The sequence below is a fragment of the Molothrus aeneus genome, chromosome 1 (assembly GCF_037042795.1).
Source record: "Molothrus aeneus isolate 106 chromosome 1, BPBGC_Maene_1.0, whole genome shotgun sequence".
Taxonomy (NCBI): Eukaryota; Metazoa; Chordata; class Aves; order Passeriformes; family Icteridae; genus Molothrus; species Molothrus aeneus.
The window spans coordinates 44,156,653-44,445,010 of NC_089646.1; the positions used below are offsets into that span (position 1 = coordinate 44,156,653).

The 288,358-nt window shown below is 40.7% G+C and overlaps 6 protein-coding genes across 13 annotated transcripts; 3 read left to right on the top strand and 3 right to left on the bottom strand.

Annotated features, from left to right (window-relative positions):
- Positions 1–21,740: 21,740 nt before the first annotated feature.
- TMEM108 (transmembrane protein 108) lies at positions 21,741–184,022 on the top strand. 6 transcript variants are annotated; one of them, XM_066571791.1, is made up of 6 exons: positions 21,741–21,832; positions 29,482–29,611; positions 98,292–98,373; positions 172,204–173,316; positions 182,126–182,280; positions 183,679–184,022. In XM_066571791.1, exons 3-6 carry the CDS (start codon positions 98,334–98,336, stop codon positions 183,799–183,801), a joined length of 1,431 nt encoding a protein of 476 aa, XP_066427888.1. In that variant the 5' UTR covers positions 21,741–21,832; positions 29,482–29,611; positions 98,292–98,333; the 3' UTR covers positions 183,802–184,022. The 6 variants fall into 6 exon arrangements, with proteins under 6 accessions (XP_066427888.1, XP_066427894.1, XP_066427878.1 ...); XM_066571797.1 differs by having other exon boundaries at positions 21,794–22,133; positions 182,129–182,280; XM_066571781.1 differs by having other exon boundaries at positions 21,797–22,133.
- Positions 184,023–187,117: 3,095 nt separating this feature from the next.
- BFSP2 (beaded filament structural protein 2) lies at positions 187,118–208,148 on the top strand. The gene is made up of 7 exons (XM_066571821.1): positions 187,118–187,573; positions 194,867–194,949; positions 196,791–196,947; positions 200,497–200,658; positions 205,709–205,840; positions 206,940–207,160; positions 207,945–208,148. The coding sequence occupies exons 1-7, from the start codon at positions 187,118–187,120 to the stop codon at positions 207,946–207,948; spliced, it is 1,215 nt and encodes a 404-aa protein (XP_066427918.1). The 3' UTR covers positions 207,949–208,148.
- A 9,469-nt stretch (positions 208,149–217,617) lies between these two features.
- On the top strand, positions 217,618–234,606 carry CDV3 (CDV3 homolog). 3 transcript variants are annotated; one of them, XM_066556051.1, is made up of 5 exons: positions 217,618–217,989; positions 220,408–220,487; positions 222,671–222,813; positions 223,848–224,010; positions 231,870–234,606. In XM_066556051.1, the coding sequence occupies exons 1-5, from the start codon at positions 217,750–217,752 to the stop codon at positions 231,892–231,894; spliced, it is 651 nt and encodes a 216-aa protein (XP_066412148.1). In that variant the 5' UTR covers positions 217,618–217,749; the 3' UTR covers positions 231,895–234,606. The 3 variants fall into 3 exon arrangements, with proteins under 3 accessions (XP_066412148.1, XP_066412140.1, XP_066412155.1); XM_066556043.1 differs by lacking the exon at positions 231,870–234,606 and adding an exon at positions 225,129–230,747; XM_066556058.1 differs by lacking the exon at positions 231,870–234,606 and adding an exon at positions 225,561–230,747.
- Positions 234,607–236,609: 2,003 nt separating this feature from the next.
- On the bottom strand, positions 236,610–259,859 carry TOPBP1 (DNA topoisomerase II binding protein 1). Its single transcript, XM_066556031.1, has 28 exons — positions 259,843–259,859; positions 259,433–259,520; positions 258,708–258,842; positions 258,016–258,159; positions 257,304–257,485; positions 256,990–257,183; positions 256,047–256,226; positions 254,963–255,132; positions 254,252–254,415; positions 253,078–253,325; positions 252,471–252,790; positions 251,499–251,671; positions 250,249–250,460; positions 249,382–249,671; positions 248,474–248,647; positions 247,454–247,563; positions 246,302–246,425; positions 245,815–245,961; positions 245,241–245,337; positions 244,446–244,638; positions 243,409–243,635; positions 242,182–242,345; positions 240,507–240,621; positions 239,823–239,986; positions 238,783–238,923; positions 237,803–237,892; positions 237,190–237,351; positions 236,610–236,849 (listed from the first exon to the last, which is right to left on the bottom strand). Exons 2-28 carry the CDS (start codon positions 259,511–259,513, stop codon positions 236,706–236,708), a joined length of 4,545 nt encoding a protein of 1,514 aa, XP_066412128.1. The 5' UTR covers positions 259,514–259,520; positions 259,843–259,859; the 3' UTR covers positions 236,610–236,705.
- A 3,692-nt stretch (positions 259,860–263,551) lies between these two features.
- Positions 263,552–268,876, bottom strand: LOC136571444 (C-C chemokine receptor type 5-like). The gene is made up of 2 exons (XM_066571833.1): positions 268,764–268,876; positions 263,552–265,150 (listed from the first exon to the last, which is right to left on the bottom strand). Exon 2 carries the CDS (start codon positions 265,137–265,139, stop codon positions 264,069–264,071), a length of 1,071 nt encoding a protein of 356 aa, XP_066427930.1. The 5' UTR covers positions 265,140–265,150; positions 268,764–268,876; the 3' UTR covers positions 263,552–264,068.
- Positions 268,877–275,281: 6,405 nt separating this feature from the next.
- Positions 275,282–284,532, bottom strand: LOC136571453 (C-C chemokine receptor type 5-like). The gene is made up of 3 exons (XM_066571846.1): positions 284,511–284,532; positions 278,845–278,997; positions 275,282–278,199 (listed from the first exon to the last, which is right to left on the bottom strand). The coding sequence occupies exon 3, from the start codon at positions 278,186–278,188 to the stop codon at positions 277,118–277,120; it is 1,071 nt and encodes a 356-aa protein (XP_066427943.1). The 5' UTR covers positions 278,189–278,199; positions 278,845–278,997; positions 284,511–284,532; the 3' UTR covers positions 275,282–277,117.
- Positions 284,533–288,358: the final 3,826 nt, after the last annotated feature.

A 288,358-nucleotide genomic window follows, 5' to 3' on the forward strand; every position in this document is an offset into this window, starting at 1 on the left:
TACTGGAGCTATTTGGAACAAAAACAATTAAGGACTTGCCCCCCTAATCCTGCTTTCCCATGCTTTTTCTCAAGGAGATGCTTCCAGTCAGAATACACCAGCAGCAGTGATGGTTTACCATCACTGTTCAAAATGGAGACATCTCTGTGAGGAGCACCAAAGCGAGCAGGGTACGCCTGAGCTGCAAAGGCCATGGGTATGGGCTTGAGCAGCCTGGCTGCACATGTGCCTCAGCTTAGACAGCACAGGGCCAGGTTGTGCTGCTGTGTGTTTTCAGAAGTCAGCTGCTATCTCCACATGAGGCTGGAGCATATGGAACTGCCATCCCAGTTGGAGTTGTTGCAGGAAACAGTCAAAATAGGAGTTTACATGGCTGAGATCTGTTCTGCTGCTATCTAGCACTGAAGTGTGGTGGAGGATTGCATATCAAGGAGGGAGTTGTCTTTGCTGGTATCATCTGACTGCAGCAATGAAAAAATACCTGCTACGAGGGATTTTTTTAGGCAAACTACGTATAAATTTCTCATATAAAAGAATGAAAGAATGATGATTTCATTAGTCCTTCAAAGACATGAGGGCCAAAGGATAGATTAAAAGTAAATAATGGAGATTTCTTAGGACCAAGCTTTTTCTGCATCGTTTGCAGTGTTCTGCCCTCTAAAGACATCTAGGAGTGCCATACAGAAGGAAAGGTAAGGCTCAGTTGCTTGCTCAGCAGGAACATTTGTTTGACTTCATTCTAGTGGGATTTTTTTGCCCCATGTCTTGGGGCTCTTCACCAATAAAATCACCGAGGTTCCAGAAATATAATCGCCACATTCATCTTCTATGCAGTGTTTCAGGATCAATAAAAGATTTGCTTTTGAAATGTTAGTAAATTCTTAGTTCATCTGTATAATTTTAGACTGGCTGCAAGGTCACCAATAGGAACCTTTGGTACGCACTTGTGCATCAGACCTATGTTGTCAGTGTCATTCCTTCTCCAGATGTATGCAAGTTACTTTACTTAACTAGTTCCATCAATTTAATAACAAAAAACAGGATTTGTGGGGCCATCATAGATTTGCAGATGATGACACAGAGGATATTAGCTGAACTCTTGCCTATATCTACTGCTTAGCAAATATATTTTGCTGTAGATTGGAAATGTCCTTTTAGTGCCACCAGAACAGATGTTGGCAGATAAACGTAAAAGACAGGCTGCAGGATGTTAAAAGGTCTTGAAATAAATTTGAGCACATAAAATTATGTCACAACCATCACAAATAAGGTGCCATGCATCCATTTTTTACTCAACTAGCTTGAGTTTCATGCTTATAAAGTTGTGTAGATAAAGGTTTTGAAAGCAGAAGCCTAAAATCTGACACGTACAACAGTATTCAGGCACATAAATAGAAGTGCATGACTAAATTGATAATAAAGGTACCTGGCTTGCTATTTCTTTTAGACTCGCAGCTTACATGATGACTGGTGGCTTTGTAAATAACATTTCTTACACAGAAGAGCTACAGCAGGTCAGACAAGAAGGTGACCTTCCCTGGCATTTTTGGCAATGTCCAAGAGCAGATGCTTTAGAGAGAATGTTGAAAAATGACAAACATACAGTGACACTACTATCAGTATATCCTCCCAACTTCTGTCCATTTAAAACATTGGAGGCATCTCTTAAATTGGGGTTTGCATGCATAGTTGCAACCTATAATACTATTTGACTCCCATTTAAGGCTTGTTCTTGCATGAATTTGCCTGGCAATCTTTTGAATCTCTTAATACATTTGTTCTACTGTGGCCATCAGTTCTGCTGCTGAATTATTTTCTTTTGTTAATTTGTTCCTCTCTTATGTTTCTTATTTATGTCCCTGCATTTAAAAATAGTGTGGCAAGCTATTCTCCTCGTCTCTAATTATTGCTTCAATATTTTAAGAGTTACTTAAGAGTGAAATTTTCACTTAGGAAAAGATATGGTTCTCTTGTTTCTAGTGTTCTTTGGTGCTAACTAGGCTAAACTTGCCTCTCATGTAGATACTCTCTGCTAGCTTCCAGGAGGCAGACAATGGCAGTACCATATGTCAGTTTGTGATGTTCCCAGGTGGTAGGTAACTGATTTCCAAACACAGGAACAGATTGGTGATGTTTTAGACTTCTCTGTCTCTAAGGAAAAACACTCCAAAATATCTCACTGTTGTAAAAGCAAATAAATTTCTTCAAATATTCTTTAAAAATGCTAAAATGAGCACACACCTGAACATTTCAGATAAATCAGAATAAAGAGATGAATTCCCAGTAGGAGAATGTGTTGTGGAACCTCATAGATCTCCTTCCTTTCTAACTTCTGTTATACTGTCATTCACATTTTTAAAAATTTATGTTTCTGACAAACAGGAACCCTTTGGAACCTATTAGAGAGATGTAAGCAGCCTCTTAAGATGAGGGTGATGTTCACTAATGGTACACCAGTACCTCTGAAAGTTTGCAAAGATTACCTGTCCAATCTGCCCAGCAAATCTGAGCACTAGGTGAGAAATACATTTGCTGCTGGCCTTAAGGTACCAAATGTACTATTTATTCCTCCCTAATGCATCTCCTTCACATTTGAAATGGCTTGTTAAGGAGGAGATGGCACAAGTATGACTGCAAATTCTGACTTTTTGAGAAAGAAACAGTAAAATAGAAATGTACCAAATTTGATGGGAAAATATTAGAAGCTTTCTGGATTCAGGATACAGACTGCTGCAAAAGGCCCATATGAGGAAAAGAAAGATCCCCAGAGCAGCTAATAGCCACTAACCAAGACATTAATTTGGGTTAAAAATAGATCTGGTCAAATCAGTACGTTGAATATGGAGCAAGGGCTCAAGCAAGTGCCATTGTATCTGATGAATGCCTTACACTAAAATTATTGGCTTTTCCAGGATGGAAGTCTCTCAGACTCTTTGGATTCAGTTCCTGTGCTTTGTGTAAGAACTCCACCTCTCTTGGAAGCAGAGAAATTAACCCTTGTAGTGGATGGTTAGATCTCTGCCCTGTCAAGAATATGGGAGGTTCAAGAAAGGCAGGACAGTGGACCTGTGCCTTTCATGTGTAAGAAATTTACTTGATTTAAATAATCTCTGTCCAGCATGTCTCTCATTATTCCTGAGAAAATATTGGCAATTCTTTATTAGCAATTATTTAAAAGAGCAGCCAGTGACTGAAATCTCAGAATTTTTCATGCATTCTCATTTTCCAACCAGTTGTACAAAAGCATTCATCAAAGGTCCTAAATTACAGTTCCTTTGTAAGGACAATAGGTTTTAATTATACAGTACTTTTAAGAATGTGAAAAATACTGCAGTTTGTTGGAGAATAAGACCTGAGCCTTGTCCTCAGTTACTGCTCCATCTAGGTAGAAATGCTTTACTGCCAAAAATGGTTTCTAAACAATGCAATGAATGTATAGAAATATTTTCTGTAAATTATGTGGCATATGCAATATGCAGCATGGCATAGATGTTCAAGTGGTTCAATATGGGATGATACTCATGACTTCAGCACCCCAGGGTAACTAATCCTTCCACTGTTCCTTCTGGTTCTTATCTCATTGCCAAACACATATTCTTTCTTCTGTGAGGGCAATACACTAAGACTTTTTTTTTCCTATCATTTTCCTTCAAACAGAATATAAACTCAAGGCAGTTAGTCACATTTTCAATCCATTTTATTATTGGGTTACAATAGCTCAGCACAGACTCTGCTCCTTTCTCCATAACTAGAACTAATCCTTAAGGGAGATCCACAATAATTTTGTATCTTCTCTAGAATCCCAGTTATGTCTGCACAATGATACAACAAGAAATTTAAAAACATGATACATAATAGACTTCTAAAACCAGCACTTGGCATTGCTCAAAATTAACTGCTGACTGTTCAGATCTCATAATTTTTAGAGGGTAGAGTAGTGGAGGTCATTGCATTTTTTACTGGTGTCTGCAGGACCATGAGATGAGAGATGTGTAATTTAGCATCATTTCGTCAGAAGGATGTCTGTTCTGGTTTACAGCTATTATTTCTGTCTTGTGATATATTTTTGAGCTTTAATGTAATCAGATTTTACTCAACATTTAGACTAAGAGAAAACTGGCAACCTATAGGCAGTACATGAAACACTGAGAAAGAAGTAAAAATCAATCTCTTTTTTTCACTGCTAGTCTGCAGATGAAACATTTTTTTAAGTATTTCTGTGGAATAAAATTCTGAGATTCTATTTGATTGTTTATCTTTATTATTTGACTTATAATGCAGGTGGGACTTAGTCTATATAGATAGTTAAAATAGGTAAAATGAATGAAGTTTTTACCAGCCATGCACTGGGGTTTGGGCTGAGTCAAAAAATTTGAATCTAGTTTCACATTCCTTATGACTCAAAGACATATGACAGTGCTGAAATCATGAATTCTGGAACAGCAAACTCTGTAAATGAGAGGCAAGTATGGATATGGATGTCAAATTTAGATTCAGAGTTCAGATCTGATATTTTGATTTAAGTTAAGCTCCTTTTATCTCTTTCAGCTTTCAATTCTAAAAGGTAGGCATTGTGTATGCTGTTAGATTCCTAGAAAATAGACAGTTCCTGCCAGCTGCATTCCATTTTTTCATACTGTGCTTCCCATCATCATTTTCAATAAATCTGCTATGCAAACCGACCTTGATATTTAATGAAGGGATAAACTTGTTGCTACTGAGATATTGAATTTAAAGCATAGGAAATCATGTAGTCTCACTTCAGTGCATTTTACCATTGATGGTATCACTCTCTCAGCTTACTCCTTAAACTCTGGTGGTTGCTAAAAGCTAGATCAGAACCTCAAGTCACTTCTCATTTTTCACCCTTACCTAGGCAACCTTTTCTGGAAAAAAAGAGTGATGTGTAGTACCAAAAGACCATGCTGGTTTCTCCTTTGGTCCTGGCAAAGCTACTCCAAGGAATGACACATCTCTGTTATTCTCATGCAAAGCCAGTGGAAATGCTGTATGTTGGATAAAGCAGTGAAGAGACAGATGATAATAGAACTGTAAAATAAAGCAGTAGGCCAAGTGCTGAAAAAATAGTCAGGTTTTGCTCCATTTGAGGATAAATCTGACGGAGTTTAATAATTTCACTTGTACTAGGAATTAATTAGGACCTTAAGGCTGGACAAATACAGAATAATCACTCTACTAATCTACCATGTGCAACCTATTTATGTCATGGAAAGGGCAGGGATAATTACAGGTTATAAATAACTTGGTAGACAAAACATGAAGGCAGAGACCTTTCATTGTGGTTTTATATGAAACCACTACCTTTTGATCCCTTTTCCCTTTGATTTCTTATTGAAGAAAAGATAGTTATCTCACATTAAAATGCTGCTTTTCACCTCAAAGCACATCAAAAATGTAAGCACACATGGTAACATGTGTGTGTAATATATTACATAAATATGAAGCCTTCTATTTTATAGGGAATACCAAGGAGATGGAGGCTTAGAAGATAGAGTGGGGATATACCCCAATAACCATTTTAAATTTTTTTGGCATTTAAATCTCCAGAACGTAATTATCCAGATTGGTCTGATTGTGAGAAAGGGATTCCTGAACTTTTTAGGCCATGTAGCATCCAGCATTTCAGGTTTATCAATGCACAAAGCCACCAGATTAATGACAATATGGCTGCACAAATTTAGCACAAATCATTGATCTCCATGATACCAAAAGTGTTGCATATAGGTGAGTATTTTATAAAATAAGGGCCTTGTTACCCTTGTAAAATCACGGCTCAGGCCTGCTACTTCAGCTAAGTAGAAGAGGATTATGGGAAAGTGACTTGGCTGAATTAGAGGTAGAAAAACAGGTTAAATAACCGTTACGTGTTCACACCATGGTGTATGGTGGTTGGTTGGATTATATTTGTTATGATTTAAAACTATATAACTGATAAAGGCCTGGCTCTTGAAAAGGCCTGGTTTTTGCAATAAAGGGACTCTCCTTTGCCCCTGCCTCAGGACTCAGCATCACTATGGACCCTCATGCACATGAAAGCAATTTCATGAAAGCAATTGAGAATTCCAAAGTGAATTGCAAAGGCCAAAAGGACTAGTTTTGTTTCATCATCTGGATGACAGTCATGCCCATTGCCATGGTGACGAGGAACTGTGTAGGTGCTGATTTAGTGCAGTAATTGTTGATGGTCCTTGGGCTTCAGGCTGGTGCTGGCCTGATCCTCCTGAACTTGTGGAAACAAAAGTCATAGCCTCAGGTTTGAGTTTTTCAGGTGTTCCTAGAGCTAGAGAATGAAGGAACAGCAGTCCCTCCCTAGAGCTGGTTGCTGTGTGGCAGAGGACATAGCATTTAGGAACAATTTTGTCATTCCTTATCTGCAGTAAGCACTACATGGGGCAACCAAAGTAGAGGAGGATCAGACAGCTCAGTATGAATGCTCTGAGAAACACAGGCTAATGGACAGAAAAGCCAGCATTTGTGTTCCTCGAGGTCAGAATAGATGCAACAGTGTATGATCACTCTAATAAACACATCAGAATAGAGAAACTTTGTGTCATATATATTAGGTTTCATTCTTAATCTTCTTTGTGCATTAGAAACACGTGGAAAGTAGGCAGCTATGTGGGAATGATAATATGGAGAACTTTGCAAATCTTGCCAATGCATAGACTTAGCAAATAAATGTAGTAATGGAATATCATGGAGTCATAAATTGCATTGAGATGCAAGGTTGGGTTGGAAAGAGACCTTAAGGATCATCTAGCTCCAACTCTGCCCACCATGGACAGGGACACTTTCACTAGACCAGGTTGCTTAGTGTCCCATTGAGCCTGGCCTTGAACACTCCCAGGGATGTTTCACATCTTCTCTGTGCAACCTGTGCCAGAGTCTCACCACCAAGACAGCAAAGAATTTAATATCTAATCTAATCCTGCTCTCTTTCAGTTTAAAGCCATCACCCTTTGTCCTACCGATACATATCTGTGTAAAAAGTCTCTCACAAGCTCTCCTGTAAGATCCTTCAGGTACTGACTGATGCAATATGGTCACCCTGGAGCCTTCCCTTTTCCAGGCTGATCAATCCCACCCCCCAACTCTCTCATCCCTTCCTCATAGGGTTCTAATGATGTAGCAGAATCTTATGCAAAAGGAGGAAGGCAGAATCTGAGTATGCTTTGGAAACAACAGAAGAAACACCTTTCAGGCTGTGCTCAGAACCTTTAGGCGTGATCTGAAAGCAGCACTATGTATGGAAACATAGGCAGGAAGTTTACATTTAGATGAAATCTGTCCAAGCCTTTCTTCTCCCTCAGTACTTCAAACAAAGCACCATGTGTTACTCAAATGAATAATGGGAGCAGAAATGTGAGCAGTAAATAGCATTTTCTATTGTCCCATTGAATAAATTATGCTTTACATATCCTTTTAATCTTGGCTCTGTCCACAGCATTATTGTGGTATGGTATAAGTCCTGCTAATGTTAGCCTTGGTTACAAAAAGCATTAAGTTTCTCAGATGTGCTATTTCCTTTTGGAACAGCAACAGTTGAGACAGACTGGTTCCCCCAGGGCCCAGAGTAACTTTTCTTTGAAGTACTTTTCCCAGTTGATAATCTGGCCTGATCCTATGATCATAATAGCCAAGTTGTTTGGTGTTTTTTATTGTTTTTTTGATTTGTTTTGCTTCGCTTTGTTTTTACCATTAGCAGCATGAGAATCTCCCTCTGTTCTATAACACCATCAGCCTGAGACCTACTTTGGAATCACCAGTTCATAGGTGATTCATGAAGTTCAGTTCAACTTAATGGTCAATCATAGCCTGCTGTATACCAATTATTTTCTTCTTCTTTTGGTAGAACCTCTGCTTTAATCTGAGTGGCAGACATAATATTGATAAAGCCCACACTCTGTCTCAGACACATAGAAATTTATGTGACCCTGACACATAAAAAAACCCATTTCAGTGTCTTGTCACTTACCTGGACAAGTATTTCTTGATTTCACCAAGAAAAGTCATTATCAAAAGCAATAGGTCTTTAGTCATGACAACTTCTGTGATGACTGTCAGGGTAAGGACCTTATAGACAAATTTCTTGATTTTTTCTAGCCACATTCAGAAATAGGGTGCATTTTTACTTAAGAGTTAGTAAAAAAATGTTTTAAATCTTACCCATTGATGATAAAGTGGCAGATGAATGACAGTCTAGGGATATTGGTATACATGGGGATTGAGATCCTAGTCAGGGGCAAAACACTGTGGGGAAATGTCTGCAGAGGGCATCTGTAGCACTTATTTTCATTCTGTTTTCCCAAATACTGTTGTGATTTCATTCAGATGTGATATGCTGCATTGAATTTTGCCTTTGCATAGTTATACATGGTTTCTTGGCTGGGTTCTCTAATGTAACACTTTTCTTTGTCAGAAAGAACCTTGGATTTTGTCCTCCTCTCACAGGTGTTTCCTTTTCCCAGACTAGTTTCTTTTCATTTTCAACACTTTCCATTTATTTCTCCCCAGCTGTCGCGCCATACCAATAAATTCATGCAGTAAACATCTCAACAACAGAATAACCCGAGAGAATGTAAATCAGAACAGAGCAGCTCAAAATCTGGCATGATACAAATTTATGAAGCCTAGAGGTCTATAGGGTTGAACCTCAATCACAGTCATCTCACAAAGAAATTTGCAGCCAGTTGTGTGCACCAATACCTACTCTATAATAATCTTCATAAGCAACAAAATCTATTGTTTAGTTTCAGGGTAGTTCAGTCTTCTCTCTTAACTCTTTGTCTTACCTATTTTCCTCCCCTCCTTTTCCTTGACAAAACCTGGAAATCAGGCCTTATCAATAAACCCTCCTTTGAAATTATGTGCAAGGCACTAATAAGTAGCCTGTGTGTGTGATGTTTGTGTGTGTGTGCAGCATGACACTGAGACAAAGCTCCTGAACAATGGCATTAAACCAGCTGATACAGTTGGGACACACAATTAGGCTTCAGATGCTTGTGCCTGGAAACATGTCCATTTTTCCTGACTGAATAATTTGAATTAGTAAGAGGATGTGCCCATCCTACAAAGCTTGCTTTATCAGAATTGTAAGAATAGCTTTTTATGCATCGCAGCTTCCTCAACTCATGACTTGACAGCAAAGCAAAGTATATATACAATAATTAATCTGACACTGCAATCCTGTCAGCACAGGGTAAATTTGAGTGACATGAAGGAATGGATGTGAGGGATCAAACACTGAAACATCCAAATGGTTCACTGAAAACTAAATGAAGATTTAAGAACACACCTGTGCATCAACCCTGAGACAGCAATGAATAAATGTGTTTCAGTAATGATCCAAAGAAACAACAAGGCATAGCCCCCTGTTACTGGGACTGACAGGAATAAGAGCATGGGAAAAATATTAATTGCTTCTTGCCTGTATTGGATTAAGAAGTGAGTTATCCAAACAGAGATGGAGAACATAAAGTGAACTGATACTTCTTTTTATGCCTGATGGGGTAAAATCTGCATGCTTGACATGCTGAGCACAGCCTATTTATAACCATGCTCTTGCAGACTTAGTGGAATTTTTCCTGTAATCAGATGTTCATTGCAGCATCAATGAACCTTCAGTCAGGACCATGCCTTTCTATTCTTCAGCAGAGCAGCACCTGCAGATGGGTACTTGCAATGGAAATAAATGTGTCAGAATTGTCATCTTTTATTTTTAGCAAAGTGGATAAAAAATTAGAAATTGAGCTATAGCAACCTCTTTCTCTCTGAAATATTTTGTGCAGTTGGAGGTCATTATAGTTGAACTACAATTTTATAAAGGTTTATGTAAATTAAAATTAGGATTACATAATTCTCTGAATTGAAATCCACTACTATTATTTTCATGCTAGCTAGCTAAATTGATAATAGCACTGTGTATGCACTAATTAATTCAGAAATACTCTCACAAGCAATGACTGATATAACTATCTCCCTTCTTAACAAAAATTTCTGAAAATTATTTCCCTTTAAAAAAATCAGTTCTTTTTGTAGAATAACTAATTCCCATTTCTCCATATTATTACTATCATTTTCTTCCGGACCCTTTAAAGACATGACAAATAGGCAGCATTCTCAGAAGCAAATCACAGAAACATTTATATCATGGCAAATGATTTCTGAGGAACAGTTTTTGAAACAATGTAAACAAGGCAGAATGGAGGGGCAGAATTGTGTTTTAACAACCAGGATAGAGAGGCTGACAAAGTTAAAATGAGAGAGATGAATTGAACTACTTCTGGCCAGTGAAGTGAATGGTAACTTACATGTGCTTCTCTGTTAAAGAAATGCATGAAGAATGCCTCACCTTATCAGCATGTTGCTGCTATTTCCAGTGGCACTTACTGTGCATTCAATTAGGCAGCATGTCACAAAGAAACTCTGAGCTTCTAGACTGCCCTGTGTTGTCCTACTGTACCACATACAGCCTTCAAAATTTACCTTCATTCATATCGAGTCTGTAAACTTGTTTTCACATTTTGAACAACATTAGGTTGTTTTTCAATTATGTCTTCCCTCACATTTTCCATTCAAACAAGAGTAGTGTGCAGAAAATTACAAGTGTACTCATTTATTTTTTAGTGAACCTGGGCAGCTCTTTCAGAATGAAGAAGCAGAATCCTTCTTCTAGCAGAAACTGTAGCTTTCTGAACAGGAAATCCCTCCCAGGTCATCCCTTTGAATCCTCCATTTGCTAAAAATAGTGGTGTTAAATGAGGAAACTTAGGATGACTTGTGCTTTATCTATTTTCTTTTGTAATCAAGGGTGTTTGATGAAAATGAATAAGCATTGCTAGACCATACTCTAGGTGTATTTTCTTAAGCAACTTCTTTTTCATTAAAATTTACTATACGCAAAGATTCATGTCTTATTTTACATTTACAAATATTTCACAATCATTTGCTGCTTTAGAAAACATTCTTGGAAGTAAAATTTGGTTTTAAACAAAATGCAAGGAAAATTAATTCTGCAAGAGGAAACTGTCTGCTTCAAAGCCAGTACCAAAACCACTACACAAACACACAGTGGTTTTTGCAAGGGCATGATGTCCTTCCAGACAAAAAAATGTCTGATACTTTACAAAACATTTGGGAATTTGCATCTTTTAAAGGAATTATTTCCTACTCTTTCTGTACAACATCTAGCACTTTTGTTGGTCCCATGACTGACTGGCACAGTTTCCTGCTATTTTTAGTATTTCCTTAGACCTTCATTGCTCAGTTCTCTTGATTTTTTCACATTATGGACAAAAATATCCCCTTACTATTTGTATGTCTGCTATAAAGTTATTAACCAAGACTGTTTGTATCAGGCAAACAGATTTCATTTCAAAGTGAGATGTAGGTTATTTCCCTTGTTTTTAATTCTTATGTCTTTCGTAACCTTCAGTCACAAAGTTGACCGATTACAATTACACTCCAGAGGAGATTATCCTGAACAGGTTTTAAACTAATGCACAAGATGTCTCCATTTTCTTTTCATTTCCCCTTGTATTCAGGGGCATTAGTTATTTATAACCTGGTAATTATTTTTAGTCACTCAACTGAACAAGATAGGAAGAAAGCAACAGGTAAAGAGAAGATAAAACCCATTTTGAAGCTAGCAAAAATTACATTGTTTCAAAAGCGAAATCCTGATTTGCACCTTAAACAAAGTTCTTTATCCTTGGAGTCAACAGCAGGGTTTATATTGAAGTCAGCTGGACAGTACCACTGCCAGAGGTCTTGTGATGCCACTGCAAATGTGCAGAAGGATGAGAGAGCCAGCAGCAGCAATTGAAGTACAAAAATACTAGTAGGTCAGCATTATATAAACCATGACTGTGTATTTAATTTTTCAATTTTCTTTTGCAAATTTCTGTTGTTCAGGCAGACTTTTAACTAAGTTGGTCTCTTTAGACTATATTTTCTTTTGCCTGGGTGTATTGTGTTCCCCATATGATCTTTCTTGCCGTGGTTAGGACAGAAAGGAAATAAAAATCAAGATGAAAGAGGAGAATCAGTTCTAGTTTGCTTTAATATTGATGGAGTCAAAGCTGATATTAATATAGATAATGTAAGAACAAAAACTTTTCCTGACAGACAGAGAAACTTTTGTGGTTGGAAAAACCTGTAGAGAGCAATGAAAATATATATATGTGCATATAACTATGTGCATGCAGCTGACAAAGAAAAACAGGTTCCTTCACTGCTTACTTTGAGAAATGGGGAATTTCAACTCTTCATTCGGTTAAGCATTTCCTGGAGGAGATAAATAAACAAGTGCCTAGCAAGACATTGGTGAAGGTTGAATAGGGCTGAGATGAGGCTGATGCCACACTGAATGGCATTATAAATCAAAAGGCACCAGATAAATAAAACCACTGTCTGGAAGAAGTTGATTATGGATTGGCTGAAGTTTGACTTGAGTTTGTGATGAGGCTGGAGGGGTAGAGGAAGAATGAGTTAGAGATTTCTTATTGAAGGAGGATAACTCTGAAGATTTAGCTGTCTGACACAGGTACTAAATAATTAAAGTTGTAAGTTGTCTAGGATAAAAATGGTTACATCAAAGCTGCAATGTAGTCAGTGTCTCCCCAAAAAAAAATTCAGAGAGAGAAAGAGAAATTTAAATATTTGTTTGAATTCAAACATATGTTGCATGAGTGCTAAAATTCCACAGGCAAATTATAATAGTTTTACAAATGCCTTTTGTTTTCTGTTCATTTCTTCATTTTTTCCTTTCATCATTCTAACAATAACTGTTGTGGGAAAAAACTACTCATGGTCCTCGTCTAAGACAAAACAAATTGAAAAAAGAACAGCACTAAAACATACTCATTCTTTTTGACAGAATAGAGAGTTGCCTTTACATTTTCTCTAATTAATTTTATCTTTGAAGGGGAGCTTAAGAAAAATAAATTACACACTGAGGTACTACTCACACAAGTGCAAAATTCAGTAAACTGTTGATATTGTAAATCTGTTACAATTTTCTCTGCTCCATTAAATGCACATGACTTAAGTTGAAGCTCAGCACATTTGGAAACTTGGACATAATTTTGAGTCCTGAGGGAGCAAGGCTTAATAAGTACTCACACTTCTTCCCACTTCATTATTACTAGATTATTGCTTTCTTATTCCACTATCTTAACTTGTATGCCTTGACTGTTCAAATAGAAACTCATTGACTTGAAAATGAGCCCCATTGAGTTGGCTCTACAACTTTTGCCTTAGAGGAGAATTTTTAATGATGTAAACGCTGTGAAACTGCAGATACTTGCATAGGAAGAGAAAAGAATGAGGCAAATATTTCCACTTTGTCTTCAAGAGAAAAAGGGGTATGCAGGGAACATTGTATTTTTTGCTCCTGTGTCTGCAGTTCTTAACCAAAAGCTTGAACACTTTGGAACTCCTTATTCAAGCAAAATGATTAACTTCAAAGTCTCAGAATATGGCCACGGGCCTGTAAAACCATTAGGATCATCTTGGTTGATGTGTGTTGGACCGTGAGTTGCTAGAGGGTTATAACAAGGTTGGATTAAGCAAACAGAACCAGACAGAGAAATTGGAAACCTCCATTTTCCATCTACAGTGAGGAAGTTACAGGACAGATGGAAGAAATATAAATTCCTTAATGGCTTAAGAAAACTCCTTTGCTTTTGAGCTCAAAAGCTTGATGCTAATGCTGATGAAACCGTTTATTTGGGAGCACTGATGAAAGAGGACATGGATGCTGTGTTGGAATTGAGCTGCAAATCACAACATTTATTTACTACTGCACACATATGCACGTTCACACTCAGACATAGTTTGCTGTCTGTGAATTCAAGGCATGGCCTGACAGCTGTAGCGAGGGATTCTCAAGTCCCCTTGGGTTGGTTGTTTCAGGTGAAAGAATCCCTGTTACTATCAGTCCTAGCTCAGCAGCTACCAGCCCGATTCCTTACACATCTGCCACAGGGCTGGGTGAATTACTATAAATTTCACAGCTGAAATACACCTATTTTCTTTCCAAGAATTGGCCTGTTGGCATACCAATGCATTGGATACTGTTCATTTTAGTGTGAGCAATGTTCAGCCAAACACCTTGAAGTGTACCATGTTATGAACAAATTCACCCACATTTGGGGCCCTCATTTTTTACTGGACATAAGTAAGAAGCCAAAATGCTGACCCATCCTTCCCAGGGAAATCCCTACATGATCCATGCAAATATCAGCAATTGTGCTACCTGCACTGAGTAATTTGTAATTGCTTTAAAATCTAGACAAAGTGGATGGTGTGCTTGCTTTGATGGATGTTCAGAGGTGATTGAGCTTGCCAACAGACTAAAGACCTGCTTACAGTTGACATCTGCAGACCTGTCAGTCTGTGGCTGCATCTAGTTGATAGTGGGAGGGTTATTATGAGTCTCTGAGGAATGTCCTGACAGTGCAGCAACTGAGCCCAGCACTCTCCCCAATAGGAAACCAGGGAATGGCACTCTTTGAGATTCATCTCTCCAATCGTAGTGCTGTGTCTGACAATTAATGTCAAAGTTGATTAATATAGCGAATTCATACACATTATGAGATAAATATCCAAAGAATATCATCAGAACGATGTGGCAAATGTAGAATTTGGAGATTTGTATTGCAAAGCTACAGACTGGTCTTTCCAGAATTTTGGAAGAGTCAAAGACCTGAACCCACAGGAAACTGAAGGGCCGAGATTGTTCAGAGGGTTGGCCCTGTGAAAATGGCTGAGAACCTTTTTCAAGCTGGGATGAAAGCAACAAATGGTCAAAATGGTAGGCAAAAGGAGGATGGCAAGGTGGGTGGAAAACAGAGAGGTTTTTTTGCCCTGGAATGTACTAAAAGAAAGGAGAGCATTCTCTAGAAATGATTTTATTTTTCCTGCCTTTCAAGTAAACAAAAATATCACACTCTGAATAAAAACCATCAAAAGAAATCAATATACTAGAACAGAATTCACCTTCCAGTTTTCCATGTAAAACATATTTTTACTCTTTTTTTCCTTTCACAGAAATCAGCCATATTTTATTTGTTTTGTCAATGTTTCACATTTATTTAAATAATAAACAAAAGGCAGATACCTTGGTCATATCTTCTATTTGGCTGAAATATTTTCACACTTTCATTGGAAGCCATATTTAGACAAAATATCTTTTTTTTCTTTTTTCTCAAAAGAGTGATAAAAAATACTGTTGTCAGAACATGGAAGCTGTTGTGGAACCCATCTGGAAAGCTGCACTGACTGAGGCATTTCCAGGAGTCACACCATCAGACAAGTAATGCACCACTGAATCAAATTCCAGCAGTATGTTTTGTGACCAAATGCACTTAAAAATCTCTACAAAATGCTAATATTTACATGGCTGGTTTAATACCCCCTGACTCGGGTAATACAGTTGTTCAAGTACTTTCATCCAGGTACAAAGAAGAGATCCAGTAGGCTCTACATGGTTATATTTTCATAAAACCCAGAAATAACAGTGCCATGATGGCAGAGGGATAGCTTTCTAATTGGATCAGGGACAGTGCAAGCAATTTTAATCAGACATCTGTTTCTGAAGTCCCACTTCCTAGACTTGTAAGTTATGTTACAATTAATTTTCAGTATATAGTGTCCCAACCCTTGAGGCTGGAAACATGAATTTTCTATTCCTTTTCTAGTCTTTCTCTCCTTGAATGCACAGAAGAATGTCAGAAGAAGACAAATAGCTCATCTTATTTTAGTCTTCTCAATTTGGAGAACTGTAATAATGAATTAATCCAACACCTTGCTAATTGGAACATGATTGTAGTTTTAGAGATTTTTACATTTAGGTATAAGAACTGCACTGTCTTTTCAGGGGAACTTTTAGCTTAATATAACCCTTTGCAACTTATTTAAAGTCCTCACTGTATATATAATTTCTGCTTCTCGAAAGCTATTTTACAAATAAATGCATCCAGCTAAAAACTGCTGGTGATACTATAAATCTGGACACAAAACTCCAGAGGAAAAAAGATGCAATTTAGGAAGAAAAAACAAGGAAAATGTTACTTTACCTGTGTTTGCGTGACAGATGGTGAGCACAATCTTGGGTAATCTGTTAGTCCTTGTGAGTGAAATCAATTAAGTTAGAAAATCTATTTATTGCCAGGGAGATTAAAAAGTAATTAGCAATCATAAAGAAATCTGTAATGGTCCTAATTATAATGAAGCAATGAATTTAATTTTTGAACAGGAGGGAGGTTCTAAATACATGGGAAGTTTGTATCTTATCTGTTGTTCATTAAGAAAATAGCAAGCCCAATCTTTTTGGTGTTTTGGTGACAATGTGTGGAGAAGGCCACCTGAATTTTTTTTATCACAATGCTGATACAATAGCAATGTCCTTAATACCAGTTTATTAAAATCCAACAGCAGGATTAAGTACTTAGCTAAGAGCAGTTCACAACAGATAGGAAAATAATCTTAGAATTTTTAAAAAAATTTCATATTCTTTCATCTTTTCCTGCAGTTGCTTTTAGTCAGTTGCTTTTAGTTTTATTTAGCCTTTTACTTGTGCCACTAAAATTATAATTTTTTTTTCTTTTTCCAAGAGCTGAGCATAGAAGAATAATTTAATTTCCACACTAAGTTTCCATGGGATGTGCATCACCTGCAGTCTTTGCTGGAAGGCACATATCAAACCCCAGCCTAAAGTTGTTGATGGAAGGTTTCTGTTGACCATACAGACATAAACTAGGGAAACACCTGAAATGAAGGGAAAGTCAGCAACAACAAATCCCTGGAGTTTATGGGACATGTGAAGATATGTGGCTTGTTGAAGAGACTTAGGTATGTTGTGGGGGGAGGTCTTATTGGTCACCTGCTGTCCAGATTGCCTCAGCTTCTTCCCTGCTGTGCCCCTGTTGTTAATACTGACTCTGATAGACACATGGCAAAATGGAACTTAAGCCTCCACTGTTCTGGTTTGGTGTGGTGACCTTTCAGAAACACAGCTCCAAACAGCAGTGATTGCTTAAGCAGTACTAGGAATTCTTTATGGGTGAGAGCTACTTTAAACTAGTTTTCTTTGTTCACATGTTTTTAAAATTTCTTTTCTCTTTGTGAATTATTCTCTTTGTGCTGAACCAAAAAAACCAAATAACCCTAAGTTTACTTTCAGTTACCAGTGCTCTTCCTCAAAAACATGTTTCATTAAGGTATGGTTGAGGTATACACACATCCTCAACATCTCTGGTTTTGAATAGTCTATTCAGCGCGTTTACAAGAGAAGCATCCCCATTCCAGAGTCTGATATGTAACATTTAGATACAGATCTAAAATAATTGTGGCAAGCTTTGAAAATGTTATATTTTAATTTACTCTTTTCAGTGGTATACTCCATGCTCTTCTGCAAAATCCCTAAACAGCTACAATCCTACTCAATGAAAAGTACTCTCAAAGTCTTTTGAATTCTCCTATAAACCCTAAGGCTTTTCCTTCCCTCTAGGAGAACTTTTGAAGCATTAGTAGTTTTTTTTTGTTTTGTTGAAGATTTTGTATTTTTAATATATTGCTTCTTTTCCATCTTGCTTAATTAGCTGCTTGGAGACTTCTGTTATGTTCATGCAACCAGCACAAGAATAACTTTCCCCTAGTAACAGCTGCCTTTTTGAGAGCCCGTCTTAATCAATATGCATCAAACCAAAATCTCCAAGCACTTTCCTAAAACCATTCAATATATGAGCATGCCTTATGTGTAAGTGACTTTGGCATTCATAGCTGATCAACTTTTCCTTCTTCAGTCCTTTCCTCTCTCTTTGCAAATTCTGGGGAGCTATGAGATGCTTCTGAGAAAAAAAAAAAAAAAAAGAGGATAGAAAACCCCAGATATGAAATTTAAGGGTTTTGAAGTCTGTAGGCTTAACCTTGGATTTCCAGGACCATATATAAAACTTTAATAAGACAGTGCTCAGTCCTAGAGATGCTAGGTATTTACAGCTTCTATAGGCAGGTAGACATTTAGGATGCCTGGAAACCAGACTATGTATTTAAATATTTTACCATGCATTCAGGGATCCAATGTTAATCGTAAGCATAAATACAAAATTACAGTAGTAAAAAACCACTTCACTGCCTGCTGTTATCTGAATTCACAATCAAAATTAATCCAGTGGATGCAAATTAGAAACATTCTTTTTAAAACTTGCTAAAATGGCTCAGGCCAATGTTGTGTTCCTGAATGAATGAAACTCCAATATTTTCCCTACTCTTCCCAGTATTTTTATCATTACTCTTATTGAATCTTTGTGAGGTATTTCCTTCTTTCATTCTAACTCATCATTCTTAGCACATGCATAATTTCATGACTTTGTAAAGACCTAGAGATGAATTAAATTTGAGATGAAAGGAAAAGAGATTAATAGTAAAAAGGAAAAAGCTTTCTCCTTTAAAAAAGTGACTCAAATACTACAGATTCACTGCCAGTGCTTTTCTGAGAAGTATTTATGATCACAGATGTTTATAAGCCAAGACATTTTTGTAAAAAATCCTGCATATTTCAGGGATAGTTTTATGCATTTAGGGAACATATTCTTAACAACTCATCTCCAGGTTTTATTTTTAGAGCAGTGCCACAATATTTTAGTATAATTTATTAAAAATTTATTATGCTGTTAGCTCTCAAGTTGTAAATGAAGCATGTAGGAGGAGAGGGATTACTACTGTACAGCTTCTACAACTGGGAATAATTACAGACCTTCTAGAATAAGAAGGGGGTGGAAAAATACTGTGTAATAGGTTGTGTATACTTTTTCCTTTCAGTTACAGATGGATTCATTTTTAAAAACTGCAAATCTCTCAGCTCCTGCTGGGTGTTGGTTACCCACCATGAGATTGACCTGAGAGAGAAGAAATGGATATGGTCAGAGGACCCACCTGGGGCTCCTCGTGGCTGTAGCTCTGAGAGTTGACAGCTCAGTGTTTCTTGTGCACCTCATCCTGACCCTTTGAAGCTGATGGGCATCTATCAGGCTTCAGTTCTCTTGAGTGCTACGGAATCCTTCAAGGACAAAGAATTCTTGTATAGACCCTTCCTTGTTCATCCCATTTTAAAACTTCCATTCATTTTGCAAAGATAAATTTTACTTTACAGTTCAATTTGGATTCTCTATGCACTAAAGATTTACATTCATTTTGGTATGACTCTCCTTTTTTTTTTTAAATTTTCATTAGGTAGAAGATGAATAATGTCATGTGTATTTACCAGTCCCACAAGGATTTTGAAAATTTCTTGTAACTATAGTTATAACATCAAAAATAATTTTGTTCCAGTGAGAAAGAACTTCCAATCTTTTTCGTTTGTCCTTTATAATTACTTATTAATTACAGTGCCTCAAAGGAGCCAAGCTTGCTGGCTTTTGACCAGAGACAAGTCATAACTTCTCTTCAAAGCATAGGTCTCTGAAGTGGCTGAACTTTAGTCTTCAGAAAACATCTTTTAACCTGTAGATATCTATTGCTGGCTAGTTAAATAAACTACCTTAAAATGGTTAACCTCAGTATGTAAAACATAGGCAGACAAGAGATTTCTCTGAAACATGGTTTCCATATGTGGTTTGCGTGAACCTTGGGATAATGTTTTCTTAGCAGCTGAAATTGCCTCCTGAATGGTGTTAAACAACTATGGAAGAAAAAGATTTTACAGAAAAAAGTGATTTTTAAAGTTTAGCAGAGTTGATGGACATTCTGCCAAACAAACCTCCTCTGTGTGGAGCAAAGGGGTCTATTTAACTTCAGGCTGTTAATTTATTCTGTATAAGGCAGCAGAGAAATTAGGCTGACTGATTCTCCTCTCTTCGACTATGAACCAGAGTATCCACAGACTGGCAGACATAATTGAGGCTGCCAGCCTGGGGAACTCTCCTCATACCTATTTGCTCATCATACAGGAAGGTGAAAATCTTACACTTCCTAGTCAGTAATAGGTTACTCTGTTATTACAGCTTAATTAGCATGTTTCGCCTATTTATTTAATATTTGTACTGTGATTGAAAACAACTAACTGCAGATGTTGTTAGTTGTTGGTGTATGATGTGGACCCAGCCATTCATGCAGCAAATGAAGGAAATATTGGGCAAAAGAAGAAATAAGAAGGGAAAGCCAGAAAAACACAGCAGTTGGTTTGGTTGGTTTTGCACTCACAAAGTAAAATCTCACTGAATAATCCATAGTTTCAATGTTAGTGATATTTCACCAGCAGCAACTCTTTAATCAGAAGGAAGTCAGCAAAAATTGTAAAGCCTGTTGAATGAAGTGTTGAGCAACCAGGCAGATGGAGAGACCTTGTTTTGGCTTTTCAGTGTCTAAAAAGGGGCTTATAAGAAAGATAAGAACAAAGTTTTTAATTGGGCCAGTTGGGATAGGACAAGGTATAGTGGTTTTAATCTAAAAGAGGGTAGGTTCAGAGGATGGTAAAACACTGACACAGGTTCTCCAGAGAGATGCTGGAGACCCCATTCCTGGTAACATTCAAGGTCAGGTTGGACAGAGCTTGGAACAACTTGATCTATTTGAAGTTGTCCCTGCTCATTGCAGGGAGGTTGGACTAAAGGACCTTTAAAGGTCCTTTCCAACCCAAACCATTCTGTGATTGTTCTATACACCAGAAGCCCTGTGTACCACTTTGCACTCTCAAGTCCTAAATTCCTGACACACTCAACATTTCCACTGAAGTAATAAGAAATAAAAAGTAAGATAGCCTACACTATTTTAAGTAAGATAGTGTACACTATCAGTACAGTAAGATAGCCTACACTATCAGAAGACAGATGTAGCAGGTTTGCATTGGCTGATAATAGTTATATAGCAATGGCAAATCTAAGGCAAAAAGAGCTAACCAAAATAAGGTAGGGTTTTTCCCTTTATTGGTTAATATAGAAACATACCAACCAATAATGACTGTGGCTAATGAGGGGAGAGGAAGGACAGCTTAAAATTTTGAGGAAGCAGCAGTACTTTGGGTAAGACATTGAACTGGAACGGACCTGGGAGCTGCCAGTGTTTCTAGATCTGCACTTCTGAGGCTCAGGTTCTCAGCCGCACCAACGTCCCTACAAACGTTCCCTTGCCTACGGGATAAATCCTAACTCATCAGTAGCAAATTTCCTCTGGAGACCTCTTCCAGGCAGGCTCAAACCTGTAAGAGTTGCCCTGACAGCACACGAGCCCCGATGTAAACGAGTGGTAAAACACTGCCAGAATGTCAAATAACCCAGTGCTAGCGGCGGAAGGGGCTGTGTGGAGCGAACCGCTGTGGCAGCCACCTGTAATTTCCCTGTCACACCGTATTCCTGCCAACTGCTCCTGCCGTACGTTTAACCTCTCCAGCCCGGCCCCCCTAAACCCCGGGCTTCCCTCTCGGCGCAATCACGGCTAATCTCCCTGCCAGCCCCGGTAAGACCCTGCCCCGGTAAGACCCTGCCCCGGTAAGACCCTGCCCCTCATCCCTGGCAGCCGCTGCCGCAGCCGCGGCTCCTCATTGACATTCGCCGCCCGCGCCTCGCCCGCCGCCGCTCCGCGCCCCGCGGCGGGGCCGCCGCCTCCCCCGCCCTGCCGCAGCCAGGGACCCTTCCCGGGGAGGCCGGGCCGGCGGAGCCCCGCCCGCCGCCGGGCCAGCAGCAGCGGCAGCGGCAGCAGCGGGCGGCGGAGGGTGCCCGGCAGCAGCAGCAGCAGCAGCAGCAGCAGCAGCAGCAGCAGCAGCAGCAGCAGCAGCAGCAGCAGCGCCGCTCGCTCCGCAGCGCAAGGGGAGGTGAGCGGCAGAGGGAAGCGGCGCCCGGCTCCTGCTCGCCGGGGCTCCTGCTCGCCGGGGCAGGGGCTGCGCTGTTCGCTTCGCTTCGCTTCGGCTCGGCGGCACCAGCACTGGAAGGGATGGGGCTCCTCTTGTGAGATGCGTTCGCTCCTCGGTTTGTCTTCTTGTTCTTGTCACACGAGAGGTGATCCGAATTGGCGGCAGCCTGGTGGCCAGCGCTGATAGTTTAAGGAGCGTTGCGTTGTAGCTGTCCTTCTGCGGCGTACTGGGCTCGGTTATATGTGAATAAGCAGTTTCAGGGGTAGGTACGTCGTGAAAATAGCGTGTGGATTATTGTCACTCTTTTCGAATGGGTGGGAGCTGCGAGGGAAGGTGACATTAGTATCTATCATTCCGTGAAAAGCATCATATCTCGGGTAGAAGGCAGGATTTTTTTGTTTTTTTGTTTTCCAGGCAGGAACGACCAGGTGCTTCTCTCGACCAGTTTGCAGAGATGTGTATTGGTAATATTCAGCCAAAGGCACGAGACTGCTCCATATCAAAATGAACTGGGAGCCTGTGGCTTGCATGTTATATTTAAAGTAGAGCACTGCATCCTTTCTTAAAGATGTCTAGAAGTGTAACCACAGAAAAAGCCTGTTGTAGTAGTGATAGGCAGTTTACTAGACATAGCCTTCATATATTTATCTCATATAGTAGGAGGGGCCAGACGCCTGTTTCAGTAAAATATTTTAAAGCACAGATTGTAGAGATGGTTGTAACAGAGATAAAACAACTATGGATAAGTAATTAAGGATTGAACAGACTTATATGGGAAAAATGGGGAAGGAAATTGAACTGTGCTATGAATAAATGGCCATGCTTGTACTACAAAATATCTACTGTATCAGAGAAAATTCACCTCTCTTAACTGCAGAAAGCAGTCAGGCATTCAAGGTCTGTGGAGGGAGGGAGTCCTTTATATGGAGATGCTGCTGTGGAAAAAGCCGCTAATTAAAGCAAGTAGGATCAGTTCATCTTTATCCTATTGACAATTTAATGTTCAAAAATGACCCTTTGACTGCCTGGGAAGGTAAATCAGCAATGAGAACATGCTTTTGATAAATGAGGGTGGCATTTTACACCTGGCCTTTATTTTGGGGGTGGGGGGGTGGGGGGAGAGGGGAAAGTGTGCTAATCAGTAGATTAAGGAATGCAATGCAAAAGAAAAAGAAAATTTAAGTAAACATTTTCTACGAATGCTTTGCAGCACTATCCCTGGAAGGCAGATGCAACTGTTCAAATCTATGTTAAGTTCATCAGAGTGAGCTCTGATGTTTGCAGAATGATTTTAACCAGATAATTTGTACAGATAGATAATAGTATAGTAACAGTGACACTGTGTCTGAAGATATTCTAGAGACTTAAGAACTTAACTAGACCTAAAACTACACATGCAAACAATTGGCTGTTGTCTACTATGCTGTTGTCCTAGAGTGACCTATTCCCCTCTCCTTTATGCCAGACTTACTGTAAGTCAGAATCATAAAGTAATATTTCATGCAGATGGAGTGAAATTATTCTGCTAAATTTCTTACCAGTTATTCTGATTGTGGTGGACCATGCTAATCAACTGTGTGAACACCAGTTATTCCTTTTAAAAAAATGTGTTACTTTGGAGCATTTGAAAACTGCAGAAACACCTTTAATCCTATTAGAACTGATGGAATGTGCTCTACTCTTGTAAACTGATGTTCTCCAGACTAATGCCAGGTATAGAATAGTTTGAACTTTTGTCTTTCCACTGGAGAGATTAAAGAAGGACAGAAGCCAATTACAGGTGTTACAATGGTAGAGATGCAATTATGTGATTGCACCCAAGATCTGCAGTTATAACAGCAGAATTAAAAAAAAACCCACAAGGTTATTATTGACAAAATCTTTTATTTCTGCTAAAAAAATGGATGTTTCAATATACTGCTGACATATCTGCAATATTGTGCATACATTAAAGAGATTTTATGTGTTGTCACTGCCTCTAAAAGTTTGAAAACACTGGGCAATCTTTCCTCTCCTGGCAACAGCAGGCAATATTCCTAAGTGCTTGTGCCGTAGCATCTCCTCTGGTGCTGCCTTCCACTGGAGGTCTTGCCAGGGCTGAGTTTTGGCTTAGCAGATAAGCTGAATCAGCACAGATTACAATTCTTCACAGCCTGCAGCTCCCGCAAAGCAAGAGTTCAGCTAAGCTGAACTTCTTGGTGACCATGCCACAGAGCTCAGTTGGATCAATGAAAACCAACCAACTCATGCTTCAGTCTAGCTCATTGGATTATAGGTAGACCAGAAGTTTTGGCCATGCTATAAATTGGATTCATCCATTGCCAGGTAAATAGGGGCAATTAATTGAATAAATTCTATTGTATGTGTTTGCAAATTATCGATTCTTGTTAGAGTTAGTGGATATGTGTAGAAAACTTTCCCTGCCTTGTTCCATGACATCCTTGCTTGACCAAAATATGAACTGGTATGCCTGGCTGTGCTTACTAAAAAACTAAATTAATTAATAAGTAACCTATGATTTTTTATGAGCAGGTACTAAGTTTTTGCATCCAAAGCTCAGCTGTGTTGTGGAGCACAACTACAGACAATATGGTGTCTACAACAGATCTTCTTTGAGTGATAGGGAGCAATTTTATACCTATGATACTGAAGATATTGAAAGCTTAAAATCAGTAGAAATTAAAGTGAACTAAAAATCTTGTTATTCCCTGAATTATTTCAAGGAAACCATTAGGCACAGTTACTGTGGGGTAACTACAAATGACTCATCTGGAGGCATGTCCTGGCCACAGTAATTATACAAAACAGGAAGAATGAAAGCCTCTGTTAAGTTTTTAACTTAACATCCACATAGATAAAGCTTCTTTGTCAACTCTCTTGTCTGACTGAAGACTGAGTTATTCTTCAAAAGAAACAGGAGTGAGCTCAGGTTATAACTTGGGATCTGCTTTGTAGTCTGTTATAAATAAAGCTTTTCAGACTTTGAGTTTAAGATACTAGGACTCAGAATGGTGAGGTTAGAGGTGTAGATCAATAGATCATTAGTAACAGGAGTGTGGTAACTGTTGAAATAAGGAGTGATGGGTGTAGGAAAGAATGACCTATCTCTTGCTCCTGGCTGATGGAGGAAATTAATTATGCAGAACACTTAGCCATCTCTTTGGGCAAGAACATGATACATCTCTTCTTGGTACTGAGTAATCCTTGCCACTGATGATGATATATGTAATCCATGGGTAAAACACTCATTGTGACCTTTGGTTTGCTGATAGCATTCCCTGAGAGATGTGTATGAGCTGGCATGCTTGCCAGTTTTCCTTTGAAAAGCTCTCTGGGGCTGGGTAAGGGTCCAATTTGTTCTTTATTATGGGAATGAATTCTCTATTCTTTCTCTTCATTCCTCTGCATCAGAAAAGCAGGTTTTATTCAGTGTGATGGGAGGCTGAGGGAAAGATTTGCTAAAAATTGCCTTGGTAGTCACCATTTGGGAGCATGATATAAAGGGGAGACATAAATGTAATTTTACAAGTGGCTAATGCATTAAATACTGAAAGTAGAAGTACTGATCTTGCTGCAGGCAGCAGTGACCACTGGAGCTTTTCTCCTAAGAGAAGCATGATTCTTAGGGTAAGAAGCATCTCTAACATCTGGGTTCATTTTCAAAGTCATTTTTGCATCTGTTCCATTTGTGAAATGTGGAGAACTCAAATGAAATTCTTGCACCACTGTTCAGGATCAACTTTGTAATTTGGCCAGGTCAGTAATGTACTATGGTGAACCTGTTTTAAAAGAAGAGTTAAGTAGATTTGGGAACAGGGCTCTGTTTACAGGGTTGTAGAACCACTGAAGTTGCAACCATCCCTCTGGATGGTTGTAGCCAACCCGTTGTTCAAAACATCTAGAGCAGGGTGCACAGGACAGTGTGCAGCTGAGTTTTCAATGTCTACAGTCGCTGGGGTTGGAGACTCCAGTGCCTCTCTGGGTCACCTGTATGTGTCTTGGACCAATCTCACACTGGGAGTTTTCTTCTGTTTAAATGCAGTTGCTTGTGTTTTCAGTTGTGCCTGTCGCATCTTGTTCTTTCAGTGAGCCCCTGAGGAGAGCTTGGCTTCCTCTTCTTTGCTGTCCCTTTGTCACATGGGCATGCTCCTTGTCTGTGGTCAGCTTGTCCACTGAGAGTCCCAGGTCTTGCTCTTCAAGTCCATTTTGCTAGCCACTTGCCCTCCAACCTCTGCTAGCACAAAAGGCTAAACAGAAAGGTGGGAAGAAGAGAAAATGACAAAGGGAAAAGAGTGGGAAATGTGGTGGGAGGTGGGTAGGAGTGTGCAGAGGAATGCAGGCATCTGGAGACATTATGCTGTTTGCAGCAGGCTGGTTTACCTCAGCCCCATTATAGTGCTATTGAGGGAAGACCACATGTCAATCCACAAGTGCTTTTATGCCTGGTAATTGAAGCAGGATTTAATGCATCCTGTCGTTGTAAACAATGACATTAGTATGAATCAACTAGGATGTGTGAGTTTTTTCTCTGAGGTTGGTACATATGCTTCCAGGGCAGCCAGGAATTTCCAACAGTCTTTGCAATGGCAGAAATTCAGGCAGTTTTGGTGTGATTTAATAAAAGGTTTGGCTGGGCAACTCACTTTGCCTTATTAAGCTTATTAAGGCAGGCTTTTCCAGGAATGGCCTTTCAGTAAAACATCATGATTCCTAAAGGAACAACAATAGTTTTATGACAGGCCACCAGTACGATATGTTAGTTATGGAAGAAATGGGTGAGAGAAGACTTCTGTGGTCACTTAAAGGATCACTGGCATTCATATTTTAATCCAGTGGCAGTCCTCTAGAGTAGATGGTGCAGGACTAAATTTAGTAGTCCTTTATGGTGGTTGTAAAATGGAGGTTGTGTAATGAGGTTGATTCTGGTGTTTCTTAACACTTGTACACTGGAGCATAGAATTCCTTGGTGTTTGGAAATCACAAAGACTCCAACCACTGGGAATCTTTCCTAGCTCAGAAGTAGTTGCAGCTTGTCCTTATCATTAGTCCATACCCACATCCACTGTAAATAGGTCACTCAAAGTCAATGGAGCAGTATCTGTCCACCCTCTGTACATTGTTTTTTTTTTTCTTCCAGAAGATCGAAAGTCACCCAAGAAACAAAAAATATTGTTTTCCTTTTCAAAGTCACCAGAGGTGTGATCCATGGTAAGGTGTTAGAACAATGCTATCAAAATTCTCATTACTTTCATCCAGGCACTTGTCAAGGTCTGTGTCTCAGATGTCCCTTTTCTTAACCTGCGGCCTCTCTGCCAAGTCGAGTGGTCCTAGTCTGTAGTTCAGTGAAGCTCCTCTTTAGCCCACCATTCGAAGGACAGCAGCCACTCACCTCTGTCTGAACCCTGCTTGCTTTAGGACTCCTTGCTGTTACAGGGAAATAGAGATTGATCACAAAAAAAATTGCTGGCTGCCTCTCCTGACCTACAGGCCCTGGTCCATTCAACAGGTCTGAGATGGCAGGAGGGCTTCATGTGCTAAGACCAGATTTACTTATTTCAAATAAAGTATAAAGTATAAGTATAAAGTACAGTATTTACTTATATTGTATTTGACATTATGTTGGATTTGTATTCTGAAGGAGTAACACAGTATTATGCCAAAATCCCAGTGCAAGCATGCTGCAGAAATTGTAATATATAGTGGAATTGCAATGCAAGCTGCTTCCTCATGCCAGTCCCTGCATGCTCCACTGTCGTGAAGAAGGTGGATTTCTTCTAATTAGAGAGGTCCAAAACCAGGGGTTGAATACAAATATAACCCACAAATGTTCAGATTACCTGCATAGTGTGGCATTTCAGGTTTTTTCCCTAGCAGTTTGCATTGTGGTGCTTAATTGGCAAGAGTGTGTGTTGTATTTTTTCCCCACATTAGGTCATGACTGTCATTTTACCCAGTACTTCTGAAAGACAAAACTTATACTTCATAGAAACCAAGTCCTGAAACTTGTTGGGAGTAAAATGTTGTGTAATGTTGTTATTTCTTGGAGATTGAAAATCAAGGATTCTCGGGTAATTGTGTGTGACCTTTCAGATCTGAGATCTGTCTGCATCAAGGCAGAGGCATAGATCCCTTAAAACATGTCCCAGGATCAAGGCTTTTTCTGGCTCCATCAATAGTTTCAGGTTTGAATAGCAATCAAACCAGATGTAACATGTGTCATCAGTGTGTGACATGCAGGGATGGGGTGGCTTTGTACCCTTAATGGTGAGAATTTACATCAGGATGTAAAGCTACAAGTGGTTCATATAGTATAAAGTGTCACCACTTAGAATTTTAGACATTTTCAATTTTCCATAATAAAAAGGGAGGGAGAGACCAGCCTACAGAGGATGTGTACACTGCAAACCCCATATACAAAAAGCTATACTAACCTTTGAAATACTCATAAACAATTTCTGTGGAGAGCAGGGACGGCTTTTAAGCAGCAGGAGCCAAAATGTGGAAAGCAGCAAATATGCATCCCATTTTCTGTGCCATGATGCTGGAGCCAGGGGTGTCTGGTGAAATCTCATAATGAAACAGTTGTTTGAGCAGTTGAATACAGCCCAGCAAAGCAGCTCTTGAACTAACATGGGCTGCCTGTCTGCCAGTAAACAGATAATTATGCTCTGCTGTTTAATTGCACTTCCATGAAAACTGCAATATGTTTTTTGTAAAATCCATGAAAATGTGTCCTGCTTGTGGATCCTGCATATAGGGATCAAGATACTGGGGAGGGGTGTCAGGTACAGAGGTAATGCTCTATATGCTGAACACTGTGCAGTGGGGAGTCAATCATATATAAGTGACTCCCTCATAGCTTTCACAGAGGAAAAGTGTATAAGCAGAGAACCTGTTGCTTGGTTTTCAGAAGTCCTTTTGATTCAGATAACCAAATTTAGATACCTGGAAGGCACTGCAGCTCTGGATACATTTGAGGAATCTCACTGTGACTCCCTGAGTAGTTAAAAAAAAATCTTTGACTGAATTTTCCTACTGTCCCACTAATTCATTTTGTTCCTAAAAACCATTGAAAAGTGGCCAGGATCACTTTTTGGGAAGGTTTTTTCTTTTTTATTACCTTGATTGATGAATATAAATCTTGGCCAGTCTGTCAACCTCCAGTTTCTCAGATTAGTAGCATTCTTATTCTGAAACTAGTATTTAAATTGAATTTAGTCTCTTTCCACAAGAATCAAGAATCAACCTTTAACAGATAAATTACCAAATAAATTGACGATTCAGAGATGCAAGTTGTGCCATGTTTTTTTGTTAAGTGCTTGAATTTCTTAACATTAGGAGCATGTTGGGAAATCTGTAGGATATACACATATGGAATGTGACAGTCTGGAAAGTCCGAGTCTGCAAAGAAATCCTAAAGAGTCTTCTACTTATACACCCAAAAATCAATAACCTACAGAAACAATGTGGTCTGTAATCCATTACTCTGAAAGCTCTGGAGAGCAATAGGAGCCACATGGCACAGAGCCATATGTATTTAAATTGAATGCCTTATAAAATGAGATGAATAAACATCTTGGAATAATACACCCACTTCTGTAAATTTACAGGTTGCACCAACTGGCAGATTAAAAAATAAGAAAGAAAGAAGCTGGAAGAGATTTGATCACCAGGAAATCTGAACCAATGGACTGTGTGGATATAGATATGTTTGAAGGCATCTGCTCTTCCCCTTACAAGGTAAGGCACAAATGGATTTCTCTGGTTTGTGTCTCTTCAGTGCAGTGCAGCTCCCTTTTGTGGCACTGCCCAAGATGGTAGTGGATGTATCCTCCAAAGCTTGTTCAGCCTCGTGGCTGACTGCTAATAACTGTGGCCAGTTATTAATGACATAAGTGGATGATATGCAGACCCAAAAAAGCCTAAAGCTTCAAAAGTCAATGATGAATTTGGATCCTTGGGGCCTGTAAAATTCAAAGTTTTATTATATGAAGTACCTGCTCAGATAGCTCTACAGGTTGTCTATTTTTAGCATGTGCTAATAGAAGACCTTCCTGCTCACCTAAGGCATCTTTTTATGTGCTTATTAATTGCTGTAGATTGAAGTCGATTTGAAACCTGTACGTAGTTTAGCAGCTAATCAGGAGAAAAGGTCTCTAAACTAAATTACATAACCTGTCTCTGACTGGAGATGCAAGTTTTGCTGTTTTCTTTGTACCATTTTCATTTTTCACTCTCAGGATTGCTATATGGTTTTTTTTACAAAACCTGCTTGATTTTCCTTTTTTTTTTTCTCTACCAGTAAAAATATTTGCTTACTGGTCTAAACTGAAGGTGATGGAGAGCTTGATAGATTTGCTGGGCATCTTTTGCCTGATGCCCAGATATACTCTCGCTTACTCTGAATGTTTCCTTTACTGAGTTACTTTCAGGGAAGGTACAAAACATAGAATTTCAAAAAGCTACTTGAGGCTGATAGAAACACTTGAGAAACACATGAACTGAACTTGTTTTACAGTAAAACTTCTCATTTTCAAGATTATGTAGTTCTGCGTGTCTGAGGAGTGGCTATGTGGGACTTCATATTTTAACAATTTGGATCAACACAAGTTTGCTACAAAGGAAATGCAAAACCATACCAGCTCTGTGTTACTCAAGAGCTCAAATCAAGCAGCTGAGCAGTTGGAAAAAGGCATCTGCAATTGGGCTTAGCTGGTCTCTGCTTTAACTCAGAGAGGCTGAAGAGAGGACTTTCAGCTCAAGTCAGTGCAACTCTTAATGTCTCCATTTTCCCCAGCCAGTGTTAAATGAGAAGGGAAAAATCCTGTGCAGTGCTCTGCCATTGTTTCTATTCTGTATGGAAATATGACCACCAGTGTTATCAGTCTGCCATTTCCACAAGTGTGAGATAACCAGTCTCCTTCTTTTGTGGAAGAACTAAATTGAAGAGATCCTTAGGTGGGGAATGTAACAGACTGTGGCACTGCATCCTGTAGATACATGGTGGGGGGGCTCCCTTGCATGCTGAAATAAGAGGAATGACATGTATAAAGTATTCAGAAAATGCAAAGATAAGCAATAGGCAGATTCAACTTAAAAGGAAAAACACATTCAAACACTTGAGCACTTGGGACATTCCAGTAATTTTCCACAACTCTTGTTAGGAAGGAATGTACATGGATCATAAAAAACTGTAGGATCTGGTCTAGATAACAGGCATTTCTCTAGAGAGTTTTATTTCATCTACCAGATGGTTGTGTAACCCCTGGTGCCCACACTCAAGTGCCCCAGTGGAATCTGTTTTGCCATCAGCTGTTGCCAGCTCCCACAAGTACAGATGCCTGCTGGTCTGTGCTTTCCTGTTTGAACACCTTTACGCAAGGTGTGTGCAGGGGAGTGGGGAGTGGCAGCTTTGGTTCTGCCTGTGAGAAGGGACAATGCTGTTTCCTGTGCCTCCTTGCCTGCTTTAATCATGTCCTTCTCTGGATCAGAGCTTCCGGAGTTTGTGCTTCCTGGCACAGCAGGGAGCCCAGCCTTGGACAGGGCCTCTGGCTGTTGTGTGGCAAGTAATCCTTCCAAATAGGATTTGCATTCTTGCAGCAGCCCTTCTGGGGATAGAGGCTGAATGCATGGAGGCAAATTGTGCTTACACAGACATAGCTCAAGCCCAGCCATTCAGAACACCAGTCAATTACAGAGTTGTACACAAATTGAGTATCTGAGTATCTGAAGAGAACTTGTACTAGTGGCTAAGAAAAATGCACAGGGTCAGAGTATTCTGCAGTGTCTTAGTTAACTGGATTTATTGGTGCTGCTTCACAGCAGAAATGTTGTTAGAGCCCCAGAGTTGCTTTGTTACTTTTAATTTGACAAAGGCTGTCATCCCTGCAGTGCTGCTGTGTGGAAATGTGAGCTTGCAACTCAGCTACTTCTGTGAACCATCTTGGTCTTCACCTAAAACTTCATTGATCTTTCAGTGCTGTGCTTGCCCTGTTTTAAAGCACCTGAGATGATCTACTACAGTGATTCTTGGTATCGGCATAGTATATATACTGTAGTTTATATAGTATATGTTGTATAGAGATTCTTGATGGTAGCCTGCAGCTGTTGGATAGAAAAAATAATTGGATGTAATAGTGGCTTAAATTGAAGCCAAACTTAGAATTCCTGAGCTTTTAAATTGTGATTTGTTTGTGGGGATTATTCTTGATAACCCTTTGGCCATGTTTATCCAGTTTTGGCTGAGAAATGAGTGAGAAACCAGAACGAAGCTTAGGAACAAATGACCTTCTGGTTTATACCCAACACAATACTCCAATATTACAAGAAGCTAGGTGAGTTTCTGTTAATATTCATGTCATGAAAATTAAGGCCTGAAAACCTCTGAAAATCCTAGATTAGAAAAGTTAAAAATGGAATAAACATTTTCTTCAACTCATCCAAATATTTTGTAGCTCTAGTTTTGTTGTGGGTTTTTTGTTTGTTTGTTTATTTCCTCTGTAGAACATAAGGACATGTTTTTTCTCCATATTGAAGCACTGGTAATTTTTAATTAAAACATTTGTTTTTAAACTAAGGTTAGCTGAATCAAAATGAGTTCACTTTGCTAGGAGTTTGCAGTCCAGCAGACTTTCTTTTACTTAAATTTAAAAAAAAATAATTTTGCTAATGACTTAGTCTTGTCTTCCTCCTTTCTGGTGCACTGAATTTTATGTACCTATTATTCACTTTTCTAGCCTTGATGAGACCTCAGTTGTTCTGCTGTGTTGGGTCCCACATAAAGAGAAAATGCATCTTTCTGCAAAGAATATATGATCAAAGAGGCAAGAAAGACTAGATGGGTATGACCCAGGAGCATAGGGACACTGAGACATTTTTCATCAGCATAGTAAGCAGTGCCTTTAGGAACCTGCAGGCAGCCATTTACATACACAACTTGGTAGCCTTGAGGTGATGGTGTTTTAAGGTGGTAGAGAATCAAAGCCTTTCATCCATGCAAGTGGGGAAGGATCTGAAGAACTGCACATTGTGTCACTGTAGTACTCCATCTATGCTGTTTTGATTTGAATAAGAGCAATTTGATTTAAATCAGCTTAGAAATGGGAGCAGGTTCTTGGCAGTGGGGGAAAGCCTTTTCCTTTTGGAAGTGAATGTGACATACAACTCGCCTGTCCTGCTGTGTAATTTGCCCTGACATTTGCTGGCACAGTAAGGTCTTACTAACTGCAGTGACATTTGCCCCGTGTGACATAATTCGGAACACTTTTTCATAATACTTCCACTTGAACTGAAAGCAGCCAAACTGTCTTTTCTAATTTCAGCTCTCTTGATCCCTTGTCCCCAGTGATAAATTCTGCCTTGCAGTGTTTCCCAGTGCTGCCTGAAGTAAAAAGATGAGATAGCAGCTAGCAACGCCAGGTTTTTCCCTTGTTGCTACTCTAGAGCGTGCTAGAAGTCCCTGATCCTTTATGAGCCAAATCCTGAAGGAGTTTTAGCTTCACAAGTCAGCCCTCCCAAAGCAGACATTAAGATGCAGAAGTAGCAACAGAGCCACCTAATGATCAGGTGTGTTTGTTCTTACCTCTAATACTACTAACACTGGTCACTAGTCACAGAATATTTTATTCAAAACCCATCAAAAGGAAAAAAGGAAAAAAGGAAAAAAAGGCACAGTTTACAGTCTAAACATGCAAAAAGCATTTTTTTGGTTTTGATGGGGAATTGTTTCAACTTTGTTTTCAATTTGTTTCTAAAAGAAAAGTATTCAGTATTCTTTAGTAAAGAATATTGAAACAGTTGTTGCTACTTATTCATGTATTCAAGCTGAATGTGAGATGCAGCATTTATTTCTTGATGATTAGGTGGAAAATAAAGTTGTTTTGATAGCATTTTGTTCGTGTTGGTGACACTGAATGTACATAATTCACTCCACTTTGTGATATGGCCCTGACAAGTTTGATTACTATTTCTATCACTAGTAAGTGACAGTGTATCTTTCAGGCTGGTAGGAGACTGTGGGGATGAAAGTCTTTTGGGTGCAGTTAAATGTTGTCAAGTGTGGTGGGGAATTCACCATTAACTGGAGGAAGTTTGGGATTATGGTCTCTTGCTCAGTATCTGGTATGGAAAATAAACTGGTATATTATGTCAAATCAGAGTGTGAAATCTGATAAAAAGATGAACTTGCTATGAGACTAATCTAAGAGGCTCCATCAGTACTGGCAGAAAGAAGGAAGCAGGAACCTGGCTATGCAGGATGTCATAGTGCTCCCTCTGGTTTCTCATCAAACATAGAAATGAAAGCTGGGAGACTTTTAGGTATTTACTTATATAGCCTCAGGTTCCTCACAATCCACAATGAGCCATAGTTTTGAGGACAACCTTGTATCAGCTCTGTGGGGTGGGGAAATGCCCTTATCCCACCCCCCCCATACAGATGGCCACTAAGATTAGCCCAGGATCATCATGCAAAGCAGAGAACTAAATTCTGCTTCTAAAACTAAGCATCAGACCTGGCTATACTTTTACATGCATGGGCTGATTTTTCTGCAGAATGAGTGGGCCATGCCATACCTGTCCTCAGATTAAGGATCAGTCTGTTAAATTTCAGCTGTGCATTTCTAGGTCAGATTTAAAGTGAGTAAAAAGGTCACACTTCAACTCTTCGCTCTTCAGGAAGAGAACTGAAAATAGTAAACGGAGAACAGAGAGCTACAGAAATTCAAGAGACTCAGTTTTCAAGAAGCAGGACACACTGAACTTCTAAACTCTAATCCGTCCGCAAAGGTGAAATTGCAGCTGAGATAGCATCAGTTTGTGCTAAAGAGGTCCCTATAAATGAGGATCCTCATACAGGAAATTAAGTCAGTATAGAAAATCTATACGGGGTGACTTGTGTATTTGTTTTTGTATCTGTGCATGTTAGATTACTAGAAGGGAAATTTTAATACTCTATTTGTGATTTAACCTTTTCTTTCTTTGTTTCTGTTTTCCTCTTGTTTTTTATTCTTCCTTACATGCATGTCATTATTGCTTAGATTTAGTTAGATGTTAAACTGCTTAAAACCAAGCTTTTGCAAAGCAAAAGCAAAGTAACATTCTTTTTAAAAACTTGTCTTTTGGCACTTAGTGTGCCAACAACAGTGCTAAGAAGTCAAGGGAATGCCTGCAAGTAGGCAATTGAAGTGAAATTTCACATATGAAAGCCAGCATCCTCTTTTGCAACTAGTTGGGGATGTTTATGGCTGTGAAAAGCTTGCTGACTGCCGAGTTGTCAAATCAAAGTGCTTAAAAAGTTGGGAAAGATTTTGACTTCTATATATGTTCTGTAAAAGCCTGTTTTCATGCATTTCTGAGTGGGATTCAAAGTTAAACTGTTATCTTCTTCTAAATGTGTACAGACATGGGAAACTGATAGATATGATGCACTATGTCAGAAGAAGCCACAGTGGTGGTTTTTTGCTAGAAAGTGAGATGAAGGATGATCTGAACATGGTCTTAGCTGCAAGATCTGATTGTTTTTTTGGTTTTGTTTTTGGTTTTGTTTTTGGTTTTTTTTGGCATGGCTTTATCTAATTTCCTAATTATCTACCTTAAATATTTCCTTTGGTTGAATGGAGTAATAGCTTGACTTTGGGAATGAAATGAGGGGGTGGAAATATATGTGCAGTTGCTGAAGCTCCACATTGTTAAAAATGCAGACTTCTGGTATTATACAACTTTGGTCTCATTTGAACAACGTGATCAGCAGGCAGCATTGTCTAGGCATCCTAGTGAACTACCAAATAAGTATTTAATTCCCTAAATCCTCTATTGTGGTTGTCTTTTGTATGCATCAATGTCATAACTCATGTTCTCTTTTTTAGCTATTCAAAGAAAAGATTGGTTCTTTTTTTTAAAGTTATGTTCTTTGTCCTAATCCTTTTTTTTTGAATACTCTGATGAATTGTACTTCTTGCTCATTTAGCTGCATCCAGTGTTGACTTTCCTTGCTCAGCTTAGTCACATTTTGGAGATAGGATATATTGTCTATAAACTTCAGGTAGTTCAGCTGCTCTGCCTTTTATGCTGATTCTTTTTTAATTTTCCACACCATTGTCTGGAAGAGACTTTCAAAGCTAAGAATAACATCAGAGAGTCACCTTGTTCTGTTCTTTCTGATTTGGTGTTATTAGCTGCTCATGCCTTATCTTATGGTAAAGTCAACTCCAAAAATGGTGCATGTAAAGTCTTGTTCTCAGAGCTTTTCTTTAAATTGAAAGATGTTTTACCTATCTCTATAAAGATACTAATTTGCAATTGTTTCTTTCTCTTTTGAAATGTCATTTTCATGCCCTTGAATACAGTCTCTCTTAACATCTTGTCTTAGGCAGACAATGTTTATTTTATTTTCTCATTCTGTCACACAACCTAATAGCTTTCAGAATGGAAGCTGTCAGGTACCAATTGGCAGGAACCACCACACTTTAATTTTGTACTTTCTTTGGCAATTTAATAATGCTGTCTTCTTCAGTTTTCTGTTTCCCAATAGTAGTCTGCATCTTTCTTTATCTTTCATTAAGGCAAGGCATCATTTATGACTTTACCCTTTTGGAGGATGTGGTATCTTTCTTCCTTCCCCTTAGGCTGTTGAAATTCTTCTTTGATCTTCCTGCACCTTTCCAGGTTAATTTTAGTTGTCTTACGGGTGATCAATCTGTTTTTATCCAGCTTTACACTAAGTGGAATCTTCTTTGTGTTTCCCTCCTGGGACTGTCTCATCCCTTGAACTTTTGCTCTGTGGAAAAGTAGAAATATTCTGCTTCTCAATCACAAAAATATCAAACACATTTTCATGCTAGTAGGTAGCTTTTCTGGTGTCTTACTTAGGTAATACACAAAATGCATATCAAAGAGATTTACATGGTGTCTCTTAATCTAATGCTAGCATTGCTATAGTCCTGGGCTAAACTTGCTAGGCATGGTTAAAATCATGTCTGTCTCTTGCAGCATCAATTTTATGTGTATATGTATATGAAACCTGCGCTTTGTGCTCTTCACACACTTATATAAAACTTCCCAGTGACTTTCAGCTGGGTATCTGCTGAGTTTCCAGTCTTCTTCCATACAGAATCTTTTCTAATTTAATGTTGCTGGTCTCATGATTCAGGTTGCAGAACACCTGACTTCCAGGCTTGGAAGAGTGAAGGAAACCTGGAACTTGTTAAAAAAAATTGGCAAGAAGTGGAGGCGGTAATTTTCAACAACCCAGCCACAAACAGGTTGAGAAAACTTAATGCCTGTTTTCTCTCTGATGTAACTGGTATCGTGTATTTTAAAGTAAGCTCAGAAATAAAAGACTGAAATTCATATGCTGGACACATGGCAGATCAGAGCAAAGCAGTCCTAATGAAATAGCAGTCCTTTCTCTCTTCACATTAGCAGCTGCTGGGACAGAAGTGCTGTGATTTTCTCCTGCACAGGTAGAAAAGGTACAGAAAAATGATATAAGGGAAATATTCTGTAAAAATTTCCCTAGAGTGTTTGCTTTCAAGTATGAAAACTGTCTAGACTGATCAGTAGATCAGTTCAGGCATAGAAGAATCCATTCTGCAGATTTTTCCCTGCAAAACTGCAGAAAATTTCTAACTACCTCAGATATTGGAGGCACCAGCTCATCTAAGGTGTGCATCTGTTTCAGTAAAGCAAAAAAGATGGCTACTTTCCCAAATGTGTGTTTAGTTTTTAGGCACCATAGGGTACAGAGTACCAGCAGAACTCCCTAAGAATTAGGTTTGGATAGATGGCTACCAACAGTGACTTCTTCTTAAAAGGAAAGGTGATTTTAGATATCAGCAACTAATAGTAGAAAACCAGTCTAGCACTCAGTCTGATAGCACAGCCACGGAAGTTTGGTGCTGAGGCGGGAGCTTGGGAGAGACAGTTGGGGAAGGTGTTGAGGGGGTGGGAAGATAATTTTCACACTCTGCACAAGTAACATAAGCTCTGTGTTTAATCTAATATCCTGAAATCTGACATGGATAGCTATCCTCAGGGAATATTCACAGACTAATTGTAACTTCTTCTTTGACGAGAGGAGAATTCACTGAAACATTGCAGGAAGGGTAGCTGTGAAAATTTTTCCACACATTTTTTTTCAGTGCTTCCTATCTCCAGTTTAACCCTTTGTCCTACTGAATTGCCTTCATTATCCCTGTCTGATACAGAATACATTAGTGGGTTATGACAAATACTCAGACCCATTGCAACAATGGGATCATTCACTATTTTTCTTCAAACTTCCAGTAATATTTTTCAGTGGCTGTGGCACACAACCTTGCAGTGGTGCAGTGGCCTAGCCTCAGGCTTTCCCAGTGTTGTGTGTGCAATAATTTAACTTTACAATACCCTTCGGAGGCAGTATCTGACCTGTGTTAGGCAGTGCTTGGTGAGTAGTTATATCGTAATTATTCTAGCTGTTTATGAGTGGAAGTATGGTGTTGGGTGAAATCATGGAAGCTGGCCCCGTCACATACCATATATCTCCCTCCCAAGGTCTTAACACTATGATGACAGGAATGACAAAAATAGAAGCTGAGTCTTAGCTCCTGGGAGAGTGATTTCATCATTGGGCAGTGTATCTTCCCTTAGGACCTTCTGTGTATTTGCTTTAACCCACCTTCTTTCTACCTTTGTTGTAAAGAAGTAGCTTGACTCTAAATAAAATTTTAAATGAAGTTCGTAGCAATAATACATCTCTTCCACGGAGGTTTGCATTGTCTTTCTTTTTAAGTTAGATGTACTCGGAATTATACTGAACTCCTTGCTGTGTAGTCAGTACTGCATGAAAATTGAAAACATTCAAGCACCTTTTTGGAATGGAATGCCTTTACTAATGTTGCAAGGCAACTGAGTTCTGTTAGTTTTGTTTGTTGAAAATCAACCAAAACACAACAACATTTTTTGTTTCCCTCATCCCTGTGTCACAACCCTTAATTTTTTGTGTAGATGTTAAAAGCTAAGATTCTCATTCTCTAGACAGCCTGCACAACTTCACTCTGTTATCATTTGGATTATCGTGTGAGGTGTAACCAGGTCTTTTTATACTGTATAATAATTTGTGCGTTGTAAATGCAACAAAACTTGCAAAACATGATCGCCAAAGGACTGTTAAAGCTGATTTCTTATCACTGGAGCTTACAAGCTGTAGCTGACAGCTGGGAATACATGTAACTAGGTAAAGGTCAGAAGTAATCCACCTCTTTGCATTCTGGCACTGCAGACCCATTCTAAATACAGTAACTAGCTGCAGGGGTGGGTTCTGTTCAGATCTCCCTCCTGGCATACACAATGTGATGAGAAAAGGAGCTAATAAAAGCTTAGTTTTTTGTTTTGAGAGGGCTTGCCCAATTCCTTTTACTAAGGACCAGGCTGCCCAGTGCTTTGCTTTAACATCACCATCATCCAAAATAACTTACTGACTGGTCCAGAATAATACACTGACCACAAATCCTAGTCAGGAATTGTAAAAGTAGCTGATACCATAATGCTGCATGGGAAGGGCAGGAGCTGTTACAGCTGTAATTTTTAAATTTATTTTAAAGTTGTATTTTGGTTTTGGTTTTGTTTGATTTGGAGAAGTGTTTTTTTAATTTTGGTTTGGTTTTCCTTTTTAACTTGATATTGGAGATGCCACCTCAAGGGAATCCATAGGGGCATTTTCTCATTTATGCAGCATTTTCTACTGAGAATATAATCAAGTCCCTGCTTAGTATGAGGCAATCTCTAGAATTTATGCCTGTATCTTGCTGCAGATTACAGACTACATCATGCATATGTTTGGAAAAGTATGGGAGATCTCTTACTGAAATTAAAAGTAAACTTTCTATTAACTTAATGGTTGAAATTAGTTTTAGTGGTTTTGTCCAGTTGTTTTCAATGATTTGGACAGGACTAATCACAGGAGAATGATGAAGATTTAATAGCAAGAAAATAGGGTTAATTAGGAACTGTGGGGTGCTGCAATAAACCTAGAGATCACTTAAGTAGGCATGACTTTTGTTGAACATGAGACTGCTTTCTTGTCTCCAAAACTGTTGCACCCCAAATTGTGGATAAAGCTGTTGTAAAATGTGCTTCTCCAGAAGGTGTCATTCATTGAGATAAAGAAGCTTATTTTTTGTTTGTTTCTGTTTTGGAACTATTTGAATAAGCATGAATCAGTTACTCTTTCTCCCATTGACTCATGCGTCAATGTGAGGGATTTTGATCCTATGCTATTAATAATCATAGTTTTAACTGCAATGTTTTTATGCAGTGCTTTTAGTTGGACACCTCTCAGAGTTTATTTTTGTTACTTTATGTACTACAGTATTGCTTAGCACATTTGAAAATTATATTTTGCTCAAACTCAGAATTTCTTCTGTCATTTTGCAGTAAAACAATCTTATGTTGCCATATTTTTATAATCTTCTGAAGAACACCATCACTTGATTCCAGTATAATTTCTGTTTATTTAAAAGGCTGACATATTATAGTTTACTTCAGATCAGAAAAATTAATGAACACTCCAGGAACATCAGGGATGAATGATGAGTATTAGTTAGTCATCACTACAGCTTTTCTCTTTACTCCTTTTCCTTCATAGCAAGGAAAAAATTCAACTATAATATTTTTATTCTTCTTTATTCAGTGAAGATATAATTCAAAATGCATTAATAGCTAACTGCAGAGTGTCATGGAAGTCTAATAAGATAACAAAGTACCTTAAAAACTAGGCAACTTTTTGTACTTATTCTTGATTCTGGACCATGTACTTTCAAGGCTATGTACTTTAGCCATTGTCCTCTCAGATAATCTCTCCCAGTTATTAAAGCAGGTCGCTATTTGGTATAAACAGGAGTATAGACTCAGGTTTCAAAATAATTTATCTATTCTGATCTGTGAAATGAAATACCAGTAGTTTAATGTATTTTTTAAAATTAATAATTACATTGTATTTATACTGTCTTTCAATTCACATAATTCTACAGCAGATGATGAAAAAGATCATATAAAACACGATTCATTGCCATGCCAAAGCAGGATTGTTCCTGGTGTCATATTTTCCATTGCATTGCCCAGTACACTTTTGAGTAACTTCAAGGACAGATTGCCCCTAATTTCCTCCTCCTGTCTAGGTAAGGTTGAGGTTCTTAAATGAGTTTTATTAAGAGGCTCATTCTTTGTTGCAGTCAGAAGTTCATCAGTCTAAAATGACATTTGCTAAGATGAATCCATGTGTTTTTCTGTAATAATGGACCAGTTTATAAACCTTAGTGACTAGATGGTGCAACTGGAAGAAAAAGCATATGACCCCTTGACTTCTAAGGGTCTGAAAAGGGTAGAAATGTTGCTTCTTGAAGGTCTTCTCAGATGGTTTATTAAGTGATTGGTTTACAGACTCTGCATTAAACATTGAGCTTTGTATTCCAACCTCCTGGGAGAATTCAGTAGCAAGTAGGTTTTCTGGTTAGCCAGGAAAAGTTGTGAATTCAGTCCCTCATCATGGAAGTGGTTGTATTTCTTAAGCAGAATTACTAACCTTCTTGTAATCTAGAGAGAGAGAGGCTGATTTGTAGTATGAGTCTTTTCCCATTTTGTAACTCTATCTATGTGAAAGGATTGGCAGTCCCTCCTACTTATGTAAAGTCACCTTAATCCAGGTAAAACTTCTCTTCTTTACCACAGGCCACCAGACTTACTCCTCAACTAAACCTTTAGTTGTATTTAAAAGATTACTTTAAAAATGTGTCCTTTACTTTTTGCAAAATTACACTCAGTCAATAATTTTCAGTGTGAAAGTGCTTCAAGTGAGCCCTTTCTTCAAGCAGAAAGCTTTTGCACTCTCTTCTTTTGTTTAATAGAGGAAAAAATTGAAGAAGTTACAAAACTTGAACCTCTGTGGCTTGTGTTCTCTCTTAAACTAGCTACCATAAGTGATGACTGAAGGATGTACAGCCCAGCATTTATCTTGTTTGATTAGCAGATCCATCAACTGAATTTTGTTCTTCCTGACACTGAGGAAGTGAAGCTGCTTGCCTGGCCTTCTCAATTCTGTCCAGCTAATTACCTCTGTAGGATTAAATGCAAACAAACCAAAAAAGGCAAGCATGCAAAAAAGCATGGTTTATGCTTGGTTTTGAAAAGAGATGTTAGATACTCATTCCCATTTGTTCTCATTGTTAAGGAATTGTGCTGACAAAAGCACTTTGCTCATGAAATAAGAGGAATGGAAGGAGAGGGCAAAGCAACATTAATTGGACTGAAGGATTTGCATGTGGCTTGGCAAATTGAGCAAGTAGAGGAGGTGGGGTCAGGGTTCCTGACTTCACAGCTGACAGACTGATGTTCTCAGTTTAACTGATTTACTCTGTGACACAGAGTACCTTGGCTCTTCAGTACGCCCATCCATAATAAGGTTATGTTACCTGATTTAATAAAGGGTTCTGCAGATTATTTTGTAAAATGCTTTGGGAAATTTGAATGAGAAGATTTGTAGCTAGATAGGTACAGATGTAGAAATAAATACAGATATGCATCTTAGCCTACTGCAGTTACAGACACAGCATCACTGCCACCAGAGGAAAGGACTGAAAGAAATCCTCTGGAAGCCATTAAGTGATTCCTTGAATCTTTTCATACATGTACTGGATGTTGCTTTTTTCTAGCAACAAATGTGGAGTGATATGTAACTTATGGATATGGATAGAGGCAGAAGTGTGGAGATAAAGGATCATCTGTTGAGGTTTTTTAATTCTTTTGTAACTTAACTTGTCATTAGAACCAAAATTCATTCTTTCTCTCCTCTAGAGCCCTAGAGTATTAAGTCACTGGCATTTAAAATGAAAGAATTTCAATACCCGAGAATTATCTCCTGAGGAGAAATAAAAAGGCTTTTTCAAACATGCTTTTCTTGAAAACAGGGTACTGGGTAGATAGTTCCCTGGTCAGTTTCAAGATAGCAATTTTTACATGACTATAGCAGCTCTTCTCTGAACACGTTTCTCCTATGGCTCATCAATTCCATTTGCAAATCACTCAGGTTTTAAACCATTTAACACGTTTTAAGACTCAGTCTTAAAAACTATTTAAAGCAGTAGTGATCTGCCAAAAATAACACCAACCTGTTCTTCTACAGCACTGTAGGATTCATTCCCCTTGCTTTGTATCTTCCACGTATTTTTCCTTTAGATTCATCTTTCTTCAGTTTCTGTTGTCCTTGTGGCAGTGGCATTCAGATGGAGTAGAAAGCAAGAAGGGAGAGCTCCCTGAAAGCATTTTTGCTACACCACTGTGGGAGAAGCCTATTGGTGTGTGTCAGCAGGGACACAGGCAAGAGGTAACAGGTGGCATGAAAGGAAGTGTAAGAAGCCATGAAGGTACAAGGGAACAGTATTTGTCAAAGAAGGATAAGTAATGTCAAAGCAATGTGCAGGGAAGGGAGACAGCTGGGGACCTAAGGCAAAGGTGGTCAGAGCTTGAAAGTGGACAAATACCATTCTTCCCAGACAGAGCCTTTTGTGGGATGAGTGGCCCATGGTGACCTGCTGACTACTGGGGAAAAAGCTTTGGCCTATTCACACTGAGCTAAAAGATCCTGGCTTTTTAGATCAAAAGGCAAACAGACCTCTCAAGTACTTTAGTTCATGTTTCTTCTTGAAAGTTACCTGTGCCATTAGTACATGGGTACAAACTGAAAGAGGGGAAATGTAGGTTCAATATTAGGAAGAAATTCTTTACTGTGAGGGTGGTGAGACTCTGGAAAAGGTTGCCTAGGGAAGTTGTGGATGCCCCAGCCTTGGCATTGTTTAAGGCCAGGTTAGATAAGGCTGTGACCTACCTGGGAGGTGTCCCTGCCTGTTTTGGGACTAGATATCTTTAAGGTCCCTTCCAATCCCTTAACATTCTGTGATTCTACAATTAAGTCATGCAGTAAGGGAAAAAGCTGCAGGGCTGCAGCTGTTTATTTTGCCTAACCAGTATGGCTGCATCACCCATAATAAATGTGGCCAGCATGCCCAGGGTCACTCAGGCCCTGAGCACAGCTAGCTACATGCAGCACAGCTCTATATAGTCAAACATTTTTTAGTTTACAGATTATAGCCACCTGTAAACTGCTTGCTTGGTGCAGTATCTGTAGATTGCTAACTTCCAAAGTGTGTCTGGGAAATGTCAAATCCAGGACAGTGACCCTCTGAGTGATCTAACAGCATTGGTGATTGATTTCCAGCCGCCAGGAGGCCATGGGTTGGCTTTCTCTGAAGAGTGTAGAAGGGGGTGGAAAGCTGGCATTGTAATGATAATGGAAGGTCAGAGATAGGCAGTGAGGATACACAATGAGTAACATTGATCTTGACATTCTTTACAGCCCAAAGTTTTTTGGGTTGACTTTACTCTACCTTAAGAAACTGAGTGAATATTTTGAACAAGTTTTGCTTTTGAATGTCTGAAGTTTGTTTGAACCTGAGGAGCTTGGTTGGAAAAGTGAACAGGGACAAATTGCAAATCTTCCACAGAACTGCTTCAGTTTTTTCAGAACTCTCTGCACAAAGAGAGCAAGATTATTGGGACTGTATTCCATGAGGACCAGCTATGGATCAAGGCTAAAAAGAGGCAGTTTTCTGTTGACTGCACAAGGAATTACACTTGCCAATGCCATTATGTGGATGTCATCCTAATGTCCATTTGCAGCAATGCTGTAAGCAAACTTATACCATGGTTTATTTCTAACTAATTAAAGTCTTATTTAGGAATGAGTAATCTGTACACCAGAATAATTTATTTATTTATTTAAAATCACAGAGGCAGGCATTTCATACTGAGGTCGGCTGCCTCTGTAATGCAACTTATTATCCCAAAAATGATCTGGGGTTGCTTCTCTCTGAATTCAAGCATCTGTGACGTTAATGTTACTGCATTTTATAATTGGCACTTGATAGTTTAAGTGGATAATCAGCTAAGACATAAATGCAGCTTTACCAGGAAACAATTGAGAATTTAGGATAATAAGACTGATTAGACACTGTGTTATGCCAGTCTCATGCTAAGATAATTCTACTGAGTTGAAGTTGTACAAATAATGCTGCAAGATGCACAGTGGTCAGGCAGACCCCCTTCACATAGGTCTAACTGCCCGTCTTTGAGCAGACTCTATCTAAAAGGTAGTAAGATCTTGTTAGTGAAAAAGATTATATGCTTCTCAAGTCTAGGATCATAGACATTGCTTTCCTGTGATCTTTGCTACTTCTTTCACAGAGGAGTTTTAAAAACAGTTAATAACATCTCAAAGCAGTCATAATTTCAAATACTTTTGTCCTGTTATCTAGGCTCTTTATTTTAGATTAAAATATAAAGGGAGAAGTGTCTTGTCTGGCATTACATAAGCCTGGTGGCTTCCAGCATTCATTGGGAATGCTTGTGTGCTGCTGAAGCAGGTGTTAATGCTCTGTGGAGGAGAGAACTGAAGGCATTTTTCTGGTGGACAAGCACAAAACTGGCAGCACATAATTTGTACAGGCTCTTAAATCAGGACCCAATCAGCAGAAGGAGCCACATGCTCCACTTGAGCTGTTAGGTAAAGGTGAACAATGAAAGCTTTATGTTACCTTTGCTACAAGGCTTCATGAGAACCAGTTTAGTCTATGTCACAAAAGATACCTGCCTTATTGTCTGGGTATCAAAGGAAGGTGACACAGCCTGGTGTGGAAGATGTTGCAGGATGTAGTAGCACAGGAAGGAGACCATTATTTGTAGCACAGGAAAGAGACCACTCACTCTTTTGTCCCAAGGGCTCATTCTGGCCCTGATTCCCATGGTCTAGGGATGGAGAGCAAATGGAGAGAATTCAGGGATGATAGTTACAAGTTAGTTTTTTTTCTAGAGTGTGCTTCCCTGACACCAGGAAGTACTTCTGCTAAGAAGATTGACCTGTCAGTATCTTGTGCTGCTCTGGGACTCACATAACCTGAATCATTTGGATCCGCTTCTCAGATTTCTCTGTACTTATTAGGCTCGTGAAATCCATACACTCTGATGAGCATTTAATGCTGTCTCCAGAAGTGCTGGCTAATCCCCAAGTGCCTGTTTGGCATGCCCTTGACAACTTCAATGTCACAGGAGCAGCAGCTGGAGCTGTGTGCTCAGTGGCCGTGTGATGGTTGGTTGGGGTGTGTTAGGCATATGCTGTGTGTTCAGGGCTATTCAAAGGATTAATTTACATGAGCCATTCCACTGTACTGAAGCTAGTGGTCTTTAGTCTGTGCTCATTATTCTGTCATGCTTAAGCACAACAAACAATTCATCTTATTCCCAGTTTACTTTTCCCCTCCAAAAATTCACCAAGGGGAGAAAAAACTCCATGAAAATAACAGGACAGCTTTAATGGCTGGTTGTAAGAGAAAGAATGAATTTCCTTAGCTTTCCTGTTCTAGGCTCAGTCTGGCTCAAGCCAGCTGCCCAGTGTGTCTGGTTCATAGATGTGAGTGAGCCACAGTAGTGAGGAAAGACACTGGAGATACGTGGGTGGGGAGCTTTTCTGAGATTATTAAGGTAGAGAGGAAAGAAAATTACTATTTAGGAAACAGGCTACCAGTGAAATGATTTCTTTTTTAAGCAATTTGGTAGAATGACTGCTTTTTGAGCTAATAGTGACAGATTTCTTCTTTAGTTCCTGACTATATATTGGGTTATTCTTTCAGGTCTTTACAACAGACTTTTTTTCCATAATGGCACTTTTGTATTTCCTTTACAATAAGGGTTATTTCACTGTCTTCCGAGCATAGGAAGCTTCACTTTTTTTTTTCTTTCTTTGATGTTAATAGATTTACTTTGTTATTCTTAGGCTGAGAAATTTTTAATTATTACTTTGTTTGTAGAAGTATGGCAAAAGTCCTGAAAACTGTTGTCCAGAAGGAACTGGCCCCGTTTGAATTTTTGCTTTGATGCCAAAGGAGTTTCTGTGAAGGAAGGGAAAACTCTGGTCTCTTTGTCACTGAGAACATATCTGAATTGATTTCAGTAGAATCTGATAAAATTGACATCAACCTTAACCACTGGAAAAAGACACTTTGCATTATTGTCTTACTTCTTAATAACAGTACAGTACCATTTCCATCAAGGTTAGACAATTCTGAAGTGTGCTAATAAATATCTGATGGCAAGTGTGCCAGTGGATCAGCATGGCTCTGAGTCAGGAAGACTGAGATGCTGATTTCTGTTCAATTTTTGAGGTACCAGCTGTCCACTGACCTGTCCTTCTATCCAGCTCCTATTGCCAAGCCATACATTCACTTTCTAACAGACATTTTTTTTCTTTTCCACCACATATTTCTGGAATGCTTGTTTTATTTGTTTATGCACCTATTTATTCACTTATTGTGCATCCAGCAAGATGAATCTGTATGAAGAGCTGACTGTAATTCAGCTGTGTCATCACAGCAGATTTTTCCAAGGAGAATTGGAAAATCCCACTATGACAGTCACAGCCCAGCTGCACATCTTGAAACTTATTGCAGCTCTGAACAAGAAAACTGTACAATTTAAATAATGAAGTGGATCTCAAACGTTTTTATTGCAACCAAACAAATAGATACACAATGAACATGGCCCTGCCACTGTTGACTGACATAAAACATTAGGGAATGTCATATTTCATGGTGCAGTTAAACACCCAACAGCCCTATCTCAGCATGGATGTCACATTTATATTGTAACAGTGCTTTGTTTTCATCAGGCCATGATTTTTATTGATGACCCTTGCTACCCATAGGAAATGTTTTCTTGCAACTGTGTTATCAAACTGACATCACCCCTCTTCTCTCCTATTCCACATCCACAGCAGCTTTCCACAGCAGATGGATTCAGGCATTTCACCTGTTAGGCTGCTTTAACAAAAGACATCACTCATAGGTTAAAACTGCAAGATGAAATTATAAAAGTTCTTACAGTTCTCCTCACAAAAGTGTATGTGGCATGGAACTTTATGGGAAGGAAATGTCATACCCAAATCTTATGTAGCAAGAAAAACAAATCCATCTTGCTAAAAATGCTGATTTGTGGGGTTTGGGAATGATCTCATCTTTGATAATCAACTGAATACAAATCACCTGAAAATTTTGAGCATTTGCCTTGTTCCTTTAGAGGAATTACACTAAATTTATGGTTAAATAGCCATTTCTACTATGGCCAGCCAAAGGCAGTGTTAAAGAAAGTTTGTTGTATTTCAGAGAAGCCAAATCAGCTCTTTCCAACAGTCAGTAGGAACAGGGGGTTTTTGATTATTTTGGCACCTTTTACATCTTTATTCTTGCAAAGCTGGAAATACTGTGTGAATAGTGTCCCTCTGGGAAAAAAGTCGTATTTTATTTGCAGCCTGTCAGGAATGGAGAGATCTGAAAGCTGGTCAAAATGAAAACCAAAGAAAATTGTTTGGATTGGGTTGCTGTCTGAAGAAAGCTTGCTCTGAATATTGAACTATGTATTACTTCACATTAAAAATGGCCCCATTGTTCAAACTGTGTCTTAGCTAGTGGATTGAATTTTTTCAGGGATATCAGCTGAAGGTGCATTCTATGTTGGGATGGAAAGTTATTTGTATGTTTTGTGGAAAGAAACCTGATTTGGATAGAAAAATTACCTATAAATGCCAGGTACATTTCGTGGCTGAGATTTTAGTCTGGTACCCTACTGAATTTACAATCAGAATTTAGTTTTAGGTGGGATGTAAAATGAGCAGGTTAGTTTCTAGCTAGATGGGGGAGCATGTTTTCTAGGAATAAACAAATGACTGATTTTTTCCTTTTCAAAGTAGTTAATGTTCTCCAAGGTCTCTTCGTCAACCTTTACAAGCAGAGCATAAACAGCAAGGGATGAATCTTCAGTGCATCAGTTTCACATCAGCCAGTAAAAAGCATTCTGCCTCTAAATGGTGCTGAGCCCTCACTGCACAGCAAGGCATTCATTGCCTGCACATGTGCAGCAGTTCTGCTTCTGTCTAGTTGTGTTGAACACACTGCACTTTGGAAGGTTTAATCTACAGGGAAGATCTTATACAGTTGTCAAATGCATTTTTGTTATGAGGTAGTCCTTTGACCAGGGGTGTTTAGCATCCCAGAAATTCCAAAGGGTTGAAACTTTCTTCTTTTCCTTGTCTGTAAAATTCCTCAAGAAGTAAAAAAAAAAAAAAAAAGTGAAGAGGAAAACAAACAGAGTAGTGTTAATCACAGTTATCTGCTGTCACAGGCTTGGAATTTAAAGAAAGGCTGATAATAATCCTGATGCTTCTGAGGTGCTTTACTGCAAAAAAATTGCTCAGTCACATTGGCTGCAGGCCCTGTCCCTTTGCTCGTCTTCCTGCATGGGCTGTGCCACTCATAAATAGGATTGTGCTCTCCCTTGCTGACTTCTGGGCAAGCTTGGTGTGGATTCATATGGAAAACTGAAGATAAAAAAACAGATGTAGAAAATAGAATTATGTGTTCTCACCTGTTTTGTCTGAGGTAAAGCAAGTTGTTTACTGACCTTTTCTTGCTTTAATGATCTCTGTGTTCCATCTCTTATTCCAGGAAGCTTTGCTTATCTGCTTGCTGTACCTATGACTAGAAAGCATTAATTTGGACACCTGGATGACAAAGAATTGTTTATTTACACTTAAGCAGCAGCAGTGTTGGAGTGCATCCTTTGAGGATAAGAGCACATGATGGACACTAATTGGAAGACTTTGAAAACTGAGCAGTATCTGCCTTGAATTATAACCTTGTGCTGTGCTCTGCACAAGATCTGTAAGATCAAGGCAGAAAGTCTCACTGAGAACTAGCACAGTTTCAGAGACTGCAAAAAAAAGGCATTGGCAGTCCTAGAAATGCCTCACTCAGGGGTGAATGGTAGACATATATCTCAACTGCATGGGCCTGAAGGAGAGGGAAAAAATCTGATGTGCTGTTGGGGAATTCTAAGCTGTGTTGTGTTAGTTCTGTAGGAATTGTAGATCTTTGTTAATTTAAGAGAGGGCTAAGCCTCAAGACCTGAACAGGCTGATTTTTCATGTGCAGAGTTCTGCAAAGACTGCTTTGTAGATTGTTTTTTAGATATCTATAAGCTTTACAAGCCACTGTACAATAGGCACAGTGAAAAGTGTATAACCCAGAAGTACAGACAGTGAAAACTATTATCTCACCAGGAAGTGCAAAAAGGGAACACCGCTGAGGCAAGCAGGTGAGTGAAAAACTTAGACAAATGGTACCTTTTTCTCTTTGGAGATTTTCTGGATTTGCAAGGCTGTGGGTAGGGAATCAGCTGGGATAGAAACCAAGCAGAAGTTTTAGTGGGACATTCATGATGACAATGATGTCATGTGAGAGGAAGCAGAAGCAACACAGCAGCCCGATGGAGAATGACCTTGTCATTCACCTAAGATGGCAGCATCTGAGAAAGGGGAACTAGAAGAAATGCAGTTGTATCTCACGAGGTGCATTGTTGTTGTAAGGAGTAAGTGCAGTGATGTTTGCCATTTTCCTTTGCAGGAGTGCCTGGCAGCCAGGCTGCTCTCAGGAGCAGTATGTTGATTTGCAACAGAGAAGGGCTTGCTGTATCCTGCTCACTTTGGGTAGTTTCTCCAGTTGCCACCAGTTCAGTGACAAGATCCTGTGTTTTTTATGTGTCACCTAGAAAGGAGTCACTGTCCCTGCCCACCCTTTCTTTTGTAGATGTACAGTACCCCGTGATGAAATGTAAATTTAGACTATTGTGTTTTTTGTGCCAAAAATCTGTTCAATGTTTTCATAATGCAGCTAGAGTGATTTTAGGCATGTGTTTCTTTTCTTTAACTTGCTCGCCAGTCATGTTTATGCCTTACAGAGCACGTTGTTGCTGTTGTTGGTATTGTTTGGCCATCTTTGCGAAACCCTTTTTCAATTGCGTTGCTGGTTTATGCCTAAAGATGGAAAGCTTTTTAGTCTTGGTCCTTCACAGAGGCACTTCAGTAAAGATAAACACTTGGGATATAAAGTACAAGGCTGGATGCAATGAGTTGTTTGCTTGACTTATTTGGGTGCAGTGATTTTTACACGGATGCAGCTGGTGCTGGTTTTCCATGTAGACACCCTTTTAGCAGGGGATATTAGGCTGTTTTGGGGATTTATTATATGCATCTCTTATCATATAGGATTTTTGGTTTTTTTTAAATAACTTCTACATGAAAGCTTTACTTACCCAGGTATCAGAAATGCAGATCTCACTTTTGTGGAGATTTGAGGATTAGAGGTTCACATGTTCCTGTACAACAAAAAGCCCTTCATTGCTCTGTGTGTCTCATCTCGGTGTGAAATGCTGACCTAAAGCCTCACTTGTGTTTCTCTTTGTATATCCTGGCAGCAGAGTAGCTGGTGTTGCTGCTGCAGGAGTAACAAAAGCTTCCAATTACCATCTGTCATGTCATATTTATAATTTTCAGGATCCAACCATGGCTCTCCTGGTGCGATTGACTGTGAATCATGATTGACGTTAATAGCTATTTTTAAAAGTCAGAACCTAGGCTTTATTTCTGACAAGAGGAGCATGTTTGATTGATACTGAACTCATTACAATAATATAGTCGAGTCCAGGAGTCCTGCAGTGACATTTATAACAGCTTTGTTTCACATGTGCATGTGCAATTATGTCCTAGTTGTGCAGGGCCTGCTGCAACAGTTTGAATTTAATGCCCCCCAGTTTGGGGGGCTCAAAGAAGGAAGAAGAAGGGAGGAGACACCTGTAGAGGCAGTGAACACCCCTTTTAGAGAGTTGTCCAATTGCTGGGTGGAGGAAAATAAATCAAATGTAACTCTTATGCATTGACTTTAGCCATATTTTTGTTTGAAGAGATGCATATCCCATTTTTAAGCTGTGGCATGCTGGCATCAAAAAATGCTCTGCAAGGGCAGTAAATCCCTATTATTTGGAGCAGGCTCATGATATGCTTGAGAAGTGCAGAATTTTGATTATCCTTAGTTTCATTGTTCATACTTGATTGCTTTTTATTTTATATACAGTGAGTAGTTACGAGAGATACAGGCAAAAGTTTTGATTCAACCTTGAAGCCAGGCTAGAAACAAAATGTTTTTGCCAAAATGAAAAAAAAAAGGAAAAGGCAACCAGACTTTTGTGAACTAAGTTGGCAAAAGTAAATACTGCATTAGCTTTTGTTGCATTGATTACAAGAAAAAGAAGAGGCAGCTGTGAATGAAGTCCAAAGGACAACATCTGTGGCCTGAAAAATCAATATATTAGAATAAATTGTGTAAAACATTGGCTGTAGTTTAAAAGCACGTTCTTTTGAGAAAATCTTTAGAGGTAAATATTGTACTTCAGAACTTTGCCTCGTATTCTGTGGTTTTTCTGCTTCTGTATATTTTTAATAATTTGTGAACAACAAGAATGAAATTCGGAAGGTTTTTTTTTCTTTTTTGTGGCATAGTTCTAGACATTTTAGTGCTCAAAACATTTTAAGATTAGTGATAACACAGTAGCATCTAAGTCTGCCACCAAAACTAGCCCTGTAATTTCTGTGCAATGTTAAGGTGTTTTTGATGATTAAGAGCCTGTTTCTGTCCTGTATAATGAAGTTTTTAAAGGGTTTCCTTCCAGCTCTCTGCCTTGTTTTTGATGTTGAGAGTTTGAAGGGCTGGGCTGACACCAAATTAAACTGAGCTCTCATGTCTGCTCTCTCTGCCTCCCTGAGACATGGAATAAGTAATAATAAATGGTAAAGACTAGATGAGATTAGAAAATCTGCATAAATAAATAATGGGATAAAAATCAAGTTTTACAGAGTCAGGGGCAATTTTCTCTTAAAGCCAAGTGTCATAATTTTTAGAGAAACACCTCACAAATATATAAGTTAATGTAATAATTTGTGAAAATGGCAAGCCATGAAAGGCAGGGGTTCTAATAGGACTATATAGCAACATGATATATGATTAGAATTAATTATATCTAATTGTATCCAGTGCAACTTCTAAAATAAGGCAAACTTCAATTAGGCATTTGTCATTACCTCCCTCTGTCAAAAGGTGGGATAGAACATACTTATCTTGTAGTCCCTGGGAGCAACACTAGTATTTGGCTGGCAAACAGTAAAGGTTTTCTAGCCAAATTATGCTCATGGCTGAAGAAGACAAACTCACATTTGAACAAATCCATTGGATTGTGCTGCCTACAAGCAGATAGCAGCTCCCAGGATGCACAGCCAAATGTTTTCTTGTCTATGTACAAGGCATTTTTGTTCTTGTAAAGCAATGCATGAGCACTTTTGCAGGTAGTTATTGGACATTGTTGTGAAAACCTGATCTTTCATTTGATAGCCTAATGGACTGATACTATATTTTCATTTTCATTAATAGACATAAACTTGAATTGATTTTGCATGAATTTCACTGAAGAAAGGATGTAACTTTTCTGCAGGCCTATTAAAATTTGTCCTTTTTATTTTTTCTAGGCTGTACTTTAAAAAAACAAAATTGTAAAAATTAAAGTGTTTCTTGGCATGAACTTCAAATGTCTTCTGAAGCAAACTTCCTTTTTTGAGCTGACTTAGCAAAGTGCCCTGTCTGCTCTGCAGCATTCATGCTGTGAGCACAAGTTTGAAATGCAAAGAAGGTGTCTGTTTTAGTACCACTGGCCAGGGGCAGTGAAAGGAGTGCAGTTCTTCTTACCTTCAACATAATTCAGTGCTCCCAGTTCTGGGGGAGAGACTATTGAAAGAAGAGTCCTCAGTTTGGAAACAACTAATGATTTGTGTTTGACTAGGTTTGATTTCAGATCCTTGAATGGATGAGATACCTGACCAGGATATAATGAGAGATTCATATTTTGAATTAAAAACAAACCTAAGTAGAATTAGCTGGGGCAAAAGCTTTTAAGTACTTCTGCACATAGTAGAGAATATTTTTTTCAAGTATGAAATATTTTATGTGAAATTTGTAATTAATCTTATGTTCTTTTTGATCCTTGTACATATTAAAAAGCTGAGACATGAGATATACAGTAAGGCAGATAAATTTAATCTTAAGTTGGTTTTCTTTTATTTGGAAAAAAACCCCAAAACGAAGAGATATGAGAGTACTATCTTCAATAGCTGTGAGGAATGCTAAGGAAGGCTTGTGAAATTGTTTCCATTAGGAAAACAGAGTTCAAGTACTATTTGAAGTTTCCCTGCTCAAGAGCATGCCCATGCCAGTATGGGCAGGCTCATGGAGGCAGCACTGTGGTCCTGGAGCTCAGTCACAGGTGCCTGGGTCACACTGAGCTACTTCCTTAATCTTCTACAGCACAGAGCACAGTAAAGTAAGTTTACTTCAGGAGGTTTAAAATTGATTGAAACACAGGCTCACCTCCATTGAAAAACACCTTTTCAATGCAGGAAGATTGAAAATCACTAGACTACATAATTACATACAAATGATTATTACAGGGAGCTAATCTAACTGCAGGTAAAAGCTCTCAGTATGGGTTGCTTTAACAATTGACATTGTGTATATACTGGAAAAGAAATTGCTGTTGTTTTGATTTCTTCAGATGAAGAATGTTTAAGTGTTAAAGCACACTTGTCCCATCTGGTGAGACCAAATACCTCCTGTTTGGAAGTATTTTTGCCAACAGACAGAATGCTTTTATGGTCAGCCATCCAACTAACAAGACTTTCAAATCAATTCTTTAGATATCAAATGCTACCTTGGCACAACTGTTGTCTTCAAGCAATGACTTTTAAAGTAGATTGTTCTCCAGAGAGAAATGAAAGTGTCTCTCTGCTGTTAATGTGATTTATGCTTCAAGTAATGAGCATACCTTGAACAATAATACTTGCATACTCAATTCTATTTACAAGTGAAGGTTTTCTTTTGTAATTTCTAGTAAGTTTTTCTGATGTGATGGGCGGAGTGGTTAACATAGACCAAATTCTGATGGCTGGGACTAGTTACTAAAATATGGGTGCTTTTTTGAGCAGACTTTGTGCAGTTGAGGTGAGTTTCATGCCTAAATTCATGTTTAGGTATTACATATTTACTTTGGTCTAGAGATTGAGATGATTACATGTATAGATATTTGTAGATTAAGCGAATGTTTAGTTCTAAACCATAAGATAGACTACAACTTAATGGCCTAGAATTTTTAGAAGATACGAGTATGGTGAACAATCTCTTGTTTTAGCTTGGCTTCAATGTGTGTGAGGTGCCTCTTGTCATTTTTTAGCAAATGCATATTGATGTTCTGGGGTGATTTTTAAAATTTGATTATTTTTTGTTTATGTTTGAGTCTGAATGAAGAGCATTTCCATTTCTGATTATCCCTGAAGGCTCTCTACTGAGAGAGGAATGCTCTAGAAATAGCTGTTCCAGGAGCAGTGCCTTCTTAACCACTGACCAAGTACAAAGTCACAGGACCATATAAATTGGTGATTAGCAGGCATCTCTGGAGATCACCTGGTCCAACCTCCAGCTGAAAGGGGGCTACTGCCAACAGTAGATCAGCTGCAATGTGGCTTGGCTTTGCCTTGCTGAGTCTTGCAAACCTCCAAAGGAGGTTTTGCAACCTCTTTGAGCAAAGCAGCCCTCCAGCATGGTCATTTTGCTCTTGGGCAAGAGGTTCAGCTAGTAATCAGTTGGTGTTTCTTGAGCACACAGTTCTAGGTCAAAGAAGGAGGAATTAATCTCTCAAACTGTAAGAGCTACACTGTAAATCAAAACACTTTCCGTAAGTAGGTTTGCTGAAGAAAACATAAAGGGGAAATTCCATGCTGGTTTCCTTTAATCACTTCAAAGTTCAACAGAGAAATTTGAAAATCAGTTATACAGACATGACTGCATGCCAACACATCTCTTTTAGAAATAGCAGAATTGCTACTCCTCATTTTGCTGATGATGTCACGAGGAATCTGAAGCAGCAATCTGAACAAACAGCAGCTTAGGCAATGCTTTATCAGCAAAACAGTTATGGATTTGTGGTTAGCAGCATATCGACCATGTATTTCAGTGCATTTGGCAGTTTTATCCTTTAATCTGCTTGTAAACCCTTTTCACTGGCTTGTAAAATAGGCTTTCTCACAATATGTGAACTGCAGAGGTGATTGTGTATGATGTTACACTGAGACAAGCATCTCTCATGGTTAATATGATGCCATTTTTTCTTCTTTGGACCCATGGGAACAATTTGATAAATAATGTAGTTATAGGTTTCAATAAAAAAGGAAAAGAATAGAGTAGGTCAAGCTGGACACAACTAGATACCACAGTAGTTGGTTTGGAGATGTTTTTTAAAGTTGGAACCCCATGAAGTCTGAATTGGGGCAAGGAAATGTACTCACTTACTTTCAGAAGTAATTTTTGATTTCTGCTAGAAATAAGACTGACTGTGGGAATAATAGTGATAGAAATCCTTTGACCCTTGGTTTTGCAGGGTGTAGAAACTCTTCAAGATTCTTTCAAACTACTTTCCACCGGAAATTTTGTGTGCATTTTGCAAGCAAATTTTCCCATGTCCTTGAATTTCAAGAATAAGCAATCGGTTTAAGTTACAACTCCTGAATGATGGAATACACCTGAAAATTTGCAATATTTGTTCCAACAGTCCAGCAAGATTTCATATCTAGTTGTCAGGAATTCACCTGACTTAGAGATGAGTGCCTGAGGGCAGGTCTTGCTTTGGGTTCCAGTTCCCTGTTGAGCCCTGCTGCTTAGGTGTGCTTATCCAGATGTGGACTTGCTGCAGTTGAGTTTGCAGGTTGCCATGGGCATTAAATAGTTCAAAATGTGTTCTCACATTTTAATAACAGCCAGTTCCTGCCCTTCTGGATGATAATAAAATTACCATGTGGAAATGGATAGAGGACAAATGAAGTGCTGCTGAAAAGCTAGATGTGACAAGCAATATGGAGGAATAAGACATTTTCAGGGCTTTCATTTGTGCTGCATTATGTGAAATGGATGAGAAATGGTTTCTTTGTTCAGTCAAGATTTTGTTATGAGGCAGCTAGGTCACCGAGGTTGACTTACAGTGAAAACAGGAGGAGAATATTGATGACTCCTGATTGCTAGCCAAAAGCAAGAGAGAGGGAACAGCAGTTCATTTAAAATTGAGAAGCGAAAAATGTCACAGAACAGAAGTTGTTTCTGTTTCAGGAGAAAACCTAGGTAGAGAAGTTTTTGTTCTCTTTGTGAATGGGTATCAGACTTGGTTGTATGTACAGTCACAGGTATGCCAGGTCTTAAAGCTGTACAGATACCATTATCAAGGGCCTTCCCTTGCAATCCATGCCAGCTCTGTTGCATCCACTTATTGCATTGAAAAGCAATGACTGAGAAGTTTGTGTTTCTTTCCATCTCTCTTTCTGCTAATAGGTTAAATATTTTCTGCCTCTGTAAGAAATGAATCAATAAAAATGGCTGGAACCCCTTGAAATGTACATCATAGTTTTTTTTGTTAAAGGGGTTATTTTTGATGATAGCACTTCAGGTCTATTACGTAGTTAAGAATCCTAGCCTTCCCCTTCCCTAGTGCTGCTGGGTCCTGACATAATAATATGCACATGAAATTTGCAGGTAGCCACACAAGTGAACAAGAATGCTGTTTTCTGTATTTCCTGACTGTTTCCTCATGCCAGTCATACGTCAATCATTTAACCAGCACCATTTGCTAATATTTTTGTTAACTCAGTTTTTCTGAGTGCTCTGTCAGCAATGCACTGAGAATGTCATAAATTGCTAGCAAAAGGGCAAGAGTCAACTTCACTAAACCACTCCTTGAGGCCTTCTCTTCATTGGGTGCAGATCCCTCTGCAGCACGTACCAAAGAATAGTTGATTTCTTGGTACAGTAAATTTTACTTGTGATGGAATGGGATGAAATTCTTCAAAAGGTTGAAATAGTTATCTGTGCCTGGTAGGGCTCCTTTTAAGTATGTTTGTTTACATTTTTTAGATTGTCTTCATTGATCATTGCTTAATGCTTGTTTTCTCTTTTTCTGTTTAAAAGTTACTTTGTTTTTTCTGCAAACAAGGCAAAAGAGTTTGTACATAAAGAACACCGTGGAAAATTACCTCTCTGTGTTTAGAAAAATATGGGAAACAAACCCAACAACTAAGTGTACAAATTTTGAAAAAGAAAAATAACTGTGTATATATGTAAGCATATTAATATACCTGTATACCTTAGTAAAGATTCAAACCCATGCATGGTTTTACTAAGTCACTACAGCTGCTCGAGATGCATCTTGTTCACAATTGTATTTATGAAATTGTCAACTCATGTAAATCAACACTTTTTTCCTGTGTCAGGGAAAAAAATGGTTTGAGATGAAGTCGAAATTGTATGATAGGTGCAGAAAAGAAGGGGTACTTGTTTTATAGTTGAATGGTGTCATAAGATCCTCCTAGCTTGTAGTTTTTCCAATCTCTCTGAGCTGGAACTGCAGGAATTAAGTCCCTACAGCACTCTAACAAAAAAAAAAAGTGTGAGACAGACATCACAGACCTTGGTAAACACATCAGAAGACCTACTGATCCAGAAGTATTAAAATTGCTTGGAGCTTGATATGAGGAAAGTATCCAATTATTTGTGTAGGTTTAGGACAGCAGCTCAAAGTCAGTTCATGGTTAGGACCAGATGATTGAAATGGCATTTCTCAGTGCAACGTTACCGGCTGTTCATGATCTGCTAAACATACCTTGGAGTTTTTTCAGCCTGGTACCTGATTTTTGCACCTCTGACAGATGGCACCCCCAGCCCTTGATATCACATTCGTTCCTCTCCTCAGTCTTGACTCTGAGGTAAGACTGCCATCTATTGAAGCCTCAACATTATCTCCTGCAAAATTTAGCTTTCCACCTAAATACTGGCCAGTTGTAGTCCTGCTTTGTTTATGAGATCTGACAAGATTGGAGGCCTTCCTGGCATGCCTTCAGGCTAGATCACCTTGCAAGCAGAGATCAAAGTGTCAGAGAGCAGCAGCTGAGCAAGAGCTCTTAAGTTGCTGCACTGATTCTTTTTGCACTGAAAAAAGCCATTACAGATGCATCTTTCCAGAGCATGGTTGTCAGATGCATTTTTCCAGGGCTTGTCAGTTGTAGTAGGATGCAGCTGTCTTCCATCAAAGGGAATTTCAGGCACTTGAGGATAATAGAAAGAAAGAGATAAGAATAACTTTCAGAAAACACAAAATTGGAACATGATTATAAGAAAAAAACCCTTACATTCAGCTCATTGATTCCTCTCAATGATTTCTCTCTGCTTTCATTTATATGCAGGAATACTCTCAAGTGTAATAAGATTCATAACCTGCACAGTAGTTGCAGAAATTTTTAAAAGCACTGGCAGAATACATTTCTGAAATTCTGCCTTCTCCCTAGACACCACTTCACCTTAATAGCTTGATAATGTGGAAATCCCATAAGCACAACATTTGAAATTTGAATTTTTAAATTTTTTTTCACTTCAAGATTTATTAAGAAACTCTGCTGAATGCAGTGGACTTTTAAATAAGACTCCCTCATTTAAGGAAGTGAACTAACCACTGCCCAGGGTTGTGTGAAGCCATGTGGCTCAGTGGTCTTTTCTGGATGCCAGTGCAGTGGGGCTCTAGCACTTCAGCTAAGTTGGCAGGCCTTGTTTGTTAATCTCCAGGGGCTTCTCTTACACAGTCAACAAAGGGTCTGTTCAGGAGGATGGTGAAGAGGCTGACTGTCTCTGAACAGACAAAGATCACTACCAGCCTAGCACCTCTTGTGTTTTCAGACATTCCTTCTCCAGGCACTGAACAAGCCAAAGGTGCATGGCTAAAAGCTTCATTTCACTTGATATATTCTGCACATCTGTCTAGAAGATCTCTGTAAGGCTGTCCTTCCTAAGCAGTTTTCCTTGGAATATCTCCTCTGTATAATCATTTCCAATGGTATCACCTTTTTCAAGCAAAATCCTAAATATCATGCACTGCAGGATGGAGCTAAGCATCAAAGATGTCTAAGTCGTGAATCCTCAGAATATTAAGGATTATTATTTTTTCTTGCCTGCAATGGAAATGTTTGCAGCTATGCCAGCTGAAAAATAAGGTAAATCACAGGCCCAGTTCTTCTTTACTCTCCCAGAAACTGATGTGAATTACTGGGAGCACTCAATTCCAAAGTGTGGTATATTCCCCTTCAGTGATAAAGCAGCAAAGCTGCTTGTACCTGTAGATCCTTCCCTTTGGATTTAGGAAGAATAATGCTTTCCTATTCAGGCACCATAAATGAGATAACCTGTCACCATCAGAAGGCAATGGAAAAAACAAGGCCCAAAGTTTAGCATGCATCTTGTGCTAGTTTGGCATTGCCTGGACATTGGAAATCCACTGTCCCCTGCTCACTTCCTACAGCCCAAGGAGCAGAGGCCTCATCTTGTTCTACATGCAGCAGTCACTTGTGGCCCTTCTCCCAAGGCTGTGTGAGCAGTGAACTCCTAATGGAGCCAGAATTGCTTGGCCATTGTAAAGTGCAGCATAAGAGACAGAAACGTTCTCATCCCTTAGGGGGATAAATTGGATAGACACAGGAATGAGAACAAAAGGTTTTGGAGTGGGATGAGCAAATAATACATTTTACCACAAAGAGTATCAGCGCATGCTGGGTGAACATATTGCTCAAGAGGGTATGTTAAAGTGCATAACTGTTCATGTGTGGGCTTGTATGCTCCAGTGTTCTCCTGTAGGTGTTCTTGTCACCCCATTTCTCACTTATGCACAGGCAAAATTGGGCTTTACCCAGCCTAGTCCTGCACAGTGATCCTGTACGAGGCCTTTCAGCACCATAAAAGTACCTGTGCAACAACCTCTATCTGAACTGCATCTCACAAGGGCAGGACAGACAGAAAATTACCTCAGAACTGAAAAATTATCTTCTTCCTTGAAAAAATCTCCATTTTTTTTTCTCAGTCTTCCTTGGGGCTTTTCATTCAGACATCAATAAATTCTTCCTTGACTGCTGGCCACCCAGAGAATGGTGCTGGCCCAGGAGCTTCTTGTGTGCTCCAAATGGCAGCATCTTGTCCAATTCTTGACTTCAAAGTCTAAGGGAGAGTTGATTCCCCTGAACACATTGGGTAAAAAAACTGGGAAGTAGATGGGCATTTACAAAAATAAATTTCCCCACACTTTGCGTGAAGTATTAGCCAGCAAAACCAACTAATGAGTTAATGTATGTGTTTTATTCCTCCTGAGGCAAATATGAATATGGATCATCATTTGTTTATGCTAGACAGGAAATCTGCATAACTCTAATAGGGCTTTCTATTAGTTTGTGACAAATAACAAAATGCCAATATATTCACCATTCCAAACCCATTTAACCTGTCAGCTTTGCAAATGATTGATAAAATGCTCTGATTCAGACTTGCACATTTCATCCACATTTTACTACAACCAGTGCTTCATGTATGAGGCACAGAATTCTCACCAGTTTCTCATCAGGGATAAATAATTGGCCAAATAAATCATAGGCCACGGTATCTTGTAGAGTGGAGTTAAATCAGTGATAGTCTATCTCTGAACACTTTGAATCTTAATGTAGGATAAATTAAGCTCCCTCCTTTGCAGTTCCCTTCATATGGAATCCTCTGGTGTGAATAATGGAAAACCTGAATTTGTCAGTCAGACAGGGCTTTACACCCATTTTTTGTCACAGATTTGTTTCCAGACTGGGTTCCACCTCTACATTTATTACTTGGAAGGCATTACCAGCTTGGTTGATAAAATAATGCCTCCCTTATTTATGGCTGTAGCCTGACATCTTGGCAGCAGGAAGTGTTTTATCAGGGCAAGGACTCCAGGACTTGATTTTGGAGCTTTCACTCCAAGATTACTTTCCCTCAGTAATTTTGGCTTCTTAGTGCTAGAGGTTGAATTAATATTAGTAGTCCAGTAGTGTCTAGAGGTTTTGAGCTGTACCAGAGCTCCATTGTGTCACAGGCTGTATGTAAACCCCTAGTTTAGTGGGGAAAAGTCCCAATCCTACAGAGACTGCAGTATAATCAGGCAAGAAGATGGTTAAGAAAAGGAAATGGTATCTCTCTTCTCTCTTTTTCAGATGGGGTTTCACTATTCACACAGGATAACAGAACAGTAACACTATTTTCAGAAGTGTGGAGAAATAAAGCATTTTGCCAAATGTCAAAAAGAGAGTTTCTGTTAGAATGGGGAGTGAGCTGAGATTTCTTGAGTCCCAGTACACTACTCTGATAAAAAGACAATCCTCCTGCTTTGTGATTTTTAAACAAAATTCAAGCATATCTCCCATAGGCTGGAAGCTAAGTAACATTCTTCTGGTAGATGAAAAAAAAAGCACTGTAGCAAGTGGGGAAGGCACAAAAAGTAAACAGAGATCATACAAATAAATTAGCTTTTCTTTTTTCCCCCTCTAAATAATTTACAGATATTTTAGTGACAGTGCTAAAAATATAAAAATTCCTTCTACAAATTCTTTGACTCAGAGCACTATTTCATAGTTGGAATATCTCCTTTTAGCACTCATGGTTAATCTGGATGCTTGGATAAGAAGGAATAAAAAAGGTGAAGTGTGTGTTTAAGTTTCTAGTAACAAAAGTTGTGACCAAGGTTTGCTGTTTATACTCCTGGGTCACTTTTCTGCATTCCTGTGCTGGCAGTGACTGCTCCTTAACTCAGGACTGAATGTTTAAACAAAGTCCCTCCCTGAAATATGCAGCAAACTCAAATCCTTATTTTTAAATTGAACCCAAGCCTAGGTATTTTTCCATAGAGGCAAGGACTCCAGCAGGGGAGATACAAAAGCACTGTTAAACCCATAAATTCTCTTAAAAAAACAGAAAAAAAACCCCAACAAACAATTACATGGGAAAGACCTTTAAGATGTTCAATCCTAACCATTAAAAAAAACCCCACAAACACAAACCTTTTTGGTTTTGAAGAAGCTGATAAAACGTGGTTTATTTATTCTTAACCCATCCTTGGGTTATGAGTCAGAAAACACATATGCAGAAGCAGTAGCAGGACCACAAAGGATCCTGATTTGGACTACATTTTCCACTGAATCCATGGAACTGCACCCAGTAGTGAGGAATTTGGTGTGGTGTGATGTCATGTCGGGGCAGATGAGGAGGGCAGTAATGTTGCCTCTGCTTCACCAGAAAAAAATCCTGATGACAAAAGCAAAACCTCAGCCCTGATTGTGGGGTTTTTCTAGCTCAGCATGGAAAAATGAGTTTTTGAGCTTTTCTTTTTGGTGCTCTGTGAACTTTTTGTAGGTGGATCATGTGTTCATACACTGAGGAAGGAACAGACTTGGCTTTTCACACCACATCAGAAGGGCTTGATTGCTTTTTTGGAGGGAATGTGCCCAGACACCATCCGGGGATAAGTAGTTACCAGCTGGTGAGAGGTATTTAGAACAGAGACACATTTGGTGATTAAGTTTTGACTGTTGCACTGATGGCCTTCAGCCTGGTTTCCTTAATGGGGCAGACTTGGCAGCAGGAGGAGTGGGAACACGTGTCTGCTGGCTTCCCCTGCTCCGGCCTGAGCATCCTATCATTTGGAACACTGGACATCTGCTGCTAGACCCCATCTTTGTGAGCACTTGCATACGTTTTCAAACACTTGCATATGAGCTAAATGCCAAATTCAGCTGGGGCAGGGTGTCAGGAGTCAAAAACTGAAGCTGAACACCTTTGCATCTGGAGTGATCAGTGGGCTTATTTAAAAAGAGCTGCAGAACAGAAGTGCAGTGAGTCTCAGCTGTGATGCATGGTAGGCTTGTGCAGACTCTGAAAACCAGATGTAAGAAGCACCTGCATTTAATCAGTCTGGGGAGAGTTGTCTCTGAGCTTTATCAAGACTTCTGATCAACTGCTGGTGCCTAACAACACCCAGGGAGGCACTGGGAGTTGTTGTGTCACTGGCAAGATATAATACTGTTGTTATTTTAATGCTCTTTAGATTGTTTAATTTGGAAATTCAGATTTAATCAAATGTCAAACTCACTGTCCAAATTCCTAAATTAAACATGAATTGTTTGGAAGCTTCTCCAGAAGTGCTGTTCATTGCATCAGTCCCATAGTCACTTTAATTCATTGCAGAAGCAACCATTTTGTACCAAGGTAATTTGGCCCTTATTACAGGAGTCAGAATAGCTGCCTTGAGACATACTGAGCCCATTTTCTGTAAGAACTTGTGATTTTTAATAACCTCATCAAAGACATTTTGGTGGAGGCTGAGCAGGAGTGGAATAAAAACCCACAAAAGGAAGGGTAATTCCCATTCTCATTAAGGCATTTCCTTTGTCTCTGTATCATGATATATGTTTGCTTAATGACTGTCATCTCCCCGATCCTCCTGAGGGTATTCATGTTTGTCTGCTTTTATAAGAAATGAGTCATGGAGTTTGGGCATCTCTGTCACATAAAAGCATCTACAAAGATCTGAGTGTAAACACTAGGGTTTTGTTCTGCTGGTTAAAACCATGCTCTGCAAACACTGTGCTGGCTAAAGTTGCTTGAAATATCTTCATGAAAAGGGGAAAGACCAGACATAGAATGTAAATATGTATATGAATATTTGTTAACAGATGAGGCTTTGGAGCAACTTTTAAACTTGATAATGGAGTTTTTGGTGTAGTGTTGTACATGTCTGATTGCTACAACTCTGCAGCCTGGTTCCTTGTTAACAGCAGGGCTTGTGTGAGCTGAGTGTTGCTGAAAAGCCTGTCCCACTTCTGCGTGTGAACGGCTCACAGCAGAAATATGGGTCCATCTGCTTTTTATCAACTTCCTTCCACACTGGCACTTCATAATGGCACTGAGGATGGGCTGTGAGACAGCAGCTATTCTAGATTAGAGTACACATGGCAAGTGTCTCTCCATGTTGTCCTTCTGAAGAGTTGAAGGATTTGGAGCAAGGGCTTTGCATGAGCCTGTTATTGCATAAATGCATGTGCTATCAGAACAGTTTTCAGAACAGTATGGTTTATGATCTTTTGTAAATCCAGAACAAATGATACAGTTTTATTTCATATTTTTCTTAAGCTAATTGAAAGCGTAATTTAGTCCTTAATACAGACAATCAGAAATAAAATGGTCATTAATTTAAGTCCCATAAAATAGTGACATTACACTCAGTCCAGGAAGGCTTAATGAAAGATACTCTGCTGCTCCTCCTTTCTCAGGATCACAAACAATGCAAATGCCCTTGCTCCAAAAATTGGCTTGATCAATACCACTTGTATTTAGATTTTTATTGCAATTATGATTGTCTTTCAACTTTTCTCAATAAAACCAGCTACCTGTAGTTCTCTAATTCTGTTCTTGGTGCTACTGGCAGAAAGGCAGTTATAAATGTGTTCTGTTAGTGCAGAATGGATTTTCAATATGCACCTAAATTTCAGCCTGACCCATGCCCTCTTTTACACTGAGAAGACTGAAACTTGTGTCCCATATCTGTTCAAGGATTGTCAGTGGTACCAAAAAACTTGCATTCTGGTCAGCGTAAGAAGAGGTGAATCTTCCCTGCAATGCTCCAGAGAGATACTGGGGATGTTTTGTTGAGGCAGTTGTCGCATTTGGTATCGATGGGACCCTTTACCTTGCCAGATCCATTGGAACAGGATGTGAAAACTGAAAACTTCTTAGCCTAGACCAGTAAAAGTGTTTGTGTGTGTAAGATCTGACTTCCCTCAGTTCAGCTGGGCTGTTGAATATTTTCAGAAGCCAGCAAACAGCTGCTGCTTACCTTTTTCTCACTCACTTTGTAATTTTTGACCTATTACTTTAATTTTGTTTCAGCCTTGTTTTTACCCCAATGTGACTCGGACTTGTCACTAGTGCCTGCAGTACATGGAGCAGGAAAGGAAAAACAGGAGGGAGAAAAGGACAGGAAAGAATCTGGCAGTGTGGTCAAAGCCAGATGGTATAAGAGTATGTTTGGGGGAAGATATCTGGCTTCTGAGAATATTTTCTACCCTTGTTATTTAATTCTTTTTTAAATGATATAAGAGTCTGTGGTTAATATTGCTTTGCCACCAATGTGTAACAGCTAAAATGTGTTGTTCCTACTCTGCAGAAAGCTGTGTCCCAACTAAAGTGTGAAGCAACATGTCAGAAAAGCAAAGTGACATATCGAGTCCTGAACAAGACTTTTCTTTTTTTTGCTGAAGGGTAACTAAATCTGAAAAACAGGGAAAGCTGTTTTGGTTTAATGTATCTTGCTTTAATGCAAGACTGGTAAAGGGCAATATGAGTGTGCTGTGAAGTGGACCTACAGAATGGGTAATTTAATTTTGTGGCTGTTCTAATCTGCTGGGCATTTTTCCAAAACAAGAGTAGGGACTAACTGGCATATTTCATTACAACTGCCCAGATGACTAAGAGGAGATTAAGCCTTTAATTACAAGATGGAGCATCCTGAGCCAGCATTACAGTTTGTGACAGAGGCCACAGTCAATCCTAAAAAAATCTAGATGGTCTCAAATAGATGACCTGTACGTACCTGCTAAAGACTTAGCATCTTGCCTATTTTCATATTTATTTTATTGAAATTATACAAATGTATGTATAAGAGGATTAATATTTTCCATGAATTGGAAATATTCTCATGCGTCTGGTCTCCTAGCCATGTGGCACTGAAGAAAACTGACAGTTCTTTTCCTCTGTGTTTTCATATCAGCAACATAATTTTTAAAAGGTGCTACTCTGTGTGGATAGAACCTTTAAACATCATATTTAAACGCCTTGTCTCTTTTTTGACTTTTCCCTTCATATTAGCAAGGCTGGTTGCTGTCAGCAGTGGTGAATGGTTAACATTCTTGCTGATTTTACTTGCCATCAGACTGTCAAGTTAGGAGATGGCCTGCAATACTCACGTAAAAGTGGCAGAGAAAAGATTTTTCGTATTTTTCTCCTTGTAAAATCAGGAAAAAGCCGAATGGAGAGATCTCAGGTACCAAGAAGTGCTGTCTTTTGACAATATTTCATTAAACCAACCTGTAAGAAGGAGCTGATTTCACTTTTATCCAGAACATTTATAAGGAATAATGATCTATCATTTGAATATTTTGTTTTTTAGGGAGCTCCTTCAACTACATTTTTCTGTAATGGGAGTTGGAAGGGATCAACTTATTGCAGGCAAAGAGCCCGAAAATTTAGCCTTTATGCACAAGACTTAGGTGATTAAATGTTACCATCATATTTTCTGAAAAATCTCTTTGCCCAGGATTCTTGTCCTGGGAAGCTGAGAAGCTCAGAGAAAAATGAAAACAATAATTATCCGATTTGCTTCTCATGTGTTTTGCTGCTTTGGAATGTGGTTTGGACATTGTTTACCAGCAGGTGAATGTTTCACTGGTTTCATGTGAATTGTTTTTACTTAATGACCAATCACCATCAAGCTGTGTTCGGATGCTGGAAGGAGTCATGAGTTTTCATTATTATCTTTTAGCCTTCTGTCTGCATTTTTTCTCTATTCTCTAGTATAGTTTTAGTATAGTATTATTTATATAATATAATATCATAAAATAATAAATTAACCTTCTAAGAACATGGAGTCAGACTCCTTCATTCCTCCTCCATCTGGGGAACCCCAAAAATACCACAATTAAATTTGAGACCTTTTCAGTAAATTATGCTAGAATAGTAGCTAGAGCAGAGTGAAAAAATTTCTAGTGCTAGTTCATATACATAGATTAAAGATTTGTCATGGAAAGCTGTATTGTGCCAGTGTTAGATGGTTTGCCAGAGAGGAGCATTCCCTGACGTAATGCTTGGGTATTGCAGGCAGCACCTGGCTGTGAAGAACAGTCATTCTCTCTCAGCTGCACAAATCTTGCAGGATGTGGGTGATTCTGTTACTCTGATTCCTTAAGTCCTGGAACAGCACCCAACTTTAATAAAGCTCTGGTGCTGTGGACATTTCTGTTCTCTGGCACTGGGAGCAGGATGCATTAAAGGGGCAGTTGAAAACAGCCATGAAGTTGGACCTTTTTTAACACACACTGAGTCTGCTTTCCTCACAATGTGTCTGACTCTGTTTGGCATGAGGTGGCCTCTTCCTGACAGAGGTTTCTAAGAAGAAAGCAACAGTGCAGATTTTTAGACATTACAGTGTGTTTGTCTGAGACAAGGCAAGAACTAAGTGGTTGCAGGCATATCAGTTGTAGTTGAATGACTGAAATATGGTGACCATCAGGAAAGACCTAATATGGAGCACCAAATTCAGCTTTAATGGGATTACTGTGAAAAATGGTTTCCTGTGAGCATGCAGTTTTTGATGTTGCTACTCAGAAATCCTTTGGATGACAGAAAGTGTCATGGAGAAGCTGTAATTTTACATGGGATAAGTGCACTTTCTCTCTTGAAATATAGCATATGTGGGCAGTGGCCTGGTGAGTTGACACTCTTCAGCATCTCAGTTCAGGCAACACTGCTGTTACATCAGTGGGATTTTTCTGCAACTTAATTGTCACTTAATAAGAGGAGATACTATTTTCAGAAGTGAAAATATCCCTGCTAGCTTCTTTGGAAAGGAGTTTTACCTTTGAGAGCTTTGAAGTTAACAAGAGAGGAGTCAGTAAACTAGCAAGCATTTTGATATGTAAAGGTCAAGGATAACTATTAGATAGAGTGGCTGGCAGAGAAAATCCAGGCATTTAGAAGTGGATTCATGCCACAGTGAGTTGTGATCAGGCAGTTAAATAGCAGGGTTATTTGCATCATCCATGTGGCTCCGCTGTGCTATTAACCATTCCTCCTGGTGTCCTCTGCAACAGTGTTTTTGAAAGTTTGTATTTAATTGCACAGATATCCTGAGGCCCAGACTTCTCGTTCTTGTGTTAGTGGCTTTAGCAAGGATATCAAGAGCTGAAGGATAGGGCATATTGCTTTAGCGTAAGAAATTCAAAGACTACAATAAAGTAGCTCTTTCCCTTATTTGTTCTTATGTATTCTGCTTTTCATCCTTTGAACATGACAGGAATTTATTTTCTTTTCCCCAATAGCAGAGTGCATTGTGAGCACTGTATATGTCCCTCAGCTATGACTGAAAAATAAAGGAGAGAAACAGCTGCAGCTATTCCGTAGCCAGCGGCAGCAATCACTGCATGCTGGGTCGCCTGCTTGGCAGGCTCTACAGCTCTCTGCTCAATAGCTAGTACAATTACCTCAGTTTATTTATGGTTGGGGGGGGACATAAAGAGTAAATTTGGGGAAAATTTCCATTTTCATGGTATACCTGGAAGCCTCAGTCATTGCACAAACTCACCAACCTTACTTCTGTTGAAGCAGAAGTTGAAAACCCATCCATTCTAACCCAGCTATAAGCATCTTTCTTGGGTCTGCTTCTGTTGTGATCTCACATCTGTGTTTTCATTGATCTGCCCCACTGAAAAAGAAAGGTAGACAGTGGAGGATCTGCATCGAGTTTAGTTTAGAGAATCCTTCCTGTTGTCTGAACTTCTTATGCTTTCATTCACAGCAGTCCTGGTGCTTGTGAACTGGACTGGTTTATGATAAAAGTGAACCAGAAGCTGCAGCTCTGTTTGCAAATTTCTTTTATTCAATCCATGGGAGACTAAAGCAAAGCTAATCCCAAGTAAGCCACCCGGAAACATATAGGATGTGGTTGCTGGATCTTTAGCAATATTGTCATGAAAAACTACTCCAGTTGGGCTACACTACTTGCTTAATAAATGTAGCCTGGAACTACTGAGCTCTGTAGAGCAACTCTACAGAGTTGTTCATGGAGTTCAGCTCAAGCCTTCATGCATCTCTACTCCCATGTAGGAGACACCATATTCAAAACCTCTCTTGATGGAGGTGGTGATGGTGATTTTCTCATCCGCCCCTGAATACTCACAGCAGGGCATGGTGAGATGACTTCAGACACCAGCAGATTCCCAGCTGCCCAGGGAGGAATGCCTCCTTTATCCTACAATAACCCTGGTCCTTTGAAGATGGATGATCTGTATGAACTCCACTTTCATTTAACTTCCTCTGTGTTGTAATGAAATGCCACCACTGGATGTGTTGAGGAATAGAAGAACAATTGTGACTGCTTCATTTTACAAGCTGTTAATTAAAAGCTGCTGAATACAGCACAGGATACAAATACTTCCTGTGTAGCAATGTTTACTATTATTACTGGCTGGATGAAACAGGACAGTTTATTGTAGTTATATAGTTGTTAAATGATTAACAGAACACACTTTGTATGGAGGCTGTGGAAGTTCAGAAGATGCCACACAGCAGCTGAACATGAGTCGAGTTGCAGCTTATTCCCACTGTGTGGGCTGGGTAGTAACCAGCCCAGTTCACTCTTGCCAGGACAACTGGGTGGGCCTGTTTCTTTCATGCTGTACCAGAAAGCTGTCTGTGGTAGCCAAACAATGCCAATGTTTTCAGTATTACATTACCATAATTGAAAATACTACTGAATTGCTAGAAAACTGCCAAATCAAATGTTCCAAATAACCGTGGTGCCATTTGTCTGACAGATAATGTTTGATTTTCTGAAGAACCATGCAGCATGCAGAATTAGGCGAGGGGAAATACACTGCATGGTTATTAATTCTTTAATACTTGAAACTACTTAGCAAAGAACATGTAGATCAAAGCCTTTGCATGAGAAGATTGAGCTTCTGAGACAGGAGATAGCAGGAGCAGTCTGGAGCAATATAACAGAATCCTGGAGGATAAAAAAAGAACTGATTACATTTCCATTAGTTTTAAAATCTCCTTTGTGTTCAGTTTAGACATTTTCATGGCTCTTGAATTCCAGGTTAAATGTAACCTGTTAAGCACTTGATCCATTTTCTCAAATTGACAGGCGCTAGCTTTCCATTTCTAATAAATATGCTTGGAATTTTAGTTGCCATCCTTCAAGAAGAAAGCTGAGATGCTTGTTGATTTCTGATTGTCTCCTTAGATTATGAAAGAAAGAGGTGGGTTGTAATAATCCATTCTTTATTGAAATCACCCCCAAAAGACATATTTCAGACAGGTCAGATTTTCATGACCTCAGTTGCTATTACTCATAGACTGGAAGAAGCAGGGATAATCCTTTTTTTGTTGTTTTGATGTGCATTTAATGATCTGATTCATATTTAAAGCCCAAGTCTACCATAAGTACGTTCCCTATTGATTTCATTGGGAACTGAAATAGTTTTTTATACCCAAAAATCCTGTAAATCCAAAATCTGACCCTCCTGAAGTCAATGATAATTATACCAGAGATCTTGTAAGTGGCAAAATTTGACCTCAAGCTCCTCTGGATATATATTGGAGCTTTGGAGAAATGATTTGGAGCACAACCCAAGTTCAATTACATGAAAAAGAAAATAAAATATTAAGGGTCATTTTCATCTATTGCTAGGTTTTTAGCATTTAATATACTCAGTAATTTGATAGTATCAAACCTTCTAAGATTCAATGCTAGTGTATATTGCAGTTTAGTGTTACTGAAAAGGATCAGTTAAGCAAAATACTGATTTTCATTGAAAACCCATCATATTTCATTAGAAGGAATTGCATTTCTCCTTGTATAAGTTGTTGAAGAACCTGAATTTCATCTCAGGAATCTTCTAAATCAGTTGAAGCAAATAAAAACCACTACAAATCCTGTATTAGTAAGGAATAAGTTGATACACTGCATTCTTTATATTTCCCTGACATATAATTGTGTTTATTTCTGTAACTAGCACAAGTGTGAAAAATAGCACAGATTAAGACAGCAAGCTGTCCAGTTTACAGAGCTGTGACTTTGAGTCACTGGGAGGGGAGTGCTGAGCCCTGGCTTAGTTAAATACACAAGCCAAGGAGTAAATCATCAGAACACAAAAGTAGGCTTTAGGAGATGTTAATGCTACTTATGTTAATAACCCTCCACATGATACAAGAAAGTATATAAATGGTTCTTTCACGATTGCAGTTTTTACCCTTTTGGTACTAACTGGTAAAGCTTCAATTAAGAAAAGGTCACCAAAAGGTTAAGTTCTTGGTGGAATTTTTTCAAGTCTTTAAATAAAAAACACTTTTGTATCTTCCTTCTTCTCTCCACCCCTTTCCTGGCCCCTTTTTAATGAGTATAAATACTGGGGAGGATTTCGAGGATGTTTAGGAGTCACTTTGGCCTCACCAACCTCAGTAGACATATGTTTATTTTTAACAAACATCTGATATTCTATTTTACTGTGTCTTTTCTTCCAAAGAGATGCCTGAATCTTTTCTACTTGGTTGGTTTGGTTTTGTTAAATGTTAAATGCAAAAATGCATTTAACATTGCTAGATATCAACTGGCTTTTTTAAAACAGTGGGAGTAAATAAATATTGACAGAAAGTATAATATGCTGTAACAAATATAACTCTATCTTCTACTGCTAATTAAAAGTTGAAAGTCAGATTATTACATGTAATTTGTGTGTGAATAGAGCAAGTCTTTGTAACTGAAGGCTGTCAGAAGAGAAGACTTCTAACAGCTATCTTTTAATTTATATGATGATTTGTTTGTTAAATGGTTCACGAGTGCCACAATTTTGGGTGCACCTGAGTGTGGGCACCCACCATGCTGCTCTGTGTTTTTTAGCTGTGTTCCTCTCCCCTGGAGGTACCATCACCCCAGAGACTGTTGTGTCAGGGATGAAGAACTGTAGGGTATGTAAAATATACAACAGCACACAGCAACTTGGCTCTTGGTGTGCGTCACAGCCCGCTGAACACACCTGAGGCATGGTGTGAAGCACCTTGGAAAGCCTCAATCATTTTTACAAACCCAAGTTTACTTATGTGCTCAGTTCATTGGTACTAAAGTATTGAACTCTTTTATGAAGAGGCAAATGTGTAAAATTCAAAATGAAGGGGTTTATGTGCAGTAGGCTGGATTGCACCTTGAGGGATCTTATGAGTCAGAGCAGAAAGAAAATCTTCTGGCTGGTAGTGGCAGGTGTATTGAACTTTTCATAGGTGTGATTTATGCTTGTCTCTGCTTTCCAGCCATTTTTTTTGGGCTGAGGGTGAGAGAAAACAATTTATCCCTTGCCTTTAAAAAACCAATCAAAGTAAGTTAAAATCTGCTAAATTTTCTTCCCTCTTTCCTTCTTTTTTGACCTTGAGTTCAGTATAATTGTAGCATGTCAGCAGCAGCACAGACAGCATTGAAAACAGAGAGAAAATCCTCAGGTCGTGCCACTAGCTAGAGCAGATGAAGCACTACTTAACAGGGCCTGGCTATGTTCTCTTGAATTTTGGACATGTTTTGTTCATTTTTGTCCATACTTTGTTAGCGTAGCATTATGGTTTGCATGCATTTACGTCATGGCAGAGCGTTTGCCACTGATGTCATTTTGTCTGTGCATGTGAAGTGTTGTGCAGTCAGTGCTCCCGTTGGCACCGAGCTTGGACCTCTTAGATATGAATTACAGCAAGCCTCAATGTTCAAAATGCAATATATTTTGTCAGAAAATACTTTTGCATTGAAGGGAAAGTGTTGCTTTACTAAAATACACAGCCATTTCACCTAATCTCTGTTGTCAAGTCCAATGTTAAACAAAGAATGTCCCTCTCCAGGGTATGTAATTCCCTCCTGATGTAGACACTCGTGAGAAGCTGAGCTATGGATTCAAGTCCCTGGTTGAATCAGACAAAGCAACAATTTGAGCTTGCACTTTTCTAGATATTAGGTGAGGTTTTGTTTAGGGCTTTTGGTTTTGTGTTGGTTTTTTTTTTACTTCTTTTTTGCCCACTACAATTTTAAGTGTAAATTCCTTACTGCAGCGTAGAACAGAAAAATACTGAAAGTGTTTGCAATTTTCTTAACATAAAAAAAAATCCTGCCCTTTATGATAAATTGCAAGGAACCCTTTATTTAAGTGATGTGTCATTCAGGAGGAAAATATTGGATTCTGTAGTATGTGCTGGTCTGCAACCCCATCTCACTGGCAAGCCCTGAAAAGCGAGAAACAAAGTTTCCAAACACTCCCTACTGCCACAAGGGAGCTTTTGCATTAGCACAGAGGTTTTGGAAGCTGCTATATCCACATTTTTGTAAAGATGAAGGGGTGTGGGAACAGAAGCTGCTCTCTGCATTGTCTCCATTTGTGAGGAGTGAAGTTTGCAGTTTGGGACAGAGGGTTGTTCTTTTGCTGTCTCGAGGACAAGGACATAGGTTCCTCCTGGCCACTGTGGAGCTCTTGGGTGGGTGGGGAAGGCACTTGGGGCTTCGGTAGAACTCTTATTGTCTTCTGTTAGAGACAGAAGAAAGCCTTTGTTTTGTCCTCCTCCATCTTTCTCTCCATCCCCCACATAGGAGCTGTGAAAATCTCCCCTTAGAAATACTCTTCAGATACATGTCTGTATGTTTAGGCACACACACACTCACATGTGAGGGCATGTGGGTATTCCTTGGATAGTCCTGGGGATGTGCAGGTGGTCAGCAGGTGGAGAGCACTAGCACACAGCAAATGACCCGATTAGTTTTCCCCTGTTAGTCCAAACAATGCCAGCCCTGTGAGTTATTTCTGGAATGTGTTAGAGCAGAGCCATGTTCAGCAGACTGGCTTTGTTGCTAAGGAATAGCAGCAACCACAGGGAAAAAAAACAAGCTGATTTCTAAGCTTTTAGAAACAATGTCTGGAGGGATTTCCCTCTGGACTTAAAGAACATTAATCTTTCTATCTCTTGTCAGAATTACAGTGTATTCGTGTTCAGGTATCATAGCTTGGCTGGGGCCTTGTTTGTAAACACAGACAAATGTGTCTTCTCTGAGTATTAGGGGTCTTTTTATTTCAGGAAAGCAATTTGGCCTCTTCAAATAAATTCTTTACATCTTGTGATTTCAGCCCTTAGGAATAGCTCTGGCTTGACAACCTCAGGTACACGGGGCTTTTGTTTTGCTAAACAAAGCTTTTCCTTAAAAAAGGGAGAAAGATATTGTTTTTTCTGATGTGTGATGAGCAGATCTGCACCTAGTCCACAGAGAAGGAAACCTAAGCAGTATGGCAGCAGTGTAGAGTTATTCACATCTGTGTCTGTCCATATGGGCAGAGAAATTCTGTGGCACTCTTAATAACTCAGTAGAATTGATCCCAGTGGTGGTTGTAGAGGAGAACATGAGTTTGTCTGCTGTTGCTGGTGAATGGTAATACCTGTTTAGTTGGACAAACAGGTGCATTTTGGTGATAAAGCCCATTTTCTGTAGCTGCTGTAGGTGGTCTGTGGTCATTCTACACTCTTAACTGTAATATTCTTAACTGCTGTTCAGTAAATTGAACTGGAGATTGCATCTTTCTTGAAAGAGCAGCGAGAAATAAACATGCAAGTAAATATGAAAATTGTGAGAGAGAAAAGTAAATCTGTGTATGTATCCCAACAATTGTAAGCATCACCTCTACACTGATATCTGGCTTAAAGCATCTATGAGATCCAGGTACAACTTACTTCTGTAATAGAAGGTGGACAGGTACTTTTTCCATGTGTGCTCATGGCTAATGTGTCAGAAAATGGGATAAGTATGATATTAATACAGGAAAAGAGTCATAAATATGAATTGTTACTCAGCATAGCTGTTTACCCTTCAGATATGTGCTACAAAATTAAGTCTGTTTCACTAATGAATGAAATAATAGGAAGCTTGGTCAAGAAACTGTTTCTGGCTTCAAGAGATAAATTCTCTGTAGCTAAAATATTTTTTGTACCACCAAAATTATGAAGCTGAATGTAGATTGTGTAATTTTTATTTTCTTGAGTATTATTGTCAAGTAAATCCATAAAGATGATTAAAAACTGGCTTCCTCTCGGCCCTTTCATTTGTAAGGAAACAAATGTGCCAGTCTCAGCAAACAGATGTCCACATCATAACAGTCATCATCACAGTTGGCTTGAAACCTTGCCTGTCTCATAAATGCATCCAAGGACTGAAAAGATGAGGAGTTTTACACCTCTTGGTCTCTCTAGGTCAGACCTGAGAGAATAGCAAAGGAGAGTAAAGAAACCTACTTTGTTACTTGGATGTTATATTGCAGGGGTTTTGAAATCCCTTGGTTCCTGTTGCTGTCCTCTAGGGATATCTTGTTATTAAAAGAGAGTTATAACCAAAAATATGTAGACAATGTTGTTTTGTGATTGTTACTTTATTCACACCATGCTGAGCCTGGGAGGGGGATGCATTAAGGATTTAATGCAAAAGGAGTGGGAGAAGGAACTGAGTTTTATCCCCAGTCCTGGCACAAGCACTTGGATCACTGTGAAGAAGGGAACTTATCAGAACAGGGAGTTGATCTGAGTGCTGTGGGGCAATTTTGGGGAGCTGTGTGCAAATTCTTTTACTGATTCCTATAAGAGTGTAAGTCAGACTCATTGGATATGCCTAGGATATGGCTGTATGTTTTTCAGATACGATTGCATGAAAATGCAATTTCATGAATCCTGGCTTTTTGTCCCTTCTTTGCATAACAAGAACTCTTAACACTCAAGAGTAAATTTGCAGACAAAATAAGGTGTTTAGACATTACTGACGAACAACTTCAGATTTGCTGTGGGTGCTATAGCTTATCAGCCACCAGCACATGCAAGACGTAAGAGCAGGATGCTCTGGGAGTGCCTTTGTTCCTGAGTGGCTTTGTGGATTTACTAAAGCCTGAGATACCTGCCAGTGACTGTTGGTAAGTAGTGCCTCACTGCAGGATGTGTGGGGAGAGTGCTGAAACACTGGAGTCCCACTTCACAGATTGTGGTGCTTTTTGATGCCTATGCAAAGAACAAAGAGGCTGTATCTCAAAGTGCTTTTAATAACCTCAAACTGGATTTTTTGGGGAAAGGAGTGGCTGATTTTAGACTACTACATTGTAGGGTAAGGTCCTGTAATCCCAAACTACCACTTCTGTCTCTAGTTATATCAGGAGTTCATGGCACCACAAGTGGAGTCTGCTGTGGCACTGGGATGGAATGGGTCTTTCCTTACAGTCCTAAAAGTACTGCCAGTCTGACCTGTATGGGGAATCTTGTTGTGCACGGCATGCTTGTCTTCTGCTTCTTGTGCTGTGACCTCTCTTGTGTGTAGGATGGTGGGGGTAGGGAGAGGTGTCTGAAAAATATCTGTCTTTCAAAAGGACTGCATCTTGCCTGCCTATACAGGAATGATAATGCTGAATTTCTGACATCGTCAATTTCCATGGCAACGAAAAATAATCTCATAAATGTGGGATTATTGCTTTAGGATCAAAGGGGGGAGAACCTGGGCTGTGAAAGAGAAAGTACACCCCTTATTTTATTTAAATATCTTAGCAGAAGAAGGAGTAAGAAAAGAACTCTTGAGATTTGAGCATACTTTGCTTTTACTTCTTGATCACCTAAAAACCCAAGCCTTAAATATTAAGCAAATAAAAGCAAGAATGTTCATCTCTCTTACTCTATTATCTTGTCAGCATTGTTCATTGCTTCTGAGTGCTCAGCAGATGATAAAATAATTGCAGTGGAGCTATAAAGTATATCTAAAAGAAATCCTTTCCTTCTTTCAGCAGTGCCCTCACAGCAACTGGCTGGAAGGTTAGACCCCAAAAAAGAACACAATACTGTCCATGTTGTGGTAGGTGACTCATCCCAAACAGTTCTTAATGGGGACTCCAGTGGGAATATTTCTTCTGAGCAGGCTGGTTGGAGGGCAGCAAAAACATTCATAGGCTTGCTGAAGAATTCTAGATGGAGTCCAATGCAGTTTTCACCATGAGAGGATTGCTACAAGCAGCTCAGTGTCTTCTGCTTCTTTTCATCACATGTCATTTTGAAGCTGTTTGTCTCTCACATACCTACTTACATATTGAGAAGTTACAGAGGAAATTTAGGTTTATAGAAAGGGGCTCATCAGCTGCCATTTTTCCTAAAAGAAAAGCTGCAATTTAACATTAACCTAGCAATTAAGCAAAAATTTACGCTAACATGCTGCTTTCTTGCATAAAAATCCCTCTCAGCAGCTCTGAAAATTATCTACGAGAAAGGTAATAGAATAATTCCCAGCATCTTTGATTTGGAAAAGCCATTTTCTGGCATGATTGATATTTCCTTTGTGTTAGCATGGGAGGCCATAGAAAGAGGAGTAATCTCTGTAATGGGTGTACTCCATGCTGGTGCCTGGGGTCCATGATACATTTGTCAGGCTTTAATTAAAGCTCTGGAGTTGAATTTCCACAGTAATTAACTTTTATTTTCAGTTATACTATGTCTCTCATTTTTGACACTGACACTTTCCTGTTAGAGATAGGGGCAGCAACTGGCACAAAAAAGAAAGAATGTGGAAATGAGGAATAATTTAAGAAATGGCATTGTATTTGCCATGACTTCTAACAGTAGACAAAAATCACATTTTCCTTCAAACCTGTTTTGTTGTTAGCTACCTAATATGTTTTTTCTTCTGCATAAACACATATCCTCTTACCTTGGTTACTCTTCCTTATGCAAGGTCCAGCAGTAAAAAAGCAAGTTTTATTCAGTGGTATCACACATTGCTGTTACAACAGGTCTTTCCCGTTTTGTTAATATTTTGTTACCTTTTGGCAAATCTTGACTTTTAAGCATGAATGTGTGGTAGGGAGCCTATTAAACCATTATTTCTGATATTTCTGCAACTTTTAGTTCAGTTCAGAGTTGGATTTTTAAGAGTAAATACTACAAGAGTCTACATTCTATTATCGAGTCCACATTCTATTGTCAATGGTGGATTTGGATTGCAGGAATCTCTGTCTCGTTGAACATACACACTGCTTTTATTAATAGAAGTTAGGCACTTGTATCTTTTTCTTCCACTTTTAAATCATGTAGTTTTCACATGTTACACATACTGTGAAGTACTGTTATGTAGGAGCACAAATAGTGAAATTACAAAGTCATTGTCATTTGGCTTGGCCTTAACAAAACAGCCTTTTCAGGAACAGAGCCCCTTCTGAATCCAGTCCCCTTCGGTCTGAACTGCTGTATCAATTACCCTTTGACAGACACACTGAGCTTCATTTTAAAAATTAAGGGTTCATGGTTTTTTTTTTACTCTAGTGTGGTCTAAAATCTCTGCTATTTATTGACTGTCTCCTGATTTCCACTTTGGATGTGTTCCCAGCTGGCTGTCACCATGTCCTCACGTGTGCCAGTCTGCATGTTCCTGTGCTCCTAGGTGGGATAGGTGAAAGCCTCCTTGCAGGGTGCTGTAATTGAGTTAAGAACACTCAGAAAATATTAATTTTCCAGGTATCTGAATGTTGTTTTGTCTCACCCTCAAGAATAATTTTCCAGAGAGGAGGTGGGTGCTTTCTAGCTTTACTTTTCTCAGGCCTATTGGTGTAAACTAACTTTGGAATTTGTTTTCTGTAATTTGCAGCAGCTTCTTCTTTCCTAAATACATGACATGTATCCCTTGTTTCTAAACTGCAGATCTGGTCTTGCTGCTATAGCTTTGAAACAGGTGATGGAATTGGCTCTCCAAATGCAATTCTACCAGTAAAGAAACAGCTAAGAATAGTATTGCTTCTGAAATAAAGCACTAGAGATAATTAAGCAGAGCAGTGCAGTAAATCAGTGTGGCACTTAAGGGCATGGAAAAGGCCATGAAAAAGAAAGGTAATAAATTGTATGGTGAGAGATGCTAATTGATCATTGTTTGCATTTTCAAGCTGTGTCTCCAGATTTCATTTTAATATTTCTTGTGGACTGAAAAGCAAGTGCAGAGCTGAACTGATTGTGATCAGATAGAAGAATGGAAGCTGCAGAGACACATGGGCTGCTCAGGCACCAAATTCCTGTGAAGTAATTCTGACTGGCAATATGTTTCCAAATGTTTTGCCTATCTGTTTTATAATATGCTGGCTCTACTCACCCCACTTGTCTTACAAAACCATTCCATAACAGAATGTATCTAGGTGCTGTGAAATCCTGTATGATATTTTCTCTATACTTCTTGTTTTTTTTTTAATTTGTCTTGATTCTGCCTTGATTCCACTATCTCTATACTTCATGTGTCCATAAATTGTTCATCCACTGTCTATTAAAACTGTTCTTTGTAGATAATTTTACCAACTCTTTGATCAGCTTTATCCCTGAATGTACTTCAGTGCTAGCATCTGTTTGGCAGTGCTATGTCAAGGACTGAGTGGCATTATTTTACATGCAGTTGTTCTAGAGATGTCATGGGGAGGAATCTCCTCCATGTGTTCCACTGCAGTACCCATTTGGAAGACAAACTTGGGGTCTGTTTGATTTCTGACCCTGCTCAAGTTCCCAGATCTGATTTTGCTCTAACCTGTGGTTAATGACCCATCCTATATGATGGGTCATTAATACATGACCTCATCCCAACTTTGTTAAGATTAAAAAGAGGCTTATGTAAATGGCTTACAGTAGATTCCCAAAGATGGGCCTTGCCTCACATCTGCCATTTAACAGAGTAATGTTTCTTCCAGACACCTGGAGGCAATATTTGGAGTCTTGCAAAGCAAGAATTAATGTGCAGGGGTCCCACATTGGTAGAGAGGAATAGCCACTGATGAGGTCACAACTTTATAAACCATATTTGCACCATTGCTGGGAAACTTGTGTGTGATCTATTGTGTTTTATGTCATTAATAATGATCTTTTTTTGTTGTAAGTACATTTCCAATGTTTCCGTCTTCATCTGCAGAGCATTTCATGCCATAAATATATAATTCAGTTCTTCCAGGATCCATCTGTTTTCCACAGAGAGCTATTACTTCATGTTTTACAGAGAAATCTCTTACCAGGAGTAGGGTTTCCTGCCTATTCATTGTCCTTTGATGGAGTTTTGCAGACCAGTCTGAGTTCACTTTGATCTTGAGTTCCCCAATGAATGGGAAGCCCTGCAGCTACCTTAGCTGTGCTTGATCCAATAAGCTCTCTCAGGAGGCTGGATTTATTCCCTAGATCATAGTGCCACACTGTGTGGTTCTTGCCTTCAGTCAGCTCACATTGTCAGTAAAATATGTCTGTGCTTATCTGCAAAAGGCTGTGTAGCTGTAACCCTGATGTGTAAGGTGAATGTGTCTTGCAGCTCTTGGCTCCTTGGGGAGGTACTTCTTTGTATGTAGATGGTATCTAGGAGCAGCAGTTGTTGCCATTCCCAAACCTTTAGGATGCTTGAAACCCTGCCTTTCGTGTGGAGAAACAGACTGAATGTGCATTCAAGATGCTTTTATGGCATATATTAAAGGTGAAAGCACACTGTGACATTGACTGGAATCATTCCATCACACAGGGAGGCTTTCAAGGCACCTGCTAATCATTTGCAGCATCTGTAGTCTTTCTTGACTCTTGCTGTAGCCAAAACATTCTCAACACAAGAAGTAGCTCAGTGGTTTTGCATCCCTGTGCTTAATATCTCTGATAAAATGAGCATACATTTGGAACAGGATTTAATATTGATCACAATCTCAGGTTGTTAATGTGAAACATAGATGTCTCAGTCAAGAAATAGAGAGAGGAAATAACTATCTGAACTTTAAATCTATGTATAATTTTATTCTTTTCACCTAAAGTGTAAATTAACAGGCTGGAGTCAATCTGTGCATCTTAGTCCTGCTATAGCTGTTTTGTCTCAAAAATATAGTTCAGTGTTCATGGCCAGAGTGAGAGAGAGAAGCTCATCATTCTGTTTAGTGGAGATTTCAGGGCATTCTCATTACAGAAAGGAGACTTAGGTTTTATGTCTTATTTATACAAAATGGAAAAACAGATCTGGGAGGGCAGGGAAGGAAGCCTTCCCTGTTAGAGTACTCAGCAGACTGATGGTTAAAGTACTTACCTAGGCTGTGGATAACTAGTTTAACCATCAAAATGGAAGGAGCCTTATTTTTCTGTGAAAAGAGTTGAAAGGCCATTTTTCCATCCAAGGAGAGTGGTCAAATATCTGAAGCCTCAATAAAAGAAAAAAAAATTGGGGTGTGAAAAATATCTAACTCATCTCACTGAACAACACTTTCAGTTGTACACACCATCAGAAAGTGTCAACATCATATGTCACTCCTCAGCTTAATATTTCCACAGTTGACAAATCAGAGGTTGGGGCAACACTGCATCAACTCTGCTAACGCTGCAGTATTCTAGGCCTGTGAGCTGAGGCAGTCAAAAAACAAGCCAAAACTTTAACTCCTGTGTAAGCAATGATTCTCCAAAATGCATAAGTAGGTGAAACTGGAGTAAGAATCACATTACTCCTTGAATTTGCAGTTTGTGGCAAGTGCAGTGTCACCATCATATTTTCTGAAAAATCTCTTTGCCCAGGATTCTTCGCCTGGGAAACTGAGAAGCCTCAGAGAAAAATGAAAACAATAAGTATCTGATTTGCTTATCCTGTGTTTTGCTGCTTTGGAATGTGGTTTGGTCATTGTTTACCAACAGGTGATTGTTCATTGGTTTCTGCTGTGAATTATTTTGAATTATTGGCCAATCAGGGGCCAAGCTGTGTTGGACTCTGAAGAGAGTGTCATGAGTTTTTATTAGTATTTTTTAGCCTTCTGTCTGTATCCTTTCTGTATCCTTTAGTATAGTTTAGTATAGTATTCTTTAATATAATATAGATCAAAAAATACTAAATTAGCTTTCTAAGAACATGGAGTCAGATGCATCATTCCTCCCTTCATTGGGGGTCCCTGAAAATACCACAATGCAGTTCCAAAGTGTAAATACAAGGAACTTGCACGTATGTTAAATTCACATATATGAATTGTCCACCTACTGACATCTGTAGTGCTGTTTGCATGGCCAGCCTGCTTTCAGAGCAGATGTCAGTAAAAGCATCACAGACCCTAGGTAAGATAAATCTGAATATCTGGGTCTCATCTGCATTCATAGCACAATGGGAAAGACTTGACAGAGTGATGAAGATTTAAGAAATGGAAGTTTGCACAATTCAGGCGCTGCGTGCTAAGTTACTTAGGCATTCTAACATAAAGATATGTCCTGTTTTTTTTCCTGAATCTGTGAAAGAAGGATTATTCAAAGCTGCAATTGATTCATGGATAATGCAGACGTAGTATATTTTCACTGGAATCCAGAGAGAACTGGTTCATACAGGTAAGTTATTAGAGAGGAATGGCACAAGATTTTCTTTCCAAGTGAATAATCAAGCATCTACATTGCCCTCAAAATGTCTAATATTGACTTTTTCCAACAAAAGAACATCAGATTTAGTGGACCACTGCCTTTGTGACTATGCCTGGTTTATAGATCCAGGATCACTATGACAAATCCCACTGTTCTTTGGTGTGAGATGCACTGTTTTCTCAAGAAAACATTAAATGGTTTATATAAAGTCAATCTCACTTCCAGCCCGAACAAACTACTCCAGAACTGCTCTTTGTTTGCATTGTTCCATGTGCATTTAGCCTTCTGGTGAATAGCATGTGAAAGTTTTGTTCTGCTGTGTTACAGCATGCTCAGTTGTACTCCTACCTGGTGGGAACAGATGTATCTACTTCTCCTTCTTCAGAAATGCCTTCCAGGGCTTTGAGACTTGAAATGGCCTATTATTTACCAAATAACAGATGTCTTCACAGATTAGCCTCTTGGAGTAAAAACACAGGCACACCACACAAAAGATGATGATTAGCTAGTTGAATAACAATAGACAAACTCCAATGCAGATGTACAAGAAACAAGGAAAGGATCAGGCAGTTATATTTCTATTTTTCTGAGTTCATTATATACATTCTTTTTTACAATGACATCTTAATGTTAAAGCTGCTATTATGCAGCTTTCTGTTTCAAAGCTTCTAACTTATGATTTTTCAAATTAAAATAATGTATTAATATTTCTTCCAATTACATGCTAATAAAAGACTTAATTCAGTTTGCATACAATTAATGCATTTGTTGCAAAAGTATTCCATATGTTATTTTACTTAATTTCTTTAAATATATTTCAGTTAAGGATTTGCATTCATATCTTTCAATGTGAAGGAGATTGAAGAATGCTTCAGTGATAAATCCTGCAAATCATAATTCACCTCTCTGTATATGGTCCATCAGAAGCCAGAAAGTTTGCTCACATAATTTGGAGTGAAGCATATGAAGAATCAGACACATTTATTTACAGGACTTCCCCTTCTTGATGGTTTAATTGTCTCCTTGCAAAGACATGAGGGCCTGCTGATTTGGTGGGTCAGAGTCTTCCTGAATGCAGAAAAATATAGACAAGTGAGTCTGGTAAAGGTTGCCTGATGCCTATTTTAGTCTGTAATTTTTTTAATTTAAGTGAGAATAATTTAGTCTCTGAGAGAAAAAGAAATTAACAAAACAGGGGGATGGGCAATCATGTTTGATCACATTACAGTACCTTGTATTATTATGTGGAATTTCCGTATCACAGATCAGGAAGTTGGAATCTATCAGGGAGAGAGGACCATGCAGGACAAAGACTAAGATTTCTCTAGTGGAAGTCAAGGTTAGAGCTTTTCTCATATTAGTGGAAAACTGCCACATTAGATTGCCTTCTGGTCCGAAAAATCTTTATCCATGTATGTTTCTTCAAATTTTGCAATTCAGCTGTGCTAGGATTTGGTTAGTAGGGAACATGCTTCAGATGAGGGAGATACAAAGGTTGTAGCTATGGCCTAAGTGGTTGCCTTGGGTACGGAAATGATTAAGAAAGGACAGAGCTGAGGTATGGTCCCCATGGAAGGGAAACTAAGAAAGGGACAAAGAGATTGTTAATATGTGGAGATAACGTGGTGAGACAGGGAGAGAAGGCACAGAGGGGTGCTGAGGAGGAGAGGATGGGATGTTTAAGAAAGGATGAAACCAATACACAGGAGAGAGAGAGGTGGGCAGGATTCTGGCAGTAGGGACCAGACTAGCAGTAAGGCAAGGTCAGGTGTCAGCTCAAGGGTTAAAGTCTGGACTCAGAACATAAAAGGCTCCAGTTCTCTGGAGGATTGTTTTTATTTTAATTTTTTTAAATTTATGTTTTTCTTTTTGTGTTTTTAGACTGTGTAAGTTACACCTAAAAGCCCTTTTAAGGGTACAAAGCAAAGCTCTCTGAAATATGGAGAGATTTCAGTCAACACTGCTCAGATGAATCAATATTTTATTTTATCATAGTAGTTCATTATGTCACCTCTTCTTCCTGTAACTGTACATCATTAAAAAGCCAGCTTTGAAGCCAGAGTTATTAATTTCCTGGGGAGCACTTCTGTGGCTCTCATTATTGCGGCATCCGAGCACTTTAAAAACATTAATGAATTTATCTGCACAATGTGCCGATAAGGTGAAATGATATTATGCACCAGGGAAAATTATGCACAGAATTATAATGTCAACAAAGGACATTTAATTTAGATGCCCAACTTGAGATGTTCATGCCCTGAGTTTCAAGAAACAGCATTGGGTCATCCTCTCTTTGTTTTGGAGTTGGCTTCTGCTGAGTCCATCACAGTTGGAATTGCTCCACACTTCCACAGTTCAGAGCACAGGTGTTCCATGCTCTGCTCTAAGCAAACAAAGAAGATGCAATTAATGACTGCCTGCATGAAGTTTGGGTTTCGTGACTCCCTTGGCATTAGGCACTGTGGCAGAGACAGAATCCAGTTCTCCAGGGCAGCTTTCCACTGCCCTAGGCACAAACATGGTGGTTTTCCAAGCCCTTACCTCAGTCTTGTTGGACTGTCCAGTGCCATCGGTGGTGAGGCAGAGATGCAGCAAACAGCAAGTACCTTCTTGTTGTGACCTTGACTCGTTGAATGTGTGCACTCAGCCTTTGCTCTTACACTGAGTGAGGCTGGATATTAGACTAAAAATCAAGGTATGTGAGTTTATTATTTGCATTGTCACAGTGTGTACAGACTAGAGGCAGTGCAGATTTCTTGCCCTGCTGGAATAGATGCACCAAAAGAGCTCTTATTCCTTCATATTGATTCATATCTTCTGTAACTCTATTGTGACAATCTTAGCACACAGGGGCAGGGGCTCCTGAAGCAGAGAGAAGCTGCAATTTTATTTGAAAAGGATCCTTCATTGTGTCCCTCGCTGGCCTCAAATTGTGGGAGCTGATTTGGGGATAAGGCGGAAACCATGTCACACAAAACACCTATGGCTGGACATCTCCTGTTTTTGTCCTTGCAAGGTTGAACTCATGGCTCAGAAGCACATTGCACCCAAAAGACACGGCATGTTTTCCCCAACTTTTTACAGCCTGTAGAAGCCAAGCCATGGTGCAATCAAGCAGGACATGGAGGAGGTCGTCTCTGTTTCACTGAAAATTTTTTCTTTAGTAGGAAAAGAGAAGGATAGAAAGGGAGAGAGAAGATTTTTCAGATGCACAAATAGAAGATAATCTCTATTAGCTTTCACAATGAGAAGGGTGTCTCACTGAAGTCTGTACCTGCAAAAATCCTGCTGTAACAATCCGGTCTCCCCCACATCCTCTCCTGTTCTGTTCCCCACTCTTCCCCATTTTCCTTCATCAGTTCATTTTCATATTGAGTCCCATTGTGGTGGGACAGAGTCACTGGAATTACTCTGGATTTGTGGTCAGCAGCTCAGAACATGGCTTAGCCCATCTCAGTTGCGGTGTAGCAGAAAGTATCTGACACACCTGAAATGGTCCTCACATTTTAGCTCTAGTCAGCTATTTAGGCCCATGTTTATTTATGAAATCCACCTATCAGTCCTTCACCTAAGCACTTCTATTCTTTCCCTGTCTAGACTCTTCCTTACACTAGTCAGGAAAAAAAATAACAACCTTCTTGAAATGGTGGTATTTGCTTGCACAGCTTTATGAATCTTGAGCCAGATACTGAATCTATGCTGAAATCTCCTGTCAGGGTCAGTGGGCTTCACCTGAGGGAGAACTTCACCCGAGGAAGAACTTCACAGTCCCAAGCAGTAAATAGAGTTTTCACTAACCTATTAGAATAAGCTGTGCATCTGAGCATAATCTTACTTGACAGGATAATGTGTTTTTAGATGCTGGTGTTTTGAGATTTCCCTTTTTTTTTTATATGCTTTTCCTTCTGGCTTACTTGCACCTCTGTACATGCCAGTGAACCTTTTGAAGGAGGGAAGATGAGCTGTTTAGCCAGTAGTAGTCTTGCTGGCTGCACAAACTGAAAAGGAAGAAAATAAGACACACAGTGATCTGCGTGCTAAATCCTCTCTAAAGCTTCAGACCTGTCATGTAGAGCTAAATCTCTGTCAGTGCCAGGTTAGCATCTTGCCCAATCATCTTACCCTACCTCTCTTTCTTTTGCCTTCAGAGCTCCTCTCCAAAGCCTCAAGTTGCAGACATCACACATTGACATAGACTAGGGCATTATTATTATTCAGAGTTGCATAAAAAGTGAATTTACATTGAGTAAAACCAATAAGCCGTGCTGCTCTGACATTTAATTTTCTTGGAAATTCTTCCTATTGAATCAGACAGCACTACATGCATTTTCAAATGAAATTCAGTGTTTGCACTACAGTAACCTTGTCGGCAGAAGAATGAATAATTTGGAAATTACCAAGAGCCTATTTCCTGCCACCTTCCTTCAAACCTAAATTTTTATGTGGCTATATTTCTGTGTGATGCCATGTGATTTTTTTTTAAATTTATTTCCACCCACTGTCTCAAAATGGTGTGGAAAATAGTCTTCCATAAAAAAGGGTTGTTATTAATGTCTGGATCACTGGTTGGTACTCTCCTATTTTTTCTGTGGCCATTTCTTCCTTTGACATCAAACCCTGGGAAAGTTGAGGATAAATAAATGGTGTCCCTTGAACTAGACACGGTTATGATAAACTCTGAGATGAAATGTCAAGCCTAAGCAGGTGTACTGTTCTACTTTCCAGTGTGTGTTGATCAGCCTGCCAAAGCAGTGCAGTCATATTTCAGAGCTCACTTTATCTCCCTTCTCTCCTTACCATATTGAATGTCTGATTATAAAGGAGGTAGTAAATGGCTCTGTTAAAAGGAGGTTTAACCAGAGACGTAGGTCAAGACATTGTCTTACTTTCTGTGTCAAATGATTATGCATTTATGCATCCATCCATCCAGATCTGCCAAAGATGTTCCTATTCTCAGAGCTGAAGTTGTTATAATTTCATAGAAGAAGCTGGTTCAGACAGACTTTGTCTTTGAACCAATAGACTTCATTTCAAGATGAGTGTGTGCTCTAAAATAGCTGAGCAAACGAAACCAGCAAACACTTCAGTTGGAATTGCCCCTGAACTAACATCCTATCATGGGGGCAAGAGAATCTTGCAGAGCACACAAGAAGGTCTTAGAAATGCCCAAACTTTCACATCTGTTTACCATACTGATATTTTTACTAAAAATATTTATATAAACCAAGTTAGGTTTTCTTGGGATTTATGGTCTGTTAAAAAAGCTAGCAATATAGGTTAGTATTAAATACATTAATGTACCATTGAGGCTGAATGGTTAAGAATTGAAAAGGTGGTTATGCTTCCCTACCATGCTTTTTTCAATTATAATAAAATGTTTCTTTCAATTTTAGGTACTTGTGTATGTCTATTATAACCTGTCATTGTGAAATTAAATCCTTATGCTGTACTCACACATTATGATTAGAGCTGGTTCAAAACATCCAATCCAAAACTGACATGGAAATAATCTTGAACATGTATTTTGATAGGAAACTTAATATGATTTTCTTTTGACTGAAAAGAAAAAGGATATATGTTGTACAGTTTTATTAATTTTTTTTCCTTTCTTCTTTTTTCTTTTTTTTTTGTTATCTTTTGTCACTGAGACACATGCTAGTATAAACAGAGAAGGAAAGACAAACAGAAAACATAGCTATCATCTATACATATATCCACAAATATATATATGCAATTCAAAATTAGAATAATGAATGCATTGCTTTTATTTAATTTTTTTGATAACTGAAATGGTTATGTTTTCCTTAACTGTGAGATCTTGTTTGGTACAATAGGATGGGCCACAACCAAAATAGACAGGCAGGGCACTCTGACCTGACTCAAAGTTCTTGTGTTTCACCCATCTTCAGTTCTCAGAAAGCCTGGTTCTGTGGGCTGGGCTCAGCATCTGATGGAGCCAGAAGAGCTCTACACTGCCATCCTTCACTGGTGATTATTTCTCTGTGCTTTGTAGATGTAAACCAGCCTAGGAAGCTGAGAGGCAAGGCAGAGTGGATGGGTCTTGGACTCAGGTCTGCTGTCCTTATCTTCCAGCAGGTCAGTTGAAGTTCCCCTAGAGATGATCCAAAACTTAATTAGCTTATCTTGATCTTTTTCTTCTTTCATATCCCTCAATCTCATTAATCTTTACAGTCTCTTGAGGAAAGTTAGTACAAGGGACCTTTTTTACAGATGAAGTTTTCAAAGCCAAAACCCAGTGTTGTGAGATTTTTGTCAAAACAATTAGAGGCACTTTCATCTCCTAGCTTGCATCTTTAGTTCACTGTAAATCAGATAATGCTGATGCACAATATTGAGCCTCCTTTGTGGTGGTGTCTTAAGGATTATTTGTTTAGCTGGGTAATTGTGACATTCACTAAAGGGAAGATGATTTTGCAGTTAAAATGTTATACTGAGATGTTTCCATCTCTGCTATAGATTTCCTTTGAAGCCATCTGGGGTGTGTGTAACAGTGTTTTCAGGACTCCAATACAGGTATGTTTGACAGCACAGGATTTGCTTGCATTTTGGAGCATCTTTATTAAACTGATATTTTGGCCGGAATTTCAGAGGCACGGAGCATGCATACTCCTCTTTGTGTATAGCTGATGCTTTCCATTCTTGAAAATTTGACCCAGTCAATCGACCTTAGGAATACAGTACCATATTATAAAAGAGGGAAAATTGTACCTTCTCTTTTGCATGCTTTTTTAAATCTACTTGAAATACTTGCATTTAATCAAGGTGAATAATGTGAAAAGCCTGATTTCAGCTGCTTCAGAAAGGTAAACCCTTTTTCAACTCTCCTGTGTTTATTACAATGCAGGCAAAGCTATTTGCTTGCCTGTCCTTTACATTAAGTCTTTTTTAATTGTATACCCTACATAATGGGAACAAGAGAATAGTTTAACACAGCTGCAGAGAAGTTAACCCCATAAGCCTTGAAATCCCTGTAGCTGGAGAAAGCTCTGGGTGAGATTCCTTTTACAGATGTTGGCATCCTCATTTTCAGTGTTACGGGTTGAAATCAATTGCTTGACCTTCAGCCCTTTGAAACTCAGTGGAGAAAAACAGCCCCACAAAAAAGGAATGGGCCTCTTCCTCCAAGAGAGGCATTTTAAACAGGGCACAAGCACCAGGCTTCAGAGAAGCTAATCCACTTGCTCATTGCAGAGGGAGTTTCAGTGTGTAAATCAAATGTCACATCCACAGTGTGGACACCCTGAGGCCCATGAGACACCACAGGAAATCCTCCAGGGAAAACCCAGCATCACAAGAGTGGTGTGGAAGTAGAGCTTGTTTCTACATCCATTCCCTGCTGTGAGTGACAAGGATAAACAGGCTGTATTTTCTTTATTTTTCCAGAAGTTATAGAGACATCTTTACTAATATAGTCTTGTGTGCCAGAAAGGTCTTTTAGCAGGAGAGCTTCCAGTGGTTATCAAGTTCTTCTATGAAAGAGCAGGCAATTTATACTGCTGAATGCTTCCTTGGCATAGTGCAGCCTGTGAAATTTTCATCATGAGCTTGAAATTAATATTAAAAGATTTTCTTTAGTTTGGCTGTCATAAGACCCACAAAGAAAATTTTGAAAAATTACACAAGTTAGTCTTAAATTTGTCATATTTCATTTGAAAAAAAAAGTCTTTTTAAGAGGACAGTGAAAAATGCTTTTCACAATGGACTTTTTCTGTACAACTTTCTTGACTCAGTTGTTCCACTTTCTTTTTTCATGTTGCATTGCGAAGGATTATTCTCACAAAAACTCAGAGAAGTTGGACTTTTTTCCTTCAGTTACCCAAAACAGCATTTTTCAAGGTATTTCAATTTCATATTTCAATGAAATAAAATTTCATTATCCAAGTTTCAAATGCCCATATATTTTCATGTATTGAGGGGATTGCTTACTGGGAAAGAGAATATTGCTAGTTGTCCACAGGGATTTCACAAAAATATTTCACTATTTCATCATTGGATGTTTTATATTCAGCCATGTACAAGTTTTAAAATTAGCACAGAAGTCTTCCCCTGCCCACCCCTAATATGTATTAATGACAAAATTCTGATTGTCCCTACAGCAGCTAAGTCAGTTTGATCTTTATGAAGATGTTAACTTCTCAGGGCTCTGCAGACATGAATGAAGTAAAGGAAGGGCTTTTTCTTTTCTTATACTAAAACTGGACAGACAGACACACATAGAGTCATGTCTTTTCACTATTGGGAACAAGAAACAACCAGAAAAACTGTGCAGACTTTTCTCCCACTGGAGCTGCCATAAGAAGTATTTGCTAATGGTAGGTAATTAGGAACAAAGAAATAGTCAAGAAATAGTCCCTTGCACCAGTGATGTAGTGTAAAGGACATTTAGCAGCCTTGGGCTTTAGAGTTTTTCTGATCTCCATCTCTGGGATTTCTCAGTTATAATCAGCCAAGAGAGTGACCCTGGCCATCACAGCTTTTCCAGAATGGTCATGTCTCTTGTGAAATGGCATTTCATTTCCACCCTGGTATTTTTCCTCTCAGTTTTCCCTACCCTTTGAGTGATTGCTGTTCAGTGATTTTTCATGAGATGACCATAGATGCCAAGGCATTAAATAGCCAAAGGCAACAGTAGTTTTACCCAACCTTTTCTGACTAAGTCCTTCCCCTGCCCATGGTCACTTAGACGTGAGGTTCTTCATGCCCATCTATTTTTATGACAGTAAAACACAAGAGTTCCTTTCTTCCCTCTCCCTTTCATCAGCATGCCCCAGGTCTGACATGTGAATAAAGGAAGATGGTGAAGGGTGAGCTAGCTGGCCATGGCCTCCACTCGCCACAGGAATGACAGTAGTCTTTAAGTGAGCATCTTGCCTAGAGTTGTTCATGAAAGCACTGTCACAGCTGGGAGGAGGGCTCTGGGAACATAGGAGTCGGAACTGTTGTGTTAGAGAGATGAGGGATGGGGACTTCAGTAGTTAATGATGAAGCAGGGAAGCTGAGGAAGAGGGAACAATTGCTGTAAGGCTTTCCCCTGTATATCGACACTGCTTTCTCTCTGTTTTCCTTGACTGGTGTTTATCTTTGTGCTAATGGGGAGGTATGGATCCAAACACCAATGCAAAGAAAACCACAGCCAGCCTCAGGCCCAGTGGGGATTGTAGATGCTGTGCATCTGAATTCAGAGGGGAGAGGCTTTGGGAAGGTTATTTGGTTTTATTTTTGTTCTGGATGCTCTGAGGTTCTCTGCTTCCAAGTTCGTGTGACATAGAATGCAAGAAAAGCATGTAGTAGCTCTAGTTCAGATCCCACCTGACTATTCCTTATGCACATATGACAGGCCTGCACTCCACCACCAAGACTGGTTTTGATCAGCTGTGATACCCTGAGGGTAGACCCCACTCTCTGGAGACCTTAGGAAAGCAAAGGGTGTACACTTTTCTGGGTAACAGTGGAAGTAGATGTGAATTGCTCATTCTTAAATCTGCAAAGAGGAATCTACTTCAAAAAGTGCTGAAAGATCTAAGTATAAAATGGACATAAATATAAAAAAATATGCACTCAGAATGTTATGAAGAAAGATGATAACAGTGGTTTGCACGTTCCAAGCAGTGGGAAATAAATCACAGCAAACAATGTGGCACATGTTGAACAAGAACAGAGAATTCCTGCTCGGAGGAATTTTATTGCTGCAAGTTAATCATCTTTTTATTAGCATGCCCTGAGGCTTTTTTGGATACAAAATTTTGCAAAATAACATCTGGATTGTGGGAGCAGGCCATAAAATTAAGAAACAAACACAAAGAAAACACAGAGTTGTGCTTGAGCTGTGTGTAGTCAAGAAGAGGACACCTGCTTCCTTTCATGAGGCATACCAGAACACCCACTGTGACTAACCTGTGGGATGCAGTGGATGAAGACCATGGTGGTGGACATTACACTGGGGGAGTAACTCCTGGGGATAGTCTCAGCTCTCCTGAGTTGTAAGTGAGCAGCCTCTGCTGTTGATGTCTTATGAGAAATTTGGTGAACATCCTGGGGCAATATTATATTGAAAGGATCAAGGCTGGGTTTCCTTGATAGGGGAGTCAAAAAAGATTGGAGATGGAAGTACTTCTGATTCTGCTTTTTCTCTTCCATTTTCTGGAGAAATACTATTGTTGAAAACTTTCTGTGATGTATCATTTTATTTCCAGAAGGATCCATAGCAGAGAGAAGGCAGTCAGAAGTAACATAATAAGGTTTATGTGCTTCATGGATGGGAGTGACGTGTCTTTTGCCTGTCTCTTCTTTTCATCACCATTTTTCAGCTTCTTAATTTTAGTCTCCTGGTTTCCATTCGACAGACAAGAAAAAGAGTTCTCCACTGACTGTTCGCTTTGCCTCAACATGCATCTTCTGTTCTTTCTCCTCTATTTCTTCTTTAATTTAAGGCCTGGATGGCATTTTTTTCCCATCAGACATAATGAATGGCTGGGAGCTGTCTGCTCTTTTGGACTCTTTTGTCTTCAATCCATCATTATGTCTTCATTGTCCTCTTTAATTTAACTGAGATGTTGAGGGGATCACTTACTGTGAAAGACAATATTGCTAGCTGTCCACAGGGATTTCACACATCTATTCATCATCTTGGTAAGATAAACTATATGTGAAGTATTGTGTACTAAAAAATGCAAAATACGTAAGTCCATTTCAGACAGCAAGTGCTTAACCAGTATTTTTAAACACAAATAGGTTAGATGGTTAGGTATATGACACCTTTTCTGGATACAAATTTTGTCTAATTTAAATATGGAAGATGAATATTTCAAAGTTGACATTGATTTGACTACAAACTTGCACTAACTTTATTGCTCTGTTTCAGAGTATGTCAGTAGGTACACCAGTATGAACTGCAATGCAGAACTGAAACAAAAGTCATAATTACACTTTTATTTCCTGGTTTTCAGAGGGAGTTCAGAGGATTTGGGAATATGCCCTTTCACTTGGAGACCAAAATCTAGGAAATTAACTTTACAATACTTAAAAAAAAAAATCTCAGGGATCAGGTATAGTTGTATCAGATAATTCCTCAAATACTCAGAATGGCTTCTCGAACATTAAAACTCAGTATGTTTCAGAATTAATATTTTGGAGAAGTCAACTCCCAAAAAACCTCAGGGAGGTGTTGAAGAAATGAGTGAAGAGTATAAAATGGATACAAAACTCAGAGACTCACATTAGATTCTGGAATATTGAAGTTTAGCACACATTTTCCAGCTAAGTTTTTTTCCAAGACCACTTCTATTTCTGCTCATTCTTCATAATTTTTTTCTGTTAAGTGACAGTTTGTGTATTTAAAACAGGTGGTGGTACTCTGGTTTTAAATTAAACTGTCCAAAGTCAGGAACTGGCTGTGTGTCAGCATTTTCCATTTGCATGTGCACAGCTTTGCTAATCTATTAGTGCCTAAAATTACATTCTCAAATGGCTAAGAGAACATGGGTTGGTGAACTAGAGCACTCTCAGCTACCAGCCAATGTGTAACCTTCCTTGATTGTGATAAATAAATGAACCCACAGGGCCCTGAGAAGAGTATTGTGATGGCTGGACATGGCTTGATACTCAGAAAGGAGATTTCCTCTGCAGCTATTGAAATGTCTGACCATAAGATTTTGCTTGTCTTCTTAGTGGTACAGAAGAATTTCCATGATTGGAAGGAATTATTGTAGAAACTGTGGCAACTTCAGAAGTCCTTATATATGATAGGTACATATTTGCAGTATCATAATAAGAACAACAGTAATTCAGCCCTTCATTGCCATCTCTCAGAAAAGTCAACGTAGTAAATGGTTGTGTGGCAAAAATGGCAGATGAAATTCGTGGTGATAATTGCAAAGTCACCTCCACAAGCAAAAATTAGTCCAAGATCCAACTACCTGAGGAAAGGCTTCAGAGGAGTTGTTGTTACTTAGCAGGCAGCTCTGTAAAACAGTGGAGTAGACCTCAGGAGCAGTGATGAAGACAAAGAGAATCATAATCACAACTGGGAAGAGACCATAGCAGAAATAGGAAATATCATTGTGCAATATGAAACTCCAGTACACATTCAAATTTTGGTGACTGCATACAATTTTGTTCCTTTCTCCTCAGATCTGAACTGGAATGGATAAGTACAGCTTAAGGCATGACAATTATTATTAGGTACATCTTCTTTATGAAAAAAGAAAAAAGACAGGAATTCCTCAGCTTGAAAAAGAGATTCTAAATGATCTAATGAAAGACTGAAATTGTATGTTGTGGAGGAGATAAGTAAGGAATAAGTATTCTCAAGTTAAAAAAAAATATGACACCTTAGGTAATTTATTCCACTCAGGCTTACTGGAGATAGAGCAATCTATGCCAGGGTGTAAAGATTACCTTGCACTGAGGCTGCTTCACAAATAATTTCCCTGCTGTCCTGCTGGCAGCTCATGTTTAAGTCAGGATAATGGGCTTGCTGGAGCTTTCACCTGGGTGGGTTCAGCAGTGGTTCCTCTGTTCTCAACTCAGGTCTTGATTCAAGGACTTGCTGGGCTGGTTCATCTGCCTCAACTTTGTGCAGCCTTGATAGTCATTGCAAGCAGTCTCTGCCTTTGGAAAACCATCACAGGTGTTCCTGGGATTCCAAAGTTATACAAATAAATCTCATTAGATGTCTCTTGCCTCGCAATAAAACAAATCCTTGTTTTGGATATATTTCCTGTACGCAAGAAATAAGGTATTAAAAACTGTGGGAGAAAAGTGTTTTAAAAAATGTTTTAAGAATGTTTAGATTTAAATTAATTGAACTAGATGATCATTGTGGGTCCCTTCTGACTGAAATGTTCTTTTCTTTTAAGCCCAAGTCAGGACTTTGAAGAAATTGAGACATTCATGGCAATATTTCATTTATATATGTTCACTGAGTTCTCTATATATAATTTTATGGCCATGTGGTCTAAAGGATAAATCTTCTAACTGAGACCAACAGAAGAACATAGTAAAGTTTTCCAGTGGTAACCTTTGTTTCTTTGTCCGTATGCACCATAGTTCATATTTCTTAGCTCAGGGTAAATTCCTGGCCTAAATAAATATGTACACAAAAGCATGCAATTTATTTCAACCACAATACTAGAATTTATGAGCAAATATCTTTCTTTATTATTGATGGTATTAATATGGAGATGGGAGAGAAATACAAAAAAAAATATGATTCACAGCCAAGAACCGCATCACCTCATTGCCAAGCATAGTTAAAATTATACAAAGTTAATAATGTGGATTTAGGGCTGCAATTTCAGATTCTCCTTTTTTTCCATTGTTTTTTATGACTTCACATGGGTCAGTGCTTGTAAATCCTGTTTTGATACAAACTTAATTCATTTGGACTTTGTAGGAGTACTTGTGTGTATGGTTTCTACATTGTCAGTGGCTTATCTGTTCTTGTCTTTTCCTGCATATATTTTTATTAATATCTTAGTGGCTGCTAAACACAGACCTATAATATATGCATCTTTGAAGAGTGCTGTAATAGATTATATGTCTGTTTATACATGAAGACAGAGGTTTTTTACTACATCTGTTTCATCATTTGGTAAGCCATAGGAAAAAAGGGGTAAACAGAAGTCCCTCAGCAAGTTTCCATGATAAAACTATAGCATGAATCTGACACTAATTCTGATTAAAAATGATAGGCTAATTCACAGGTGATTGCATCCATTTAGGAGAAAATGCCTTGCAAATACTGACATTTCTGCAAGTTACAGAGATGTTTTTAAGGTCCAGTGTTAAATGGAAAGTGTGGAGGAATCCAATTACATGGCATTTGTGTGCATAAATTTCTGTTTGGAATAAATTAACAAAACCCAAGCATCTTTTGTTATGGGCAAGAAAAGTCATGATCCTTTTGAGTTTTCCACATAAAAGTCAAATAGATCTCTGTTTTCACAAGCTTTGCAGCATTTATACAGTTCAAAGGTGTTATTCATTGGTTTGACTTGTTTATCTCATGTCTTCAAGACTGCATTTTAAATAAGCCCTGAAAGATTTTTATGCATGTTAAAATGACTCAGAAATGTCCCTAGGAGTTCAGAAAATGAAAATGTGTTGAACTGAAAGCTAGAGGATACTACATGCTTTTTAATATTGACCAGGGGACTTGTAAGGAGGTGATCTCAGGGTCCTGACCAGGGGACTTTTAAGGAGGTGATCTCAGGGTCCTGCTTTTCACAGTTAGTTCTGAATGTTTAGCAAATTATTTTTTCTGGAAAAAAAGAGCTTGAGTGTTGTGTTGTCTTTGGGTACTTGGTGAGACATTACTCACAGCATTGCTTTGGGACCACATTTGCTTTTCACTTATGATTTATGCGTTTATTTTCCACACAATGTGAATAATTAATATCAGCATGATTGGGATTTATTTTTTCATAGTATCTTTTAAACCAAGGTGGAAAAATATCCATGTCAAGTATTTGAAAATACCATCTGAGGACTCATAAAATATTATTAGATGCTTCCCAAGTGGGCAAAGGCAGGGAGGTAAGGTGGTCACATGTTTTTGCCACATCACATTTTCAGACAGCAGGCACAAGAATTATGAGATCCCCCTCTGCACCAAGACAGTTCAATTTAGAAGAAACAGAAAATGTCTAGAGACATAGAGAAGGTTCTCCAGCCCAGGTAGCCAATGGGGTATATCAGGAAGGAATATGACCTACAACAGCTGACTGAAATAAAGCTCAAAATATCAGGACAAAGCTGCCCTCTGTGCAGAGATTTCAGCAGAGTTTGGGATCTCCTCTGCTTTGGCACCACTGAAATTTTCATTGGGAAAGGAGGGGGTGGGCTTTCTCTGTGTAGTACTTCTTGAGGGATGTGAAAAGGGGAGGCTCAGGGAGAAAACTACAGCCCCATGGGCCCAGCACATCTGCCTGGTGGTGTCTGCATCTTGTGTTTGCTTCTCCACTGGGGACCCTTCCTCCAAACTAAAAAGACTCTGATGAAATTAATTTTATCAAGACATAAAAGTAATTTTCAGTGTGTTTATTTCACATACTCTTGAGAAATTTTTCCTTGTTTGGCCATGACTCTATCCTTCCCTGCCAAGCTGTTGGAGAGCATGGCCAAAGAAAGCAGAGGACAGTCAGGCAATTTCCCAAAGCTTATCAATACAATTTTCCTGTGAAGCTTCATCTGACTTAGTAATGAACAGGTATAACAAGGCAGTCTATATTTTTCAAACATAATTTTCTCCTTCTCTTGACTTTTTTTTTTAACAGAATCATGAATAAACTGGCAGACCAGCAGGACCACATGATACCATGAAGAGAAGCTTACAGGTCCTCTATTGCCAACTGTTTAGTAAGTAAATATTAATTTTTTATTCTGTAAGAAAGAAACTATTCAAATCCTTATGTAAGACAGTAATATTTATGCAGGGCACAATTCAGGGAAGTATTTAACCATGTGTCTTGCTTCAGGTACCTGGAGGAACCATATGAAAGTTAAATTACCTTGTTGTCTGAGATATTTAGAGATGTATTAAAAATGAGTTAAAGGATCAGCTGATTCTGCAGAGTTTTGTACAAGAATAGAATTGATTTGCTGTGTCTTGCAAGTGAGGCAACTATCCCCCTCAGAAAAATGAAATGAAAATACAGAAGGCTGGAAGAAATAACACAACATTTTTTGGAAGAGAGATCCATCCCACTTGGCATTTCTGGTGGTTGCCACTCAGTAAAAGATGTGTGAGTGAGGAAAAGTCTAGTCTCACACAGCCCTAAATTCTGTGTCACTTCCTGACAAGTTTCTTTCTTTTTCTAAGTTTTGGTTTTCAAAAGAGTCCATCCAATGTGAAAGTCCAGCAAAAACATCAGGTGGAATTTAGGCTGTGGACAAGGGCTGGCTCCCCTGTTCATGGAAGTAAGGGGAAGTTTTAGTTGTAAAACAGTATTGACACAGTTGGGGCGTTTTTATAAACTGACAATTTTCAGTGCAAGCATCATAAGCAACAACTTTTCTTCAAAATTGTAGAGATTAAATAAAGTAGGATTAGATAAAATGTAAGTACAACCACTTGCTCTCATGTTTTACAAGGGAAATTGCTCATTTCCAGTAAAAATGGAAAAAAAAACAAACAGTTTTTTCTATGTTGTTGTGACAGTGTTCACAGGGGTTTTCAGGATGAGGGAAGAGACGAGAATGTTGACTCCATGTTCAGAAGGTTTGATTTATTATTTTATGATATATATATTACATTATAGCTATAGTAAAAAGAATAGAAAGGAAAGTTTCATCTCAGAAGGCTGGCTAAGCTAAGAATAGAATAGAAAAGAATGATAACAAAGGCAGCTGGCTCGGACAGAGAGAGAACCAGCTCTGCTGTGACTGGTCACTAAATCCAAACATCCACACGAGACCAATCACGGATCCACCTGCTGTATTCCACAGCAGCCGGTAACCATTGTTTACATTTTGTTCTTGGAGCTTCTCAGCTTCTCAAGAAGAAAAAATCCTAAGAAAAGATTTTCATAAAAAGATGTCTGCGACATGTTGTCACTTCTATTTGGCAGAATGTTTCACTTCAATATACATATTTTCAAAGACAATTTTGCATGAATTTCCCTTATTCTGGCCAAATCAAGAGAAAAAACAGAAACTCATGCTTAGTGTACTTGGAATGAGCAATGGAAGGACTGCTATTTTATTGGATATATTGGATTGTGTGAAAATTAAATCTAAGGAATATTTTGTGGGCTGTTACAGAAATCTGGTTACTATCATATCTTTGCTTTGCTCATGATTGTCAGGGTATAGAGTGAGAGATTTCGTTTTGCTTTGCTGTATTGGTTGATGTTCTTACTCCTATGTACAGCTTCTCCTTTGACACAGGGGAAACAGAGGTGTGTCCTCATGACATTAGAGGGGAGGCTCCAGAGGTGCACCCAAGGTTATTTTACTTGAGAATAAATCTGGGCCAGATGTGCCTACATGACCTGGCCAGCAGCATGATTTTGGCCCCCTCAGATTTGCTGATTGGCTGGAATGCAATGTACGAAGAGTTCCTCAAGGAGAATTTTAACCAGGAACCTACTGGGAGTAGTGGGGGCTGTGGTATTTTTACCACAGCTAAGGACCCAGAATACATTGCTGCATTTTGCCATGTTGAAATGTGATTTAACTCTAAAACTAACTTGGTTTCTGGACCAACATTAGGTTCATTGGAAAGGAAGTATGAAGCAGAGCTGTATAAATACATTTCTATCAACATGTAGGGAAAAGAAGGAAGATATACTGTTAATTCAAGCTATCACAGTGTTGAGTCTTTCTGTAACTATTTTTATTTTTTTTAATACCATACTTCCCTGCTTGGCAACATTCCCCTTTGTTATCCCTGCTGCTTTAAACTGTATTTTTCAGGGTCATATGTTGACATGATATGTGGCAAATAGAGGAACACTGAATATAAAGAGGGAAAAACCGAGAAAACTGTATATATGTATATGCACACACATTCATACGTAGTATGACTATGTAGTAATATTGTCAACTCTCTGATGTAATTTGAAAAGATGGATTCTGAACTTACTACTTCTGATGACAGGAGAAAAAACTGCTTTATTTCTCTGAGTGCAGTAAAAACTTGTAATAAATGTAGTTTTCATTAACAAATGCAGCAGCAACTATAGCTATATCAGAAGAATTTTGGGCATCTGGAATGAATGTTTTCACTGGTTGGTTTATAAAAAGCCAGTGGCAACTTACTTAATTTCCATTATCTCAGCTTGCTTTTAGATGCACCGAGGTGTGTTACCTAAGCTCACTTTTTCCCCAGTTACATCACAGTGCTATAAACAACCTCCAAGAGAGTGCATTCTGTCCAAGGAAGAGGAAATTACTTTAATGTGTTTCCTGTGACTGTTCCTTATGGTATAAGAAAGGCCTGCAGCATGGTCTTATTTGTTTCATTTGGACAAAAGAGGAAAATTGCTGCTACTATACAGCTGAAGAAAAAAGTAAATTTTCAGAGAAATTATCCAAAGAGGACATTCTGCTTTGGGCTGATTCACCAATGTCTTCCACCTGCCTGCCTTCCTCATCTGCAACTGCAACAAGTGGGTCTGTGGTGCTGCCTTGATAACGTGGCAGTGTTTTCATTGTCTGCTGTGGCATGAGTGAATGATTGAGGTTCAGGTTATAGACAGAAGGGATCTATGTATGCATTCTTGCAAACAGGAGCATAGGGCATGCATAAACACAGAAAACCTAGGATATCTGCAACAAAGTGTGGTGGCTTTTGTAGAAACAGTGATCAGCTGGAGAGATGAGACTCTGTGTGTGCTTGTGCATGTGCCTGTGGCAAAGAAATGTAGGAAGAAGCAGTTTCACCTCCAAACTGGTGTCTTGTTATGCATGAGTCTTGCCACATTTTGCTTGTGTCCCAGCTGTGCTACTGGGCCAGTAGTGGCTACACTCATCTGTGAATTCTTTTCCACCTCTGTTCATCTGTGCTGTGTTCAGCTGTGCTTGTGCAGTGTCTGAGACAGTAGGACTCTGTACTCTAGAGGGCAACTTGGCTTTGGGGTTGGGAGAAAAGACTTACGTAGATATTGGTTTGATTGTCAAACAGTGGGATTTGTTAGTTGTATTTTTAAAATCAGACCCATATATAAATAAGATTTTGATTGTAGCTTATGTCTGGGTTTTTTTGTGAATTTCACATGAGTTATATAAGCATTCTATTGCCATCCATACTCTTTTGCTTTCCAAAAAGAGCACATTCCATCCATTCATACTGATCAAGAATAGCATGTGAAAATGGCACTAGCAACAGCTGCTCTTTTGAATAGAGTTGTAGCTGGCTTGAATCTGATCCCAGCTGTCAAGGGGTAGAGTCTGTGAAAATTGTAGCACTACACTTGGGCCAGGACAGGGGCTCCGGGCGATGCTACTTTACCTCTAGTCATTCATAATTTATGAATAAGTAATTAAACTTGTGATGTAAAACTATGAAGAAGTAGTGCTTTCATACTGCATTGTCAAAGATCCTATTTAATCTGAAATTTCTTAAGACATTAAAAGAAAAAAAAAAGGCAAAAAAGATTGAAACAAAAAATTTGGAAGTGGTTTCTTAGTAAGAGCTCTTTGAAGTCACTAGCTAGATTGAGTTGATGAGGACCAATTAAAGCAAAACATGTGTCCACAATTTGCTGCCATTTGTTCTAGGCACATCTTTATGGATGAAGTTTGTTGCCTCTGTAATGATGAAGATGCAAATGTCTTTCCCAGGAGGCTGAGCGATCTCTGTTTTTTATAAAGACCTAATGTGATGATTTAAGCCCTACAGCATGAGCCACAATATGTCTGCATTTTCTGTAGTAAAACATGCGCATCATAATTTGCCATGCATGCACTGTTTACTCAGGGCTTCTAAGTTGCATGTAAGCTAGAGAAAAATGTGGGGACATGTAATGGTGAAGCTTTTGGTGCACAACCTCTATATAAGACTTTATTCCTCAGGCATTTATTTTCCTGAAAAAGTGCAAGGATTTTATTTCTTGTTTACTTACAGCACTAGGGTCTGTGTGAGGACCTGTCACACCACAGCATCTGAAATCGGCCATCTGAGTGCTTCTTCATGTCATTATCACTTAGTGTGCTCCCAAGTATCACTCTTTCATCTCAGAAGCCTGGCAGGATGCCCAGTAATATCAATAGAAAGAGTTTCCTGTTTGCAAGGATGTACCACTCTCTGTAGTAAAATGAGCAAAAATGGCTGTGAGTGGCTGTGCCTTGCAATACAGGCTGTCACAAGTCTGGTTTCCCCTTGCTGGGGATGCAGCTTGCCTTCCCCAGTGTTAACTGGCAGCCTGGCTGCCTCTCAGTCAAGTCTTTGCAGTGAAGTTCACCCTGTAGAAAGGGTTAGCACAGGCCTACACTCCATTCCAGTCTGAAGCAAGTCCAGGGGCTCATCTCTCTTCTCGTAAATATTTGATAAGCAATGTGAGTTTGTAAAATTCCTGCATTAGAGAAGTCCCAGTTTTAAGTGCCTTCTGAAAGGTGTTGAGCAGCCTCCTAATGCCTCTTGCCTCTGGTAGGAACCCACACCCACCAGCTTTTCTTTCTATTGCCAAGTGCTGTCTGTGAATAATTACATGTTATTAATAAGATGGTATGCACTGATGGCTCGTTTATACAATTACACATGGCTCATTTAGTGCAAGTGAAGAGGCATGGTAACAGTACAAGAAAGACTGCTGCCAGATGCAGGGGAATAACTGTTCTCTGCCAGAGCAGTAGATGAGATGTGAAGAAATGGATTTATAGAGCAGGTAGCTTGACATTAGGCATCAGGCAAAAATGCTTTATCAGGTTAAGGTATTGAAACCCTAGAACAGGCTAGTCAGGAGGATTTAAGTCTGCCACTGAAGCACCAAATGGAAAAAAAACCCATCTCTCAGGGGAGACAAAGGTCATCTAGATGATTTCAAAAGCTCCCATCAAACCCTCTGTTCCTGTGACCAGTAGGTACTGTGTCCTTAGTGCAAATGAGCCTGCTTGCTTCCACAGAGAGCTCTCAGCTTGCACTAGCCATGTATAATTAATCCATTCGCTAGAGATGCACAGCTGACATGGGCTTAAAAGTACTGGGGATCACTTGATACACATCAGCAGAGAGTGTCTTCCTGTCATTCACAAGGACCCACAGAGAGGAAAGAAAACAGCATTTTTGTTGTGCTCTGTTAGATTGGCAGGTATTAGCTTGAGCAGAGACAGCAGCAGGGAGTGGTTATACAGCAAACAGATTCCATCTGGTTTGCTTAAAAATTAGAAAGGTAAACAGCCTCTGGCTATGCAGTGTATCATGTACAAAGCTTTTTGGGATACTCACTGGGCTGAGGTATTTGTGTTTGAGAGTCACGTGGCTTGGTAACAGCCTGCCCATCGGGCAGCTCACAGCAAGCAGTCCCTCAACACTTTCTTTTCCCAGAATTCAATTAAAGGTTGTTGCTTCAGTTTCTCAGCAAAAACTGCCTTCTTGAAAAAAGCTGCAACCTTCCATTTTGGATTCCTGTCCTGAAAAACAGACCTTATAAAAGGGGACTTTAAAAGCAAACCAATGCACCTTATAAAGAAACTAAATAGAATTTACATTTTCTTATCAGATGTAGGCTCCAGTGTCCTTGATGTACCCTTAAGTGAGATTTCAGCTTGAACACACACACACAAGAGGGAGGGTTCCTGCTTGCTGCCTGAATAAGCAAAACTGAATCGGGTGGCTCTTGCCATTCCAAAACTGAGATTGTTCCCATGAATAGCTTGCAGTATTTATTTTAAATTTGCTGGTTCCATGAGCTGTACCCTTAAAGGCATTACAGTTTGGTAGGATTTCACAGATAGTGTGAACTCTTTAACAAGTTTGAGGTCCATCTGTGGGGTGGGGATCTTCTGCCTTGTTTTGCCAAGAGCGGATAAAAATTCAGGACATAGCAACACAAACAACTAACATACTGTGTAAAGTTCTCCACTTTTCTTGAAGATTTGCTCAAAGACACAGAAAAATGTGGAATAGGCCTGGGGCTGTAGAATATCAAGTCATGGTTTAGATCCTTGACACTGAATTTGGGATAAAAAGCCAACAGGCAGTTGCGTTATTATATTTGCTCTTTCTATTTGCAAACAAGTGATTCATGCCTTTGCATTTATCATTTGATAGTCTGAGAATGTTCTTGTTATTAAGAACCTTCAATTTTATGCTTATACTGGTGCTATTTGCACTAGAACCCTGTAGATTTTTCAAAATTAATGAGCATGGATTCTTCACAGTGTTTATATTCATCAAGCATTCACACACCAGTTGTGTATATTCATCAAGCATTCACACACCAGTTCTGGTAACAATGTCCATGATTAGTATGCCAGAAAACCAAGAGATATTAAGCAAATACATATAAATATGCATGCTTAGCCAAATTTGAAAATGCTGCAAGGATTTGGTTTTAAAATTCCTTACCACCTTGTTAAAACAATAATCTGATATAAATCCACAGTATTACTTCCATCTTATGTTTTGAATTATTTGTGGTTTGGACCTGAAGTGATCCCCATTGTATGACACCGTATCTGTCTAATCTGTTTTAGATTCAGCGCTGTTTGCCTCAAGCCCTGAGAGAGATGTTTTAGAGGGAGGGTGAATAGGCAGGAGTACAAATGTGACTTTCCTCTATTTTCCCTTTCAAAAGTCTATTCATCCATCTCTAACAGAAATGAAACTTCAGGAACAAAGACTTAGCAGCCTGTGCAAATTCATGTGTGTGTTTTGAGACCCAGTGTCAAGTGGAGAAAGAAATGTTGCTGTTGTGCAGACCTAGAAACCATGAAATATTGGTCCTATTGAATTCAATGGCAAAACTCCCATTGACATTAGTGGGATTGGGATTTTATTCCCAGCCTTCATATTCCCAGCTTCATTGCTTCAATATGTTGCAATATAAAATGAAAATATCCTGTCAGACATTTATTTCTTTCTCCAAAGCCTTCTTTTCTTCCTGGCTGTGCCTAAGAAACATTGTTATGGTTTTTGACAATATTGCAATCAAGGCCTAATTCAGCAGAGATGGTTAAATATGTAAATTGAGTTGTTACCCCAGCCTGACTGCTCCTGCAGCAGCCACTAGCCTTGGGCTCGAGTTGCCATTGAACTATGTTCCAATAATTTGAAATAAGAAAATTTATATGTCAACATGCACACTGGTGTCTCCTGTCTGTGAATTATCCAATGCCTGTGACAGTGTTCCTATGGGAAAGACAGAAAAATTGCTGTTAGATAATCTGTTACATTGTTATCTGATATTCCCCTTGTGAGAACTGCCCTACACAAAGATTTGAACCACTGGTATCAGTACCAAAGCAAAATTTAGACCCCCGTGTTTAGGTGCTGAAACTTTTATATGTTAAAAGTGTCTTTGACTGCTTGCAACGCCTTTGAACTTTTCTCCCTCCAGCCACCCTGTGGCATGCTACATTCCATTATTTTTGAGCAGGAAAGACATAACTGTGGATGTTATGGCAGCTTTCATTGCTCAGTTGTGTTGTGTGTCCATTGTAGTTCACTGCAGGCTGTGTAAATAATTTACTTGTAAAACCAGGCTCATTGAAGGCAGTGGAAACAGTTTGGAAGAAATACACATACACCAAAGTGTCATCTAATTCAGCAGCATGTGATGGTTATTATCCCTGTCCCTTCTCTAAATAGAAAATATATGGATACCCTCTGTGGATCTACAAAAATTCTCCAAAGAACTTAAGCACATTTGACTCAATGAAAGACTTCAAAACTCCACCTGTGAAAAAACTTGGTGTGAATCATTATCCAAGTTAGCCTTTGGAACAAAGCCTTTGCTTCTAGAAGCAGTGCATCCATCTGGTCTTTATTTGAAGACAAACATCTACAAAACTTCCTTGACAAATCAAGGCCCTGTACATAATTGGTATGAATGTATTGTTTTGTAGTATATTATTGGTTTAAACTGTGTGTATCCTCTAATGTCTGAAACCTCAAGGGCAGGATGTGCTCCTAAGGTCTGGGAAAAGCCACAGTCTCCTTTCACATGATGTTATTCCCCATATTATTTTTGGATAAGAGGAAGATGTTTGTTATATGTCCTACACAAGATGTTTGAAAAGTGATCTTAGCAGGGAAAATATTCCACCCCTGCTCTGGTAACTTAAAGCTGTCCCTCTACTGGGTTCACAAAAGGTTCTGGAAATGAGGAGAAAAAGTTTATAGCAGGTCACAGCCTTTCAGCTAGAGAAGGCAAGGGAACCACAACAGTGAGGCCATATTTCCTTGGGGTTGAGGTGCTGGCCCTCCCCTCTGACTGGTGTGTATCTCATAATGTGCATCACGAGTGCCCAGGAGGAGCCACCACTTCAGGTTTTGGAGGAATAGTGCAGTGTAGCCTGGCCAGCTTTCCCATTACTGAGCTATTCCTATTGTTCAAGACCAGGCTCCTGGTCATATCCAGGGCCAAGGACAGGATTTCTGGGGCCAGGTTTTCCATATCAGCACATGCTTAATAACTGATTTTGGCACTCAGTGAATTTTCCTAAGTACCTAAGCAGATTAACCTGCTTTCTTCCTGGTGGCTGGAGCAGAAAACTTCTGCAGGTGGCTTGAAGAAGTGCATGAGGCACGTCTCTATAATACAGAGTGCCAAGATATTTTGGAAAATCTGATCCTTTTCCCTCAAATTTAAGGGAGCAGACTTTGGTTCAAAACTGTGTAATACTATGCAGAGCATAAATACTTTGCCTCAATATTATACGAGTAATATTCAGTGCTTGCTAAGACCAAGTTATAAGGAAGGGGGAAAAACAAAAAAAGAAGTCATGTTGAAGGAAGTAAAACAGTGTGGATGAGTAAAGAGATGGCTGTATATTCCTCATAATAAATATATTCATAATAAAGTAAATATATCCATTTCTTATTGCAGGTTTAATTGCAATCTTTAGGTATATTTCACATACCCATTTGAAACACTTGTGCTGATTGGATTTATTGTGTGCCTATTCTGTATGCATTGGACTGTTTTCCATAACTCTCTAGTGCAGCAACATGTAAATATCCTTCTAGCCACTGCCATCATCCGTAGAAATGTGTGTCCTATGGCAAAGTAAAGCTTGCTCTGCATGGAAACCTAAAATATTGCTTAGACCAAAATGTTCAGACCACACAACAAACTCTATCTCATGAGGATAACCCATAGACCTTCCTTATTGCTAGAAAAGGAACCAGCAATTCTCTCTCATCCCTGAGGAATATTGGTCTTAAATAAGTTGATGACCAATGCCATCAGTTGTTATGAGTTATTGCAGGAGACCCTGAAAGAGTTGGGAATTTTTGTGAACTCTTAGGTGACTTCACATCACATTTTATTGTGACTTTCAGAGTGAAGCAGTGAGTATTATGGACAGTACTTTGATGTAAAACTGTAAAAAGCAGCATGATTTCTGGCCACACTATAAATCCATTTTGTAAAACCCATGGCTTTGTTGCTGCTGGAATTCCCATGCAGCCAGCCTGTGAGAGATGCTCGGTTTTCTAATCTGAAGTTTCTCATTCTTTATGCATTTGGAAAAGGCACTGCTTCCTTAAGTTAGCATTGCATGGGAAGGATGATGACTTTGCACTATCTTCTAAAGCACTGGATTTCACTGGCTCCTGTAGAGGCTACAAATTCATTAGGCTATTGCAGCTTTTCATTGCTGAGGGCATTAACAATTAACATACAAACACCACAGTGAAGATGTCAAAGAGAGGAAAGTAAAGATAACAAACAAGAAGAGAACCTGATAAATTAATAACAGCATGTTTGCAGGGCAAAACACTTGTATTTGTATAGACAGATTAAATTTTCCCTTAAAGCACAGGGAGAGAAAAAAAGTGGCTTAAAATCCTGTGAGCTTTCAGCCTTATCTTGGAGGTAGAATGGATCAATTATCTCCCATTTTTTGTTGTTCACTTCAACAGTGCTAGGGTTTGACACTATTTGTTCCTTAGAGAACCTGGCCATTTCACCTAGTTCAAAGCTGTTTTGTTGTGCCATTTCAGGAAGGAAGAGCTGTTTTTCTGATCAAGGTTCTGTACATGCCTGAAAGCCTCACATTAAATCCCTGCCCCGGGACCTACTTCTTAATGCTGAGGTTGTGAAGCATAAAGTTAATCACATTACAGTCTGTACTGCACAGAGGTGCCCTGAAAGTTATTAAGGATGAAGCTTGTGCTGGAGAAAGGGCAATAGGTACTTAGGGAAAGAGGATCCTCCAAGGCTGATTCCCAGGAGCAAACAAGGAGGATGTGCAGGAATGGAGTAGTCTTTACAGCTTATTAGGAATGGACAGTTGCAGCTCTTTTTTCTTCTTTTTTTTTTTCATGCAGAGCAATCCCTTATGGGAGAGATCATCTACAAGATAGGAGTTATAGAACCCTGGGCCTCAGCAATGCACACTGCAGCGCATCTGTTCTTGCCCTTGGGACATTTATGACTGGGACCATTTGTTTCAAAGTCACCGCTGAGCATGTGTGTGACTGACAGGGAATCAGATATAAATCCTCTAGCCTCTGAGGTGGAAGGGAATGAACTGGAGACAGGATAAGGCAGAGAATGCTTAGTGTGCATTGTCAAAGAAAGGGCTCCTACAGGAAAAAGGAAGGTCTTCTTTCCTTGTAGTTTACAGAGCTGCAGAAAACCTGGGGTGAGTGGGGTGCAGTGTACATAGGCTTGACTAGCACTTCTTTCAAGGCAAATTTGTTTCAGAAATGAAAGGCTGCTGTAAAGAAAACTCTTGGTCTGAATTGTTGTTGGGAACATCTCGTAATGCTCCTAGCTATAAGCTTTTCTCTGTTCCAGGGCACCTGTCTTCACCAGCCTTTTCCGACATGAAAACAATCCCTTTTTATTGCAGAAGGTGGTGACACCATTTAAAGACTTCTGCTGTTCCCTGCTTCTGGCACTTCAGTTCTACCAGAGCAATGTGCCTTTTCCACAGTGGTTTTCACTGCTGCATCAAAATTTTCAGTTTTATTCCCCTGGTTCAGAGGCTCTGTGGCAACCCAGAGCTGCACAGCACAGCTCAGTGCTTCTGTGGACCATGGACTGGCTGTGCTCCAGAGCAGCCCCATCACAGAAAGAACAGCTTGAGGGTTACAGTCAATTAGCATAAATTGCTAAGGGCCCAAAATATGTTGCAGAGCCAGTGTGAATTGTTAAGCCTCAAAATACGTTCCCTTTTTCTTGTGTCTTTTTTCTTGCTTCTTTTTTCTCTGCTGACTCTGTGGAGGAGAAAAAGCTTAGAGCCCATTTTTGTCATTCTCAGAGGAGGGATGTAGCTGATGCAGCTGGAAGAGTCGGGCCAAAAGCACCTCCTAATATCCAGGAGACCTTGGGCTGTTGTTTTTGCCACTGAATTTCTCAGTATCTCCTGTTCCTGCATGTCTTATCTATTGAGCATTTGAGGCTAGGGGTTGACAGTATTTGGATGTGTTATACACTGCTGAGCATACTTTTGGCTCTTATTTAGTAATTATAACAATTAATAAGAAATACCATATGGCTAAAAATATTGTAACTCTCAAAAGAGTTCTTGGGCCATTTATTTTTTATGCATATGAGTGTGTGCCTCATTTAAGCCAATTATTTTTGTATTAACAGGCATTGGTTATGCCATCCTTCTGCTTTTATTTTTAGTAATATTCAGATTACTACAAGAAGTGTGAAGAGCAAATGAAAAAAAGAAATCAGTTTCCTAGTACTTGTCTTCTAAAATTAAATTTTCTGGTTGAATAATCCTACATTTAATCCTTGAAGGGATGTGTCCCCCAAGGGGAACACTCTCTGCACCTTCAGGTGCCTGCTGTCAAAATGTCAGAGGATGGGAGATGAATCAAAATGAATTAATGAATCCAAATCCTTGTTTGGAAATCAGGTGGTGTTTGATTATGGCTTTACCATCTTTAACCAACAATGTGGAATTTATGGACTAGAGACATGTTACTCTCAAAATTCAATTCCCAGGTTGTGTTCAGCTTTTCATACAATGCAGCAAAATGTGATAGAGTCCCTCTTATTTCCCATCTTGTCAATTATGGGAGACTGGGAAATCTCAGTCTTCAGTGTTTCAAGATGAAATTTTTAGGTCTAGCAGAGATGATCCATTTTAGCATGGCATAGACAAGTGTAAAGACTCTTTTGTTCTATGGATTGAAGGGATTCAAGCTTTATATCCATGGAGGAATGGAGATCACACGTGGTCCTGGAGTATCTCCAGATTGCCTCTGTGTGTCCCACTTTTTGGACTGGAGGCTGTGACAAAAGCTTCTGTTCCTGTTCAGTGATATTTTGTCAGCAGGGTGTTGTTACTGAGCCCATGATCTGGTGCAAAGGATGCATCCATGTGTGTTTGCACTGGGCAGCAGCATCCACAAGAGAACAGGAAACACAGACCAAGGACTTGGGGCACCATGGTACCTAAATCATCAAAGTAAAAGATTTTTAAAGTAATGAATGAGCTTATAAAAGTGTATTTCTTTAAAATTCAGCTGTGAGTAGAATATGATGCTTGTTGCTGTTAAGAATAAGGACTAATGTAATGTGCCCATTTCACTGATAATTTCAGAACTATTTCTTATGTTTAAATATTAAGTAGAAATTATTGAAAAGCTTTGACTACTGCCTTTTTGAGAACAAAAGCACTGGTAATTATATTTTTAAAGTGTGATCTGATATGCTGCGGGGGACACAGGAGAGATGTGCAGAAGAATAGAGGTTTATATTAGTTTTTTTGAAAAAAAAAGCTGAGATGTTATTTTGCGAAGTAAAGTTGTTTTGTGATGGCAGATGTATAAAGACATTGGTTGTTTCACTGTCAGGTGTCACTGGCAGATGAATAACAAGACTGTGTGAAGAACTGCAGTTGGATCAGCAAGGCTGATTCCTACCAGTCAGAGAGCTTCTGGAGATTACAGTATAGCATGGAGAATTTATTGAGGTGATTTATCCACAGTGCTTATGAATACATTGCATCCATACTGCGTCTCAACTAGTGTAGAGTAGTTCTCAACACCTACAAATGTATCATTAATGTTACTTAAGAAAGCAGTATGTTTTTGAATAGTTTCAATATCCTTCATGTTCATGGATTTTGAACATAACTCTAAAACTTGCAGTAAATCTTCTGCTGTTGAAACAAATGCATTTTGGGAAAACATAAAAAATACTTTTAAAAATTACATTTGATAAAAAATACTCAGTCAGCCTTTCTGCTGCCAAGAGCACCTAACAACCAGAAATGGAAATTTCCATAAAAGAGACTTCTGAAAGGAACAAAGGGGGAAAACTGAATATTCTGGTTTTGCCTGTGGGGCTGTCTTCTTGTTTTGGAAGCTTCCGTCAGTAGGCGCGCTTGGTAGAAAAGACAGGTGGAGAAAAGCAAACTAAAAAAAGGAAACAGACTAAGAACAATTCCATGTTAAGCACTCTGTTTTACTCTGCATTCTTAAGTTCTTGTGCTATTAGGGAAATAAAACCAAAAAGACTTGATAGAGGACTTTTTTTTTTTTACAATCAGCAATAAGACAATCATGTGAGAAAAGGCTCTGGTTTGTGTGGTTTCCTCTGTCATGGTGTCAGAGAGGGTGAGTTCTTCTCTCTTCTTAACAGTGTCAAGCAGTTCCACAGCTGCTCCCCTCATGCTCACAAGATCCACTTGCTGACCATGTTGGCATTGCCTCCTGCCGAGGCTTGCAGTTCCATATATTTTGTCACTCAGCATCTACAGCCAGGGATGAGTTACCAAAGAAGTAACTCCTTTACAGCTGGCAAAGAACGACCCTACTAGAAGTTTTACTGTAGCATTTCTGAATGGTCCTTGTGAAGTGCAGAGAAGGGGGTCTGACAGAGCTGTCCCTTTTGGATACTACCCTGGAGAACAGTGGTGTGGGCAAGGGTAGCTCCCCCAGCAAGAGTTTTGGGAAGGAGAAGATTGCTCTCAGATCAGTGTTGCACCCTGCACCTCAAAGCTGTAGTGAGAAAGAAAATGAAGCTGTTCCAGGAGGCCAGTCATCTGTGGCTGATCTTCCACAGCAAAACCTCTTTTGTACAGTGCATCTGTGCAAGAGTAGGAAACAGTCATGAATTTGGCAGTGAGAAAATTTTGCCTTTATAAAGTTATTAGCTGCAATGCTTTCATTTGACAGCCCTGAAATACACAAGACACTGAACTGAGAGCGTCTCAGTTTTGCAAGATTCAGAACTGCTGGCTTTGCACTGAGTTATGGCAGGACACTGTGGTAGCCTCTGGTAAATGAGCTTCAGAAATTTACATCCTTATGTTTGCTTTTCTAAGCCAGTATATATTTGTGCAGAGGCAGCATTTTTTTGTGCAGGTAAGATAGGATGCCAATAGTGCAATATTTATCATTGTATAAGATCAAAAATTCATTCATTTATAATATGCATTCCAATCTCAAGACCCTGTTAATTTCAATGAATTTCAGGGTCTGGTTTGAGAGACAGTGTTTTAATGAAGACATGAATCACCAGTCATAAGCACCTCTTGCTATTTTCGTATGTAAAATCAGTAGCTATATTAAAGGTTCACTGATATTCATAGTGCTTTGGGTCACTATTGAAGATGTATTTTTCTGACAAGTCTGGGACTTTGTAATTTATAATAAACTGTGAGAATAATGGACTCAGAACTGTATGTGTCTCAGGGAGAGGTACCTCATAGTCTACTGAATTTGCCATATATTTCACTGTTTTAAAATATCAATTTATTTTTATTCCATTTTCTAATCTATTTGTCCATTGTTCAACATAAGAGAATTTCAGCCTGTGTATGTGCATTAAGCACATCTCCTACCCTGTGGTTCACTCATCAGGCTCTGTAGATTGTTAAGGTTATGCCTTTAGGGCAAGTTTGGATATGAACTGCATCAATCTTGCTCTTTCTTCCCCTTCTCCTACCCTATTTTCATTTGCAGAGGACTTTGGCACTGCTGGTTGTCATAGGAATGTGGTAGGGTTGTTGAACAGGAAAAGGGGAGATGCATAGCTTTGCCCATAATACATTCAGGCTGCTACCTCCAGGAGCTGCAACAGCAAGGGACACAGCTTGGAGAGTCACCAGTGACTTTGCAGTTGCAATAATGTTTGGTGAGGGCAGTGGAATTTCAGTACTCTTGTTTTGAGCCCAAAGCCTTCACAATCCCCAGCAAGAGCTGGGAACATATTTAATTCTCTACAAACCTAGAAGTGGCAGATGTGTGTGAGTGAAGTGTATACCCTGCTGCTCTGTGGTCTTGAGAAGACATCGCTGTGATGCATTTCACAAAAATGATGTAGAACTTCTCAGTTATTTGGTGAGGAGACACTAAAGTTACCAAACTATATCTCCTACAGCCTTCACAGAAGAGGCAGAAGCTAACCTGTGCTATGGATGGCTAGTCTTCACCCCAAGAGAGTGCTTAGTAGCACAGTTTGGAGATGATGTAAAGGAGAGACCTTGGAAATGTATGTCTGACTGCTATGCATCTATAGTATTCATGTCTATAGTGTTTATGTCAGCAACCTTCTAGCTATTTATTCAGCTTTGAATGGAATTATATTTGTGATAGCTCCTCTCTAAAGCCAGTTTTTGTGATGGAGGGGATTAATGGGTCTCTTTTTTTAAAGGAGCTTTACTTAGTTCTAAGTCAGTATGCTAAAAGCACCCTTGGGCTGTTTTTAATGTATGTTGGGAATGCAATACTCTAAAACATCGCTGGCAGTGATGAAACACCTGCAGTTTTCATTCTTTTAATTTTATTTCCTAGCATTTGAACAGGAATTAATCAGACTGTGAGGGGACTGCTGCAAGGTTTAGGTAGAGCTGTGGCTGCCCAAGCTGCTTCCCTCAAAAAAAGAGAATGTCTGTCCATTTCTCTGTGACCCTGTCTATGCTGGCAGTCACTGCATCAAGTACTTAGCCTGAACAAGAGAATGGAAGGTCCAGCTGAAGAGAACATCCAGAATATCTGAAGAAGGAAAAAAATAGTACTGAACTTCTCTAAAGCTCATTGTTAAAATTAAGAGTAAAATGGCTAACCTGCTTTGGTAAAGAGGAAGCTCAGCAAGTACAGGTCAGTGAACAAGGCAGAAGTATGAATGCATAATGGGAGTGTGGATGTGTTGGAAATTACGATTGTGGATGTATTGGAGGATTAATTTTTAGTATTGTTTAAGAAATACCTCACAAAAGTGAGCAAGAATGCAAGAGCCTGAAACATACTGCATTTACTCCACAACAAAAAGAAATATGCCACCAAAGGGAAACCCTGGGATCTCTGCCGTTCCGAGTATCACCTTCAGGGTTCTTTCTGAATTTTCATCTTTTAGTATATGAACTTCAAATTGCTTCATTGTCATAAGGAACAAATAGAAGCAGTTTATTAATAATGCTTCTATTGAGTCTAAAGATCTATATTTCCAGCAGTGTCAGACCACTGGAATTTCTTTAATTCACTGAATCAGATTCTTAGTGGACAGAAAGAAGGGCATGATTAGCTTTGTTTAAGTTATTATTGTTCCATGGAAATAAATCACAAGGCAAGTATGAAAATTTTGTCTGGCTTTCTTGTGTCCTTCTGCTAGAGTTCATGTTACTGAGCACACTGTTTATTCTTCAGGAGTTGGTCAGGTAATGCTCATCTTTTAGGTACAGCTTTACTGCAATTGATAAAATACTGATACTGTATTTCAAACCCATAGATTTAGTAGAACATTTATTTGCAAAACCTAAAGCTAGTAGATATTCATTAAAGTGTCTTTTAAAGGAAGTTCCTACTGTTTTCCACATTAGTCTGTGCAAGCCCTTTTTTACATGCAGCTATTTACACAAATGCTGTAAATGAAATCCATCAAGCATCTCTTAATTTATTTTCTGGTTCTTGATAACTTCTTTCTTTTGCTAGTACAGCACTTAAGCATTATCAGAACACAAATTCAGATTTTCATCTTGGTTGCTCTAATTTAATTTTGAGGAGAAAAATTTAATTCAGTAGATCATCTTTGGATTTACACTGATGTTAAATGTGATCTGCTTCATTCAACATCTGTTCCAATGAGAAAACCAATCTATTGAACTATTTTAATATTTTCATATCCCTTCTTTGCTGCAGTTGCTATCAGTTTTTCCTATTTATGACAGCCCTAGATAGTATACAGCTATCTAGGCTGGTTGATTGTCATGTGAAGGACCAATAGTGGACATCTGGCTGGGGTAGGATGCTCTGTAAGAAAATGATCCCCTGAAGTGTACTGATTTTGCAGCTATGCACAGCACAAGGAGGAAGGTTGAGTGGAGTGACAGATGGATGCCTCTGGTTAACCTCGCTGTCGATGCAGGAGGAGCAGATGGCTGGCAGGGGAATGTCCAGACATATGATTTTAGGTACCTTTGACCCTCATCATAGCTGTGTACAGTGGCAAGTTACACTGGAGTCTTGTGAGTCACTTTTCCATGGTGCAATGTGCTTCTCTGGTACTTCAGACACATTATGAACTGGTATGCAAGAAAAATGCTGTCCATTATTTCTTCTTCTGAGGGTCTTGTGGTGTCTTGGATGGATAAACTGAAGAACTGATGACTCATTAGTGAGATCCACAAATTAATCCCCAGTAACTATTTCTGTGCTCCATGTGCTATAAATATGTGTTGTAGGTAGAAATAGGTGCTGTAACGATGTGCATAATTAGTTTCTCTGCCTGTTTGCAGGTGAGAAGCCAAATCCATACAGGGATACTATACAGGTTACTAACTGAGATTACTTACTATGTAAATTATGTGAAGACCCTCAGCAAGTCAGAGGTAGAACAGAGCTGGAGTTCTGCCTTTCTGTGTAATTTCTGGTTGTGGTTGATTTTTGGTGAACATGGCCCAGATTCTGAAGTTTTCCTCAAAACATTTGCTTTTCCTTGAGTGGTCTTAGTTCAGAGGGTGACTTGATCAAAGCAGGAGAATGATGATTTGACCTGAGATTGCTTTTATTTCTCTGAGTGATGGCTGAATAGTTCTTCTTTCTTGGATGAAGTAATGCCTGATCATGAACAGACATTAATCTCTACTAAGAACATTTCATATAATGGGAAAATGGAAAGAAAAAGAATCCAGGCTTTTATGCAGCACATGGCTTTCTTCTTCTGTGGCAGAAAGAGCTGTGTGGTTTAGAGGAAGGGTCCCAATTCTTCCTTTAGGAAGGGTCCCAATTCTTCCTTTAGCCCCAGCCAGCAAGCAGCTAAAGGTCAGATACAGTGATAAGTGTAGATATCAGGGTGTAGGGACCAGGCTGATCTCTGATATGACAGAGCCCATGATATGACACTGAGGAGCTCTGCAGTCACCACAGCAGCAGTCTTGCCCACAGTAATGGAATGATAAAAGGACACCCTAATTTTGGGAAGCTTCTTCCTCTCACCTATGAACAGATCCATCAATCTCTCTCTCACACCATTCAGGAACCACTGGAAATCAGTATGCGGAGATAAAAGGGGCTATTTAAGGTGAGGAGGGTGAAGTTACTGCTACCAGTAAAGTTTCTCTCAAATACAGCCATTGTCAGGGTTGTGCTCCTCAAATGCCAGGGACAAAGGCACAAAAGTTAAGGAAAACTTTCTGCAGCTTATTGTTTCTGATGATAATAATAGTCTTTTTGTGTTCAAGCAGGAGAAGGGCTCATTTTTCAAACCCTGTGCACATATGTGCAATACCATCCTGGATCCTAATGCATTTTAAATCTTAACTGAGAGAAGATGAGCAAAAGCATTATTTTAGCATTGGAAAAATGAAACAATGTAGGAACTGGCTTCTTCAAGATTGAGGGAGATTTGATGGTTCTAAACTCTACCCTTAAGGCCCACTCAGTGCTTTAGTGCACGTTCTTCACTCAGTTTGTCAACCAGCCTAGTTACTGAATTAGGGGCAAAATTGATCCCGTGTTAATTTTTCTTCTTTCTGGTCTTTAGTATTGTAGAAATTAAAAATAAGCAGCAAAGAGTAAATACCTTGATTTTTATTTCACTCAGAACTGTATAGTAATTGTAAATCCTGCAGATAGTTGCTGTGTGATAAGCACTCTGCTCCCATAGGGAGCTTATCTTCAGGAGAGGCAGAAGTCCCCTATTTCCCTGTAATCACTGTGGTTGTGTGAGGGAGAAAAGCAACACGTAAGTTATATGTACAGAGGGAATCTTTATCCCCAAAGTGGATAAACTACAGTGAAATGGTGCCTGTTGAGCCCATGGTAGGACATAATTTCCTGCCACAGGACAATGAAATAGGTGTGCTTCTTTCCCTTTTTAGCCTATACTGAAACCTTTGCCCCTTCTCCTCACTTGCCATGTTTGTTAGAAGCTGGCCAAGATTGTGGTATCATCACATTGTATCTCATACCATACCATAGTACTGAATGGGTAGACTGAGCACACACTGAAATGTTTCTGTGCACCTATTCCTTACTCACTTTCCCTGGAAGAGGTGAGATTGTACATTCTATTAAGAATCACAGACTCAAATCTTCTTTATTTATGTTGGGTGGTTTTGGCTATGTTGGATTTTCTTACTGTCTCATGTACTTTTTTTTTGACCGTTTCCTTATTTGTCATTTATTTTTGTACTCCTTGTGCAGCTTCTCTCGGTCTCTCACATTTACTCAGCTTGCTGACCATGGCCAGTGGCATTATTCCAGCTAGGAGCCGTGTTTTGTCTCAAACATGGCAAAGCAGGGCTGCGATCTTGCTCTGAATAACTGGCTCCACTGCCACCTTCCATGTTTAAATCTCCCTTTTGACCTTGAAAGACTTGCTCCATCTTTTGCCCTGTTTCACCATCCCTGCCTAGCCCATGTCCTGTGCAGAGACTGGGATGTGCAAACATAGCAGAACTCATGGCCATAAGTAATGTGGTGTTTTAATGTCATCCCATGGGTTTTCTTTTTAAATTGAAGCCAAATGCCTTCAGCAGCAGTTGCAGATGAAAAGGTCTTTAAGTGCTGGTGAGCTTTAGCAGGAAAGGAACCACTTATTCTCTGTGAGCCTGAGTGTGCCTTGGAGGCTTCTCAGAAAGAGAACATTTGATGAAAACAAGAGCTGATTTCAATCCAGTCAGACCATCCTCTGCAAAACAGACTCAGCACTGCCCCATTTCTCTTGTTCGTATTGGTTTGCAAATTGCAGTTAAACAAGCTTTTACACTGACCCACAGACTTTTTGGTTTTTCTTCCATGTGTGGAGTAGAGTTAGTGGCATGATTAAGACTTTGCACGTATACAGAGAGAGACTGAGAGAAACAGGAGCTGGCTTATCAGCTCAGAATGGTTGTCCTGCTCTGGCTGTGGCTCCTGGGGACATGCGTGGCATGGTGAATATGCGAGTGCAAAATGTTTGTCTGGGAATGAGCATGTACTGTACCTGTGAAGGAGGGGATGTTGCTCCTAGCTTTGTGCTTACAAAGCCTTTGGTGCCACGTGCCAAGCCCAGTCACACTCATTCACTTGATACTCTGTTATTAAAAGCTGAATTTATAAAACTGCTTGTTTAGGACAAAATCACAGACATTGGAAACCGAAAAAAATTATTTACTTATACAGTTTATTTTTACACTCTCCCAATTATCTCCAGATGTTCCCATGTCATACTTTCCAGCCCTCATATAGTCCTCTCTTAAGTCACACCTTTTGAATAGAAATTACCAAGGAATACCAATTAAGGTCTATTTTTATCTCTTCCAATACCTCATGACTACACAGGACATGAAACCTAATTTGTATGACACAGAGCTAGAATTATGTGGTAAAGGCCACAAAATTTTCCCTTGTCTCCTTTTCTCGTCTGTCCACCTTTGCTTTTGGTTGAGCTTCATTTATTCCTCATTAATCCACAAGTCCCACTCCTGGTGCATTGTTCTTGTTTGGATGTAGAATGCAATGGACAAATACTCCTGTGCATTGCAGAAATTGTCCAGGGAAAGTTAAAGGTTCCAGTAAATAGACTACATATTTTGGAGTTTTGGCTCTGTCAGGCAGTCTCTCCCAACACTGATCAGAAACCTGATGAGGAGTGAATCTCCCATTTTATTCTTTCTTAACACAAAGCTGGAAGTGGCTTGGAAAGTATGCTTGAGGAACCTTTCACGATAACAAATCACTATATTGCTTAATATATAATCATAATTACTGCTAGCTACTGCCAGGGAAAAAGAACATTGCACTTCTTTGTGCTGATGAGACCATGAACATGGTGGAATGAAGATATTTAATTTCTCAGCATTAGTATTCAGAGTGAACAGAACTTCATAATAAGTCATAAGATACCACTTCCAGATCTGGAACTGCTACTTAAGCATTGTACTGGTTGATACTAGGAGGGGTGTTTGTTTATAGTATTTTACATTTTCTGTACTTGAAGCACTAGCAATTTTAAATCAAATCTCGGAAGGGCATGAATCTAAGGCTTGAACTTTAAAAATTAGACTTTTCTATGGCTCGTTTCATTCTCAAAGCCCTATATTGAGAGGAATTTTATTATTTTATCTCCTTGCACTCTTAATGATCAGACTGTGAAATCCCCCTAATGGATTCACTGCTGTCTAATGTGCTGTGTGTACCTGCCAAAATGACCATGGTGCCCCTTTACAGCCAAACAAGAGCAGAGTCCCTGGCACCAGGTGTTGGCTCTACAGTGAGAAATAGGTATTCCCATCCAAATACCCTCACCTCCCATCTTCCTAGACATTTCAAGAAAATAATCTTGGAATTTGGCAAGGGAGCGGGGGATCTCACATGGCCAGATTCCCCTGCACAGATAGCAAAGCAATTAGGTCCAATTTAAGACAACAGTCATCCAAGCTGTTCTGCATGGAGCCAAATTGAAGTATACCCAAAGCAGATTGCAGGATGTGAGCCTAAATTTGAAACCTCAATATTCTTAGAACTTTTCTTTTATATTTAATTATTATTTACTCTTTGTTTATTTTGTAGAAGTTTGTTTATTTTGTAGAAGTTCTTCCCTCCTTCGTCATGCAGAGCACTTTCATAAAAATCAGCCAGTTGATTTCTGTATACGTGTCAGAATCAAGCTTTCCTTATGAGTAATAAAGAATACGTTTATAGGACGTTTCTTTTCCACAATGTAGTGCCAGCTTTTCTTTCCACCAGGAGAGGCTGTCTGTTCCATAGCAACTGGAATAGAAATATGATTTTTCAGTTGAAATATCCTAAAGAGGTTCAAAACAATGAGGCCCACTTAAGACTGATGGGAGGGAATTAGTGATTTTGAATAAAGTGCTCTGTCCATTTTAGACAGGGATATTTTCTGAAAGAGTGGGGCAGAAAGTCTTTGAAAACCCAAACACTATCAGGCAAAGAATTAACTTCTTCTTTATAGCTGCTAAATTGAATTATCACTGGAAGGGAAAAAAGCTCCTTAATGTTTTACCCAGACATTGATTCTCTGCTGTTGTCAAACCCCAGCTGTTCTGTGGAAAGGAATAGTGGGGTCAAAGTATAACCCTTGTTCCACACCATGGAGGATCAATACCTGCAGTATAATTCAGGTAGTTGTAATTACAAGGTCTTGACAGCTTTGCCTGTAGGTTAAATGACAGTCAATACCAAGTTGGTAGATTTCTTTTCCCTGAAAGCCCCTAAATGTGTGGGTTTTGCTTCTTTTCTAAGAAGAAGGGATCTTTGAATCCTGGCACTTCTAAATTGTGTGCTCTGCAGACTGGCATGTCTACTGAGCATGGGTGTGTAGGATAAACTCTGGCTCATTTACCCCGAGGATTCCCATTACTTTGCTTTCCATGCAGACTGCAAATCATCCTATTTTATAATGTTAAGATTTTTTGGGTTATGGTGGGCATGGGGAAAGGTATTTCCAGCGACCAGGACCAGCTTCCCTTCATGTGAAGGACAAGGCTGAGGTTTCCAAAGCAGCAGAATGTGATGGTGGGTGGAATGGCAGCTCTGGAGTCAAATCACCAGCATTCCAGAAGATATGCTGGAGAGCTTTTTGGATGGATTCTTGCTACTCCTGGATTTCAAGTGCTGTCTTGAAATTCTCATCCACATCTGCTGCCACTGTGGATTAAATGATTTGTGTTCTTACCACGCAGCAGGACAAACCAAAAGGCTCCTTGTGTACTTGTGTGCATGCAGGCACTCATGCCTACATAATGCTCCTCTTGTGAGCTAGTCACAAGCTTTACAAGAGACATTCTGCACAGCTCACCACTGCTGCTCAGCTCTTAGAGCCCTCCACCAGTGGCAGGAAGAGGATGACGCCAAACACAGCAAGAGCTCAGTGGGACCAAACACCATTGCATTGACAGGACCTGCTTGGCTGACCCTACCTGTGAAATAACACAGGCAGTACATCATTGAAACAATGCAGGTGCAGCTCTGTACATAAAAAATGATGGCATGGTGCTAATCAGCATTAAGATAAAAGCAGCACAGCATGCTATCCTAAGAGACCCCAGTGCTGGGGCATGTGGAGTCCAACCCAGCTGTGCATGCTGAGTCCCAAAAGCCCAGAAACTAATCACATGGGTAAGGGCTGTGGTACTGTGTGTGCACCAGTTTGATATTTTTGGGCTGCTGAGTGGTCCAACTTATATACCATCAAGGAGGGGGGAAAATCCAACTGAGTTACATCAGTTTATGAATGTTGAATGCTTTTCCTGACATTCTGTACTGTCTGAGGCACTGGAAGAGTTTATAGACTGATCTTCTATGTGGGATAGAAGTAGGGAGTATGAGAGTATGTTCGTGTTGAAAATTTTAGATTGTCAGCCTGCATTACAAGGAAGAACAAGTAGTTTTTTTGCCTTGATCTTCCCATCCAGAACCTCTAAAAAATTTGGTCTTCACCTAATAGCTGATGTGCCCTTCCACCAGAGTTCTCTGTGTTTTTGGAACAATCCAAAAGCTCAAAAATTTTAGTTGTCTGTCGCAACAGTTCCCTCATCTGAAGGGACTTAAAACACAAGTAGATATGAGGAGAAAAAATCCTGAACCTCAAACAAAGATGTATTGTTTATTATTACCGCTGATGGAAACAAAAAAATCCCTGTCTTGCCCTTGCAAGTCATATTTATTCTCCTGCTTTATATTTCATCTGAAAAAAATACCCTCCTTATAGCATCTAGGAGTCACACTGTAGTGACAGAGAGGGAAGTGTGCCATCCTATGAATAACAAATAAACTGGCAGCAGTATCCAAAACCTACAGTTTTTTAGAGGTCTGTCATCTTAGAATTCACTAGACTAAGCCATACTTAGCTGGTGAGACCAGATGAGATAATAGACGAGTTACAGACCGTCCCTGCTGTGGACAGCTGGTAAAGTCATTTCATTTTTAGCCGGAGATTTATCTGCAGATTTTCACTTAAACATCCCTGAATACAGAAGCACAGAAAAGGATTATATCTGTCTGTCTAGAAGTGTATATATAGTTCTTACGTATTTTAAAGAATGAGAGCTTACTTCTGAGTCAGGATGTAAGTTTTCAAGCTTAAGTTGTTCTAATAAAATAAAAATTGCTTGATACACCAAGTCCACCAAAAAAAATGGAAGAAAAATGTGATACATAACCTGATATTTTCCATATGGATTTGAAATGAAGCTGTTTAACAAAATGGAGACATCTTTCAGTTTGAAATTTCTATAATCTCTCTGCAATTATGGGATAGACAGGTAATCGATGGGAATTTTGATTTTTTACTTACACTGAAAATCCACTCTGATCCTTATTTTCACTGAAGCATTTGGTGTTAAAAGAATTTGTATCTCCTTTAGATAGGAATGCCTAGAACAGGATTTACAACTAATATATGCAAGGAATGGGGAAACAATGTTTACAGGCATCCCCTGGGTCTCAATCAAGGCATTAGCTGTGGTTATTGTAATAACAAAGGAAGGTGCATCCCCTCTTGGCAAATTCTTGTTGTTTGCTTATCTCATGTGCAGCTCTCTGGTGTTTTATTTGAAGAACATTTATTGATTGTTCCTCATTAACAATCATGTTGTATTGAATGAAAAGAGTCAAGTCATGTTTGATATACTGCCCTCAAACCCTAAGGCTTAACACATCCGTCCTGGTTCCATTTTTTCCCTGACTGCTTCTATTCATTGTTTTTAATGGACACTTTGAAAACTGCATGATTAGGTGCTGATTGTGCTTAATTATTTTCTTTTTCTTTTTCTTTTTCTTTTTTTTTTCTTTTTTTTTTCTTTGGTGAGCGAACAGATCTTATGTTGTAGGAACATACCAGCTCATTCAATTTGGCACATCCAACATCTAGATATGGGTATATCTAATCTGATACTATCTCACTGAGAATGGCAAATATGTTGGACCAGAGTTCAGGAGCTTCCCTAGAGAACAGCTGCTAGCTTAACTTTGCTTATGACTCACTTTTGTCCTGAAACAAAAGAGCTTATTGTTCCATTTTAAGCTAGCCAGACTAGCAGTGTGCTGTTCTTTTTGTTTTTTCCTTAGGTAGAGATAGATTGGCTCTGGATGATTCTGATTAAATTCCTTTTTTTCTACAAGAATAACACAGACCAATTTATGTTCTTTTCTCCTGTTCAGAACCACATACCAAACTAGTTCTTTTTCTACAGCTTCTATTTTCACAGATCTCACTATCCTACAAGTCTAGATACTATTGGATTTTCAGACAGAGTAAATAGACACATCAGATTTAACTTTTATCATTATTAGTGTGCAGAACTGTCTCAGCATCCCTTTTGTGCATGTCATCTCTAAGCCTTAAATCTTCATCTCTTCAATTTATCCATGAGGATAATCCTGAAAAATTTTAATTATTTTTAACATCATTCACATTTTGCTCCTGCCAGAAAAGGTATTGATAATTTTGGGGCTTAGCATAATACTTTTTGTCTGATTGTATCTATTCCTGAACCATACATCTATACTTTTGCTTCATCCTATTTAGCAGAATATTGGCTACATAATTAAAAAGGGGAACAAGGCATGTTATAATGTTACTTGATAATTATATAAACAAACCATAACTCCAAGAAGTGACATTTTAACAATCATCAGCTAATTTAACTTAGATAACTGGGATGCATGATCTCTGTTTGAAGAATGTAGTCCTGCTCCTTCAGCATAACCATAATTCTGCTTTCTGAGTCACCAGTTCCCAAGCTGCCTGTTTTTCTCTGGATGGCAGTGCTATACACATGCATCGTGCAGCACTGACACAAACACAGTTTATTAAGCCACCTTCATCTCTGGTGAAAGTAAATGCTGCTGCTGATGCCTGCTGCAAAGTCACGAATATCAGCTGAAAAAGTTCTGCTATTGTCATGTTATAGGCTATAATCCTTCAGAGCTCTGGAAGAAGAAAACAGCGCCAGCTACTGGTTGAATTGAAAAACAGATGATTTTTTGGGGTGCCTAAAGTGCATTTTGGCATTTTTTATTTAATCCTCAGCTAAGTCTGTTCTTCACCAATAAAATTTAAACATATATTCCCATCTCCTTGGCAACTAATGCACGGATTTATATCAAAATGCTGCCTGAAAAGGAGTCAAGTGTGGCTAGATGCCCTTCCTCCCATGCCAAGCCAATTCTTTGTTCCCAAACCATTAAACAGATACATCTTGTGGAATGATTTTCCTCTCTAAACCAGCTGCAAACTAATTTCATTTTACTCTCTACTCTCAGGTGATTTCTTTCTTTTTTATTTTTTGTTGGAAGTGCAAAAGGAACCGGTGATACCTGACAATGGACAGGGTAGTGAGATTTTGTCCAAACATCCATGTCTGAGCAGGCAGTTTCTTTATGACCTTAGCATGCATTTCAGTGAGCAAATCCAACACCAGCTGCATTTCCCCTCAATGACAAAAAAATTATCCTTCTGGGGCTCAGCTTAGTTTTCCAAGAAAATTTCTAGTCTTAAAAATTGTGGGAAAAGCTCAAGAATGTGACCTCAGTGTCATAGGACACCTCATTGTGGACAAGCCTTTTAGGTTGTTGATCCCTTGCTGTGTTTTGGGATGTTTTGAAGCACTCCCAGTTTGCACGCTGACCCTACTTGCAGCCTCCCCACAGCCCATGCAGATGCTTTCCAGCAGACACATACAGGTGTGCATTTTGCTCACTAGACTTTACTAGGGAGGTTTTTTGGCTCACTGCTCTCACCAAATAATGTTTGCCTTTCTCACTTTCATAAGATGTCACCTCTGGGAGTCGCAGCTATTTCCAGTTTCAATCCCTCTTTGAATTCCCTAGTTACCAGAGGCTGAGACAGCTCCTTTCATGAAATCCAGACCCCTCAGAATCAGGATCTCATGGCAGACACCGTGGTGTGCTGTGGCCAGTGCTCTTGGCTTGCGCTGATTTGGAGCTGAGTGCTTCCAGCAGCCACCAAGGTGCCCAGCTTCTCTTGGGGGCCAGAGCCCTAAGCCAAGAGAACTGAGCCATGATTCACTGCTCATCACACACATGAAGAACCAGCTATCAAGATCCTCCCAAGCCAGTCTGATCTACATTTTGGAAGCCAGTGAGAAAAGTGGTTCTGGAACACCTGAGATAATGTGTGCTGATGTAGCTCTGCTCTAGCACCCTACAGCTCCTTTTTAGATGTCAGCTAAAATGTACAACTGAGACAACTCAAAAACTGACTTCAGGGTCTGTGTAGTGGGCTTTATCTCTGCTTAAATTTGCAAATAACCTGAAATACTGGTATTGAGTAAATAGCCCACCTTACTGAGATGTTTAGAAACAAAAGGCACAAAATGAAGCAGTGAAAAAAAATGCAGTACAGTACAAATAAAAGCAGATTGTCTCTTAAAAAAACCCAGCAATAATGATGATTATTTTTCCTACTTTGTCCAACAGTCATATATTTTAGAATCATGTACACCTGTCCCACAAATGTCGTAATATCTAGGTATTTTGCAACAGAGCTTGAGCCATGCCAGCACTGAACTGTTTCAGCCAAGGCTGTAATACATATGTCTATGGTGAGGTGTATGGATAGGAATTTGAGTGTATGTGAGTATTTAAAAGTCAGAGTTTGACTCTGGGGTGGGCTGACCTTGGCTGGAAACCAGGTGCTCACTAAAGCTGCTTTGTCACTCCACTCCTCTGCTGGATAGGGGAGAAAAAATACGGCATAAGACTTGTGGGTTGCGATAAGGACAGAGAGAGATCACTCACCAGTTACTGTCACAGGCAAAACAGACCTGACTTGGGGAAATGAGTTTAATTTACTGGCAATCAAATCAGAGTAGGAACAGGAACAGACTGCTCCAGCATTAGTCCTGCACAGGGTCACAAATCTTGCCAGCAAACCTGCTACACTGCAGGCATCCCTTGGCATCACAGCATCCTTCAGCATTTACCTGCTCCAGTGTGGGTCCCTTCATGGGCTGCAGGTGGATCTCTAATGTACAGTGGAACCTTCACAGGCTGCAGGGGACAGCTGCCTCACCATGGTCTTCATCACAGGCTGCAGGAGAATCTCTGTTCTGGCACCTGAAGCACCTCCAGCCCTTCCTTCTCTGCTGACCTTTGTCTCTGTTGAGCTGTTTCACTCACACACTCTTGACTCCTTTCTTCTTTGACTGCAGTTTCTGTTGTGCCTTTTATTCCCACCTTGAATGTGTTCTCCCAGAAGCACTGCCACTGTCACTGATGTGTTCAACCTTGGCCAGCAGTGGGTCTGTCTTGGAGCCAGCTGGCATTGGCTTTGCCAGACATAGGGGAAACCTCCAGCAGCTCCTCACAGAAGTCCCTCCTGTAGAACTCCTACTACCAAAACCTCGCCATGCGAACCCGAGGCAGACTTAGAAGAATAAAACCATCTCAGAGGAGCCACATCCCTTGAAGGACTGTTGAGCAACACTGATGTGCTCAAACATCAAACTAAACAGAGGCTAATTTTCTGGAGCCCCAGTCTCTGCTTGATTCTTCAAGACCCTGCCCATATCAATATTTTCTGGAGGATACCTGTTTGTCATGTGTGCAGAAGGAGGTCCTCTCCTGACCTTTACAGTGAAAAGCTCACAGGCAGTGATGCACAGTCCCCTGACACTGGTAATCTCAATAGCAATCTAGAAGGTTTGCCGTGGGGACAGGTAGACCCCTCATCACCCAGTATCACCTTGGCTTCTTTCAAAATTAAAAAAAAAAACAACAAAAAACAAGCCAAGCAGTTCTTCATAGCAAAACTGACAACTATCTGTTACTTGTGCTGACTGTTATCAATTTGGATTGCCAGAAACTTGGAGTGCTTCTGAATATTGGTCTCTGCTTCACCAGTTGTCCACAGCTGCCAGCTGTATGTTCCTCATGTAGACCATGCTGTATCATCAGATAAAATGGCAATATTGCTTCCAAATAATGATCCATTTAGCACTATGTCCTGGTCAGGCCCATATCAAAATATTTTGAAACTTACTGATAGATGGTGAGGTTTTTATATGGGAGAAAATAGCTCTACTGTTAATCTTGGGGTTGGTATCAGAGCACTGGAGCCAGCTTTGAAGCTTTTGTCTCTGAGTATTTCCTCCTCAGCCCAGGACAGTTTATCCTATGGTCATGTATAAACAGGAGCACACTGATGGATAAACAGTGTTCCTGCTGTGTCCTGTTTGGGAGCTGTAATTATTACTCAACAAATTACTGGGTATCCTGCTGAGACATTATTTAATGCTACTTCAGGTGCACAGGAACTGATTAATTGAATGCCCCTGTAAGCAACCATTACTGCTGCTTCAATAGGATTTTTTTTGTTTTGTCTCTCCTCCATTAGGTATTTAGAGTTCTTTTTCATTGCTTAACTACCCCATATCACAAGCATTTGCATCTAAGGAAGAGGGAGGAGATCTGGCCCTTCCAGGTCTGTCTGGGACCATGACTTTGCCTCTGTAAGAGCGTGCACCACATGAATTAACGTAGATCACCGTGGTTAGTTCTTAAGCTGATAAAACTGAAGGTTTGTCTCCCCATCTAACACATCCATTGGATTAGCAAAACCATTTAACATGACTCTTGGTCACAAAAGAGAACAGTAATCATGGAACTTTAGCTTCCAAATCCAAATGAGCATGTCTGAGATGGAGCTCACCCCCTGTATGGCGGTCAGGATTGGGATAATCAAGATGGGTTAATGGAAAGATGGGTTTGGGCTGCTTGGGAGTTAATCCATAGCAAAATTCTAAATTAGCTGTCTGGATACAGAGAGAATTATGATCTTTTATAAACCTTTAAACTGTTCACAGATCATGTATTATTCTGCATTTTAAATCAGTCTCATGCAAATCAGCCCTATGGGAGGAAAAAGGGTTAGTTAGATACTGATTTCTAACCTGCAGTTTTGCTTAAATTATGTTTTTCCAGCTCTGATTTACAGACATGAAGTGTAATTCTATAATCAGAACCTCAGATGGACTAAAGTTGCATGACTGCTATGGCTAGGGGAATGCTGTAAATTTGGATCTGCCTCCGTTTATGCTGCTGTAAAGAATGATTTTGTTCTTTCATTTTGTCTGCAGATAGCTAAGGATAGTTTGCAGTTCAATGAGTATATTTCTGTTAAAATATAAGTTCTTACTTTCAAAGTGGTTTTTAGTGTCTGACTGCCTGACACTGAGACATCTAGTGGTTTTCATCGAAGTGTCTGTGAGCCTTGTTACTAATGCCTTGATGATTTCTCAGCTCTACTATCTCTCCCAGGTAACCAGCATTGTTAGCTGGATGGATATCTTAAGCTCACTGGTTAGATGGGTACACGTGCATGATGACTCCCCAGTTTATCTCAACCACAAGTGAAAAACAGCCGCACGTACATGGAAAAACCAACCTCATGAACAAGTCCTCTTTCTTCTTTTCCCTTGTGCTCCTTAAAGAGCTTAATTCATCTCAGTGGAGAAAAATAATAATCAACACTTAAACAATGAGTTTTTGCTTGAAACCCTGAGCAGTGGTTTTTAAGCAGCTCATGGTGGTTCAATCATGTGCAACTCATTTGAAGTCAGTGAGTGCTGCATGCCTGAAAATATGCAAAGCAGTCTGAAACTTGTACATAGAGCAGTGTATAAACATTAAGGATGAATGCTGTCTGCTTTCAGGTAGCTTTTCATCCCACATCTTGTACATGAAGAGGCACCAATCCTGCTGACATCTTTATGTGGGAAGAGGAAATTACAGTTTTCCTGCTGTCACCTTCCCAGACAATACACAAAGCTGGTAGTTTCTGTGAAAATTCTCACATCTTATTCAGTATCTTTTCCTTTATCTATTTTCCTTTCTACCTATAAAGTCTTCTAACTCTAGGCAAGTAGTGTTGTCAATTTCTTGGGTGCCTAAAGCATAAGTGACTGCAATAATGTGGCCTCAAAGTACTGTATTTAATTGTGCCCTTATTTTGCCCAAGAGAACTATGGATTTCAGCAGCAGAATCTCATTTAGCCTGCCAGTATAGGCTAGGTCAGCATTTTTGCTCAGATTAGAATGATACTTTTGAAATGAGTCTCCTGCCTGTCCTGATTGCTGCACTTTGGCTCACATCAGGGAGCTTTAGCAGCATGCAGCAGTTTGATCCCCATGGGTGAAACCAGGCTGAAGTCCTCACCTGAGAGCACACTGCTGTGCCCCAGCTGCTGGAGATCATCAGAAGGAGCCCCCTGAAACACATCCACAGTGTGAGTGTTGGGTCTTCAGCAGTTCCAGCTCCACTCCAGAGCTGCCCACCAGCTGCTCCACACTTCTTGCCAACGTGGATGTTGGTGCTTGTTTCTGGAGTCCTCTGCTGCTTTGAGCCAGTTGGGTAGAGTGTGCTCTCCACTCTGATCAGCATTTCTGGGTGAGCCAGGTGACTCCAAACAAGTCAGTCCCTAACTTCATGTCTACACCAAACACATTATCATTCCATAGCAAGAGCATTGCTGCTGTGAGAGTTATTACATATATGTGCATGAGGTGAAATGAAGATTACTATTTTTTCTTTCAAAGCTGGTTGACAAGATAATGAATGAATGAACGTGCAACTCTTACTGAAACACTGGATGCCTTATTCAAAAGTCATCCTGCCCATGTTAAAGTCATAATTACCACCAAATGGGAAAAAGATCCATTTAGCTCATGTTACCTGTATTTTAAGTTACTTCTTTCTCAGTTTTCACATACTGGCAGATTTTGAGTCTCCTGTTGTCAGGTGTCATTACTTCAGAAGGTTCGGTCAGAAGAACCAAATCACAACATTTTCAATATCCCTCTTGATACAGTACTTCAAATCTCTTTGCCCATGACAGGAAATGCAGTACAACTGACTCGGTAAATGCTTGAAATAATTGAATAAAATCCTCTCTTGAGTGTAGAATACAGAGGTTCAAAGCAAATGGTTTCAAATCCAGAGATCAAAATAGAAATGCAACATAATGGGTGTTGAAGGAGCACGGAAAAAAATTTCCTTTCATTGTGATGAAATTCTGGGTTTTTTCAGCTTCCCTTGCAGCGATTCTGATTTTTTCATCATTGTATGTTTTAAACCACAATTGAGATTTAATACTGTGCCAAATGAGATAATTTATCTTCATCTGACTGCATATTTCTACTTAATCTACTTAGCAGATTTCTACTAGCTCTGTCAACCATAAACACAACTCTACCCTTATACAGATTTGTTTCAGTGCTTGTGGTTGTGTGATTACCTCTCCCGTCTTTGCTTCTGTAAGCTTTCTTTCATGCATAATGGCTTACAGCTCAGTTGTGACTTGTCAAAAAAAACCAAAAAAGAAATGTTTTGTATGCATGTGGTTATGCTGTTGGGAATATAGCATCACTTCTTAATCAGGAAATGCATTTGGAGTATACAGCAAAACTGCTACCCTGCCCCACTTTTCACTGATATTGTATTTAAGTCCGTTGCAACACAGAATATCCAGTTCTCAGTTATCTTTTTGTGCTACAAATAAACAAGTGTAGTATTTTGCATACTCTCAAGTTGTGTAAACAGTTGTGAAATTGATTTCTTGGGCAGGTCCTGTGTTCTCCAGCCTTGCTCCCACTCAGCATGTGGTTAACATCGAACCTCTGGAAGTAGTTCCAGCTGGTGTTAATCTTATCCCACATCTCTCATGGGCACTTCAAAGTGTTTATGCTAGTATCTACACTAGTAAATTACTCATTCCCAAGAACAGTCCTGAGAGCTGATGCCAGCTGGTAGGAATCAGTGGCCTGCTGGGATTTATTGACATCCCTAGGCTGGGAAACTCTCCTAGCCTGCACAGGAGGGCAGCTGGGTCCCCACTGCACTTGGCAGCAGCTTGGTAGCCCCACTGAAGCAGTGCCAGTACTGCGGCTGAGAACCCTTTTGCTTTTAGATGACATGGACAACTGCAACCCCAGACCACAGGGTCTTCCCAATTCTTTCTTAATTAACTAATACAGGCATAGCTTTATTCAAGGCTTGTGTGCTGTCTTCCAAGGAAGTTAGGAAGTACAAGTCCCTAAGTCAGATTTGCAGTTTAAGATTCATGTTTTTCAGAGATGGGGAGATTTCACAGCACTACTAACAGAAACATTTAAAATTATTCATACTGCCTGGCTGTCATGCAAGTGAAAAAGGGCTAATGGTGTAAACGGGTTTGAAGTGAGGTGAGGTTTTGCATGGCTGTTCTGTGGAGCACTCTAGTACTGAGCAAAATCAGAAACATTAGACTTGTAGAAAATGGGTATGGAATTCCTCCTTCTAGCTAATTTATAGTCCCAATTTCTGTGATAATGAGCTATGCTATGACCCAGCAAAAATTTCTGTCTTTGTTCCAGAATCAAGGAATGAAGAGAAATTAACATATAACAGACCTCACTGATTTCTATTAGGGAGCTCTGCAATGTTATGATCAACTTTGAGATTGAATTCATGTGTGGTAGGAGAAGTCCACATAACAATTTATGTCTCTTGGATGGGGAGTTTGCACTGAGATAATGAGAAAAAGGCTGCATTCATTCAGTCTCCTTGAGTAATGGTTTTAGTTGCCAAATCATTCTTATTTTCAGTACAGAAAGGAAAAAAAAAAGTTTTTAAACATAAATCAAGGTATATGGCAAATAGTTCTCCCTTTCAACTATTTTAACACAGTGCATTTTTTGGAAATAGATTCCACTGACAAAAGAGTACATAATGAGCCAGAAAATTCTGACTCCTTTTATTTTTTTTTATTTATTTTTGCATGATGTATTGTAATAAAGCACATTCCTGTTTGAAGTTAGTGTATGTCAACTGATATTTATTTAATCTGTGCAAAAGAATTGCAAGAACAGCAATAGATCATATTCTGTTGTGTTGCATTTTTGGTCTGCTGAAATAGATGGTAACAAGAGCTGGTAGTGGTTATTGCCGAATAAAGAAAAAGAAAGCTGATCTGATCAGTTAGTGACTGGCTCATCTCCTTTGGATGTTGTCACTTATGTCACCTGTTCTTCATCTTTCCATAATAAACAAGATCAGCTGAGAAAGGTGGAGAATTTTTCTGCAATGAAATAAAAATGAGGAGATCATTAATGCTCTGATGTTAAACATCTTCTCAATAGGGAGCTTCTGTCTCAGTTCAAGATAATAGACAATGAAGCTCTAAGACAGGAGCAATTTAAATTACATTTTAATCAAGTCTCAGGAGGGAAGGCAGCATTATGTGAAACTGCTAATAGAAAAACAGCAATGTTTCTTACTCTATCATTTGTGTGCATTATGCCTGAACAATCCAATGAATTAACAGATTATCTCCTAATTCAGTCAAACAGTTCTGTGATGCTTTAAAAAAAAATCCCATCCTACCTTCCTGACACTCTTTCAGAACAATAACATCAGATAATCAGAGTCTCTTATCTAATTTCATTGCATTTAAAGTCTGAGGGGTGAAGGCAGTGTGAATGTAAGAGGCAATGTTGTTATCACTGCTGCATTGTGACTTTGAATGGAAATATTTTTTCTTCCTTAGACTTTTATGCACCCTGTCAATGTTGCTGGAACAACCTATAATCTGTGTAATAAATGCTAGAGATTTGGCCTAGAGTCCAGTGAGTAGGCTGAGTTTTCGTATACCTTGTTCTTCTTCCAGAAGGCAAACTCAATCAACAAAATGTACCAATTGTAACAATTATTTAGTGTGAGGTATCACTGACAGAGATTAAATGGCAAGTGTGCTGCGCTAATCCCACTTCCCAGGCTGGAAATGGAAACTGCTGATTAAGAGCAACAAATCAATTTGCTAACTATAGTTCTAAAAATAAGGTGTGCTGCAAATAGAAAATTAATGGGAAATGGATAATGTTGAATGGATTGATCAAAGGAAATGTAAGAGAAGACAAATGATGTGTAACTTTACTTTTCCCTTGGCTAATCAGCTTCATGCCCATATGTAACCAATGAAAGAAGAGGGAGAGAACACATTAGTAAAAATTAACCAATGACACTGAACACTGCTCCTCCACAACCCTCAGGAATTAGTGCAGGCAAGAGGAAAAATGTTTTACATGAAAAAATCTTTTCTTTCTCAGAGTCTTTAGCTGAAATAGATCCACCGTGTACCATATATTATCCCTGGATCCACCAATCTGTAAGAAGGGGGTACTGGAAAGGGGCAAAAATGGAGGCAGGGGCATTACTGGAGGCAGAAGGAGTAATGTCTAAGGAACCTGGACTGGGCAAGGGCAAATATTTCAATTTAACTGTTCATTGCCATTACTGGGTTTAACTTGCAATGGTGACCATGGTCATGGTTTCACCTCACATGCCATTCCAGTGACTGATTGGGATTACTTAGGGTAAAATAAAGTGAAGAACTTTGCCTCTTAAGGCTGAGCAATCTTAGTGAAATTTGGAGGAAACTAAGCAAAAGTAGAACTCTGCAGCTTAGAGATGCAATTGTGCTGCAACCCAGATTAATCTGAATACCTGCAGTTGTGCTGTCTTTGGAATTCCCTCCTTTAAGAGGAAAACCAGGTGGATGATTCATGACCTCTTCTGGGAGTCACACAAATCTGTCTGCATGAGGCTCCACTACTGATCTTGTGCTCTTTGAAAGCACACATCCCTGTGTTACCCTATGTTCTATCTTGATTCCTGATATGAAAACCACAGCAGTGTTTCTCATTCTCCTCAAGCCAAGCATGGAATGGTGGACAGCCTGGAGAAAATCTACTGTTTTAGTGCAAAGGAATATATTTCAAATAGCTTTCTTTCATAATGGGGGTTTTGAACATATTTTTAATAGAAAATATTGATTTAATTTGTAAACATGTACTAATATCTATAAAACTGAAAACACTGAAAACATCTGGCTTTTTGAAAAAAAAATAGAGAAATCTGGGGGATGTTTGTCTTCAAGAAAACGAAAGCTAAATTGATTTTTGTTGTGATGTTTGAAGATCCCCAAAATCTAGTTGCTTTTTTACTGTTAAAATTCAAACAAACAAACCAAAGCACAAAAAGCACCCACATTTTGTGCAGTGACAATTCAAAGTCAACTCCCCATTTCTTTTAGGAATTATTTGCTAGTTTCTTTCAGGAATTATTTGCCAACTTCTAACCAGGAGTTCCTGTGATCAGAAAGCTCAGGATTAAATCCAGCAAAGATCAAGGTCCTGATGATGAGGATGCCAGGGCTGTGTTCTGGGCAGTTGACTGCATTTTGGCAGACCAGAGATTTCAGCAGCCTGCCCTGCAAAGCAGGCACGTCCTGCTGAGGGTTTGTTGGCTTTATGCTGCTGACTGCAATCATCACAGCATAGCTTCATGTTAAAATCAGGAAGCAGGGCCAATCCCAATGCCATCATGGCTTTGCCCAGGCTTTCCACAGCCAGGTATACTCCTCAGTGGCTGGAGTGTTTTGTCAGATCAACGTTTCTTCCCCATATTTGATCCTTCTGCTTTGTGGCAGTAGTAAGATTTATGAGACTTGAGGAACAGTAGTTACCTTTTCAAACTTATTTGTATTTTCTACATGCAAAGCCAGTCTGTGATTACTCCATAATTATTTGGGGTGATGAGATATGTTCTGAGATGAGCTGTATTTTTATTTAATTAACCAATTTCCTGAACATGGATGAATATAATAAGCTCAGTTGCAAGTCTGGAACAGGCCAGTGTTGATACCCAGCACGGTGAGATATCTAGCTAAGATCAAATCCAGCTTGCATCTGTGCCATAAGCTATCACAGGGCTTTGCTTGATTACTTTGGGAAGAGAAGAAATGGGAAAGGGAAAGTCTGAGGTGGAGATCCAGATACGTGCATGAAATAACTGGGTGACCTTATAGATGGCATGTGCAGCTGAACAAACCAGACAGTACTTTAACAAAAACCTGAATGATTTTGGAAACTCTCACAAGGAATGGTGCTTTGAGAGAGTATCTAAGTCAAATTATGGTACTTTTTATTTGGCTTCACAAGCTGAGCCACCTCGAGATTCCTGCATTAGGATGTGACCATATTAATCCAGCATTTGTGGTGCATGAAGTGTCCATGTTGTTGCCAGTGCCTGGATATATGGGGAGCTTTTAATCTGGCATGGCATGTCATCCCAAGTAGAGCACCATGCCTGAATCTTCAAAGATGATCTTGTCTCATTGGCTTCCAGTTGTGTTTACTGGCAACCTGCAGCGTGTTGCCATGCAGCTGGTGTGCAAGCTGAGGAGAACATAAACAACACAGTTGGGAGACAACACATGCTGTTTCCAAAAAAAAAAAAAAAAAGAAAAAAAGTCTGAAATACAGCAGCACATTTTTATGAGAATTCCATATGGAAACAAAGCGCAATAGAGAATCAATCTCACAAATTATTATTTTTGTGGAAAACCTTCCCTTTTCCCTGAAGCTTTCTCTTCAGCAATCTTCCACTGTAATTCCTTACCATTGACAAAAGTTTTTGGCAGGCTACAGACATGGGTCTAGCCTGCAGCTGGCCTTTTTGGATGCTGCCACCCTGTAGGAAAGGGCTGCCAGGACCACCTTATCTTTTTTTGCCATTACTGAGAGTCAGCTCTGGCAGTCCAATAGCTCTGAGGCAGCAGCATCCATCAGCTCAGGGCTGTGGCCAGGACACACAGCCGTGCTCTGCGTACACAGCAATGGATGCTGGAACACAGGCTCCTGCTTTTGACAGCAATGGCAAAGTATGCTGCTGTAAGCCACATCCTTCTAGGCTGTTAAGCTGGCAAGATGGCTTAACCTCCTGGTTGGCTTGCCTTCCTGGATCCCCTGCTCTTCCACCTAGCAGTGGCTTTTTGCACAACATTCAGGTCTCACAGTGCATTTCTGTTTCCTAGGTGTCATGACAGTAGCTCCTGAGAGCTGGGGCTTACTCCAGCAGATACAACCTGCTGACACTGAAAGCACTGCCTGTTTCCTCCCACTAATTGCATGCAAACTAGTCAAGCTGCTTCACTCCCCTGCTTCCCTCTGTCTGCTAAGGATTGCATATCAGGAGCATGCCAGGAAAGTAGGCAGAGGTCATGTACGGATTTCATCTTTCCAGAGAGACCAGTGTGTCAGAAAAGAACAGGCAGTCAAAGGTACCAGTGTGCTTCAAGATCTTTGACTTCAGAGCTGGCTTTTCTCATCACTGCTTGGCCTTTCCTTCACTCTGTCAGTGTCTTCCTACCCTGGACCAAGTGTGCCTTACAGTCATCTTAAGCTGCGCTTTGTAAAGGCAGGATATTGTCAGTGCTCTGTGTCCAGACTGAAAAAATAGCTGCAGAGGGTCAGGCTGAAGTGAGTGCCACAGCTTTCCCACTGCAATGGGCTTTGGCTCTGCTTTTGTAAAACCAGATGTCAAGGATCAGACATGTGAAAAGGCGAGTGGTTGTTAAAAAGTAATTTAGTAAATAAAATAAGTGGATACCACATCCCCAGCTGGAGTTATTGCAGTCCTAAGTGCTTGGAAGTCATTAGTCAGGCTCCAAGAAATCCTGAAATTGGCTGAAATAATATGAGATTAGAAAGTGTTTTTGGGGTTCATGTAGTTGCTTTTCAATATTGAAGCATTAAGGGCTCACGTGGGTTAGAAACATATTTTTAATAAAAAAGTGAAGCAGGGATTTTCACTTAGGCTTCTTCCATGTTTGAAGAAATTCACAAAATGTGGCAGAACTCACTGAAATGGTTTCCTCAGTTATTGATCTGGGGAGGAGAGCAGCATCATCTTTCAATGGGTAAGCACTTGGTTCCTCTAACTCCGTAGGTACCAAGGCAGCTGCCCCAGATTTACATTTGAGTGTATGAGACCAGAGACAAAGTAGACTTCAGCTGACAAAAAATGGTACAATAAATTTATGATTAGTCTTTTCTTTGGTTGCCTTCTAATTACCTCACTTACATCTTGATTTTCTGTGTCAGGCAGCAAAGCACAGGACAAAAAATGTGGACTGTAATATAATGAACATGACCTTCATATACTCAGGGTCATGTGTTTTACAGTAAAGGTGGTTATTTCTAGCCAATCCATTTGTATGCTGGCATGAAGATACCCTATGAAATGAGGGGTTTCTTTTAAGATATTCATGTATCTTCAAGAAAGATAAAATCTTGTAATTGATGTAATCTCTTAGTTGCAGGACCAAGGTTCATTTTGATAAGAGCAGGCTAAGAAATTTAAAAATTCTGTATCTTTCTTATTGATACAAACTAAATTCACAGCACTTTTAATTAAGCTGTCAATGTGGTGACAGTGACATTGAGAAGGTAGTTGCACGGTCATTCCTTTTTAGTTATGTCTCTTCTTGATAATTAGGGTAATTCCAGATTTATGAGGACTAAAAGAGCCATATACCTTAAATTTGTTCTTGAAGGTTCTTGTAAGAGACTGAAAGTATTGTGTCAATGTAGTAAAACCAGAGGCAAGGTAGTGACAGGTAGATGATTCTCCCTTTCTGAAATCATGTCCTTTGTCTTCTGGAACATTTTTGCCTCTATTGTAGGCTGGAGAGAGAGCACAGGCTGCCCACGGATACAGGGACTGCACTGGCATGGAGGAATGATGGAGGAATGTTTCTGAAGCAAGAAAGGGATGCTGTTTACTGTAGTGAAAGCCTCCTACAGTAAAATGTTACCTGCCTTTTAAATGGGAATAATTATTTGGGGCACTTCAATCTGAAGAAGTATGAAGGCCAGGCCAGAGAGTAATTTCTTAGAGGACAGGTAGTAGCAGCCTTTTCAAAATCAGAATGCTCTGATGTTTCTTACATTGATGCTTGGAAATTGAGGCATCCATATCCAGATAAGGGGTTGGTGGATGTGCCTGTCAAGTTCATTTCCTTTCATTCCCCACATTTTTTCTTCACACACTGCAGTCTCTTTATGTGCAGAGCTTCAGTTCAGCATGTAGACTTGTGCAGGGTAGTGGAGGAGGCCAGGTAGTGGCAATGCCATGAGTTCCTGCCTTCAGCCCCCTGCCAGTGCCTGCCAGAGGCAGAGTTAGCTCAGTGCCACCATTCCCCACATCCCGAGCTCGGTGCTGCCCACCCAGAGTGACTTCCATTAATCACCAGTGCTTCTCCCTGAAACAGCAGTGTGTAAGTAAAGCTGACAGAAAAGAAGCCTCAGAACAAGAGCTGAGAAATGAGGTCTCTGGGCAGGATGCAAGGGACTGGCCAGTGCCTTGGCTCTGCCTTGCATGGAAGGGGGCACCATGCACTTCAGCCAAGCCCTGACATCTCCTTCCCACATCTCTGGTTTGAATAACAGCCTTTTCATGGGTCAGAATTGAGGTGCAAGGTATTCCTCTAGAGGTGTCACTCCTGTTCCTCAAGTGCCTCTCTCTTCTGCATGGGAGGATAGATCACCAAGCACTCTCTGAAGCATATACTCCATAACTCCTTAACTACTGCCTGCCTTTTCACGTCTGATTTTTGACATCTGTTTTACAAAGCCAGACAAAGTCACACCTTATCTATCTGGATGGTGAGGCATTCACGTGCTGAAATACTCAGCTGAGGTAAAATTGCCCCTGTTCCCAATGCAACTCTTATTTGGGGGATTGAAGGTTTCATTTCTTAACATACTAAACAGCTGTCACAGTGGGTGGCAGCCAGGAGAGCCAGTGCTGGGAAGCCCTGGGTTGCAGGCAATGGTGGCACAGCTGCTCCCAGCCACACTGGGGCTGATGCTGCATCCAGGGTGTCTGGAGCTGAGCAGGAGTACAGGCATTTTCAACTTTCCCTGAACTGAGGTGTGTTTTATCCCTGGGCCAGTTGGCTTATGGGTGCAGACATCCTTTAAATGAAAATCTTACTCACTCAAGAATGCCTCATGATTCTAAAGGAAAATGCATAAATGAAAATACAAACAGTGAGCAGAAAGTGGTAATTAATGTCCAGTGCACATGTGCAGCATCGCTGATAATGTTGCCTGGTAACAGAGGAAGGGGTGGCAGAGCCTCACCAGGAGCCAGTGAGTCCTTTTCAAGTCTGGGGTTTTGCCCAGGGGAGAGAGAGAGCCCCACTGACAGCTTTCTCCTCCTTATTGACCCCCATTTACAGATGTACATGCATGCATACATGCATACTTACATTTCTTTTGGGGCTGCAAAATGCCATCCTGAATAAATAAATACATGAGCTCTTTCTTTTCATCTCAAACCAGACACTCGTGTTTTGCTCTGAGGTGCCTACAAAGGGCTTTGAATAACAGCATGTTCAGTGAGGGAAATTTTTGCATCCTGTTCCTTTGATCATGATAGCATGGTGAGAAGGAAGCAGACTGTCTCCATTTCTGTAACTAGGTAGGGTGTCCAACTTGACAAGGAAATACAGTTCTTACCCTACCAATTTGCTTTTTATGACCTAAAGAGAATTAGAACAATTTATGCATTTGTAAGTGCATTAGAAAAAGCTTAAAAAGAAAATTGGAAAATTCCTCAGGAATCAGCATTCTTTTTCGGTCCTTAACATATTCTGTTCTATGAAATTATAATCTATTTTCCTTGGGGTTTTTTTACTATGTTTTCCACAACTACAAGTGTCCTTTTGTGTTCCTGCTGCAGTACATGAGACTGTTAACTAAAATTTGCAAACCGTGAATAAGCAAAAATATTTTATTGTTGCAGCAGCTACCAAGGCCACAAAAAGACACTCCTGAATTTACACTCCCAGCAGGCTGCAGCAAAGATTTTTGATTCATCCACTCTGAAGTCCCACCTGGTGCTGAGAACTCGAGGCCCAGGATGGAGTCCACCCAGAAACAGCATGCACTGCCAAGTCAAACGTGCTCTCTCAAACAAAATTTCCATCTTGTAAGGATGGAACTAATTGCATTAGGTGTTTCAATGTCAATGCAAGTCAGGCAGATTATTAATGGTTCTCACCAGCTCTCACAGAAGTCAGAATAGTCTTTATCTGCAGCTGAGAGGTATCCCAAAAGGATGTGCATTTTCTTTTCATTCAAAACTACCTTGTGAATTCAAATAAATTCCTTCCTGCCAGAGGTGTGGCAGAAATTGCTGGTGGCCAGCATGAGCTTCTGGGAGATATTTACATCTTTATTAACTGAGTTTTGTAATTCATTTGAGAAATAGTTTGTTGCTCTCAGTAATGTGTAAATGTTTTATTAAAATGTTGATGGCATTGACTGGAAATGAAATAAAAGGATTTTTAATTTCTAAAAAGCCTGTAAGTAATTACCAGTTCATGCCTAGGAAACCATTCAACTTCAGTAGCGCCTCAGACATTTTTAGATCTACCTCTAGCTATTTTTTAGAGTGCTGAAGATTAGAATTAAGAAAACCTATTAAGCAATTGAATTTCAGCTTTTGCAATAACTGTAATCTAATAAAAGATTAATGCATCACAGCAGATCTGTGTATGTTGCCAGCGGAAGGTTTTTGACTGAGCCGTTAGAGGTGTCACTTTCATCACAGGCTAATGACTAGATAAATAAAACGACCTCACAATAAAAGAGTTTCAGAAGGCTTTTTTATGGTAATACAAATGCATTGCCTACAATCAAAAGTGAAAATAGAAGTACTCAAGGGAGATCCATTGTTTGAAGGGAATCATAAAACTTGTTAGGAGAATTAAAAAGTTACAGCAAACAATGTGATTCCTGTCACCACAATCTCAGTATGTAATGAACAGCAGAGTTACCAGCTTTGTTTCGAAATCATAGCAACACTGATTAAGGACAATAAAGAATAAAAAAGTCTTCTTTTAAAGGCACTTTTCGTTTATAGACCGCATTATTCAGAGACCAAGAGTTGAATCCACCAAAAACCATTTCATGTTTAAAATCATGACTCAAACAACTTTTCAGGGGTGATATGCAGCATAGGTCTAATTACTTGCAGAACACAGGATAGATGGATTTTCTGTTCACTTGGAATTGTCACAGCAGCAACGAACTGGGAGTTCCTGGGCGAGAGACTTAGTGAAATATTACCTAGCACATTGAGTAGCCATGAGATTGGAGGGAAGATTAGACACCCTGAAAGGTGTTTTTCTGCAACTCTGAAGCCATGAAATTGAGCAGCAGCCAATCCCTTTAAAAGACCACTCAGTAATGAGCTGTAAAAAGCAGGGTAGTTCAGTGAGATGCTGCTTTATAAACAGTAGGAGAGAGATTTTGGCTAACAGACAAACTCCTTCCAGCATCTTGATGAAGCAAGCATCATTTTCCTGCTGGGATGCTGCCCATTAGCATCAATCCAGACCACTGAGCTTTGGGTCTTCCAAAGGAGAATTTTACACTAATGACATTGACAATTATAAATTCAGATAGCACCTTTTAGCCTTACTCTGTGTGGTTTATCATTACTAAACACAACAGTAATCACAATAACAGCGTATCTGAAGTTAGGGCACAGAAATACAGTAACATCTCCACAGCCTTGTTGTTCATCTGAGCTTAGTGGGAGCTTCAATCTGTGGCTGTCGGGTTGCTGTTCAATAATGCAAAATACAGCTTCATCGCTCCCTACACTGAGGAAGAGAGCATAGCCAGCAAAGGCTGTTTATTTTCCTTTTCTCTATTTGCTGTTACCCAACTGTATTGGGTTTTTTCCAAAGATCTGCTGTTTCCACACAAAGCACGTGGCAGTGCCGATAGCTGTAAGGAAGTGATTCGCTGGATGTTGTTGGGGATGGTGTCCTCTCATTCTCAAGGTAGAGCACCACCTGTTTTGTGGGGTTCCTCCCTGACCACCTGCTCACTTCGAATATTTTCTGATGACAGACTAGCAGGATAAATGCCAACCATCAAAACTTTAGTTTAGTGGTGTAATATGAAGCTAATTGAGCCCCAGCAGCCATGGGGGAGTGACAGAGAAAAACAGGTACGCACAGCAGGATGGACTTGGGTACCATCTGGCTTCAGGAGTTCTTCATTACCTGGGTTTTCTCATTTTCTCCAAATTGCTTCTGCTAGGGAGAGGCTACCTACCCCCTGGAAATGAGCTCACTTTTGTTAGGTACTAGAATACATGTTAACATACTTCATTTTATGTGTTCACATTTGGGGATCTGTGTCTAGGAACTCACAGTTTGAATGGATGTGGGAGAAAACTCAAGGAAAAGTTCATTTTTCTCTCATAAAATCTAATTCATTTATAATTTTGGCCATTTTTTAAGACCTGTGGTCTTTGGACAAAATTTTTTCATCATTAGTTCCAAGGAGCTGAATTTTCAGAAAAGGAGTTAGCAAATAAAAAAGTAGGGGTTTTTTTCTTGTAAGTTATTTCATTCTGGACATTGAGAGATGAGTAACCTTCATCATGTCAAATTTAGAAGCACACAAGCCATGGTTGCCTACATTTTACCCATGGTTGAGCCAGCATATTTTGATTAGCCAGGAATCATTTAGATAATCCTTTAAAAGTCTGGCCAGTTTCCTCAATCTTGTGAGCCTGCTGCACCCACCTCGTTCTTTGGATAGCACCCAAAATCAGATCCTTAGGATGTTTTTGTCTCTCAGAAGCTAAAAATTCTCCCAAACAGAAGGGTTTACCTACTGGTGGCAAAGATGTGGTTTCCTCTTAGTGCAATATTTGAAACAGTGTATTGGCTAATCCTGTTCTTCCTAGATGCTGTTGTCTGCAGTACCACTGAAATATAAACCTGTTGGTGACCTTCTGTGCAGCTATGAATTTCTTACCTTACCCCTGCGCTCTCAAGTGCCTGTGACTTTATGGTGTATTAGAGGGAAAAATGGCTCATAAGGATCTTGGGTATCCAAATCTTTGTGTTCACTTGTGTGTCAAAGCTGTTGGAACTGGAAGGATTTTCACATGCCATATGCATCCATGTTGGATATACCTCCACCATCTATGGCACAATAATAAGAACAAGATGCAGGCCTAGAAACTGACAAAAATGAAAACCTCAAAGCTGCCAAATTAAGTAAATTTGTCAGGGAAGCAGTGAAAGCATCTGCATGCTGCATCTCATGAATTTCATAAGGAAGAGAATTCCACCAAATTCGGTCCAGGCATATTCCAGATGGCACAGATGGTTTAGCAAGTGACAGATTGGAAACAGAACCCAAATTATGAGCAACTACATAAACAGAAATCAAAATTTCTCCAATAGGTAGGAATCAAAGCCTGAAGGGTCTTCAGAGACAATAATAACATGTTAATTTTAAGCCTTAAGAAGTAGCCAAGTGGAATGCCTGAATAAGGATGGAAGATGACAAGTTGTGAGAAGAGCACACAGCTTTTCAGTAGCTGCCAAGTTTGGAGTCAATTCTTAACAAAACTGAGAGGCAGAAAATGGCCCCCCAAATGCAGCTATAGTCCAACCTGTAAACTGCAGAAAAGCAAGTCAAGATTTTGTTAACTGGCTCATTGCAAAACCAGTCTGAATACTGGATGGAAAAAATGACATTGTTATGTCTTTTTTTAATCAAAATGCAATTCAGACTGGCTTTTATGACAGCCAATTTATAGATGGGTGAAAATGTGCAAATTATAAAACCAGAAAGTACCTGCGAACATGTGAAGGAAATGTGTGAAAACAATAGGAGCAATGAAAGAAGAATATTTCAATATCAATAAGGGAGGGAAGGAAATCACAGCAAAGTTAATCCTCAAAATGGCATGTGGGGAAAAGTGAGAGCAATCTTAACTCTGACTTAAACAAAGACTGATTATTTTATTCTCCAGTAATACAGGCCACCCTAAAATTCAAGAAAGCAAAACATTGAAATTCTTTGAATAATAATTACATTGTAGGAGCAGTATAAGAATTTTTGAGTGTGAAAATACCAATTATAGGTTTGTGTGTATGTGTATGTACATATGTGCGCACACAGACATAAAATGCATGGATAAAATTTTACAGCTGCAAGTGTCTCCTACTCCCTTAAAGCCAAAGGTAAGAAGGCTTCCAAACAGCCATCCCTTTTTTCTCAATGCTGCCCTTTATTGCTGATTAATCCCTAGGTGCTAAACATGGGCTGTGGGCCTTATTCATGTGTGAGAGTTGGTTTTGTGGCTCTCTTAATACCTCCTAGGCTTTTCCTGGCATTATGGACAACAAGTATTTTCCTGGTCAAAAGGTCAAAATAATGAAAGCAGTGGTGGTTTGGTGTTTCAGGCATGGTTAGGTCTTCTGTGTGGTTCTTTTGCAGAGAGGCTGTGGACATCCTTTTCCTGTTGTTTTGATTTTTTTTAAGGAGCTGAATTTGTTCCACCTCCTATAGCCACACTAAGAAGGCTGGAGAGTCTCAGTAGCTCTGCTCTGTCCCACCATGCACACGTACATTCCCCTTTAGTTTTCAGGGTGGCAGAGGGCCATTCAATTAGGTTTTGTTTATGCTTTTCTCTGGCCAAGTGCACTAAATGCACATCCCCAGGATCCAGGTCAAGCTCTACATTTATTTTAATGTGCATCAAGGAACTGTCTTAAGCAATGCTTTGTCCATAGTGCTTTGCTGTAAAACTGTTTCATGGCCCTTCTATCACCCACTGTCAGAAAAGTAAAAAAAAAAAAAAAAAAAAAAAAAAGCGTAGCCTATGAACAACACATAAAATTCTGAAAAAATTATATGGGGAAAAAGCACCCTGTATTTATGTTGAGTGGTTTTTCCTGGTGGCCAGGGAGGTCACCTCTTTTTTTCATCTTTTAATCGGGTCTATCTGCAATATCATCTTTGTACTGCCTTCCTGGTTTCTTTATTTGCCTGTCAGTCTCTGCCCTACTCCTTGCCCCATTGTCTTTCTGAATTTCTTTGATATTCAGATTTACTCAAATATGCTCTCAGATCAAATAGCAGAAAAAACCCAGTAATTTAAGACACATTATAAATCCCAGATAGGCATTAGAGGTTTCTCTCCATATCTGCCTCCCTCCCCTCCAAACATCCCCAGAATGTTTTCAGGGTCTGATACTGCCTGCCTCCTTTATCTTTCCTGAACAAGGGAGAAAAATCCCCCGTGGGTGGAGAACAGGAGACCCTAAAGCCTCTTGTCTCCTCTGATATGCAGCACGTGCCGATGGCGCGGGAAGGAAGGGAGGGAGCACTGCCAGGGGGAAACGTTTGCTGTGCTCCTTGGGTAAAGGCAGCAAGCCTGGAGCTTAGTGAATCAGCAGCTTTCATCTGAAGAGGGGCTTGCACAATGTCCCTAATTGGATTTCTCCGAAGAACTGCAGGTCCTAGACCATCACCTGGAAGGGGAAGGTGGTAACAAATGTGGACAGACACGGTGTGGTGTTGCCTAAAGGAAAGGGAAGCTACTGGGTTGGAGACGGTATCAGCACCGGCCTTGTGTGGCTGCTGTGATGTGATGGGGCCCACATCAGTGACAGCATCTCAGGCACAGCAGGAGATCCTATTAAAAACAGGAGGAAACTGCCAGTCTTCCTAAAACAGCACAACCTCCTGTGTGACAATTTACCCAACCCCAGAGGGATGCCAACATCCCTGGGGGGCATCTACATGCCCACCTCGCTCCCCCATCCCTCACCCTCACTGAGGTTGTGCCATCCATCTTTAGGCTCACCCTGCTGACTCCACTGTCTCTATGGGGTGTCTGAAGTGGATGCTGGGGGCACTGGCAGGTGGTCCCTTGGGAGCTCCTGGTCAGGAAGTAGGAGCCTGCATTAGGGCTATGCCAGGGAGCAAACAACTGACAGCTAATTAAACATGGCTTTGGGCTGTGGTCACTACACCTTTGAGAAGAGGATTAAAGGAGAAATGTATTGGCGTGCTCTCAGTTAGAAAAAAAGTGATTAAAGTCTCCATGTCTGTCCCACCATATGTGGAGGTGGAGATGTTCTTTCAATGGAGGCCTGTTACAATGTGTGATGGGCTCTCACTAAGCAAGAAAATGCAGATACCAAGAAATGATGACTGGGAATTCCCCTGCAGTTCCTTGGATGTCCATATTTTGCACCTGCTGGAGTTGCTGTTGATTTCAAAGGAAGCAAAGAGACAAATTGGGTTTCTGTGTGTATAAGAGGGTATATTCACTGGTGACAGCTTTGTCAGAAACCAAACAGAGTCTTCACACTAGGAGTAGATTATCTGATCCGTCTTTTATTTTCTTGTTCCCTTTATTATGACAGTTAATTTTTCTAAGTAATTTTGTTCTTTCCCTTTCACAGTTCCACTTCAGATCCTTGATCCAGCCTAGTACTTTCTCTCTGACCTCACAGTCTGTTGCCATGGAAATTCAGCTTGGTAACTTCAGTGATGGATTAGGCAGAAGACAGAAGATAGACTGGATAGGAAACTATTACCAAAAATCCAGAAAATAAAATCTCTTAACATCAACATGGCATTAAGAAGCAGGCATTCTTTATTTGGTGCCAGATGTGCAAGGGGATATTTCCACCAAAATGTTGCCCATGCTGAGCACAGAAAAGGCTCTTGTTTATCTACTATAGTTTACATACATATTCATTGATTTCCCAGAAGAAACATACATATGATAATCATTTCCTCGAAGTCATCAGTGTATTTCCTCCCTCATTAGTGCATGTGTTCTCTCATCCCAGGGGTCTCTCTGGTGGGCTTTGGTGGCCACCGACCTGAAGTTGTAGTTCGCTGCCTGATGAACACAATATTACCTTCCAAATACAGAACTAAAGTGACACAACTGGTCTAGTTCATTACTTTTGGGACCCTTGATCAACAAAATGTATTCTCCCATCCCTCTCCTTGGTTAATGTTTAAACATGATCCTCCTCACTGTGTGGTTTCAGTCTAATGGTTTTGCAAAAAAAAACATTGTCTTTTCCCTACCAGCAAATAGTTCTTCATCTGGCAACAAAATAAACTTTCATTTGCTAAAAGGGCAAGACCATTTTGTAGCTGTGCTACTACCAAGTCTGAGGAAGCTGCTGAAAGCAAAGTCCTGACTCTGGATTTGCTACACAACGCCTGGGATTGAGCTCTTGACCAGCTCATATGCAACTGCACCAGGAAGGTGGTATACCTGGCAGCCCAGTGCTGGAGGAGAGGGTTCAGTCTGTGCCTTTGCCCACTACAGGTGGCTCACATCTCCGTAGCTTGCAGACAGGTGCCAGAATTTCATCAGCATTTCATCAGCCCCTGCTGGGAACCAGGACTACTAGGGCTCCAGTGGTCTATATGGCTACAAATCTTTGATTAATCAAGCTGAAGCACACAAGGCTCCCCGAAATACTTGCTTTTCAGTGGAAGGCCATGTAGAAATCCTCAATAAAAAGATCTCTAGTTGGAAGGCAAGGCCAAACATCCATTTAATGTTTTGTCTTATTGCACCTCATTTTTGCTGTAGAAAGTTGTGAAGGTTAGGCTTGCCCCCATGGGTTTGTGTGATGATTTCAGTGGGTTTCCAAGAGGGAGGGTGAGCAGTGCTGCTGCCTCCATGCAGTGCTGCAGATGTTGCTGAGGGTGCATGGACAGGGCCAGATGTGCAGCACTTTGCTGATCAGCTCCTGAGAACCCCACAGCTTCCAGGGCACTCACTGCCTGACATTTTGGGACAATCTGAGCCTTGCAGCGCATGCCCAGAGCCCTGTGTTGATGTCACCATGCTGGATGTGGGCCAAGCATCCAAAGGGCAGTGAGTTGGTTAACATGATTGTCACGTTGCATCCTAGTCTCTCCATATGACAGAGCTTTCCATTCCTATTCATGACTCTGCCACATTTTTCCCTGAGGGCAAATGTGACTTAAGCAAAGTGGCAGAAGGGAAGGAGGCCAGTCAGCATTCATCAGGGAAAAGAGGTATCTGTGATGTAATTTTTGGGATTATAAACATCAGGAACAACTCCCACCACTGCTGGATACAGTCTGTTTGGTCTGATAAATCTTTGAGAACTGGGAGCCCCCAATAAGCAACAGGAGTGCTGGAAAAATATTAACTCAGTGAGCGTCAAGAAGTCTGGGGTTGGCAGGGACTTCTGTGTCCAATCCAGCAAAAAGAAGGGGGAGCTGACATGTCTCAGAGAAGGTGGTACCTCTTCTCTGAGGGACGAGAGTTGCAACAGCTGGAGATTGTGCAGCTGGCTTCAGGCAGTGTTTAACTGCTGGTTTAACATCCAGCCCCACCAAAGGGCAGAGCTGTCCTCACATCGTGGGAGTTATTTGGGTTCCCAGCATGATTTTATGCTCATGCCAAAGATTAGAGCAGTGTAGGGCTTCTGCCATTCTCTGGGGACAGAGTAGGGCACAGGAGCTTGTACAAAATGAGAGTCAAGCTAAAGGTTTTGGCTAAAGCCATTTTAGATTGGTGGAAATCGTCCCTCTGATGGCAGTGGCCCCTGGATCAGGCCTTGAATCTTTGCATCTTGCCTTGAACAAATCTTTCTTAATGTGGGTTTATTTCATCCTAAGAATTTGCCAGCATTCCCAGCCCTGAACCGAACTCTAGAGTCCCCAGCTTGCACTTGCTTCTCCTGGGTTTGTGCAGGCTGAATTTGGTGGAATTGCTTTGAGCTCCTTGGGACAAGGGCTTTCATTTTCTATATGCTGGTAGTGGGATTAAGCTCATGGAAACTTGCTTTTGGCTGCTTTTTCTAATTTCTTGGGCACAGCTTGGCCTCATAAACCAGCAGAACATGGGCAGGCAGAGCATAGGGAAGGAAGAGGACCATGATGCACCCATCCAATTTCTTCTTTATGGCAATGATGGCATGAACAACCAGCAATCCTTTGCTATTGAATTTCCTACTTTAAAGGAGAATGTAGAAACATTGTTCATGCAATGCATTGCTTATGCCATACATTTCCCATCATCAGTGTGAAGCAGAACACAGATTGATATGATCAGTATTTGACCAGAAAAGCTCTAATATTACCAGATGAACCAGAAGAACTTTCAGCTTAGTGGCAGAATCTTTTCTTAATGTATCTATACAATACTTCAAAATATTTGCAATGAATTTATTTCCAGTTGAGTCTAAATCCTCCAGCAAACTCCAAATTTATTACCTCTGTTATGTGCAAAATACCTTCTTTATACCTCATATCAGCTTCCTTTCAAACCAGATGGTACTTAGAGTTTATGGCGTACTACATTATAGTCACTTACCATCATTCATATTGTGTTCTTCCATGGCTCTAAATGTTAAAGGACACCTTTTTGCCCTATTTGAAAGGAGGGGGAGAGCTGAAAACACATGTATTAGCAAAATTGCTGTCATTTATTTCATCACATCAAGGCTGAAATAACCAATCCATTATAAGGGAGGTAATACATCATACATTATCTGCTGCTTGCTATTGCAAGCCACTGGCTCAGCACATACAGACTTATGGATTTGGTACGTGGAAAACTGTAATGAATAGGCAGTTGTGATGAGCAAAATTAATGCTAATATTTACTGCTCTACACAATTGCTATATATCAACAGCTTCCCCCTCCCTTCCTGTTTGCCTCCCTCTGTACATGCAGGCAAATGTTCCAGCTATTTAATTTCCATCTCAGCTATCACTCAGTAGCAAGGTTGTCAGCAGGGGCTCCAACCCTTTAGAGGACAGAAATGGAGCAGAAGCCTCAGGGAGGTTGGTTTGCGACGCCACTGTGACCTCCTCTTTGGCTGCCACTGTGCCTGTGGGTGAAAAGAAGCTCCAGAAAGATGCTGCCTGCAAACTTGTCTCTCCCCAAAATAGTTCAATCAAAATGTTTGGGATCAACTGAAGGATGTCTGGCTATGCAAAGCAACAGTGAAATTTGGCATCAAATGTTTTGAACTACTGTAACAACAATACCTTATAGTGGTGTATATATATTATACTTCTTATTTTTATATCTAGAAAGACATAAAAAGTATACATAATAGATAGATAGATAGATAGATAGATAGATGATAGATAGATAGATAGATAGATAGATAGATAGATAGATAGATAGATAGATAGACAGACAAATAGATCTGTTATTATATACTTACAAAGCCACCTGGTTGCAACAGCCCATAATAAGACCCTGTATTTAAGCCCCTGCTCTGTTGATGGCAGGGTCAGAGTGAGGCATAAGCAGGCTGGATCAGCTGTGTCCTGCCCCACTTTGAGTGGGAAGAGGACAGGACACCGTGGGGACACAACAGGCTCTGTCCTTGTGCTCCCAGGAGCTGTGGACACCCCTTCTGCAGCTTCATAAGAAGCTTTGGCACCTCCTGGAAAGGCAGGAATGAGCAGGGCAGCATGACTAATGTCAAGACTTGGGTGACTTTCCATGTGTTCCCTGATGTCCTTTGCATGCAGCCTTGAGGTTCCTTTTGAAGTAAAGCAGAAACATCCACGTGTCCATGTGACTGGCTCTTCACAGTCACCTGTCTATCGATGCAACAGGGAGTGCTTGAGGCTTGGTGCTTACAGTTTCTGGACTCATTAACTACATGTTCAGGAAGTGGATCCATAAAATTCATTAACCCTGGATGAGGCATCAGTACTCCCTATGGTGCAGACATCAGCCCTGTACTCTTATTTTTTGCAGTATGGACAGCAAGAGCACACTCCATGATTAGTTCTGGCCAGAATACACCTACTCCACATGCACATCCCAGGCAGCTGAGCCTGTGCTAAATCACCTGCCCTTTGGAGAGGCAGGGAGAAACACTGGCTCACCTGACCACTAATGTAACTTGTTTACATGCAGTACAACAAAATCATTGCTGCAATTGCAGTGTACCATTATTTTTGGGGTCTGAAATGTTTTTCTAATCAAATTTTTACTGTTTTCCTCAATGCTGAGTTGCAGATGGTTCGTAACTGCCACTATCCTATTATTTTTAAATAAGAATGCTGTATTCTCACTGAAAGGCTGAGTAGCAAACCTCCTATTAATTTGTCTCTCCACCTTTCAGCATTCCCATGTCACCCACTTTAGCAAGATGGGAGTTTTGTGATGCACCTTGGGGAGCAAATCCCCATAAACATGCAAACACTGTAACCTATTTATTTCTAAAGAGGAACAGCTGCACCATTACACTTGTTTTCTAAAACAACCAGAAGATAATGGGTCCAGATTTGCCCTCAGCTCTGTTTCTGTAACCCCTGTGATTTCAGTGCATTGCAGGTGCCTCATGGATGGGCAGATCTTTCGTTGTCAGAGTACCAGGGTGAGATTGAACCTGACGGGAGGCCTGGTGGCACAGGTAGACTGTGCAGGCTTTTTGTCTTAGAAGCATGAAGCAAAAATGGCGGAGCAAATAGCTGGGTCCTCAAGAAATAGCTGTCTTTTGCCCACAGCGCTTGCCCTTCATCACCATAAAAAACATATTCCAGCATCTAGTGACCCTTTCTTCTGGTGATCAAGATATGGGCATTTGTGTCTCAGTATTTCTGTATTTGCCAGGAGAGCTTGAGAAGTAGCAAAACAAGTCATTCATGGCTCACTAGAGTAGTGAGTGGTTGCAGCTTTTGACAGCGTGACAACTTAGTAAGAAGATGTTTTCACATGGTGGCCCCACGTGATGTCCTCAGCGTCTTCATGCTGTACTAGAGATTCCCTGTCCCAGGGAATGACATGTGAAACAGGGCAGTTACACGGTGTTTCATAACCACTGCCTTTGGCTAAGGATGTGCAGTTAGGCTGGTCAGAAGGTTTTCAAGTGCAAATAATTTTTAGCTAAAAAGGGACTAGAGGTAAACTCGCTGCCTTTTTTTTTGTATTTGTCTGTGTATCTCACATGCAAGAAAACAAGTTGGTTTGTAAGCACCCGATTCAAATTCCTCCTTGAACCCTCCAATATGAGCATTTGTAGCTGTGGGGTTTATTCCAGTGGCTCGGACTTTTAAAAATCTCATTTGATCCTATCAAGCTGCAGAAAGCAAAGGGTACAAGTATTCCTCAGAGAATGACCAGATGATTACAATGTCCCTGCGATGCCTAACATGGAGCAGGCTCCCCATCCTCATCCGTGTCTCGATGTGAAAGGCATAAATACATCAGATTATGCTAAAACCCCTGGGCAGGCTTTCTGACCGTGGTTCTGGCTGTGATCTGGGCTTCAAGGTTCAGCTTGAAAGATGGGGTTGCCAAAGCAGATCCAGCAAGGATCTGGGGGAAGTCTTACACGCGTTCCCGATAGTCATTGTGGCAGGGTTCCTCTCTGTAAGACATAAGGAACAGATTAAAATTTCCCTAAGCAGCCTATGATTATCTGATGCTAAGAGGAAAAATGTCTCTTCTAGGAAAGAAGAAAGCCACAGTCCCACTCAGGAGCATGTGGGCTCCTCCAAAGCTAATTTATGATGGAGGTGTGGGAATTGTAAATTACTTCTGTGGAAACAAAACCACTGTTACTGCATCCAATTGGTTTCTTTTTCCAGGCTCTTCCCCAGTTTTCACTTGTTCCTAATTTTCTCAAGAAAGCTCCTTGAGGGGTAGCAATGTACCTTTCAGGCTTGGCTCAGTCTAAAGGTGAATATTTTGAGAACTCTCAGCAAAAGCAGCCTGGCTGTTTTTATGATATTTGGGCGTGAAGAGAAACCAGCTATTCCTATTTGTTCCGGTTGCAGCTTCTCTGACCTCATAACTCAAGAAGAGCTGACGCTAGGAAATTTGAACCCAGCTTGTTTTATAGACCTCGGTGATGAAGGAGAAAACAGTTCATGTCTGAAGAAAATCAATTCAATATTTCTGGAGTTGGGAGCAATTAGAATTGAAGGCCAAATTTTGTTTTGAAGTACTGCAGCACAGCCCTCCTGAATGCCAGTCCGAGGGCAGAGCTCATCCTGGCACAGTTTGTACATATTGATGAAGAATTTAATTTTTCCTAGAATGTTAAGCAGTGGTTGAAGGGAAGAATGTCAGATTTATTCTGCATGAAAGACTCAGTTCCAGTTCTGATGCCAAACTCTGGGCCAAAGTATAAATAATGTTCATTCAGCAAGAAGTAAATATCTCAGCCATGTCAATGGGAGGTTTGTACAATGATCAGAAAGAGGATTTTGCCAGATACACGCAATTAGCTTTTTCAGATAACATTATTTATTCTGAACATAGTTCTTACATCCAGTATTGCTTGGTAAGAAAATATGCCATTTTCCATTCTTTAGTCTATTCCCTTTTTCCTTCCTCTGTCTTTCTCCCTAATCCCTATCTTGGGGTATCTCCTTTGTTCTTCCTTCTTCTTTTCCTTCCTTAGAGTAATTCTCTAAGGCTGCTATCTGCAGAGGTTTCCCTAATATCTTACCCATTCCAGGGAGCAGTGTAGAGTTAATGCTGGAATTCAAGTGTCCTTTTGAGGCTTTGACTCGACATGTTGGTAGCATGTCAAGTAGAGAGAGACAAACTTTCCATTTTTACAAACCCAGAACACAGGTATGGATAACATCTCATCAAAATATTGAGGGATTGGTCACATAAATCCATTGAGTAAGTTTGAATCAGCCTTTGACTTGGGTTTTTCATTGGGTGAATTTTGTTGTTTCTGTCAAGCTGAGCACTTGTGTGAAATTCTACTTAAAATTCCTCCAGATCTGCACCTTTCATCTTCAAATAAGCTTCTTGACCTAAGAAAAAACATTATAGACTGCAAATCGTTAAAGGGAACAGACATACTAAAACCCCTTAAACCCAAAACATATTTACAAAAAGTGGATTTTTCCAGCTCCTGTCTTTATTGAATTGTCACCTGCTGTATCAGGCAAACTGTAAATTAGCAGCTGTTATGAAATCAAGTCTTCCTACTCCTAAACCATTGAAAGACACCTTCACAAATGACCCAGCCATCCTCTGACATCTCATGACAAAAATCTCTGCTTAGTGTGACAGAGGTGTCCCTCCAGTTGTAGCTGAGGTCAATTTGTCAGCTAGGGCTCTGTTCCACCCAGTTCAAAAGGATTCTACCTCTTGTGGTTTGGAGGCAGAGCACTCCATTCTCACACCTCAGCTGAGTGTCAGTTGTCATGACAAATATTTGGGGATAAGCAAAGGTCGTGTCTTCACTTTGCATTAGGATGCATCCTTTTAAATTGATTTTGTATTCATAGGCTGCATGCCATGTGTACATGGTTGAAGATTTTGCCAAATATAGAGATAATGCCTCCAAATGAGTAATTTTGCTCAGGGACTCTAACAGAGACTGACAAGGAGACTCAAATGCCTGGATTTTTGTCTCCTCTCCTATTGGAGATGATGCTGTGTGGACACTTCAGACCCACCTCAGAATGTTCCATCTGATTCATAGTACTGCCTTCCTTGGGCAGCCTTTGTCGGTAGCTTTTTCTAACTTCCAACAAATGAAAGACCTTGATGTGTATACTGGAAAAGGAGGCAAGACCTAAACTACAAGAAATTGCATTTTTTTCCTGATTTGATTTTTGATAAGAACAGGACCAAAATATAAAAATGAAATATAAATGTGTGTGCTAATTATAACAAACACTGGTATGCCCAGACTTCTTCCCTCACAACTGCTGCTATAACATACATGTGCCTGTGAGTGCACAAGAGGGGCAGAGAGAATCTTCAACATAATCATACACACATCATGAAAAGACATGTAAATAAAAACATCTCACAAGGTGCTGACTAGGAATGGATTTGCATAGCTGCCACCAGCAATTCCTAGTCTGCAAGGTGAGTTTGATCATATTCATGCCCATGAACAAATGAATGTGTCGCCCAGATTTTTTAAGATTTTCTAAGCCTTCTGATGTTTACATTCTTGTAGCAAACTTTCTCACACACTTTCTATAAATAACTTATTGTTTTGCATTCTTTTATGGAAGAAGAAAAGTTTGATATACTGTTGCTTTGTCCAGTGTCATTGGAGAGGTGGCACTTTCACCCTCCAATCCACTGTCTCTTATAGGAAATTATAAATGTTAGAGTCAGAAAATAAACTTCCCTTTTCTTCACCTTGAGAGCAGCAGTGTGTGCGCTCGTGTTGTTTTGTGTCCTATAGTGACATGCATGAATCAATGAATAAATGAATGGGTGAGTAATTTTTTTTAAACAGAGATTACAATTGGTTATTTTGTCCTAACATCTAAAAATACTATTCACTTTCTGCTGTCTGTTTGTGTCCTCCCTTCCCTTTCTTCCCCCTTGCAATCAGCTCATTTGTTTGAGGCTAGCACTGGCTCAGGAGGGAGGTGTAGGGAGAAGCATGCACTGACATGATCCTGTTAATGGACTGTGCCCCCAAGATAAGAGTGGAGCTCTGGAGGGGTCGGTCTGCACTGCTGGCTCTCAGGGTAGTAATGACAGAGTGCTCTTGGCCCTGCAGCTGTCCAGACACAGAGCCAGCCCCTGGATGGCTCCAGCTTGCCAGAGCTCTTTGGGTTTCAGGAGGGCCAGATGTCTCACACAAGCTCAGGGTCAGGTCTGTGCTGCTCTACAGAGCCTACAAGTCTGTTGATATGTGTGTTGCCTGGACCAGGAACTGAAAATGAAGGGTTAGGTGGGACCTGCTCATCCCACAGGTGCTGCTGCTGGGAAAGCCAAATGAGCCACTTCCATTCATCCATCCATGTGGCTGGAGAGCTCTGTTCCACCAGCTCTTTACCTCCACCTCTTGTGAATAATTAACACCCTCTAGAGTTAGATAGCCTTCATGGAATCACATAGGAGAAGTTTTAGCCTGCTTTAGAGGAAGATCTGAATCTTCATTAAAACTTAAAGGATTTTAAAGAATAATTTCTTCTGCAACCTGCTGGTTTCATCCCTGCTAAGCTTTCCCTGTGACTTTGTCCCATGTGGGCTGCAAGGGAGCAAGCAGGAAAGCCCTGATGCAATGTGCAACTGGCACCAGAGCTTGTGATGCCCTCCCTTTCTCATCAGACAGTTGTTTGGGAGCCACAAAGGGAGCAAGATTTAAAATGTTTCCCTTTCAAGCAGCAGTGAAGCACACCAGCTCTCTGCAAAGTGACTCAGCCTGCCCTTGGGCACATCTCTTGTGCTGCCATTCCAGAAAAGATGCAGCAGAGCTCTCCAGCTGCATCCTCTCCCCATCCTCCCCATCCTCCCCATCCCTGTGCTACACTCACATCAAGGTCCATCTCAGGCAGCAAGATAGAGCTGTTCAGATAATTCAGTGCTACGCAGAGAGTCCTCTTATATCAGAAAGGTTTTGTTGAGGGAGGCTGTGCTCCTCCTGTGCCTCCAGAGGTGCTGTATAGATGACTGGCTGGTAAAGAATCAGCTAAAATCTCCTGCTCAGACAAAAGCTTGGTGTCAAATATTTTGCTTTCCAGTAACACCATATAAAAAAATACCTCTTTGGTTTTCAGGAATCATTTTTAAACTAGCTTGTAAGAATGGTTATCATATTCCCCTTTTAATCATGCTCTGCCAAGAGCAGCTGCACCAGAGGTAAAAGGGTGTTTATGTCCAGCTGCTCCCAAGACTCCAGTGAGTGAGCAGAGACAGCATTGCCTCTGTTTCAGTTCAGGGTTGGGCCTTGCATTGCTCCCTCTCCTCCTCTCTTCTGGAAATGTCATCTCTGGACTGACTCCAAACCTGAAATGTTTTAGCCCTGTTAAATAATTATTGTGACAGCTATATGTCTCTTGAAACCATAGGCTTATAAGGGAACCATAATTTTGGTCTGTGCCTTAGGTACATTCTTCCCTTTTACCCTCCTTTCAGTCCTTTCTAAACTATTCCACATACATTTTTAACATGTGCCAAAGATTTCATAGACATAGGAAAAGAGGGAAAGTTTGGAAACAGCACTGGATAAGTTAGGTAATATGATGTAATTTCAGGGAATAAGTCTGGATATTTTTTTCCTCCTGCATGGTATGTGCCACGTAGCTTGGAAGATCAGTTAGTGCCTGGGACACGTGCACGGTAGCTTGATGATTTTTCAAGGAACTTGCTGTAAAAATGGAGTTAGCCAAGCCTGAACCCAGTGCAAAGAGTTACACAGTCTTTGAGTTACTAATTAGTAACTAAACCCAAAGATGAATCTGACTGTAGAAATTAAAAATATGTCAGCAAAAAAGCCTGTAAAGCGCCCAAGGCGTTGCTGATAAATATGGAACATTTGTGTCTTACAAAATGTATTTTTTCATAATTACCAGTATATGGATTTGTACTGTTCAAAGCCCAAACACTGAATGTTCTGTGATGAATGCACAATAAAACAGGACTAATTGGAAGCATTAATTTAGGCAGAGGCAGGAGTTGACATGGAGCTCTGAGTAAGAGATGCTTTCTATTACCATAGCAAGTACGAAGTGGTTGCCTGTAATTTGCAAGTTCAAATCACACCACCTTCACAAACAAATCATTGCAAACTGTTGCTGTGTCATTTTTTCCTCTTTCTGTTTTATTACACGTCTGATAAATATCTTGGACCCAAGGTCATCTTCAGGAAATAGTTGTAATGCAGTAGAAATGTTGCTGTAGGTGCTGCTGTGTTTCTGACAATGTAATTGACAGTGAGTGAGCATGCAGGAGCAGCTCCCAGCAGGGGCGCTTTTGAATAAATATACAATAAAGAAGCACAGAAGAATGGGAGAGTAATAAAGAGCTGTGTTCTGTACATCCCCCCAAAGCCTCTTCTTTGGGCCTCTAAGAGCAGAGGTACATGTCAATTTTGCTGCTCCCCCTGCTTTATCTGCCTGCACCCACCCCAGTCCCAGTTCAATAAAGTGTGACCGTGTGTGACACTTCTGGCACGTGGCTGATGCCACCGACATCAGATGGAAGCAGCTCTTGCTCCAGTGCCTTTCACAAGAAGTCGGATTCTGATTGCATGAAGATACAACCTTAGGCAGGTTTCTGATCATCTTAGGGATTTCTGCCACTGACCTTGGGTCATGCCGGATCACTTGTTTTTAGCCACTATATACAAGTTACTGTTTGTGAGTAATCTTGGGCTGAGCAGCTGTTTTACATGTCTTATTAAAATCTCTCATTTGACTGAAGCATTATTTCCAGCAAAAAATGTAAAGGGGGAAATTAAGCACCCAAGCACCCAGTTTTGAAGAGAACAAAAGATGAACCTTCCCACTCCTTTGACTGCTTCTTGCAATTATTAATTGCCCTTAATCTTCATATTATTTCTAACTCCTAATTTGGTCACTGGTCTTCAACTCCCAGCTGTATTTTACTTCTTCAGGTCCATTTACTGTTTCCTCTGAGAGTCATTTGTATTTTGAATAATCTTCCTAATTGCACAGGAGTTGTCCTGGATTTACAGTACTGCAGCAGAAGCCACCATCAGTCCCAGGGGACTTTTCCTGACAGTGCTCTCTATGGTCCTGGAAATTGGTACCTCAAGCAATCCTTCTGTAATTTATTTCCATTAAGTCCTTTGAACCCGTACTGAACAGGGCTGAAACTCTGCACTTAAAATTATGCCCTCTGTATAATGCTTCTTGATATTCCTTCCTCTTGGTGCCCTGACCTTGGCTAAGGCTATTGCCAGTGCATTCTCTTAGCCACGGTAGTTAATGCTAATGCAAGGACTAATGCTCCCCTGCAGCTGTAAAGCTGATGTGCCACACTTAGTGCTCTGTCTCCAAACAGAATTGCATCCTGATACTGCACTTTACTGTGGGAGTGATTTTGCTGTTCGGGTACAATGACAGCTGAGAATGCTTCAAAAGAGAGAGAGAGGGAAAATGTAATAAGGCAAAATTGTGACAAGACACTTTTGTCAGTATTATCATTGCATTTCATGGGAATGTAACATCTGACTGCCACACAGCTCTTCCAGCATCTGTCTGGTGAGGACTCAGAGTGATGTTTAATTGTAGTTCATTCAAAGTGCTTGAACAGAAAGTTCTTTGTTTGTCAACAGCTCCACTGTGCCCTAGTTTCAAGATTATGTTTTGCATATTAATAAATTAATCCATACCAAGGAAAGCCTGGAAAAGAGCAGTGTAGGCAGTAAAAACATGTTATTATCTATTTCAGAGATGAATTTGTCTTTCCAAACGCACCTCTGGGTATGTTTGCACTTGCACTGTTTCTAAGGAAACAACTCACAGCTGTGTTAGAAGTTTGTTGCCAATGTACCAGCAAATCTCAAGCCCTCTCTGAGGCCCAAGCAGTCACACATATTAAGGGCAGTGCAATGAAGCCAGGTGCTACCACTGAGGTGGGCACTGACATTACCAGAAATCGAATGTCCCTGTTCCATGGCTGGCATTTTTGCATTCACACTAGAAAAAAAAAACAATAGCCTTCAAGAACAGAGAGCTAGGTCACGGGGCAGAGGCACATTTCCCTGCAAAGCACCAGGACAAGCACCTCAGCTCTTGGCTCCTGCAGTGCTATCCCAGTGTGGGACACCCATGTACTATAAAGGCAGAGGTGTCTGAGCACTTGGTGCTCTCGGTAGCCACCCAAGGTCGCTGCACAGCTCTGCACAGCCACCCTACTCTTGGAGGGTGGGGCAGGGGACAGATAGGAGAGCAGCCGCCCTCTATTTTGCCTTCTGATGCCAGCTCGCATCAGCAGTAGCTGAAAAATAAGCACTGTGCTTAGGAACTATGTTATAGCCTGACTGAAATGAAATGAGGCTCCCAGGGTAGTTTCTGGAGGGGGAAGGAGAGAGATAAGATGTCCACGTCATATCACCAACAACATAACTGGTATTAGCTAAACAGAAGTCAAGGATGAATGAGCATTGGGGCTGAGCTAACTTTCACATCAAGAGAAGATCCCTGAAGGGCTGTGTGCTGACAGGGCAACATGGAAAAGCTGGTACACTTAATCTCTTCACAAGGGCTGCTCTGTGAATAATCAGAAGTTGTTAGGGCTGTCAGTCCAATTTCCTTCCAAAATAAAATTAAGTGTGGAGGTGATGACATATCAGAAACGGGTAAAGTAAATTCTTTCCTGAATATTAATAGAGGCAAGTTTAACCAGAAAGGAGAGACAAATAAAATATCTTACCTGTAAAGTACTGTGTGAATAAGGTTGTAGTAGGGGGCCTGCACATTCTGCACATTATTATTGCTGTAATTCCAAACAGTTATTCTGTGTTGATGGTGTCAGGTGCCAGCCCATCATGTGTAAGGCAAGGTGACTAAATCCACTATGAACATTTAAATCATTGAAGGTAAATGATGCTTCAGATATGCAATATATTCCTGTCGAAGGACAAGACCAACACATGTTCAAAATTGCATTCCAAAGCAGCACACACATAGTTGGTAGTGGATCTTCTATTTCTTTTTAATGCAAATGGGGATGTAAAAAGAGGCCATCCACACAGAGAAGTGAAACATTTTACTTTGTTGTGTAACTGCATTCATGCTGAATTGCAAATAAAAATTGCAAAGTGAATGAACTGCAGAGTTGATAGAGTAGATTTTTATAAAGTGAGATCCTTTTCCTAACTTCACATGTATTTCCATTTACATTACTCATCCCCTGACTAATCAAATACTTTATGTCATTGTGTCATCTCACCCTTCTGTTCCTTGTGTATGATATTGAGTATCTCCACCTCTTGAATCGAATTCAGAAGCAATAACACTGAGTGAAATACAAGCAGTGGAGTCCTGCTCTCATTAGCAGAAATTATATCCAGCTCCTGCTGTGACCTTACTTATAAGTACATATGATTTACTACACCAGCTTGAACCATCATTCCTTCCAGACCAATACCCAGGTCCAAAGCATGGCAAAAAATCCATATCTCAATACCTGTGCAATCTTGCAATTCACCTAATGGAGCAAAACCCCCATTCTTCATCTCTGCAGCCAGCAACTGATGGTCTCAAGAAGGGAATTTGATTTTCCCCTTTTATCTTTGTATGTCCTGATGCAACACGTACCTCTGACATTCTGGAGTTCCAGGCATGCACCTCTGTTTTTTTGCTGTGCAGGGGCTTTGCTGACCCCTCCAGCCACAAGCAGAGCTCCTCGGAGAGTAGCTCACAGAGCATCCCTGTGGCTCAGTGTGGATGGACCATGATGAACATCCAGATTATTCTGAAATCAGCTTTAGCTGAAGCCAGGTTCAATTCAAGACTGAAAAGAGGCAATACAAATTTTCGTCCCAGAAGCCAAAGGAAAGCTGTCTCTAGTCTGTAGGAAGGACATGTAGAAATGAAAAGTAAGAGCTCACTTCTTTCCCAAGCAACCTTACATCCACTCCAGAGGCCTTGCTAGCCTGTATAATGCAGCAGATAATAAAATCAGATAATAAAAGCAGCACGTTACAGCCTTTCTGGCTGATTTATGTGCAACCTTACATCCTTGTGCTGTTCTCACAGGAGAAAATCTGGACATGGAAACATTCACTCCCTATTATATCCCAAGTCCATCTTGGGAGTAATTTCCATTTACATCTGACCTTTTGTATCCCCAAACCAGTCCCCAGTCCCCCATACCAGAAATGCTGACTCCCTTGATCCTGACCTGGTTTGCTTTTCACTTGCCCAGATGATAACCTGGGACTATAAATAATTTGCCCAATCCTTCCCTGTCCCCTGCCCATTTACTCACTCTGAGGCAGTGTCCCTTTTCCTTCAACTGGAAATGATCAAAAAATCAGACTAAAGCTTTCCTGCAGGTAAATATAGTAATTACTTTCTAATTGTGTCTTACCTGCTCATATAACAAATCAGTGCAAGCTCCTCATTACCAGCTCTCATTGGAGATCAAGCACAAGGATAACCAGGCACTTGGAAGTAATAATGTGTTTGAAGGGGGGCATAAGTAATAAATCATCCAAATTACTTTCAGTGAGCAGATGAAATGACAGAAATACCTTCAGGGTTTATAGGAGTTAGTCAGCCTGTGCATTACTACAGCCTTCCTCCTGGCTGCAATATCAGGGTTTCTGTACGTGCAGCTGGAGAAATTAAGCACAGCTTTTGCAGGTAGAGGAGAAGAAGGTCTGCACTGTCAAAGCAGAGGATCCACAAGTGGGGTGCTCTGCTCTGCCTCACCAGTTGTCATACAGTGTGCTACAGTATTTGAAATCAGGAGTGAGTGGGAAAGATAAACATTGGATGGAGGATAGATAGACAGGGTCTGTTCCTTTAAATGTTTCCTTAGAAAAGACAAGTTGAAATGACTGTGTTGTAATGAAAGAGTAACTTGAGTCCAGAAAAATCCCTGATTGATAGATAAGTCAGTGTAAATTACTTAGAGCTGGAGATTTAGTCCTGAAGATATTAGGTTTGGAAAAGATATATCATCTGGTGCTGGAATCAAATGCCTTGGACTTGGTTGCCTCCAACAGCAAGTGGAAGGATTTTGAAAGGAGTGCAGCAGGCACAAGAGCTGTGTGATTTTGGAAAAAGGTTTATGCATGAAGAAGTGGCTCCTACTTCCTCATGCTACCCACCACTTTCCAGTTCAGCAGGCACCAGATATCTTGCCTTGCAGGAGCCAGGAGCAGCTGATCTGTAGTGTGCTGTTCCTTGGAGAGGCAGCAGCTCCAGTTTCAGCTGAATTAGTGTTTTCCCACTTACCCTCCAATATGTGAAAGAAAAATGCTTCCTAATGCATCACCATGGAAAAGCTGTCAGGCCCTATTCTAGTCCACTCTTTATGCCAATGTTGTGTTGCTCTATAGAGCTTGTTGTTCACTTGGTGTTCTGTAAAAACTGGTTCGGAATGTCCAAAGCAGTGGGATTTAATCTTCAGGAAAGTATCTACAGGGTCTTCATTTTACCTTTTCAAACATCACTTCTATTTATCCCTTTATGGTTTGCTTTATGATGATGCAGTCTAAATAGGTAGAGAGATATGAGGTGGGATTCCTCTCACTTAGTTTTCATCACCTGAAGCATGGACATCAAGTTAAAACTCATCATCCTCAATGTGACCTCTTTTGCTAATGCAGGAGAGGTGCCTCTCTGAGGTCCTAGTCAGCCTCTGGATGGAGTGAATTGCCTGCCAGAGCCACAGCTACCTTCGACCAAGCATGTAACTTTTACATATGTGTAAAAGTTACACATATAAAAACTCACTGTTTGGGGAGCTTTCAGAAATCCACTTAGGATGGCTTTGCATCCTCCTTTCCCCTTTCTTATCAGTTCTTGGGAAATGGACACCCTGGCTTGAGTTAGCATCAGTGACACCAACTACCTCCTCTCTTTGGCAAGGTCCTATTTTAAGCTTTTCATCTGAGGCCACAGCTATTTGTGTCATTGTCAAAACTCTTCAAAAGGTCCAGTGACATTGATGGTAGGTCTCTTAGAAGCCAAAGGTTCTGCAGTAACATAAATAGGATCAGCAGCACTAAGTGCAGGTGAAAGAAAAGCCAGCTGCACATCCTTTCTGTCTCCCTTGGCAACAGCATCCTGCCAACAAAAACTGCTGCCAAGTCAAGGCTGGAGAGGAAGGGATGTGCATTTCAAAGCTGGGGCTGGACAAGCTTTGTGTGAGGGGGGAGCTGTCAGACCAAGGAATGCTCCTGTGCTTTTAAAAATATTTCTGGTTTGTTCCATGTGTTTTTGGACAAGGGAATGCACAGAGCCCCTGTCCTTATGAAGAGTTTTCATCTGAAATTCCAAACGACAGTCTTTGCAGTTTTGGACTGTATGTTTCCATCCATGACAGCACTCAGGGAAAAAATCTGTGGTGAATTACTACTTACAGATGTGGCAAATCCCCCAGTAAAGGTTAAAATACGTGGCATGGTTCTCTTGTTACGCCAGCTGCAGCTTTGTGCTAAATCATTGTTTCAGCAGCAAGCTCTTAATCAGCCCCGAGTTCTAGAAACTGCTAAACAAGCTGATATTTTTAAGGACTTTTCCTTTTTTATAATGCACTAAATATCTTTATTTAGAAAAACCTTCAGACTGGAAACAGGGCAAAAAGTGAACTGCAAATGGCAGGGAAAAAAGGAGCATCATCACAAAAGCACAGAAATGCAAAGCAGACCTAAGATTATTATTTGTACTCTGTTTTTCCACATCCTTCATGAAATTAGCAAACTTGTGAAGACAGAGTTTGTGTAACTGTGGGTAAAATATGCTTCTGATATATGCACCTGCCTACTCTCCTGATAGGGACTTTTGTCCCCAGAAACCAGCATTGGCATCACTGTCAGAGTCCCCATATCTGTGAGTGCTGCCACAACTCAAACCTATTGTCACAACATCACTTCTTACAGATTTGACCACAGCACCAAAAAAGAAGTCTGGTGGCAGCAGACTTATTTCCAAGGCCTGGAAAAAATTAGGATGTTCTCACCTGGTATGGTAAGAGAGAAGAAAGAACTGGCTTTTCTTTCTAGGAAAGTAGTAGGAATTTATTTTGTGAGGAGCCCATGTAACAAACTGCTTGGGCTGTTGCAGCACCCTTGGGTGCCAGAGGAACTCTGAGTCAAAAACCCTCAAGAAGCCCCCAACTTGTTGCTCTCTTAACATTTTCCTGTGCCTTTTGAGGGATTGGTATTTTGCTGCCCTGGACACTTTTTTGTGCTCTCCAGGCAGTGTGTTTTTCCAGACAGCCAGCTGTGCCAAAGAGACAGACAGAAACTAAAAAAAAAAAAAAAATAGAAGAAATGGAAGAAGGGAAGCAGAATTATGACTTCAGTAATCACAGGATCTGTGAAATTCTTTATGGTTACCAGTTGAAATTGCCCATTCACCACTGAGGAGTGAAGAAATAAAATACAGAGTGAGCATTTTGATGCCAGGGAAGGAGAAGGAGAGAGAGTGATCACTATTTCATTCCCTGTATTTTCCTCTGACAGGAATATTAATATCATTAGAGATAATTGAATAAGTGGAAAGTCTGGTGGAGGTGCAGAAGCAGGAGGCAGATCTGTAAAATCTATCCACACACAAAAAGCTAAGTAAGCACTGCTCTGGAGGGAGGGCACTCTGCCTTGGAATAGGGACTGAACAGCCTCACAAGGGCATGCAGCTGGGGTGCTTGTTGCTGTTTTGTTCCCAGAAAACAAGAACTGCCAGCAATCCTCTGGCATCTGAATAGGCTCGTGTCAGACAAACTGTATCTGGACTTGATGGGAAACCAAGCTGGAATACCAAGCAGCCCTTCGATGTGCTGGCAGAGAGGGGGACTGGCTCAGTAAGTAATCTTGCCTTGCAGTTGCAGAGGTACTCCATAAAGGAGTGAGCCCTCTCGCTGCACAGCCCTGCAAGACACGCCTGCCTGGGCTGTCTCTGTCCTCATTCCTTCAAACCAGTTCCAACAATAACAGCAACTCCTGCGTGCAACTGCCTCATTAGAGAGATGTATTTTTCCTTTTTCCACTGAGAGATGAAGCTTCCAAATCCTTGTGATGTGAGCAGGTGAGGATGTCTGCTGACAAGTCCAAATGATATTTTCAGGTAAGTGCTTACCTTGAATGAGCAGCTAGAGTCAGGCTCTTTCTTTTTATTACCCTCCTCTCAGTAATTACTGTTGCCCTGATTGTCAGTAAGCCTTTCCACAAGCTTGAACAGCTCCAATATCTGTATGTATTTTGCTGAGTAGGGGATCTAAATAATTTCTAAAGCATCTATCCCTGTAGTATCTGTGAGTCTCTAGTGCAGTGTTAGAATGAATTGGGAACTGCTTGCTCTGTGACTACACAACACTGTTCTTTTTGTAGCACCTATTGTTTAACTCTCTGGAGGGCCAGAAATTAATTTTGATTCACAGGTTCACTCTCTCAAAGTCTGTGGTGTAAGTGCATTTTAAAGCAGTAATAGTGGTCTGCAATGTTTTTGTAGCTTTAAAGGACCGTGACTTCTTGCCACATGAAAACCATAACTGCTGTTACTGTTGTTGCACAGGGAGTGTCAGCAAGAGCTGCTTAATTTGTGTTTGTACATGTGATTTCCAGAGCTTCTGCTGATGCTGTTTAATGTTACTGTAAATAGAGCTGTTACTCTGTGTGTCTCATTCCCTGCGTTTTACCAAATGCTTGTGTGCTGAATTTCAGGTTGATCACTCATCTAATACCAGGGAAAACAGATAATAACTTGTAAGTTAATATCTGGGATTTCTGGCATGACAGATAGACTTTCAGAGAAGAGAAATTTTCTATGTAGAGTAACCTACTTTTTTTTCCCCTCAGTTCTGCAACCAATCACAGAGATTAAATTTGCTTAACTCTTTGTTTGTACAAAGGCTGCTTTATTTTGAGTGAAAATCATATTGCTTAGACAGACCACAAAGAAATTACCGTAACAAAAGTAATAATACACACTTTGTACACAGTTTCCACCTATTAAAGATTCATATTGCTCCCTGTAATATTTTAGGTTTATTGAGGGACACATGAGAAGTTATTAATGTCGAGAAGAAAGCTTTTGTTGCAAAAAAGCTTTTGTTGTTGTTGTTGTTTGAAGAGGTTGTGCACAATCTTCTCTCGCTGTTACTAAGTCAAGACAGGAGCACAGAGAAGCTTCAGCTTCCATCACTGTGGCCATGTGCACCCAAGCCCTGGGTCTGTAGATAATGGGTCCTTTGTAGGACAGCTCCTGTTGCTTTCCTTGCCCACGGCAGTCTGAAATAATGAGTCCAGCAGTAGGTCCCTGCACAAAAAGCTCTTCCTGACTTCCTAGAGCAAAAATGTTTGCCAAGTACTGCTCAGGCTGGCTCTGTTTGTCTTGCTGCAAGGTCCGAGGTAGCAGAGGCCAGAAGGGGTCAAACACCAGACTGAACTCGTTGTGCATTTTCATTTGCTGTAGAAAATGGAAATGGGCAGCTCAAAAGTTTCCACTGTATCTCTGGCAATTAGGACTTGATCCAAAGCTCGCTAAAGTCATTGGGAACCTTTCCACAGGCTTTAGAACAGGAGTTACATAAGTTTGTGTTGTTTAAAGGGGGTGCCCCAGGGAGGCTGAACGCATGAGCTGACTCGACAGCCACATGCCTGCTCTGCCATGTCATGCAGAAAGGCTGTTCTCAAAGTGCCCGTGAAGGGTCCCGTGCAGCACCAGGCAGTGTTATCTCCTGAGTGAAAAAACCTTCTAATGCTATCCTGGGCCAGGACACTGGATCTTCGTGGAGCCTCCCAAAATCCAGAGATAAAACAAAGAACATAAGCTGCTGAGGCCTGAATTGCTTATTTTTTCTGTTAAGAAGGGTCACAGTTCTGTCGCTTGTGTGCAAATAAAAGGGTCACAAGGAAGTTTCCAAGTGGTAGAACCCTGAGGATTTCATAGTCTAGGAAGGCGAAGTACTCCTAACCCCAGACTTTTCTGAGACTCATTGAAGATGTAAACCATAGTCTTTTAAAACATTTCTGTAAAGGAATTCCTTCATTTCCTTCACATACACAACTATACACACCATTTCCAGGCTCCTTATGTGAGTGTACAGTGGGAAGAAGCACTGCAGGGAGATCCTGTTGAGATTTGAACCATTGCACTGTGTTGTCAGGAGGTTTTTATAGCTAAATGCACATCCACACCCTCTGTGTACCTTCTGCTGTCACTCTGCCGCATTTCATCCTTGAGTTAATTCATTTTGTACCTAATATGCCCTTCCTGGTGCATTGTGCACTATGCAAGACCACAGTTCACACCACAGAGATGTCAGGTCAATCAGCCTTCTTATTAGGGTTGAATAGATTTAATGTAGCCATAAAATTCGGTTCCAAAAGCATGAATTTGACACGTAGCATTTAAAACACAAGCCAATTTGGTCTGTTCTGACCCTGAGCTCCTGTACCTTAGAAACAGCCCCTTATGAAAAAAGTTAATGGTGTGAGCTGACCTTTGAAAATATTATTATTTACTATAATGTGCTTGCATCAGTCTGTATTACTGCTGTGCCAGCAGATCATAAGGACTGCCAGTCCTTACTCCAAAGGGCTCGTGCTCTAAGTAAAATCAGCTCCAAAAGCCTTAGGCAGCCAAAATGAAGGCAAAGACTGAAGAACTTCACTTTGAACATTTGCTATCTCTCCTGGAGTATCAAAGTTTGGCAAGGAGAACTTGATAGCAGCCAGAAGGTTTCCTTTCACTGGTAGTAGAATTGAAGGTAAGCTGAGGCACCAGGGGACAACTGGCATTGTACCCACCATGGTGCTTCACTTAGTACAGGTGCATTTGTGAAGCACAGACAGAGGGAAGAAAAGGAAAGAATGTCACAGGTTCTGGAAAAGTCCATTTCTGGGACAAATGCCTCCTGTGCCTGAGTACAGAAATTTAGAATATCATTTTCCCAGGCTTAAGCCAAAGTTGCCAATAAGGGCAGTCCAGTATCAGGGAATTCAGTAAGAACCCCACTTTGTAAGACTTTGCCTGTCCTTAATGATAGAAAAGTAAGCGGGAGCTCTAGGCAATCAAGTGACTGCAAATCCAGACAGAGCATGCTTGGGTGATGATGCAGAGCATCTAAAAATACCATTTCCAGCTTTACTTTTGCTTTCCAGCAAATTAATTCTACTTAGCAGGGCCAACAAAACCCACTGTGAAGTCCTTATCATCAGCTGTTCCTCTCTAAATATACAGCACTGGCTATTTTTACAATTATCTGCTAAGCTGAATATTTTTCCAGAAGTTAGGGGCACAGATTAGCTCTGGTGGTTACTGAAGGAATTACTGTGGGCCATCCAACCAGCAGAAAAAAATGTCCTAAACAGTTGTAGCTTATTGGGTCACAGTGGCTCTGCAGAGGCTTTTAAAGCAAGAGTGGCAGATGAGTAAAACCTGACTGCCGCAACCTGGGATGGCCAAAAGCCATGGGAGTTATTGTTTATTGTCAGATAAATTACTATGTAGTATTTCCTATAAATATTTATTCATACTTTACAAGCCACCTAAAGGTACGAGCTAAATGCATCTGGTTTCCCATGCTGATGTGCGGTGACCTGCTACCACAACAGACTGCCCCAGAGAGACAATAAATGTTTATAGGGGCAAGCCTCAGATTTATCAGTATTTCAAGAAGTGGAGATGGGTATTAGGCGGGTTTTCAGCAAAAGATCAGGGTTTCTAACCCCAGGGCACGATATGTAGAAGAGCTGACAAGTTCTTTATTCTTTCAGGAATATCCTGGACAAAAACATTGATCCAATGGTGATGGGGTTTTTGTGTATGTGAGGTGTGAGAGAAGGTAGTTACACAAAGAACATCCAAAAGTTTTAATAGGCATTACTATCATTATAATCTAGTATCTCATAATATCTGCGAACGTACTTTATCTTGTTTGCTCAGAACAGCAGGCCCAAAGTTTCCTGCACCATTATCTCCACACACCAAATCCAAAATAAATCGTCATCCTTTCCTCTTTGAATTTGTTCTGTGGCAGCAACTTGTCTTGGCATGAAATATTAGCCATATGGACACTAGAATATCTGCTTTGACCTTGACCTCAGAATAAGCACTGCCAAATATGTGAGGATAACTCCTGCCTTTTATTTCCAAGAGTGATGCTCCATGGGTACAGCCCGATCTGCTCTCCTGGTTGCATCTCAGTGTAGAGAATTCATGCGTTTTAATTTGAATAGGTGATCTGCAAAGAGCATATTGTCTGTGGCTGGCTAGGAACTGGGAAGCAGTATCCCAGATGATGGTTTATTTGGCAGAGATATTTATTCCAGAAATTTAAAAAAAAAAAGAGAGCTAATTTTAGCATCAGGCAGTGGAAAGTGTACTACTTGTAATTGGCTCTCACCATGTTATGCAGTCAGTGTTTTCATCTTCTGGATACTCTTCCAAGTAACAGGAGTCTGCTGGTGGCAAGATGAGCTGAATTTTTTTGGTTGCAGAGCTCTGCGCTTCTCTGGTTCAGAAAAGATGGGTAATGATCACAGTAGAACATTTAGCTGGGTAAGAGGAACAGATACTGCTCCTTTGGTGAGTTTTTGCTACATATATTGCAATGATCATGCATGGGTGGGAATGATATTTAGGATTCAGAATAAACTCATTTCATCGCATCTGCATTTGCCCAACATGAAACAGAATCAAGGCCAGCAGACACCTAATCAGAGATCTTCTTTCATTTTCCTAAGTCCCTGTCTTCCTTTGTCCCATAACAGACATTCCCAAGGACTGTAGAACTAAATGGCATAACAACACTCATGGAGAAAGCTGGCCAACTAGGAAGGGTAGAGCAGGGGGCAGGAAGGCACTCCACAGTCCTGGCTGGAAGTTGATCATCACCCAGTTTGGAGTCCTGCAGTTTTGACAAACTCATCTCCCTGATTTGTTAAGACCATGACAATATTTTTCACCTCGACGCTGCTGGTTGAAATCCACTAGCACAGTGCTAATGGTGCCATCTGATGATGCTCAGTGGACTGTGCAAAATGGATTTATTCCATGTGCTTCCTGGTAGGCAGAGATCCACATTACACTCGACAGCTTCAACATATGGAAATGGTGACATGTGATTGATGTGGTCCCTGCAGGTCACGCTAACTCAGGGTGCAATAGCCCTGCATCCTGGGGAGGCTTATGCTACTGCAGCTGCCCACCTCCATTATCTGAAATAGGAATAAATTAAAGAATTGATGTTCCCAGCGGTGTGGATCTGGCACCTTGTGAAATTATATGCAGCACTGAGGGAGGTGGGAGGCAAAATTCACACAATTCAACCCCACAGCCCATATGAGCATAGAACAGGTTACAACCAAGTTTGGTTATGGGTGCGAAGGGCAGTTGTGTTAGATCACAATAATCACAATGTTTTTTAAAATGTCCGGGATAGCTGTGTTTTCTTGTTAATCTTTGACATTTGGAGTGACTAGATTTTCCAAAGTCACTAAGTAAAGCACAGCATGTATAACCCAGGTAGCCCTCTCATCAGACATCCCTTCTTGACCTAATTTTCAGCAAGACCTAAGCAGCTGCTCTTTCAAAAAACAGATTGCTTAATGGCAGCCAAGACTGGAGGCAGCCAAATTTAGGATTTTGCGGCCAAAGGAGTGAGCAGACCAAGGTTTCCCATAATGATATGGACATTCATCTGGACACCTCCTGGCTGCGATGAAAATGAGGACATCTGTTGTTTCTGCCCGTGAAATGTAGGATGCTTTTTAGCTTCTCCAGGGAAATCACCTGCCTATGGCATTTTAAAGCTTCACATGAATCAGTACTGCAAGGTCCTCTCTTTCTTTGCCACAGAAATTCCCTGTAATCTTGCTCATTGCCCTCATGACTGCAGGGTTACCACAGCTCCTGCAGATTTCTCTTCCTACTTTTGCAGAGAACCAGACAAAGTTGGATGTTACCTCTTCTGTCCTTCTGCAGAACATGGAAGGTATTCCTTCCTGCCAGACACACAAGCCATGCTGTCCCCATCCACCGCTTCCTCTCCAGTATCTCAGCTTCTTTTTGTGTTTTTTCCTCAGGTGTTCTACTGATCTTGGCACTGACAGAAGAGCTGGTGTTTTCTGTTCAGGTACTGTCTCCCACTGTCTCCTCCTCTCAGGGCTTCCCGATGAACAATACGACTGTCACAGCCATGGGAACAACACCTCACCACAAAGACCACCACACGGCAGAGCCCCTTCCCACGTCTGCTCAAGCCATGTCCCACCCCATCAGCGTGGTGGAGAAAGCCCCTTCCACCGGGCAAGAGCGAGAGAGTGGCCCTCGCATCGGCGAGAAGGAAACTTACCATTTGTACAACCAGAGTGCTTTGTACTCAGGACAACCTCGCCCCAAGGGGAAAATATTCCAGGTTTTCAAAGGCAACTTCTCAGAGTCGACAGAGCCTTACCTAAAGACAACCCTGCACTCTCCCTTCCCTACCCTGAGGAGCCCTTTCACAGACCACCCGTTTCAGTCCCAGACCACAGCATCCAGTGATCCAAATGGAATGGGGCTGGCAAGAACTACACACTCAGACCCTTCTCCCCACCGCAACTCCTCGGGAAGCCTTAGGGAAGCAGAGCGAGGGGATGGGACCGAGGTAGCAGTGCAGGAGGCAGATTTTGCCACCACAACTGCTGGACCATCAACTGATCCTGAAGCAGTGTCGGTGCCTTTTAAACCCACCCGCTATGGCATGTGGGATATGCTGAGCAAAAACAACTCTTGGGTAACCTTGAATCTCAGTACAAATGTCCCTCTGTTTGCTGGCTCTGGATCTGCTGCAGCAGCAGCTGGTCACTCAGTTCAAACCAGTTTTGACGTCAGCATCTCGTCCTCGGCAGCAGGAGACCCCGAGGGACTGACTCCAACGCAGCACAGCACGGTGACCAATGCCACGTCACCAGGCAGTGCTCTCTCCTCAGTGCCTGCCACCAGGTTGTCCAGCCCCACCTCCACAGCTGGCTCCACTGCCACCGGGAACTTCCTGAACAGACTGGTTCCTGCCGGGACCTGGAAACCAGGTGTGCAAGGAAACATCTCCCATGTCACCGAGGGGGACAAACCCCAGCACAGAGCAACCATCTGTCTCAGCAAGATGGACATTGCCTGGATCATTCTGGCTATCAGTGTCCCTATATCCTCATGTTGTAAGTTAATTGTCACTTTATTTTGCTTTCTCTTTCCTTAATACTCAGATTTCGGCCTACGATTCAAGGACTAGCTGGAGGCCTAACAGAGGCAGGTCATCTTGGGATGGATGAGATGCACAGGCATCACATTCACTGACCAGAGTGTTTAACTTCAAAATTCAGAACTGAAATGTTACAGTCAAAGCATACTCACTCTATTGCTATTAAAAATCTTATGGAGTAACTCTCCACTTGAGGGTGTAACACTACCCTGAGCAACTCTAGAATGTGAAGCAGCTTTACTCCAAACTGTTTAAGACAGTGATCAAAAACTTGATCAAAGACAGTGATTCTTTTAGACAGCAATTCTTTTATCTAGGAACTAGTATTTTCTGTCCTGAAATTGGAATTAAAAAGCCCACTGCTAACCCAAAGGATTAATAACATCTGTAACAACTAATAATTCAGGAAACACCAGTTTTCCAGTGCAATAAAATATTTCATTGCAGGTAGTGCATGAACTATCTCACTTAAAAATCTGACAACCAAAATGCTGGTTTCCTCAATTTTAATTCCAATTTACAGTTGCCAAGGGAAGAGAAAGAAACCTTGGCCTTCAGACACCTGGAGTCAGCCACCTGCAGGACCAGGGCAGGCTGGGTTTCCAGAGCTGGCTCAGGGTCTTGTTGTTTGATTCAATTACAAAAAGCACATGGGAAAATATGAACAAGCTTGTGAGTGCTTGCCAGGATGTCCCATGCCTAGCTGGGTTGTATCAGCTTGGTGGGACAACATATTCTCTGGAGTCTCACTGTCATGGGGTGCAATTATTCTGAGCTGTCTGGAGTGAAACAAAACCAAACTTTTCCCAGCCTTTGCTGCCTGAGGAAACATAAAGGAGTAGCAGCCAACAACACTGAGTATTAATGCTGTTATTTATGGCTATGAGCTGTACTGAGGACAAGGCTAGATGAGCTGCCTGAGCCAGTCTCACACACAGCTTACTCCAGCCAAACAGGACAGTGCTGCTCTCTCCTGCTCTTTCTGATGTGCAGGCATATGATCCTGCCCCTCTTCTTCTGCCCGGGCCTGACTTTTCACCTCCTGAGACACTTTCAGATTGTTAAAGTGGCAAAAATGTACTCACTTTACTCTTTGGTACTTTCTGTCCACCCAGTGAGCTGAATCAGCTCCCCACAGAGTCAGAGTATGAGACCCAGAAAGGATGAGGTTGCAGGAATGCAGACCTGGAGAGGGGACCATACTAATCCTTTCAGCAGCTGCAAATTATTGGATTGGGTCAGCATATTTGTTAGATTCACACCCCTGGGACCATCAATTCTGCTCTTGCCAACGTGGTTAAAACCACAAGTAAGAACAAATCTTAAAGGCTAAAAGATGGGCAATCAAAGAGAAACCAAAGCAGAATTTGCATGTGCATTTCTGTGCAAGATGGAAAGGAGAAACTGGCACGTAGCAAGCACGTGGTCAGAAGCAGTAATATTTGATGATTTGATGAATGATGCCTTGTCTGTCCATCAATAGAATTAAGGATCAAAGAAATTCTTCCAAGAATTACATTTTGGGTCAATATCAAGAAAGAAAGCTGAACTGGATAGAAAGCATCTAAATACAAAATAAGAAGTGTAAAACCATACAACACAAGCGTGGGAGGTATAGCCAGTGGGTAAACTGGTCTCTGCGTGCAGAGTGCCATAAATGAGCTGAATAATAATAATAATAATAATAGCGATAACAATAGTAATAATAATATGAGAGGTCTGATAGCAGGAGTGCTAACCCACTGTTCATTAAATAGAGGTGTTAGCACTTTTCTTCTTTTCATTTGTGCCATGTGTTCATGTGACTGCCTATTCTGGTTCTTGTATTCATAAGCTACATTTAAAAAAAAAAGTTAAATGCTATTTTGAAAGTTATCTGTATCGGCTCTAATACAACGGAATGTTTAAATAATTCAAGTATTTAAGTCCTGCTCTCAAGACCAGATTCCTGAGGATGGCCTTCATTGGGATGCCCCTTTTAAAATCCGGGGATTCTCGGATGTATTTCAGAGCCAAACGGAACGGCAGGCAGGCATTTAAATGGTATTTTTGGGGGTGATCTGGCTTTAGATCTAGGAAGTCGATTCCATCCGCGCGTTTGGCTGCCTAAAGCGTGTCCCGCACGTTTGGCTGGGCGCTTTGCTGCGTGCGCGGTGCGCGGCGCGAAGGGGACTGTCGCCACCTCCCGGGCACAAGCGGGGCACAGCCGGCCCTCGGGAGAAGCATGAAGAACGGATATTTGGGGTTCATTTCGCCTTCAAACAGAGAAGAAGTTTTCCAAGGGAGGTCCTCTCCGTTGTTGTAGGCACGGATTGGGAAAAAAATATTGAATATTGTCGTGCTCCTGCCTTGGGGTGCTGAAAGGCTATAGAGGCACAATCCCGTGCTGTTAAATAGCTGAGCTGCCTTAGGAGGGATCAAGCCACAGGGGAAGTCACTGAGCACCCCTTACAGCCGTGGGCTGGTGGCTCTGTGCTCAGGCTGGCACCTTCAGGACCAGGCAGAGAGACAGCCTCAAGGCAGGGAAGTTAGCCACACACCCTGGAAAAACAGGGAAAGAGGTGAGGACAGGCAACCCAGAGCCTGTGCATGAGGCTGCAGAGCTGCAGGAATCCAATTAACTCAGCTCCCTTGTCCTGCTAATGAGAGGTGCCCGGAGCCAAGCCAGCTCGCTGACCTCCTGTTTTCCCAGAGCCTTTGAAGAGCTGTGCAGTGACCAGAGCATCTCTCCTCTGCCAGGAGCCCTTGTGTCTTTCCATATAATCTCTCCTCTGTGTGAAGAGTTACAAGGAGGCTGGAAAAGCTTTCTTTGGAGGGCTTCTGGGCACAGCTTGTGCTACCCAAAAATCCTTGGAAGGGAAAACATATCACGATTCTGCAAAGATATCTCTGTCCCTCTCTGATCCCTACACGCTGCTTGCTGTCACGTGTCTAGTGACAGGCACCTGTTACATGAAAACCTCTGGGCATTTGAGCTTCTGTAGCTGGGGAAGTGACTTGCTAGAAGGCAACCAAAGGAGCCTTTGGCTCCTCATCCCCACTGGAGGAAGTGCTTGGGATGCAGCACTTCTCCTCGCAGAGGACAGACCCTGCTGGGGTTTCCTTGCTGGCCCATCCCTGCTGTGGGGATTTGAACCAAAGGGCAGGAAGCAGCAGTGTTTGTTCAGCAGCACTGTGCCCTGACATCTGAGCCCCCCTGAGGACTGGCAGGTCCCACCAGCCGTGCTGGTGGCACAGCTGAGGGGCTGGAACACAAGCCTGAAGATCTGTGCCTCAAGAACTCCTCTGCTTAGATAAGAGCTGGGATTTGGCCTCCCACCCTTACAATTCATACTTCTTTACAGATGCACAGATTTATGAGTCCCACTGAAATCCCTGAAGCTGCTAGCCAGAAGAATGATGCTTTGAGTAGGAATGCACAAGCCATGTCTGCTGCGTGACATCTTTTGGCAGCTCAGTTTCATGGTATAAATAATGAGAGTAATGTTGCTAATGCCATGGGAGGGCTGTAAAATGAAGGATTCTGTACCATTCCCTTTCCCAGAATAGCAAAATCATATATAACAGTGATGTCATTATTTTCTTCATGTCACAGTTTGAGTTGGGTTTGCAGTGTCCTTCAGGCAGCCTTGAACATTTTTGTGCACGTGCTGTTGTACATGTGTAGGTGCCTCTTTCTGCAATGCAGAACAAGAACAACATGAGCTCATTTTAAAACTCACTGTTCCAGTCCTTGGGCTCCTGGTTCTTGCGTCACTGGAACCACAGAATGACACAATAAAATGTGGGAGAACGGGAGCTTGCAAATCAGATGCACAGGAGTCAATTTATCCAGTCAGTTCTGCTGACACAGGAGAACATGGGAGGAAAACTGAGCCTCTCAGCACAGGCATCAGCAGAACTCAGAGGATATGTGAAGAATTGCCTTGGGCCTAACCTCACTTAGCTCACATTTCATGCACTGGAATGCTTTCCAAAATTACCTCACTCACCTTCTCCATCACAAAACCTATGCTTGCTTTCCAGTCAGAAGCAAGAGAGATCCCAAACCCTGAGCCTAATCCCCAGGTGTGAGCTCAGGCTGAGCTGGAGTGACTCCTGTCTCCAGATGTAAACAGCCGTAGTCAATAACCAAATCCATCCTGATACCTTTATCACAGCTAAGTATGTGCTGCTACATGTAGGAAACCAGGGAAATAGGAAAAAATAAGGAAAAAGCATTTTTAGTCATTGAAGGAAGGGTTCTTTAAACTTAGCTTATGTTGTGATCTGCAGGCATAAGAAGAAGTAAATGAAGATGCTTCACCCTGAATATTGCATGACTTTTAAGTGCTTACAATTTCAGGTCTGTTAGCACAGTGTTTTGTGTGGGGGCTGGAAAGTGGGGGAAGGGAGTATGCAGCTGTGTAAGATTGGTAAAATATTTTAGTGAGTTGAAGGGAAAGACTGTCAGAAAACTTTAGGGAATTGGTATGATCTCATTACACTGCATTAATGAAGCTGGATTGAATGTGGTATATAATCATAGTGGGTTAGATTAAAAAAAATCAGAAGATTAGAAAAGAGACATGGAATGAGGAGTGGAGAAATGCAACATAATTCCATTTGTGCCATGATGTAGTACAAAAAGAGGCTGAGGCCTACACATATAGGAGATATTTCTGAAGCATAGTGGAAGTTTTTAATAAAAAAGGCAAAAGAACATGGAGGAAGCGATGGTTGGAGGTGAAAGTATTTACACAAGAGTAATGTAAGCATGTCCCCACAATGGAAATTAAACATTGAAACAAAATTTGTGGGAATGGGATGGACATCTGGTCACTCTGTATCTTTAAATAAAGCTGAGTATTTTCCTATGAGATGTGCTGTATCTTAAATATAGATTATGTTAAAGGTAACAGGTGAAAGTCTCCTGGTGTGCAGGTGCTAGATGGGTGAGACTAGGTGATGGACATGTTCCCACCAGCCTAGAAACTTGTAAATCTGTGAGAATCTTGTTTCTCCCATTTGTGGGATGTTTTATGTCATAGATGGGGGGGCAGATAATGCAGATGTAACTTGCCCTATGGCCAGATAATGTCCAGTGTCAGAGATGGAGCTCATCAGCAGCTCACCCCCTTAACACATGAAAAGACATGGGTTAGAAATGCTTCCAGAATCCCTGAACCTCCAGAGACCTCTGATAATTCCTAACATTGTCACAGTCTCTGTACAAGGGACTTCAGGCTGACACAGGGACAACACTGACATGTCCTTCTCATGGCACTCGCTGTTGAGCAGGCAGAGGGAAGTTAGGTGAGATTTTCTGACTCCCAGAAAGCAACCAGAGGATTGCTTGAAAACCAGGGAAGAGTTAACCACATAATATACCAGGATAGATAGCAGGGTGGTGCAGCTACTAGCTCTCTCTTCACCTCTGTTGTCATTACTGCCATTTGTGCCTTCCAAAACATCTCTGCCCTCTGTGTATTTCATCCACCTAATATGGCCTCCCTGGCCATCAGAGTTGTCTGTCTGGAAGAGTTTTTCTGTAACACATGTCATTCTAATAATGGGAACAAAAGGATATCTAGGAATATAAAAGCTGTACCCTGGTCTTAGTGATCTGGAAGTGAGATGTCCTATGTTGGCTACATTAATTTCACTTAAATATGCCCCAAATATGGCATGTTATGTGGTAGATGTGGCACTTAGTGCTGTCACTTAGTGGTGGATCTGGCAGTGTTAAGTTAATGGCTGGACTCAACATTCCTTAAAGTCTTTTCCAACTAATGATTCTGTGAAAAAGGCAGTTAATATAAGATGAAGAGGGACTAGCCCGTTCCAGCCCTGCTGTCCTCACTCACCCTCTTAAATGAGGTCTCCTCTGCTTTGAATTGGGGCAGCTTAGGTAGACATCCTTCTGCTGAAATACATATTTGTGGAAGCTCAGGAACCCATTTTCCATGCTCTTCCATCCATTTTCTTGTGTGTGCACCACAGTTGGAGGCCAAGAGTGTAATTAAGAGAGGGAGAATTATTGCTGTATATATCTACACATGGCAAGGCCATTTCCTGCTGGAAGAAGCTGGCATCTCTCTCAGCTCAGTGTCACTGGCTTTCCAGGCCCTGAACCCCAAATCTGATACTTCTCTGTCAGCAACCACAATATTTTATAAGCTGTGAAACCTCAGGCTTTCAAAAAAATATTTGCACAGAGCTGACTTTACTGGGGCTCTCACATCCTCAGGCACCTTCAGAAATGCTCTGTGCCTTAGGGATGGATCTCTTGTTGCTGGAGTACTGAAAAGGACTGTTTGCTCTCACCAGCAGTGGTGAGGACTAAATGCAAGTCTTGCATCACTTTCTAATCTGCCCAAGCCTGCAGGCTGGGCTGGGACATAGAGAGGGCAGCAGCCAAAGTAGGGATAAAAGGTTCAGCCCTTCAGGAGGACAGGCATTTCCCCAGGCAGGGAGAGCAGTTCTGGGGGGCCATGAGGTGCAGCAGCAGGATTCAGACTATTGGGCTGTCAGCAAATGAAGTTGTTAGTGACAGAACTGCCTGAACTGTCAAAGACATTGATTTTTTTTATTATTCTTCTTCTTAATAGTTTATTATCTTTTTTTAAATAGAGCTCTAGCCTTGCACTTTTGTGCCGCTATTTTTATGTGGTAGCTGGGATAAGGAATGAGATCCATGGCACATGGGTAGCTGCAATGTTTGTCAAAACATACATAGCAGCAGTGATCTCTCTGCAGTCTTTTCTTGCCTCTGAGTTATCATTCTAATACATAATTATACCTGTAGCTGAGGAAATAATATATTTTTCTTCTTCATGAATATTTTCTCTCTTATCTTTAACATGAGGGATTTAGAAATGATAGAAGGAATTTACAGCAGGGCATTTCCTATTTCACAGGTACAAATCAAAGCAAGTAAATGTGCAGCTACCTGTCTGTATAAATCAGGTAGATTACAAATACAACTGGTCAATGAATTCCACAGGTGTAAGGGGAGCAGACAGAGCTCACACATTACAGCTCTGAGCAAACCCTTCCACACACCCCAGCTTCTCCCTGAGCCAGGGCCAGTGGGAGCAGTAAGTCTGCTGCTGTGGCTTTGCCTGTCTCTCCTAAAGTAGCCAAGATTACCCATCTGAATGGCAACAGAGATGGATAAACTGAAAGCAATTCCAGAAAATAACACTCAGCCAGCTTTGTGTTCAGCTGCCTGCTGGGAGAGAATTACCTGGGCATTTCTGAGGCCGGGGATTCCTGTGGCCCTGGGACCAGACAGACTCCTGAACATCAGGAATTTCACTTGCTGGTCACTTTATCTTGCCTAGCTGCTCTACTTTAAGTTCAGATATTTCAGATTGTAAAAGCTTAAGTGAGTTCTGAAGGTGAGGAAAAAAAATAACACTCTCAGACATCACCCAATGCCCAGGCAAGTGTGGGGGAACAGGTTACCCTTATCAGTAGATTCCACATCCCACAGCTGATGGAGACAGGAAGGAAAACCCCTGCTCTGGCATTAACACTATCCTCAAAGTGTAAGGTATGTGAGACTGGTGCCACAGGGGATCTCCACACCACCTTACCCCTCTCTCATCCTACTCAGGAACCCATCTGTTCCTCTGGCTGGTTGCTGATGTGTTGGAACATGGTCACAAACCAAAATCCAAGTTACAAATAGCAGGCAACAGAGACAGGGATCAGTGGCACTTCAGGACAGAAGCTCTTGGTATGGAAGTCACACAACTGTGGTAATAAAGCCTCTCATTGGGGTTATTATAAAGCAGAGCACTAGGGCTCAGGAGCTCAGTCCCTGGGTAGGGACCGGGTGCCCGAAGCTAGCTCGCTCATGCCGAGGCCACGGGGCTACCATCCAGCAAGCATGGTGATTATCAGCTCTATAGTGATTGCAAGCTCTCAGGATTTCAGCTCTGCTTGCTAGGTAGTGGTGCCCTGGGCTGGAGGCTGCAACAGACGGAGAGAGAGGAGAAGGAGAAGGCACAGGCTGTTCCACGGAGATGGCTTTATTTGGGGAGGTCTGTGAAGGGTCTCTGCTCTTCTTCTTTCTCCCCTAATGGGGTACAGTATGCTTCTTTTATAGGGTTGGAAAGGATCCAAGGTTGACCAATGGTAAGGGGTTAACAGGACATTGCCTTATAGGGTTACAGAGATAGGTTAAGGGTGGAGGACAGGGAAACAGGAATTTTCTTTTGCTGTTTCAGCATTCCTCTTGTTCATATTCTCCATGGTGCTTTTCCCAAACTTACGGGGTTTACTACACTGCGGCATTTATGAATTTGCTATTTGAAATAGGACAGGTATCTCTCACTGCCCACTTGCTAATGTGCTCATCACTGCAGCCTCTGAACACACCAGAGGCAGAAAAGATTCCCACAGAAGCATCTTAGTCCCTGAGGAATGCCCTCTCTCCTAGAGGGTCTATAAATCCCTTCTTAGGTATTAAATTGCCATCAGTTAAGACAACAAAGCTTTTCATTAATCAGGCAGCCACATCTTGAAGATTATACGCTCACATCAATAAGAGAGCAAAACCAGCATATTCTGCCAAGCACAAAACCTCATCTGCTTGGCCCAGATTCTGACATAACTGTGTAGGGTTTGCTAGCAGAGAGCTGGGATTGACTGAGACTGAAGCATATGAATGCAGGTGACCAGCCCTCTCCTTAGGTAACATAAAGTACAAATCCATGGTACTGATGAGTCCTTATTGAAAGGAAATAACTAGATTTTTGGCATGTTTCTATTGACAGCAGTTCTGCTGACAGTCTGCTGCATGAGAAGGAAGAAGAAGACATCTAACCCAGAGAACAACCTGAGCTATTGGAATAATGCTATTACCATGGACTATTTCAACAGGCATGCTGTAGAGTTACCAAGAGAGATCCAGTCACTGGAGACTTCCGAGGTACCTCACTTGCAGAGCTGGTGTCTGAAAGCCGTAACTGAAGCCATGCTGGGAGGAGGGGAGAGGAAGTCATATGAATAAAGCCTTGAAATCCCTGTACATGTTCAGGGGAACAGCTTTTAGGGAAGGACTCGCTCCTACACATGTATTAGATGGAATAAACATCTCAGCAAAACTGGATTGCCATCCTATTCCCAGCCACTGCAGATGTGTTCCAAATTGCTGCGTGGTGATGGGTGTTAACCATCTCTTGGTGAATTTGTTCCTGGGTTTCTCTTCCTTGTGAGCCTACAGCCAATGTCAAGCCATGCCATGATGGCTTAAGGAGAGCCCTTTGGGCTGGCTCATTACTGACAGTCAGTCACAGCATAAAAAAAGGAGGCTGGTGGGAGTTAATAAAACAAAGAAATTGTGTACGTTTATGTCTCAAGAGCTGCCTGTAACTTCTCAAACACCGATTCAGGGAATCAGTGTTCCCACTACAAAAGTAATCAGAACATCAGTATGTGGGGGAGTGTGGTAATGTGGTGTACACTCATCAGCCTTTACTTAAGGGATCTGACTGGTTTGATGGGATTATTCACACATGAGCAGGTGATCCTACTGACAGAAATTGCAGTAATCCTACAAGAAATCTATTCCCTGGCCTCAGAGACAGAGAATAATTCAGTTCATTTCAAAGATAATTAAAACCTAGAAACAGTGGAGAGTCTGAGTTTATGCTAAAATGATTTTCAGATCAGCTAGCTGACTAACTCATGTGACTAAATTAAAAAAAAAGTTTAGAAAGGAGCCTCTGAGATTTGATTAGACAGTCACAATCACTTCATTAACCTCACTTTGCTGGCAATCATGTTGCTCAAACTGAGACAGGACCTGGTCTGCTTTGCCCAGAATCAAATGTCAGGCCTATTCACATACAGAGTGGTCTTCAAAAGCAGTCCTATTTAAACCTGATCAGAATATGACTGAACTGGGGCATGCTTAGGGGGCTTGGACCCATATGTGTGGCTTTCTAACCATAAAAAGAAGTTGAAAATGCACCTTTGAGGAGTCAAGCTCAGCTGAGAGACAGGAAACAATTGCAATGAGTCAATAAAGTGAAAAAAAAAACAAAAAAGAAATGAAAGAAATGTGAAAGTTCCAAAGGGATTGGAAGTTTGGTGCAGCTGACCTGTGGGTCCCCAGGCTGAGAAAGAATCAGCAGACTCTCAGAGGAACCTTTCACTCACAGCTCCTCCTGCCTGACAAAGGGAAAAACCAGCTCACCAAACCCGGCTCTCCAGAGTCACAGCCCACAACATTCAGGCACCTTTGGGGGACTGGGAGGAATGCTCTGTGTGCCCGTGGAGGGTGAAGGGTGAGAAGTGCTCAATCTGTGTCTTTGTTTTTCCCCAGGACCACCTGTCGGAGCCGCGCTCCCCGGCCAACGGCGACTACCGGGACAGCGGGATGGTCCTGGTGAACCCCTTCTGTCAGGAAACGCTGTTCGTGGGACACGAGCAAGTCTCTGAAATATGACCCCACAGCTGCCCCCAGTCTGCAGTTTCATCTCTACCGTCTCCAAATTATAAATAAATATATATATATTATAAATATAACCTTTGTGTAACCCTGAACTACAAGAAATGTTTTCAGCTTTTCTTTTGTCCCTCAGAATTGTCAGCCCCTTTTTTATAAGTGTGGTAAAACTTTACAGAACAAACTGTGGCTTTATAAAATAAAGGTATTTCTAAGCAAAACATCTGTCAAGTGGACTGTATCCTTTCTGTGACTCCAGTACTGCCTGAACACCAAGTGAGATGAGCCCTTTACTGTCCCACTTCCAGTGTGAGCTCCAAAACTCTTTTATACTAGCAAGGACAAGAATGGCTCTTTTTTCCTGCATAAGTGTTTCAACCACACTACACATTGGACTTACAGTGCTACACTTCAGCCCAATAAGCCTAGAATTATTTCCTGAGGATCAAACAGCCTCAAAAGAAGGCATGTAGAGTGCTCCCTTCAGAGAAACAGAAAATTCCTTTCAATTTATCAAAAATCTTGCAATCTGGTGACTAGGGACTCCCACCAATTGAATGCTGTGGCTTTGACCACATTTCCATTTCCCCACTGTTTTATTTATCTTGTGTGTTTAGACTGCTGGTGCCACTGAATCAAGTTTCCTCATACCCTCTTCTCCTCTCTGGGACTTTCCTTTCCCCATTAGGAAGGAAAACACAGCATTTTGGAGCAAAATGGCAATTCTTTCCTACCCTGTTAAGTGCTAGATTGCAGACTCTAACAGTGTTAGGGGAATAGTAAGGGTGAACAAAGCTTAAATGATGGATTAAAAATAGATTGCTGCAAGGCGAGATTAATACAGAACATGGAATGACTTGGCCCAGATTGATGCTCTCTCTTTGAGTTACCCAGAACTGTTACTGTGGGACCAATTCTGTTTTGCTTCTCAAATTGCTTTTTTATACCATTCAGCAAGTGAAATGGCTTCTGTCCTTTGAAGTCTTGTCCTCCTTCTCCCCACCTCTGGCCACCAGTTCTGCTGGACGGTGTTCTGCTTTCACTCCTCACTTCATCAGGAGCAGGCTGTGAGGGGCAGTTTAGCCTCTGCTCCAGCTGGCTGCTCCCTGCCACTGGCTGCTCAGGTTTAATGCTTGGCTGCATGAAAGGGAAGTTTCAGCAGGACAGGGTTAGTGTAGCATCATTAACTATATGCCTTGTTCAAGGTGAGCCACAGCTGGTACTAGAAAAGAGATTTACAGCAGCGGCACATCTGCTCCAGCTGTGCCCACATGCCGACAGTGCCCCAGTGGCTGCTGTTGGTCAGAGCAACATGACAGCTTCACTAAATGATGGCTGGAGTCAGACCCAGACTTGGCTCAGGGGGCCACAGAGGCCTCACTGCTCCTTCTTTCTCGCCATCCCACACATGCACTTCTGCTGTGCCGAGGCACAAACCTGAATGTGGACTACAGGCTTCCGGAAACTGGAAGATTGTAATGTTACAGGGACTCTCGTGGGTATTTGTTTCTCTGCTCAGCATCAGAGAGTAATGCAGGGCTTTCTCATGAGGTGATGGGGCAGGCAGGATGACAAGGCTCTCTATGGACATGGATGGGCAATTTGGGAATAGATCTTTTCACCATGGGATAAATGCTGTGCAATACGATACCTGTGACCCTCATGATCAATTACTAAACAACCTCCTAGAAACCACTGTTTGACAGGAGAGTAAAAATTCCCTAAGGGTATTGCCAAGACCAAAAGCAATCCCTCAAGGATCTTTGTTTTTATTTAAAGAGGGAGGTGGGCAGAGGGAACAAGGTTACAAAAAACTAAATTCAGATCTTTGAAAAAAGCCCCCATATTATTACATTTGTTTTCTGTACATGGTATTACTTTTGCAAGGGAGATTTTCTAATTAGACACAGAGGAACTACACTGAAAATACTGTGTAAGAAATACTGGAGGATGCTTCCCACTTAACCAGCACAGTTTGTTTGGTAATCTAAAGGCAGAATACCTAAACTAGCCAAAAGTATTTGCAAAGCTGAGAAACACTGCGCTGCTCCCACTCTTCACACAACCTGGAAATCGTGACCTGACTTTAAGCAGCCTTGCAATTCTCCAACTTAAAAAACAAGTGAAACAAACTCCAGCCATCAACCCGGCGAGCCAGGATTAGGCACCAGTGGAAGACAGGGATTTCTGATTTATCCTGTCTCGCCAAAGACTCACCACTGCCCCTGCACAAACTTACACTGCATTAGGGCAATGCCCAACATCAGCACATTACAATCGTGCCTACAGAGATGTGCACACAGTGATCCTACACTGGAACAGCATCCTGGCTGTGAAGTTTCCCTGTGTGTAGGTAGAAAAAGCCAGACCTAACATTGTGTTGTGAAGGATTGCACTGTACCAGGAACACATCCTACTTATTTCTTATTATTACCTATAAGCTACCCACCTGATCACTAGTAGCTAAAGAATAGTGACATAAAAAGAAGAGCAGGGGAAATCTCCCCTTTTCCCTGCAATAAGTCTCTAGGATTGTTTTGCCCTTTTCCTTTAATTCACAGTTACCTCACTTTGTCACCACATTACGGAGGCAAAGAAGTGAAACAGGCCTTTGCTGAGCAGGCAAAGTACAATTGATTATGTGAAGTTAAACTGACTGAGAAGGGATGGACATGAGGGTGCTTGTCCCTAAAAAATCTGCTGGGATTGTGTCAATATGCCTTGGGTGGGTAGTGAAGCCAAATTGCAGAGAAACCCAGAAGCTGCAGCAGACACAAGGGAACATTCAATACTCTGCAGCGGCAAAAGGCTGGCTCGGTTCTGCTCAGCTGTGGCCCAGGTGACTCCACGGAGATTTGGGTTTTGCTAAGCTAGGAAATGTCTTGTAGATTATGTCTGGAGCAAGCACTGGTGTGAGAAGCAGATGCATTTGTAGTATATAACTGGATACCTGTGGCTATAAGGGTAGGAAATCATCCGGGTGTCAGCGTAGAAAACACTGCTGGTATTTTAACACGTACATTGTACTGAATCCCCGTCCCGCTGTGCCCGTAAACACCATTGTGCTTTTCATCTGCCACATTTGCAGCAGCAGCAGCAGGGAGATTTCCCCTGAAATGGGATTGCTGACCCAGCAGCCGCCCGGACAATGTGACGGGTGCTCCCAGGCGGCACAAAGCCCCCCTTCCAGAAAGCCGTCGCACAAAGCCGAAATCCCAGGCGAGCCCCAACCTGCTGGGCTCGGCACATCCCTCCCGCCAGTGCGGGGCCAGGCGGCCGGGCTGAGCGGCGGTGCTCGGCAGGCTGGAGCGACAACATGCCCTTGCCGAGGCGCCGGTCGTCCTTCCTGGGGCAGCAGCCCTCCACCTCCACGGCCGAGAGCTCGGGGCCGCCCGGCCGCCGGGTGAGCGTCGGAGGCGGAGGGAGCCTGTCGAGACCCCCCGGCGTCTACGTGGGCACCGTTCCCACCGGCGGCGTGAGCAGCCTGGGCACCCGAGTGTCCCGTAGAGCCCTGGGCATCAGCAGCGTCTTCCTCCAGGGTCTCCGCAGCTCCGCCGCCGCCGTGCCCCTGGCCCCGGGGCTGGATAAGGGCAGGGGTCTCTCCTACGAAAGCCTGAACGGCTGCTTGGTGGAGTACATCGAGAAGGTGCGAGCTCTCGAGCAGGTCAACCAGGAGCTGGAGGAGCACATCAGAGTCTACCTGGACAAGAAGGCGGCCAGCGTGAGCAGCTGGGGAGCGCTGCGGGAGAACTGGGAGGCGATTTACCACCAGGTGAGCGCCGGAGCGCCGCCGGCAGCCGGCCGGGCGGGAGGGAGCTGCTCCGGGCGGCCGGGGGCCAGGCTGCTCGTGAATGCCCTCTGCTTTCAGGGCGAGGAGCCCTAGACAGAGGGTTCAAAATCTATCTTCATGATAATTAGCATTATTATGCCTATTAAGCGGGAGAATTGTCTCAGGCATCGTGCGCATGGGAGCGATTGAAATGCACCCCAAGGCGCCGAAGTCTGGGCTGGTTAGAACGGGTGGGTTTTTTTTCCTTTTTGTTTCCCCCTTATTTTAAGCCTGTGGTTATTACACTGAGTATCAAAATTATTGAAAGAGACCTGCTAGGACTGAATTAGGTTATCGGTTATCCCTCAACATTATATTATGAGCACGTTGTGGGGTTGGTTTTTTTTTAATCAGCAATTCAGATTTTTACTTTATTCCCTTGTTGGCTTAATAACATTTTCAAAAGCTCTATTTATTTAAAAATAATAATTACATGGCTACAAATGAGTGACTCCCTTCCTTTCCTTTGCCATCACCCCACCATCCCTTACTCCCACCTTCTCCATACGGCACAGATGTTTATTGTGGGGGTGTGAAATAGTGTCTGTATTGACCTCATGGACAAGAAGGAGTTCCTTTTGCTGGCCAGTAAGGCCTTGCAGGCTGATGTCCTGCTTGCAGCAGACACAGGGCTCTGTCTGCTGAGGTCTTGGTGCACCACACAAGCCTGGCTTCCCAGCTCCCAGACAGTGGGAGCAGATAGGATTCCAAAGACCTGGAGTCTGGCATCTCACACTCCTCTTCCCAGCAGCGCTTGTGCAGGCACAGAAAATGCCATCACTGGGTCTTCTGAAAGCCTGAAAGCCAACTTTAGGTCACCTGGGACAATTGTGTGTTTTAACTTGGGCTGGCCAGTTTTATTTTGCATTTTTAGGGCAGGTGTTCTCCCAGAACACTGCAAACGTTGCTTGAACCCTGAATATTGGCATAAGCTGTTGAACAAAGATCGTGTCAGCAGAAACACCCAGTCAAGCACCAGCTTTTAAAGTTGTTACCTTTTAGTATTAGTAAATGACATCATTGCTTCCTGAAGGGAGAAGCTGCTGAAGCAAAGGGGTGCTCTGAATCTGGAGTGCAAAAAGGCATCTCCTTGAACCTATTATCTCACTGGGGAAGATGGGGACTTGGATAGGGACAAGGAGTTAATCCTTTGCAGCCACCATCCCATGTTCTCCAGACTAGTGTCGCATTTCGTAGTTGTAGACTTCACCTGTAAATCCTACCAGGATTTATGGTTAAGCCCAAAAATGTGAAACCATAGGAAAGGACCATTTAGGAAGGACTGCTTGATTTTTCATTATATAACCCCCAACATTGCAGTGCAGATGAACCTGCAAAAGTGATAATTTTTCATCCAAATTGCTTTCCTTTCAACCTTCCTTTGTAGTCATCGTTGCCTCTACCTCTTTTTTATGAATGAATAAGAACATCTCATAATGAAATCTAGCCTGAATATTGTATATCGTATATCATATAGGCTCTCCCTATATGAAAATCAGAAAAATAAAGCCATGTAGTAATAGCATTTGTGAGTATCATAGAAGAGAAAAAGATTAGCATCATCCGTATCTATTTAACTATCAAAACACATCAGAGAGCACATAAAATCTTCTGAATTGCTTCAATTAAATCAATAAAAGAGGCATCACTTAGTGGGTTTTGTCTTTCACGGATGTGATCCAAGCTGTTATGTTCAATTCTGATTAATAGGTTTCTTTGCTTTTTTTATTTAAGCATTAAACCCAAAATGAAAGTAGGACCCTATCCAGCCCAAACACCAATTAGCTCATTCGTCCTGGAGCTAATTGGTAAAATTATGCCAGCATCAACATCAAAACCACTACATTTATTAAAATAATGTCAAAATCAGTTGCTGCAGAAACAGCTGAAGGCACAGCAAGTCAGAACCCTCCTGCCACAACACATCCCAAACAGAAAAGGAAAAGGCATTCAGGAGCAAGGTGTAGCAGAAATGAGGGACACCTGGCAGATACATTCCTAAATGTAATTTTTGTAAATATATTCAGATTTTCTGCAGATGTCCACATCCACCTTGATTTCTTTAAAATTGGCATACCCCATTTTCAGCTTCTTGTAAAATTTGACCACTCATTCCCAGCCAGGCCCATGGGTTCAGTGGGGAGAAATGCCTGGCAGCCATAAAACTCCTTGGTGCCATTTGCATAAAGCAGCTATGAAAGTTTTGGGGAAAAAACCACTCAGGCAGCACCTGGATTAGCCCAAGCACTCATGATAGGGACAGTTTTTGAACAAAAAACAGCAAAGATTGGGAGGGGGTCTAAGCAGCAGCCCTTTCCTCTTGCCCTGCGAATGAGAAGACACGGACACCGCCACAAAGGACTTTCCTGGTCTCAAAATCACAAATGTGACAGGCCCATCTCTACAGTGGCACAGGAGAGACCCCAGCAGACCTGAAGTCCCATTTCCCTCCTGCCCTTCCTGGGATGTGCTCCAGCATCCCAGATTTCGCGTAGCTGCATTGCCAGCAAAAGCAGCTTGGTGCCAGCACATCTCCCAAACACAGAGCTGAGGGAAAAACGAGTCAGCGAGTGACTCAGAGGGTGTGTGTGAGCACAGGGTCCCTCAGGAAAAACCACTCGTGTTTCCTGGCAATTGTCAGAGCTATGGCTGCAGCAGGGAATCACTGGTGAGAGCTGAATGATGGAAAATCACTATCCAGCTCACAGGGTTAATTACCCACCTGGGCAGCTGGCTTTTAGCAGAGCAGGTGGACACACACTAACTGGGACAAAGAGAGAGGATTTTTGCAGGAAAAGAGGGAAATGAGAAATCCTTGCCAAGAGGAATTCATATGACAGAATTACAATTTCATGACAGAAATATAAATTTTACCCTGTGCATACTCTTCCTCTCTGGGCTTCATCCTGGTCTTCTTGTGCAAAATTCTATCTCTAATCAAATGTGTCTCTTCTGCAGAATAGGAGACTGTTTGCAATGGCAATTCCTTCCCAGGGAACAGGGCAGCACCTGGCAGAAGTGGATGGTTGAAACAATCTGAGTGAGTTTACAGAGAGAAGAGAGTAGCTCAGCCTCCATGATCGCTCAATTACAGCTGAATGGGAGACACAGACATTTATTTTGTCTATGAGATGACACATAGTGCAGTTCAGATCACAGGAGTAAACACACAAGCAAAAGAAGGAATCAACATCCTGGACCAGATTTATCACTGCTGTGACTGATCATGACATCCCGTGCGTGGTTGGGAGCATTTGAAAGACCTCCAGAGTTTTCCTGTGGAGTTACTTTTATTTGCATTTGGCCTTTCTATCAGCATTTAGTCAGTGTGAATATTAAGCCTGGAGAATATGCAGGTCTAACAGCCTGAGGAATTGCCACATTTGGACTCATACCCACTAATTTATTTGCTGCAGGGTCAGAAGAGCCTCTGAGTGTTACTTGTGACACACTCTGGCACAACACAGTGCGTGATCAATGCCTGTAAATGCATGAAATAGCACTCTGCTACTCATCTGAGGGTACAACAAAGTCCCACAAAATGGCACAAAGCTTGATCAACTGCCCTATAGAGGATGGCAGTGAATTAGTTTTAATCGTGTTCTCTCAGCCACCTCCAACAGCATAAATTTGGGCTGCCTTCACAGGCAGCTGTGAGGGGCTGTAAGGTTTTCTCCTTGTGCTTGGGCAACATTACAGTTTTACAGATCATTTCTTGAAGAGGTATCTCCTGCTTTGAGAACCAGGCATTCTTTGATGCAGTCCTGTGTACTTATAAAATATTTGATGTATACACGAAGTTGAATTTCCCTGGATGCAGCAGGAATCAGGAAAGCAGCCATCAATCTCAGCCTCTCTCCAGGTATTACCTTTCCTGAAGCCATGTAACAAATGCTGCCCTTGCTGCCTTTGAGGTTTCCTCCTTCAGGCTCTGAGAAAGGGTTCAACATGGAAAGCGTGACAAGAACATTTAGAGTTTATTGCTTGGCAGTGGGCTGCAGGCTTTTAGCCTGATTTTAGTTGTGAGTTAAAATGCGTTGGAGGCAATGGTCTCAACTATTTCCTTGTGTGTTTGGAAGGAAAGACTCGATCGACACCTTCCGATCTTTCCCCATGGAGGCGTTTGCTTTACTGAAGTGAACTTAAAAGCCAGAGAAGTTTCCATTACATGAATAATTAAACCATGAGATTCACTATCACAGGCCACACCTGAGGCCATGAATTTAGTAGCAGTCAGAAAGGATTTAGACTTTTGTAAGAACAGCAAAAGAATACAAAGCTACAGATAAAGCACAGCTAAAAATTTGAAGGGTATAGTAAATCTTGCCATGCCAAACTTGACGAAATCTCTGTTAAAAATCAGAAGCTGCTAGTCACCAGGGATAAGGAGTAAACTCTCCCTGGGTCTGTATGACTTCAGTCTGGCATCTGCCCACTCCCTTGAAGCAGCTGCTTTATCCTTGATGCCAGTTTTAACCCAGGAAATGGGCCAGCATGTCAATGCAGATTTTTATGCGACTTTTCTTCCAAAAAGTTAATATTGCATTTTCATGTCCATAAAATCACAATAAAATCAAAGAAAATTGTTGCTGCTTTGTAGTTAAGATGTTTAATACCATGAATATTCACTGTTAATTCAAGAGCTGGAAAAAATCGTGATCAAAAGGTGTATGTGTATCACAGAACTGAGTGTTGAAAGACAATGTGTGACTGAAAGGAGCTATTGTTAGTAATGATATTTGCATTTTTTTAACTCTTCCCATTTTGGCTCTTTGAATGTGCATCAGTGACTTAAGCCTCCCAGAAGTTCTGTGAGGCAGGACAGCACTGCCTTCTGCTTTACAAGCAGAGGAGGCAATGTCTAAGTGCTTGCAGCATTGCAAGGCCTCTCATTCCCAATGGACACAAAGAAGGGTGTTTCCTAAACTGCTGCATCATGTGTTTTAGTATACGTGTCAGCAAAGTGGCTACAAATCTGTCTCAGTAATGCTGTGTGTTTGCATCCAACTGTTGATTAATAGGAGAATTAAATCATACAAAAGAGCCCCTGATGGAAGACTTAGATTTCTTCTGGAGCCTAGGAAAGGGCTTTCACAGCTCATGCAAATCAGAGGGAACTAAGATTTCAGAGCTTGTGTCAAAGAGGTCCCTCTACTTCTGTGCTGAGTAAATGTCAATTTTCCATCCTTTGGGAGAAACTCAGGTGTCCTGGTGCAAGGGAACCTGAGGACAAAAGAGCAGCATGTCCCCAAAGCCCCAGCTCTGTTCAGCTGCTCTGAAATGCCACAGATGGAGAATCCAGGGTCTGGGGAGTTAGGATAGTGCTGGTAAAGTGGGGCTACAAAAAGATCAGGGAGAAGGAAATAGGGGGTTGAACAATGAAGAGCAGCCAGTTCTGTGTGCAAACAAGCACACAGAATTCTTCTGTACTCGTGTGCTGCTGGCTGGTGTGCGGTGACGGTGAGGGACCATCTCTTTGCCTGCACCTGTGGCTTTCGTGACATCTCTAAGTCCTGTGCTTTTGCTGCACTCCCCAATTTCCCATGCCCAAACTGGGGCTTCCCCCTGCCTCCCTCCCCCCCACCCCCCCCAAGCAGCAGTATTTACAGAGCCTGTCCTCTGTCCAGATGCTATTTTCATGAAATGAAATGTGTTAGAACTGGATGTCTCTGAGATGGCCTATCCCTCTATCATATTGTTTGGAATAGGCCAAGAAATCCCACAGTTATTGAAGAAAAATAGGTTTCCCATGCAATGGTGTGAAACAATCTCCAGCCCCCAACCACCTTCCCTGTTTTTTCCTAACAGTAGGGAAGAATGAAGAAAACCACTTTTTAAACTCTTGTTCCTCATCAGATTGAAAAGATGTAGAGTGCTTTTAACTTCCTGATTCATTACGGACATAAGGGATAGTGAAGAACAGGTTATTTCTCCACATTTCTCCTTATCAGATGCTTTCAGGTATTACATATTTGTTGGTCCAAACATTTGTAAGACATTTGGAGCAGTAAGCCATTCTCCATGAAGGTAAAGGTTAATTACCACCTAGAAATGCTTCAGCCTTGCATGCCCACCTGCACCCTATCACCGAGCAGCCTCAGGGCAGGTGGGAACATAGGGCAACAATCCCACTTGAGATCCACTTGTCTGGATGCAGCCTTTATGTTTCCACAATGCATGGTGTGTTTCACCTTGGAGGAGCAGGATGCTTTGGGTGATTTGCAATCTTAGTTACAGACTTAATTATCTAAGGAAAGATTTTTCTGCTTGAAGAACTCTCCTGACCAGCTTAAAAATCTGATCTTATTCATGAGATGATTTAATTTTAACTGCAAATCTTCATGGGTGTCTCCCGAGAAAGACCAAAGAAATGTTCAGTTCAGCTTTTCCAGAGTGACAGCATGGATCATGGGGTGACTGGAGCTCTCAAACACTTGCAGAGGTGATCACTCTAAGCCTGGTACTGAATTCTGCATGGTCATAGCTCAGTGCACGTGTGACTCCAGGGCAGGCAGTGGTCTTTTTTTTCCTTTGTATCATTTTATATAACCTTCCTGAATCACTACAAGCTGCTAAGTCACAAGCCTTTCAGGTTTACTTACCCCTCAAGTACCTCTTGGACGTTTAGAGATACACCCCAGAGCCATAGCAATGATGCCACAGTCTGCTTTGCACGATCTTTCCAATCAGTGTAATAATCTTTGAAGGCTTCTCAGGTCTCATATCTATCGCAAGAGCCTAGAGGATCCCCTAGGAGAAGGAAAACGACGCTCTGGGAGCTGAGGAGGGCTCGCAGGCGGCATGAGCAGCAAGTATTCCGTGGCTCCCTGAGGAGGACGACCCTGAAGAGGACTGCTAATATGGGAAGTAGAATAGGAACTGCATAAGTGCTGCTTAAATTGTACCTAGAAAGTATAAGTGGGACTTAAATGATGAAAGTACCTTGAGCACAGCAATGAGTTTTGCCCCTTGCAAAGAGCTGGCGATCAGAATAAATGTGTTGCTACAAGAAGATGAGGGCTTAGGAGGAATGAGCAGTTTGATGACAAATTAGAGCCTATTTGCCAAGAATTTGTGAACTTATATGTACAAAAATAATTGTTTAAGTTATCTGGAATGAGTCACTTGAACAGTCCCAGGATGAAGGATTATTTTCAGAATCAAAGCTGTACATCTGCTTAAGATACATGTGCTGAAACTGTTCACTGCTTGAGCTCTGTTGTATCTTTCTTCTAGGTGGGTGAAGCAGTCCTTGAAAATGCTCGTCTTATGCTGCACACCGAGAATATTCAAGCCTGTGCTGAAGATTTTAAAGACAGGTAGTCCTGTGGTGGCACCCAGATGGCCACTTTCTTTAAACTTTGCCCTTGTGAACGCTTAATTTGTAAGGGTGTAATGATAGTGAGTAGAATGGGCTTGTTTTTTAAGTTGCACATTTATATTCAACACCCTGATTTGGGAGAAAAATAAGGATGGTGCTAACATTATTTTGGAAGATTTTGAAGATTCATAGTAACAAAAATGTGCACAACCACAAGCAAAATGTCCTAAGCTAGTCTTAACACAGACATTGGTCTCTCGCTGAGAGAACCAGTATTCAGTCAAAATTGGGTTGGCATTTTATAAAGATGAAATTCCATGTGCTTTTTAGTTGTAATTTTCAGTACTTCAGTGCCAAAACCAAGTGGTTTTGGGAGTAACAATCATTCTGCTACAGCCACAAAGTGAAAACTGCACTACCACACACATGGGTGGAAATGTTAGACAAGAAAACAGAAATGGCCTGTGCTGATTTCACTTTACTGAGAAAAATAAGAAATAAAAGAAGATTTTAAACACTGGCAAACTACTTTTTATTGTCTTTCATTTGGAAAAGCCTGATAGTCATGTGTATGAGTGCATGAACCTCTTTAGATTTTACTCAGGAGATGTGATCCTTCCAGCTTTTTTTACTCATAATGGTCTCATTCATTTACAAATAGCTTTTTGCAAGCTCTTACACAAAAAACCATACTTCAAACTAATTGATTTTATCTTCTACAGTTTTTATCATCCCTTAAACTTCTTTTTCTCTCTCTCTGGCATTATTTTATTTAATCATAAAACCAGAATGTTTTAATCATTTTTAATTTGCCTTTTATTTCAGAAAAGTACAATTCTGAGATACTCATTTGGCTTTACATCCAGCAACTTACATTAATATTTTGTGTAGTTTTAAAAAAATACTTTTTAGAAGTGTCAACTGACTTGGACAAGCAGTCTGCATAACAAAAACAATGTTGAATCAATCTACTGCATAGTGAAACCTCCTGAGATCAACTGCCACTCTCCCAGGCTTTAAACTCCCAGCAATGAAGGGGATCATCAAGGAGCAAACTGTTTATGAAGCAGGTTCCCAGCTAACCTGCCAGCTCCTCCAGGTCCCCAGGTTGGACAGGTTTGGCACAAATGTCTCCCACCCAAGGAGATTTACAATGCAATCCACATTTTCAATAAAAAGCCTAAACCAAAAAGTTACAAACAGGAGCAATGCAGCAAGCAGTGCTCTGGAATGGAAAGTGCTTGCCAAAACTTCTCTACCATTACAGACATGGTTTGGAAATGAGCTGTTTGTTCCAACAGCAATTCTAGCTGACAAACCAACCACAGAAATTTCCTCTTTATTTTGATACTACTGGGATTTGGTCTTAGGGATGGGCCAGGACCCTGGAACATAGGCCAGACTTCCATCAGCGTCTGTCAGTAAAAGTAATGCTTGATGTTTTTTCTTTAACCATTGCTCTAAAAGGTTTTTATGTAGACAAGTGAGTTGTTGTTCTCATTTTACAGCCAAGACAACTGAGAAAAAGCCACCCATGGTGATACTGTAGATAAATATCAGATCTAGCAAGAAACCATGACTCTCTCCATGCTTTTTCTGGAATCCTATCAGGTTGATAACCACCATAGCACATACTGCTAACTTGACCTGTTTTCTTACACTCTGAATTAATGGCAGGGCACTTCAGGCAGTTAACTTCAAGCAGAAAGAGATAAGGTGAGAGCAAAGTATACTGTCTTTGTTTCTGTGCCTCTGTCTGGGACATATTTGCTAATTGTTTTACTTGCTCAGTTGAGCTGTGTTGAAGTTTGGGTTGGTTTTTTTTTTTTTTCTCTGCAGGTATGAAAATGAGCAGCCATTCAGAAAGGCAGTGGAAGATGAAATTAATTCCCTATATAAAGTGATTGATGATGCTAATTTAACTAAAATGGATCTGGAGAGTCAGATAGAAAGCATGAAGGAAGAACTAGCTATGCTGTCAAAGAATCATGAAGAAGTAAGTGCAGACTCGGGATACTGCAAAGACAATGTGTGCCTGTTTCATCTGGTTGGTATCATACATATACATACATGGTATCATACATACATTATACATGTGGAAAGCAAACATTAAAAACTCCACCTGCTGTGTCTGGGCAGGGGGGTTGGGGGATTTTCCTGGAACCTACTCCTATTTATTCCTTCTCTTTTAACTCAGAGGACTAACCCCTGAGGCATTATCAAATGACTTACATGTAGGTGTTAACCCTTTCTCTTTTGATAAATGTGACATGGAAGAGTCCCTTCATTTCCTTGTCAGTCACCCCATGATGGTCAAGGGGCTGCACAGTCGTGCATGTGGACATCTCAGCAGTGAGATCTGATGGAAGGAGAAAGTGCATGTGCAGGGCACCAGCTCTGGTCCTGCTGCACTGATGTTGAGCATTAACCAGGTTGTTATGAAAATACCTTGCTTGACTTAGCAAGACACTCAGTTCCCAAAACTGAGTCTCTCTTGAGAAGCCCTACACTGAAGCAAGTCACAGGGACAGTGGCAGGAAGGAGTGCCTCTAAAGAATCATCATCAAAGGTGCTGGCAAAAGCAGGTTTATATGAGATGTGAAAGTGCAATTTAACTTTGATGGCAAGGTTCATTTTATTACTTACTATATAATGAAGCTCACAAAGGAAAATTTGAATAGAATCAATCTAGAATAGTTTATATGGAAATTGGGGATGCAGAGGGTAAAGGTGCTAAAGGATAAATGTTCAAAAGGGTTAGGAGAGGCCTTCCCATTGAGTCATGAGGTTCAGAGCAGACCCCCTTGCTTTCTGAAGTCCTAATGGAGATTAGGTGCAGCTGAGTCCAAACTTGACCTCAGACTTGGTCAATGGTTTATAGCTATAGGATTTGTCAGCACCTGACCACTGACTAATTTAACATTTACAAAATGATCCAATAGGGTTACCTGTAAGCACAGCACTAACTTAACTGTAGATCTGGGATGGCAGTATTCATACTATACTTGCTATAGAGTATTTAAACCAATTCACACACTCACACAAACAGACATGAAGAAGTTTGTACAAAGGTGCCTGTTAAAAATTTCCCTCAAGTTCAGTACAATACTCAAGTCAGATGCTTCTGCATCTCAGAAGCATCAAGTCAGATGCTTCTGCACCTCAATAGGTGAGGGCTGAGCCTTGAGGAGTAGTCAGGATATCCCAGGCCCTACCATCAACGAGCATTTGGCAACAAGTATTGAGTATTGCAAACTTGAGAGCTTGTTAGCTCTGAGAGGTGCCCCAGTCAGAGGGAGATTCCTGCTCACAGCCCACTGAAGTCCAGGAGATCTCAAAGGGCCCCACTCAGGACTGCTGCTTACAGAGTGCCAAGATGATTGGCTTCAGTCACCTGTCAATCTCCATCCTGGCTGTAATCCAAGATGGTAATTACCGGAGTTTTCCTCAGAAGTCTGGTAACAAAAATATTGTTCCATTTGAGCTATGATTCGGGCAACTAATATTCCAAGTTTATTCTAGGATAGATGACTATCTCTTCTGCTTCCTTTATTAGGAACCAGAAGCTCCTAGGAACAGACAGTGTTTCTGATAAACACAAGGGAAACTTAATTGCCCAGGAGCTGTTGATTGATTCAGGGTGAGGTCTGTAAAGAATTCCTGAACCCACAGAGAGGCCCCAGTGGGTGGGGAGGATGCACCACCACAGACAGGCAGCCAGAAGAGAAGCCCATACTACCCAATTTTGCAATACTTTCCACTTACTCACTGCATTCACGAACACTATTTGCATGAAGGTGGTTTACTTCCTTCGGCAAGGATTTCAGGATTGAACACAAATCAGCATCTTTATTCATGGGGACTTGAATATGGAGCTGTTACTAATCCCTCATAAGGGAGAACAACCAGCTGTGCTGGTGCCTCAAAAGTAAGGTAGAGCTTGAATTGTGATGGCTCATGAAAACAAGGTACAATCCCACCTCACATTTCCTACCAGTTGTTCCTCCAACCACAAGATTTCAGCAACACTGGCTTGCCAAGATGAGGTTGCATCATCAGCTCCCTACTTGCATCAGTCTAATTCCAAGGCTGGCATTTTGCAGAAAATAACCAGTGGCTTCATCACCAGTGCATGGCAGGAGAAAATTGAAGTTGTTTTAGATAAGAGGGTAAAGAGAAAAATGGTACAAATAAACGAGATCCTCTTTAAACCTCCAAGTAATGCAATGACTGTTGTGAAACCAGAAAAGCTGGTCCTGATGCTGTTCTCTGTAGCTATGGCATAATGAGAACACCACCTTGATCCATCTTGATCCTCATGTAGCCAACAAGGAGCCCTTGCAGAGTGGAAAGATGCTTTTTTCTTTACCTTTTGGGAGCACCTGAGCATTTGCAGAATGCCTGGTTTTCCCATGGCAGCAGGACCAGGGGAAGCTGCTTAAGAGAAGTCACAGAATAAAGGCTAGAAGCAGCTATTGCTGAGCTCTGGCAAAACAAAGTCCCAAGGAGTTTCCTGAAGTAATTCAAACCTTTCTTTCCACTGGTGCTCCCACTAGCAAATCCATGCCAAGTCCTTGTGAAGGTTTTGTGAACTTGGAGTGGGCACATTTTGAGGTTTACATTCTTGCAGGTTCATAATTCACATAATTCCCATCCATTTTTTCCAGTATTGTCACTGTCAGGGGCCATTGCTTACAAATACAATTCCCAGATGCTTTTACACTTCCTTTTTTTTTTTTTTTGTGCCAATAACACAGATAAACAGGCTGATATAAAAGGATTGCAGTGCCAGACAGTTAAGATACATGTGAAAATCTCATTAATTCTTGCATTCCTGAACACAATGTACAACTGATGTGCTACCTTTAAGTGTGCAATTCTAAACCAGCTAATTCTCTACTGCTTACACTATTTTGGAGCACTTAAATTTAAAGAAGGAACAGAATGCTGCCACAGAGGAGAATCCTCTTCATCTAACATGCACATGCATAAAACACACACTTGTCTCACACAAACTGTGAGGCTGTAGAGCTCCTGCTGCTTTGCACATCTTGTATCTCCCAGTAGATGCTGGAAGGCTTGTGCTCCTGCATGGTGCAGCAGCAAGGGAGGAGTTTCTGATATCCTGTAAGCTGTTAGTTCCTTGGCCCAAAGTCCACACTGCACCTTTACTGGCAATGTTTGTAGTGATTTCGGGTCCCAGCTGCGCAGCATGCACGTCAAGCACTGGCTGCTGGAGAAACTTGCCACTGTTGAGAGGCTGCTCCAGGCACTGCCTTGGTGCAGGGCTTCAGTCTCTTTCCACCAAGGGGAAAACTATTCCAGTACCCTAGATCTGCAGGAAAAGACCCCATGCAGAAGCAAGGCAAATCCACATCTGAAAAAGAAACCCTTCAGTGCACTAAATCATTAATGTAGAGAGAGCTTTTGGGGCCAAATTTAATTACTGTCTCTGTGGCACCAAATGAGCTCTTCCTTGAGCTTCTCTGAAGATACCATTCAATTGTCCAGTTCACTTTCTTTATGTTTGTTATTTTTGTTCAAGGATGTGAAGGTATTATACAAGCAGCTTGCTGGATCTCAGCTGGAAGAACTTGATGTTCCCCTGGGAAGTGGCCTGGATGACATTCTGGAAAAAATCAGAATCCACTGGGAGAGAGACATTGAAAAGAATCGTGCTGAGACAGGAGCTCTGCTCCGTACCAAGGTCAGCACTCTGTAACCCACTCCAACATCACAGGATATCAAGCAAACACAAAACCTCTCTAATATTCTGCAATATCTTTGAGGGTTGGGTGCTTTTTGGGGTTTTTTTGAAACACAAAAGATGTTAAAAATTCAAAGTATTTTGGTCCGAGTCCAAAGGAGAATGCACTTATAAAGGCCTTCTTGAGATGCACAGAATTAAGCACTGGTGGAAATGGCCCTGCTCATATCACAGGTATCTGTGGGAACCTTTCAAGGGCTCTGAAATGTTGGCTAAGGAAAACAAACTTAATCAGTTGATACCTTCTGTATAGGATAAGTCACTGTTATTACCTTTCTTACTAGGGCTGTTCCTCCACTTAATAATTTACAGGGGTCTATAAATAAGAAGGGCAAAACACATTGCCCTCTACACTACAGACTCCTTGTTCTCTCCCTGATATTTTTTCCCTCTGGCAGCAGAGGGAAAACTAGATATTAACTTAGAAATTAAAAGTGATGATAATAGCCATTCCCTTTAAATAGGGGTTCTCCTCTCCTGAGGCTGAGTCTGAGACAGACTCAGCCTTTTAATACAGCTTTTTCTCTGTCATGAAGGATCTCTCATTTCCCAAAGTAAGTATTTTTGCACAGCTGAAGCATTAAGTTCAGTGGATGATCCTGTGTGTTAGAATCCATCTCGTTCCGAGCTGGCTCTTACAACAGAGCATGACAAAGTAAATCAGGAGAGCAACAAAGATGGTGAAGAGCCTTGAGGGGAACCCTGGTGAGGAGTGGCTGAGGTCACTTGGTTTGTTCAGTCTGGAGAGGAGGAGACTGAGGGGAGACCTCATTGCAGCCTGCAACTTCCTCGTGAGGGGAAAAGGAGGGGCAGGCACTGATCTCTCTGTTGATCAGTGACAGGGCCCGAGGGAACGGCCTGAAGTTGTGTCAGGAGAGGTTTAGATTGGATGTTAGAAAAAGGTTCTTCACCCAGAGGGTGTTTGGGCACTGGAACAGGCTCCCCAGGGAAGTGGTCACAGCACCAACCTGACAGAGCTCAATAAGTGTTTGGACAATGCTCTCGAGCACATGGTGTGATTCTTGGGGATGATCCTGTGTAGAGCCAGGAGTTGGACTCGATGATCCTTGTGGGTTCCTTCCAACTCAGCATATTCTGTAATTCTGTGAAATCATAACTGCAGCAGTGCTGTTGAAATACTTAGCAAAACCATATAAACATATCCCCCCTGTTCCAAGGTAAAGAGCTGCCATGAGAAGTGTAGGGGGTATTGAAGGCAAACAGTGAGAAAAAACAAAACCAACCACATGTGCAAGTTCTGAGTTAATTTTCAAAATAAAGAAGAAAAATCCTGTGACAAAATTGCTAGGAAACATACAAGAAGCCAAGCAGAAGGGTTTATCCCAGAGGTCCCATCAAGTTTGTGAGAATGCCAGACTTATTAAGCAAAGCTTTCATAAAGTTAGTCTGTGGGGCCTGATTTTCAGCTCACACAGTCCAAAGGAAGTGAGTGACACAGTAACAAACTGCACGAGCCTGGAGAGTGCCTCCATACAAAGCACATGCAGCCCTGAAAAGCCAGGGCATCCTCAGTGCCTCCTGAGCGTTCCCCAGAAAAATCTGTTCCTGACCCACTGCCAGGTTTCTGCAAAATGAGCATCACTCTGATGGCACCAAATTCTTCAGTGCTCCCACTTGCCTGTCCTGCTTCTTCCTCCTCCTTGTCCTCCTGTGCAAAAAAAAAACCTTACAACTTCTTCTTCCTATTTCTTTCATACCTTCAATATCTGGTCTTTTAGCTGCTCAGAGATATCATTTGGTGAGAAAATTGACAGCTTCTAGTACACTGCTCTATCATGTCTTTGATACCCAACCCACCCCTACTCAGCCATCTGAGCCTAAGCTCTTACCAGTTTCAGTTGTTCCTGTTTTGGTTTGGGTTTTTAATGGAACAAAGAAACAGAATATCACAGATTTCTGGAGTGATCAGTTCTGGTTCTGCACAGGTTCTGGTAAGATATTCCAGGGGCTTTTTTTGCACAAATGTAATCCAGATGATCCAGTTTTGTGTCCCTTATCTCCTACAGACACAGATCAATTCAGATTACTACTATGGACACAGGTGACAAGAGTTTATCTTTTACCAACTAAGCTTGTGGTTTTAAATCATCTTTTGTTGTTGAGATGTATAATTTGGTAATCCACACAGTGAAAAACTTGCTCTTGCTCTTTTGTGACATCACAGGAGGGAGAGCAGTTCTCTGCACTCCTTGGGTCTTCATTACCATTTTTTCAGTGTCTCTCTGTGAGGTTTTCCTTGGCCCCTAATATTTTAATTTCCTTTTTCTGCACCTACTACTACTACACCTCTGATGTACCTGTGACCAGCTCAGACCAAGTTGTTTTAAATTATGTCCTAGCACTGACTTAGACATGAAGGCAGTACTTCAGTATTTTTGTTTTTTCTGACTAATTACCTTGCCTCATTTGCTTTGTCTTTTGACTAGATTTGTGTGGCTTGATTTTTTAAGGATATTTGGGCATCAAAACACACCAATTTAAATTCATACCTAATGGGGTTTAACATTAGCCTTTTTTAGATGAGTAACCCCAAAACTCAAGTCCATTGGTTTCAACTGTGCACTTTTTTGTCTGTAGTGGTCAAAATCCTTCCCCGAGTTGACACAAGTGATTCAAACCCTTGCAAGACATGCATGGTATTTAATATTTTTCCCTGGAAAGATACTTTACTTACTGATGTGCTGTTCATTCATGTAGTTTGGTTCCAAACATCCACCTCTGCTTATTGCTAATCTGTATAGTTTTCTGTCATCCATAAATCCTTCTAATTCATGCTTTATTCCCAACGCACTAGACCTTGAGGCATCAAGCTGTTAAGCTTCTGTCTTAATGGAACTAGACCTTCATTTTCCTCTTCATGTTCTGTCTCTTGAACAGCTGTTGATCCATGGAAATGTTCTGCCCTGAGCACACAAATACACAGCTTTCTCTCTTGTCTTCATAAAATGTTCTGAAAAATCTTGTGAATTATGCCGGTTGTTTCTCCCTTTTTTACTACTTTGCTAAAACTTTCCCAGAACTCTCAAGAGCTTTTCAAAGTAACTTTCTTTCTTTAGATACCACGCTGGTCAACTCTGGGTGTTGGTGTTCTATTCCTAACCATTCTTTCATTATCTGGAGTCCATGAAAAACAGACTAACGAGGGATCCTGCACTCATGCACAATGCTTGGCTCGGCACTGTACAAACGCTTGAAATCCACAGATTCCTAGGAAACTCAAGCACCAACATGATAAAGAGTTAGGAATATGATTTCATCCTCTCCTCCATTAGTCCAGTTGTTTGTGGTCACCACATGTATAGCCTTTCCCTTATAGAGCATCTCAGGAAGAGGAAAAGTCCCCAGAAAGCATGAATTGCCTAGTGAAGAGGACACACAGACTACTTCTGCACTTCTCCACAGCAGGAGCCCCAAAGCTGAGCCCAAGTGTCATGCCCAGCAGCACATGGACACTTGGGGCTGGTAATCCTGTAAGGAGGGTGGGGAAACCTTGTGTGTCCCAAAAGCTTCAGAGTGCATTCGGTGTGTGCTCACTTGCTGTGTCTTCCTGAGTGCTCAGGACCTGATGCAGCCACCTCCATCTACTCCATCTGCCTGTTCTCTTGTTCACACAACTGTGGTCACGTTCACAGCTTAGGGGAGCTCCTGCAAGGGTTTCAACACCACTTGTGGTGAGGGCAAGCTGGATTTACAGGTAGCATTTGGGCCACCAGCAGGGTAAATGTCAAAGCCAGGATTCAGTTAATGGGTGTAGGCTAAAAATATAGATGCAAAGGCACGTTCCCTTCCCTGTGTATCTCTCTAAAAGAGGTATTTGCAGTCCTCGTACCCCAAGAAGGTGCAGACTACTCTCTCAACACAATTTAGGAGACACAATTTACTGAAGAGGTCCTTGATCAGTGGTTCACCAGGAATAGTCAGGTAGAATTATGTCCCTGGTATGCACAAGCCCCAAAAAAGCATTTCCAGAAAACACAGGATCTGTACATTTTGCTGGAAAGGACAGGTTTGGTGCTTGGATTGAAATTCAGCCCTCTGCAACATAGGTTCTTAAATCTAAATTTATGTTTGAGACTTAACTGGCATTTAAATGACCTTTTCCCACTGAAGCTATTTCATTCACAATGTGCAAGGTGTGGGCTTCACATGGTAATTCAAAATAATCCCTATTTTTGGTGCATGGTCCTAGATTTTTTAAAATTCAATCTTATTTTTAAAATAAAAGAAAACCAGAGCAGAGTCAAGATGAAGTTTCAGAGTAGGATGGAAGTATTTTGCATAGTTTAATTTTAGCATTAACTAAAAGAAATGTAGGCTTTGACTGAAGAACACCATTTTCTAGAGAGCCCAGAGCTCCAGGCTAAAAAACCTAGATCTCAGCCCTTATTAAAAGATACAGATATTCTATTTTTACTAAGGTACTTTTTCCTTCACCTAGTTTCAAAGAACCTGAACTGAGCACATATAAAACCCCTCAAGCCATAAGAGCAGGAAATAGCATAATTAACTTAGGACTTAATTAACAGGAATTTTTTTTTGACCCCTGTGATATGACTTGCTGTCTGACTCATAGAATCTTATGTGCAAAATTAAGGTGTGAGTAGTTCTGAAGACACACAACTTTTCAAGAAATATTATAGTATGGCTATAAAATGAACACTTACAGCCATGTTTTCTCTTTAGAGATAATTTTAAACATACAAGTATGAATTCTGAACAGCTGTTGTTGACACGGATAACATAAATATGCTTGTATGCATAAGCCGTTTTACAGTAAATGCCTAGAAAATATGATAATTTTGACACTAAGAAGTATCCAGAATTATTCAACTGAGGGATTTAATGCACAGGAATCAAACTTAGAGTCAGGATTGACACAAACTGTGAAAATATTACTGTCAGTTTGGTCTGCAAGGAAGCTAAACCATAACTTGTGTAGGTTGTGATGACAGTCGCCTTCTTTCACCAGCAACAGGCTGAGACGGCGGCTGCCGTGCGGACCCAGGAGGAAGAGCTGGTGGAGGGCCTCAGAACCGAGTTCCACGAAACTGCCTGCAAAATACAGAGCTTGCAAGCAGAAACTGAATCTTTGAGAACCTTGGTAAGGAATTCTGGGTTTTCAGTGGGTGTATTCTCTGCGAACTCAACGCAGCCTCTGAGGGGAACATTCCTGCATTCCTGGCTTGGGATGCAGAGTTGAGAATGAATCCCATTTTCCACCAGTCTCGGGTATTGAGTTGTTAGAATGGCTCCTGAGGTACTAAAAAGTCTTTTTTCCCAGCCCCACTCTTGAAGAAGAAGTTGGGATTCCTTGGCTCTGGTTTTCAAGATTGTTTATTTTCTTTTATATGAAACATTTTTTTTCCGACCTGCGGAGTTCTGTCCAGCAGGTTGGGTTGAGGCACACTGACTGCCCTCAGGGCGGTGTTATCTTTTTATACTAAAAACTACGTGTATTTTATATTTACAATAATTTTCCAATACCCATCACCTATGTTAGGCAGTTTGTCTCTACTCTAAACCAATCCAAAAGTGCCATCATTGCAGCAGAAGATGGAGGACAAGAAGAAGGAGAAAGACAGGACATGGCCAGATTCCTCCGTCTTGACCCTTGAACCCCCATTCTAAAAGCCTCAAAATTGTACATTTTCACCCTGTGATAAATTCACTATCATTCAATTCAAACCCTTGTAGCCTGTAACTCTTCACACAAGTTGGTAATTGTTTCCATGGGTTAAAATCAAAGGCACAGATGTCTTTGACTCCGTGCCAGGGTCTCTGAGCCCCCTGCCAGGGTCTCGAGTCCTCCAGGGCAGCCAGAGGAATGTCCTGGCTTCTGACACATCAAATACTCTTTCCAGAGATGCCAGACATTTCTGGGCTCCTCTTGATTGAAATGGTGCTCTAAGTGTACCACATTTGACAACCAGGCTCCAAATTTCCATCTTCAGTGTATTCATACTCAATCTCACCAAGATTGCTTAGTAGTGTAGTACTGGACAATGTCAGGAATATCTGCACCTTGTAAAAGTGCAGATATTCAACTTTTGTAATGATAATACCTAATACCAAGGTAGCTAAAGAAAGGAATTCTTAAAATATATATATAGTTAATAGAGATATTGGCCAAATCTGAATAAAAATCACTATGAAGCATATGGAAATTGACTGATTCATTGTCTGCTGTCCTCCCCTTGCAGAAGAGGGGTCTGGAGAACTCTTTATATGATGCCAAGCACTGGCACGACATCGAACTGCAGAACCTAGGCTCTGTCATTTCCAAGCTGGAGGCAGAGATGGGAGAAATCAAAGTAGAAACTGAGCAGCAGCAGAGAGATCGTGAAAATCTGTTGACTAGCAAACAACAGCTGGAGAAAGACATTGCTGCATATCACTGCCTCCTGGATGGAGAGCAAAGCAGGTACTTGTCCTTAAAATAATGAAGAACATGCTCCCTGGGAAGGGGTTGTGAGGTTGCTGGAAGCAGGAGGACTGGGGTGCTTCTCATGTTTCATAAGGCTGGCTGGTAGATGGTGAGGTTTGGAGAAGCTGCCAAAGGGGAGAACACACCAAAACCCATCAAACAGAGATTCCTAGTGTATTGGAGATGAGTGGTTTCCAGCACTACCAAAGAAGGACATGGTTTGGGAACATGCCATGAGTTTCACTTCTCTGAAGGTTTGAGATGTGACATTAAAAAGCTGCTACCAGGGGCTACATTAGTGGCTGCAAAGCAGATGGGGTGTTGTTTCCTGATTTGAATACATTATGCCATCCTTCCTCCTCCCTCAATACAGGCCAAATATTATAGCTGTGATCCTGGGAAAACTCCCTGTCTAGGCTTGTAAGTTTGTCCTGAAGTCCAAGGACTTCCACTGACTGTACCTTTTGTGAAGAAATGTAGTCCCAACTCTGAAGATTTTTTCCTCTGGGAATAACCTGTAAACACCTTTACAGTGATTGGGTAGAGTTGCTTGGTTGGGCATTTCTAAGATCCTTAACCACCCTTAGTCAGGAACCTCTGAGAATCTGATCCACAGATTTTGACTTGGTCTTCTACTCAGGACAGGGAGAATTTTAAAATAATCAAATCTTGCTGAAGCTGGTGAGATTTCACCAGCTGAACTGAGGATAGGACTTGGTTCAACAATTTTCCTGTTTGTAGTAGTGACCAATTTTTATCTTTTTTTTTTTTTTACTTTCAGCTGATTATGATTCCCAGCTCACAGATGACCATTGCCATTAAAGCAAAAGATGTCACTGCCAATTATGTTCGTGGAAGCTAAAAACTCATCAAAGCAGCCTGCTTTATACAGTTTGATTCAACAATCAAAGTAGGTTGTAGCTTGAACAACTTTATTAGACCCTCTTCACGTAATTGCTTTGCTTACAGATTTCAATTTACTCATGTTGTTAAAATTATAATAAAAATAAAGAATATCAGGCTTTTGTTTGATTTTTTATTTCCTTCCAGTATTTTTCATGATAGCTGGAGGGGATTGGCTTAAGAATTTCAGCTCTCCATTTCCCACCAAGTAAACTCTTTCTTTTCACAGTATAAATATATCAATATATATATATAAATATATCAAGACTGAGCTACCCCTCCACTGTGTACACAGCACCCACATGGAAATGATGAATGTTCTGTTGTGTCACAAGACCATCAGCTCAGTAGTGTGAAATCTAATTCAAATAATGCCAAAGGAGTTTAAGTGCACTGTTAACTCAACATGATTAATTTTGCAACATGTAAACCAGCAGAATCATTAATCTAAGCATCCAAACAGTACCTTATAAACACATTTTTAAGTCTAGACTAAACTTCTGGAAAAGCTGAAGGTGCAGGACAGCAACAGCAGTTCTGCCTGCATCCAGGTTACATCCTTTTACTGTATACTGGAATTCCAAGCCAGGGTATCAGTTTGTGAAAATTTGATACTTTTTGAGATATATTTTTATATTTGTTTTTATATTGCTCTTTCTTAAAATGGTTGCTCTTTCTTAAAATCAACATCCCTCCAAGGCAGGTCGGCCACACTTCTTTTGAACAGGAATTCACACAGGATCATCCTGATGCCTGACCTTAGGTCATTTCCTGTATTTTGATGGTATCATGAGAAAAAAGATTTCTCCATCTTTCACTTTTGATTTTCTTTGATACTTTAAACATTGACAACCCCATTGTATTGCATGTGCAGTATGGCCACATAAAATGCCAAGATGGAGCTTGCATTTTCAGAGAAACATAATGAACCTTAGCTCCTATCATACAAAATTTTAGGCAGATCACTGGCTTTCCCTCACATGTTTCCGCACAGCGATGAAGTTAACCATACATGTGTTTGTTGGACTGGGACTTCACAAGACCAACACTTACACCAGGTGACAACACAGTTCATTAAATGGACTCAAAGACTACTGAGAAATTGCATATATGAGAGAATACAGTGGCATACAGGACATACTAGAGGTAGACTTTAGATATTTTGATTTTTAATTGAAACATTAACTAAGAAAGCTACTTAGATTTTAATGACTGATAAAGTCAAATACTCTCCAAATCCACTAAACGTGATCCACCAGTGAATTACAGGAATAGGGATACAAATGTTGTCATGCCTTTCCCTGTACATTTCCCCACACTTGAAAAATCCTTCCTGATGCAGCTGCTTGACAAATTACCCTTCATTTAATCTCTGCAAAAAGTCCATCTGGCATACACCACCTGCAAGATTTTGATAAAAAATTACTGGATTAAAAGATTACCCAACAACAACCAAAAAAATAAAGGCAGATGATGGCAGATTCTGGTTGGCTTTGTTTTTTTTTTTTCTCATATAATGTAGGCTCCTCAGAGCAGCAATAATACCTTCTTATACATCGGTGCAGACAGAATTTAGCAAGCTGAGTCTCCATCAACAGCAATGATGATGAGAGAAAATACACACAAACAGTGATACAAGAAATTAGGTGGCACATGCCTTGGATTGGGGTTAACTGGTTGGTGTCTAGGAATGATCACTTTTTGGCATTAACAGAACATAACCTCCCACTCATTCCTGACACAGAAGAGAACAATCTCCCTCTGATTTGAAAGTGAAGAGGGAATTTAAAAAACATAACAATATACAATCTGGATTCAGATCCATTTGCTATCTCCTAGTAATGTTTCAGGTGTGAGGAGCAACTGAGTATCCCACTGTGAAACTATTCTTTATAAATGTCACTCATGGAGATAAATCTGATGAAATTCTGAGTCTACGGTTATACTCAGATATGAAAGAAAGAAACTTTTTAAAGTTTTTTATATGTCATGATCCATTATACTCCATAAAAATTAAATTAGATTAATACTAAGATGTTTATTCATTGATATGGAAATAGTTTCTTTCAAAATCACAGAATCACAGAATCACAGAAATTCTAGGTTGGAAGAGACCTTTAAGATCATCGAGTCCAACCCATGTTCTAATACCTCAACTAGATCATGGCACCAAGTGCCACATCCAGTCTTTTTTTAAACTCTTCGAGGGATGGTGACTCCACGACCTCCCTGGGTAGATGATTCCAGTATTTGACTACTCTTTCTGTAAAATACTTCCTCCTTATTTCTAGCTTGCATCTCCCTTGGCACAGCTTGAGACTGTGTCCTCTTGTTCTGTCTGTTGTTGCCCGGAGAAAGAGACCGACCCCCAGCTCACCACAGCTACCCTTCAGGAAGTTGAAGAGGGTGATAAGGTCACCCCTGAGTCTCCTTTTCTCCAGGCTGAACAACCCCAGCTCCCTCAGTCACTCTTCATATGGCTTGTGTTCCAAGCCCCTCACCAGCCTCGTTGCTCTCCTTTGGACACGCTCAAGCATCTCAACGTCCCTCCTAAAGTGAGGGGCCCAGAATTGGACGCAATATTCAAGGTGTGGCCTCACCAGTGCTGAGTACAGGGGAAGAATGACCTCCCTGCTCCTGCTGGCCACACTGTTCATGATACTGGCCAGGATGCCATTGGCCTTCTTGGCCACCTGGGCACACTGCTGGCTCATGTTCAGCCGATTGTCAACCAGCACCCCCAGGTCCCTTTCCTCCTGAGCACTGTCCAGCCACACTGTCCCCAGCTTATATCGTTGCAGGGGGTTATTGTGGCCAAAGTGCAGGACTCGGCACTTGGACTTATTGAACTTCATCCCATTGGATTCTGCCCATCCCTCCAACCGTTCCAAGTCCCTCTGCAAAGCCCTACGTCCTTCTAACAGATCCACACACGCTCCCAGCTTAGTGTCATCTGCAAATTTGCTAATAAAGGACTCTAAACCCTCATCCATGTCATCAATAAAAACATTAAACAGAACTGGCCCCAGCACAGAACCCTGAGGAACACCACTGGTGACTGGCTGCCAGCTGGATGCAGCACCATTCACCAACACTCTCTGGGCCCGGCCATGCAGCCAGTTCCTGACCCAGCGCAGAGCACTCCTGTCCAAGCCACGGGCTGCCAGCTTGTCTAGGAGTATGCTGTGGGAGACAGTGTCAAAGGCCTTGCTGAAATCCAAGTAAACAACATCTACAGCCTTACCTGCATCGACTAGGCGGGTTACCAGGTCATAAAAGGTGACCAGGTTGGTTAAACATGACCTACCCCTCCTAAACCCATGCTGGCTGGGTCTGATACCCTGGCCATCTGTGACTGTGGTCACAAGGGTTTTCAGGATGAAGAAGAGACGAGAATGTCGGCTCCATGATCAGAAGGTTTGATTTATTATTTTATGATATATGTTACATTAGACTATACTAAAAAGCAATAGAAAGGAAAAGTTTCTTCAGATGCTAGCTAAGCTAAGAATAGAAAAGAATGAATAACAAAGATCTGTGTCTCAGACAGAGCAAGAGCCAGCTCTGCCATGAGTGGTCAAGAAATCTAAACACTCACAGGAGACCAATCACCTGTTGCATTCCACAGCAGCAGATAACCATTGTTTACTTTGGTTGCTGAACTGCAGCTTGTCACAAGGAAAAATCCTAAGAAAGGATTTTTCATGAAAGATGTCTGCAACAGCCATCCTGTAAATTTTGCGTGATGGCACTTAATATAAACTGTTCCATTATTTTACCAGGTACTGAGGTCAGACTGACTGGTCTATAATTACCAGGATCTTCCTTTGCACCCTTTTTGTGAATGGGTATCACATTGGCCAGCTTCCAGTCATCCGGAACCTCGCCAGTGAGCCAGGACTGATGGTAAATGATGGAGAGTGGCTTTGCAAGCTCATTTGCCAGCTCTCTCATCACCCTGGGGTGGATTCCATCTGGTCCCATAGATTTATGAGTATCCAAGCATTTCAATAGTTCTATGACTGCCCCCTCTTGGATAAAGGGGGGACCATTCTGCTTCCTGTCGCCATCAACCAGCCCAGGTGGGCAGGTGTCTTGAGTGCAAGTCATCTTCCCACTAAAAACTGAGGCAAAATAGGCATTAAGCACTTCTGCCTTTTCCTCATCTTCAGATACTAAGTTCCCTCCTTTGTCCAATAAAGAACAAGGGCTGGTCATACCTTTCCTTCTACCATTAATGTATTTGTAAAAACATTTTTTATTATCCTTTACAGAAGTTGCCATTCTAAGTTCAAACTGAGCTTTGGCCTTCCTAATTTTTTTTCTGCATGCTCTAGCAGCCTTCTTGAATACTTCCTTAGAGACCTGTCCCTTCTTCCAATGCTGATACATCCTCTTTTTATTCCTAAGTTCCTCCAAATCATCAAGGTATTTCAGCATAGAGAAGTGTCTGGAAAAGGAGGAAGCATCTAAGCATAAATAATGAATTTCCAGAAGCTTTTCTCTCTATTCCTAACAAAGACAAAAAAACACAGAAAAGATTATTGTTTTGAATAGCCCATCAGAAGTCAAATGTAGCACATCTGGCCCCTCTAAATCAAGGTGTTTTCATATTAAGTGCTAAAGCTCTTGTGAAGAAATCTCTCTGCACTTTTACACAGACTCCTGTGAGTCCCTAGCTGGCTATGCAGCCCCTCCAGGCTGCTTGAATGCTGTCTAAGCATTGACAGTCTTCACTGTGCAAGATGGGATATTGAGAATATGAGAGACTAAAGGCTTTCACAACTATTTGTAAGCAGTAAGGTTCATAAACTGATTTAGCTTTATATTTATCCTCTAGTCTAGCAGTTGCTTTATTAAATACGCATGAACACGTTTCCAACTGGTTTTCCATAGAAAATCAGCACCAGAAAACAGATTTTATTATCTCCCATTGCAGTATCTCTCACTCCTATATTCCTGTGAAGGAATTTGTGGCATTTGCTGTTATGAACACTCAGGATGCAGTCAGAGAGCACAGATAATACAATCTAACAGCCAGCTGCTGCACAAAAAGACACCTCAGCTCCTCCTCATGTGCTGTGTATTCCCATTGCGTCATCTCGTGTTAGCACCAACATCTGTCTGATGTCTCTGGAGACAGCTCAAGATTCAAAATCAGCAGAAAATTAGCCCTGAAAAATGCTGGAAAACTTTCCTGACACTTGGTTTCCTGAATCTGGCCACTGCAGAGACAGACATGTAGCAATGGCAGCACAGGGATGGGAAGGGAACTAGTCCAAACTGTAAAGCACAGCCACCACCTTGGTGACAGCTAGTCACTAGGTCAGATGAGCTGTGCTCTCAAACCAGATGTGTACTTTATACTCCTCCCAGACAGGCACAGCTTCTTCTGCACCACAGCCTGAACCCATGGCAGGACACTGCTGCATCCTTGGGGGAAGGAGAGGGAGCCAGCTCTATGCGAGCCCCTGCCTCATTTAACATTTCACACTGAGCAGCAACATAGCACACCAGCTAGAAATGGGTATTCCAGCCTATCATTCTACTGTTTCTATTTTAGCATAAGAACTATTATACTGAGTCTGTGGTTAAAAGATTATTTTTAAGGTCACTTTCACTCTGGCATTGTCTAAAATTTAACAGCTTAATAAACCACCATGCACTGCTGGCACCAGTGCCTGCGTTCAGATGGCAATCAGTCGTGGAGAAATGAGCATGATAAAACTTCTCTCTTCTGGTTGCAGAGGTCTGAAACTACACCAAATTCAGAGCTTAGATGAAGGCTATGCTTCTAAAGAGAATTGGGCCCACAATGTGACAAGGACTCCACCAGAACCCTTCTGCAAGCTGCTCTGCACCTAAGGGCACCTTCTCCAATTTCCTTAAGCAGGCATCTGCCCAGGAGTTACTGAATGTTCTTCTGCTTGTGCTCCACAAATGTCAGTGCAGTTTGCAGTGCTGTCACCTTCATGTCACAGAATGGAGATAATTGGGTACAAAGGAAGATGAAACACTGGGAGACTGGAAATGGAAGTCTGCTCCTAACTCTTCCATCACCCACAACTCACTCCAAATTTCCTTCCTTTGGTTTCTCCAAGCGCACAGTGGCTGCTGCACCACTTTCCCTACATGCAGTAATGTTTCCTGCCTCAGGTTTTATAAACCACACCAAGATGCACAGGGAGCAGTGCCATGGCAGGACTTGCCATAGCTACAGAATGGAGAAGAGGCAGGCAAGCACCACTGTATGGAGAGAGAGACAAAGTCATCGGAGTCCTGGGGGTAAATCTGTAGCTGAGCAGAGGCACTCGGAGTGCTGTGTCTTGCCAAGGGCAGGTCACCCAGGTCAGTGATGTTCAGTGCAGCAGGGAGCTGTGTGCTGAGCTCATGCTCCCAGCACAGCAATGTGGCATTCTGGATATATTCCTTGCATAACAAACATCACTTCTGCCAGTCCATGCCTGCGAGTCATTCTTCAGCCACGTGTCCTCTGTGCAAGTATTGAGGGATGGTGAATTTGAGAAAGGAAAAGAAAAACACAAAAAATAACTTTTTTCCTGCATCTTTTTACACACTAAGAATCTCAGTGGTAAAAGCTGAAGCAATGCGTTCGCACAGAAATACAAATGCCATGCATCAGCACATTTTCACAACTTTACATAAAAATAAAACTAGAGGTGGGAGGTAAATCCAAGCATAACTGCATAACTAATGCTTCCTTTAAAGCACTGAGACGTGTCTTTAAATCGGGATCTAAGCCTTCCGAGGCATAAAACGTTGCTGCTATTTTCCATGATTTCTGCTGAGTCTGTTCCAGATTTAACAGCTGAAATGTTTCTTGGTGTGCTGCTCCTGACAGGTATTAAGTTTCTAATCCAGAGCTGGGCATTCCAGCCTTACAGTACTGTGTTTGCAAGAGACAAGTGACGCAGATGCTAAAAGCTGCAAAAAGGCATCGGGTTCACATTCTCCCACCTGACAACAGGGTTATCCATAATAATACAATGAAAATATTTTACCACTTGCTGAAATTCAAGAAATGATCAGCTTAGAATCAGGCACAGCACTGTGCTTAGTACATTATCTACCACAAAAGCTGAGGGACACAAACTGTCTGCTCAGTTGAATGGTATTACCAGTGCTGAGCCTGCAAGTTCCAGCATGGGGCAGTGCTGGAGGTATGTTGGCTTCCCAGGAAATAAAGGAGCACAAACACAAGGGAATGCGGCCTTTGACAACAGGAATGTCAAACACTCTTCCACACCCAGCCGTTCCCTGTCACACCTTCCCCATGACCTTCCATCAGCTGAAGAGGGCAATAGGGAGTACCCAGGAGGCACAGAAAAATGAGATTTTACTACCAAATTTGCTCCCTACTTCAGTAATGATTCCTATCACAAATGGAAAGTGTCACTGATCACGTGACATCCTTGGTGTTACCAAATTAATTCTTATGCTTGCAACTTTTAGCTCTCTAGGGCCTCTGTGCAGGCTCAAAGCCTCTAAATACACAGGTAGTAAAACTACAAGAAGGACATCGGGTGACACATAAAAAGGAGATTGTAACACATTTCCCAAAGGCAGAATGCTTGACTACAGTGACTCAGTTACTCACAACTACAAAACACTTCATGAAGACATCGTGTATTTAACCTCTTTCTGCAATGTCAATGGCACCTTGCCTGTTTTTTCAAGCAACCTGAGAAATACGGATGGAAAACACTAAGAAACAGCATTGTCATGGACATAAGTTGAGACTGACAACCTCCAAAGGGTGGAAAAACTTTTAATTTATATGCTAATACACACATACATAATTATTTCAAGTGAAAATATGACATGCACAGAATTATACTAAACAACTCCAGAATACAAACATGCCTACTTTATATAAATTGTAACACAAATCAATACATATTTGATGGGCAATTTTCATTTGGGCTCACACTTTCCCAGTAGGAACTTCTATCTCCTTTAGATGGCTGATGAAAGAAGTAATTGGAAACAGTGTTTCATGTAACTATTTATGAGTCATGACAGGCTGAAGATGTTTTTCCAAATGTCCTGCCTCAAAGCTTTTGACGTGATTTGAAACCACAGTGAACTTCTTAAACACCCATGTTTTTTCCCAGAGTTAAAGGTCACTACAGTACCCAAAGTGAGAGGTAACACTGCAGACACCAGCTGTGAAGCTTGTTTTCCAGCATATATTCCCTAGGCTTCAATGCCAGTCAGAAAAGCAGCTAGGAAGCTCAGGCCAACACATCCAGACATCCCAGAGTGGTGTTTCAAGACTTACTCACTTAACCACACAGACCCAAGATGAAAGCTAAATGGCTTCCTTGCATCCTGTGCAATGACAGTGTAAGTTCAGAGGCCTTGCTGGGGTGTGGGAGGCAGCGCCTCTGTCCCCGCAGTCCACGCTGGAAATGAATGTCACCTATCCTCAAGGGCCGGGGGGAGCTGGGCTGGCCCTGAGCCTGAGGGACCAGCTGAGGACTGGGGCTGCTCCAACAGCTCTCACAGCCTCCTTGGAACAGGTCCTGACAGAAAGGGCTGCACCCAAAGCGGGAAACAGCCAAGGGCTTCCAGAGGAGCTATGCTGGTATCAATCACAGAATTGTTAGGGTTGGAAGAGACCTCTGGAGATCATCCAGTCCATCCTGCTGCAAAGGCAGGGTGACCTAGAGGAGGTGACATAGGAACATATCCAGGAGGGGTTTGAATGTCTCCAAAGAGGGAGACTCCATACCCTCCCCAGGCAGCCTCTTCCAGCGCTCTGCTGCCTTCAATATATAGAAGTTCTTCTTCACGCTAAGGTGAAATTTCTCGTGATTTAGCTTACAGCCATTGCTCCTTGTCCTGTTGCTGGGCACTATGAAAATGAGCCTGGAACTCTCTTGGCACCTGCCTTGGAGACGTTTATGTAAATTTATGAGACCACCCAATCTGCGTCTTTAGATTAACAGGCCCAGCTCCTGCAGTCTCTCCTGCCCTCATAAAGAGATGCTCCAGTCCCCTCATAATCTTTGCAGCCCTCCACTGCACCCTCTCCAGTAGCTCATCCTTCTTGTCCTGATGAACCCAGAACTGCACACGGGACTCCACAAGTGTCCTCACTAGGGCTGAGCAGAGGGGCAGGATCGCCTCTCTCACCCTGCTGGCCACACTCCTCCCGATGCGCCCGGGGTCCCCACGCCCGGGACCCGCCGTTCCCTCCCACCCTCATGGATCCCGGACGCGGAAGGGCGGGGCGGGAGAGGCCGGCGCGAGCCCCGGCCCCGAGCGCGCACGCGCCGTCCCGCCCGGCTCGGCCAATCCGCGGCCGCTTCGCCACCTCCCTCCCCGCGCCCGCCGCGCGCATCCTCACGCGCCTCAACGTCAGCGCCATTCGCCCCATTCTGGAGCCACCCCCGAGCGGCCGACGGCGCCCATTGGCCGCGGCGTGGCAGCGCGTGCGCGGTCGGGGGCTCGGCCCCGCCCCGTCTCCCTTCAGCCCCTCCGCTCCCTGCGGGTCGCGTCAGGCGTGGGGTGCGCGGGCCGCCGGGCGGGCCCGGGCAGGAGCCGCCGCCGCAGCAGCCGCAGCCGGGCGGCAGCGCTCGCCGAGCAGCGGGAGGGCCGCGCCGCTCACCTCTTAGCCCGGACCGCCGCCGCCCTCCTTTCCCCACCCGGCCGCCGCCATGGCGGAGACCGAGGAGCGGAGCCTGGACGACTTCTTCGCCAAGCGGGACAAGAAGAAGCGGAAGGAGAAGAGCAGCCGAAGTGCCGCCGCCGCCGCTGCCGCCTCTAGCGCTTCCAACGCCGGCTCCAATGCGGCGGGCGCGGCCGCGGGGACCCCGCGACCGACTGAGGGCGGCGGCTCCGGGGCCACCGCCGCCTCCAGCGCCGCCGGCGGCTCCTCGGCCAAGGCGGCGAGCAAGGTGCGGGCGGGGAAGCCGCGGGTTCCTGCCGGCAGGGGGCGCCGCCGCCGCCCGGCCATGCGGCGCCCGGGGCCGTGCGGGGCTGGCGGCGCTCCCGGCCCCGCCCCGGGGCCGCCGGGCGGGCGCTGCCGGCGCTTCTGGTGCTGCTGGCGGGGTGGGGGGAGCCTTCCTCGGCGGTCCTTGCCCTGGGGGACGCGAGAAAGTTGGGCCCCTTCCCGCTCTGCAGCTGCGGCGCAGCCCGGCACTCCCTCCCAGGTTTCTGGGTGTTGCGGCCTTAACCGGAGGTTTGCGTCAGGTGCCACCTGGGGCTGTTCAGCGTGGCATGTGCACCTTGGCGATAAGATTCCTCCAGAGCCCGCCGAGCTCTGTGCCTCGTTGCCAGGCAGGGTTTTGCTGCCAGTAGTTTTTTTTTGTTGTTGTTGTTGTTGTTTTTTGGGGTTTTTTTTGGTAGCGTGTTATAGTGAAACGATGAGAATGTAGGAGAAACTTAAATGTCCATAGTTGAGTTCGTAGCTCTCTGTTTCTTCCTCCGCCCTTGTTCTTCCTGTCAACAATATCAGCACTGAAGTAATGAAATTTTAACCAAAAGTACTTATGAGGTCTCTAATGCTTTATATTTTTAAAAGAATTTTAAGAAATACTTTACTGCTTCCTGATGGTTTTTTAATTGTGGATCTTGACACGTGCAGTACCTTTGTTATATATTTGTCTGCTGTAGACCAGACAGATAGGATCTAAAAAATTACTTGCGCTTTTTATCTCTATTTCTGGTTTGTTTTTTTTTGTTTTTTTTTTTTTTTTTGTCTCTTGGTATTGTTTTCCTTTGGAGGCTTCAGCAGGTAATTATCTGAGGATGTGTTCCCGTCTTACTGCTAGGAATTGAATCTTTATCCTTATAACATTATACTCTGAGTGTAAAAAGATGGCTTATGAAAGGGTTTTTGAAAGTTAGATACCTTGCTTCCTTCATGCTTATGTAGAGGATCAATGATTTTTTTGTGCTAGATTGATATAAGAGCTCTTAGGCTGTATATTTCAAAATGAATTTTAAGAAATACTCTCCTGTTTCCTCTTGTTGTTTCACCTGGGGAGCTTGACACGTGCAGTAGCTTTCTAAGTAGATCAAGGTCAGTGCTAATCTTTCAGCTGCTTTTCTGCTCACTTGCTTGCAAAATATCTGTCTTTGACTGAAGCTGGTACTTGGATTAGAAACAAAAGTCATTAAATGTGAAAGGTATGTTAGCTTGGAAACTAATGTTTCCATGGAGATATGGATTTAAGAAATCGAAAAGATTTTAGAATTGTAGACTACTGCCCTTCCAGAAGACTGAATCTGCAGCAGACAGTGCAGTCAACATGAGGTCACTTCCTACTTCTGCTGCTACTCTGAAGCAGGTCAAAGTTTTTTCTGTTGGGGATTGACTGCCGAGGAGATCCCATCACAGGGCTCTAAAAGCAGGTTTGTGCTCAGCTGTTCAGTGGAAAGGGGGCTGTGCCTTTGGCAGACCTTGCTCACAAGGTCCTCCTATTTGGAGGATTATAACTGCATTTCACATAGAGTATAAGAATTAGGTAAACTACTAATTAGGCTGTGTGTGTCTTAAAGCTGGGACTGGGAACATGGGAGGACTGCTTGTCTGTTCTGGTCCATTTTTGGTCTACCTTAATAATCCCAGAATCTCCTGGTGACACAGTAGGACAAAAATGCCTCCACTTAGGTGAGTCCCTCTTTCCCCAAACAGGCTCCCATTTTAGAACCCTCAAGTGGTTCTCTTGAAAGATACACATATCTTGTGTACTAAGATTGCTGTGGTTTTGAAGCTGACCTTTCAACTGTTACGAAAACACTGCTTAGGAAACAAGGCTGTAAATGTGGTTGTCAATGTGAAAAAGCCAAAGGTACCATTATTGATCTTTGTAATAAATCCACTGTAAGCTATTCCAAATGTTCTTTTTTGTTTGGCTCATGAAACAGATGATGGAAAAGTGAATGTAAAGCTTTGTGTGCATTCAAGCTGTTGTAAAAGTCTACTGTTAGTGAAAGGATATTGCTCTTGTATTGCCCTGGTCGTGACTGCAGGGTCGTGTTCCATACTCTGTTGTTCCTTGATTTCCTGATGTGTCTTTGCTGAGGTGATGTGGTTTTCTTTGCTTGAATGACTTCTTGCTGGGGCATTTCTTAGCTGTTCTAGTGAGTTAAGTCAGCTCTCAGGTGCATTTCAGGTGACACACAGTGATTTAGGGGATGAGGCATGCAGTCCTTTCCCTTCTTGGCAGCGGGGCGCACAGTTTGGTTTCTCCTGGAACTGTACCTTCACCCTCAGTTTTTTGGGGTTTTTTTGTATTATCTTAGTTATGTTCTTCTTTTCTACTTTGGTTATAGAGAAAGTGACAACTTTTATTTTTCTCTTCTTACAGGAAGAGGATGATTGGAAGGAGTTTGAACAAAAGGAAGAAATTGACTATAGCGGTCTTAGAGTTCAGTCCATGCAAATAAGGTACTACTTTTTCTTTTTTTTTCTCTTCAGTATAATCCTTACCAATGTCTAAAAAGGATGGATTTTTTCTACAGAGCTGCTTTCATGGAGTCCAGTTAAAGAAAGGTTTGATATGTTTCTGATAGTACACAAGTTTGCTACTGGGTAATTTAACTTTGACTAGTCTCTGCCAATGTTCTCTTTATTTTCTGAATCTCTGTTCATACTCTGTTCATATTCAACAGATCTATCTGTCCTGTTTGGGACTCAGGATTTGTTTTTTAAATGCTTAACATTCTGCTCCATAAAGATAGTCAAGTAGGAATTTCTCAGAGTAGTGCAGGATAGTAATTCCCACTGAATCATTTGACCACTGTAAGGGTATCTGACTCAATCTACTCAGTTGGGGAGCAAATTCCTGAACGATTGCACGTGAATTTTAAAAAACCAAAAATACAGTTGGTAAAAGTAGTGTCCCATGATAAAATCCCACAGGATTGATGAATCTAATCCAGGATTCCTTGTTTGCTTTTTTCATTAGACTTTTCCTGTTGTCTGGTGGAAAGTATGTCTACTTACATCTGTCCTGGTTAAAAAAAAAACAACTTTTCATCAGGTCAGAAAAAGGGTTTTTATGACCTCAGTTGCAGACTGAGAATGTCAGATAATCCTCATTGTCCAGGTATTGATGTTCAAAATAAGGTCATCTTAAAATCAGCCTACCTGTAACCAGTGCAATAGATGCTTTCTTCACAGTTTCAGCAGGTCTGACATTTCTGGAATTATTTACTCTTTTGGATCATAGCATTTCCCTCACTCCTTTCAGTTAACTAGTCCTTCAGGCCATTTGCAGGAATTTGTCCCACTAGCTGTCTTTAGCACTGAAGTGTCACAGTGGATAATCACGTGTCTGATTAGACAGCCAGTGAGCTGCAGCTTCACTGACTGCTGGTGCTGTTTGACTGAAAAGCCTCTACTTTGGTTTTCCAGACAAAGGCCAGCATTCTAAATATTTTTCATACTGTGGCAGATTTTCAGGCATGTGGAAGTTTTTGCCACAGGATTTTGTAACCATTCAGTTAGTGGATTCAAGGGAAGAGTGGAGAAGTAAATGGAAGAAAAACCCACTGGAGGTTATAAATTATCCATCTCTGGAGGTGTCTTTGATGAAACAAAGATACAGAGTGTCTGGTGGGGGTGGGATGCTCCCTGTGCTTCTCTGTTGTAGTCAAGTCAGTAGACAATGCTTCTGACTCTCATTTAAAATAAGGTGTTTAGGCCCTTTGGCCACCTTACTATGGTTGTTACTATGTTTGGATGAACAGTGTAAGGCCATTTACAGGCATTTTTTTCTGTTCTCTGATGATTACTTACACAGAAAGCTTACACAGATCATGATTAGTAGGACTTGTGTAAACTTCTGAGTTCACACATTGCTGCTGTTGAGATCAGTGTCTTGATTCTTTTCAACAGCCTCACCCTCCACATCTGTCCTTTACCACAGCTTTCTGTAGTAGCTTTGGCCAGCAAATTATTTTGTGTGTCTGACTACATCTGTGCAAAACAAAATAGTCTAAATATAATACAGCTGAGTTTTGCATTGGGTCTGTCTTTGAACAAATTACATTTTTCTGTCTTGTGCTCTTTTTTTTTTTTTTTTTTGCCTGCTTTTAAGAAAAGAGATCTGAGTTTATTTGTGGATTGTGTATTACCCATACATATAAGGTGTTTCCTTGGTGGTTGTGGTTATAGGAAAAGTGAGCTCAGGACTTGGTTTCTTTCAGAACTACTCCACTATTTCTTCTTCTTGACTAAAGCATTTTATGGAAACTGGACTTGTAGACCTTTCCTGCTTTGTCTTGTCATCCCTTCCAAATGCATGTATGTGATAGTAAGAAAAAAGCCTTTCTGCTCAAAATAAGATGCCAGTTTCTTTGATCACTTTGTTCAAGTTGAATTTATTTTTTTTATTATTCTTTTAGGAGCTTTTTTCCTTTTCAGTTGTTAAGTTATGTAGCATCATGCCAGAAATTGTTCAGATGGAATTGCTAGTACATTGAGTACAGGACTAATAAAAAAAGTTTAGTTTAATTTAGTATGCTCAGCATGGCAGCCATGAAATCTTGTTTTACGGGGATTGTGTAATCTCTGGCAAATCTTAAACCTCTGTTTGTAGGGTGCTACTGATTGTTTTTCTCTTACAGTGAAAAAGAAGATGATGAAAGTGAAAAAAGAGAAGAACCTGGTGACAGCTGGGAAGAGACTGGTAGTGGTGGTAGTGTAGACAGATCATCTGGTCCTTGGAACAAGTCAGCTCCTGCACCAGCCCCTGTCGTTGAACCAATTGGTAAATTAAACTCAGACTTGTTTTTTTTTCCAATCAGAAGTGTGTCAGGTTGAATTAAGCTGCTCAGTGGGTAGAGCTCAAGGAGCAGCTCCTGTTCAGGCACCCTTTAGTGAACTAATGGCTGTTTTGGCATGCCAGCCATCAAGGAAATCTTTGTGTCAAGGGATCTGAGGAACAGAATTGATAAAACCCACGTGGAAGGGTTTTTTTATTTCCAAATTTAAAATGAGGGGAAGCAGTCTGCCTTTGCAGGACATCCCTCTGTTTTGCAGTCTGTAAAATACCTGTTGGAAGCATTTTTGTTGATCTAAAAATGCTGCTTTAACACTTCAGTGGATTTTCAGCCAGTATCTGATCTATTGTGGCCATTAGTAGCCCACTTTTCAAATGAGTTCTTAAAATGTTGAGAACATGACGTTGCAAAATTGATTCTTTTAACTAGGATAGGATTCAGTTTTTTAATTTAGTACGGTTTATTAACATCAGTGGAAATAAACTACTTAGTCATCCTCTGAGTTCAGAATATTCTTTTCCACTGAGAAATTAATTGAAAAAGTAGCCTATGTTCTTTCTTGTTTGTAAAGAAGGTAAATCTAATTAGTGTTATTTCATCTTAGATTTTTACCTTAAGTGCAAACTGATTGGGCAGTCCCTTCTGCCTCTGGAGAGGTGTTTTAAATAAGATTTGGCAACTATAGAATTATGTGTTTAGATCTGTTTTAAATATGTTTAAATTGTTGCTAATAAATTGCAAACGAGAAGCATGAAGTCCTTGCTAGTAGTTTGGACTCCCTTGAGAGACAATACTCTGGAGCTACGTTTCAATTTGACTGAGTGTAGGTTAAGTTAGGTGACGCCTGATTTCCTGCCTTGTCTAAAACTTGATTCCAAAACTTAAAAGGTGGAAAAACATACTTGTAAGATTCTTTTAATTTCTTCTTTTTGGAGTCTTGTTTGTGTGTTGGATGTTTCAGGTTCTTTTCAGCCATGAATGCAGACTTGCTCTCACATGAGAATCCTGTTGTTTTTCCTAGTTACAGAAACTCCAGAACCGGTGCAGACTGGTGGCGTGTACCGGCCGCCGGGGGCCAGGGAAGGCGGGCGGCCACGGAGAGCACAGCAAGGACCACCAGAGATCTACAGTGACACGCAGTTCCCCTCACTGCAGTCCACCGCCAAGCTCGTAGACAGTCGAAAGTAAGTGCATTCCACTGATTCCCCAAGAGATCTCTAACTGCCTTCTCTAAGTTCTTATGTTGTCCTAGTGCTTAAGCCTGAATCTTTCCATAGAGGAAAGAAATAACTAAGGGGTGCTCAATGTGTTGTCCAACTCTGTTCCTGTGAAATAACTTTCATAGGATGTAGCACAGTGAGATAGCCAAACAAGACTGCCAATTGTGTTCTTTGACAGCTGAAGGATTTTGCTGAATGTTTCTGATACTGGCAGCATCTGCTTCCCTCAGACACTAGACTAGCCATGGTGAGGCTCTATGTTACTTCCTTTGGCGGCGAGATGTAGAACTCCTGAGCTTGCAGCCTTCTTGTTAGAGATGCGGAAGTGGTTTAACTGGAGGAGTGCAGTATAACTACAAATCAATACACTTACTGTGTGAGCTGTGATTTACAGAGATCAGCTCCCCCAGTTTTGCTGAAGTGTTTTTGTATTACGTGGTGCTGAAGACTTCAGTCTCACCCTGTCTTTCAGTCCTGATCTTTCTATAACCTTATTCCCAGTAGAAGAGATGGCTAGGCCGATACCTGATTCACTTGTGGGATTTGGGGTGGTTTTTTGTTCTTGGAGTTTTTTTTCCCCCCTCTTGCTTGCTATGTTAGTGTTTAATACAGCATAGGAGAAGCTTTGTTTCCTCTGGGTATTTTTTTGGCGTAGCAAAGGAGACATGCTGTTTTTGATGCTTTGTGATTTGAATGATGCACATTAAGCCGAGATGAAATTCTGAATGAGCGTTCTAGAAAATTACTTCTGCTTTCTAGAACCTATTTTCCATAAATAGGTTAAATTTACTGTCAGATACTTTAATAAATAATCTTAATTTTTTAAAATTTAAATTTTAATGAATTTACTTAAATTTAAATTTACTTTGAGAATGTTAATGTAAGCTTTACTGGGTGATGAGCTTATTTTGAAGATAAGGTTTTAAAAGATTTGCTTGGGAATGTTTAGGTGTTCTCTTAAACTCTAGATCTTTGTTTTTTGTTCTTAATGTTTTTGTTGGGATGGGGTGGAAATGGACTGGAAATTCACAATTCACAAGTTAGTGACAAGATATTTACTGATTACATTTATTTTCCCATAGGGATAAAGAAATGGAGAAGAGCTTTGAAGTAGTAAAATACAAAACTAGAGGTAGGGATGAGGTCTCAAAAAACCAGGCACTTAAACTTCAGCTAGACAACCAGTATGCTGTGCTTGGGGATCAATAGAGCTGCACACACATTACAATTAAGGAATGCTTTTTTGGTAACCCTTCTACTAAGGTAACTAAACTACAGCTAACAGCTATGATGAACGTGCCACCTTATTTCTGCTGGATCTACTGCAGCAAGTGCAGACTGCTTTGACATAAGTGATTGGTTCTCCTGCACTGTGGAAGCATAATATGTTGCAACTTCTCCATTGGATATGGGGCAAATTAATGTAAATGATTGAACAAGAGTCATCAGTGTGCTTTAATTGCTCAGAAAGATACCTACAGCCAGTGGTCATTTCAAAATCTTTTTATGTTCAGATACTGAGCCTTCGTAAAGGTTGACTACCTCAGACTTGATGCACTCATTGTGGACACCATGTGGATCACAACTTCTGGAAGAGAAGGTTACAGCTGTTTTAGTGGCCATCTGAAACTTGAAACCAGCTCTACTGGATTCCTGTCAGAAATCCTGCAGAAGTCAGCCATTTGGTTCCAATTTGCTATAACAAAGATTTAAGTGACCTTAATGACAAACCTGTTCGTTCCCCTTCTGAGGAATCCTGTCACGTGTAGCCATAGCCTACTAGAGACTTCTGGAGCGTCCCATACCACTGTCCAAGTACAACAGAGCTGTAGTTTGTTTACCTTTCTAGAGTGCTGTACGGAAGTAACTGCAAAACAAATTAAAACTCATTCAGTATCAGATTTGAGGAATGATGGGTTTGAATGGTTTGTTTGCATTAGCCATTTTCTAAGTTTTTTTTTCTATTATCCACAAAAGAAATGGCCTGCCTTGTTTCTGATATCGATTTGCAGTATATTTAAATAATGGTAAAATATTGTAGTGAAATAGGGTTTTATTTTGGTTTTTGTCATGAAGTTTGTCTTTCTCACCCTAAAGCACTAAGACTTGGAGTTTTGATTTGACACAGAGGTATCTAGACTCCAACTACAGTCTTCAGAATTCGTCCTTTAATAATGAGACATGTGGCAGTAGCGATACTAGATAAAAACTGTCTTCTATCAAAAACAATTATTTGTTTATTGAGGAGTGATGCTTACTTGATAAACAGAATAACTTAACATACAGAGAGATAACTAAAGCTGGTAAGCCTGATTTGTTTGGCTACTTCTGTGAAGCATGCAGCTGTCTGAGGGAGCAGTCCTCCAAGTATAACTCATAAATGGTGTTTATTCACAGTTATAAAGTTTAGTAATGATGGAAGGCAGTGACTTCTTAAAGTTACTTAATTTAGTGGAAGTAGGCAAAATGGCACTGGTACACGAGGAATATAGGACATTGCCTGTAACTGTTTCAGTGAACCAAACCTGTCAAGTACCAGAAGTGTTCTGCTGTAACTGTTTTTCTCTTCTCTGAATTTTTACACCAGAAGCAAAATGAAGTACAATAGTGGTGTGCTCCAGTGTTGAGGTTTCTCAGAGTAAATGCCAAAAAACAGACCCAACATCCATAAGAGTTGCCCATGGCAAGAAAAACAAGGGAACAAAACAAAGCTTGCTTACGTGTGTCAGAGTACTGTGTATGTGCAGAAGATAAGGATAGTTCAGGAATCACCCAGTTGGGTTCCCTTTGACTAACTGCTGACTTGCTTTAAATTTACTTCTCTGAGGTCAATGCAGATTTTGCTGTTGACTTCAGTGGGGCTGGGGTTTCACCTGGTTCTTTTGAGCACAGCCTAAAACCGGCCTTGCCCTTGCAGAGTTAACTGTCCATAAAAATTCTGCCAGAAGCTGCTATTAAAGAGAGGGCTCAAGAGACTATTCCTAAAGTTGGAGACTTCATTTGGAAACAAAACTCCACTGAGAGACTGATATCAATACCTTGGACTCTGAGCCATGTATCTTCCTTGAAAATCCATTGTTGCCAGCAAAAGTGTTGTTGTCACAATTTCTGTGGAATTCATGGTAAATGGACATGTCACTTGATGGGGTAGATGTGAAGTCTTATGCTTTTCCTGATGCTCTAAAGAGATTGCAATCACTAATGCACATGAGTAGAGTTTTAGTCTCCTGTGTGAAGGGTAGATGAGACTGTCCATTGTACCACCTTTATTTGAGGTTTTTGGGCATGAATCCTGGCAGTTCAAGAAAACCCTGTAAAAGTTTCAATCAAATAAAATGGAAATATACATGGATTCTGGAGTCTAGTGAGTCTTTACATTTTAGTTTGAGCTCCTGACTGTACAGTAGCAGAGGAAACAGCATTTGGATCTCTTCAGGGATAGGCCTTGGGGCAGGCAGTTGTCCTTATGGTCAGGTGGGCTCTTTTTCAGAGCTTATAGCAGTGCATATCAATAAACTTTTATTTATACATAGAAGTTTAGTTTGCTACTTGGCAAAGTATCTTCTTGCTCCCACCATAGAAGACTGGTTTGAGATTGTGAGTTGAGTATGAACGAAGTTTTGATTTGCTTTTCACTTCAAAGTACCTCTGCTGAATTAAAGAATGGGGAATAAAAATATAACCTCTGCATGGCTGCTGTCACTGGAGCCCATCAGGTACTGATAAAGATGTTCCTTTAGGGGCTTCTCTTAAGCATATCATTCCAGTTTCTTTCTGGAGGCATAAGGAAAAAAAATCAGAAATGCAGCAGATTTCCGTAGTACAGAATGTTAAGCTGTTTTAAAAGAAGTGTTTCTCGTGTAAAGTATGGCTGCCAGCAGCTATCAAAATGCCAGTTGTCAGTATCTGCCTTGTAATTGCTCTGTATGCCTGAAATTTTGAGTCTGTCCTCTGCACAAGGTTGGTATGCTTTGGAGACTCTGAAGTCCAACTTTATCCTGGTTTGTTGTTGCTTTCATTTAAGGCATGCTAAGAATGTCCCTTTTCATTCCTTCAAAATGCTTGTTGAAGGCTTATTCCATAAAGGAAGGGTTGTCAGTTGTAGAAAGGAGACTCTTGATGCCAGTCCATATAATGGAGTTGTGTGCTGCTTCAGGGACTCCCTGGCATATGACATGCTTTTATGGTGGGTTGCTTGTTAATTCCCAGCTTAAAGGTTCTGGTTTACTTTCTCTGGCTTACAATAAAACATAGCCATAAAGTTACCAGTTTGCTGGTAGAACATGGACATGTCCAGTGCTTACTGGGAAAAGAACAGTTTGGATTTGTGTTTCTCAGTGATAGTCTGTATTTAAGGATCTTAAAATGCTAAAAATCAGGTAATTTTAATAAAGTTAGACTTCCCAAATGTCAGCTGTAGGTATCTGGAATCTGTATTTACTTGAGCTGATGATAAATATAGGAGAGGATTAGTTTTGCCCCTGCCCTTCTCTCCCAGTTTAGCTGTGTCATGTTCAATCTTATTTAAAAATGCAGAGGAATTGACAATTAAAAGTGACTGTCTGCTGTTACTTCAGTTTTGTATTTGTGGCTAGCTCTACCAGTCATGTCCACAGTAACTTAGATGAATTTTTAATGGTAGCAGTTGTGCTAGAGGTCTGGCACCACAGGGAATATGGCTTTTGGTATTTGACTGCATCTGTCAGCTCTTGGAAACTTTGACCACACCATGGCTGAGACCCCAGTGTTGTTCAGGTCAAGTAAACACAATATAAATTCAATAGGGCTGCACATCTTTGGAGTTTGCTTATCTGAGCTTTTGCAATAGTTGTAGGTTTTTGCCTTTCTAATTTCTGCCTGTTTGAGCAGTTTTAAACCTGCTTGTGGTTTTCTTTCAAATACCCTAACCAAAATGAAGCAGGGATTAATAGGGCTTCATGTGCTTAAATAAGGTTGCTTACTTACAAAGTAGTAATATTCTCTCCAAAACCTCATTGGCCCAAGAAGCTAAATTATACCAAAACCACCTTGAGTACTATATAATCTTTATGAACAGCCACAATCCAGGTTTTTTTGCTGGACTGAAACTTAGTTCCCAAATTCTCTCCCTGTTTTCAGCTTTTGATGTTACAACTTGTTTTCAATGTTAAATAGGGGCTTTTATGAGGCAGTATAAGAAAATAGAAAGTGTACTCAAACTTCAGGTATATGAATTAGGTTTGTACAGAGGGGATGAAATCTGACATACATTTGCAGATAAACTCCAGAAAAAGTTACAAAGCTTGTCTGTGTTGAGGTTAATACGAGAGCCTGCAAGCTCTAGCAGTTAGAGGAAGAAGTGACAGCAGAAAACAGAACTGAGGAGTCTCTGTCATTGCAATTGTGTATCTAAAGTTTGGCTTCTCAAGCATCACCTGTTGTTCTGCCATGTTCTGTTTGAAGTGAAATAGAGCAGGAAGGAAGATTAATAAATAAATAAATAAAGGAGAGTGGAAATTATGCAAATAAAACATAGGTGCTGTAAGAAGAGAGGGATTAGGAGGGCTGTTTTCTAAATGATAGCTTTAAGTGCATAGCCTGAGGCAGGGAGTGGAGTGTCAGATGTTGGATAGTACAAGTGCTGTGTGGGTAGGCACTGCTTGCACATGTGACAGATTCATCTGACTTTAAATCAGTAAAACTGTTTAAAGTTCAATACTTGGGGAAGGCAGCACATTTTATTTCTTCCTTTCAACGAATTGGGAGAATGTGTTCACAGAGAAGGTAGGATTGTGCATTGGTATGAAGCTGACCTGTTCCCTAAAGAGAGAACTGAGGACAAATTTCAAGATGGCTCAACAATCCTCTTAGGAATTGTGAATTTAAGAAAATTATTTTTCTCTTTTGCATGATTAAAAGCTGAGATATTGTTTCAAATAGCTATGAAGACTTTTTTTATGAATGAAGTAACTTTTAAATAGTACATACATCATGGGTTTATCTTCAGTTGCTTAAGAGTATGTGTTGATGCAGCAAAGTTAATGAAGTTCAGTGTTCACTTCAGTGAAGTTCTGCTTAGCCAGATACTAAATACTAAAAATATATCACAGTATCAATGAGTCACCAGGAAAAGCAGTGTGTCTGGAGTATTGGATTGGAAAGCGTCATCTAAAACAACTGTGTGCACTGAAAAGAAGCCAAGCCCATTTCTTAGCAAGAGCATGGGAAGCATGGGACCAAGAGAGTGGGATTTGGCCTAGGTTTTCTACTCAGCTGCTATGTTCAAGTAATTTAATTTCACTCTGCCTCAGTTTCCCCAGCTGTACCAAAATAACCAACAACCTACCTCACAGGGATGTTGTGAGGCCAAAGCTGTTCTTTGTCAAGGGCTGGGGCTGATTGGTCTACAGAGGACTAAAAATCTTTATTAAAATTAGCTTTTATTATAGTATTTTAATACTACTTTGGCAAAGGCTTATTTCTATGGAATGTAATATACGTCCTATTTAAGTATTATGTAATTTGACTTATTTTAGTATGTATGAGTAAGGAAAAAGTTCAGGCTGAGCACTCAACTGGTATTTCCTCTATTCAATTCTCTGTGCAACCCAAATGGCATATTAATAGGAGGCTCTTTGTTTTTATGTGGAACCTATTAAAATCAATATTGCTTTTATTTTGTAAACCCCATGACTGAAATAAAATCCTGCTCACAGTTGATAGCCATTTGTTATAATGTGGCTGTTTTAAAGTTTGTTCAAATCATGTGAACCAGAAATGTTGACTCCTGATACTAAGGGGTACTTTGTCTTAGGAATGTGTATTTCTTCTCCTCTCCATGTGTAAACACTTTTTCCTGCTCGTTATTCTTTCCTTTACTTACGTTGAAGTGGCATGCAGAGACAAGGGAAATAGGGAGAGAGAATAATCTTCAAAACTTGTAAAAGCTGGTATTAAGGCAATTTGTAGAGGAAGGGAATGAACAAAAGGGAAGTAGTTGGCCATGGAGGGGGTTTTGTGAAATAAACAAAGGGAAGAAATTATCAAAAATTTAGGTGTGAGTGGGGTAGGCAGAATAGGTAAGAGGAAGGAATACAGATACAGCAGAGGCAATTATCCTACTTATTATCTCCTGATTTATCAGTTAGCTGCAGCTGAAGTAACATGCAGTAGTAACTTACAAATGTGCCTTTGTCTGCTTTTACTGGTGATTTCAAGGTTCATTGCTCCCCTTTTACAATGGGGCTTCAAATAGAATCAGAAAACAACACTATGGTGGCCTGCATGCAGACAAATGAGAGCTCTGGTGGGTCCTGGACAGAGATGAGGCCCAAGCAGTTACCTTCTCTTACTGACATTTTTATCATTGCAGCACCTCTAAGACAGTTGTTAATGTGCATCAGCTTGACAGTTCGCTGTCAGAAATTATTACTGTTAAACTTCAACTAACTGTGGCAGTTGCTTCAGAGAAAATGTTTAGCTAGATGAATGAGCACTGAAGAATAACATGGGGCTTTTTGGAATACTTGTGATGATGATGGTAACAAGTGGTATTAAGGTCCAAATATTTCTTGGACTTTCAAGTGTGTATCTTAAATGGGAATAATTGCTTTTAAGATGTTTGTGATCTATCCCCCTATTAGCAAATAAGCTACCTTAGTTTTACTGTCCTTCCAGCTCCAAGGAGCTGCTTCTACCATTCTCTTACCACTTTCCTGCCTTGTTTTTCTAATATGTCAATTTTTTTAAGGTGCTGAAGAAACAGCAAATATTCATTGAGATTATCACCTCTAAGAGAAATAGATGCTGTAATATTTTTCTGTATTGTTCTGTCTTTAATACAGCCTAACATCTTATTCGCTTTCTTGACTGCAACTACACAGTGAGCAGATGTCTTCATCAAGCTGCCCATGGTGATGCCTAGATCGTCCCCTTGAAAGATCACAACTAATTCAAACTCATGTCACAACTTCTACCAGAGCATGTATGAGTGGTTTAAAACCTTTCCAGTATTTATTGCCTTGGTTTTTCCTGTTGACAACTCACCTGCCCCTGATTTGCCAAATTTACAGAGTCATTTAGAATATCCTAGCAATCACCATCAACCCAGTAACTTCCATGGGGATTGGCTTTTGCCATTTGATGTACTGAAGTCTTCAGTTTTATGTATATAATCCACTCTTTGGTCAGTGAGTAGCATGGCAAGCTCTTACTAATTTTTGCTCAATCTGATGTTTTCTATTCCTTTTCATGTCTCCTATCTTCTGTACTGAATTTCCATTCTAGCTCAGTTATAGCAGTGAGGTCATCACATTACATCTGTCTGCTTTATTTCAAGTAATTGCCTACAGAAAACTGTTATTGTCATAAGCTTCCTTTTTCAATTAAAACAAACTACTTATTTTGCATATCTTTCAGAGTATATACAACCATAGCAAAGGGATTCAAACCATAAAAACTGGTTGCTACAATGGAACAAATTTATTGAGAAAAAGGCAAAATATGCATATGGTCTCCCAGAGCTTAACTTCACTGGTTTCAATGGAGTTATTTCTGTCACACAAAGTCAGTTTCATTAAAATTTGATTTGAGATCAAAGATTTGGGATCATTTGACATCTAGGTGTGACAGCCAGAATCAAGTGCCAGTGAACAAGCCCCATAGAAACTTGTTTTAAATTTTTGGGTAATTCTCCTCTTTGTGCCAGAGATTAAGCAGATGCATTACTATTACTTAGTCTCTGACCAGCAACCCCATGAGCTCAGCCATGCTCAATCTAATATACCTGGAGTAGTATTTAACTGGATATTGAAACTGCATTACAGTATTTGAGATGAAGCAACATTGGAAGGGCAGGCTTAGTCTTTGTGGTTTGTTTCTTCTCTTCGTTCTCATCATCTTGTGCTTTAAAGAGCATGGAGCTGTAAATGATGTTGTCTTTAAGCACTGACTGAATTTCCCAGTCATGTTATGTTTACAGATACAAAGGATGTGTCATAAGGGCAGACTCAAGCCTGGTAGGATGTACAGCCTGGCCCTTGAGAGCTGCATTACCTCAATTATCAGAGTACCACATCCTAGAGAGCAGCTGCCTTTCAGTACTAATGCTGATACTGGGTTGAGAACAATGTACCTTGGATTTTGCATCCAAAGATCTGTAGCTGTTAAGTGTTCTATTACAGCAGTACTCTGTCAAAAAACAGTCGTGGCTGCTGGGGATTAAGTTGGCCAAGGGGAGTTGGGAGTTTTTTTTACTTTTTGAGGACATGGGTGGGAAAACAGAGCCAATGAATCTGAGAGTTGTTAGAATGTAACACTTCATAGCCTCCCCTATGCCTCTGGAAGCCCCACCTCTGCTGTACTCACCAAAGCCCTGTCTTGCCACTGTAGCTCTGTACTGTTATTACTAACGGCCCAGTAACCTTCAGCACTGACAAGTTCTTTGACCATGCACTGTGTCACTGTCTCTACTCTGGGAATTGGGAAAAAGGCAAAGTGGCTTTGGAAACTGGTATGACAATGTTTTCTAGGTAATGGGCTCTGCTCATTGTTTTTCCTGGAACTCAAAACACAGCAAAAATTTCTTGGTTTGACCGCTCTTTGCCCTAGAGTATTCCCTCCTTCTTCTGTTCATCTACATTATTACCATGCCAAGGATTTCTTAGTCAGGTGCCTGAATTATTCACCACTTATTTAGAAAGCAGCAGGCAAGAACTCCTGAGTCTTGATCATGCTGCATTGTTTTTGTCAGGGCTGTAATATCACAAACATTGCAAAACTGCCTAGCAAGTAAATGCAGTCTCCTTGAAGAACTGAAACCTAGAGAGCCTCAAAGGCTATGCAGGAGCCGAATTCCCACAGAGTACAGCAAAAGGGAGGCAGTAGCACTGTTCACAGTACAACACACCTCAGCTGTGGAAAAGAGTAGGGTTGCATGACTGGTGATACTCTAGCTTAAACAAAACTGTCTCACCTGGACAGCAGGATCTAGCCTAAAGCATTTTAATTTTTTTTTAATTAAGAGATTACTGAGGGAAGAATTGTAAGATGAGCTCTCTGTAAATCAAAAGGAAAAAAAAGCAACCTGAATTTGTTTTCAACAATGAACCAGAATGCCTAAGTACCACACTTTAATGTGAAGAAATTAATTGTGGGCTCAGTGTAGTGCAAAAAAAAAGAATTATACTGTCTGGGGAAATGGTTTGGCTGGGAGTCTATGGAGCACAGCAGAAACTGTTTCAGCAGAGTTCAAGACGATCTGTTTCTGAGAATCCCTGTGTGGCCCCCACAGTTAACACAGGAACCTAATGGTGCCTGTATATTTGTATAATTGTGTTAGTAGTCATAACTTAAGTTCAAAACCTGAACTATATATATTTTTGTCAGTAGATTTTTTTTTTACCCTGGTTTGCCTATCATGGCTTCTGCATATGACAACTTCTAACTGTGCAGTGCACACACACCTGTTGTCCTTTTGTCCCATGGTAGAGTAATGGTATTCAAACTCTGTAAAGCACTTTCATGATGTTTCCTGTGAAGAAAGCTGAAGAAAATAAATTTATCTTAACAGCACCAACTGAATTGCCATCTCCCAAGTTTGTCTTGCTTGTGTTGTGTTCCCTGTGTGTGGCATACAGACAGCTGGATGTTGGAGGCCCAGCACAGAAGAGGAGTTGGCTCTGGCTGGAACAGCTACTTTCTGCTTCTGTTCCCCCAGCCCTCCCTCACTGTCCTGCCTCAGCCCTGGCCTTAAACCACTGTCCACAAGGGCAGAGAACACTGGAGAACATGTAGCACTCAGATCCCAGGTTACTTGTTTCACTGTGAGTGGGTATGTGCTTGATTTTAGCTGCTCCCCCTTCTGCCCTGCCCCAGGATTCACAACAGCTGCAGGAACTGTGTGGCTCCAAGACTTCTTTTAAAGCTCAAGTTAAGTGGGTCAGGGAATGGTTTTTATCTCTAAAGTGACAATACCAACACTACCCTTCCACAGCAGCTTCTGGGGACTGGGAAGAAAAAGTCACAGGAACCTTAGGTCTTGCCTGGTAATACTTGCACCTATTTCAAATGCCTGCAATGCAAAGCAGCACTTCAGAGGTAGAACAGTGAAATACACAGTTAATTCAAAGTCAAAGTTAATTCAAAATGTGATGTAAGGCACTAACAGTGGCATTATTTTCAGTACATGGACTTGGAACAAGTTGAAGATGTTTGATGTCCACAAATATCAAAAAGCATCAAGCTGTTATTAAAAAAAAAAAAAGGCTGTTAAGGCTGTAGTCACTGCAGCTCAACATAGCAGTCTTGTTACAGCCAAGACCCCAGTGACAGGGCACAGATTTCACTTCTTTAAAAGAATCAAATCCCTCACATTCATTCTCAGTCCTTTCTGACAATTCCTTCAGGTCATGCTGACAGCAGGTTGCAGAGCTCACTGACAAAAGATCTGCTGCAATAAAGCAGGAAATCAGAAGCACAAAGTACAGCCATGCACATAAAGACAAGCTGCTTTCCTGTTCTCTCTCACCTGGAGACCCCACAGCTCAGGTGCCTTGTCCCTTTCCCAAGCAGTAAAAGGTTTGTTCTGCCCAGCCCAGAGTGCCTCTCCAGGCTGCACAGGGCTTTTAAATGCTTGTGGCTCAGTCTTGGATCTGCAACAAATACCGATGTAAACCCTTTCTAGAAAACAGTATTCAGCAGCTAGAAAATACACATAAAATACACCCTTGCCTTCAAAACAAAAAAGAGGTAAATTAAATAGGCTTCAGTGTTACATGTATTCTTCCAGACAACTCCACTGGTCCCGTGCAACCGGATGCCGTGCTTTTCTATTCAAACAGCCTGTAGTAATTCCAGCTGCTTAAATACAGCTCTTCAGGTTCCATGAGAACACTTTTGCCTAGACTAACACAGTGCACTCACATACATGAAGCTCTGTAAATACAGATCCAGAGCCACTGTGACTGAAAAGGTCAAAGACTTTGTCAAATATTCTGGCTGTCTGACCAAGAACATTTCCAGCTGCCAGAAACTGAAGTCTTTGTCCGGCTCTGGTTCCTGTCACAGATTCAAATAGAGAACATGGTCAAGACAAACTTCACCACTTGGGTAACAGAATTGTTTCTACAGTTGCTGAGCAGATTCATTAGCACTCAGGATGGCAGCAACAGCACCTGTAATCTATAGAAATAATTTACTATGCTCTCTGTTAGTACAAAAAATTTACAAGCCGGTTCTTTTTGTTCGATTTGCCTCTTCCCTTCCAATAGAAAATACCAAAAGATGAAAAAATAATGTAAAAATCTAAGTCTATTACTATATGGGAAATGCAATGGAATTTTCATCAATTGGTATTTTCCCCACAACACACAGATAAAAGATGTGATAAGCATTTTACAAATGATTTCTGAACTATTATTATACAACTGTGTCTACAGACAAAATCACTAGTCCAGTGATGGGATAGTTGGGACAAGGTAAAGTATGTTTTGGATGAATTCTTGCCATAGTTTTAGATGCTACCGGTTACCAAAGCAATCTTTCCTATAAGCATAATTGCAAATTTATTTTAATCTCAGGACAAATTAAAAGTGAAACTCAAAGCTTTTAATTTTTTGGGCAAGAATGAAAAAATATAAATATGAATTTTAAAATGTACAAATTAAGATCAGAGAATATGCTTAGTGTATTCTGGATCGCTTGACTCTGCTCATTTCTGCCAGTGCTTTTCTTTTCTGGGATGATCCAATTCCAAGATCTGAGTTATTCTGAAGGTAAGACTCAGCTTCTGGCAAGCAGTAAGACTCCATAGGGGGAGGTGGATCCTTCAGTAAAGAAAGAAAAAAAGAATGGGTCAGCTCAAGACGAGCAGCTTCTGAGATAACAGAAACAGCTCATTGGTTGTCTAAAACTCAAACAACAAAACATTACACACCTACATTTTAAACATGTTTTGCAAGCAGCTCACTACCCTGCAAGAGATCCCGCTGCCAGCACCAGAACAAGTCATGTTAGAGCATAAATTTGAGGCCACAGATCAAAGCCCTCAGCACAGGTACTTTGTGGCAAGAGTTTCTGGCAAAGGAGGCCCGTGACTAGTAGAGCAGCCATCCCCTGCAGGGGGCTGGGGCAGTGTGGAAGGTGGGGAGCCCTGGCTGTGCCCACCTGGATGAGGTAGTCAGCGATGTACTCAGGTTTGAGGCAGTTCACTCCCTGGGCTGCTGCCTCTGCCACATCCACCCTGGAGTCATCTGGCTTCAGCTTACTGAAGTCAGCAAAGAGGTGAGTTGCTTCTTTAAAGAGAGATGCAGAATGGCCAGAGAACACCTACAGACAAAACACGAGCCACAAAAGTTTAGTTGTGTTTCTTCCCCAAGACAAATGCAGTTCATAACCTTTAATTTCACTCATCAAACTAAGAGAAACCAGTGGGAAATCAAATACCATTCACAGCTGCATTCTGTACCATCACATACCTGTCCAAAAGGGTGATCCTTCCCATCAGAGCAGGGGACAGAAATTCTATCCTCAATTCCCACCAGGAGTACTGACTTGTGTAACCTCAGACAAGCTGCTCTGCCTGACCACTTGCAAAGTGAAGATGACAAAGCTTTTTCCTCCCACCCTTTGACCATGTCTCAGCTACCCTGTGTAAGCAATTTTGTTCATTAAGATGTTTTACTCACATGAAAAATGCCCAGCACAGAGTTAAACAGAAAGAAAAAAATAATTAAACAACATATATGTATTTCATTGTTTTTTTCAATCAACTACGTACTTTTGCTCCTCCTGACTGAAGAAGGCGCCTGAATCCTGCTTCCTTGGTTTGGTCAACATTCAGGATCACTTTCCAGCCACTGAAAGCTCCCTAGATAAATGACAATTCAGTCAAAAGTATGCCAGTACTGGAAAAGTACAAAGATTTGATGGGTCTTCAGATGAAGACTTGCAATTACCCAGTTTTGCCTTTAAGTATGCATGCCAGAAAAAAATCCACACAACATACAGCTACCACTACCAGCCCCCTCTAAGGGAAGACCCTTGCAGAGAGTGCTTTCCAAAACACCAGACAGCGTGAAAAATGTATCTTAAAAAAACACCAGTTACTTGGAAACATCTTCCCCAGTTCCCCCAGCATGCACTTGGTTACAGTAACAGCACAGAGGGCCAACTGGTGGCCTCCTAGGAACACTCAGTGTGGTTTCCACATAGGCGAAGGGTGTGGGGGATTTGTTACAAGCATTCCTTTTAAAAAGGTTACTGTAACACACACACCAGATTTTTCCCGCCATAATTGAAACACAATCTTTCAATGAAACCTCAACTGCAGTGCCTGATTTGAGAGGAGTTGAAAGGCTTTGGGGAGTTCAAGTCTCACTTCCAAAAATCTCACTGAAAGACTATGAAAGCAGTAACCAGTTTTGGTTTCCTAGCAGTGCTGAGTTAGGTTAGCTCTCCAGTCAGAGCTCTGAAGAATAAACATCATCTTCCTGGCTGAGGGACATTTACTTACATAAGTAGCCACATTCCAGCCTTGCAAAACACGAACAGTGGTTCAGAGGAGACTAAGACTTTTAATATACCATCACAGAAACTTTTTTAAAAAACAAAATTACTTAACTAGAATATATCAAGCCAAAACATTTTGTTATTAATAACAAGACAGAACCTTCCCCTGACAGTGAAGTTTTTAGTTTCTTGATGACAATCCCTGTCCATCTACATTGTACAGCTCACATTACAGGATTATCTATATACCTCAAAAACACCCGTTTCTTGCTTCCCTTTATGAATTTTTTTCCTCCACCTCATGGCTGCCAGTGCTAGTTTCTTCTGGTTTACATTGATTCCAGACAAAACATTAAGTATGGAGTTACTTCCCCACTCATAGTCTTCTTCCTGAAACAATCATAAGCTTGAATTACAGAGCAGTCCTTTACAAAGCCAACTTTACCAGCAGAAAAATAGATTTTAACAACCCACACCAAATAGAAAATAAAAAAACATGAAACAAATCCCATCTCACACTAGCTATATATATGGATTTTATCTAGCCAAAACAGTTCTAGGTAGAATTCAAGATATGGCTCTGAATTGCACATGTTTATCTAAATTAACTCATGTTTTCTGTGACATCAAGTCTTGCACACAACCTGATTCCTCTTGCAGTTACATCTACAATAGACTTCAACAGCAGGACAAAGCATCTCACTACAGTGGATACCACTGATTATATTTCTGCAGTATCTTCCAAAACAATTAAAGTTAGTTTTAATATATAAGGATATGAGGCAGCTTATAGCATTACTTTAAAGTTAGCCTGCTCAATGTAAAAGAACTGTCTGGCCCAGGAGAAGTGCAAAATTAACAGTTAGGAAGGCATCAGAAGAGGTAGAGTTCAAAAATATTTACGTACATGGTTGTAAAATGAAATAATTTAAAAATAATATATGTTCATTTATTGAAAGAATCAAGATTTTATTCCTGGTTTAACAAGAGCCATGTAAATTTAGCTGATAACAGTGAGAATTTACCAAAAGATATTCAAAGACTCAATTTTAAGAAACATAAAAAGCGTAGGTATTTCATTTATCTTATATTAGCAGTTTGGTGCAGGGCTAGTTTTCAGACAAAGGTGGCCAAAAACCTCTCAGATTTTGGATTCTCTAAAACTCCCACGGCTTGGGCACCCTAAATTAGCAATTGGTTTTGTGAAATTGTCTTTCCCTAGTAGTGCAAAACAAGAATAAATGCAAAAAGGTAAAACACACTCATGACCTAGTGCTAGGGTGACGTGCCTGAACAAAGCAGCCAGCTCCTCTGCACGCCTCCAGGTAGGAGCGGTGAAGCACCCACTTTCCAGCTGCCATCGAGGCCAAGAACTTCTCATTCCGAAGAGGATGTCCCACAACAATGTGTGTGCAGCTCGGATCAAAGTACTGCTTCTCAAGTACTATTCCACCTTGAATTGAGGAATGAATTGCATTCAAATTATTTAAGCATCATGCTGCGCACAGAAAGGATCAACTCTAAGTGAGAATTATTTGAATTCAGACAAAAACTCAGCTCAAATTTACATGGAGAATATTGTCATTGAATTGACATGGGCAGAAGCTGCTAGGGAGGGAGAAGCAACCAGGAAAGAGTGGCTCTGTAAAATGCCACAGAAACACAGACAGGAATGAGAGACCAGAAGAGAGCCCATCCTGGGCACTCCCAACAGTAAAGAATGAGGCTGTTGTAAAAACAGCTAAAAGAAAACTGGCAGAAGACAAAACCATTGCTGTTTTATGGCAAAGCTGATCACTCACATAATAATAACACTATATTCAAAGAATTGCTCACAAGCACAGAAAGCCATAAATTTGAGACCTCAAATCTGATGAGTCACTAACAGAAGCCCTTTCTTCTCCCAACAAGCCACAGCTGAGCAGACACATACAGACACATACTATTCTTTGCATTTCACAAATATCTGGTACCTAATTTCTCAATCAGATGGCAGTAATCAATTCTTTCTTGAGGATTAAGAGAAGACAGCTGAAATTTACGGAATTTTTCTGTTTCTTCATCAGCCTTCTCATCTTCGGTAACAACCTAGAAATACGGTAACAGATTTTGAAAATATGACAGAACGATTAGGTTGACAGCTGACTAGTTCTCTGCCAAATATGCTAGGTTATTTATATATTAAGTTTTCTTTTAGCTGGGAAAAGCAGAACCAAACCTGTCAGTCACTTGACAAAAAGCTTGGATCTTATCATATTATCCTTAGGCTCTTGCTTGAACATCCTCTTGGTTCCCCCTTTCTTCAGGGCACAGCTGAACTAATCTGTCATAACAACTAATCCTTCATTCACATCCATGGAAGCCAGGTTGAACACATGAAGAAATCAGCACTGATTTATCACACTCCCTCATTCATTCACTTTCAGTCAGGTCAGAATACTATACTTTTTGAGGGTCTTGCCACTAAGATGGCACGCTATGCCTCTGAAGACACACAAATGCTGAAACTTTGAGCATCAAGTGACACTGCAGGTGAGACTATAAGCTCATTTTCCTTTCCCTCTCCAAGTTCAAAATAAAATAGAATTTTAAACCAGGTTTGTCTGGTCAGCTGTCTGTCTCTGCCCAGACACGCGTAGGGTGGTTCTGGGGCGGCCCATGCTTCAAAGGACGAGTCTGGACTCTTCTGTTTTTCGGTCTTCAGATTGTTTATTATTTCTTATCTACAGAATTTTCTTTCTGCCCAACAGAGGTCTGACCTTCAAGGCAGCTAAGAGCACTCTGACTACCCACGGGGCGGTCATGTCTTTTTATACTAAAAACTACGTATATCATATTTACCATTATTTCCTAATACCTTTCACCCATATTAGCAAGTGCACCTTCACCATGAACCAACCTTCAAGTGCCAACATCACTACAGAAAATGGAAGACAAGAAGAAGAAAGAAGAAGGACGAGACATGCTCTGATCCTTCCATCTTGTTTCTATAACCCCCCTGTACTAGAAACTTTAAAATTTATATTTCACCCTGTAAATATATCTTTCTTGCACCATTCACTCCCAAGTGAGTCTCACGTCCTCAAACAGGTGTCACATCCTTAGAAGGATTGAAATCAAGCTACTAGATGCTCCTGGCAACATTCCAGGATTTCCGAGCCCCCCAAGGGTTTTCTCGGTAACTCTGGACATCCAGAGTGATGTGCTGAGTTCCCACACAGGTTTTGGCAGAGAAATAATTTCCCATTTGTATCTAAACATAAAATTCCAGATATGACCAAAGAAACAAAGGCCTAAATTTTTTTCTGTCATCCTAATATAGCTGGAGGAGTTCCAAGTAGTACACATAGTAATTCTTCATTCCAAAGCCTGCCTTAGCATCCCAGCACTAACTAATGGGACAAAAAGCTTCATTTGTCTAAACAAACAAGCTTCATTTTTTTTAATATTATTTGTTAAAAATCTCAAAGGAAGGGGGAGTAATGAAAATAATAGAAAAAAGAGAATAGAACTGTACAAAAGTAATCCACCTCAAGATTTTAACTCCAGATCTGCACATTTTATATTTATCATTAAATTCAAAATTTCTTTAAGTATAACTGCATCTCTCAGAACACATCATCATAAATACTTTTCCATTTGACAAACCTTTTCTTTGGGCTCTGGTGCCACAGGAGGGTTAGCCAAGGGGAAAGCAATGCTGGGTGCCTGTGGAGTAGGGATCAAGTTATCCTTAACTGGCGTTTCGGGATCTCTACACATGTGATTGAAAGGCTGAAGAATCCCATCTCCATGCCCAGCCTCAGGAACAGCTGTGAAAGTAAAGTGGTGTTGCATGACTTGCCTTTGGAAGAATAAAATTATGTATAAAGTAAAAGATATAACAAAAACTAAAAACCCCCACAATTGCTGCTACAGCATGTACAGTTATATTTCACCTGCCTTTCATAAAGATGCTCTTCCTTATACCACAAACCACCAACAGCAATATTGCAATCATGTTCCTGAATGCCTTGCAAACACCTGAAAACCTCAAATGATCTGATTTCTTTGGCTAAACTGCACTGATTTGGTTGAATCAAAAATCAGTTGAATGGAATTATATAATTTTCTTCAACCTCCTCTAGGACAAGGTCAGTTTTCGGGAAGACTGCTGCCACAGAAACTCTGCAAGTAGACTGAGGAAAGGAGTTGGTGGCAGCAGGGAGAGAGAAATAAAGGATTGTCCTATCACAGAACAGAAAGAAAGCAAAACAGATGAAAAAACATCTGGTTTTGGTAGAAAAGGTATGTTGCTTCCTTAATCCTAGCAACAGATTTCAGACTTCAAGAACAGGGAACATAAATAAAGTATCTTTACCAAATGCTGACCCAAGCATGTCCTTCAGTAACTTGACACATCTTGGTTTTTTGAGTCCCTGAGATCAACTTGTACCCCAATTTTTCACCTATAAATATTTCCACTACAATGGAAAAGATTTTGCTCATGGTATTCCAATTAGAATTCCACTCTACTTACCTGTGGGGTTACCTGGAAGCCAGCTGTGGTTCAAAAAAACAAAGAAATCAAAAGAACTTGGAAAATTTTATCAAGTCTTTCAAGCTGTTGGCATTTCTCTGGAGCCACAGCAGTCTATTTTTAGACAAGCACTGCCTTGGTGTTTGACCACAAATGAATGGGAAAGCTTCACTTTAAAAAACAGCAAAACATAATGGAGCTCAACAATGTGAAATTGTATTTTTGGCCTTTGAGAAATGCCAACCATGCTCACTTTTTTTCTAAGTAGAACTCAAGTACTACTTTGTATTTTAGAAGTCCCAAAGACCAAATGGATGCTATTGCACCGAACAAGGATATTGCATTTGTAACTTTACCTATACCAGCCATCTCTGCATCAGGTACAGATCCTTTGAGGGCAGACTCATCTGTGTTTTTATTGGTGTTACTCTGACCTTGCTCAAGGTACTGAGAGGGACTATTAGGCCACTGAAGGTTGCTGACAAGTCTTGCTCTCTCTTCCCTTGCAGTAGGATCATCCCAAATGATCTGCTCGCTCTGGGATGGCTCTGTATTTAGATCTGCCAGTGCCTGGCGGGACTGCCTAAGGGAAAAACCAAGACACCTTACAGACTCATTTTACAGAAGAATTCCACTCTAGAAGGCAATGTGTTAATGATCACATCAACTGCAGAACCCAGGTGACCTCATTATTAGAAATTATGGCTGGCAAAGGGGAAAATTTCACTATAGAAGCTATTCTAGTACCTTGGCTTTATGAACCTAAGTGTCAGCACGGCTGAAAATGGGCACCCAAAATACGAGTAGAAATTTTTTATTATGTGCATATTAATAAGTTATTATAAAATCAGCATACCTTACTCTTTATTAAGCCTATTTATTTGCAAATAGGCACCAAGCTAAATGAATTATTTTGCAAGGGTTCCATTACTGTCTTATTGAACATCAGTATTGATGGAGTTCAAATCCTATTCTCCATTTGGAGAGAAAAGAAAAATAAAAGAGAAGAAACATTCACAGAGGTGCTCTGCAGTAATGCCTACTACTTCTTTATGACCTATTTAAGCATTCATATACATTTTCTTCAAAAGCTATAAGAACACTAAGGAATCTGAGCAGATGGAAAATAAGCCAGTTCAAAACCTGAACATTAAAACCAATCATACTAGTCTGGTTTTTATAAAAAACAAAAGATACCCACTATGGATTAAGACAATATTCTGACTTTACCTAGCACATCCAGTTAAAGATTCTGAATTGCAGGAGAAGCAACTCAAGCACATCAGTAGAAACAGACAATACATTTGAAAACCCCGGAGACCTATTCAAATTTCAATGGATGTCTAAATACATGGAAGGACAAAACAAGATACATTTAAATACAAATCCATACCTTAGAGCTTCCAAGACCCTACTGCGGCCATTTCGCACAGACCGTGCACTATCGGGAGTGGCTGGAGAGCCATCAAAGCTGCTCCTTGAAAGGGATCCTCTTTGCCCTTGTGGTTTCACTAGTGATGTGGCAGACATGAGCTCCTGCAGCTGCCTCTGGAAGTTCTCCCTCATTTCTAGTGCTTGGGTTAAAACTTAAGAGAAGAAACAAAACTCATACTACCACAACTCTTATACTAAAACAAGTGAAAAGTATACAACTACTCACTGTTTCAGTGAAAACTGAAATTCCAATCAACCTCCCTCCTCTACCAGGACCAAGATTATACATTAAAAAGAGGAAAAGTACTTGGGCAAGAATATCAAGGAAAACTATATATGCCCTAAGTCACCTATTCTTAGACACAAGGAGAAATCTCCATCTGACTCAGTTCTGAATCGCCTCTCGCAATCTAGCTTAGATGCATAATAACACATTTAATTACATAATATATACTCCAAACCAAAAATCTGTTACATTAATGATGAATTTCAGTGTTTTAAAAACAAAGAAATGGCAATTAGGTATCTTCCAATGACTAATCATGATTTTCTTGTGGGCTGTAAAGATCTTTAAAAGAGAGAGGAAAACCCTTTGCTGGCATCCAGCAGCAATAAAAGCTAGCTGTACTTGACCAGTATATTAATATGCTACCTGAAGTTTCCAGATCTTAGCATTCAGCACCTGGAACTGCAAAGGCTCATATTGATAGTTTGATAGTCCATAAATATTCTGAAAATATCAATTTACATTTACCTCCTTTGGATTCACTTGCTACAATTTGTTCTTCCCCTACAGTGACTGTTTCCTTTATTTGGTCAGTAGTTACATCATCTTCATCCTCTGGAATAATCTAAACCAATGAAGACAAGCAGATTTCTCAAACACCATTTTTTTTTCTTTTTAACCATGTATGACACTTGTAAAATTCTGAAGATCATTAATCTTGCCTTAGAGTAAATCTAAGCTTTCTGCTACTGCAATGACAGTAGAACAGTGAACAGTAGCATGGATGACAATTCCAATTCTGCAATCTTAATGTCTACCAAAGCAAGTTCACACCTTGGATCTCATTAACTAAAAGAAAAGATATCTTTTCAAATCTGGAAAGCAAATGCTGAAATGCCTGAGTATTTCTCCATCACCCTAGAAGATGAATATTACGAATGCAGAAAAACCTTACAGAACATCTGCAATAGCTACCATTAAACAACTAGCTAAACCTGATTCAGGGCATTGCTGAATTAGTATCAATGTTTTTATTACTATGTTAATATAACTATTAACTGGATTCAAATCATGGCACACACATTGCTATCACACACCATACCTCATTTTCCTCTGCTGGTTTTCCAGTTGAAAGAAAGGAGGAAGAGGAGAGCCTGATGTCTTGCGCTGCACTGATGTCCAGGCTCATTTTGGGATTGTAAGTGTGAGGAAATAGAGATTCAGGAAGCCATTTACATTCTTGGGCACTCTGTAATAACACCAGTTAATGAGAGAAAGATGAGGAACTGACTGACATAAAAGAAACTTCACACCTAAACATAAGAAAAGTACAATAAAAACACTGTCAAAAGAAGTACTTCACACAAGGGGAAAAACATGGTTGACATTCTGGGAAAAATATAGCAGAAGTGTTCAGTGGGAGAGAATTTATTTTCTCCTTATGGAGAACAGTGTAAATGTACATCAGTGAAAAGAGATCACTCAATTTATTAATTCAAAGCAGGATGCAAAACCCACAGCCATATTTTGGAGGTTTTAAGCCTCCATTTAATTTTACTTGTAAATGGGGAACAAAATAAGCTTCATACCTCTAAAAGCCAATGTTCTGAAACAATATGTATACCCCGTTCTTTAACAGATTTGTACTCCTTATTGTTATCATTCTGTCCGCCCTTATAGATGAAGTGTGTTACTGTTTCATCAAAGCACCATCTGGAAAAGAGAACAAAATACAACTTGAAGATGGAATTTCTATCAAAAAGTATCATAAATCCAGCTCAAAAAATTGTTGCTTTGTTCAAGTTAAAGTAATTTTGCCTATTTTGTTATGCCTCAATAAATAATGAGCCCACTTTCTTTGACAGAAAAGACAGCATTAGGTTTCATGATAGCACAACTTCAATGTGTTTTGAAAGCATTCCTGAAGAAAACTAAATGGGATAAACATATGGAACGGGGTTTTGCTACATGTTTTGTTTTTAGTTAAGTAGAATTTTAAAGCAGTTTCTGAAAAGAATGTGTGATCCAGGACAAGAGCTTTTTCTTTTGTCATATTGAACTGCAAGTGAAATACTGATCCTTGAAGCTCAAAATAAACAAAAATGAGGACTGTTAATTTTTAAACTGATGAAAACAAGTATTTTCTATCTATCCAAGTACCTTCAGCATTTCTAAGGCACTACCAAACATAAGGCTAACCTCCTTCACACCATGAATAATAACACATATAAAAGTCAGTAGCAAAACACATTTAGTGGAAGCAGAATTGTGTCTTAAATCAAAAATGTTAGTTTGTACTTTCTCTTCATGATAACCTATTTTTCCTAAGCTTTTCTAAGAACACTGACTTAGCCATGCTTACAATCAAGAAAATAACTTGTTTTGAGCCAGGAGACATACACAAATTCACATTAGATTCAAAATGTAGAATATAAAGCAAATGTTAAACCATCCAAAAGCAAAATTTCTTCAAACCCAAGGAGAAAAAAAACATCTGCAATTCAAGAAGACTTCTTGACAAACAGTCTTTCTGAGATGGATTTACAAAGAACATGGGGACTGGGGATGTGGCAGGGAAAAATGGCTTTATTTCACACTACAAGTGGATGACTTGTAATGGTGTTTAGGATGGTGAAATCTAATGTTTAGCTGTACCAAAAGGCATAATAAGATGCAAAGACTCAAAGTTATTAGAATTCACATCAGTGCAAAAGCTCAGAAGCCACTGTATTGGCTGGTACCTGTAGTCTGCTCCAAGAGAAGCTGCTACTGCATTCAGCTCCCTTTGCCTTTTATTAAGTTTTTTACTAACATATATAACAGCACCAGCTAGAGGCTTGGGCTCTTCTTCCTGGTCAAGCAGCAGGGATAAAAACAGAAGAGTCATGATTAGAAAGCTTCTGTATCAATAATAAAAATAGTGTAATATTTAGTGAAGCGCATGGTAAAATATACAGTGACAACAAAACTAAGAGAGACACACTTCCTCTATTTTTGATGGTCCCCTACCCATGCTCAAAACCCAGCATTATTAACATACCATGCACTAAGAATGACAAGACAAAGTTTCAGCCAGTCTCCCTAGAACATACTCTACTCCTTTCATCACTGAACACTGAAATTAAGGAATTCTGAAACCTGATGCTACTGAATTATTGCACTGTAGAGGAGTGAGAGAAGTAAGACTAAGGAGCTACAAAACAAGAAGTAGCAGCCTTCCCTTTCCAGAGGTCATTAGCTTTCTCATCCCTCCAAAAGTAAACAGTGCACTAACATGGCAATCAACACATAAATCCTCCCTTTCCTCCTATATCTTTTTGTTTTCTCTCACTTTTCTTCTCCTATTAAGGACAGACGAAGGCAGGAAAAGAAGACACATGCATCAATAAAGAACTCCAAACTTTAGTCCAAGACAAAATATCCAACCCTGTTTAGCTGGAACCTGATAATTTCTCAAGTGTTGTATCTTATTCCAATACTACGGAGTCTAAATTGGCACATATTTATATGCCATATTACTTAGCCACTGCTTAATATTCGAGACAGTAATGCAGATAGTAGAAAAAGGTTTTAAAATTCTTTGCCTTCCATAAGGAAATTCCTCTATCTTACATTCCTTTAACTGTCATTGAAGAACAAATAATCATATGAATTTATCACAAATAACAATTCACAAATTCCTTTGTAACTTAAATCATAAAACATAAAGCTTTTTCTTATTTAAACCTATGCTCCAGTTACTAAACCCCCGAATTTCCTACCACTTCTGGCTGTGCAGCAGCCAACTGAGGGCTGGCAGTAAGAGCTGCTGCATGAGTAGTGCTGCTTGCCAGTGCCAGTTTCAAGTTTCTGCCAATGACTTCGGAGAGAGGTGTGCTCAGTTTCCTGTTTCTTTGTTCAGGACCTCTAGGAGTTCCCAGAGCTTCCAGAGCATCCTACCAAAAAAAAGAAGAAACTGACTGCCTTTAATGAACACCTTACAAAATTCTAACTCAAGTGCAAGTTTTGCAAATACTACAGTAGGACTTCATACTACTAAACCAGGACAGTAAACTACAGTTACCAAGAGCAACTGTAGAACCACTGCACAAATGCTGTACAAGGCAAACCCAATCTTAGAGCCTGCAGAAGCAAAACAAGGAGACAACAGTTTATTAATCTCTCTGTTCACTGTGATCACTGAGAACTGCCCTCAATGGAAAAGCCAGTGACCAAACCCAGGTATTCCTAACCCCAACCAACTACTTTAATGTACTTGCACCTTGCTCTAAAGCTATTACATTAAAACATACCATCAAAGTAGCATTTTATCAAAAAATGCAAACACTTCTTTACAAATACGTGGAGCAATTCCAAGGTGCCTTGTCACATTTATCAGTTTCTAGACTGGATACTGTCTGAGGTGTAGGACACATAAGCATATGGTGCAATAAGCACAAAGAGCTTTGCTAAGGACTTTACAACACTTACTATTCAATAAATTTAGTCCACAGGCCATTAACTAAACTATATAAATAAACAAGCCAGTTTTCCTGGCTTTGTTCAAAAGGGAAAGTCTGTATGTGAACAGCACAAAAATGGGTAAAAGCACAGGTTTCTGTGCTGTTTAAAGATTATGCACATGTTAAATAGTACTGGCCACACAGATTAAAAAGTTTTCAAAAATCACCTTCACATCAAAAGAAGGCTTGAAGATCTTGTCTTCGGAAAGAAACTTCGATGGTGTGTCAAGATTTAAAGATGGTTCTTTCTGAAGTGGTCCCCCTTGTGCAACAGGAGTTGTCTTTCCAGTATGATGAGAGATTACAGCTTGGAAAGCTTTACTCTGAAACCTGTTGATATCAAGGGGGGTTACAGGCCCTTTTTTTCCAGCTTCAAGAATATGAATAGGCTGTTCCAAATCAGGAGATTTAACAGTCGCTGGTGTCTTGATAAGCCGAGTAATGAAACTGTCCTTGTCTTTAAAATAAACAAAGAAAACATAAGCAAGTAAACTGGTTTTCCATTTGAACACAGACCCCACATAGTCTTATTTAACCAGCAACCATGAAGAACTGAGGAGAGGGGCATCAAATCATTGCAGACTAATAAGTCTGAAGTCCTAAGATGGATCTCTAATCAATTCTCATGTAAGCTACAGAGCAGCATACATGCTGAAAAGGACAAAGTTGCGACACTAAGCTTGAATCCCAACTGACTGATAACCACAAGAGCCCACTGGCTCCACGAGATTTGCAGCAAACACACAATATAATTTCTGTAATCACTACTCAACAGCATGGTTGCATGTACAACCTGGTCTAATGGAAAGTGTCCCTGTCCATGGCAAGGGGTTGGGACTACATGATTTAATGTCTCTTCAAACTCAAACCAATCTACATATTTGTACGTTGTACTCAACCAATCTTTATATTTGGAAAAAAATCCTTTAGCTCTAATACTTTGAAAGAAAGAAAATTTCATCACACCTACCTTCTTTATCGTGAACAAACAGTACAATGACACAATTATATCCCCTAACTTGCTAAGAACCAACCTTCAGCCTCTGTATTTTCAACCAAGAACTTGCTTTCATCTGCCCTCTTTCCTGTCCTTGCAGACTGCAAAAGCCAAGCTACAGTGACTGCTGGCAAATTCCACTTCTTTGCAGCTTCATACTTGGAGCCGTTCGGTTCTCTCACCACAAGATGGGTGCTGGCAAACATGCCTTTTTTCGCACTGGCTTTCCGCACAAAGAATTCTTGGACTCTACAATTAGGTTGATAAAACATTCTTTTAGTTATAAACAGCATTAATCTAGGGCACATTTATACTATTATAAATTGTATTCTCACAATAGAAGAAGAACCAAAAGAAGTAGATATTTAAGGCAACCCACTTGGCACTTTACAGCCTAACCTGCAGAGAGGAAAAAAAATCCACAAATACCCCCCAAATAACCCCCAAAACAACAACAAAAAAAATGTTACACAGTAATGTTTCACTTCTACCAGCATTGAAAACAGTATTTTTCATACTCCAGCAAGCCTCCAGCAATATCCCATTTTCAAATCCTATGCTGAGCCTAACATTCTTCAGCAAGATGAATGGAACAGGCTTGCTTCCCCTCCAGAGTCAACTAGCATTGCTTCCAAATAAACAAGTTTTCTTTATATTAGAGTTTTTCTCTTATCATCTATGATACAATCTTACAAAAAGATGCCAGGATTGAGAACTTATCAGCAAAGAATTTAGTTCAAACAGGCTACAAACCAGATCAAATGATACCTACTGTAAGCTACGCTATTTTGCCATGTCATGACTAAACATGCTTTTCTTAAAGTTTTTCAAAGATTTTTGTGAACTCTAAGCAAATAGAACACCATTTCTTAGGAGCTGGGATAGTGAATGGGGTTCACCATGCTTATGAGGCTGAGCCAGATAGTACTGAAGAGGTCCTTTCCTAGACAACCAAAGAGCAACTTGGAAGGCCACATCTGAAAACCTGACTTTCATTGATTGGTTCACGAGCAGAGTAAAAAGCTGCTAAGACTCAGTTACTGAAAAATAAGAGACTGAGCAAATTCTGGTAGAAATTAGACTGTGTGAGTACTGACCATAATTACTTAAAAGAGAGCAAAATTAAAGACCTATATAATGATGTCTCATTGCTTCAGCACCAGGTTTTGTAAATAGATGGAATTCAAAAGAGCTTTAACTCCAATATTTGTACAGAATAAATGAAAAGCATAATGACAGCACATTGGGTCTCGAAAGAACAAGGAGAAACTGTGACAGAAGAAGTACCTGGCTCCCAGCTGTTCTGCCAGATAAGCAAGGGAGTCTCTCTCTGCACCTGTGAACTGGCTAAAAGAAAGAACACAATCTTCCAGAGGGGTAGCTCCTTCCATTACCAGGACTGGTGTGAAAAGTGGATTGGATCGGAGATCTAAAAGGGCCTGCTGTTCCACGCACGTTATCTTCAAGAAGATGAAAGACATAAAAATGTCAATCAAGCCAAATAGTAACAAAGCCAACAAGATTTCAGCAACTCTACAACAGCATTTCTGGACTCAACAATGAGCAACTGTGCTTCCATCATCACACCTGAGACAAATTATTTCCCATTGGATCAGACAAACTCTTTTTTAGACCATGTCTATTTTGGCAAGGTTGACATACTGAAGCATTATTCAGAACTTTTCAGTTATTAAAGTTCCAACTCTGCAGGTTCCCATAAAGCTGGAGGTTTCCAGTTCAGTACATGATCTGAGGGTCTGTATAGATTTACTTCACAGGAAGTTACCTAATACTGAAAGCTGCTAACAGCAAGTAGCCTATATCATGAGCCTGCTCTTGCCAAATACAGTTAGCATTGATTTTTCAGCTATAAAGACTTACTCTTCTGCCACAAATTAAAAAAAAACACCTATAAAAAGCATGAAACAAACAAAAAATATCAAATAATTTTTAGTCAACTAGCTCCTTCTACAGTTCATTTAGACAGAATGCTGTCAGACCTCATATAAGCCTGGGTCATGACAATGCAGTCCTATTTAACAGTCATGTGGAAAATGAAGTGAAACAGATAAGAAACAGATAAGACACCCTACAGATGCAGAGGCTTTAATGAAGGTTTTGTTTAGCACATTTCAAATGAAATGATGCTGCTATCTCAGTATCTTTATATTTAAGCCATTAATAACTGCATTCTGACAAGACAAATTTCTAATAGAGATACCTGTTTATTTGGGAATTGAGGAAGTGAAACTCCCTTACCAGCCACGTATTTGTGACAACATCACCAACAGTTGCCTTCACAGTGCACCCTAATAAAGGTACCACAGCATAGTCTGCAATGGTTCTGCTTTGCAGTGGCAGAACTTCCCCAGCATTCTCCTTAATAATATCTGCAAGGCAGGACTCGTCCTCTTCACCAAAACCCAGAAGAAGAAATCTCTTCCTGAAAAATAAGCCTCCTTCAGCCAGTGCAGGAGACTCTGCCAAAGCCCCATTACAGACAGAAAGTTGATTCTCTCCTTGGGCAGTCGAGTTAGTAACATCACTGAAGGTTCTGGATGTCAGTTTTTCAACTTCATCTGAAAGAGTAAAGAAAAATAAAAAAGAATCAAGCATAATAATTGTTTGACAAGAACATCAAAGACAATCCAAAACAGTTTCATGAAGAAATTACAGAACTGTGCTGTTTTCAGCCAGGTTTTACTCAAAAACTGTTCCATATAGGCCTATTTAAATTTGAATTTTGACACACAAAGTAGAAGTTAACATATAGATGTGAATGAATTTTTAATAAGGAAATTCTGCAAGCTCAAATGCTAATTATGAGCAGTTAAATTTTCTACAGTATGCTGAGTGTAGAACATACCTAGTGCAGAATAGTTATCTGCATATTGAGAGAGGAAATCATCTTCAACAGTTTTCTGGTGCTTTATAATGTGCACAGCATCTTTCTTCAAGAGACTGGTTTTTTTGGGAAAAATTGACTTCATTCCAGGTTGTTCTAAAATTGGATTCTCTAACACCTGGTAGTTTAGAGGGATATAGTGCTCCACTGGACATAGACAACCTTTGCCAAATGACTCCAGCAACCACTTTGCTGTGACTATATGAGGCCTATAAAATAAAATGTTATAGAAACAAGTCACAGCAGGTTTCAGACCGAAAAAAACAGTATATACATACACAAAGTCTGTAACTCTAACACTAAGCAAGCTTTGGGCAATTTACAACCCTTAAAAGACTTTAATTCTTTCAGTCTGAGAACAGAGCATTTCATAATTATTTTCTATAACATAAATGATATCTGCCACTGCTGCACAGCCAAGTTCTTCCCCTCAATGCACTAATACACATTAACACCTCTTTTCACCAATAAAAACACTTGCTTTTCTTCTCGCTTTTCTACCCATGGCTACCCAAGATACAGTACTGAAAAGCACATGTGGACATACTTACTACCACTAGCTGTAAGTCTTCTCATTTAAATCAAGAACTACTTAGTAGTTTTAAATCAATATGTGATTTCAAAGAATCGTACAATGGTTTGGAAGAAAACTTAAAGGTCATTTAGTTCCAACACCCCTGCCATGAGCAGGGGACATCTTCGACTAGACTAGGTAGCTCCAACCTGGCCTTGGACACTTAAAGGGATGGGGCACCGCAGCTTCTCTGAGCAACCAGAGAAGCCTCACCACCCTCACAGTAAAGAATTTCTTTCTAATACCTAAATTAAACCTCCCCTCTTTCAGTTAAAGGCTATTCCCCTCTGTCCTGTCTCTTAATGTCCTGCCAAAAGTTCCTCTCCACCTCCCTTGCAGGCTCCCTTTAGGTCCTGGAAGACCACCACAATTAGGTCACCCCAAATCCTTCTCAAACGAATCCTCTCAGCCCACCTTCACAGTAGAGGTGCTCCATCTCTCTGACCATCTTGTTGGCTCTCCCCTGAACTCACTCCAACAGTTTGATGCCTTTTCTGTGCTGGGGACCCCAGAGGTAGAAAAGAAGTGTAACTAGACCTTAAGCAATATAGTTACCACAACCTGTGAGCCGTCTTGTCCAGAAAGTGTTTCAGCTCATCATTATTTTCCCCCACAATGACATGAGTAACATCTTCATTAAGTTGATTAAATCGAACGCCACCACCACAATTAATAAGCCTTCTCATCTTGTCCAACTTCCTGCCACTGAAGCCACAGAGATAGATCTACAAAGAGAACAGAGCAACATATAAAGCCTTAAAAATGTAAAAAAACCCAAAAACCCAAAACAAGAAAAAATAGAATTTTTTGGTATAATTTGTTTCAACTCCTGTAGAAGACAGAAAGTAGTGCTGCAGCTTCTGAGAAGCAGCAAAAAAAATTAAACATTTATAAAGATTAATTTAGCTTTGCAAATTAATCTTGCAGAGTCAATGTTTACTAATAGAACCCCTGAAATTGCATAAACAAAAAAAAACCCCAAATAAACCCACACATTAATTCTAGAACCCATTCACTCTAATGCTTAAATACAGATGCCTACAAATGTAAATTTTTATACTTCCACTACATTTTTAGTATAATTATAGTCACACACACAGATAGGTAGACACACACACACACACACACACAAGCACACAGACACAAAATAAATCTGGTATTTGTTGCTGACCATGGAAACGATTTACTCAAGCAGAAAGTGCCAGTGCTTCAACATAGTTGCTTTTGCATTGTTAAAACTGAACATTTCAAAGTATACAACGTTAAACATACTCGACACCCATCTAACAAATCTTCAGCGGCTTGAAAAGAACTTATGTCCAGGTTTTCCAGCTCATCAGAAACAGGATCCAGTCTGCTGCTCATAGCTGAACTACATGCAGTTTCATGAACACCACTCAAATTGATATTGGAAATGTGGCTGACATCCGAAAAGGCATGATCTTTAAACAAAAATAAAATTAAAAAAGAAGGCATAAGATTTGGCTCAGCTCTCTCTGCTGCTTCACTAAAAAAAATACAGACTTGCCACTTATGATTTTGTGGTGCTATAAGGAAATGTAAAGTTTGAAAAATGAAAAATACTAGGTAAGTAAAACCTTTGCTAAACCAAGGAGTTTCTTAACACACATATTGAGCATCATCTTACTAAGAAGAGTGCTGATACATCTTCTGTTTATTTCCTAAAGGATGGTACCCATGACACAGCATCCAGTGAGACTTGTTTTCAAAGCTGTTATTCCAATTTTGTGGACACCTAGTAGAAATACTTTTTAAAATTAAACAGGTCTCTCTTTATTGTAGAGAAATCAACTCTAATATAAGAGGAGTCAGCATCGCATGGATGCACATTAAAGCTGGTTATATCTTTTAGGCTACCATGTGTGCTACAAAATACTTTTAACTGTCCTTCTGTTATTAGCATGGAATAAATAAAAGCAGATGTATAAAGAAAAATTAAATAGAATATGATTATTAAAAACTTATTTGTTCCCCCCCACCCCTAAGACTGTTGTAAGATTAAACTCATTATAAACACATGTTTTAAACTTAAATTTACGAACAATTGTGCTTTTGTAGGACTTACAAATATACACCACTGGTTCTCAAGCAGACAATCAAACACCTAATTCAAGTTTACTTTTTTAACAATCATCCACACATTTCAAGTCTGCCCATGTTGGACTATTCTGTGTGCATAAAAGCAATCTGTTATATTTTAAGCTTAAACTGAATCTAGAACCCAAACTATCAAACCACTATTTACAAAAGCAAGCACTTATCTCAAAATAGTTCTTCATCCTTAATACAAATGTTTCCTACATCATTGAAACACATTTTAAAATATCTTACTTACTAGGAGGCTTGCTGGTGTCATTTGTAGGTGTTGATGTACTGGGTGCATTACTCAGTTTTGATCCAGCCTCTATTTTATACATCGTCTCATCCTGACAGAAGCCTTTCTTGATGCTGTCAGAAAACCACTGCACAGACACACAGTGCACATTCCACTTTTTGGCACATTCATACTTCTGACCTTCCAGATGAAAACAAAATTTTAAAAAAGTCACAATCATTAAAAGACTAAAGCATCAATTATCAATTGCTGAAAGATGGCTGGACATTAGGAAAATTTAGAAATTCAAATAACTGATTTTAATGGACAAATTATGTTATACTAGACTGTTGATAAGCTGCTTGTGCTGTAATTAGAGTAGAAAAATCTCATAGATGGCTAACCCATGCTATGACAAGGCATTAAAGAAACAAAAAGGGGAAAACGGCTTTAAAGCTTTCAAGCGCACAAACAAAAGGGGGAAAAGTCCCAGCATATTTCACTATAAGCAAAGAGAGGGAAATCAAGGTAAAAAAGAAAACCTTTCCTTTCTTCTCACAATAAAACTAAAATCCTTTCATCTTCGCAAGAGAAAGGAAAAGGAGCTTTCATTTTACCTTAGTAGGGAATTTGGAAGGCACAAAGAATAATCAGCTAAAAAACATCAGGCCGCAATCCAATTTCAATCACAGTACAAATTACGTCCTATCCTGCTCTCCCAAAAAATGTTTTTCTTTTCTTTATTCCCTCTAGGATTCTCCCTTTTCCTCTCTTTAAATGCCACCTATATCTCTTTAAAGCAAAGCAAAGGTGCCCTGTGTAACTCTTTCCATCAACAGTGATTCCCTAGAGAGAAGCAGTAACAGCAACACTGAAGCAGAGGCAGTTCAAGCTCCTGTGCTTACACCCCTTCACACTATTTCAACTCCAGAAGTCAAAACAGCGTTTATTCTGTCAGTTTTACCTTTTGGCTCTTGAACTATGAGGTGAGTGCATTCATTCATCTTGAGCTGCCCCGTGTACTGCCCACCGTGCTCAGCAGTGAGGCGCTGCACTTCTTTCCTGTCGGAGCTGCTTAAGCCAGTGACACAAATCGTGCAGCCAAGGAACACAGGACAGGCATAGTCTTCCATGTTAACATCAGTGTACCTCATCATGCTACAGGAATGAAAGAGAAAAAGAAGTTATTTTGCAAGTAAAATCAGCTAGGAAAAGAAATTAGTCTGTACATAAGAATTATTATTACCCAAAACAAAATCAGTTTTGTTTTTTTCATACCCTTGCTGAGACTTATCCCACAATGTCTTAACCCAAGAGGGAAGCAAAATAGGTTTCTTCAGGGAAGCAGCTACCAAGTATTTCTTGCTGCCAACTTCTCCAGCTATAAGATGAGTCACTGACACGTTGAGATCTCTGTATACACATCCACCCATCATTTGCACATATTTATGAACTTCTTCCTGGATGGGGAAAAAAACTAGAGAAAATCATCAGGAGAAAAAAGAACTTATATGACAATCATGTTCACCTTACACCAAGAACACGGATTTCAATTGTCCATTATTTCCTCTAAAAACTGTTCAAAAAATACTAACTAGATATATATGGAAGCCATAAAAATGCAACTGTAATCTCCATTTTATTTACACTTACGATAAGCTGAACATAATATATCTTAAATAAAAAATATATCTGAAATCTTAAGTAAACACATGGTAATTATGCTCTATGAGCAAAATTTTGCAGATGATTGATGTTTTAGGCAGGACTAGAAAAAAGGTATATCAGAATAAAGTAAACGTATATAAACATATGTGAGGTGCATTAATATGTGAATAAACTACACGTAGTCTACAAACTACAGAAGACTTGATGGATCTAGACACAGGCACAATAAGACACATGCTCTAGCTGCTGCCTTACTAATGAACCATACAAAGCAAGTATCAATGATAACCAGCTGAACAACCCATCCTTGGGAAGGCCTCACCCTCACGTCCTTCTCCAGGCTGGTACAGGACACTGTGACATCGGCCATGGTCATGTTGTACACCGGATGCTCGGCTCTCGGGACACACCGCTGTGACTGCATGCAGTACAGAACTACCTGTGGTCCAACAATCCTACAGCCAAGCTGCAATAAAATAACAGGAAAAGCACAAAGAAAGTAAGCAGAGGGTACATTGGCATCAGGAAGGCTTTCTTTGTCCCTGAATTCTGAAGAAGGCAGGGCTCTTGGTCTGTCCCTCACCTTCTCCTCTAGCACCTCCAGGTAGCTGACAGGTTTGTTTTTACTTTCAGTTCTGGATTTTCTGTACAATCCTTGTTGATTTTCTGGCCTCAGTAAAAGCAGCTGATGCTATGGCTATGGCCAAAGAATTCCAGCTAGCCTATCTTTGTCCACTAGACAATTTCTTGCAGATCAAACCAAATCATGTTTATCAGGAGATAAATAGTGTAAGACCCAGCTCAGGGACTCCAGCAGAATCAGAACTGGCCATACCATTTACTTTTCCAAATGTCTGAAAATAATCATTATGCTTTGCTTCATGCTGTATCCTAAATACAGGATGAAGCTCGCACTGCTACACTCAGTGCAGGAGAGAACGCGCAGGATCTAAGTATGGACATGAGTGCTTCTAAAAAGGAAAGAACAGAGCTCAAAGTTGCTGGGTGACATACCTCCTTGAGATGACTGAAACCCACGCCCCTGAAAGGATCACAAATGTAAAGTGATTTATCATTTTCTTTTATACTGAGTACTGTTTTCTCTTCAAGGATCTGGAGATGTTCTTCTGACTGGAATTCTTTTATAGACTGCGGGTAAATGATGCAAACAACAACATTTATTTAATTAGTAAACAATTAATAAAGAAGCAATCCTGTGCAAACTATGCAAGTGCACATCCTTGAAACAGCTCACAACAAAGCTACCATGCAAACAGGTATTGGCAGAAGAAAGAGCTAAAACATCTCACGGGTGTCCCCCTCATTCCCTTGAGTCTTCAGAATATTCTGACAAATACTTGGCACAGAGGCCTTCAGGACCTGATCCTGCCATACTGTGCCTTTGGCTCCCAACTAACCTCCCAAGGTGTAAAACAATGCACAATCTCCTTCCAAAGTTTGTGCTTAGATGAGTGACCACAATCCAGGCCTTTCAGGATACATGTGCCTTCCCTACATGCCACCGGGTTTTGAAATTGAAGCTATTTCATGAGGCTCTCCAACAAAACTGTTCTTGTTCAACAAGCTTTATTACACGCAAAGCACCCCTGCCATACAAAAAGCTTTATTTCCAGGTGTACACACGTAACTTAGCTTATTGTATGGCACACGCAGCTAACTACGACACAGAAATCACATGCCAGTTCACCAAGTTCACCCAGGTGACCAAACTCACTTACCTCGAGGGCTTTAGAAAAATACTCCGAGCTCCCGGGAGACTTTATGAACTTCACAAAAAACGGCTCCTTATTACTTCTCATCCTTCAACTAAGAAGCAAAACCCAGTGAGCGCCCTGACATTCCCGCCGCAGCCCAGAAGCTCTCTCGTCCCTGTCCCTGTGGGGCCACAGGCCCAGCACACGCCGCTCGGCACCAACTTCAAACGGGCACGGAGGGGCGGGGACTGGCCGGTCCCCAACCGAGAGACCCCTTCCCCACCGGGAGGCCCTTCCCCACCGGGAGGCCCGTTCCCCACGGGGCCCAGTGCCCGCACGGAGGGGTTCCTGCTGGGCACCGGGTGCTCGGCGCCCCCAACCCCCGACAAACCCAGACCCGGCCCCACCGCAGCCGCGCCGGCCCAGCCCCTCACCCGCGCGGGAAGGCGGCGGTGCTGGTACTGCGCAGGCGCGGGGCGAGATCGGCATTGGGGAGGCGGGGCGGGGTGGGGCTGAGGGGGCGGGGCCCCGGCGGATGTGGGCGGGGCGGGAGCGGGGGCTCCTCGTGGCTGCGCGCCCGCGCTCCGCCCGCAGGGGGCGCTGGGAGCGCGCGTGGGGGCGCGGGCGGGGCGAGCGCCTCCCTGAGGGCGGGCGGGGCCGTAGGCAGAGACGGGAGGGGAACTTCGGGAATCACAGATGGATAACGCATTGGGAGAGTCTTGGAAGAGCATCTAGCCCCAGCCTCCCCTGCCATGGGCAGGGACACGTCCCGCTGAATACCCTATACCCTATCCTGGCATTGAGCACTGCCGGGGATGGGGCATCCACAACCTCCTTGGGCAAGCTGCTCCTCACCACTGTCGCAGGAAAAAAATTCTGACTAATATCTAACCTAAATTTCCCCTCTTTCAATTTGTGCCCTATATATATTACTCTTTGTCCTATCACTGCACTTCCTGACTGTGAGTCCCTCTCTGGCTTCCGTGCAGGCCCCCTTCAGACACTTCATATTGGGTTTGCAAGGCCTGTTTTTTGGTAGCTGGGGTGGCTTCTCTGGACAGCCTCCAGAAGCTTCCTCCATGTCCAGCAGAGCCAACCCCTGGCAGATCCAAAGGTGGATTGGGGCAATTAGAAATGGCAATAATGTCTCTGTGGTAATATATTTTAGAAGAAAGAAAACCAAAAAGTTGTGCAGTGGTAATTGTGGCCAGAGAAGAGCGGAGTGAGTTGAGTTTTTCATCAACCATCACCCCCAAGTTTTTCTCCACAGGGCTGTTCTCAATCACTGCTGCACCCAACCTGGAGCTGTGTCCGCCATTGCTGTGACTCAGGTGCAGGACTTTGCACTTCACTTTCATTCTTGTAGATTATAGCTTCCAAGCTGTCGGCAAGAATATCAAATGCTCTCCTCCCAGAGCAGGGTCTGGAATCCTGAACCACACTCTTGGCATCTGCCTGCATCATGACAGGGTGACCCTGCCCACGCACCCAATGGACCTCCCTTCCACTCCTAGTGACCACAGTGGCTTGCTGCTGTTTGCATAATCCTGATAATGCCTGTAGTGGGCGGAGTCATTAGATTAGGAGATTTTCTTTGGAAAAGAGATCACAGCATCAATTAGGTTGGAAAAGACCTCTGAGATCACCAAGTCCATCCCATGACCCAACACCACTCTGTCAACCAGACCATGGCACCATACCGAGAGCCACATCCAGTCTCTCCTTAAACACCTCCAAGGACAGTGACACCACCCATTGGAAAGCCCATTCCAATACCTAATCACCCTTTGTGTGAAGAAATTCATCCTAAAAAATGTTTTGAATGAGAAAAGCACCAAAAGCCTGCCTGGAGTAGTGCATGTTTGTTGGCATCAAACTTTACAGTGAGACCACATGGTGGCACTGTAATCTTGAGAATTGAAGGGAAGCGTGTGCACAAGTCCGCTGTAATTGATAGATTTTAGCTAGATGACCTAATAACTTAGGTCACTAAATACACTGGAATTCTTTTATACGCTTATTTATTTTTAAAACCACTAATATAAATCATCTAGGATCAGTGTGAATTGTCTGAGATACTGCTTTTCCCATTGGTAAACGTAAACAAAATCAAATGTAATGACAACCCAAATAGCATATTTATTATTAGATTATTAGTGACAAGCAGTTAAGAGAACTGGAGTTATCTTGCTGGTTATTTTATTATGCTGATTCTTAGTCCATTTGTAAAACCCCAATTTTGTCCCACGTGTTCTTTCAGTGTTATTAAGAGGAATTTATTTCCCTTTTTCATTCTTCTGGGCTATTTTAAAAAATAAGGGGTGAAGGTGAGAAAGGATCAAGAAGTCTAAGAAAAAAGTTAACCAGCTTTAATGGATGGTGTAATACAAAGTATTATTACAGTTATTGGCAGAGTCCTTAACTAAATGTACCAGCAGTGCAACCAAATACTATGTTTTCAATTGTCTCTTTGAATGTGGATCACAGTTCATTGCAGTCGCTGAAATATGACTTGTTTTCATGTGCTGAAGTGTTATCCCTTTCCAGTCGAGTGATGGAAACTCTTGATAAGCTGCCGAACCGCTGGGCCACCAACCTCTGTTCCACCTCTTTCCTCCGGAAGCTGCTTGTTGCTTAGAAAGATCCATGATTAGATGTCCATGCTGTAGAAGGATCAGGGCAGTTTTGACATGACTCTCAGAAAGCTTGTCATTGTCCCCACACATGTTTGGTTGTTGTGCTTTGCTCCCGAAGGGCTGACAAAGAGGCATTACTGTGTCTGGCATCAAAGCCCTCCAGAGAAAGTAGTTTCCTAAAGGTGTTTTTAAGATCAAGAGAAAGTTCTTGTCAAGAGCAGAATAAAATATGAAATTGTTTTCATAAATGTATTCTATAAGTAAAAAAAAACCAAACCAGCCTGACTAGAAGGTGTGTATTTCTCATAATGCTGATATATTTACCCATTTTAAAAGCATGTACTAAGTCCAGAAAGTAATTGATGCACAGGGCCTTAAAGAAGAGTATGCAGCTGAAAATCTTGTAAATGAGATCAGAAGGTGTGATATACTTCTGTTACACTTCCCATGTGGATGTAGTTCCAAAGTGGTGCTTAATATGACAAAATAAATAACACAAAATGAGTGGTTTGATAAGTAAAGATTTCCCTATTTTACTTCCTGCTTTCACAAGCATTTTCCACTGTAAAATTTCTTTGAGACTTCTTGAAACATTTGCATCTTTGAAAATATTATTTTAAAGGCTGGCTAGAGAAGTTGGGAAACAGAAATTGCCCTCCTGGATAGGAACAGCAAACAAAATATTCACTTTTTTTTTCCTGTCTCCAAAGTTGTCCAATACCATATGTCTTAGGGGAAATATAAGAACTGTTAGAAGGAGAAATTGGCCCAATTTAATTAATATTGTGATTATGGTATGTTCTTAAGTACCTGAGTAGCCAAACATTTATTTAATGTTTTCTATGTGTTCCCATGCTTTACAGGTTCTGAGCTTTATGGAGAATCAGTCATATTTAACCACCAGTCTTACTAATTATGGAAACTTTTGCTCTCTGTAAAACTCCTAAATGGCAAAAAAGCCCCCATTATCACAGCCCCCCAAATGATACCAGCTTCTAAAACAAAAGAGAAATGGTCTATGCCCTTTGCCCTTGACTCTGTAGAAGAGGGAATATTTTTACTTATTCAGATGTTTTGTAAGCTTAAATGTTTATAACATACACTTATCTCTAAAAACATCTGTGTCAATCCAGTTCAGAAATCATTTTCACATGTGTTTCACCAGTGTTGTGGTGATAGCCATTATGCCTGCATTCATTTTTTTTTTTAAGTTTTTCATTTATGGAGGCTGCAAAAAGGGCAAGTAAAATCACTGCACTAAAAATTAAAACACTCTTGACTCACTCTCCACACTTGATCCAACCTGGTTAAAGCTCCATATGAAATATATTTTTAAAATACTGTCACCACACTGATTTTCTGATCAGCTATAGGACATTAGTTTTTTAATGATAGCTCAATTATATTATCTTTTTAGCATGAGTAGCATATAAAAGAACAGATGAGTAAAAGAGACTCTTCAGAAGTATCAAACCTGAAAGTCACTTAGGTATTAGCCCCTAGCAGTTAAAACTATTATGAGAAAGATCTAAGTGGTTAGGACTCAACATACACAAAGGAAAATATACCATGAAATATCAGAGTCCATTCTAAGTGTATAAAATTATAAAATTTTCTATTCTATGCTGTATGATGGACCTTAGTAATTTAGCATTATTTACAGAGATAGACAACCAGACTAGTAAAAAATATGACTGAGACTGAGTTTAAATGAGTGAGGTATCTTGTGTGATGTACAAAGTCAAGAGATGTTTCCAAAGAACCAGTGTAACTTTATAACCTCTAGTTCACTTCAAAAAATCTGATAGCCTGCTAGCTCAGGCCCTCAGTCAGGTAATTTGCTGCATCTTTTTCATATATTTACAAATACTCAAGTCTGTGAGCAAATGCAAACTTTGGTAAATGTGTATTCTGTGATTTTTTTTTTCATCTGCCTTAGAGACAATGTCCAGAAGAGATTCAGCAGGCTTTCATCATAGAGTTGATCTCATAAGAGTCAATTCCATTTTTTCACTAGACACAACTTATAATGCAGCAGAAACTTCTTGTTCTCCTGTAGATTGTGTGTAGGTGGAGCTTGCTCGTTCAGCTGTGTCAGCGTAGAAAACAGGACAGTATTTAGACAAGTGGACTGCAATCTGCTTTCGGAAAAAGCTGCGAAGGTATTTCCTAAATTTTTCTCCGGCAAAGGCATAGATTACAGGATTGATACAACAATGGATCATTGAAATTGTTTCTGTCACTTGGATTGCTTTGTACAGTTGACCATTTCCTTCACAAGTAGTGATGGAAAACACACCTTGAAAATCACGCAAGAGAATGCAGATGTTGTATGGTGCCCAGAAAAAAAAGTAGATAATCATGATAATGAAAATAAGCCTGACTGCTTTATGTTTCTTCTCATTTCTACATTGCAGTAATGTCTTTATAATTTGTGTGTAGCTGCAGATCATGATTAACATCGGAATAAGAAGTCCCAGGATGTTCATTTTTAAGGTGAGGAATTGCTTCCATGTATTTCTCTGCTCTGATGGATAATGAGCACTGCAAGTATAGCCTGAACTTTCCTTCTGAGTTTTGTGAAATACTATCCCAGGGACAGAAGCCAAAACAGCAACAGCCCAGGTGACAACGCTGGTGAGGATGCCGTAGGTAACTGTCCTGGCTTTCAAAGCAAACACTGCATGCACTATGGCCAGGTACCTGTCCAGGGTCAGCAGGATTATGAAGAAGATGCCACTGTAGAAGCCAAGGAGGTAGACACCTGACAGAATTCGACAGAGTGCCTCCCCAAAAATCCAGTTGTGAACTGCATAATAAGCCCAAAAGGGGAGAGAAAATACGAACAGCAGATCAGAAATCGCCAAGTTGAGCAGGTAGATGTCAGTCATACTTTTCAGTCTCTTGTATTTGACCAGGATAAGGACAACAAGCAGGTTGCCTGTCAGACCAAATATCACCACTAAAGAATAAAGAGGTGGCAAAAATTTTGCTGCAAAGTGCTTTTCCTCAGTTGCAGGGCAAGGTGTGGAATCGCTGTAGTCAAATTCTGTTGTGAGTGGCCAGTCGGTGTAGTCTGTGGTTTCATTTCCCATGGTGTATTGGTCTGCAAAGGAGAGAAAAAAAGACATTAAATTAGAGGAATCTCCAAGTTTAGCAGTGAAGAGAATGAAACATGCTGATGTTCTCATTTGAAATGAGTTCTGCTGATAAGCACACAAGCATTACGATGTCAAGAGAATGAAATTGTAGAGCTCCCAGGAAACTCATCCATACAGCTGTTTAGTCACGCTGCTTCATGTTGGAAGTGTGCAGTGTGTCATTTCCCACATGTACATTGTCATGTGCACTTTTCCTTCTCAGTAGAGGTTGTCAGCTGCCTGGCTAAGCCAGAAACAGAGGAATGGCAGATTGAATCTAAGCCATGGCTATTCTCGATTTAGGCAATCTGTGGGGGACTGGCCTTCCCTTGCTAGGAGTCAGGGCCTGGGAAGTGAGCGTGCAGCAGAGCTGTGAAAGCCATCAGGCAAATTCTGCTACACACTGGGAGCAGAGAAAGGCTGTGACTGTGATGTCAGCCCCTCCAATCACCAAAGCCTCTCCTTTTCCCAAGTCCCTGGTAGGACTGTGAGCCAGATGCAGAAGCATAGATTTGTTTCACTTGATCTCTGAAAAGCTCAGGACTACTGTCTTCTCACAGACCCCCAGAGAACACAGAAGAATTCCTGTGTGTCCCATGAGAAGCTGGGCAGAGGATTTTGTGAAGTGCCAGAGGGACCAAAAGTGCTCCCTGGTCACTCAGTGAGGAAATGCAATCAATGCCTTTGGTAGCCACTCAGAGGGAGCTACTTGCTCTCTGTTTAAAGGGCTGCTCTGTCTTCCTGTGCCCTCATGACTGCTTTTATCAGACACTTCATGACAGACAGGTGGCTGCCCATGGCATGGTGTTAGTTTTGAAATCAGCCTGGAAATGTCATGCCTGTTCTTAGACAAAGGCAACAGTGTCTGATGCAGAAGAGTTCAGGCAGTGCCTCTGGCCCAGGTTGCTGTGTGATCCCTGAACACTCATGTCATGCACCAGTGTTCTCTCCTTTCCTGAATGCACTTTTTTCTCTGGTGTGCTCTGCCCAATGTGATTGCAAGCATGTTTTGCAGAGACCACAGTCTCGAAACTACCACTATTTCATTCTGTCTGCACTTGAGTTCTGCAAGTCTAAATGTCACTGAAGAAACCTAGTCCATGTCTGGAGTGACTTGGAGACAGGCCCCTGCTCTGCTTTTTGGTAGAGGCTCATAGTGGTCCATTCTGACTTAGAGCTTGTTAAATCCCCAAAGCATCTCTTTGAGCCTGTAGATAAAACCTCTCAGGAGAATAGACTATTTACTGCTGTAAAAACAAATTGCTTAAAATGCCAGTGTCCTTAATCTGTGTCCAAGTGGTTGACTTAGCTAAACCTAAGCTGAGGTCTTGGGGAAGGGGCTATTTGCTAGGTCTGTGACCTTTAAAATGAGGTTCTGCTGCCAGCTCCTGATGGAGATTCTTATGCTGCACAGTGCAGATATGCATCTGCTCCAAAAGAGGAAGTTTTGTTGGAGCAAAATCTGCACCTTGTGCTAAAAGAAATGCTGCTTTTGCAAAATGCTTTTGTGCTCTTTTCCCGAGTTTTTGAGTCTGGCTACCAGCTCTGCTCCTAAGAATAATAAGAATAACATTAATGTTCAGACATTACTTTGGTATGTTGAGTATGGTGCAAAGTTTTCTTTTGGAGAATGAGGAGTAAGAGAATATTAGCAAATTGTAATTGTTTGGGTCTCAGCTTTGCCCAGATACAATTCCTTGATGACAAATAAGTGCTGTCAACCTCTTCAAAGACGGTCTTTTAGGAAGCTCTGGCAATCTCTGTGAAACAGTTTTTTCCATAGTCATACTATGTAGTTATTACAATGCAGCAGTTATGGTTTTGTTGGTAAAGGAGGTGTCTGTGGCTCTGTCTGTTGTCAGTAAATATCTTGATTTTAAAGTAGCTAAGAGTTTATATTTCTTAAGTACTTTCAGCAACACTTTTTTTTAAAAAGTGTGTTTGGTCTAAAAATTTAAATTCTTTACTTCAAAACATTATGAGACTTGGGTGTTACCCAAGTAAATATTCAAAATTTCCTTCAGCTAGACTTGCTAGATCCATGTGGCATGTCCTGACAGTACATCCCTGCACAGAGCTGAGTATCTTCATTTACAATGTGTCAGTCAGCCATGCTATATACTGGGATTATGGGATGAGTGCCAGACCTAGCACTCCCCGTCTTGTTCATTTTGCACCTGTGGGATGGTCATGCATAAATATAAGTATGAAAAACAACTAAATCATAAACCCAGGGTGGGATTTTATGAGTAGGTGATTGATGGGATTCATAGCAAAATGCTGCCTTGATATTACTGTGATAATTCTTTTTGTGACAGACCTTTCTTCCCATTAACTGCTATCTCAATGCCTTCTCTCTTTCTCTTCTGCCTTTCTGGAATGACTACCACATCTTCCCTGCATCTTGTCTTCTTCCTTACAACCCTTTTTGCATGCTTAAGCTATGGCTTCCCCTTTGAGCAGTTGCTTCTGATAACTAAGCCCCATTCCTCCAGCCCTTTGCTTCACAAGTCTCTCTGCAAAACTATTTACTACTCTGAATTGAGTATAGTATCAAGCACATGCTGAAAATGGAGACTAAAAATACTAATTTGGAATCCAGGGAAAAAAGAACTATAAGCAGGTTTGTGCTTTAGCCTATAATCTTGATGTTTTAGGAGACATTGTTGGCTACTGGTTGGAACATTTCACTGGGTTAATAAGTTCACTAACTAGAGTAGGTCGTTCACCTAACTGGAGGGATCTGACTGGGCTTATGTTTTCTGATCATTAAAAAAACCCTGAAAGGCAGTCAACAAAGACCTCTGAAGAAACGATATTTAAAAAAAACCTTCTATATAATTTTGAGTACAGTTTAGATAAATGCAATATTTCCAGAAACCTACAATCTGATATATGAATTCTGTTTCTCTGCTTGAGAATAGTAGCAGTCATGCATTTTTTAAAAGAAAGGCTCACCATAGAAAAGATGAGTAAACCTGTGTCCCTGTTTCATGCTGAGTTTCAGGTCACAGCTTTCTGTGTTTTAAAAGGCAAAGATTTTATTAAAGTGAGTTTCAGTTCATTTGCATAGTCCCATAAAATGGTAATAATTTTAAGGCTGTTGCAGATGGAGGTAAAGTGCTAAGTGTAAAGTCCTGCATGTAAACAGGACCCAATGAATCAGTGTCTAAAACACAACACTAGTTTTTCTGTAGTCATCCTATGAGAAGCATAAGTACTCTTAATTAACTAAACATTCAAACTGTTTTGTTTTGAAGTAATAGTTTTAAAATAAATATTTCCATCATTGCACATCATTTTCAGAGACAAAATCAGGGAGGCATACTCCATTATGTTTCTTACTCAGATCAATCACTAGAGATTTATTTCTTTCCCTACCTGGATGCTCTGCTCAAGTCTTCTAGTGATTTTGTCCTTTAAAACTAGTGTATTCAATTTAACATATATTATGCATTTTGCCAGGGTGATTTTTAAAGATGAGTACACTGGCAGGATTCCACTAGTATGTTTCACTTCAACCGTCATACTACCTATGTAGCTACTAAATGTAAAACAAAAGAGGCAAAGATGACTTACCAGATATCTTTTGGTGCAGGTGATGTCTTGTATTATTACAACATGAGTAATGCTAAAATGACTTGTCCGTCACAAAAAAGAAGGTCAAAACCACGTCTTCCTGTGTGAAGAAGAATGTATCTGTTTGAAATCTTCAAGCAAAAAAATCTATTCTCATTTAAAAAAAAAAATGAAGGAGCAGTTCTCTGGTTCTCTTTTTTCTAAAAATGGGTTATCAGATGTTACTTTTCTAACTCTTGCGGCGTGCAGATATGTTGAAATTCTAGAGGATCCTCCTAGGAGTTGAAGTTTCACAACCCAACACTATAGTTTTAGAAAAAGAGTTTATAGAATTATTTTATCTTTTAGCTAACCTGTTTGAATCAAGAACAAGTTACATGCGGTTCATTCCTTTACATTTTTAAGTCCTTACATTTCTTTTGTTTTTCTGTCCTTTAAGAAAATGTAGAGCCTTTGAATAAAATTTATGCTTCTATTCAGAATTACCTGCACTTTCTGTTGTCTTGCTCTGAGTTGCAGTCCTTATATTTCAAGATAGTTGATCAATCCTATTTTTCTTTAACCTTGTCTTCTGGACTATGTTTTTTATTTTAATCCCTCTCACAAGACTATGACTTAGTCTGTGTAGTGAACTAAAAGCTAAAGTCTGATCTAAGAACTAAGAACTAAGTCTGATCTTTTAAAACAACACTGTTACTTATGTTTTGGAATTAAGCTTTAGAAAAGCCTGATAAAATCTGATCTCTTATCAATTTCCTTCCCGTAGCTGATTCCTCTGACTTTTAAACTGAAGCTGCACTGTAAGCAGATTTCTAGATCCTTCCTGGACATCAAAGAAATGACTAAGGAGGTAGGAAAAACAGAGAAAGGAAGAAAGGGAATGGTGCCTGACCAAATGCCAGAGAACCCTTTAGAGAGAACCCCTGAGAAGATACCTGGTGAAGTACCACCCCCCGCCGCACATTGACATCTCTTGATAGGGTTCTGGAGGATCTCATCCCATCAGTGAAGGCACTAAAGGGATGCCTTTTCTGCATTGACTCTTGGTATCCTTAAAAGATTTTAAAACAAAAGCACGATGATATCTTTATTTGTATGCTGCCATTCCTTACTGGAAGTAAAGGGAATCACAACTTCTGAGTTATCCCTCGATCTGTGGGGAGACAGTAAAAAGTGAAAAGCTCACTCTCTTTTCCCTTGTCAGCCCTTCTTTGCATGAAGACTAATCTTTATTCCATAGTACAAATGAATTTTTCTCTTGCTTTCCTAATCAGCTGTTACAATGAGCTCTTTAAAGGCTGGAGTCTCAGGATCAAAATTGAAGGCTCCTGAAGGGTATTCTAAGGGTATGTTCACCCCACCATGCTTGATGGACTGACTATATTAGATCCCCTACACAGTCAGTGGAAATAGCTTCTAATACTGTTTCCACTACACCTAAAAAAAGTTCCCAATTACTGCCTAACTTTCCAGGATAAAAAAATTCTGCTTTCATGCTGAATACTTATAATTCTGAAACAAGGTATTGTGTCAAATTACTTTTTCAATATATAATTTCTAAACAATCTACATACTAAAACTAATAGATATTTTAAGTATCTCTTCATGAAGACTGCATTGATTGCTGTAGGTTACTTAACCACTGGAGACTCTAAACCCTTTCATAATTTCACATCACAGGAACAGAGGAAACAGTCTCAAACCTGTTGCTGGACTTGCCTGTTTTTTATCAAGCTTTTTAATTCTAAAATATGCTCATGCAAAACTTGTCTACAGCATTTTGACTAACAATAACAAGATCAACTACCACTACTGCTTTAAAATAAGACCTGTGGTAGGCTGGTCTTCAGAAATAGTTCTTTGTTCCCAGGGATTCATTGGCTTTATTCATGTGTTTGATTTTGTTGATTATAGCTTTTAGCTCTCATAGCTCAGTCTGGTCAGCAAGAACAGTGTGGCATGTTATTTACTGATGAAGAGTATTGCACACCAACAGAGGGCCTCTGCCACTCATGGTTGTAACAGCTGAATAAGGGGAATGCACTTGGTCTGCTCACCAGCTGCATCTTACAGCTGGATGAGAAAATCTCCAGAGAGAATGTGAATTGCTGTGGCACTTGGCAGCCCAAGTACTGGGTTGTGTGGCTTTATTGCCAGCACCTGCAGGATATCTACAATTAGCTCTACCCCAGCTGCAGATAAGCAGAGCTGCCAGATTTGGTGAGGTCTTGCATGAGGCTGTAGGCAAGCCTAATTCCCTTGTGCTGTTTGTGGGGCATTGAGTGGTGTGCTGTTCATCAATGCTGTTAGGATGAGATCTTTCCTGCATGAATTGGTCTCCCATCCAGTCTGAAATTTCAACACACTAATCTGGAACTGATCATCTTAATGCTCTCTCACCTTCTCTTCTCTGCTGACTCCATCTTTTCTGTGTGAACACAGGTATGGAGAATGCAAGCAACACATCCATTCTGGCAAGTCAGATTTTTCTCAGCTTTTTCTCAATCCCTTGCCAAGCAATTCTTTGAATCAGGGTACTGCTGCTTGTCATTAATGCCAGCGGATTTTAAGACCCTTTACCTATGCTGAACCTTATCATTTTACCAAGAAACTGAAGCTATTGTTTAATTACAAAAGTAATGATTCAGTGGATTGATATAGCTTTGAATTTTACCTATCATGGTTTTCATTCGGAGATGAGTAGGAGTTCTGCTTAGTGGTGTGATGCTCCTTCCCTCCATAAAGATATTCCTGGAATGGAAGTGAGCTACATTCCCCATCTGTGGTGCTCAAATTGAGGCACTCAGCAAGTGTGCAGCCATGTACAATGACTGTCAAACCAAGCTCCATCTGTCAATCTCTCCTATCCAATGTTCTATTATATGATTCATCTTTACAGCAATCAGCCCATTACATTGAAGAGTCTGGTATCTGAGTGGTATGGCATTCCCAGAGGAGATGCTGTAATTTATGTGAGATTTACACTGGAACCAGACTGGCTACTAGGACACATGCCAAAACCTCGCATACCACTGTGATACACAAGTGTCATCAAGTATAATTATGGGTACAGAAACTTGAAAATTCAACTTACAGTTTCCTTTCAAGTTATTTCAAACTTGCACCACCTGAAGAAGAAAGGCTAGGGGGAAGAAGGAATCCTGGGACAGAATGACAAATGCCTTTCTTAGGTATACACAGTGTGACAGAGCACAATAGTCTTACTAAAAGTCTATCGCTACAGCAAAGATTAATCCTTTTCATCTGGAGAAGAGGTCAGATGAAGACAAGTGAACATGAACTAGATGAATCTTGTTACTTGCTCTATTTACAACATCTGTGTCCAAACTAAGTTAGTATTAGCATGTATTTTCTTTCATCAGTGGCAAATGTCTTTGTCTTGAAAAGGCTGAATAAAAACATCCAGTTCAAACTACTTTATTGCTTAGACTATTTTTTCTTATCAGCCTTCTCTTTCAGGCTTTCAAGTTCTGGTGACTCATCATTTGAGCCACAGTCACAATCACACCCAATCTTAACATCTGTGAAATGTATTCTTTTGAGGAGAACAGGGGAAAAGCATGATGTACCACACCCTAAGATTTCTATCTAGAGACTAGTGAAAAAAATCCCAAAACACTTCACACATAGGTGTAAAAGAAGATAAGTTACAAAATCAAATTCTGGAAGATACAAACATTTCTAAGGCTGATTAACATTTCTTCACATTGCTCTTTATTGTCAATAACATCAAGGGCTGGGGGCTCTTTCAGCTATTATTTTTATGCTTGCTCTTTCTTCATTGTAAATCTGTCACATATGTCATTGTACATTGCAGCACATCCTATCTCTTACTGTCATATTATTTTTGTTTTGGCTTTCTCCAAGCTGCTCTTACTGAACAATGTTTCCTTATGCAGCAAGGAAGAGAACATTGCTTCCTTCTACTATTTTTGTCCATGTTTGTGATGTATGCTCTACCAATTTGTAGATAAAGGGTTGTCATTATACAATAGATTTTACTTTTGGGCCACAGTTACGCATTTCATTTAATGTCTCAGAATCTAATTTTCACACAGGCCTTTAATTCACACATTTTGGGGTTTTTTTTCAGGTACATTAAGAGTACATAAATTCTAGGTCTAGAGTTTGGTGTTTTGGGGCTATCTTGTCTGTGCATTGGATATGCTTCTCCTGTGCACCTGTAACTCTTGGACCTTTTATCAAGCAGGCTGGGAAAATCACACACTAAATTTCCTCCCAGTGAAAACTAGGTCACACAAAGGGTGAATAGAGTCTGTTTGATGACAAAGTATATGCCAGTAAGGCAATAAAGTAGCTTGAGAGAGTTAAAAATTCACTGAAGTATAGTACAGGACAAATAAAAGACCTTAGGAAAAGTGAAGGAGAAACCAAACATGCAGGGACCAAAATCTAAAACCTGAGAAGTAAGAACAGGAGGACACTATAATTTAAGCTACAAAGAAAATGAAACTTTTGATAAAGCCAAAGAAGTTTGCTTAGTCATTAACAGAGTTAAATACCTGCCTATAGACTATGATTGCCTCTTACTCACAAAACCCCCTTCTTCAAAGGGCAGGCAGAGTGAAGGAAGTGTGAACTCCCTTAAATGGAGATCAGAGAATGCAAAGCCAAGGACTTCAGCTTTAGGTTGGTACATATGTGGGAAATGTCAATCTTCTATTGTTCAAAGTGTATAAAAATGATTACCTGGCATTTTGGAGGTGTGCTAGCTTTCAGATTCATGACCTAGCACCCATCTCCGCTCAGATAGAAAATAAAAAAAATATCTCAACTGCGTGTGTGAATCAGCTTATTGCACATCAGGTGAAAGAATCCATGCTCAGGACAACATTAGCCCCTAGAAACCAGAAAGTACTTTCAAGAGTCAAATGTTAGATATAGTCTGTAATTGTCCATACCTTATATTAGTGTCCCTGCAAGCTATGTCCAGATGGCTCCTTTACTTCCATCTATTTGGTGTGCATTCCATTCAAAAAGTCTGGTATCAGGATAGGTTGTGTTGTATGGGTAGCATCCCACTGGCACAACCCTGTAGACAGTTCTGGAGAGCTGAGCATCACTTGGAGGTCTGTGCAGTTTTGCATAATGGCAAAACTGTTTTTCTAAAAATGCTGCCCTCCTTTCTCTCAGTGCTGGGGTCCCACCTTCCCAGCATCAGTCATTTCAGACTTCAAACATTCAAACCAAGATTGGTCTCGCTGTCACCAGACCTACAACACATCTTGGCAGTGACACAAACTTCAACAACCTTTTTTTAAATCCTCCTATTCAATTTTTTGAATAAAGTACAGCTCCTAGTAGGCAAGTGTGACCAAAATATGGGTACAAAGCATATTGCACCCTTTTGTTCTGGCCTGGTTGCTATAGACAGTCTAAATACACCAGAATTTTCCCTCTGTTAGCTTTAATTTTTTTATTACTTTATTAAGGAGTAATGCTTCTGAGGCCGCAGTGACCACACTAAACACTTCCTAGTGAAGGGCAGTAGGCATCAGCAGTTGAAAACAGCAGCAAAATTAAATTTCAAAATGAGCAGTGTCTGCCTATTGTGCCATTTAACCTGGTCAGTGTCATGTTATTCTCCTGGCACTTTCTTTGTTTCTAATTAACTGCAACAAGATACCATGTAAATTTGTTCTTATATTCTTTTATTTACCCCTCCTGTAATTTTCAGTGGAAGGACAGATGTTTATTTTGGAGCTTCATAACTGTAAGTGTCTCTTATCATGCAGGGGCATGTCACAGTGCAAAGCTGCAATGAAGAATCAAGGATTATCTTGCTTGGGCACATAACAGCATAATGTTTAAGTTTAGTTTATTTGTGCTCCTACAGCACAAAATAGAAGATTGAAATCAGATTAAAAAAAAATAGGAGGGGGGAGTGGTTATCGAATTTTGCTTATCCTGTGATGGATAAATAAGAAGAGTGTGCAGGGGAGAGAAGGAGGTGTGGATCATAGGCTAAAAAAAAGGAATGGGCACAATGAAGCAGGGAGAATGGCAGGGTGAAGCAGAAGCATATTTCCATATTGAATTTTGAGGGCCTAATTTCCTTACACATAAAACTTGGGACAACAGGCACACTGCTTGTCTGGGATCACTCTATATGGTGCAAGGAGATCTATAATTTGATGCAGAGAATCTATGGAGAATCCTGGTTTTATCCCAATATTAATATAGTGACATCTTTTATTGCCACTCTTTCTCTGTTTGTAACACACATAACCCTCTTTCTCCAAATCTCACTAATTTAAAATCTGTGGCCCTAGACTTTTTCCAAAGCTATTGTATGTCCCTCTTCTGGAGTTTGATGATGGATAAAAGCGGTGCCAGCTGCAAAAGCTTCTGGACTTCTGTGTTTGCTTGGTTTGCAGTGTGGTATTGCAAGTGCCCATTTGTCTTTTTCTCATCTCCACTTTGAGAGCAGAGCCAATGCCCTTTTGCTTACAGAAGAGAACACGGGTATACACAGATTTCCAGACACTGATTTTATTAATTTCACTGCATTAACATGAAAACAGGAAGACATTTAATTCCAACAAGAGAACGATTTACAGTTAAACACAGCAGTAGAACTATCACCGTTACAGTCAGATTTGTATTGCATTGAACTAATTTATGCTTTAGAATTAAAAAGGTGCTTTCACATTGTTTCAGTAAAGAAAGCAGAAAAGAACAAAAAACTACTATTTTTAAGCCAGAAAGTTTACTGTGAGGATAGTTTTTGGTCTTTGTGTAGTCTATCTGTGGCTATTAAACTCACAAGGATACAATAGCTGATGGGATAAAAGCTAACAAACAGAAGCAGTACCCAGGCATTTTAAGGCAAGAGGAAGAAGAGTATTTGCACCACCTAGATTAAGGCATCTGATAGCCAAATTAAGAGGCTGACATTTTCAGGTTCCTTCCACAGTTGGACAGTTAATCTTCCCCTGAGACTAAATCCCATGACTGCTTCTGGCTCAGGCACTTCTTATTCTCTACTGACCACTGAGGGACCTTGAAGAGATTTGCTGTTAATTCAGGCATCTACATCACATGCCTGACCTTAAGTAGCATGGAATTCCCTCTGGTGTCCTTGCTGGAGGTTAGTTGAATCTGCCCCTCTAGATTTCCACGAGCAACTCCTTGCACGCATGAGCTGTGCCCTTCCAAAGAAAAGGGGAAAAAGCCAGAAGGCCAGCTCACTTGCATAAGGAGTGATCACCTGCACTTCTTTACATTTTGAAGTAGGAAATTGTCTGCTATGCTCCTTCTTCCTCTTCTTTGGTAACCCCATGTCCCTAGAATTCCTTTCTTTTACAGGGAAACTCTCCATGGTGGAATAAATATATGGCCATTGTACACCAGAAGGCCAATGGTCCCAAGTCTTCAATCAGCATGCAGTTCTCATTGAGGCACCATTTGGCAAGAGGCACTCTTCTCCTGGGAAGGCAGGAAGGTATGCCTTGTCTGGAATTGGCTGATTTTGCAGTTCCAAGGCCACTGTCTTCCTAGAAGTGTATCCCAAAAGTCAGAGTTACTTTGTGGGTGAAGAGCATGTTTTTCCCATGCAGAAGCCTAACCTGACGCACCAGTGTCATGTGTTGCTGTGTCAACTCTTCTTCTGCACATGATTTACCTGTCCAGAACTAGGGAGGCCTGCTCTCAGTACTGTGTTCACATCCTTCAGAGGATCCTGATATTTTGCTCATACAGAAACTTGCATTGCACATACCAAGGTAATTTTCATTCAGGTCTTGCAGATCTTTGCTGAAGGGCCCTTATTGGTTTAGTTTAGTTTTGTTTTATTTTTTTCTTGGAGGGATATGAGCTGTCAGAAACAAGCTCACACTTTTTAGGACTGCATCATTGTCTTGTACAGTCAGTAAACTTAATGTGTGCAGTTGCTTGAAGAATTGCACCCACAAAAATCGCAATGTTGCTGATTAAAACCACTCTTTGGAAAAAGTCAGCAACTGAATGGTGATATGGCAGACATAAAATTAAAAAGCAAAAACCAAAATGCTATAACTTAGTTATAGCTGTTTAAAGGATTATGTTTAAAAATGACTGCACTATTAGCAAAACAGAAAAATTCTTGAGTTAAATAGTCCCAGTAAGATCTTGTGATCTTATTACCCCTTAGATTTTCAATATTGTATTCCTTTCTCAATAAACCTCAGTGGATAGATTTTTGTAAAAAAGCATGATCATATTTGTCTGGACCCTATTTAAGTCTTTATGTGACCCAGGATGCCTTAAGGATGTGCCACTCCTTAAGGCAAAGCAGTGATGCAAAATTTGCTAACTAATGTTCTGATGTATTTTTACAGTCCAGTAGAGATGTCATGCTCTGCAGTGGATTGTGTGAATGTGGAACTGACTCTTTCCAACTTTTCACGATACAGACTTGGACATTTTTTGCAAAGGTGAGGTGCAACTTGCTTTTGGAAAAAGATATAAAGATATGCCCTAAATTTTTCTCCAACAAATACATAGATCACGGGATTAATGCAACAGTGGATCATTGAGATTGTTTCTGTAACTTGAATTGCTTTCTCCAGCTGACTTTTAAGTTCACAGTTTGGGATGAAAAGTGGATTTTGAAATGTATGCAAAAAAGAAGAAATATGGAATGGTGTCCAGAAGATGAAGTAAAAAATCATGATTACAAAAATAAGTCTGACTGCCTTCTGTTTTTTCTCATTCTTGGATCTCAAAAGTGTTTTTAGAATTTGTGAGTAACTGAAAATCATAATTAGCATTGGAACAATAAGTCCCAGAATGTTCATCTTTAGAATAATAGAGTACTTCCAATTTATTGTGGAATCACTTGGATAATGAGCACTGCAAGTATAGCCTGAACTTTCCTTTTGAGTTTTCTGAAATACTATCCCAGGGACAGAAGCCAAAACAGCAACAGCCCAGGTGACAATGCTGGTGAGGATGCCATAGGTAACTGTCCTGGCTTTCAAAGCAAATACTGCATGCACTATGGCCAGGTACCTGTCCAGGGTCAGCAGGATTATGAAGAAGATGCCACTGTAGAAGCCAAGGAGGTAGACACCTGACAGAATTCGACAGAGCACCTCCCCAAAAATCCAGTCGTGAGCTGCATAATAAGCCCAAAAGGGGAGAGAAAATACGAACAGCAGATCAGAAATTGCCAAGTTGAGCAGGTAGATGTCAGTCATACTTTTCAGTCTCTTGTATTTGAGCAGGATAAGGACAACAAGCAGATTGCCTGTCAGACCAAATATCACCACTAAAGAATAAAGAGGTGGCAAAAATTTTGCTGCAAAGTGCTTTTCCTCAGTTCCCATGCATGGTGTCGAATCGCCATAGTCAAATTCTGTTGTGAGTGGCCAGTCGGTGTAGTCTGTGGTTTCATTTCCCATGGTGTATTGGTCTGAAAAGGAATAAAAGATCATTAAACTAGAAGAATCTCCAAGTTTAGCAGTGAAGAGAATGAAACATGCTGATGTTCTCATCTGAAATGAGTTTCGTTGATGAGCGCACAAGCATTATGATGTCAAGGTGTGAAAGAGAATGAAATTGCAGAGCTCCCAGGAAACTCATCTATACATCTAGAGAGTCACGCTGGTGCATGTTGGAAGTGTGTCATTTCCCACGTGTGCATTGTCATGTGCATTTTTCCTCCTCAGTAGAGCCTGTCAGTTGCCTGACCCAGAGGGGACCCAGAGGGAGAGGATGGATGAATTTAATGAGCTGTGGGTAGTTTGGGGCTCTTGTGCTCATCAGTGGCTTTCCAGAGGAGTGTAGAAAGCCAGGAAGGCAAGGAGAGCACTGTTCCTGGAATGCAGAGCATAGTCTTGCTTCTCATTGGGATCTGGCCACCTCCTCATCATGCTGCTCCATCCTCTAGCCCTTACCCATGGAGGACCAGGCATTGGTCAGGTGTAAATGGTGCCTGCAAAGGTACTGTGAAATGGGTGAAAAACAGCTGACTTCAAGCACTTCCTCAGGTTGCTTCAAGTGACATTCTGGGAGCCTTAATGCCTATAGGAATTAGGACAGTATTAAACACACCTACCAGTGCTGTTGTGGGTGTTAAAGAGTGGAAAGTCAGCAGTGTTGATCTGGGTTAAAATGGCAAACACTGGGTCTTTTACAGAGCCTAGGGCAGGTGTAGGCAGTGGAAGTGTGCTGGTTTCAGATACCTCTGGACTGAAATTGCTGCATGGTCCTGTAGAGAGAACAGACAGACAAAGACCTTAGCAAACGACGCAAAAGAGTTGCTGTTCGAGTGGCCTCTAATACCTCTTTCTGTTGTAGCATCTTCCTGTTAGCTGAAAGGCCTCTCCACTGCTGTTTGGGGATGTAAGGAGTTTTGATTCCTTGTTTCAGTAGTTGTTTACAGCCTTATTCAGGAGCTGCAAAGTTCAGATTCATAGAGTGTCTTGGAGGGGGCACAAAGGCAAAAGGCAGCGATATGGCCGTAGCTAAGAGTGTGCACTACAGCTCTTCATGTGATGTTGTTCTTCACCCTTTGTCAGTCAGTGTTTCCAGTAAGGCAAAAATGAGGAAGTGCAAAGGTTGTGCAAACCCTCTGTCCCTTCTGTTTTGGTTTAGGGATGGTTGGAGGGACTGGACTTCCCCTGCAAGAACAGGTCTGGGTGTCAGCCCCTACAGCTGCCAAAGCCTCTCCTTTTCCCAAGTCCCTGGTAGGACTGTGAGCCAGATGCAGAAGCATAGATTTGTTTCACTTGATCTCTGAAAAGCTCAGGACTACTGTCTTCTCACAGACCCCCAGAGACCACAGAAGAATTCCTGTGTGTCCCATGAGAAGCTGGGCAGAGGATTTTGTGAAGTGCCAGAGGGACCAAAAGTGCTCCCTGGTCACTCAGTGAGGAAATGCAATCAATGCCTTTGGTAGCCACTCAGAGGGAGCTACTTGCTCTCTGTTTAAAGGGCTGCTCTGTCTTCCTGTGCCCTCATGACTGCTTTTATCAGACACTTCATGACAGACAGGTGGCTGCCCATGGCATGGTGTTAGTTTTGAAATCAGCCTGGAAATGTCATGCCTGTTCTTAGACAAAGGTAACAGAGCACTCCCAATGTAGAAGAGTTCAGGCAGTGAATCTGGCCCAGGTTGCTGTGTGATCCCTGAACACTCATGTCATGCACCAGTGTTCTTTCCTTTCCTGAATGCACTTTTTTTCTCTGGTGTGCTCTGCCCAATGTGATTGCAAGCATGTTTTGCAGAGACCACAGTCTCAAAACTACCACTATTTCATTCTGTCTGCACTTGAGTTCTGCAAGTCTAAATGTCACTGAAGAAACTCAGCCTGTGGCTGAAGTGACTGAGAGACAGGCTCCTGCTCTGCTTTTTGGTAGATAGTCAATTTAACTACATCTTGGGCCACTCTGAGCTGCAGCAGGTGAAATTTTTGAGGTGTCTTAAGCTTGTGTCAGCTTATTCAGCTGTTTGAGAGAAGGCTGTTTTCCTGATATGTAATTACAGAGCATTAAGGATCCAGAGGATATAGTTTTGATTTGGATTTTTATCTTGGTGGATATATGTAAAATACAAATAACCTTCTTGAACAAATTTTGTTGGTTACATGGTAGTAAAACAATTTTTCGTGTGTATATATGCACAAGTAAATATACATATACATACACCTATATATAGAATCATAGTACTGTAGAATTGTAGAATCATTTAGATCAGAAAATACCTCTAAGATCATTGAGTCCAGCCATTAACTTAACACTATTAAGTCCACCACTAAATCATGCCCCTAAGCATCACATCTACATAGCTTTTAAATATCTCCAGGGATGGTGATCCAACCACTTCCCTAGCCCTGTTCCAGAGCTTGATATCCCTTTCAGTGAAGAATTTTTTCCTAATATTTGATCTAAACCTGCCTTGGTGCACTTAGCCTTGTAGAATCTTTGTATCCCACAAGAGGTAAAACAAGGATGAATTCTTGCCATGTTCAACAAGCAGGCAGATGCAGTCCTTGAGCAATGCCTACTCTGGAAAAACTTCCTTCTGCCCCTAGTTTATTCCTGAGTGTGATGTTATATGGCACAGAATATCCTTTTAGTCACTTTGGGTCATCTGTCTCAACTATGCTCACAAACCTAAAAGACATCACTATAAGACATGCTGGGAAGAAAAGTAAATCCATGCCAGTCAGACCAAGCTCACCTTCCCACCACCACAATTTAGCTCTTGCCCTATACAACTAACACTGACCCTGGCCAGAAAGACAGCATGGAACTGCTGTTGTTGTTTTGTTTACTGGCTCTGACCTGGTAGGAAATCTCACAGTATTTGTATGGTACTCCTTTTCAAAACAAGCAAAAAATATTACAAATATTTTCTGAGATGTTTTTTAAAAAATGCTTCTCTTTTGCACACAGGCAGTGTTAATCACAAAGAACTCTAGAAAACTGACTTAGATAAAAAACTCTATTACTGGTTGCACTTGATTTTAATTTTTTCATTTATCTCTAGCTATATTTCCCATTTTCATTTTTGTGCAGAAAGAAGCATCTTCTGCAGAAGTTGTAGCCCTATACGTGATGTCTGGTTTTGGCTCTTAGATTGTCTGGATATGAACCTTCAGAAATAAGTGTGTTACAGCAAAGAGATCTCCAGGTTTATCTCTGCTTTTGTGCTGTTCAAACATAATTGGAGCAATTCTGATTTGAGAACTTGTATTTAATTATTTTATTTCCTTTTTTTTCTGTCCAAAACTACACATGAATATTCAGAAAGTCTTAATTATTTGCATTTTCTGTACTGCATGTGGCCATCAGTGCCCTCTGTCCTGACCATAGTCCCACTATTTCTGCATACACAGGGTAGTTTTGTTTGCTAACAGAAATTCTGAATGATTTTGCAAAAGTAGGCAACATGCCAAGGTTAAGGTAGACATATAAGAGGAGAACTTACTAATTTATCATGTGTTTAACCATGTAAGAGTATCTAAATACATGAACAGTCCAATAAGAGGCTACTGTTGTTTCCCCTTGGAGGACTGGTTGTGTTCTGAGTTGCCAAAAAAGAGGTACAGAGAGGTTTGGCCAAGCAATGGGCCAAATACCAGGACCCTGGAAAAAAAAATTCATGCAAAGAAGATTGAGTTACATCTTAGATGGGATAAAATTTGGTTTGCTGAATACTTGTAAATTAGTGAGCCCAAATAAATGGTAGTTTCGTTTCTCTAAGTTTTAACAAAGCTGCACTTATGGCAACATCAGAGATTCTTGTAATGAAGATGCAGCCCTGACGTCTTTCCAGATTTCTGTATTTTGGCTGCTTTGGGAGAAGCCTCATTAGCTCTTGAGCATTAGCTGCTATCTACAGTGTCACTTTAGCTAGAAGATGTCTAGGTGCTGGTAGGACTATCAGACATGATATTGTCATGTCATTCAAGCAAAGCAGCTCCTGAGTTGCTACAGTGACTTATTTAGGGATGACATTTGTCACAGCCCAATGAGTCTGCTGTGGTCTAGAGGGGATTTGGACAAAACTTCCCCTCAGAAACCAGAACTCGTAGTAACTACAAGTTACAAGAGCATCTGTGCATGAATGGAGCTCCTTATCTCAAAACCGAATGACCTTCCCAAAGTTCCCTTCACCTTTTTTCAGTTTAAGAAAAGATTTCTCTTTAGAAATGTATGAGCAGGTAACACAGTGCTACTGCCCTCACTCTCACTCTCCTTCTTTCACAAATGCCAGCATTTGGCACACAGAAAAAGAAATTGCTTAATGACTTGTAATCAGCTTAAAAGTATGTGTCAGCAGCATCTAGGGCACTTTTTGAAGAGAGAGAAGTGCAACATAGCACTGAGTAATACTGAAACTTAAATAACAAAAAATAATACCACATATTGTGGTAGCAAGCCCTGCAAGAGAGGTACCCAGTGTTTCCTGCTCTACCTCTTTAACTTTGCCTTTAATTTTCTAGGAGGAGCAAAAGTGCAGAGAAATCTATGCACAAACACCTGCACTTGCTTGGAGAGCAAGCATAAAAGTAAGAACTTTTCCTGAGTTACCAGGAAAGATGAAGGAAAAGATGGAAGTGTAAACTAAATACTCTGTGTAAGACTCTAAACTGATAGTTTCCCTCAAAAACAACTTTTCATGTGGTAGTGACCACAGCATTTCTTTCTAGGATTTGACTGGGCAAAGAGCCCCTTCCAAAATTAAACCTTGCCTGGGAAACCTCTTCCTCTTTTCTAACAGCTGAGCATTAGAAACATTCAGAATTACTTGCCTCCTAACTGATGAGTTTTTTCCAACCCTGCAAAACTTTGACAGTAAAATATATTCTGGGCTGAAAAGAGCAGGCTTAATTCTCTGTGAGCCCTCAAGATCTGATTGTTTATGTTCCCCATCAAAACCAAAAAGACAGCCTGGCAAAAATTCTGAGCTTTTCTGCAGTTAAATAGAGTCAGTCTACAGGCCTCAAGACAAAAGAAGGAGGATGTGCTCTTACCTAAACAAATGTACAGTAAAGAAATATCATAAGCACTGAAAATTAGCATTCTGAGAAAGAGAAATTTGAGACATGGATTAAGTATCTTCCTCCAAATCATGAGTATATATGTATACATAGGCTCTTCTCTTGTGTAAGCTAACTTCTGGGCTTGTATGTCTGTTAGGGGTTTTTGTGCTGAGATGTGGTTTGGGGTTTTTTTCAGTATCTGATAAAACATTGAATTTGGAGTAGTTCAGGCAGCAGTTGTAGTCACAACCATTCTGAGGATGAACTCAAGTACAAAATGGAAGGCTAATAACTTGGAGTGGAGGTTGCCAGCATATGCCATAGGATCATGTGATGTCCTGTTATTGCTCCAAGGGTCTCTACACTGAGACATTCAAGCCACCTGCTCTGTTGCTGTCAGCTGTTCCAGGCAAATGACAATGCAATTCTCCCAAGAATGTAAAAAAAAAATGAAAAAGAATTTGTAGGCTGCTGTAGTTTTTTTGCTAATATACAAGTGGCAAATCTCATTTATCCAAGCAGAGGAGCTCACCTTTTCTTGTGTGTGAGTAGAAAAATTCCAGGGCAGTACTGATGATTTTTATTAATGTAAAACCTCATTAACAAAAATTGCCATCTGGATATAAAACAGATACCTTGTTGAGATGTAGCTGAGGTATGGAGTAAAGACTTTCTAATGTGGTGACTCAGAGACATCACAATAAAAAAGAGGATCCAGTCACAATATCCCTTTAAAAAATTATAATGAAATAACACTTTTAACAGATTAAATGTTTGAATAATACAGAGAAACCATGTGATAGGATAGGATAGGGATGGAGAACACCTGCCAACTGCATCTGGCAGAGCAAGACGTGATTTAGATATGGAGCATTTAACTTAAACATGAAGGATTTAATCTCTGACCAATTTTTATCCTTAGCAGAATGCAACTTCAAGCTATCAGTCTCCTGGAACTGCTTCAAAACCAAGACCCAATAAGTTTCTGGTACAAAAACAGATTATCATTTTCTACACCAATTGTCCAGTTGAATTCTCTACTTTCACATTTAGCTTTATACCAAGCTCTAAGCTAGTTACAAGACCAAATTGTTCCCAAATATATTATCTCTGCTTCAATGTCAGCTCTACTGCCACTGTCATTAGGCACGGTGACTCCCCACCCAGAGATTTTCTCTTACACATACATACATTTAGATGGAAAGATAAAGGGAAAAAATCAGCTACTCACTGTTTCATCAAGCTGGTTTAACTGTGGGTGCTTCTTCTTTGTGAACGAACATTTATCTGAAAATAGGAAACAGCACTTCCTGTGACATATTGCAAAAGAGGGGGCAAGTTTCTTCTCCCCTGAAAAAAGCTTGGTTTCCAGGATGAAGTCAAAACTGGTGGATGAAGACTTTATGGGTGCCAGCTTATTCTGCTCCAGCTGGAACTACTCCATCTCTACAGGGTTAAGACCGGCTGGTTCAATAAAATCCCATTCTCAGGTCAGTAAGTATTTCTACTTGCTCTGGAAACTTCTAATCTCAATTTACTCTCTTCCAGTTTGAATCCATTGCACTTCATCCTGTCACCCCATGCCCTTGTAAAAGGTTCCTCTCCTCTTTCTTGGAGGCTCCCTTCAGATACTGGAAGTCCACAATTAAATCACCCTGAAGTCTTCTCTTTTTCAGGCTGAACAAACCAAATTTCTTCAGACTTTTCTCACAGGAAAAGTCCTCCATCCTTCCAGTTGTCTTGGTGGTCTCCTCTGGACTTGCTCCAACAGTTTGATACCCTTCCCATGCTGGGGACCCCAGAGCTGATGCAGCACTCCAGGTGAGGTCTCACCAGAGCAGAGCAGAGCAGAAGAACAGAATCCCTTCCCTTGCCCTGCTGGCCACGCTGCTCTGGATGCAGCCCAGGACGTGTTTGGCTTTCTGGGCAGCAGGTGCACATCACTGGGTCATGTCCAGTCTCTTATCCATGAGCTCCCCACGCTTCTCCCCAGGGCTGTTCCCTATTAGTTCACCCCCCAGCCTGTGCTGATACTGGGGATTGCCCTAACCCAGGTGCAGAACCTTGCACTTGGACCTGTTAAATCTCACAGGGTTCCCATGGACCCACATCTCAAACTTGTCCAGCCCCCCCAGACAGCATACCATCTTTCAGGTGTGTTAGCAGCCCCACTCAGCTTGGTGTCTTCTGCAAATTTGCTGAGGGTCCACTCAATCCCTTTGGTAATAAAGATATTAAATGGTGCTTGGTCCCAGTACAGACCTCAGGGGGACACCACTTGTCACTGATGTCCATTGGGACTCTGAGCCATTGACAACTTCCCTCCAGACAGGATGGCCCAACCACTTGCTAATCTGTCTAACAATTCACCCATTGAATCCATCTCTCTCCAACTTAGAGAGAAGGATATTGTGGGGGCTGTTCAGAAGACCAGATAAACAACATCCAGAGCTCTTCCCTTGCCTGCTCTTGCAGTCACTCCATCACAGGAGGCCACTGGACTGGTCAGACAGGACTTGTCCCTGGTGAAGCAGTGCTGGCTGTCATGAATCAGCTCTCTGCCCTCCACGTGCCCTAGCACAGCTCCCAGGAGGATCTGTTCCATGTTCTTCCCAGGCACAGAGGTGAGGCTGACAGGTCAGTAGTTCCCAGGGCCATCCTTCCTACTCTTTTTAAAAATAGGTACAATATCTTCCTTTTTCCAATTTTCCAATTTTTCCAATTTCCTGGGACTCCACCTGACTGCCATGACTTTTCAAGTATCATGGAGAGGGGCTTGGCAACTACTGTCAACCAATTCCCTCAGAACTCTGGGATGCATCTCACTGGGTCCCATAGATCATTATAAAACAGGACTTGTGATAATATGACCACTTCTCTGCTCCTTATGGAGTCTTTTTCAATTTTATAGCAAGGCTACTTATTTCAAATTCCACTCTTTTGGCAGCAGCTCTTCACCATTCTCTCTAAGACTGCAGAGTGTTTACCTACAGTATTCCTGAAAATCAGTAAGACTGGCTTGTGCTACAGTTATAGCTGGATTTTTTTCATTTCCTAAAAATTTTATTTCAATAAACCCAGGGATATATAACCTGAACACGTGTTAAAGGCAGTATAAAAGAGACTCATAAAGCTGTTTCAGAAAGAGTACCTAAGCACTCAGGAAAAGGGGTGTGATGGCTGGAATCACATAAGGGAAGGGATTGTGTAGATTTTGCTGTAAGTACAGACAGAAAACCATTGAAAACTTTCAAGCCTGAGCAGAAAGTGCCTTCCCTACAGTGACACAGTGGATAACAGGGAGACCCAAGACACATTTCCATTCTATACCATCTCCCTCTGAGTTGCTGTCTGAATTTGAAATTCTCTTTTACCACTCAGGACGTCTCTTCCTACTCAATGTCTCTTCCTACTCAATGTACAGGCTGCTAGTTCAGAAGTGTTGTTTGCATGTTTCATCTTTTATGAACTGCTATGCCCGGTAAAGAAATGAATTGTCTTTCAGGATACAAAATCCTGACTAAAGAACTTCATTTTCACTGCCTAATGAAAAAGAAGGGTGTCACCTGGAGAAGGGGCTTGACTTTTAAGGGAGAAACTCCTTTGGAATCCACTGTCCAGGGTCATTGCGTGGGTGTAATCTTCTGGGAATAGTAGAGGTAGTCCTTGACTTCTTCTCTCCCTGTCTTGTGAAACTGGGGCTTCTGCCTTGCTCAGAGCCTTTCTGGAGTCACCAAACTCCAATTAGTTTTAGGAAAGATCACAGGAGAAGTCTTCCTTGGAAGACTTCTGTTCTATTTTCATAACCTGGGGGGAAAACAGCAGTTTTGAGCTTGGCATAACGGGTTTGGTGGATGCTTGTGGTGGTGAATGAATCACTCCTGACCGACCACTGTATTTTAACTTGAAGACAAAAGCATGGTTTTGCACATATTGTTTGGAAAGAATTTTAATTCTTTGTGCCCCCAATCTTGGTGCTTAGACTGAAGACAAGTGGACAAGTGTTTTCGGGCTGCCTGAGCCCTCGTTGCTCCAACCTTTGAAAATCAGGAATGGTCTCTTTCCAAAATGGTAATGCAAATAATCTGAAACTTCAAAAAGTTTGAGCAAGATTAAAATACAGGAGAAAAAAAGAAGACAAATTCAAAGGAAAGGCAACATTTCATATCAGGCACTTCATTTTAAGCCCCTGTGACTACATATTGACCTGTAGCCAAATTACTATCATCTTATAGAGGATAGAGCCTGTTACAAAAGACAGAACCCCCTGAAAATGTCTTTTTCAACCATGTTGAGACTCTGAAGAAATCCAGAGGAAAGAAATTATGTTTATTGGTCTAGAAAGCATGGCCTGTGAGAAGTGATTGCAAAAGGACTAGAGGATTTCTCAGACTTAATTTCTATGATTTTAGTCATAGTAACTTTCTTGTATGGGTTTAATGGGCTTTATAAACATTAACTAATTCATATAACTTCCTAAGAGATAGAAGCAGAAGAAGCAGTGGGAGAAAAGTCTCCCAAAGTCAGAGACATTGCCAGGAGAAGATTACCATTTAAAATTAGGTTCTCCCTCTCTATTAAAAATTAGAATGAACAGTAAGAAAAGAGTACAGAAACTTCGGCGTGCTAGTCCATTGGAATTCTAGAAATAGGGAAGTACTGTTTGACCAAAGGGAAGAATCAAAAAAGAATGAAGAACATCTGCAACAAAACTGTCTTACTTTATCTGGAGCTTTCTACAAGCTGTCACAACAGTACCACTGAGAGAACTAAAGCAGGGGAATCAAACCATGATGTGCTTATATTACTCCATCAGTTTCTGAATGTAAGAGAAAACTAGGTTTTTGTGACTATAATACAATGTTATGGGCATACTGAAGTCAGGCTGTGGGGATATACTTAAAGGCACTGAAATAATTTTCCTCTTTTTCTTGAAGAAGTATCTTTTCCTGTGGAGGGAAAGGGATGCTGGAGACAGGTCACTAATGGCAAAAATATTGGTAATATTACCAACCAGATTACCTAAATAGAAGTGACTGGTCTGCAGCTATATGCCAGTTAGACTGTAGCAAAGGTAAG

What these genes read in the sequence shown, in the direction of transcription:
- TMEM108 (XM_066571808.1), top strand. Translation starts at nt 172,007, where the DNA reads ATGACTGCAGGGTTACCACAGCTCCTGCAGATTTCTCTTCCTACTTTT. An exon ending in TGTCCCTATATCCTCATGTT is followed by an intron (nt 173,317 to 182,125) that starts GTAAGTTAATTG and finishes TTCTATTGACAG; the next exon opens with CAGTTCTGCTGACAGTCTGC. An exon ending in AGTCACTGGAGACTTCCGAG is followed by an intron (nt 182,281 to 183,678) that starts GTACCTCACTTG and finishes GTTTTTCCCCAG; the next exon opens with GACCACCTGTCGGAGCCGCG.
- BFSP2 (XM_066571821.1), top strand. Translation starts at nt 187,118, where the DNA reads ATGCCCTTGCCGAGGCGCCGGTCGTCCTTCCTGGGGCAGCAGCCCTCC. An exon ending in GCTGAAGATTTTAAAGACAG is followed by an intron (nt 194,950 to 196,790) that starts GTAGTCCTGTGG and finishes TTTTCTCTGCAG; the next exon opens with GTATGAAAATGAGCAGCCAT. An exon ending in TGTCAAAGAATCATGAAGAA is followed by an intron (nt 196,948 to 200,496) that starts GTAAGTGCAGAC and finishes TTTTTGTTCAAG; the next exon opens with GATGTGAAGGTATTATACAA.
- CDV3 (XM_066556043.1), top strand. Translation starts at nt 217,750, where the DNA reads ATGGCGGAGACCGAGGAGCGGAGCCTGGACGACTTCTTCGCCAAGCGG. An exon ending in CGGCCAAGGCGGCGAGCAAG is followed by an intron (nt 217,990 to 220,407) that starts GTGCGGGCGGGG and finishes CTCTTCTTACAG; the next exon opens with GAAGAGGATGATTGGAAGGA. An exon ending in AAGCTCGTAGACAGTCGAAA is followed by an intron (nt 224,011 to 225,128) that starts GTAAGTGCATTC and finishes ATTTTCCCATAG; the next exon opens with GGATAAAGAAATGGAGAAGA.
- TOPBP1 (XM_066556031.1), bottom strand. Translation starts at nt 259,513, where the DNA reads ATGAGAAGTAATAAGGAGCCGTTTTTTGTGAAGTTCATAAAGTCTCCC. An exon ending in TGAAAATACAGAGGCTGAAG is followed by an intron (nt 249,672 to 250,248) that starts GTTGGTTCTTAG and finishes TTTATTTTAAAG; the next exon opens with ACAAGGACAGTTTCATTACT. An exon ending in TTCAGTCAGGAGGAGCAAAA is followed by an intron (nt 237,352 to 237,802) that starts GTACGTAGTTGA and finishes TTTTGTCTGTAG; the next exon opens with GTGTTCTCTGGCCATTCTGC.
- LOC136571444 (XM_066571833.1), bottom strand. Translation starts at nt 265,139, where the DNA reads ATGGGAAATGAAACCACAGACTACACCGACTGGCCACTCACAACAGAA.
- LOC136571453 (XM_066571846.1), bottom strand. Translation starts at nt 278,188, where the DNA reads ATGGGAAATGAAACCACAGACTACACCGACTGGCCACTCACAACAGAA.